Source organism: Ciconia boyciana, chromosome 1 (genome assembly GCF_034638445.1).
Source record: "Ciconia boyciana chromosome 1, ASM3463844v1, whole genome shotgun sequence".
Classification (NCBI taxonomy): domain Eukaryota; kingdom Metazoa; phylum Chordata; class Aves; order Ciconiiformes; family Ciconiidae; genus Ciconia; species Ciconia boyciana.
Window position 1 is genome coordinate 185,566,992 of NC_132934.1, and position 288,358 is coordinate 185,855,349.

At 40.1% G+C, this 288,358-nt stretch overlaps 7 protein-coding genes across 15 annotated transcripts in view; 4 read left to right on the forward strand and 3 right to left on the reverse strand.

Annotated features, from left to right (window-relative positions):
- The window catches only part of CNMD (chondromodulin), a 13,186-nt gene extending 13,075 nt beyond the window's left edge, over nt 1–111 (forward strand). The window contains exon 7 of the mRNA XM_072854242.1: nt 1–111. This exon is cut by the window's left edge and continues 105 nt beyond it. Within this exon, the coding sequence (XP_072710343.1) occupies nt 1–111 (111 nt within the window).
- Nucleotides 112–6,578: 6,467 nt separating this feature from the next.
- SUGT1 (SGT1 homolog, MIS12 kinetochore complex assembly cochaperone) lies at nt 6,579–34,440 on the reverse strand. The gene is made up of 13 exons (XM_072850120.1): nt 33,767–34,440; nt 33,628–33,673; nt 29,710–29,800; nt 28,936–29,005; nt 28,513–28,583; nt 23,592–23,645; nt 21,845–21,861; nt 20,759–20,793; nt 20,052–20,148; nt 18,886–18,993; nt 8,814–8,904; nt 7,782–7,963; nt 6,579–7,125 (listed from the first exon to the last, which is right to left on the reverse strand). Exons 1-13 carry the CDS (start codon nt 33,796–33,798, stop codon nt 7,024–7,026), a joined length of 996 nt encoding a protein of 331 aa, XP_072706221.1. The 5' UTR covers nt 33,799–34,440; the 3' UTR covers nt 6,579–7,023.
- A 1,697-nt stretch (nt 34,441–36,137) lies between these two features.
- ELF1 (E74 like ETS transcription factor 1) lies at nt 36,138–130,115 on the reverse strand. 4 transcript variants are annotated; one of them, XM_072850121.1, is made up of 9 exons: nt 129,872–130,115; nt 77,231–77,540; nt 68,893–69,067; nt 59,723–59,830; nt 58,939–59,103; nt 53,719–53,802; nt 50,454–50,646; nt 48,937–49,404; nt 36,138–37,804 (listed from the first exon to the last, which is right to left on the reverse strand). In XM_072850121.1, the coding sequence occupies exons 2-9, from the start codon at nt 77,300–77,302 to the stop codon at nt 37,186–37,188; spliced, it is 1,884 nt and encodes a 627-aa protein (XP_072706222.1). In that variant the 5' UTR covers nt 77,303–77,540; nt 129,872–130,115; the 3' UTR covers nt 36,138–37,185. The 4 variants fall into 4 exon arrangements, with proteins under 4 accessions (XP_072706222.1, XP_072706223.1, XP_072706225.1 ...); XM_072850122.1 differs by lacking the exon at nt 129,872–130,115 and adding an exon at nt 106,525–106,654; XM_072850124.1 differs by lacking the exon at nt 129,872–130,115 and adding an exon at nt 95,678–96,211.
- WBP4 (WW domain binding protein 4) lies at nt 129,986–153,687 on the forward strand. Its single transcript, XM_072850125.1, has 10 exons — nt 129,986–130,119; nt 136,567–136,639; nt 138,227–138,289; nt 138,388–138,511; nt 139,315–139,536; nt 140,420–140,475; nt 143,633–143,699; nt 145,696–145,856; nt 146,900–147,132; nt 149,710–153,687. Coding segments are annotated over exons 1-10 (1,209 nt in total). The 5' UTR covers nt 129,986–130,117; the 3' UTR covers nt 149,918–153,687.
- Nucleotides 153,688–157,548: 3,861 nt separating this feature from the next.
- MTRF1 (mitochondrial translation release factor 1) lies at nt 157,549–178,909 on the reverse strand. Of its 3 annotated transcripts, none has more exons than XM_072850131.1 (10): nt 178,363–178,909; nt 170,125–170,583; nt 166,088–166,179; nt 165,167–165,248; nt 164,832–164,939; nt 164,568–164,740; nt 163,284–163,401; nt 161,957–162,093; nt 160,250–160,348; nt 157,549–158,906 (listed from the first exon to the last, which is right to left on the reverse strand). In XM_072850131.1, exons 2-10 carry the CDS (start codon nt 170,558–170,560, stop codon nt 158,784–158,786), a joined length of 1,368 nt encoding a protein of 455 aa, XP_072706232.1. In that variant the 5' UTR covers nt 170,561–170,583; nt 178,363–178,909; the 3' UTR covers nt 157,549–158,783. The 3 variants fall into 3 exon arrangements, with proteins under 3 accessions (XP_072706232.1, XP_072706233.1, XP_072706231.1); XM_072850132.1 differs by lacking the exon at nt 178,363–178,909 and adding an exon at nt 176,578–176,711; XM_072850130.1 differs by lacking the exon at nt 178,363–178,909 and adding an exon at nt 172,974–173,200.
- NAA16 (N-alpha-acetyltransferase 16, NatA auxiliary subunit) lies at nt 178,061–257,209 on the forward strand. 4 transcript variants are annotated; one of them, XM_072850126.1, is made up of 20 exons: nt 178,065–178,417; nt 191,059–191,143; nt 193,410–193,514; nt 197,697–197,854; nt 199,008–199,142; nt 205,282–205,435; nt 206,985–207,104; nt 209,271–209,366; nt 213,150–213,256; nt 243,359–243,431; nt 243,670–243,839; nt 244,186–244,338; nt 246,919–247,047; nt 247,625–247,838; nt 249,928–250,121; nt 250,810–250,918; nt 251,425–251,523; nt 252,112–252,255; nt 254,987–255,084; nt 255,358–257,209. In XM_072850126.1, exons 1-20 carry the CDS (start codon nt 178,364–178,366, stop codon nt 255,556–255,558), a joined length of 2,598 nt encoding a protein of 865 aa, XP_072706227.1. In that variant the 5' UTR covers nt 178,065–178,363; the 3' UTR covers nt 255,559–257,209. The 4 variants fall into 4 exon arrangements, 3 of the variants coding, with proteins under 3 accessions (XP_072706229.1, XP_072706227.1, XP_072706228.1); XM_072850127.1 differs by lacking the exons at nt 205,282–205,435; nt 206,985–207,104; nt 209,271–209,366; nt 213,150–213,256; XR_012040406.1 differs by lacking the exons at nt 244,186–244,338; nt 246,919–247,047; nt 247,625–247,838; ... (4 more) ...; nt 254,987–255,084; nt 255,358–257,209 and adding an exon at nt 228,908–229,080 and having other exon boundaries at nt 178,061–178,417; nt 243,670–243,729.
- Nucleotides 257,210–272,372: 15,163 nt separating this feature from the next.
- RGCC (regulator of cell cycle) lies at nt 272,373–286,345 on the forward strand. The gene is made up of 5 exons (XM_072854252.1): nt 272,373–272,481; nt 272,667–272,846; nt 282,661–282,768; nt 284,260–284,322; nt 285,982–286,345. The coding sequence occupies exons 1-5, from the start codon at nt 272,445–272,447 to the stop codon at nt 285,987–285,989; spliced, it is 396 nt and encodes a 131-aa protein (XP_072710353.1). The 5' UTR covers nt 272,373–272,444; the 3' UTR covers nt 285,990–286,345.
- Nucleotides 286,346–288,358: the final 2,013 nt, after the last annotated feature.

The window sequence follows — 288,358 nt, forward strand, 5'->3', positions numbered from 1 at the left end:
CCTCTCATGGGCTACTACCCATGGCCTTACAACTACCAAGGCTGTCGTACCGCCTGCCGAATCATCATGCCCTGCAGCTGGTGGGTTGCTCGTATCATGGGTGTTGTGTGAGAAAAAGCAATCAGAGCCTTGACAAAATAAGCAGAAATGCAATGACGACAAACTGGTAAAAGACTACAACCAAAGCAGCAGTACCAATCCTGGCTTTTAAATCAAAGTGTGTGTTACTGCACCAAAAGCAAGGTCAGATATTCTAACTGTAAATAAAAATCTTAAGTTAATATTCCATTAGCTTTACAAATGACAAGGGTATACTAGCACTTACTGAATTCAAAAACTAAGACATCCCAAAAAAAGACAATACTAAACTTTGCTCACAAACTGGTCTAGCAGTCCAGAAGCTTGCTCATAAATCCAAATTCAGCCTTTCATAACAAAACCCTCTCTCAGAGCTAGATGTGAAAATTTACGTCCAATTAGGCAACTAGCTCAACTTGTACACTTGGGAGTACCTTTCATCCATGTAGGTAACTTAAATAAATCACAAGCTAAGTTGCTCCCCGTTGCTATTCATACCGAGTTGCCAGGCCATTATGAATGGTTATAAACCAATTACAGCATACCTTTCCCACAAAGCTGCTCTGGGGGACACAGGAAAGCGCACATTGTGCTAAACAGGAAACAAACGGCAGGAAAACAGGCTGCGGAAGGGAATGTGCATGGCCACAGAATCAAAACCCTTCGCACATCCCAACATCAAAGAAGCCCCCGCATCAAGAATCTTGTATCCATGATACCACTGTAGTGTCTAACAAGTATCTGCTATCCAGCTACTACAGCCAAAGTATGTACATGCAGTTGGAGACCAAAGAGTCTCAAGACGCTTCAGAATCTACAACAGCCAGTGTATTTATAAATCCTTGAACTAGACACTTTTGACACAAGATTACAACCCCTTTATTCCACATGGATAGCAGCCATTCATGCTAGCTCCTTTAGCTTCACTGAAGCTAACCTCCATTCCCCGCAAGAGAAACTGCTTACCAGTAAGGAGAAAAAAAAAAAAAGAAAAAAAAGGGGTTCTAACCTCACCCTTTTTGCTTAGGCAAACTCTGCAATTATTGGGATTGATCCTATTACATATTAAATCTCTAAGGAAGGTACTAAGCTGAAACACAAAGATGGAATGACTTAGGGTTTCTAGCCCTGAAAAACAAAGATAGAGGTATTACACTGCCTTCATCCATACTGTAAGTCTTGAACCCTACCATTGAGTTTATAGAGCCATCTACATGGGCTTTATAAATAGAATGGTCCACTTTTTCTTAAAAGTTCACTTTCTGGAGCATTCATTTTTGTGACTAAACAGCTCTTGAAATGTTGCAAGCCTAGTAATGTTATTAACACTGTGTGACACACAGAAAAGAGGAATTAATTTGACATAATCATGGCTTAAAGAAAATAAAGACAACCTCATGTGGAATGCTAAACTGCATATCTAAAAAGCAAAGTGTTAAATGAGAATAAGATGAGAATAGAATTCAGTATTTTGTTCTATTGTCGCTTTTTTTATACAAGCTTCACCTTCCCTTAATCTGAAGAACAGACTCGCTTTGAAATATTTAAATTAAAAACTTCTTAAAGTGGGATTTCAAGGCCTGTTAAATTTGAGTTTCTGCTTTTTAAAATGAAAATGACCTTGATCATTATGTTGTTTTAGAAGTACGTCATTCATATGCTTAGAAAGGTCGGGTTTTCCTTTTTTTTTTATTGCAGATTAAACAAATACATTAAAAAAACGGCAATTGCTTTCTGTGCTTTTTTCAATGTAGAAAGTGTAACAGTACCTTTACGTACATGTTCAAGAACTGTCTGGAGGGGAAAACAAGGGGGATCAGCAAGTAAAACACAGAAGGCAAAGACAAGGAAATGTGACTGTATATACGAACTAGACAGTTGCTGTCTTTTGCATCTAAGGCCATCTTGAGGCAACCCATGACCTGCTTCTCCTTGTGTCCCCCCAGTAAAAAAAAACCAAAAAACAAAAAACACACAAAAAAAACCACACACCAAACCAAAACTCTTCTTCAGAAGACGCTAAAAAACCCCCCGATCTTGTAGGTGATTTCCATGTCTACATATTCTTAACAAAATTAACTCTTCCTAAACAAAAGCTTGGATCAGTTGTTTTCTATAGGCAGTCACTAAGCATTTAAGAAGTAAAAAAAGCATCCTACTCATGGATGCATTAAACTGTCACATACAGCATGTACGTCTTGAGAACTCTTCTGTACATGCCATGCCAAAAAAGCCCCAGTGATCATAAGAGAAGCAGACACACTACTTACAGTCTGTGACTAGTAAAATTGCTGGAACTACAATATTGCCTAAATACAACACAGAGGGCACAATTTATCCATTTCCAGAAGATATGCAACAAAATGCCTTCCCCAACTCATGCTTCAAAAGGAAGCAAATTTTTATGTACCTATGTATAGCATTCAAAGAAAAAAAAAGTAAAGATCTCTTGCTGCAGCAAGGTTGAAAAATCTTATTTACATGCAACATCTAATTTTGAAGGAAATGTTCTGAGGCGACATAGGAATGACAATGATCCAATGGTATGAAAAGGTGTAACAATATTCCCCGCAGTAGTGGCTCAGACTACAGTTCTAACTCTCCGCAGCGATCCTATTCACTATTGTACAGCATTTCCTACCAATGCTGAAGACAAGTTTTCCACTGCCACCACAAATATAATACCTTGCACACTAAAGAGGTTACAACATATCTGCATTTGTGGGCGTGGGGAGGGGGGGATGTTCCTTGAATCTGACCCTGCACTAGCAGAAACCAGTTCAAAACCTTCCTTTGGCCAAATTTTAGAGGAGGAGGAAAGAAAGAGGGATGAGCTTGTCACCGGTGGTGTTTCCCACCACAGGTGGGTGGATGTTAGTCAGAGCACTGTAATTCTACTATCCTTAAAACTTAATTACCCATGTTATTGTGTACTAGGAGGATTAGGATGGCAGAGCAGATTAGAGCAGAAAAAGGGGATAAATTCAGGCTAGTGGAAAAGAGAAGGAAACATGCCACAAAACTGTAGGGTTAAAAGACTGAAAGCCAGTGATGGGAAGGCAGGAGGACTCTCTTTTCTGTATCTACAGCCCCCTTTCTCCTCAGTTACAAGGAATGAACCCGAGTCTTTCCCTTTGCCCTTTTTGATATGGGAATCATCCTCCACTTGTTATCTAAACTGAGAAAGAAAGAAAAGCTGAGGCGCGTGGAAGGGGGGATCTGTCTTCTGCCTCCCATGTAACACTTCGCCCCTGCTGCAGCACAAATAAATTCCAAGAAAGTTTCAGTGAAGAACAGACTAATCACTTGAGTTTAAAAAAAAAAAAAAAAAAGAAAAAAAAGATGTAGAGAGGCATAAGACTACAGTTGGCAAAGAACAGATTGTTGATTGGCACATCGGGGTGGACAGAATCTCTGCTCGGAAAGGGCAAGAGTTAGACTGAACCAGTAGCACCACCATCTTCCAAGGGGCTCAACTGATCTTTTACAAGCACTGCACGTATATCAAAGATGAGAAAGGCAGCCTTAAGCTACAATAGACAGGCATTTTCTATGATCCTCCCCAAACAGCAGCAGAGAATAATCCCATCTGTGGTATTAAATGGGAAAGCTACTGTTACCTCTTGCTGTCCTGTTCCTGTATTTGCAACAGGACTACAAAACAGAGCACTGTGGTGAAACTGCCTGGGTCTTCTAGAAAATACTATCTACAGATGACCAAAAGGCTTGAGGAAAAAACCTCAGGAGAAGTTTGAACACTTCAAACAATTAAAACATCATCTACTCTGTCCTTGCAGGCAGTTCTCTGTCTCCAGCCAACTCACTGCCAGTGCTGCAACAAATTCTGCTCATCCTCTCTGGTCACAAAGGAAATTCCCTTTGTCACTGATATCCTTCACAGCCTCTGTTCAACCTCCAAGCTCCCTGCTATCTTTCCCTTGACCTAGGTCTTCTGGAACCATTCTGTTCATGTGTTTTGTCAAGAACAAAACATACACTGTTCACAAAGTTCATGAAGCACCTTCCCCCCAACTTTACATGGAAGTTTTACCTGTTGCTTTAACCCAACCCCCTCCCCCCCCAGTACCCCCAGTAAGGCAAGAGCAGCTGCAATTATTGGTTCACCTAAATTTTAGGGTGGAATATACACACACAGATTATCTGTCTGTAGTCAGAAACATGCTGGAATTATGTTTAGACCTGCAAACTTTGCTCACAGGATTGAGATGAACAGGGAGGTCTAGTACTTCATTGCTGCAAGTTTTAGCCTGAAGCTAAAGCATTGTATTTGCATTACATATGCCTCAAGAGTAGTAGCAATGCATTTTATTTTACTTTTTGCCTTAAGCTAAGTGAATTGAATCCCAAAGCACTGAAATAGTACTCACTTAATACAAGAATATATTGTGCTTATCTGATGAAATATTCCCATGGACTTTCTGTGAGTGAAAGTAGACAGAGGAACCCCTACTGTGTTCTCTTCAGTAAGCAAGAACAACTTGATTAGCAGAAAACATCCTCAAATTACTTTTGCATTTCTATTTGAGAGATTTTTACCCAGGCCTTTCCCATAGCAAGTCTTTGCTAAGTGCTGTTAAGTGCTCTGAATGACATCTATAAAGCAAGGCTGGCCAGGAGACAAGAACCCAATCTTGTGACAAAGTGAAGCGTTCAGACATGCGTCTTCCTTCTACATTAGAAAGGAAGAAATGCCTTACAGAGCATAAATAAAAAGCAGCAAAGCACTCATCTAGGAGAATAGAGTTCAAGTCCCTGTTCCAAATCAAGTCAACTTCAATGTTAGCATCCTACATGGATGGCAAATGCTCTAGATACTGAGCCACTAGCCACTCAAAATACTCTGAAGGGCAAGAAATTCCCCACTGAAGCTAACAAATCTTCACTGAAATATGCCACAAGTATACCCTTTGAGAAACACTTCCAAGAAGCAAACGTTGTTCGGTAAGAGTCAAGAGGTAAGGCACACACAGAAACCTTTCTAAATTCAATCCATCTCCCTTCATCATCTTCAAAGACCAGGATAACACTCAGTTCTGAAGGTCATCAAATTCGAGCTTTAAGAAACATGAGTCCATTCTGAAGCTAAACGTGATTCAAGAAGAAATCACTGCCCAGCTTGCGTTATAGGATAATCACGATCTGAGCACATCAAGAAACTGCAGTTATGTCAAGACTGTAGTCATAGTCTACAGCTGCCAAGTACGACATTCTGAAGTTCACAGCTATGGTATACATCCAAAACCAAGCTCTCTTTTTAAGATTTCTGAGATTTTAAAATCTTGGTATCTATCTACTGCACAGGTATAGTAACAATACTAGGAAAAAAACCCACACTGCACTTTCCCACTATCACTGCAAAACCTAGATTCCTAGTCCTCAGAAGGAACAGAATACATCCTTTCTTCCTCCTCCTTAGTTTTCAATCATCTTTTACACACATTTATTACTGTAACAGCTGCAGACTTCACTTGTCCTATCAAAACACCTGTTGTAATAGCCTTTATATTTTACCAAGCTTATCCAATTCTCACTGTAGTAAAATACCAAATACAAAGAAAACAGACAGAATAACAAACAACCTGGAAAAGCCTACATAATTAGGAATGCAAGGAAAAGTAGCAAACTTAAATCAGCATCCAATGGTTAGCAAGGTATGAAGTGGCTTTTAGGGGGCCGCCAATATTTCCAGTTCATGGGGTTTTCTAGAATCTTAGAATATTCAGGTGTATCTGAATTCCCAAAGGACAGCGGCACGCGGACTAGGCATGTTTGCCACAACTTTGTAAGTTCATAACCCCTTCAAAGAACCACAGAACGGTTGAGGTTGGAAGGGACCTCTGGAAGTCATCTTGTCCAACCTCCCTGCTCAAGCAGGGCCACCTAGAGCCAGGTGCCCAGAATCATGTCCACACAGCTTTTGAGCATCTATAGGCCCTTGCAGACTTGTATCCAAGCATAGACAGTATTTCTTACATTTCTCAGTTCTTTTTCTGTAAATACCGTTATTTAAAATTTGATCATGATGGAAAAGCTGAACTGATGGAAACAATTAAGGACGCATAGGCTCTTCTCTAAAATATAAACAGTTTCCCATATTCGGAAATAACAGAACTTAAGGCAACTGCTTCCTATCTTTGCAATTGCCTGAAATCAACAGATCCTTCTTTTTGAATATAGAAGGCAGACGCAGGACCCATTTTTCTGTAGAAATTTCCAGCCGCAACTGACTTTCTCCCTTCCGTCACATATGACTGCAGTTCAACCTATCACCCAGGTGGAAGGACTCCACAAATAGAAATCTTGTGTCTGCATCAAGAATAGCAATCTCATCCTCTTCACTGAATGCAAGTTTTGCTCCTACACATGCCAGCTTTTTTTTTTTTTTTAAAGCAGCCTATTCATATCCTTACCTATATGGTTAAGTGATTCCCCCATCAAAAAAACAAGACTACTAAAAATGAAATGAAGCAGCTTCCGTATAGAAAAAGTTATATTTACAGTTTTATTTAGCAGAGTTAAAGAGCAAACAAGTTTAACACTGTTGTTGAAAAGTGTTTTTACCCAAAGTTGCCAAGATCTAATAAGTTATTGAACAGAAATATCGGGCATAAGGCAATAATCCTGACCAGCCCATTAGAGATCACCCCATCCCCAAAGAGCAGAGCTGACAAAGGCGGTAGAAAATTTAGACTGTGATTGACTGAATTTCCAAAAATTAGACAAAGATGATGAAAACAGGGTTCCACTCTTGAGTATATCTTTAACATCTGCAGATGAAGGAATTTCTAAAGCACGCAAAATGCAAAGACAATTCCTGTTTCCAAGGGAACATTCAGTGCTTTGAATTCAAGGATGCTATGTCCATACACAGTGGTCAGTACATGACTATGGCAACACATAGATGGTAAAAGATTAAAAACAGGATTAGAATTTTTTCCATTCCATGTCATCAGGAGGATTTACTTCTACCTTCCTTTTACCAACATCAGACCAGTTGGTACTCAGAACTGTGCCTCCAGACTCCATCTGCAATTATGAGAGAAAGCTTGTTTAGTTTGCTAGAGGAATTCTAGTAATACAAAAGCCACATTTCTTACAGCAGATTAACAAATTCTGAAGAAAAGTGAAGAATTTAGCTTCATGTAGAAGCAATACGCAGGAATTCTGTGTATATATAGAATAAAATTTGACAAAGCCATCATTCCATAATCTTCAGCCCAACAATACTTTTATCAGTACTGGACCCAAGGAGATGTTACTTCATTAACAAGAAGCTTTTAAAAGGTCAGTCAGGTTCTTGCATATAAGGGCTACAAATAAAAGGAACAAGGTATAAACAATTAAAAGGAATTTGATCCTCTCACTCATGGCAACTCTTCAAGCTCTAGATGAGCCAAAAACTGTATTACCTTTAATAATACTGATTGAAACAAAGAGACCGGTGACAAAGCACAAGCTTCACTGAGGCACAAACTTGGATTTAAAGAGTCACATTCATTAGTGCATAACATCATAGCTTTCAGCGAGACTTGTTATACCAGTATCCCCAACAGAACCACTGCCATTCATTATAGGCCCAAGGTTTTGGTAGCTAGAGGCTTCCCAGTTCATGCAAAGCTTAGTAAATTGTATCAGTGTGCAAGAGTTACACATTTCTTCAGAGAAAAAGAGTGAAGACTTACAAACGATTTGTTCATGGCACGTTTCACTTCATCTGTACCATCTGAATAAATTTGCTGGAAGAGTTTATTTAAAGCAGCATCTCCTTCTAACTTCTCATTCTTCTCCTCTTCTTTGATTTCAACTACCAGTTTGTCCCAGTTCCTCGTATAGTGAGAGGATGATGGATACAAGTGCTGGGTATCTGAAAACAGAAGTGTTAGTTCACTAAGCATTTTCTCACGACTTTTAGAGCAGCAGAGAACAAGACATATATGTATCCGATGAATCAGAGATTATAAAGGAACATGAATCTGAAAATGCAAATGGATTCTTCCTTACTGATACAAGCATTGCAGTAACAAAAATAAAGGAAACTAAGAAATCCTAGAGACTACAGTCAGCAGCTGCAAAAGTTTACTTTTAAGTAAACACAGTTACATAATTTAGTTATCCAACAACAAAATGTTGGATAACAGCAACACAAATAATAAAATCAAAATGAGGCAGGAGATATTGGCTGACAGTAAGAAAAAAAGAAAAAAGCCAACAGCCTAGAGCCTGCTAAATTTGAGCTGAATTTCAGAAAATATCTGAAATCAATAAATCAGGAGATTCCAATTCTCTCAAAGATAGACTGTTAATCTGTCTTGAAAAACTGCAAAAGTATTACTTTCCAAGAGAGATGGAATACTTAAGTAAATAATACTTAATTATTTAAGCAACAATAGAGGCATAACAATGCATAGAACTGCAAAACAGTGACCAAAACAGATAGCCAAACAGATAAGCCCAAAGGAATTAATGACAAGCATGTATGTTTAACAATCCATCAGATTAATGGAAGTTATGACTAAATTTAATACCTAAGTTTTAGTAATGCCCTGCAGACTTTTTCTGTCAATTCTTGGCAGTAAAAACAAGACTACTAGGCTTTTAATTGTAAACATAAAGCTGTGATTTTTTTAACAATATTTAACACAAAAAATATTATTAATAACTGCAAGTAACTTAATACAAATAAACCATTTAATACTTAAGTTCAGAGAACCAACCTGGTGTAAATTGCTTTAACTTAGGAGAATCTCCCTGCCCCTCCAGCTTCTCCCATCTTACAGCCTCTGGCTTCTTCATTTTTATCTCAACCTACAAAACACAAGACAAAGAACAAATTAATCCAGATGGCAAACAGTTCTGCCAAATAGGCTTGAATTAATTGGATCCTGTAGCAGTAAGAAAATAAGTTTGTTTTTAGAAACACAGTCTCTAATATGAAGCCTGTATTTTAACAAAATTTACCTACCTTACAAGATGAAGTTACGTGACTTCAAGTCATGTGTCAACTAAGCTCTTATGTGGCTGCATAGCTCTCATATCAGAATTTTGTTTAGTACCACTCACTTTCTTTTGCTTACTATTCACTTGATTCTTTTTGTAAATTATGGTATCCCAAAAGTAACGATCAGTCCCAATGTCTCTAAACTGCCAGGCACCAAGGTATTATTCTTCAAGCATCCCTTTCTTGCCAGTCAGCTCTAATAATTAAATAGTACTTTTGAAGGACTGCAAAATCCAACTTTATCTAGGTTTACATTTCATCCACCAGAAAATTTTGTATTTGGTGTGACACAAACCAGAGAAACACCCTGGGACCATGCAGATCTTCCCACTGGAGAAATTCAAAAGCTGTATTTATTTGGTTCAATGAACACACACTACTATGGATAAAACTGTCTAGTACTCATTGACAAAACTGGCATTAAAAATTGATATGGTTGCAATTATCATAGGAGAAACAAAATTAAGTGAAGTATGTCATGCCCTATTCACAACTACACATAATCCTCTTAGACAACTATATTGAAATGTTTTTTCATAATTAACCTTATCCTTTGGTTACAGGGTTACAAAGTTGCAAAACAATGTCTGCAAAACAAGGACTGTCTACTGTCACTCCAAACGACAAATTCACATAAGAAAATGTCACAAAGTTCATATGATGCTATTAATTAACTGAAATCAGTGCTTGCTAAAACTTCAGCAGTTCCTTATTTGTGAACAGCTCAGAAGAAGCGAGTTCTTAGTTCTACCTAAAGCCACTATAACCTGGGGATCCCTGCAGACCCAAGAACAAAGGCACCACTGTAAAAGCTAACCCTAGAGATCCTAACAGCAAGCTCCTTGCACAGCATCACGTTGATCTGAAATTTGAACTTTATTTAATCCATTCTTCAAATCAGTAACTGGTAAGCAACAGACTGAGATACCATATAAAAATAAAGAAATAAGCTCATTTAAGTTTCAAAGCTTCCATGTTTGCAATCATGCTGCATTTTAAGAATCAGAATATTCAATTATGATTGCTTCTTTTTACTTTTTTTTTTCCCTGGGGAAGCTACCATTTCCCTAGACAAATTTAAATACTTCTTTTCCACCACTAACTTGTACTAACTGAGAACAACAAAAAGTTTAAGACACAAGGTGTGGAATGCCCTTCAAGGGAGGGGAGACTTTCAGTAAGTTTGTAAGTCCAACACCCACATGTATTTGACTTCCCACTCCCCATGTCTCTTGGATTTCCAATGTTTTTAGCAACTTTACAAGTCACAAATTAAGCATCAGGGTATCAGTTTTAAAAACAGTGGAAGTCACAGAACCAAAAATAATCAAATAAAAATACTGTATTACTCCAGTTGCTCTACCTGTCCCTAAAGAAGGCCTGTATTCCAGAGTTTAATATTGCAATCTGTAAGGACGCAGAGGTTTCTGTTGAAACTACGCAGCAGAAGCATTCAAACTGTGCCAATTATTAGTCTTCAGTAGAACTAAAGAAGTGAGCAAAGGTTCCTTCACTGGACTCTTCTAAAAACACTTGGGAAATTACAACCTTAAAGTTCATTTTTTAACACTTACACTCATAAATCTAATGCTCTGCGATTAGCTTAAGGAAGCTAAGATATTTGTATATCTACATATAGACAAACAAGTAGTTCCATGAGTACCACAACTAGCAGGGTGTGGTTTTCCTCCCCCCCCCCATGGATTTGGATCTCATGAGTCAAACATTTAAGTTAATTACCCACTTACAAAGGCACTAATTAATTAAAAGTGAAACACGAGTATTAATTTAAAACAACTTGCCTCTCCTCTGCTTCATATATGACTCTTCTCAACCTGAAACTGTATTATCAATTCAGTTGCACATTTAACTTGAGAACGCCTTAATTTTAAGATTTTATACTCACTTATTAGTGCATCCCCCCATACAATGTATTTAAAAAAAAAAAGAGAGAGTAAATGCTTGATAAGGAGACTGCTCAACCCTATATCTCTTCAATTTCTCTTCTGTTTCTTCCTCCGCTATCTCCTCTTACCCTTACACTTCAGGCTTTCCACCAATATCTTTCAGTATCTCAAATACAGACTATTTCATCCACACCAAGAATGACCTCTAATGCAGTATAATGCTTGATGTGAGCTACTAAACAAGGACTTTTTTTCTTCTTGGAATACAACCCTCCTCAAATAACCTTTATAAAGACCTTTGGCTATTCATCAGAGTACTCTACCCATGCATAAAAAGAAAAAAAAAAAAAGGAAGATCTTTACTTTTGCTGCTCCACTAATCCCCCTCTCCTTTTTTAATCTGCTAGTTCTTACATTTTCCTCTCTGAAACTGTCCCTAAGCTGGTACTACATGACAAACATCCCTAAGGAAAAGGAAATGCTACAAATTAATTCCCAGTGTAAGATGCAGATTTCTTAAACCCAAACCATTTCAACCCTGCCAAGCTAGAAGTATAGACAGCTGAAGAATTGAGACAGAATGTATTTATGACATGATTAAACCTCTACCCCATCTACTCCATCCAATTCAATTGAAGTTACTCATTAGGCAAAGCGGCAGGCAGAAGCAAAACTAGGGGAATCATTAGCTGTACACCATTATACAATCGCATTTTCCAAAAATATAAAGCTATAAAATTCTGCTTGTGAAGGCGCATATTTCTTCAACTTGAGAGCTTTATTTGATCTAAGGAGAAACAACTTTGCGAGCCCCAATTATGTGCACAAATGGCAATAAATGCATTTTAATGAACATTTTAAAGCAGATACTGACAGCTATCACACAGACAAGTAACATATCAGTATGGACATTTGTGTCATATCTAACACATAAGTACTGTTAGCTTTTTCCTCTCCTTCAGAAAAAAAACAAACAGTACTCGGGCAAGAGAAATACATCAACACTTCGCCAACTACTTTGATTTAACATTTATATTTCATAGCATGTATGCCTGTGTGCCTCGTTCCAACTTTAGAATAAAAGACAGGAAAATTTCATTGCAAATTAAGTGCTTTGCATGCCACGTAACGACAAGCCTAATTCCCTCAGCCTCTCCTTGTACCTCATGCCATGCAGCCACCTGACCATCTCGGTAGCCCTCCACTAGGACTTGCTCCACTGTTAGTGCCTTTCTTGCATTGGGAAGCCCAAAACTGGACACAGTACTCTAGATGTATGAAAAGTTCCAACACAGAAATAATCCACTTTCTGTTGTAATTTTTAAGGTCCTGGTATTTTGGACTCAACATGAGTAAAGCAAAAAGGAAAAAAACCATGGAATTTTGACAGAGTAATTCATGCACTACTTGTTTGAAATACTGTCTTGAGAGAAGCCAACCCCTCTGAGAAGAGGGTCGAATGGGGGATTCATCATCTAGAAGAAATCCCATCTGCAGTGAAAGGATATAGAGAAGTTTCTACTCACAGAATTTTCTAGTCATAAAATTAATTGATTTTTTAAAACCTATCAGAGATTTAGACAAGTTTGTTTGCAGCTTAATCCAAGCGCTAGCCATCAGAAAAGATGCCACAGAGTTACTCTCAGAAGCTATTCTGAACTATTTCATCAGTAGTACAAGAACACAAACCCCCCTTACTTTAAGATGACTGGCATAAAAGAGCATTTAAACTAGTTTTAAGAATTTCTCCCCTTAGCTACAGATAAACACAACTCTAGTTAGTGAACATTGATTTTCTAGGTAGAAGCTTACTGTTACAAGGCCTAAACCTTTGATGAACTAGACTTCACTTGAGCTTAGGTTCTGGGACAGACATTGCCAGTTTAACTGAGAAACATTAAAAGGGAAAGAATTTTTATCTTCCTCCCTAAAAGAAGATTCTGACAGATTACACTGTACACTGTAATCTGTACACTGACAGATTACAAGAATTTTGTTCTAATTTCTACTGTGTTTTGTATTTTACAGTCCATGCTAAGGAAAAGTTCATTTACCACTGGCAAATTTGTGTCAAGCTCTGATCAGATGGATGAAGGAAATCAGAACTGGCAAAGCTTAAGCAGTAGTTCAGCCATTAATTTTAAGATGCATCAAAACATGCCCTTTTAAATTCTGTTTTTGCTATATTAAACACACAAAAATGAGAATTCAGAGTTTCCAATCAACTACTTAGATATTTATTGAACTAGTGACTGCTTTGTCCGAGTTGTAAATTTTAAGTGTTTAGTGTTGTCATTTTGCAATCATCTCATGTATTTTTCTACCTAAATTTAAGGGTAGGACAAAATAGCACTATCTTCTAAAAATGTATGACCTATTCAAACTTATCTCTAAGATCATATGTACATACAGTTTTAGTATCCTAGTTATTCAAAGACCTTTTATACACTGCTTATATTCTGAATTCCAAGATCTTTGGTCCAGAACTTTAAACAAAATATGGAGATGAAAATAACTCTACAGTGTTATCACAAATAAATGATAATTAAGAAATTTATTCTGTAGAGAATATATTGCAACAGAAGAAATTTAGCGTGCACCTTTCAGTTTCTTTGCCGCTATGTACTAGGGAGAACTGAGTGCAAAAAGGTCAAAGTTTCCACCTCACTAATATTACATAGTAACCACTTGTTAAAATTTTGAATTTTAGAGAAGGAGCTAGGAATACAGATCATTTAGGTATCCTAAAGCTCTTTGTTCCTGCATCCTCTGTGTAAACCATCGCTACTCCAATAGTTCTTAAATCCATCTTCTCTCAAGACAGAAAAACCCATATGCATAGTTTTCCTTTATGTATTTATATAAAGTATGGGCATTAACTTATATGCTTGTTTAAAATATAGTTCTCAGTATTAACAAGTTTAAATCTGCCCCACACCGATCTGCATTCATAAAGAAGAAAAAAAAAAAATCAAACTTATTTTGAGCCAAGTAAATATCATGCCAACCATTGGGAAGGTTTCTTCATGGTCTAGCCAGGAAATTGCTGCAACTAGCCCTGCTTAAGAGATGCAAGAAATTTCAGAAAAGTATCCCACTCGTATCTTAAATATCAGTTTATAATTTACAGAAAATGCTCAAGAATATACATGGGAGATATGAATCTGCATGAAAGCCTCACAGAGAAAACAAGTACATGAGAGCAGGGAAGCCTGCATTCAAGTGTCTGCAAGCAATTTAATGAAAATATCCAAAACGAGAAAGTATATTTTAAGGATTGGACTGCAATGGTAAGAACCAACTTCAGTTAAAATAAATCTGTTCCTCTGTTTATCTATTTGTGTACATTTGCCTCTGAATAGAGACTCTGATGACAGTCCAAGAGTGTGTGAAACTGTTTCACTCTTTGCCTTTTCCTTTACATTTAGCAACAGGCATCAGTGTGCTTTTCCAGTAAGCTACACAGAGTATTTCAGAGTTTGCAAGGCAAAATGTTGGTTTGAGGAAAAGAAACATTCCACTGATGCACACTACCATATTCTTGGCATGAAGCTGCTGAGAGTGTGCTTCTACCTCAGACTTCTCTATTAAGTAACAAATGTCAACTGTAAAAGAGGCTGAGGATTTCTAACACCTCCCCCGTTTGCAGCATAACTTTGATCTCTAATTAAAGGACAGTTCTGGGGTAAAGAAACCACTTTTTACCACTTTTTCAAATGGCTCTAAATTGCTGCAAGTCATTGCTTACAAAAAGCCCAAACCAAAAAGCCCCAAAACTGAAAACTCACAGTAATTGTCCCCAGACTACTTGTAGATGGCAAAAGCAGAGGAGAAGAAAAAGACAAAGCACTAGCTCAAGTTTCCTTCAAGTTCATAAGCACACGTGCTAAAAAGCACGTACTCATCCTCACTCTCCTCTTCTAGGTCTAAGGAGAAGAAAACCTTGAGCATCACCTAGAACACAACAGAAGACCTAGACAAACTGCTCATGTTACACAAGTTTCCAACGGAACATGGCAGAATATTACCCTGGAATCCCAAATACGCTGACTGATAGACTGAACAGAAGAGGGAAAAGAAAGCGAGGCTGATTGTGCACAAAGAACTGTTTCAGAACGTTAGAAATCCTTATACTATTTGTGCATTTCTACTTTCCTGCCATATTTTCTGGACAGAGACAGATCATCTAGTTTTGCCTTAAACACATTTAGTCATTCATTTTAAGCTTTTATGCCTTTTTCCTTTTATGAAGGGAGCACGATGACATTATGCACGCTGAGCTACAGGATAACTGCACACAGGCAACTTCCACAGAGCAAACTTGGTCCAGCCTTTACATTTTGGCTCCCTCTTCTGGAAAGAAGTAAAAAAACAAGTAGCACCACTAAATGATACCTTCCTCCTGTTAAATGCTGAATGCAACGTGCAGTTTTCAGTGTGGCACAGTTCTTCCCCCACTTCACCTGACACCTGAACACAATTGAGGGTGACCACCAAAATACACAAAATCCCACCTACTGTGCACAAAGTCATGCTACATACAAAGACCAGATCAGCTTCCATTTGTAAGACAAATCTAAAATTTATATGGTGCTTTTTGGAGCTGCTGTTACTTTTTGCTTGATCAAATTACTACAGACAGACACCTTTGACAGACGAGGAGTATAACCAGTAACATCAATTGATCTGGTTAGGATCTATCAACTATGCTGTTCACGTACAAGAAAAAAAATGCTATGCATATATAGCAATTCCCTCAAGAGAAGGACTCAATACGGTTGTGTTCAGCATTTTCTCACATGAACATTAGGTTGAGGCCTTAGATCATCAGAGTTATATGCTAAACACCACCGGGTAATTCTAAGTAACTCGCGACTAAATGTGAACAGGAACCATAATCAACTCAAAGCTGAATTTGCAAGTAGCAATATCTATTAAATAGCAAATAAGCTTCTGAATTAGTTAAAAAAGAAAGGCTCCAAGCATGGCAGTAATACATACTGCCACTATTAAAGGCGGTCGGTATCACCTGTAAAACTGTTGACTATTAGAGAATATACAACACTAGGATGCATAAAGAAAGACATGAAGATTTATCTCAAAACTGGACTTCACTCACACATTATGCTGTTCTTGAGTCGGTGTCAAGTGGTTTACCTCTTCTAGCTCACAGCTTGGAGTCAAAAGTCTGCAGATTATGAACACTAATTTACTTCTGTGCATAAAGAAACCATTCAAACACCTCCAAACATCTATCTATGCTACCTCTGTACCATTTGCTACTTCTGTTCTTTTCAAAACAGAGACTTCGTATCTTAGAGCTAGACACAGCATGGATTTATTGAAAGGTATAATTTCTATTTCATTGCTAGGAAAGAAACAATTCTTAATGTATCAATTGCATTTTTCACCACCGTTAACATTCCCTGAAAGAACCAATCCCAGAGTCTGTAAATTCTGTCCCCTCTTTGCAGTTTTTTTAGAATCTGTAATCCTGCAACTACAATTAAGGCTATTTTCTCCTCCTCTATTTGCACCTTTACCTTTATTCCTTTGTATTTGCCAAGTGATGCTGAATTTCAAGCGGTATTGAGAAATCCCTCTCCAGCTTCTCAGTTACCAAAACACACAGGATTCTTCTACTGTCTGCCAGTTCTGTTGTTTCATCCTCTATCCACTACATTTATTAGTTTCATGAGGTTCATGGGAAACCCGAACCACATAACCTGCCCATACATTCCACTTTGTTTCCTCATATATTTCCTCGTACAATTGGAAAAGAAAGACCAGACTCTTCGTTGCCTAGTGAAGACTACACGATGCTAATGGCAACATGGCTCACACATTCAAAGCAGCAATACAAAATAAAGCAGTGTGAACACATGCAGTTATTCTTATCTGAAATTATTAATTGACAGGAACAGATCTGTTCCTATGCCATGAAAACACAATTTCTTCAGGAGTATGTAGTAAAAAGTTCATATAATTGGGAAGATAATGAGATTATGTCTTTCTTTCCAAGTCCTTACAAAAGGACTTCATGTAAATGGTAGAAAATAATTTGTAAAGGGTTTGAGAAGTTCTAAGTAATGAAATAGTTTATTCAAAGTAATAACTGCATATTTGCCACACCGCTCATAAGAACAAAGTACATACACAAAACTTATGAAATCTGAATTTCCAGTATTCAAACACTAAGGCCGCACCATTCTGTTAAAGTGCTTAATGTTTTTCAAAGCAAAATATTCTAAGCCTTTAAAGAAGTCTTTGCATGCATAACGCAGACCTGCTTTTAAATTATTTTCTTCAGCCAGACTCCATCTGCTGGTCAGAACCGGAATTAGCTGGGGCATCATTTAAACTGTATTCCTTCACTATGCCTACACAGATGTCCTTATCCTATTATTTTCTGCAAGAGGAAGAACATGTTGAAGCACTGACTTCTGCTGTTAGAACACCTTCTGTGTTCTCTCTTACCCCATTTTGTCTCAAAAATATTCTCTCATAATTATATAGGAACAGTAACATTTGGAAACAAATGCAAAATATTTACAAATCAGACACTGCCTGAACATAATTAAAGCTTTCACACCACTTTAGGAACCTCAGTCTAAACCAGGCTCTAGACTACTAGAGATTGTTCCAGAGACTAAGCCAGGCTAGAAATAGTAGCGTAGAAAGACAAAGCCAAGTTCATTTCAACAGTGCTCAGTAGCATGCAGATACTTCATGAAAGTAATGGTGAACTTCAAGACAAATTAAAAGCATAACATGAGCTACATAGGAACATAAAGCAAACAGGACCTCACAGTTACGCCTCTTGACAAGGTCTGTGCCCATTCCACTCAAATTTATATAAATACTAATGGACTAGCAGATTTTCTACATACTTCGAGCACTCTGCTTATCTCCCACAGCGCAAGAGCTTACATGACTATCACATAACCTGCCCTGCTTCTTTAGTGTGAGGAGTGGGGAAAACGAGACCAACTTTCTATGGCAATCCTCTCATGTCATCTTGAAGTCCCTCTTCCCTGAAATGATGCAAGAACTATTATAAGTACCTTTCTGAGAAGGGAACAGGTAAAACGGAACATGAGAAGACAAAGGAATTTCCAAAAGCTCTGCAAAACCACTGCTGAAATACAAGGAAAGTATCAACAATACATTCCTGCTTCAAGAGATTCAAGCTTGGCTCTATAGACAAAGCCTACGTCTGTCTATGTGTTATACCAACACCACACGCTATGCCAGACCACAGTTGGTTTCTTATTTTTCTATACCTGTAACATAGAAGAAACAAAATGCTGGGCGAAAGCATTCTCTCTCATGCCGTGTGATTTTCAAGTGTCTCCAAGCAAGTACTATTTCCAGGAACAGCATGAATACACCCTCTTGAAAAGCCAAGAACAGTTAACCATATGGCTAACCTTTACCAGCAAGAAAAGGTCATTAAAAGGTAAAGAATTATTTCAACACTGAAATCCTCAAAGTCTGACTTTTATTTCTTGGGCACACAAAGGTAACAGTGCTTCATAAGGCAATATTGGTTCCTAGAAGTTTAGTAGAAAGGTGTTCATACTTTCCTAATACCTGAATTGTAAGAGTGAAGACCACAGTCTTCTTTCTACAGCAACAAATAAAAGCATCCTCAACATAGCTGTCATTTACACTTCAGTAAGAGCCATCATGTTACTATTTCTGATATTGGCACAAGTTTAGAAAGCCTCCCACTGGCTGAACGGCACCTTGAAGAAAGAAAAAGCAATTCTATATGAAAAGCAAGATATTATGACTGTTGCAGAGCAACAAGACAAGAGCAGAAACGTTTTCAACATCAGGAACAGTCAAGGAAATAATTTATACTTTTAAGAAGCTTACCTTTGTTGAAAGCACTTTAAATGTACTTTGCTCTGGCACTATAGAATGAAGAAGAACAAGCTTTAAGTTGTAGTCTTCACCTGATGGAAGTCTCACTGATGCATTCATCTGTTAACAATTGAAAACATGTCTCTGGTCATCTTTGAGAGCAGTTTTCCATTTCCAAGTAAAGGATTGTCATTTGGCACCAAGATTAAGTGATTAAATTAATGACCCTTCACGAGGGCACTTAAAGCATCAGGCGTCAGAATTTCAGACAACGCCATTACATTACTGCATTATTGAAGAAGGTGTTTCTAAAGTACACTAGAAAATGAACAGCAGATTTCAATTCTTAGCCAGCAATAACTCAAAAAGCCTATTATCTTGTCAGCTTGATCTGCATTCTTTGGGGAAAGAATTATATGGCAAACGAAGTATCAACACATTAATAATGGAACATGAAAACAATTTGCAACTTCCCTTCTAATACATGCAAACTACATGGCAAGCGCACACACAATTTTAATAATCTAATGCAGATAGTAACCACCAAGTACTTCTGGTAGTTTGTGAAGTAGCAACTTAGTTGAGATTAAGACCATAACTCTTCAATATTCTCCACTAAATTAAACATGAACATCATCAGTACCACATATGGTATTACAATAAAGATATTACTGCACTTCCTTGAAACACATATTTTGCTGCCATTAACGATTTAAGTAATGCCAAAACCAAGACAAACCCACCCACCAATATTCATTCTTTTTCTATAATTGTCCTAAAGCAAGATATTACCCATTCATACCTATTTTTAGAATACCTTGCCTCTGTCCATTCCTGCTCCAGATGCATGCATACTCAAACATTTTAAGTCCAGATCACTTCCTCCCCCACCCGTCCAAACACACAGGCAGCTGAAAAACAGATGTTCCCTTTGCAGCATGCACACCACACTATTGCTTGTGTATAAATCCTATGGACACTGCTGTGGCAATAGATCCCAGTTCACTTGATTGAGCATGCACACATCTACAGCACAGCTGTACATTAAAAAAAAAACCAAACCAAACCTCAGACAGAACACCATTTTTTTCATGCTGTTGCAGCAGATAATGTTCATTGGTTTAATTACTACATCTTAGGGAATCTAGGGATGTGTATCAATAACCAATACAAATCACCTCTTTCTCTGAGAACTGCACACTGACATCATCCTTCTGCACATTCTTGATCATTATAGTCACAATTACTTGAGATTCTGTTTGGTACCAGTCATATCTTTAAAAAAAAAAAAAAGAGAGAGAAGAAAAAACTGACTGCAAAGAGATGTACAGAACAATACCAAAAGCTGGAACAGTACATTGTGTAGTTCAACAGGGGAGAGAAGACATACAAAATCAGATTTCTTCTCCTTCCTCTAACAGAGCAGCTGCAGAACTGATAAGGAAAGTAGTTAAAGAACAAACAATCATTTTTAATCAAGAAGCATATCAAAATTAGGTGACTTTCTTAACCAATTCATAACATCATTTGCCTTCTATAAATTAAATGGCACTTTTTAGTTCAGTGTCTTAAAAGCCTCTCAAAAACATTACCCATACTAGGCACAATGGGGCAGTCTTTGAATTAAGCTAAGCCCAACAACTAGAAACAGAAGCCAGAATGCTTACTCCATTCCCCACTCTCCCAGTAAGGCATAATCTCCTGAAAGTACAATTCAGTCTGAACAAAAGCAAGGACACTATTTGAGAAACATTTCATTTAGACTGCCATGTTCTAAAGTTACCGAGAAATAATTTCTACAGTCATTACCTTGCTTCTCCAATCCCCAAGTTAGAGTTATATGTCAATTATTTTAATTCTCACAGTAAAGCTAAAGTCAACTTACTTGATCTTTGGTGGCAGAGGCTGCTGCTGTGTATTCTAGTTGAAGCATATTCCATTGGAAAGAAAATTACATCAGTGTAAGTGAAAATATACCGTGAAGTACTTTTCAAAGACACAAATCACTTTCACACTGATTGCTCCCCTTTTCTTGATTTATGTATGTGCATTAACTTACAGGTGAAGCCCTTCACTGTTCTCCTAGCCATTTATGCCAGATTAAGAATTTAAAAGTTTCAATTTACATTAAGCATGTCAGTCTAACTTAGAATATATTGGTCAGACATTTTATAAATAGCAGTAAGTTCAGCTTTAACTCATTTTCTTCCCGGATAAGAAGTATACCTGAAAGACAAACAGTGGCTATGTTGCTAATCTAAAAAGTCATGAAGGAAACCTGAAACAGATCTGAGAACTTAGGGTATAACTGTTAAACATAAAAATCTTTTAACTGTAAGATTTGTCTTTACATATACCCTCCATGTTTTCTGTACACTTTCCTCCTCTACCCTATTCTTAAAATGTAAAAAATGGAAGTAACTATGAAAGAAGGAGCAGAACATCCAATGCAAATTCCAATTTTTGTCTCAAAAAAATAAGGGCGGTGTGTCAATTTCAAAATTTCTTCTGAAGATTTCCAATTTAGGAAAAAAAAAATAAATAAAAAGGAAACTGAAAGCTGAACAAGTTACAGCAGAAAAAAGTCCACACAAACCACTTGCAAGCTACTGGAAACATAAAAGTTACTTCCTAGCAGTCACAAGCAAGTTAGTATTGACAAGATGAGCTGGTTAATTTGTACAATTAGGCCACAGACTGCAAGCAACAAAGTTAAAATTTACTTTAATGAGTGCACAGTAATTGCCAGATTTGTATGCCACTCCTACGAGTTTTCAGGGTTCAATTTTGCAACCTTGGTCTCAAATAAAAGAACACTTGTTTAGAAGAAAAGTTAAATCCTTCAGAATTGCATGCAATAGAAAAGATAATCTTCAAAGCCTGAAAAGTTGTAAGAAGCCAGTGAAGCCTAAAAGTATGCTCTAGCTTAACAAAGAAATTGAAACAGTAAACATTAAGGAAAACGTCTTACCACTTCTGCCTGTGATGCTGCAGAAAGAAAAAAGTTGCACTTTCAGAAAAAGACATATTGAACTTACAAGGCATACACTTACTCTAGCTTTCTTCAGTTACTCCAGACATTCTGCATTTATTCCAGTCTCAACAGTAAAGAGTTAAAAACATGCCAGTTCTACCTCTAGTATTTTGCTTTTATGACACTACTTTTTAATCAGAATTCAATCAGCAACTTGTGCAAAGGAACAACTGTAATATAAATCATGTTCTGATTAACAGAAGGAACAAACTTTCCATTACTTGCTTTGCTTATGAGAAACCTATACAGAAAGCAATTAAAGCAACATCATGGCAAACAAAAGTTTTGTAAAAAAATCACTTCCTGCGAGTCTGTACCAGGTTTATCATCTATCCATAGGAATAGCACAAAGTTCTCATCACATCTGTATCTCATGCTAGGCAAACACAGTTGGGGAATGAGATGGAAATCTGGCAGAGAAATTCACTTTATGACCTTAAATATACTGTAATACTTGGATCTGAGCTATAGCTCAGTATTTCCTCTTCTAAATATTTTTTCCTAAAACATTTCAGATTAAATATGTTCAAAATGAAAGACTTTCCCTTTGCTTCTTTATAATGCATACTGCTAAAAAGAGATAAGGATTAATAGAAAAAGAATATTAAGTTGTAATTAAGAAATCAGAGGGGTTGGGGTCCCCCCCCCCTTTTTTTTTTCCTGGGGTATCAGAGAATTAAGATCATGGCTCAAAAAATAAAAGACAGGGATGAATATTCAAGATAAGACAGGACAATTGAGTTGAACCAGACAAAACACTGCAAAAAGTAACTATGACATTAGAGAAAAATGTGTATTATAACCTCTTTCCTTGAGATGGCAGAAAGTTGTCACCCAAGATAAATCTTTGCAAATAAGACCATGCATGCCAGTTACTTCTCTAATTTCTCCAAATAAAAATAAACCTGGCAAAAATGTATCATGAAGCAGAAAGTTGTTCATTCCTATGCAACACAAAAAGGTTCTCCCCTATTTGGTTTTTAGTCAACAGGTTGACATTAACTTGTATTATTTCTACCGCCCCATTTTCCAGTGTGCACCACAAAGAGGGAAGAAGTCACAACAAGTGAAGGAAACTACATCAGTTATTGTGTTATATCTCATTAAAATCCACAGGCAGTTTAAGCACGGTGGATGAGTTCATTGCCGGGGGTGCCAGTCTGTAGAAAGGTATGAAAGGAAACTATACTCACACTCACTAACTACCACGGGTAAAACACCAGAGTAGCAATTAGCACCTGACTAAGGCACTCTCCACATGGAATCAGAGTAAATCCCCCGAATTTCCATCTCTCTTCCCAACTTTATATTCTGCAAGACTTGAAAACTGATTTTGATGCTTGCTTACAAAGCAAGTTGACACACGCTTCCCCAGTTAAAATTAGCTAGCAGCTGTATATGAAAGCAAGTTAAAATTAATTATGATTGTCTGAACTTTAAATAGATACTCCTCTGTCACAGCTAATTATTACATTAAAAACACAATATTAATGCTCCTCTAAATCTGAAGTATGGAAGTGTTCAGGATGTACACTCTGAGAGAAAAAAGAGACAGGAAAAAGTGACTTTTTTTAAACAAAAATTTCTTTTGTTCTAAGTAAGAGATAAGCTTTGAAAAACATGACACAGCTTCAAAGCACAGGGCATATCAAATCCCTTATCAAGTAAATGTGGTTTTTCTTACCATTTAGTGTTTCCTCACATCTTTTAATCCAAATAGTAAAAGTATCATCTACGTCTAGAAGAGATCAAACACAGTAACATTAAAACTCTTCAAGCACTACATGTATTACATAAAGAACAATTCCTCACAACTGCCAATTGGAACAAATTCATCCCAAACTCACATCAATTTACTAAAAAATGGTATTATTTCCTACTATCTTCTTGTAACCTCTGTCATTCCAGTTAAGATTTAAGTATTTTTATACAACTCTACTATTTAACTCTGTTATATTTAATTAACTTCAAATTAATTTGTAGGACACTAGATTTTGTCTGAACTGACCCAAATACACTATTGCTTTCCAGTCTGCTCAACTTCTCTGTAACTGTTTGGAAAGCAAGAAGTACGGTTTTACATACTTTTTCATTATTCTTAAATTTTTTTTTTTCAAACACTCAGTCACATTCTTCCCCTCTAGAGATCAGAAGAGACAGTCTGTTCTGAGGACAACCCAAAGTTGCACAACTTTTCACAAACACCAAGTATTTTCTCCTGGTGGTTTCACACAAACTTTACAAACACATCTGAAGTTTCAGGGATGTTAGGAATACATAGGTGCCAATTCCACTCTATGAATCAAAATCACAGAAAAGTTTAGTAAGACCTTGATATTCTAGGAAGCAAGCTCCCCAGACAGAAAGGAATTAACTGGAAATTAGCTCAAAAGGTAGTAGTGTAATGACAGAGTAATCATCTTATTTCAACAAAATTCCCAGAAAAATCTTTCACAGTCAGGAAAGTAAAAAAGTGGCAACGTTACTGATCAACTGCTAGGAATAGCTAAACTTTTTATATTTTTACAATAGAGAATTCACACTGAGGGAGTTCACACAGCCAACTATCCAGCAGAGGGCTTGAAGAGGCTCGAAAAAAGTGTTCCCAGCAGACATGCATGTAACACCAAGTGGGACTCCACTGCAGTTATGCAAAGTATTCACCCCCACCCCTTCAAATATAAAACGTACATAAAGTTTAAGGTGTGCCTTAAGTCTTAAAATTGCTACCCCACTTCAAACCATTTCCTCTTCCCTTTTCTTCTGCCATCCCCACTAGTCATCTTAAAAGATATCCAAATTTTAAGCTACATGACATTTATGTAACCTCTCAATTGCTGTTAGGAAAAGATAAAAATGCAAGTAATAATATGGCTGTCTTGACATTACAATACAATCAGTCACTGACCGCAATCTCCTATATTCCTAGCAAATCCTGAAAAGAGGATACCTACTTTCAGATAGCATTCTCCAAAATTAACTGTCAGAGCGTTATGTTGGGGGATCCAAGGGCTGTCTTCAATTACCTAATGTACACTTAAGGTATTCAGATGACTGACTGCCAACTGTCCTCAGAAGTACATGGGGAAAGGAAGCGAGGCAAAGGACCCAAGATGCAGCAAAGTAAGTTCTGATTAGATAAGTAAAATTCTTTACTAAAAGAGTGGTTAAACACTAGAGCAGGTTGCCCAAAGAGGCTGTGGAATCTTCAGCCTTGGAAATACTTGGAAATCAACAGTAGAAGGACCTGAGCAAACACATGCAAGTTCAAAGTTAATACTGCTTTTGGCCAGGGCAGGGAATTAGATGAGCTCCAGAGCTTCCCTGCAACCTAAATTAATCTATAATTTTAAAACTTAGCACCCATACCCTAAAAAGACTTCCAAGTTCTGCAGTCGGGAACAAAGTTTATTAATCATAAGATAAATTAAATGAAGTTGGTTCAGGAGTCTAAGCAAACAGAAACTGAGTCAAGTCTCCACTGATCCAGCCTCTGAGTTTCAGCAGCAGGTGAGGAGTTTTCTTTTTAACTATGGCCTATGACAAGACTGCTGTGCAACACAAACTTTAAAAGAGAGGTCCAGTGTTATCTGCCCTATTTTCCTAGAAGATCCCCCTTGCCAACCACTGCCTCTTTCCCTGCATCCCAGCACATTTTATAATTTGAGGCAAAATAATTTATTTTTTTTGTACTCTATAATTGCATTATCCTCCCAAAGAACTTACCAACAACTTCTATTAACAACTTTCTAGTTCAGAAAAGCTAACTGGGTATTGACTCGCTGAAAAATCTACTAACTCTTAGAATACAAGAAAAGTACCTATTAAGATGTTTCTTTAAAAAGTTGACACATTCCACCTTTACTAAATTCATTAGGTAGTCACAGAAAAAAGCCAAGAAAATTTGAGTACAATTGTTCTAAATCCACATAACATACTGAAGAGTATCACTGAAGAAGATCAGTGAAGAGTATCATGCTGAAGAAGATCACACTGCTTTTTCAATCTAAGGCAAATTAATGAACTCCAAAAATCCACATGTGTCTAGTCTCATGCTTGAGTGAAAGAAATCTTGCTGCCCAATGTTATTTTATAAAATAAAGAAACATTGCACATTCAACAATTCATCACATCAAGCCCTATTTAAATATCACTGCAGGTGGGTAATGGGAAGCCTGCTGTAGTACCCTGGGCCTGTCAGTCCTACCAGTAATGAGCTCTTCGTTGTTAGAATTCCAGATTAAGATTTAAAACAGCCCTTACATCAGCAAGGAACAGAAACATGTACCAGTGTGCTTCTGCCCCCTTGTGTGGCAAAGAAACCAGCCTTGCCAGCAAAGAATTCCCCACCACAGCAATCCTCTCTGAGGCAGGAACAGTTGAAGTCTTCTCTCTTTATCACCTGCTTAGCAATACATAGCAAATTCTCCCTCTGCAATTCGTTCATTTTGCACTAGCTGCATTTAACTGGGAGTTAATTGTTTTGACAAAATGCTTATGCTCTCAACTGTTTTCACCTGGGATCCATCAAACAGTCCGCAGAACTGCAAAGGCAAATTCTGTTACTGACATAGACTTGCCAGCAAATTAGGTAATATATGGAAGAGAATCAACTAAAAATCTGTATTTTTAAAAAGGTCTTCAGGAGATTCCTCATCTCACAGCGGGTCACAGAATTTTGTAACGAGATACACGAAGCACAGAGGAAGCAATCTTCAGATGAGAGAGTAATCAGGAAGGACTGGGAAGCTTCAGAAACACTTCAACTGGGTAAACAGCAAAACAATGGCAAATTAAATTCAAACAGGTAGAAGCCAAGCAATTCAACACAGGAAAAGGTTGTGCTGTATTTGAGGTATTCTGAATTAGCTAAGAGGGTCCTGGTATTCACTGACTTATCTAAAAAGATATCTGCAGCTCTGTGTGTTGTTGCACCCTACAACATAAGTAGGATGTGATGTTAAACAATTAAAACAAAAGTGATGCTCTGGCCTGAAGAGATTTTGTGTATAATCAAGTTGAACAACTCCAACTGACAAGCTAGAAAGGTGACAAAAGCCATGCACATGAAAAGCCTCAAACTGATAGTGGTTGCTTGGGGTGGGGCAATAATATGAAAAAATTAGATTAATCATTCAATTAAATTCAGGAGTGATGAGTTTGGAGATGTATGAAAAGTTACCTATCAAGTAAGGAAAGCTACAGAAGTCACTGGAAGGAATCACTTCCTTTCATGGGAAGATACTAAATAGAGAACTTGGCTGGACTGCAAAGACACACTTGTCTTTCTAGTGTACAAACCAGTGGAGACTACCTAGTTATCCAAACTACCAAAACTGAAAGAACTTTAGGAAATTTCTTATATTTTAACTCCTATTCCAGAGCAGCCTAAGCCGACAACTAACAGTTGCTGTAATTTCACCACATCCCCCTTCCACCACCATTACCACTGTCCCAACACTGCTGCTTCACTTCTGTTGGCTTCAGCACTCAGACCATTCATTGCTCCATTTCAACACATTAATCCAAGGGGAAAATACTTTAAAAGTAATAGTTTTCTGCAGACTTAACGCATTGAAAGAAGAGGCTAAACAAGCACAAAAGTGGGAAGGAGTACAATCACTTGGCAGCAAGCACACTCCCATGAAACTCCAGTTTTAGATCAAAGGAGCAGATTGCTTATTTGGGGGAGGCAAAGTAATTACATTTTTGCTAAACCTTCAGGTCCCAGCCACTGTTACAGATAAGACAACATACTAGAAAGATCTGAGACCATGACAACGCTTATCAGATTAGTGTACTTTGCTCTGTGTAACCTTTCAAGGTGCTTTTCTTACCATCTTCTTCTGCTGTTGGGAAGGAGGGAATGGAATGAGGAGAGGGTTTTGTTTTAAATGGGAGAGAAAGAAGTTACGACCACCTTGCAATTGCTTTGTTGTATGCTTCCCAACGTCTTCTACCAAAGCTTTCTCTATTGAACTACTCCTTTCCTCCTTCTAGAATAAATTCAGATTTTTAAAAAAAACTCTAATTCTCCCCAAACTAAAACATGCGCAAATCCAGCCAGGAAGCCAATACTTTAAGAAAAAAGATAGATAATAAACATGCTTCTGTAATTAAGTGATATCTAATGTGAGGTAAAAAAACATTTTCTCAGTTTGAATACCCATCAAGTTGCATGTTCTTTCTAAAAACCAGTCTATGAAATGGTTTAACAACTAAGAAATTCTAGCTATATAGAAGGAGCCTGTTCTGTTCAGAAGCATTTCTATGACACTTAAATGCCACACCATTGTGACCATTTATTCATAAGACCTCCAGGAAGCAGGAAAACACCCTCCCATTTTATAAAGAAAAGAGAGAGAAAAAAAAATCATGTATTACTTGCTAAGAATTTTGATATAAATTTTAAAGCAGTTTCACACACTCACACAGTGATTCCACAAACCCTCCCAAAACCTAGACATCTCAAGTCAGGCACCTAACTCATTAGCCTTTTAAAAAAAAAAAAAAAGCCTTGGTCTTCACTTTCAACTAACTCATTAAAATAAGTTTTTTCTCATTAGCAAAGGAGTACTGTGCACACAAGAAATTTTAATACTTACTGTCCAACCTCTGTCCCTCTCTGAAAGACTCTAAAGCAGATGCATAGTTTTTAATATGATATTCACCTAACCTGACATGAACAAAGAAAAACACAAGAAAACAGTAATTACTTTTCAATCTAATCTACATTCTGAAGATCACAACATCCTTAGTTTACACACTATATTGGTTAAAATTACACATGTAAGAATTTAAATCACCCAAGAGGTGTGTTTTTCAAATGGCTAAAATGTTAAGATAGTCAACCCAAACTCAGTTGCTTCTTATAACCACAGCTTTATTATGGATGGCTTACAAGCAGTATGGCATTAAATTTATTCATTGATAGTGTTGCAAAAAGTTTGTACAGAGCCATAATCCAAATCCTAGTATCACCCTACAGATTATCACACTATTCCCAAAGCACAATATATGATACATACCCTTTTCTAAGGAGTGCTACCGCATTACTGGGGTTGAGTTCCAGGGACTTCTTTGCATCTGCAACTGCATCTGTTGGAAATCAGTTTAAAAGTGAGGAACATAATAATATGTTATAAAAAGCAGTGAACTGTGAGTCTTTTAGTAGTGAAAAATTTTTAAGGCATACTATGTTAGCTTTCTTAGCTTGCACACAAATCACGCTGAATTAAATCTAGCCACAACTGCTATGGATGAACCCTTTGTTCAGCTATGGAGCTCTATGTAAGATGAAGCATGACTTTCATTTAGTCAAATCTTCTACTTAGATCTGAAGTGTGAATCTGTTTGCTTTTTACTGGAAAGAAAAAATAGACCAAATCTTTAGTTATTCAGTTAATCTTTTTCCCAGGCATTACTCAGTTACCACATTCCTACCATGACAGGATTCAGTCTCTACCAAAAACATAAGGATGGAAGATGCTTACAACACAAAGCCTAAAATCTGCCTAAGAAGTCTACTTAAAAAAAAAAAATTAAAAAAAAAGCTGCCAAGATAATACTAGGCTAAAACCAAATGGAAAACTGGGACTGGGACTGCAGAGTATGCAATTTATTGGAAGTTTTGCAGAAACAAAACAAAGAAAACTATAAAATTATACCCTAACTGTAGAAGCAGCATATTAAATTACAGATAACACTCTTATTACTATATTTGGCTGCAGATTGAAGACTCCTTCTGTAAAGAACATGTAAATACACTTGTAAGAGGATTCTGTGCTGTCTGAAGACGTTACCAGCATATTTCTGTAGAAGAATATGAGCATAAGCTCGTTGACAATAATATTCGGCATCATCTGCATTCTTCTCCAAAGCTATTGTCAGTTCCTGTAAAGACACATAGAAAAACATGAAATAGCACCTCGGAGGCCCCCATAAAAATACAACACCAAACTCTGTCAAATAAGAGATGTTTCAGAACAAAGTATCCTGAACTGGCATGAATGTTTAGCTGTTAGTTCTCATTCACAAAGCTTCAACATCAGAGCTTGAAGTACAAGGAACCTGCCAATTACATCAAATTCAAGGAGCCCATTTCTTACTGAGAAGGAAACAGGACTTTCAAATGCCTTAAACATGAAGTCTAATGCACAGGTGATCCTCTATATTCCAAAGACTTTCCTACAATTCTCAGAATATTTGTATACAGGTCTGCTGGATTTGAGGAAGCACTGCAGCATCAGGAATTTGGGAATCAACATGCAGTATGTCAAAACACTTGTGCAGGGACAACATACTCAAAGCATTGTAACACTTGATGAAATACCACATCACATGGTATTATTGAGCACAGGAGATTGTTCCGATTTATGCTGAGCACAAAATCAGGAGAACAAAAGACTTAAGCAGCACAGGGCTCACAGGAAATATTGCTGCACAACAGAAATAAGGATAAAGTAACCCCTTGTTAGGGGAATCACTGGGTATACAGATTGAAATAATTATATTATGCTCCCTATGAGAAAAGTTTATGACTCTTGCACAACAGACAAAAATCACAATGACTCGATGCACACATCTGGAACAAGCATCTCCAATTCTCCCCTATTAGTGAGATAAGCTTTGCTCTTTGCCAGAAGACAGCAGGTTTTCCAAAACCACTACAGTGCATCGCTAAGTACAGTAACTCTGTTTGCTAAGTTGACTGGACTCCTACTCAGAACTTAGCAAGCATGAGGGTGGCTAAGATATAGGCTTCAAACCTGCATGAATATTAGTACAGCACAGCTGCCAAAACACTGTCCCACCAAGCCAGAGAAAAAGAGCAGAGGGACCTGCCTTAGTTTTAATTCATATCAGTACCTTGTTCTGTTTCACAGCTGCCACATAAAATGCTTACACCAACCAGGAGTTAAGTGGCCACAACAGCTTATTTTAGCAGTAGCATAAGTTCTCATCAGCATAAGATACAAATAGGTATAGCATACAATTCTAAAACCTTCAGGGTCTCTAAAGAAAGTGGCAAGGAGTAGACAGTTGTAACAAGCAACACTTGATCAAATTATACAGATGTTCTCTTAAGATTTAAAGCCATGTAAAAGCAGATATTACAGAAATATTCATGGCTATAGGTATTCCACATGGGAGGGACACGAGGTAACGCATATATTAAAATAGGTGCGTATTATGCTGAGAGGTGAAGAACAGCTTTTGATCCTCAAAACCAAGTGGGGTCTGACTCTGACACTGAACATTACAGGCCCTTCACAAGCAGAGTCACTTCTGTGACAGATCACCTCTCACTCCGAACATTATTTCTCGTGATTTACGCTGATGACAGAAGCACCGACTAGAACCAGTGCACAACATACAAACGGATTCTTCTACAGAACTAGTCCTCATCCCAGGAAAGCAAAAGAACCCAAACCCAAGCATCTTGAACAGCGTGAAACTCATCTCTTCGTTGGCTTTTTGTCAGTAAGTTGTCACATCGCATTCAGACACACACATGAAAATAAGTTACTCTTATAACACAGCTATTTGAGAAGACAGCCAAGTGGCAGCTGGGCAATACCCAACTAGCACCAGGCAGTCCAGATTGTGGCCACCAGCAACAGGTACTTAGAACAAGCTTAGACCTTGTCCTCACAAACACTCAGGTATGCGCTTTCTACATATTTTTACTCTAAAGACCCTTACCACGCAAGCAAGTTGTAAACCTATTTGTAAATACATTGGGACCTTTCAAGTCCCTCCACGCTAATGGTAAGAGTTTGTACGAATTAAAGGTGCTTTCGGTCTGCTGAATCACTCCTGCCTGAATTTAGGAGGGTCACCACCCTTGTTTCTCATTTGGCAAAACACCTCACCAAACAAAGTCAATTAATGTTTGTTTCAGCAGTTATAGTTTTAACATACAGGTTTGATTCTCTCCTAAATCATCAAGACTGACACTGCAGAGCATTTTATAAATAAAAGCAAATAGAATACATCCTTATTCCACACAGTAAACTATTTTTTCAACTTAAAATGGTAAAAAAGTCATTAAAGAGTTCACAGCTTTATAATTCAGACAGTATTTAAAGATGGGTGATGACCTTTCAGTTATATCAGATCCAGGTGCAGAAAGCCAAAGCATGCTTGCCAGGAGTTAAAGGAATCAAAAGTCCTGGGGACACAGTGCAGAAATGCCATGCCAACTGGACACAAGTCTAGTCAGGTGTGGAAGCACTACACAGCACCATTTATAGGGTATCATGTCCCAGATTAGAAATAGTAAGTACATAAGCTAAAAGACCACACCTAAGATCGTGCAAACATGGTATACTACCTGTAGATCCAAGCTTCTAAGTCAGCAAAAGGCTACACTGCACTGGACTTTGCAGTTCAGAGATTATCAAGCGCAATCTGCCTACTCAATGCAGTACTTTTAAAAAAGGCTACAAAAGTGACACGAGTATTACTGTATCAGATATTAAATAATGCCTATAGAATGTGTTACATACTGTTTTGAAGTGCTGAATGTACAAAGGACTGAAATATAAACTAGAAAAGCAAAGCAACTATGCTAATACAGAAAAAACCCAAATGCACATTCTGGTAGCATTCGTTAATACTTCCAAAGACCTTTTGGTGTTGAGGTTTTTTTTGGTTTGTTCGTTGGTTGTTTTCTTTTTCCCCACAATGGGAAACTTACTTTTTTTTTTGTTTAAGATCTTAAATGACTTTTTTACTATGCCAAATAAATTTGCAAATTGCTTTTTCGATGTCATTTATCTTCTGAAAAACTTTTAGAAGCTACAGACTAAACCCTAAAAAACTGTAAGATTTAGCTTCACCATTTTCTTTATGCAAAGATAATTCAGCATCATCTTATGCTTCTGCCACCTACGCTATTCAAGCAGAACTAACCATTTACATCTTCTCCACTTCCAAGTATGTTAAATAGAAATACTTATCCACTTTCTAATTCTGTCTTCTTGGTAACCCTCTGTTTTAAGTACATTAGAAAGCACATTAACATGTTAGCGGGTAAAATCATAGAATCAGAGAACAGGCCAGGTTGGAAGGGACCTCAAAAGATCATCTGGTCTGACCTTTCGTGGGAAAGGGAGCCCAGATGAGATTATCTAGCACCCTGTCCTGTCCTGTCTTGAAAGCCTCCAGTGCTGAGGACTCTACCACGTCCCTGAGGAGGTTGCTCCAGTGGTTGATTGCTCTCACTGTAAAAAATTTATTTCTTATGTCGAGATGAAATGAAAACCAGTTCTGGTCCCCACAAAATATAGAAAGAAGAAAAACAGATCAGAGCAGAATAAAAACTTATAAAGGTTGAATACATTTCTCCAATAAGCTTGTGGCTCTTTTAACCACAAATCGCAACTGATTTAACTATTTGAACTACCGTCTACCTAAATGGAAGAGAGAGTTGGTTTGGTTTTTTGGGTTTTTTTTCCCCTTCTTTGTAACACAGGCCGCACACGTATTTTGACAGGGCTGTGCTGAACTCCTCTGTAGCCAGACCTCACATGAGAGGCTTCCAGGGGAAACCCTGCAAGCCCCCCGCTCGCAGCAAGGGCAACCGCACGACGCTTCAGCTCGTCCCCTCACCCCTACAAGCGCCGGCTCCCTCCAGCACCCCAACGCCGGCGGCTCGGGAGGCCGCCAAACTTCAAACACCGGAGGGGCAAGGCCCGCCCCGCCCCGGCCCTCACCTGCGCCGCTGCCCCCGGGTCCCGGTCGACGTCCCCGTCCGAGAACCTGCCGAGGAAACACAACGGCGTAAGAGGGCGAGGCGGGGGCGGGCGGAAGGGGCGCGGGGCGGGGAGGGAGGGGCGGACAGGGGGTGCTTACCGCGGAGGAGCCGCTCCCGCCGCCGCCGCCATGCCGCCCGCTGCCCCCAGGAAACTTCTGGAGTTGCTGAGGCACCCGCGCAACAAACCCCAAGGCCGCAGCCGCGCAAAGCTCGACGGGATGCGGAGGGGCGAACCGGCCCCACAAGCTCCTCCCGCGCCTCTCCGGGCGAGGCGGGGCGGCCATGGCTACCGGGGCAAGCGCGCCCCCGCCCCCTGCCATAGAGCTGGAGGACCGGCCGTGGTAGAGGGGCTCGTAAGCCCTTCCCGCCCGCCTCTTCCTCCCCCGGCGGCGCTGAGGGAGATGGCGGCGCTGTGGGGGTTGGCGGCTCTTTCCCGGACGAAGCTTGCCCCGGATCGCGGGCAGGGCTTCCCAAACGGCGTCCACGCAGACACGGGAAAGAGCAGGCGGCCGGCGAAGCCGCGCAGCTGCCATTTGGGGTGCGAGCATGGAGGGGAACGGGAGTGAAGGCTGAGGCGTTCGTGGCGCAGGGGCGGCCCGCTCGGGAGGCACCGGGCTTGTCTGAAGCTCAGACGCCTCCTCTCGCCCCAGCCTGAAGGGCAGCAGCACCCGCCGCTGTCGCTGGGCCTCAGCGAGCACCTCCGTCCGCCTGGCAGCTGCGTCCCGGCCGGTGGGCCAGGCAGGACCGGGCCGGGCCCGGCGCTGAGGCAGTGCTGGCAGCCTGAGGTCGGCCTGCTTGCCTGCCTCCTCCTCTTCCTGCCCCGGCTCCCTTCCGTGAAGAGCCTCAGAAAAAAAGTGCCTTTTTCTCCCCCGCAGCCTCATGTGCGTGCAGAAAAGAACTGCGGCCTCAGTTTTTTCTTTCTGAGTCAGCAGCGGCTGGAATTTGAGATTGCGTGTTTTGTTTGGCTGCTGCCACAGGCACGAAGGGAACTGTAAGAGAGGCGTTGCTCAAACTCTGAATGTGAGCCCTCGTTTTATGATTTACTTCTCCCTTCCTTTGTAGTACTAAGGAGAGCTAGAAGTATGGATACACATGGCTGGTAGACTGGAGCCTAAGGGACGTGGGAAGGGAGTGATTTTCATTTACTGTTGATTACACAACAGTCTACTGTTGGAGACACGTTACTATCTGCTGGAGATTTTCTCCACTTCTCCAACTGACATAAACTAAGCTGACAAATAATTTTCCCTTTGTAGTAGTTGCATCTACAGCAAGAAGTTTTGTTGGCAAAGTTGTACCCTTACAGTGTAATTTTAGGTTTTTTTTTCATATTTCCACTAAATCAGCAAAACAACTTCCCCACATTTAAAAACACTGATGTCAGTCAAGCATTATCACCTCAGGTTTCCTAGTATTATGAAATACTTGTACTACAGGAAAAAGTCCCTATTTTATAGTCTGATTAAAAAAACCTAGCCTCTCTCTCCAGTGCTTTCATCAATCTGAAATAGCCCTCAGGATGATAACTGTATCAGATAACACTTCTACAACGCTTACCCACATTCCTAGCAATATTGCCAGCGCTCCCCAGCTGCGGGGAGCGCTGCCAGATAAACAACTCCCGGTCAGCTGGCAGCAGTCGCTCGGTTTGGGTACAGCCAGCCTTCCTGAAAATGGGGCGAGGCGTGTTGGGATTTGCAGCTGGAAGCCTGACTGCATGGGAGTCAGAGGGAAGAAACACAGAATTAAACAGGGAGGCTTCAACTGCCAAGAAACGGGGCAGCTGTGGCAGAGAACTGCTCGTTCAATACAGCTTGTAGCACTACTACTATTCAACTAGACCAAACTATCTCTGCCACAGTTCTGCTCCCATTAGTTTTTCTAGTACTCATATGCTTATCTTGACATTTAATCTTATAAACCAATCAATAAAACTCCTGCATGAATTCAATCATAGAAAGTCATATTTCCCTTAATTTTACGTTCCACTAATCTTACTAGGCATCATATTTATTTTTAATCCACCTTCTGTTGAAACATTGCAATATGCAAGGTTTTGAAGACCTAGTGGTTTGGGCCAACAGTTGTGTTACATAAGCTACAAAGACCTTTGCGATGAATGGCACCCCAGAATTACGTTGAAAGTTTTGGGTTGTTTGTCTGTAACGGATTGGGAAGTGATGGAAAAGGAGAAGTTTAAGTCCCATTCTTGGACTTAGCTCAACTTTCATTTGAGCTACAAAAATGTACAGTTCTGCTATTTCAAAGGATACCCACAGCATGTTGGGTGCGTTCAAGTCTGTTCAGAAGTGATTCGTAAACTGCCAATGGCCCACCACAGACCCACACTGATTAATCACGTTGTCCTATTTCTCATTGTATTTTTGTTATTTATAATGACAGGCAAAACATTGTAATAATATGAAAACATTTCAGAGTAAATACAGAAAAATGTTTTTCCACTTGATTTATTTTCATAATAAACCAATTAAAAATACAAAAGACAAGGACCCAAGGTTCAGAGGGCTCCATCATTTAAAAATTTGTCTTTAAATACAAATTCACTCTGTAATATGAATACATATAACATTAGACCTCTAAACATAATGATCTTATTTGCATCTATCAAAAATTTGTATGGAAACAAATTAGCTGAAAAAACTTCCTTGTGACATTGAATGTACATTATTTACAATCAAAAAAAGAACTCTTAGCAGTATTAATCTCCAAATACCTGCATAAATTGTATATATTTAATTTCCCTCCCCCCTTACAAAATAATCTGAAGTAGAAAGCAAGATTGTTAAGCTTCATAGTTGCAAAATGGCATGAAACGTTTGCACCTGTAGTGATGCTGTTAGCTTCTGTAATTAAATATATCTGATGTTTTCGTATAAAATATAGACATGGCATTGTCCATTACTGGAATAAATGTTTCGTGTACTCTCAACAGGAGTGTATGTTCCATTTTGCACACACAAGAGCTTGTGCTGCAAAAACTGCAAAAGGATATCTGGTTATCCAAGTCTAAAACTGGTGTAATTCACTGGTATGAAACAGATACTTGATCATTAAAAAATCATACACATGGAATGAAAATGTCCCACACTAAAAGTAACTGTTGCTTCAAAAGTTAAGTGATACACATACAGATTAAACAGAAAAGGTTACAATAACGTTACTGCAATGTAAATGGGCAACAGACTGAAAATGTACAGTAAGAAAGAAGTTTGAAACTTTGGCCAACAACCTCAGGAGAAAGTCTTCATAGCGTAAAAAGCATGCTCCTTCATGCCTGTATTTTGAAACATGAGTAAGATATAATTTTATTTATATGATAACATTTAGCAATTAACAGAAAATCAAAATCCATTCTAAAGCATGAATTCTAACAATTAACTGCAGAAATAAAGTTGCTTTGCAACATCTTGCTTCAGAATCAAATCATATATACATAACTGAAAAGGTCCCATCACATTTATGAAAATAATCATCCACAGGGTCTTTTTTTATTTATTTATTGATATGAATTGGGTTCTAATGGCTCATTTTCTTGCTTCACTTGAACGCTAGATGGGAAACCATTCGGACTGGACACTACCATCACAAACGGTTGCTGCTGGAATCTCTGCTCCGACTGCTCAGTATCATCTAATTTGTCACTGTCGTCTTCTTTTACCACTCCTTGTACGCCAATCTGTTTCGTTTCTGGTGCTTTAATAACCGAAGTGATCACCGTGCCTGATGGATGAGCTACTACCTGTGAGCTGCTAGGCGAAAATGTTACCACGGGGGTAGTGGCACTGAAGGATGGAGACGAAGCCATGTTGACTGTTCCATTGCAAATTGTCTGCACACTGCTGGTGAGCACCTGCTGAACTTGTGCTGGGCTCAGCACAATTGAGGAAGGAGGCGAGACTGGCTTCTGAGACTGTAGCATGACGTTTTCTTTAAGAACCGTCATGGGTTGTGAAGTAGGAATGGCTTGTAAAATGAATTTTTGGGGCGTTGTTGCTGAGGCTGGATCTGTGCTGGCTATCACTGTAGTAAGAGGCACCGTCTGGAGTGTTACAGTATGAAGCTGCTGATTTCCAGGAGAAACAACCACTGGAACTTGGGTTGGAGTCTGTAAAGTCCTATTAAGGTTAGAAAAGATTACAGGGTCAGAACACTTCCACGCCGAGTTTTGAAAAATACACATTTACTATTGAAAAATCACTTGGCATCACAAACATTTCATTTACCCATAGGTTCCAAAAGAGGTAGCAGTCGCTCTCCTAATAAAACAAGAACTGGACCTGACCCCTGAATTTAGCAACACAGTTCCCAAAGTAAAGGTACCCTGCATGAACAATACTACCATCGCCAAACTGAACAGCCTGCCTTTGAGACGTTCAGTAGTTCATCAGAAAACCTGGGAATTCCATCTAAGATCTCCTTCTCAAGCATCAACCAACATCACGAGCGTGACCCACTACACATCTGCCACCTATTTCATGAGGTACCCTAAGTAATTCGTAAGTCACGAGCCTGAATAATTTGTAAGTCAGACCTCAATAATTTGTAAGTCAGACCTCAATTCTCCTGACATCTGTATATACATTTACCTATATGCAAAAGTATCTGCACTGTAACAGTGCAGTCTGGTCAGGACCTTCTCAGACTCCCAGGACACACAGTTCTCTGTCTGCCAGGCTTGTACGCTCCTTCTGGTAAAGCAACTGAACAGAATTTGCTCCCAAAACATCACTTTAAATTAGGCATGATTCCATCAGTTGCAGGCTCGCAGACTTGGGTACCACATTACTTTCTATATATGTACAGCTGAGAGGGCAACGTTAGAGGATTAGCAGCCACGTTGCTGAAGTACACAACTACTACAATGGACAATGGTGACTTAGAGATGGGGCTGAAACACATACACTCCAGTCATGCAAATAAAAACAAACCAAACAAACAAAAAACCCAAAGCAAAACATAGTCCTGGTGAAGCAAATGATTTCCAGGGGAGGGAAGGAGGAAAGGAAGGGTAGCTGCTTTGACACCCTCCCACAGCTTGCTCCAGCCCACCATGCCACACTGTCTCTGACAATCTTTTTCTTTCCTTCTGCTTGTCCTGCAAAGTTCTCTCCGATCTTCCTGCTCCTCTTCAGTGTCTTCTCCTGCCGGCCCTCCTCCCCTTTTTTAGTCTTAAGCTCTCCCTTGTGTTTTCTTGAACATATTTGACACTGACCGAAAACAAAAATAACTATCTCCTCCTCCTCCTCGTTTATTTCTACCCCTGCTGAAATCATTTTAGGTGGAAAGCCATTTACTGTCAACATTTATACTTTCAAGTCCTGCAAGTACTTTCATGTACTGCATGCTCTTCCTTCTGAAAACTGGTCATCAGATATGCTGTAAGGGTTGCCTCCTATATTACCATGGAATGTCCTCCTTTCTATAGTCCTTCTACCGATGTAGTACCTATTTTTTACAGCTCTGTGACATCCTACTTGCCAGCGTTTAGCCAGTCAGATCAGACTCAGCATATTCAAACCTTCAATTTAAAACCATGCTCTGACTATCACAGTTACAACAAAAAGCTTACCAAAGCAGGACTTAAGTGATGCTGAAGCTATGGGGCAATGTGGATGCAGATGCTGCTCCTGGCGGTAGTGCAACCGCACAGGGAGCTGCATTCCCCCTTTCTTAGTGCAGCAGCAGAGACAAGCGAAGGAATATTTGTAGAGGATTTCCCAGGTCCCTCTCAGCTCAGTCCTCTGGGAGAAGCCTTCAGCTGAACTCCAAAGATTGCTCCAGGAAGAGCAGCTCCAGTAACCCAGCTGGTATCAGGCTCAGAGCACATCAGTACTCCCTGAGCATCCTCCAGCTGCCAGTCCCTGCTGCAGGTAATCTTTTCCCCACCTCCTATGTGGCTTGGCAATACAAGGAACAAAATCTGCATCCATAGCTTTCTCTTCCTCACAAGAAGGTTGCAGGAGCCAGGAATGCTGCTATAGTAAAACAAATCCAAATCCTTGCCCATGAGGCTCCCACGCAGGTCTCATCACAGAGGCCATAATAACCAGGACACAAAATTTGATACGACTGACACCAGTCAATCTTGAGCTCCTGCTTTACACAACTGGAGACAGCCCAAGGAAGAAGCTCATGGAAATGGGGGCTGGCTGGAGGTGAAGCACCAGCTAGAGTGATTGCTTCTTTCCTTCCAACTTCTGGAGAACTTGGTGCTGCAGAGCAAATACCAACAACCAAGCTTAAAGTGCAAGGCTCAGAATGACGGCACCAAGGCTCACACCAAGTCTGCTAAGGGTTTTCAGTGCTAACTCTCTTTCCCTCCCCCAACAATTTCCCTGGGACCTTGATAGAAAAATCACAAATGTCTGTGTCAGAAGTAGTAACAGGATGAGGGCATCCACTAGCTTTTTTAAAAAATAAAATAATAAAAAAAGTAAACTACCTACAGGTAACCAAACTTGCAGTAAAATCAAGATGTCACATAGATACATCTCAGCCCAGGAAAGTCTACAGAGACCAGCAGTGCAAGTGGAACAGCTAAGAAGGAAAGACAACTGACACTTGCTATCAGAAAAGCATTAAAAGTACCAGAGTAGATACCAAGCCAGCTCTTTAATCCATGAAGAAACTTACTTGAGCCTGAAAGATTAAGATCAACTCAACAGTTGGAGTTTTGAAAGCAGCAGCTGAAGCTGCTAGCCTGTGCTGGTATGCCATCCAGGTATTACTTTGAAGCTACTTTCTTGTTCTTTAGCTGCTTTGTTTTAAAATAAAATAGTAAAAATAAAAGCTTCTAGCTTCTAAATGGCTGTGAAGTAGAACCTCAAAAAGTGTGAACTGATCTAATCAATGCAGAAGGTATTCTGCAAAGCACTAGTAGCAACAGCTCTGAGAGGACCGAACCAGACCGTTTGTCTCAGCACACTGTAATTAGTATTTGCATATCGATGTTAAGCCATTTCATTTCTCCTGAAAGCGAGTCCCATACCTGTACTAGTATTAGTCATACTGTGACTAATAGTTTACTCCAGATGCTCTATCTTCTCCATCAGTCAAGATACATATATATGATACACACATATATAAACATGTATTACACATCTATGTATATACACACACAGAGTGTGAACTTGCTACAGGGAAAGCATGCAGCAGATGTCTGTATAAGCACAGGATTAAGCAGCACACAGCACCATAAATACACGTTGTTATTTATGCTAATGGTGGCCAAGCAAGACATTTGCCTTAATCGGTAAGGCTACAGACAGCCGTGTCTGTTTACAAACTAAAAATCTATCTGCTACTTGTCTTGAATATAATTGAAAAAAATACAAGTTTGGTTAATCATTTTGCTGGTTTTACAAAAAAAAAGGACAGACTACTTAAGGTGATCTGTTAACACTGGGCTACATTGTTTTAGGTTCTTTGAACTGTGTATTTTGCTATGCTTCTGAACTTCACTGTCAATTTGCTAACGCCTTTCTTACTCTAAGGTACAAATCTACTGGGTGATTACTTTAAAAGTTCCTGCTGAGGTTACAAAAAGAACAAGAGCACTGAGCAACAGTGATGAAAAGGAAATGCTGCCATAAAACAGTCTGGTTACAACCGAGAAAAGAATGACAAAAATTCTGAAGTCATTTTAGCTTGGCAGAAAATTATAATCTACTTCTTGGTCCATTTGGTACTGTTAACAGCCTAGAATTGTGCAGTATCATATTAGCTCATCAAGGGGTAACTAGTGATAAAGCAAACAGTATGTGACAGGCAGGAAAAACAAGTTTATTCATCGTAATTTATGTGACATTTATGAAATGGAGAAAAGGAGAAGATACCAAAAAACCCACTGAAGCTGAGGTAAACGAAGTATTTCACAGCACAGTAAGAAAATGAAACAAGGTAGTATTAAAAAATACACAGAGAGGTAACAGAGAAGAATTCCCTCTCCAACATACACATTGTTCAACCTACAGCTATTGGGGAAACGATGGCCTTGAGATAAACGGGCGAATTTCCAGGGACTTTCTCCATTTGTTCAACTAACTGCTTGCAAACAACTCATTCAGTCAAGCTAGGAAAAGCGAGGGAGGTGAAGGGGGGGGAATGTGCTTGTTAGAACCACTTCAGATGCCAGAGTCGAGAGGCAATCTCTTTTGGGTGACTACAGGAAGCATCAGCCAAATGCAACTCAGGAGCTCTACTGTCACTGCAAACTGCTCCACAGCTGCGTTCGTGTGCATGACCCTCAGAATTATCAACAATCTTGTCAATACTTCACCCCAAGGTACAGCCTCACAGCCACTGGCCCTTCTACAGCACAAGCTACGCAGACAGGAGCTGCTAAGCAGTCTAGGGGGAGATGTCCATGAGAGGTAGAAAGGCACTTGATGCCTTCACGCCCAGTCTGAACACAGCCTCCTCCAAAGGGAGGGTGGAACTTGCCTGTTCTTGCCTCGCTCTTTGCCTGGACAAGATAATTTCTTATGTCATGAGGACAGAGACAGAGGACTTAACTCTCAAGTCTGGTGTCCTTTTTACTGACCCACACAGCCTTACAGTCTTCTTTCCAGAATTTTTCAAAACCGCACACTCACCTGAATTAAAACTCAGAAACTTTGCTACTAACAGAGACCTGCAGAAACCCCACCTCTTTCGACATTGCTGAAGACATGTAAAGAGAGCTCCTGTGGATAGCTTCTCATTGTGCAGAAACAAAATTAATTGGTCTAGATGACTTTGAAGTCCCTTCTGCCGTAAGCAGCCTTCTTCCTACTACTGCAGAAATTAAATCAGAAATGGGCTTAAGAAAAGGTCTTCTCAGCTGCAGGAAAATAAAATCAAAATGTTTGGTTGTAACCAAAGTCTTTGCTGTGATAGAAGTTGTCCCTACTGTAAATGTGTTCTGAGAAACACACCCTGTTGTAACCTAAGTGAGAGTTTCTTGTAGAAGCCCCCTGAGACCACATCAGCCTATTTCTGACCAACATCTCCCTCAGGAAGGGCATTTTCCTCACCATCCTGAAACCTGAAATGCAGTCAAGCCTTCACTTAAGAGATGACAGAGATCAACTCTTTGCATCCATCACCTGCTTCCCTTCCTTTGGGGAAGGCTACAGCAGCAGTGAGCCAGATCCAACAGTATCTGCTAGTCAGTGTGCTGGAGAGCTTCTACTGCAGGCCTTCCTTTGGAGCAGGAAGACCTAACTGTTGCACTGATGGAAGGCTACCATCTAACCACAAACAGAAGCAAAGCACATGCACTGATGCTGGCTGATCAAAGTAAGGCCTTTCAAGTATTAGCCCAGAGTTGTTTCCAATTATCTAGAAGTCCTCAGCTGGCATCATATTCCTTCGCTCATGTTCCCCATCAAGTCCCAGGGAGCCCTAGTGAGGTCTTTACCGAGACTGACACCTGTGACAGCTTTTATTCAGCATACCTATAGGAACGGCAGAGGAGTGATGGGCTACAACATTAGCTGACATCGTACAGATGTGACTCTCGTTCTTATTCAGGGAAAAAGGACTGAAAGCAGATGGTCAATGCAAAATCTCAGCAGGACAGTGCCAGACAGCTTCCCTGTGTCTGTGTGGTTATGCAAGCTCAAGCAAAACCAATATAGATAGAGTGTAAAGTATGATTACAGAACATAATGGTGACATTCACTGCACAACTTACACAAGCTAATGTCTATACATGGCACAATATGAAGACACTTCATTTGAAATAGCAGGTGTAATTACATTTTCAGAGCTGATAAACTCATGCTAGACAAATCTGTCTATTTTTGAGCATCAGCATAGCTGCAGTCAGACCACCAATACATCATAGCCTGAACACAGAAACAGATTATGGAACAACAGCAGAAAGCATATGTGTTTGCTTGGGGTAGACATGACTTTCAAAGGTAATTCCATCTGCTTATTGGGACAATCCACTGTGTTGGCATATTGTTGGCTTCATCACTGTTCTTACACAGAATGCTCATGCCCAGAAAAAACACAATTCACCTTCAGCTACTTCCTTCTCCTCTTGAATGAGGATCTTGCCATTGTGGTCCACGCTTGTGTCACCTTCAGGATGACTTACTGCAACGTTTTCTACCCCAAAGGTTGCAAAAAGGTCAAGATGAAAGATGTGGCTGATTCATGATGTAGCAGTTCTCCAGTTCAGAAGTGAACACACAAAGCATATCCCACTGGTCCTCTGTGGTCTGTATTAGCTTTTCCCCCAGCTACAGAACAGAGTCAGGATCCTGGTCTTCTAACATGCTCTGTCCAAGCTATCACAATGACAACTTAAAAATACAGAAAAGAAACAATAAACCGAATTTTGATAGAAACATTGTGTTTAAAACCTGAAGTCTGCTAAAGCATTGCACAGGATCTGTCAGCAGTCAGCTAATTGCAAGTGTCTTGGTATACAGAGCTGCCAGCTAGAAGATTCATCTATGTCCCATATAGTCAACAACAGAGAGACATATAATTTTAAATTACTCACAATATGATCTTCTCTGAACCATTAGTAACATGAGAACCTTTTTTCACTCCATCCAGAAGACACTCCGTCTTAAATCACTACTACTCTAGATTAAAGGTAAATGAAAATGCATCTCTCTATCTGCAGCCCATATCATTTAAGGGAGCAATATAATTGCCCAAATGCAGGCACCTTGGAGCCCTGTACTATGTCCTAGACTACCCATGACAAGGTAAGTCCCTAGCCTTACAGGAGAGGTACACTTTCTGGAGCAACAGAAAGGATGCCCTTTATGCTCAGAATGACCCAATGAACACGGAGCTGAATCCCAGGCCTACTTCAGTGCCTCTGAATTCCAAGCTAAAATACAATTACTCCAATAAACCAGTTATTCTGGTTAACCTGTGTCAGTTATTCTGGTTTAAACAGAACAATTTTACAGGTGCTAAATTCAAAGAGACTTTTTTTTCCCTTCCTTAAAAAAGCTGGCTCATTGGAAAAAGTTAGAAATAAAATGCTAATCCAGAGAGGCATTTTTATTTTTGTCTTACCACTGGAAACACGTGGTGCCAAATTCAGCTCCCAGTTACACGACTGGAGACTGCAGTAACTGTGCTTGCATCCACCAAGCCAGAGCGGTTAGACCTGCAGAACAGCAGTGAGTTTGCAATTCCCCATATTCCCACTGGGGATACTAGATGTCTTCCCCGGTCAGCAAAACGCAGTTTGCATGACCTGACCCTGCTCTTGCCCCATTTCCCGAGCTTGGGTTAGCACCACATCACAGCCTGAAGAAGAGGCATCTGTCCCTGGTGAGCAACACTTCTTGTCTCTCCTGCATACAGTTAGCACTAAAACTTGTATAAAAAGCCCATCAAAAGCCATCCAAAAGCCAAGACCTTTCCACTTCAGAGTAAGACATTACCCTCCCCTCAAAGTACACAAAATTCTGCGCGAGCTTTGTGCCACTATAAATGAAGCCATTGCCTGTCTCCTGTGAAGGACCAACCCCTGATTTACACTGGCTCGCCCATTTCTTTGAGAAACGCAAAGAAGCCCTGGGGAATGGCTGCCACGCTCTCCCAGCGATGCTCTAGGAGTAGACTTTACCAGGCAATGCTGCCTAGCACAGGGGAGGGATGGTGACACGAGCCCTTCACAACATTCTTCAAATATGATTCTTTTACCCAGTCCCTCAGCAGAGAAGATGCATGTTCAGACTTCTTCTGTGAAGGATATGGTTAAATGTTAAGAAGCCAATTGTTTTGACCTCAAAAATCCTCAATATTTTCTCTCTATTTTTTTTATTCTCACAGCACAACAGAAGCAAATTGCTGCAGAGGGAAGACCATTTATTTCCATGAAGAAGAGAGAAGAACTTTTATATGAACAAAATTTCAGAAGCTACATTGCATAAGACAAATTTTGTGGGTCCAAGACATTTACGCTTCAAGGCAGAGCCCAACCACTAACCAGTATGCATGAAAAAACCTTCTGAGGATCATTCCCAAACCCTGGTTGCCCTTTTGCCCAAATGACCCTGACTATCTACGTACCCCAACCTCTGAACACCAACTGGCAACCAATGTTGCTATTTGTCCTCGTGCTTCCTTATGAAACTACTATAAAGTGACTCCAACCACAACCCTACAGAGACATCAGAAGGTTTGTCAGCTCTTATTCTATAATGGCAATCGTACCTGCTGTACATTTTCAAATCATGTAAGACCATTCATTTCAACCCTTATGGAAGCCTCACTGCAGCAATTCAGAACATGTACACAAACACATTGAACTGCTAGAGATTTATACCTCTTTGAACAAACAAACCCAAAATCCAGTTCCTTTGTTTCAACCTTATTATAAAACAAGACCTAAAACATATGCTCCAAAAAATGTTCAATGTGCCATTCTACCTCACCAAACTATCTGAAGTTTGCATTTTGAAACTGAGCAAAAATGTATCTGTCATAAATCGTATTTTTAGAGCCTGGAATGGGCAGTGACTACTGCACAGAACTCATCAGCACCTTGGTTTGCAGGTTGGGCCATCCTGGTTAAAAGTACACCAAAAAAATCTGGGTTGTGGTTTTTATTTTTACTCTAACTCCTCAGACACCTTAGTACATTCTTTCTTAATTAGCAATACTTCCATACCATTCAGTAATTACGTACTGTACTGAAAAGATCTGATGGGTCTTTTTTTTTCCTTCATCTGAGACACTTTGTCATCTTGGCTAAGGAATTGCAATAGATTAGATCCGACGCAACAGAGAACCCTAAGGCTTTAAGGCTTTTACTTCATTTGAACTTCACACGCATTGCATCTCTGCTACTTCTTCCCCTCTTAGCTTATTGCCCAAGGTCCGATTGTGAAATACCATAATGCAATAATTGGATGTCATAAAGTCACTGAGCAGCTTTCCAAATGTTAGGCTGGACAATTCTTGCCTGCCTGCCCTATTAGGTCTTACAGATACTTGTTTGTTGTTACCATTTTTTATACCATCTATACTATTGATATTGGTTTTGGCATATAATCTAGTGTAGGTCTCGCCTACAGTTATTTAACTCTGCAAATTGCTGAACTTTCCCCCTATTAATGTTTAATAGCATTATTCTACTGACTTAAATGGTACTGTATAGCTTCAATTATGTCTGTACTTGTTTCCTTTCACTATATTGCCCTAGTCAGTTTTTACAAGTAGTTAAATCCTTCATCAACCCTGAAATCATAGGATTGCACTGTATAGAGTAGCTTCATTCCTAAGCTTTAAAAACTTACAAGACATCACCTTGATGCAGATTTTTATTAATTTTCTAAATAAATTCCAAGACTGGTTCTTTTTTTCTTTTTGTCAAATTCTTCAGAATTATCTTTCACATAAACTTCTGATCAAATATAACCCTTGCATCTTGAACTAATTCTAGTTGGTTACAACAATAAGCAAAACACAATTTGTTTTCAAATCATGCATTTTAGAATTAAAAGACAAATGAAAACAGATATTGTCTACTTAAAAATGGTAACCCTTGCCAGTTTGTTTTACAGTGCCTACCAGCAACTATGAAAAATATTTTTGCTTTCATGGCCCAATGTTATTTATTCCCTTGCAGCTTTACTAACCAGTGAATTTCTCTTTCCAGTGTGAATTTTTCATATTGCAGCATGAATGAAAACATTTCATAATTTTTAAGGAAACTAAAAAAAAACAGGATTCAAACTAGGAAGTCCAGGGATAATTTTAAAGTTTGGGGTTTTTTTACCCCAAGGAAAGAAGAGATAATATAACTTTTTTTCTCGATTGAAGCTGCAGTCTTGGTTTGTCATTTCCTATATATAAATCTTCAGCTTCCTCAACTACTTGGCTATCTCCTAAAGTATTTCTTATTGATTCTATTATATCAGTCACTAGAGGCTGATCTAAACAGTTTCAGTTCTTCTTTCAGTTCTTCTGAAAAACCTAGCTGTTATTGCTATTCCGGATTTTCCTTTTATGTAAGTGGAGTTTTAATAACTGACTAGCTTTTACAGCATCCCTCTAGTAGCAGATATGAGAGAACAAAACTTACTCTTTGGAAATGAATAAATTATTTGGTTTCATTAGTGTCATTACTTATTTCTCTCTGAAAAAATTGCGTGGTTAACCCCAGATAGTCAGTACCACTCCAAATCTATTGGTGGCTCTGGATGTAATTTTCAAAGGAAAGAATAGAAGAAGGGAGCAGGAAATAGCATTATTGCCATTTTGCAGCACAAAATGATGACCATTATAATGGTGACATTAACACAGCAAATCTCAAAAAAAAGTGATGTTCATAATTAATTAAGAATGTGCAGCTCCTGAATTATATCCTGAAGCTTTCCTGAAACAGCTTTAAGGTCCAGAATCACCATATACAATTCTGACATTCCTGTGAGGGCCCTAGATTACAAGAACATTTATTTGTTTTAGGTCTTTTGTAGTAGTGGAGATGAACAAGCTCCATCAGGGGATGCCTCAGGCTAGGGTAAAACAAGGCTTAAGTGATTGTTTTTGAAGCCTCTTCAATTAGGATGCTACCACTAACAAGTAGGTGCAAAGGAGTCATGATGCTTAAACGCTGTGTAGTGTTAGCCAGTTGACTTACAAATTAAGCGTGGAAGCATGACTGTCTCCCAAATTAGTCTGCAGATACATGGCTCCCATGAGATTATTCTGTTAATTGTTTTCTAAAATCAAAATAACATGCTTTTGTAACAGCAGCAAAATGCTAGAGTAGATAACACGGAGCGTTCCCTTGTTGTAACTGGGGACAATACAAAAGATGAAAGAGATGACAAAAAATTCTTAAGAAAAACTAAGAAGCAAGAAGGAAAATCTTTTTGAAGGGATCATGCAGACACACCATATATAATTCAAAAGCGAAGACACCAAACAGTGAAAAAACAGAGCCATGAAAATACTGCCTCTACTGTGGGACAGAACTGATGATACCAATTTTAAAGAGAAGGTGTGTATTTTTCCTCTCTAAAGGATCTGCATCAGGCCTAATACTGCAGGAAACACGTGCTTCCCTCCACCAAAGGCTGAGCATTTATGAGCGTACACGTCGCAGTATGCTGTAGTAACTCCCAGTTCCTAGGATCAGCCACAAAGACATCGTTTCCCTTCAGCCAAACTGGGGAATGAGCATTTTTTTGAAGCACAACAAAGAATCTAGTCTTTCTAGCCATCGTCCAGTGAATTTATTATTATTCATACATTTATTTTCTGTACATTTTCTTACCTTATATTCTGAACCGAGGGATTTAACGTTTCATCCGGAATATTACTGGTTACAGCTGCATGTCCTTCTCCGAGGGACTGCAATGGCTGCATTACGTGAACTGTCCGAAAAAGCTGAGTAGGATGTACTGGCTGCGGAGATTGCATTGTCCTCAAAACTTCTGAAGTCAAGCCAGGTGTCTGCTGCTGTACAACTTCTACGTGCTCCTTCAGCTTAGCAGGCTTCGAGTTTCCTGTTTTTAGCACTGTGGTTGATCCTCCCTTTGTTCCCGTGTTTGCAGACGCTCTAGATCTGCTCGACTGGTTTCTATTGGCCACAGGAGTTGAGAGCAGAGTTGAATCTGATGATTCAGTGCTAGGGCTCGCATCTTCATCATCTATATAGACGAGATCTTTTGGCATTTCTTTAAATTGATATACTAGGCGCTGACCTTCTACTTTAGCCAGTATTCCTCTTTGGTAATAGTATCTGTTTAAAGCGTACACATATCAAGTTACACAGTGTTTTTTGCCAAAAGCCAAAGAAAAAAAAAAAAGAAAAGAAAAAAGGCAACAAACCCCCCAGAAAATAAGACCAACAGTAACAAGTAAACAATATTTTAAGTGCCTACTTTCTTCATTATACAGGAGTGGCTGAAACCAGGACAAATTTCAACCTCAGATAACTCTGAGGAGAAAGAGAACTCTGTGACTTGGCAGCTCTGCTATCAACTCATACTCTTTAAAAGTTGCATGAAACTTGTCATTCTCCTCTTGACTCATACAGTTCTTTCAGTTACCTGAATTCATGCTTATTCACCAGTGAGCACAGGCAGACATTTTAGCTACAACAAAGCAAAGGGAATAGGACAGGAGAGCACTACTTCTGTTACATTTACAAATTAATATGACAATTTGAAATCACGCACACCGAGGTGAGGGGTAAAGGGAAATGAAAAGAAATGCATAGCTGCTCAGTCGGACAATTATCAATCAGCAGGTAAGACTGAAGCTTTGTGGATGTCTGCTTATTTTGCACAGTCTTCTATGTATGAGAAAAAGCCCAGCCTGATAGGCAGAGGCATATGAAAAGCTGTTTTAAAACTGTCTGTTCACACAAGTTCAGAGAAGCACAACCAGACCTGAATTCTAAAATTGTATCTTCCACTGGAAATGGAAGCATTTGCAACAACTAGAAATAATTTCATTAATACACCTGAATTTAGGATTTTTTGGAAAAAAGAGATTCAAATTTTATGTAAAAGGCTTGCACCATTTGGAATCTTCAGTGTCTTACTTTGTCTATGGCTGACTGTGAAGATGTAGCTTTTGTAGCAGCACTGAAAATGTCTGAGCTGAGACTGAAGGTTACTGATTTGGGGTTGAGGTTAGTAAGGCTTACTTTTAGCTAGCTTATTTATTTTGCCAAAATAACTTCTTTGTTTCCCAAATTTCTGTTGTTACACAAATTAGATGAGGCATTTAATGCATGCAAACACTAAGGCAACAAAACCAGTCTATTATTAAAAATGCACATACCTGAGAGCTCTACCCATTGTCTCATAATTCATGTCAGGTTTGTTTTTGTGTTTTCCCCACAACCTGGACACAGCCTTGGAATCTACCAGCTTGAAAATGCCCTTCTCTCTTTGAGTCCATTTGATATATTTAGGACATGTAGCTTTGTCCTGGAGCAGTGCTAGTAAGAACTCCCAGAGATAAATTGTATTTCCTAAAATAAAAGTATTTCAGGACACAAGGAAAAAAAGAAAAAAATATTAGTTGACCATATTTTATTAATGATGTAAATAATCTAAAAATTAAGAAGCTGGTATCTTTACGAATACACTGTAATGTATCATCAAGACTAGGAAATAGTGATGGAAGGGCATGGGAAGCGATTCTTGTTCGTTAGTACAATCTGGGTGCCTACAGAGTCAGGTACCTGTCAACCTACAGTCACCCCGTTCCAACCACCAATGTTAGACAGCTTTAGCCGCCTATGTGTACAATTCCCCCCTGCCTAATCCAGTTACAGAAGCAGTCCCTATTGCTTTACCTCAAATAGGAACATGTCCAGGTCCATCCTCTGAAAATGCTGGAAATTAAGCCCTTGCTTAAATACTTTGCTGAATTGAGGTGAGTGTTATAATCCTTTTAAAGGCTAAACAAAATCCTTACTTTTAACACTTAGATTTATAGGGGGCAATCAGTGCCATATGCTGAGGTAGGCAAACTTTCAAGAACAAAGTTTAGAAAAAAGATTTGTTTTTTTAATCCAGTGAGTGCTTGCACTCGCTGGTAGGCAACATTCAAATTTCATTTTACAAACAAGCAGGCACAAACACTTATGTATGGAAATCCATCACATCTGTTCAGTGTTTACCACATATAAACTGTATTAAAATCACAGATTGTGAATACTTAAAACTACTACAAAATTTGCATATTCTTTTTGTCCGAAAGCACATTTAAGGAGTCTAAACTCGTGTAACTAATGAGACCCTTTTCCCTGCTTTTTTAAAGGCTTCTGGTGTCTGATGTTCTTTTGGATACCTGAAGCTGCACATAAGCTTCTTTGTGATGTTGTTAGTCTGAGAAAGGAAGAAAAAACTTCTTGTATGAAAGTATCACCTCCCACAAGTAGCCGTGCAAAAACACAGCAAGGACAGCATGTGCAGATTTTTTAAGCTTCACAAAAAATGATGCCCAGTGCATCAGAATGTGACAGGATCTCTTTTGTCAGCTTCAAGTTAACCTGGCAATTTTTTCAACTTTAGTAACCACCAGCCTGAAATTTTTTCAACAAGAGCAGGTGTCTTACAAATTAAAACTCCCATACTGCTGTATGATAATCTATATTTGCAAATATTCAGCAAAGTCATCCGCACTGGCAGTACAAAATGTTAACAGCTCCTTCATCAGGTGGAAACTTGAAAAGTGAGCATCCCTAGAGAAAAAACACTGCCTTTGCAACAAATGTCTCCCAGCCTACATGAAACGGTCAGCCTGTTTGCCTTCGGATACCCCGAAGGCAAAGGTACTGCTTAGGCAAGACAGAACCGTCAGCCAGGAGTGAGAGCATTCCCAGCCACTCACCATCTAATCCAGGGTGCTTTTGTTGTAGTCTAGACTAAAAATGCTCAGCGGCATCAAGGCAGTCTGAAAATTTGTCGCTGCTTAGCCACTGAAAATCACTGTGAAGAGGACTGTCTGCGAAAACTGCATCTGCTTTACTCACAGGCAGAATTTTTAAGCTCCTCTGAGTCACAGCAGCAGAAAAAATATGTAGAAAACTCAGTTTTCTGCATGCATCACATCAAATAATTATATGGAGGGCTTGGTATTTTAGCATACATGTTCTCCTTAAGGGAACATTAAGGATACTGAGAGCCAGGCAACTCTCATTATTTTCTAGCTGCTTCCTTGCCATGGCTGGTTATATTAATATCCCTTTTACTTCAATTCTACGTTCCTCAAAATGCTAAACAAATGCTTTTGTGGTAGCTTTTTTCGTAACAGGCAGTGGTTTCAGGCAACACGCTCCTTTTTAATTCCTTCTGAATTAGCAATTTTGTAACAACGGACAAATGTGAAATATGGTGTATCCTTGCTATCATCGACAGAAACATTAGACTCTTCTGCCTTTTAATTTTGTGGCTACCTGCTTTAATATTTTTTATTGTTTCATTTGAGCACTACTTGGAGGTTCCTCTGATACTTTTCTTTCATTTTTACTTAAAAATCAGGTTTTAATTAAAAAAAAAAAAAAGGCAGCAACAATGCATACTCAAAACTGCTGGCATTAACCCGTTAAATATTTATTGCTTGCAAACAAGTCTTTATTTCCTGTTATTACACAAAATCCCTCTTCAAAAGAAAAAAAAACAACCCATACTCATTTGTCAGTGTAGTGATTTTTCTGATTTCAAGAGAGTCTGGCATTCTTATGCTACCACCTTGCAGGTTTGGCTGGGCTTCTGTCCTGGCAAGTATTGCACAGCATGCAAGCACATCAGTCCCTAGGCGTGTGTGCAGGCACTTGTGGTGACACAGGGGAGGCTCATTTCCAGCTCCCGCTGCGCGCAGCAGAACTCGGTGGGGGCCAGCACATCAGGCTGCCATTCAAACGCCAGCCCAGGCATGGGTGCAGTGCTGGACCCAATAGCAAAGCAACCAAGCTGTTGACAAAACTGACAGGCACTACTGAACAGTTCAGTCTGGAGGAAATGATTTATTGTATCAGTTATGTGGTATTTATTTTCTTTCTGCCTTTTAAACACAGGAGGAATGAAAGAAGCATCAAAAACGCAAGTTTTCTGCCCAAGTCTTCAAGCTGCGTTATAACCTTCCTCAAAATGTAGGGCTTGGTACTTCCTGCTGCCAACTGGCAGCCTTGATTAGCTCCTCATGCAGAATTAGACACACACAGATGGAAAACGTTTTCAAAGATCATCTGTCAAAATAACCACAGTCCAAGAAACCCTAATACAATGCAAAGCGCTCCCCAAGACTTCACTCAAAACACAGCGGCCTCTGTGGGAGCTTGAAGAGTTTCCAAGAACCCTTGCTACTACTGTGACAAATACGTTATTCTCCCTAGAAACTGGGTATTTCACCAAGAAACCGCATGCACTAATTTCTTACTTGCCCTAGATATTAACTACCTCTGAGCATAAGACGTGGTTTTACATCACAAGAACATTAGTGAACACTTTCTTTTTACATCACAAATGTTTTCTTTTTACAGGTCACTCAGAAACAATATTCTTTTAAAAACTTCAGTGACAACTCTTTGACTTACCTTTTCCATCTTTGTTTTTCTTTTTCACAGATATGTTTGGAGTTGTAGTAGGGGACTCAGGACGAGACGGTTTCGGCTTCTTCCCTGAAATAAACCACCAGTCAGTCAAGCTGCAGTTTAAAAAAAACTAAATAAAAAAGAACAAGGACCTAAAAAGGGAAGAGATTTGATTCCCCAGTTCAGAGAGGATTCAATTTCTAGTAAGTTAGGAGCTCAGTTCTATGCTGAACTTTTTCAATTTCTACTATGCTCTTAGTAAAGATTACTCTTCTGGTAAAGATTATGCTCACTTTTCCAAAGTCCATGTACCTTGGAAATTTCTGTGGCTTTTTAGGTACTCTTAAGAGCACTTAAAACAGAAGAGGTGAGAAGAATAAGCTATTAACTGTGGGCAAGAGTTTAAACAGGAAAAGCTAGATGAAGTACAGAGCACCATCTTGTTAATTTATCACCAAATGGAATTTAGGGATAAAACAAGATAATCTGCTTGTTTAATAGATTGGAAGTCTCCACTGACAGCAGCAAACTACGCTGCCATGTGAAGAAAACATTTTTCAGTCCTGTTCTCTTTTATACCTTTCTCAACAGTGGCTACAGGTAAAGGAAAGTCACTTGTCTGCTTGTTAAGACGAGCAGAACCAGTAACAGGCTCTGAAAAACAGTGGTTTTTAAAATCATAAGCATGGTGGCTCTATCTGGCGAGGAAGACTGAAAGGAAGAAGTTAGTTACAACCAATGACAAGAATGAAGAACGTTGATTTGAAAATGTTGAGAAATCAACTACCTAAATGTAAGTGGAGTAAAAAATATAAGTCATGCTGAAGTATTTTTCAATATAAAACCTTGACCCTGTTCCTTTAGTAGTTCTCATTCCCTGCAATGTCAGCTTTTACAGGTAATGTAATTAATCAGAAACTTTCAGAACTTTCTTAGGAAATAAAAATTTCTCCTATCAGGTTTTGCAGTGACCCCTTAGAACATTGACAATACCTAAATTATTCGTGTACTACCGTTGCTCTTTTGAGAGGCAGAATAGACGAAGCAGATACAGGACTCAAAAACATATTTCTAGTCCAAATAACCTATTGTTATAATTAAAGACCTAAAAAAAGTATTTTTCTTTTTCTCTATTCACTGCATTTCCGAAGAGTTTATGTTCTACAGAGGCAAGACCAATAGCCCTGTGCAATCCTGTACACTATGACATTCCACTTTTGGTTTTGTTTTTTGGGGCTGTTTTAGTAAGTAAATGGCTCTGCTGCAGAGTAAGAGTGAGGGTTTTTCACTAGCTCTGAAAAAAAATGCTCAGTGCCAGCCTGCGCTGCCTGCTTTGTTCTAGACTTCCAGGTATCTATAAAGAAGTCATAAGAAACACTAGCTGAGGCACTCACCTTTTGACATTAGCAGTCTTGCTAAGTCCACCTTTGCACCTTTTTTTTTCCCTCTCTCTTTTTTTGACAGGGCATGGGGGAGGAGGGATAGCAAGCTGAGGGAGCTACAGTGAGGAAACTCCAGTAACACCTGGAGTCCTCTAATTTTCTTGCTTCCATTCAGACAGGATTCATGACTGAGGATGGGACATAAAGTTCAGCCATTGTCTTGGCCAGTAATGTGTTCCTTGATTTGAATGAAGATGGGAGGGAGGAAATCCTACAATATTGGGTTTTTTTCATACATCATCATATGAAAGGATAAACTGGAGTACATTTTTAGCAGCTTTGTTCCACTCACCATTATTGGTTGCAAAAATGTCTGTTTTCCCTAAAATGTCTAGATGAAGTCATTCTTGTATAGATTGGTTTCTACTGCTCAAGAAGTCCCTCAGGGTAACTTTGGCTAAGTGCTTTTCTCCTCTTAGATTTGTGTAATGGGAAGACTCTGTTGGGTGCTCATCTCATTTCCCCTCTTGTACAGGTGTAATGTACGCCATTAAGAAGTGATGAGTATTCTTTTTATGTAATTAATTATCTTGTGTCCAAATAGGATCAGGCCTTAAAAGAAAATGAAGTGGATGAGGGCTCAATTAGGTCATGACTGAACCACTGCTGGTCAACTTCAGGAAACCTAAGTATTGATCACATATAATTTATGCACTTCTGATTAGGGATAACCTAGGCTACTAAATATGAATACTAGTGCTACAGCAATTCTAGGCTCTCTTACCTCAGCCTAGCCTACTTCAGGACATCCTATTTGGACAATCCTCTACCAGAAACACATCCCAAGTTAGAAATCAGTGAAGAATGTGAAACTCGTTTACAGAAAGGTATTGATGTCACTGCTCTATATCTGGGCCAGAGATACTTAAGATGGTTTTAGACTACACTGCGAGCTATAATCTCCAGGCGCTGACTGATACCATCAAAAACACAGTTAACAGAGACACACAAAATATGTTTCCTTTGTTTAAAAGAAGATATTTTCTGAAAGCACATTAAGCATTAGCACGCTTCCTCCTTTGGTTTGATAGAGCATGAATTTGTTACCTTTCAGAGTACATCACTAAATTCCTTTTTAGGAGAGAATTTTACAAAGAGGAAGGATGAAGAATGTGCAAGAGCTAAGCCTTATGTGGGGCTACCATAATTTTGTATAGCTAATTAAATTTATAATTGGTATTTCCACTTTCCTATTTCCATGGTTGCAAAAACACTTCTGGTTAGAAAGTCATGCTACAAATGAATGTGATACTTAGAAAGTGAGATGCTCATCCTGATTAAATATTTTACAGAATCACAGAATCGTATAGGTTGGAAAAGACCTTTAAGATCATCGAGTCCAACCGTAAACCTAACACTACCAAGACCACCACTATACCATGTCCCTAAGCACCTCATCCAAACATCTTTTAAATACTTCCAGGGATGGCGACTCAACACTTCCCTGGGCAGCCTGTTCCAATGCTTGATCACCCTTTCAGTGAAGTAAAATTTCCTAATATCCAGTCTAAACCTCCCCTGGCGCAACTTGAGGCCATTTCCTCTTGTCCCATCACCACACCATTTATACCACACCAGAAAAAGTTCAATACATTTTCTTGCACTGTTTTCAATGTTTTTTGTTTAAAAAAATATAATGTATGTAAAAATATAATAAACAGTATATATCTAAAATATAATGTGTATATAACTTATGTGATCACCTACTGCCAGATACCTCCCATAGCAAAAATGGGACTGAAGGTACTAATATAGCAAATTTCGAAGTTTCTTTCTCTGACATCCCTTTGTTTTTCCTGTCTTTCTGATCAGCAGCTCAGTGCTCAGACATTCATGAGTACAAACATCATGTTGAACACAGGTTTGGAGTTGAGCAGATGGGTTGGATACAGCTCTGCTGCTGCAGCAATAAGGCCGACAAGGAAAGGAAGTGAAGTCACCCCATCACTTCTGGAGAACATTTTCTTGGAGGAGCTCTACTTGGCAGTGCCATTCTGGCTCAGTTAGCTAGCAATGCTCTGCACAATGCAACCCTACAAGTTCAGCGGATGGATTATATATGCTAGAAGTCTACAAAATCATGAGTGGTATCGATAGGGCAAAATGACCACGGTCCTTTGCCCTGCCACAAAACTGACCAAAGGAAGGGAAACAGATGGCACTTTAAAAAACAAACAAACAAACAAACCCCCACCCCCACACTGTACGTCATCCTGAAGTGCACTACAAAATTACTAACATTTTGCAGTAATTGTTGTACACCAATGCCTTACAAATCCCTGGACATTTTGAAGTAAACTTTAGCATCACTCAGAACACACCATCTACCTCATGAAGTCTCAACTTCATCGTAAACTAGTAGTTAATGAAACACGAAGCTGATGCATCTTTTCTAGTATTTTTTCTATCCGATGTAACTGTCAAAAACAAACACACACATTTGCTGTGAAGCAACTGGTTTTCTAACCTACAGCTAGAGAGGAGGAAGGAGTGGGAGTAAGCAGCAGCACAACACGAAAGAGGGTATGAAAGCATCAAGCCAAGGTTAAATGTCTGGCAGACAGCGGCACCTTGTTTTGACCTACATAGCAGCCAACATTAAAATGAAGAAGAAAAGAAAAGAACAAAACCAAAAAAACAGTTTAAAATCCTCTTACAGTTGGTTATCTTGCAGTAGTGTGCACAGCACGGTAGTTTCCCCAGCAGCACTCTCAGGGCAGCTGCTGGTAAAGCTCTCCTCCACAGCGGTTTCAGTTCAGCTTTCTTACGGGAATCAGAGACTTCCCGACCCACACCCGTCCCTACCAGACCTTGTGACACACACAGGGCCCAGGAGGCTTCCCCAACGTTTCCGCAAGACAGTACTCTCTGTCTCACAGATAACGACTCCCAAAATTTGGGAGTATGATGGTTGCATTAGCAGCAAAAATGTACTCTCATTCAGCAGGAGTATAACTAGGTAGCAGGAGTCCTGTTCTGGAAGGCTTTTTTTCCACTGGGGAACCTGTCCAAGTCCTAATGCACTGGTTCAGCCCAGGATTAGTTCCAGAAACATAACTCTCTTGTTTTATTTATTTTTTTTTTTAAATTCATTGCAACAGCACCTTACATCTCTCTGCACTCCATGACCCTCTTCCACTGTAGACATCAGCTTCAGGACCTCTGACAAGGTCCATACTGAAGCAGGTTGGGAAAACAGGAGCAGAAGGTCTGACTAACACCATGTAACTTCATTACTCTTCAGCACAGCACCGACTCCAATGGAACATCACTCAATGGACACTGTAAATGTCATCTACCGCAAATGAGACTAATGCTTACTACAGCATGCAGCTTTTTAGAAAAAAAAATGTAAACCTTTCATATTCAAGAAAAGCGAAAAAATCCTCCTCATTCTCATCCCATATTCTGAACAGATCAAGTACCTTTATTTGAAGCTCAATAGGAGCTAATTAAAGTACTTCAGCATTTATGGTAACAAAAGCTCTATAGCTTGTATTGCAATTCTGCTCTGAAGAGAAACTATAAATAGGAACAAGCAGAGATCCATGTTTCCTGTGGTATAAGCCATCATCGCTACCTCTCCGACATCGTTAGCATCTAAGCACCAGTATCTGTGCTTACACTACCTAGTAAGAAAATGCTTTCTCTGTATTTCTAGCTAAGCCCACTCACTTATTTTGACCTGACACCCAGAATGGTTCCAGACACCTACAGGGGAGGTGAGCATGCCACCCACTGCTCTCCTTCTCCACACTGCTGTTCTCCAGTAGCATCTTACCTTTTTTCTTCTTTGGTTGTTCAAATTCTGGAGTCTCTGGTGATTCAGCATAAGGATCTGGTGCTTGGTGAACTTCCACCACTTCGGGGATCCCATCAAGTGTGACTGACACGTGTGTAATAGGAGCCACCATATCGTCATCTTCAGTTGCGCCAAACATAGTTGCTTAAGGGAGAGGGACAATAGGAATATTTTCACACAGCCACAAGGACTTTTAAAAGCTACTTGTTACAGCAAATGTTTAAACATAGAATGAAATAAAACTATGACATTTAAGGCCTTCATGGGAGAGAAGACCAGTTCATAACGGAAAATATCCACCCACAACATTTTACACAAGCAGAAGCAATATTAAAATAGAACAATTCAATGACATAACCCACTCCCCAAAAAAGCACAATTATTTGGTGATCATACTTTTTAATTAATATTTAAGACAATCTGCAGATGTAAGTGTATATTCTTTTATCTTGGCAACATAAACAGACTCATTCTCTATCAGCCAAACAAAACACAGCAGTGTAAACAACCTTGCTTCATTCACACCTTCCCTTTGTAATTTTTGCTTCCTTCTCCTATCTGTCAATGTTCAACTCTGGCATGACAATGAAATCTTTCATTGCATACACCACTGGATTTCTGATAATCCAAACTACGTACATAAAGTCTACCTGGAAGCAAAATCATCCTACCCCTTTCAAGCAGCCATGCTGCACTAAATCCCTCCTCATTTCATAAACAAACAAGGTAAATACAGACTGGATTTGATTTCATAAAAACTTACTTATTCTTTTTTCATCCAACATAGGACCAGGGGAGTCCATATTGAGAAGTGCTTCAGCAGCCTCGATTGTTTCCATTGTTTCATCTCCATTATGACAAGAGGCTTCAACTAAAAGGAAGAGAAAATAACTAATTCATAACAAGCTACAAACTGGACTTAAAGCTTAATGTGATACTTATTCCTATTTCATTTCTAGGAAAAAAAAAGTGGTAACGATGGTCTTCTACTAGATGAGTAGTAACAGGTTATCTGGGGAGAAAACGCACACTGCAATCATGTAATTTATTTAATACACTACATTTTTCAGATTGTATGTGTTAAAAAAAAAAACCAACCCCAAATGCTTTGTTTCTGCCTCGTCTTTCTAACCCCTTCCTTTGCTGATCAAGCACATGCAGTAAAACACAACACCCACAAACCCTAAGAAATTACTACCACAAATAACATTCCAGACAGTATCCTTTAAAAAAAAAATTGCTAATTTCTTCTTATGGTGGTCCAAAGGAAGCAAATTCCATAATCAAGAGATGCTCACCAAAAATATCCTATCATTTAGCCTGGAGGACAGACAAGAAAATACTCCACAACTTCTATTAGAGAGCTAATGATCTAAAGGTGTAACTGAACCCTAAACCATTCAAATCTGTGGGAATTATACATAGGGCTAACAGCACAGGCTCCAGGAACACACTGGAAAGCAAACATAAAACACAACCAGCAATACAGAGGGCTGAAAAACTTTTCAAAAATTTTGACTACTAGACAAGCCCTCATCAGTTTCATGAGGGTGGTCATTAGACAAATCCAAAGTTCTTGAACATTAATTAATAATTAAGGTCATGTGAAGCTACACACACAAAAAAATCCAATAAAATGTCATTTCTTTCCCAACACCTAAAGAAGATTTGCAAAATAACAGCTGTCCAAGAAACTAATATTGGTTTCACTGGAGAAGTATCTTACCAGGGGATTATTTTCAAAGTAATTATAACATGACAAACAAGTTAGATGTTAGTTCCAGTACCTGGTACCGTAAACTTTTAGAACTGTTTAACACATTATTTCAGAAATTACTCTTTGTTGGATGGAAATGCACGGGCCAGGCCTCCTTATCCTTTGCCACGAATTTGAAGCCACGTTGGGGAATTCGTTTGCATCTATCAAAGCAGTACAAAGGTCTGCATTAGTATTCCCCTCCCTAGGACACCAAGGAACCTCAGTTACTTTTTCAAGTCCCGTAATGAGTCAGCTTCACACCCTCTCTCCCTGTTTAGCTTTCAGGAATTTTGGGTGGAGCAGTCACAAAAAAAAAAAAAAAAAAAAAAAAAAGGAGACAGACTGACTGACAGAGCAAGCAAAAATGCACCATAAAACACAACACAATGACCTTGGAACATTTCTGCTTCATATAAAAGCAAGAAGTTTATGCCAGAAAGCAGAATTTCTATACTTAAAAAAAAAAAAAAAAAAAAAAACGAAAAACCACAGTAACAACAAAGCGCCCAGCTCAGTAGCACTAAACAATCACATAATTAAAAAAAACAAACACCACCACCCCCCCCCCTTTCACCCCAAATGTTTACAGCTTCAGCAACCATATCATTAGGAGAGGGCAAAGACCGAATGTAGACATTCACGCATCAGCCCTACCTCCTCCACCCAGCTGTGATTTACAGGCAGCACATGGAGCTCAGAAGCCTCCTTACCTTCTGTATTTTTTCTTGACCTTAGTCCTACCATGCCCCAAGTGTCAGAAGCTCACACCAACACACATTAAAGTAGAGACGGGTGTTGGGAACCCCTGACTCACACAGCAACTCACCCTGTTGTCTACAGGACCCCCTCCACCCCATGTCTTGCACATTCAGCTAGTTCAGGACCTCTACCTTCTGGCTGTCATCTCCAAACAGGCTTAAGAAATGAGAAAGGCAGAGTTGGGGAGGCAAACAGTGTGAATCACAGAATTGTATAGGTTGGAAAAGACCTTTAAGATCATCGAGTCCAACCGTAAACCTAGCACTGCCAAGTCCACCACTAAACCATGTCCCTAAGCACCACATCTACACACCTTTTAAATACCTCCAGGGATGGTGACTCAACCACTTCCCTGGGCAGCCTGTTCCAATGCTTGAGAACCCCTTCCATGAAGAAATTTTTCCTAATATCCAATCTAAACCTCCCCTGGCACAACTTGAGGCCATTTCCTCTTGTCCTATGGCTTGCTACTTGGGAGAAGAGACCGACCCCCACCTCTCTACAGCCTCCTTTCAGGTAGTTGTAGAGAGCAATAAGGTCTCCCCTCAGCCTCCTTTTCTCCAGGGCTAAACAACCCCAGTTCCCTCAGCTGCTCCTCATAAGACTTCTGCTCCAGACCCTTCACCAGCTTCGTTGCCCTTCTCTGGACACGCTTCAGCACCTCAATGTCTCTCTTGTAGTAAGGGGCCCAAAACTGAACACAGGATTCGAGGTGCGGCCTCACCGGTGCCGAGTACAGGGGGAAAAGGGTGAAGAGCCAAGGGAAGGTAGTGAGTATGGACTACAGTCCTGGCTTGGGAAGCCATAGAGCAAGACGGGGCAGCAAACCGCTGACAATTTTGTTGTGCAGCTTGCAGGCTCCGGAGCTCAGCCGCAGAGTGTCTCAGCCCCAAGAACCGAAGAGCATCCCTAAGGAATGCCTGGCCAGCTGAGGAGGAGACTGAACCAAGCACAGCCCATGCAGTATGCGGGCATGCCCGTGCTCAGCCCGGCACTGCTGACTTGATTGCTTCTAGTTCTAAGCTTTACCTGGATGGGAAGTTTCCATATCATCTACCAGCATAACGAAGACCACAATAAGGATGTCACCCTAAATATAGGCACACAGCACTGCCAATACAGCTGTCAGCAGTTCTGACATTGTCTGAATGGATGGGAAGGTAACCCACCACGATTCAGCTCAGCTGAAGCCACCGAGCAAGGCTGGTTTACGCCATCACATACAATTTAAAAGCCAGCAGTGGTACCCCCTGGTTCTCAGTGCTGCGGGCGGGGAGGAGGGAGCAGCTGCTGTTTGCCGTTTCCCTGGCGAGGGCTCTGCGAGGAACAAACCCTCCTGCTTGCTTTCAGGTGCTGAGGTGATGGAGCAGAGTCAATTCTTCACTCTGAATAATGGCAGGCGAGGCAAAGGTTGCCAGCTTTATATCACTGTTACACCATATGGCTAAAAATCAACCATCGATATCCAAGACTAATGAAAGGAACTTATAAGAGTCATATAAATAACGTAAACATAGAAATTAATATGATTCAATGCTCACAGAAAAAACATAAGGAGTGCCACCTATCTGTCTATCCACAGACACAGGATGGCAAAAGTAAGTTTCTTAACCACGTTAATGCCCTTGCTAACACCCATCAAGCCTCCTCTTAGACAATAACTTCACAAGGTGGTTTGAGCCAAATTAATATTTCCCTGTTGCTGAAAAAACAAGGGCTGTGCCTCTTCCTCCCATCTCTGCCCCTGGTTCATGATCCAAATTCCTGTCACTTAACACAAGCCAGGCTTCATGCTTTTCGATCACACAGCGAGACAGTTTAGTTTTATAAAATGGCTCAGAAGAAGTTTTTTGGGTTTTGCTGGGTCAGCAAGTTGAATGACAAGAACTCAAGAGCTAACACAAACAAGGTGTGGGGCACCACACAGAGGAGATGGAGCACCACCTCTCTGTCCTACTGGCAGCAAGATGCTAATTTGCATCACTCAACTTGAGACAGTGCTCGGAGATAACCAACTCAACTACCAAAGGCAAGTTGGTGTCTGTTATTTTAGTTTTTCTCTTAATGTTGCAGAAAGGTATTCCAATCACTGGCAAGTTATGATACAGTCATAAATTTAACAAGAATTGGGATGAAACAGCTTATTTGTTACACGTCGGCAAAGTCAGAGCTGAAAGAACGGTGGTGGGGGAGGTCATTTCTGAGAAGCATTAGATTTCAAATGTTATCTTAAGTAAGGAGAAACTTTTTTTAAATAAAGAGGAAAAAAGAGGGAGAAAAAGGAAAAAAGAGGGAAGGAAAAAAGGAAAAAGAAAAAAGGGGGGGAGAAAAAGAAAAAAGGGGGGGAGAAAGGGGAAGAAAAGGGGGGGAAGAAAAGGGGGGAAGAAAGGGGGGGGAAGAAAAGGGGGGAAGAAAAGGGGGGAAGAAAAGGGGGAAGAAAAGGGGGGAAAAAGGGGGGAGGAAAAAGGGGGAGGAAAAAAGGGGGAGGAAAAAGGGGGAGGAAAAAAGGGGAGGAAAAAAGGGGGAGGAAAAAAAGGGGGAGGAAAAAAAGGGGGAGGAAAAAAGGGGGGAAGGGGAAAGAAGAAGGGGGAGAAAAAAGGGGGAGAAAAAAGGGAGGGAGAAAAAAAGGGGAGGGAGAAAAAAGGGAGGGAGAAAAAAAAAGGGGAGGGAGAAAAAAGGGGGAGAAAAAAAGGGGAGAAAAAAAAGGGGGGAGAAAAAAGGGGGGAGAAAAAAAGGGGGGAAAAAAAGGGGGGAAAAAAAGGGGGGGGAAAAAAGGGGGGGGAAAAAAAGGAGGGGAAAAAAGGGGGAGAAAAAAAGGGGGAGAAAAAAAAAGGGGGAGAAAAAAAGGGGGGAGAAAAAAAGGGGGGAGAAAAAAGGGGGGAGAAAAAAGGGGGGAGAAAAAAGGGGGGAGAAAAAAAAGGGGGGAGAAAAAAAAGGGGGGAGAAAAAAGGGGGAGAAAAAAGGGGGGAGAAAAAGGGGGAGAAAAAAGGGGGGAGAAAAAAGGGGGAGAAAAAAGGGGGGGGAAAGGGGGGGGAAGGGGGGGAAAGGGGGGGGGGAAAGGGGGGAGAAAAAAGGGGGGGGAGGAGGGGTGGAAGGGAAAACCACACCCAAAAGTAACTTCATTTTTTTTCCCAGGGTACTCTACAAGTTCTTGTTTATCTGAGCAAGCCACAAATGTAAGCCTCTGTATCTGCCCACCAATTACAGCCCAGTTACTGCGAATGCAGATTCGCTATGAATCAGCGCTCGCAGTTAGCGCGAGGCCTGCCCAAACACAGCTTTCTGCTCTTCTCACCTGGTGAAGAAAGAAACTATGCCTCACGCTGGAAGCTCCCCGCCTCAGTCCAAAGTCCTGCTTTCCCTACTCCTGCCCAGAGTCTTTTTTGAAAGCTTTACACTGCTTTCAGCGATGCTGTCCCGCTCCCGTTGCTTCCCCAGTGGCTGGCATCTCCGTAGAGTGGACAACACGAGTCCTTGTCCGGGCCAAGACAAGGGCTTTGCTAGTCACAGCTGTGTTTAAATTCAGTGCTGGTTTTACTATAGACAAAAACAGGGACCGCAGAGCCTCAAAATAGCATCGGAAGAAATCTGAAGTTGCTAAAAGCAGAAAGAGATCCATTAAATATGGACAGAGCCCCCTTTTGCAGAACAGCTGGCTGTTAAATTTAAGTGATTGCTTTTTAATATCAACTCTGAGCTGACTGTTAACTGACACTGGGAAACTGAGTTTAAGAACACAGGCATTTCAGGAGACCTACACATCACCCTTCATTTTCTTTTTAAATAAGGTTTTAAAATTTGTAAGGAAAATAATCTCACTGGGAAGCTATATGAAAAAACCCTCACTGTTTCTCACCAGATGCTATGTGCAGCAGTGAGTAATTTCTTTATAAAGTAACTGAAACTGTACCTGTTTTTTTACAATTGGCATCTCGTCAACTCAAAATCCTCACAGATTAACACTATCAAGTTCGGTTTCCACCTAACTACTCCTCTGGATTTCTTTGTAGCATCGTGAACAATCACCAAAGACACTGGGTTTGTGCAGGACTGCAGCACCTAACATCTCTTTGTCTTCATTCTCCTACCTGACCAGCTTGGCTTGTGCCACAAATGCTAGAGCTTCACCAAATGTACAAGCCAAATGCTACCGAACTTCAAAATGCTGTAAAATAACTTCTGAACTGGTTATTAAGCACCTTTATCCATCTATGAAAATGCATACTTCCATGCTCCCAATTCAGCCTAGGGCACAGGGCATCTAAGCGCAAATTTTCTGTCCCTCCTCCTTCATCCCCATAAACTGTCTCAGCGCAGCTGCTTCCTTGATCCCATCAAAACACCACCAGAACAGGTGAATCGCAAAATGGCACGGTTTGATTAACTGTTATTTTTCTAAATTAAACTGGCCAGCCATGGCAAAGTTTAAAAACAAACAAACAAAAAAGTTTTCAGGAAGTTGCATAATCCAATTAGTTCCTCCTTCCTATGCATCTTATAACCATAATTAGTCACATTAAGAAGGTAAATAAAGTGTAGCAAATTGTACCATCTGACAAGTTGACCTAGAATCTATTCTGCACAAAACATTATCCCCTGTATTTTTCATAGGAAAAATAAAACAATTCAATATTCCCTTTAGAGATAAAACTTCATTCAAGACCAAATGCTCCCAATTTATTTTCTTAATCACCCTTTACTACATGATGGTTAATCATTTAAAGTCCCATAATACTGGCAACAAACTGACCATATAAATTGCCATTGCGGTTTTTCCAGGGAAAAGTACTTTTAAAGACAAGGGTGATAAGACAAGTCTGCCTATTCAGTATAAATATTTAAAGTGTGAGCATTAATCTAACTAAAAAGCGGGTTGCTAGCCATCTTTCAGCAGGGTTTCATGTGAAACAGATGCTGTTCTTAGTTTTCTGCAGGTTATAATTTATACTACAGGTATGTAATCACCGATGTGCAATAGCTGTGGTTTTGAAGGGCTGAAGCTACATCCTATAGATGGAAGAACCTACCAGTGTCCATCATTCTGCAGACAGATCCCTAAAAACTAATTACTTCAGTTTCAGGAGACCTAGTGCTCATTTCTGTTAGTTTAGGAGAAAAGAGAAGCTTAATGTATGACAGAGTCATAAAACAGTACTAAAAAACTGGCAACTTTAAAAAAAACCCAAATCCTGCATATTAAGCAGCCATTTTTCTGTAACGTTTAGTCACAAATGATGGCAGTTTCAGTTTCGTTTTGCTGTGAACTTCAGTCTTATGAATATTTTAACATGGAATTAGTACAGTCTTTATAATGTCTGATCCTTTCTCAAAGGCACAATGTGGAAGTGACTGAAAAAACTGGTACAAACTTCAAAGAGCAAAACAATGCATTTCACTGCTGAGACCAAACACACGCCATGACAAAAAATCAAGACGGGAACTTCAAAGAAGGGAGGGAAAAAAAAAAAAAAAAGCTGCTGAAAAATAGAGTAAGTGGGAAATTTCAGTTATGATTAGCCCCATTTCAGAGGCAGCCTACGGCAAGCCATGCTTGAACCAGATCTCTTCCATGGCAGCCTTGCAGTTCAAACAGGCAGTTGCGGTCACAGCCAATGCTTGCGTGCAGCAGGCAGGGAGGTGACAGGGGCTCCTTCCGCAATGTCCTCTCCTCATCTCCTGTGGGGTGCCTTCGCACCCCTGGGCTCACGAATTCTGCCCCACTGGAGCCAGGCAGGATGGCTCCCTGCCAGAAACCAGGGGCTGAGCTGCCAGTGCTGCCCGCCTTGCATCCTGAGCAGGAGCTTTCAGCAGCGGTGCTGGTCCCTGTCCGGCCTGGGCTCATCCAGCGCTGCAAAACCAGGCACTTTCCTTTCCAAGGAAACCCACAGCACGCACAGTAGCTAGCGGGATGGAGAGTGCGAAACAGACAATTAGTTAATGCCTCCTTCACAACAATAATCTCTGCAAAGTGGCAGCTCCGGTTTTCTAAGGACTTTGCCTTTAAAGAAAACCAGATTGCTTGAACTACAATGGATGATGGGAACAATACCGTACTTGTCTGCCTCCGAAGTATCCCAGAAACCCTTGGACACCATCAGTTACAAGGATTACATATTTTCAGTCTCTGGCAGCAATTTGCAAACCCTTCTCATGTGACCAGCAACAAAAAAATGTTAACAAGAGCATTCACAAAAGTGGAGTTTCACAATTACTCATGCAAGTAAAAATTCACACATAATATATTACAGTGAATATGGATTCATAAAAACGATCTACTATGAAAAATTCACACAGCCGCATTAAGTGGTGCTTAAGTAACACACTGAGGAAATGCCAGTTGCAGTGTGAATAATTAATATGAATAGCAAGTGAATAGTTGGCAAGAGGTCTCAACCTGAAATAATGTTTAAGTATGTAAAACCTTCTTGAATAATCAGCTAACTTATTTGTACGGTCACAGTCTGTTCACAGATAATTCACTACTATCAAAAAAAAAAAAGAAGCCATATTTATCAGATAAAACCATTTACTGAGAACAGCTCACGTCAATTTACTCTGTGAACTGTTCGTCATGTCAAGTTTTGTTGAGTTTTTGTTTTGCTTTTGGTGGTAGAAGATTGTATCAGAGCATGCCTTTGGAAGTAATGTCAAAAGCATGACTGAAACCAGCAAGCTGTCTCCAGCCCTGGAGACAGTCCAGGTGTGGAGCCTAATGGCTGAAAGAAGACACAGAAGCAGATCCTCACCTTATGAAGTATCTACCCCACCTTTCAGACTTGTTCTGCAAAATTGCTTCAAATGCATGCATTCAGTGAGAGGCTGTTTTTTAAAAAAAAATGTGACATATCTTCGAGCTTTCCTCTTGAGAATTGTTTTCTCTTTGGGGCTACTTTTTCTAACAGAATTTATACAGAACATCTATATTTTAGGTGTTAATCATTATTAGAGATCCAAAATGCATATTACGCTGAGCATACTTACAGCAGTAAGTCAGGCTAACGTGCACATTTTATGGCACATTGTATACCCTCAGGAAGCTAAAAGCAGAACATCTACTCAAGCTGCATATTCCTGCTTTTTGATATGTATGTTTACTTAAGTACGTACCAACCATTAAATAAGAGCAAACAAATCCTATTGAAGAGCAAAGAAAAATCTTGTTGGTACTCTGAGCAGGACTCTGTCTTAATCTCTGTTGATGGATGAAACTCTTGACCGTTATCAGCTGTGCAGCTGGGATTGCAAGCCACCTGCTAATGGTATTAATGCCATTTTCTCTGTCTCGTACAGAATTAACAGCATTCAATACTACTATAATTTTGTTTCCTGTTGTTTTTTGTCATTAAGCTTTTTCCACCATTAGCCACAGCCATCTTGGTGCAAAAACATGGCACAGAAATGTTCTTATTGCCAACCTGTGAGGGTGATATCATCATCATCTATGATTTGCTCTTCTGCGACGTCCAGAGAGCTCTCGGTGATCATGTCACTAGGTTCATCCACGCAGGTTAAGCCAGAGTAGTTGTGTAGGAGGTCTGCGCTAGGAACATGCTCCACGATGACAGCAGGGAAAATAGACGGATCACCAAGCTGGGGGGTGGAAAAAAGAAAATTAAAATAATGATAGTTAGACTACATCCAATCTAACCACTTACTGATTAATATTTCAAGAGACCTATACCACATCACTTGAATATTAGACCATCAGGAGGGAGTACCAAAGAACAACATGATTTTTAGCACATAAAACCAAGTAGCAGCAGTGTCTCACTATGGGCCAGAGGCTGAGTATCACTGTAGTATCTAATACATTGACTTTACTCTGGCAGGTAATACCAGACTCCCACGACACTATTTTGCAGCATGAAAGCTGACAATACTGAGGAGTGGCACAGCACAGTAAATGCTAAACTTTGCTGGCAATAATACTGAGCAAGCAACTTGCTGCAAGCACCTTAATCTTTTGCTCTTCCTGTCAAGCTGGAGGTGGAGGAGTCCTGTGGCTGTCAGGAGTGGGCGAAGCTTTCACAGGCACCAAGTTTCCCAGGAGACACTAGTTGAAGATCACTTTTTTAGGGGACACTTGCTACAAATGTAACAGGGAGTGCTTTTCTAATTATTTTCTAATTCTTATGGCTTTAGTCACTTGACATTACTTCCCCCCCGCTTTCCTTCCTAAGTCTGCTTTCAGACATCATCCTTCTGTCTCAATAGTTATTTTGCATCAGATGGAGAAGAAAAGGGGCAGCTGGGAAGACAGAAATCAAGCTGACCAGTAATAATAATAATATGCACACTGTCTGAAAAGGCAACCATTCAAGAGGAAGAGGTTTTCAGAAAATACCATTTACTACAGACACAGTATTTTCCAAAGCAAGTCTTCTAAAATGGCATTTGCAAGAAGAAAGTCATAGCTGATGATAGCAGAGCAGGCTCAAAGAAAGTCTAGTGTAACTCTAAGGCTCTCTCACTATAAAAATATATCACATTATGGATGTGGCAAGCTTAAGAACAAGAAAACAACCCCAAAAGTTGCTAAAACATGTTTCTGAAAAAAACAGTATATGCACATTTGGTCTCACCCTCCACAGAGCACAGATATGCACGGATCAAGCAGTTTTTTTATCTAACCACACAAGAAAAAACCCCAACCATATGATTATGAGCTTGCTTAGGGATTGCTCATGTCTCACAATCTTGCCACTATGCACACCGCCACCAATGGAAAATGGTAGAGCTATTGGCTCAGCACAGACAACAGCTATGGGAGTAAGCCTCTCCTAGGGAAGAGCCTGGAACTTAGAGTACTGAAAGTAGAAAGTGCAATTAGAAGTTTTAAAAGGCAGTAATTACCACTTTAAATTGCTCTGTGTTTTGTAAAACATGTCTCAGTAACAACTGTGGTAAAGGGCAATCAGGAAAAAAGGAAGAACTAAGAAACAAAACTAGTATTTCTATGGGCTTCTATCATGGACAGCCTGCTAAACAAACAAACAAAAAAACCCCAAACAACAAAACCAAAAGCAAAAAACAAATAACCTACCTAGTCTACCAAACAGAAGCTTCAAAATAGAGTAACACGGTACAAGATCGATAAAAATGAACAAAGGGCAGACCAGTTAAAGCCCTCTCATGCGATCATGTTGCCAGACAATGGGCGTATATCAAGTCAAGCAATGAGACAGCTTCTACGCCACACCTTTGTGGCCACCTCTCTCCGAGGATGCACCTTGCTTGGGCTGAGAAACCGGGACCCACTGGTGGCCAGGAGGTCCCTGCTGCTCCTCAGAAAGCATCGTGTTCACATTGCACATCCTGTTTGTTTACTGACCCTAACATCCCAGATCCTATCTGCTTCCAGGCAAGAGTAAACAAATAGATTTGATTAAATAAAACCAAATCAGTAAAAAAGATAAAGCACTGTAAAGAGAGAAGAAAAAGAAAATACTGTGTGCATTAAAAAAGGTTTTATTTTCAACAGTATGTTCCAGAAACCAGAAGGAAGATGGTCCGTGGCAGTCTCATTACCAAGATAAAATTCATGCTACAGAAATAGTTTAAGCACCCCAATTTCAGTAATATGCCACTGTATATAACTTCTGGGATGAAGTGACATATATTGTATGCCCATATATGTAACTACATTTAAAAAAAAAATAAAAAAGGATTACACATGACACTCCACTCAGGCTCCTGTCACCTGCAAGCTTTGCAAGTACCTGTTCAATATTTTCCTGAGCAGGTAAAAACTGTGGATTTTAGATAGGGAAGATGCTAGTAAGACAATTTCAGTCTTCTCATCCTGCTCTAGCTCATAGACATTAGGGGTGAAGTACATCTCACCTAACTTCAGACAGCTGTGGTGCAAACGCTTGGACTTGAGCTAGTAACCCTAGGTTTCCTTCAGAGACAACAGAGAGAAATGGGTACTTCCCAGGGCACAGTTTTAGGCTCCTGTGCTATCACAGGATGAATCATGCCCTAAAAATGCCTATTCCTCTCTGTTGACTATGAAAGGGTGGAAGCGTTAGGGTGTCTATTTCTGATGTAGGCGTCCATCTCCTACATGCTCATCGGCAAATGGCCAGCTGCCTCCCCGCCATGTCTTCGAAGCGAGGCGCTCCTTCCTCCCTGCTTCTGCCACTGCACCAGCTCAATAGCTGCGGCGTCTGCAGCAACATATCAAGTTGCCCGTCCTTATGATAAGCCTCATGTTAGCTTCTCCTGGATAAAAAAATTACTCTGCCTCAGCACCGTCCTTCTCCAATGACTGACGCTCACATCACTGACTTGGCTTCTGAGAGGCAAAACCACCTCCAGCACTGCTGTTATTCTTTAGTGGGGACAAGTCATAAAAAACTGTTTCAGAATAATAAATGAAACACAGACAAAACCACCCGATTGTCACACGTTTTCAGCTCAGTTTCTCAAAGCCTTATTTATATTACACCCTACTCGTCGCTCTGCTGTGAAACCTAATTACAAAAGCCCAAGCATCCATGTGTTACTGAAACACACTTCACTGCTGACCGAAACATTTCCTGTGGTACTGAATAGTGCTGCTGTCACACATCCCAGCAGCAGTTGGTTTGATCCATATCATCAGATGTGATCTGCTCTGCAAGGTTAAACTGTATTTTGACCATGTCTAAAAACAACCACCCTACACGTACTCCAACACAGCCACTGTGTGTGTCTACAGGCAGAGAAACTCCCATGGCAGGGGAATACCTCGTCGCTTGAACTCGGCACTGGACTGTCTGAGGAGCTTGCTGACACACTACGCGTCCGAAAGACAAGAGACGAACAGAAAAGCATTCACTCATGGTAAGACACTTGAAATGTGGTTTTCTTTAAATTAATAACAATTTTGAACTAGAAGGGTCAGAGTAAATACCAGTTCTTGTGGCCTTTTATTTTAAAACCATTGGTACACCTGCTTCCAACTTATACCTTACGGAGGTACAATGTATGGATTTTCTTTCCTGCCACAGTTGTGAAAAGGCAAGGCTGGAACAAATATGTAATATGCTTTCAGAGAGAAAGCATTCACGCAACTGCAAACAAATCTAATTTGAAATGCATTTTTGTGGAAATTGTCATCACTTTTTTGTACAATATTTGCAGTTGGCTATGATTTAATTAACAAGCATTTCATTCAGTTTTAAAAGCTACTACTACTGTATGCTGATGTATGTATGACTGTGGAGAGGTAAAAATCTCACCTCGGTACTTCTATGATATTCTTGATTTCATTGAAAGCGCCTGAATCCCAACTGAGAGCCAAGCTAAAGCTTCCTGTAGCTCTGTTGTTGTAAGACACAGGAATAACTTTGTACGCATTTAGAACTGCAGAATAGCCCGTCTTTACGATGGCTCCCTTTGATGCTAGTGTGTAATGAGAACTGGACACAGGGAAAACATTAAATTAAGGACTAGAAGGTAGTGATTCAATTAAGACAAATTAAATTACCTCTCTAATAGCAAGATCACAAAATAATTTATTTCTAATACAAAGGTGGTTCTACATGCACTAACAAAAAGGAAGAGTGCAAAGTATTCAAAAATTTAAAAAGTCACAAATTAAAGTGTCAGCAATGATTTTCAATAAATCAAGACATAAATCCATAGAAGAACAATTTGTGTATTTTTTCCTTTTGTCTACTTCTGCTGCTTCATCTTTCTCAGGCAAAATACAGTTAAAATATGACACCCTAGCTCCGCCAAATCTTTGGCTTGGCTTCAACGCATCTCCCATGTCTGCTGGACACAAAGGAGCTGAGCTCCTGCTAAAATCTTCCCAAGTCTTAGACACCAAATTCCTCACTGTAGTTTATCGACAACCCAGTCCTGTAGACTGACCTTTAACAATTCGGAGGAGTGCAAAGCCTCAGACAGGTGCTGAAGTCCATGGAAGGTCCCATGAGCAGGTCCTTGAAAGCATCAGTCATGCTCCATGACCCCCTGAAAACTCAACCCTGCCCTCCTCCAGGGCCCAAAGGCAGCAATCTTCCTTCCTGCTCTCAAATTCTTCTTGGCTGTTTGACATGCTGACAAGGTATCTCTTTTTTTCTCTGAGAATTTTCTCATCAGCTGTCACCAACTGACAGCAGATCAAAACAACATCCTGGTTGTGGAAATGGAAAATAAGGAAGGGGATTTCTTCTGCTCTGGAGGTACTGTCTTCTCATACTAGAAGTCCTCTAAGGAAGAAAACTTGTCCCAGGAATATGGTGACTAGCTTCTAACTGGTGTGGAATAAATTTTGTGCAAGTGAGTGATGGGTGGGAAGAAAGGCATGCAATAGATAGGAGCAGGGAAAAGCTACATGGGGCGGGGAGGGTGGGAAAAAAACCTCAGTGAAAAAAAATGGCTTTTTAACAGAGCAACAGAATTCAGACTTGCAATACAGCTGGCCATTTATTTAAAAAAAAAAACCAACCTAAACAAAACTAGGCAAAGGGACCTTGGTGACTAGAAAATGGGCTTTGGTTTTCTCTTGCTGAAGGTTCTTGTGCCAACAGCAGAGGCAGCCTCTTGACTTTAAAGGAGTTCCCATGGCCAGCATCTGAGAAATTACCAAGTTTCACAGAGGGATGCTGGAAGCAGATAAATGCTGCTTGCTTTCCCAGGGAGAAAACCTCATTACAGATCTCACAATCATTTCCTTAAAGTCTTCAAAAAACTGCAAGTGGATAAGGGGGGGGACTTTCTGCAGAAGCTGGAAATAGACAAAAAATGTAGGCCTTGGCCTTGACCAATGTGACTTAATGTTTCAGAAAGCCCATGTCAACATCAGGGAACATGGAAGAGCAAACCAAGGCACGAGAAGATCGTGCAGAAGTCATGGCCCAACCTAAGGACTTGGACCCCTTCTTCTGAGGAAGAGGGAAGAGAGAAACATCTCTCAGAGATACAGAAGGCGACTTCAGACACAGGTTACTGCACACGTCAGAGCCACTTGAAAGAGCACCTGTTGGCACAGAGCAGTCACGCTGCGGACCATGCTAGCAATTTAATGGTTGCGATGATTCAGTGTGTCCCTGGCACCATTTAAAACTTCCTAGTATGGATCCAGCCTCTGTGGCTGCTTTTATTCAGCTTTTTAAATTAAGAATGTCCTGATCAAATATCACATTAACTGTAAGTTAAGGAAGGACTAAATTAAAAGACATTGAGAGGAGAAGCTGCAGAAATGAAGAAAAGCAGTTTTAGGCAGCGGCACTGACTCAGCCAAAGCCTGTAGGAGCTCCTGCCCAGTTTTATGTGTGCAGTCTCTCTCTCTCAAAAAAAAAGGAAAGGGGGGAGGAGGGGGGGGGACGGGGAGGCAAACCCTCTATTTAACCAGGATCTCTGACATGTAGCAGCAGCCAGCCAGGTTATCATTAGCGTTAGTGCAAGCCACTTGTTCCCTTCTCAAAATTAGGAGGATATTTTCATCCCATTTCTTCCTCACCATACATGCACAATGTGATAAATGCACCCTCCAAGGAAAAAAAAAAACCATATCATTTTCTAAACTGAAAAGGATAAAGCTGATAAGAGAGAGCCTTTCCCGTTCACACGGGACCACATGATCGAGTCCCTCCCACTGGCGTCTGCCACTGGCTGAATGCTTACATTTGCAAATGGACTGTTCATAATTTACGGTTGTTCAACCAAGACTTAAAAAAAAAAAAAAATTAAAAAATAGCCATGAATTATGACTTCCCTGAAATACTGAGCGTAGCTGCCATCTAAACCCCGAACCTCTCCCTGCAGCTGTTCCGTGTCCTGACAGCTCTTGGCACAACAGGGCTCCAGGCAAAGCTTTGACAAGAAGAAAAGTACCAAAGTTCTTGCAATGGCAGCTTTTGGGGGCATCGCAAAAATAATCATCCAAAGATCAGTTAAATGGCACCTGCGTATAAATATGTCACTTTTTGTATACTGATGAAGCTCAAAAAATGCTTTTGACCAACACAGAGCACTTCCAGAACTAAAATTTTTGCAAAGTACACAAATCATGTTATCCATCCCTAAATACAACTAATCTGTCCAGAATTTTAAAACTTCAGGAGTGGCAATAGCAATAGCTCCTACGTTGTAAGAAGCAGATTAACCAGATATAAACAAGCAATCTTTTTGGGTTGTACTATAAATCCTTGTCCGAGCTAAATCTTGCTCCAGCTTCCCAGATCTTTCCCTATGCAGGGCTCCTTTTCTACAACTGAGTATTTAAGATCTACCTTCGTGCAGCCAGCTAGCTGGCTACCTGCATCTTTGATATCTGAACTAAGGTAACCCAGTGATTTAAGAGGAGGTTGCACCCGCTGTTTGCAGCGATGGACCTTCTGCTACGCACTCTCTCTCTTTGGCCTTTCACATCTTTGATTTCATCACCTTTAGGGTATGCTACAGGATGCCTTCTTTCCTTAGGCTTCATCTGGAGTAGGATTTACTGGGGTTATGAGATAAATGCCAAGGTTGAGTTTGTTCTGGAGCTGGAGAAAGCTCTGTTTAGGGAGGTTTTACTGCCCTGTTGAGTGCTCTTTAGTATTTTTCAAGTTTTTCAGGTGAGGCAGAACACATAGCCAAACTGAACAAAACCACATTTGCTTGCACTACCCCTTCCAGAAACCACACTGAAGCAGCCCTCCCCATCTCAATTCTCCCCTCTCCCATTGGCTTGTGAAGCAAAGCCAGCAACGAACAACGAACAGAGGTAATAAATAAGGCTCGTTTTCGACTATGTTTGTGCAATTCCCATATCTAAATCCCCAGGCTACCACAAGCTCTGGAAAAATACAGGGAAGGAAGTTGCATTACTAGTTCCACCCAAAACTGAGTTAGCACTTTAGACAGACAACACTCAGTTCATTGAAATGATCACATGACTCTGACAGCAGAAACAGGACACTGACCCAGCCAGATATTAGGCCATCCAGAAAACCCAGAGACAAGATTATAAAGCCAAAAGTATTTTTGAAAGAGAGGAGGATAAATGCTTTTCACATTCACAAAAAGAGGAACAGTATGTCGTGGCACATCTCAGCCTTTTAAGAACTGTCTCTCCACAGTACCCAGACACCTAATTTCTTGTTAATAAATGCAAAACCCTACTATTAATCACCATAGAGAGGAGCTGCCTGATTTTTACAATAGGAAACCTTCACTGAAGCCTCAGGACTCACAGGATGTGGTTTAGATAATCAACACCTAACTGAGAGCCTCCTCAGATAGAAACAGACATATTTTCTCTGCAGTGTGAAAGAAACCAATTTAAATCACTTTGAAGCTTATTTCTGAATAGCCGGCATACAGTAACACAATTTAGAAACCAATCTGTAAAAAGCAGTGAGCAGGTAGCTACTGTTCCTTCTAGTCATCTGTAGTGTGACCGTTACGTTTATTCAGAATTTTATCCTAGCACACCAGGAAAGCTAAAACTACTGTCAAATACCAGAATTTGGGGAATTCTGCATCACAAATGGATGGATTCTACTGGCACAAATCAGCGACAGAGGAAAAACATTTTCAGAGGAGGATGTCTCTGCAATACTGCAGAAGTTGTAACATTTCAACCAATTTCTGTTCTGCCCATGCAAGTTACAGGAAGCAACAGGAAGCTTTTGAAACAGCACAAAGATCTACTGCAACAATAATGACCTCAATTTTTGCTTTTTTGTGTTTTACAGCGCATTTTTTCCTCATGTTTTCACAATATTCCTAGCACCAACTTGCATGAATATGGTTTCTTACACCGTCCCATACCTGCTGCTCATCCTCCATGACGTTGCTGGCAAATTCAAACACAAGCTCATTCTGCTGTACAACTGCTGCCATAATAACGCATTCCCAGGTCTCAGCTCCACATACGAAGAAAAATGTTCTCGAATGTGAAAGAATGGAGACAGTCACCGAAGTCCAGCTGGGCAGAAAGGCAGGATCACAAAATGAATCAAGTATCAGTGTTCGTATTTCTTAGATCATCGGTGTTCCTGGGTTCTTCTCTTCTCAAAGGGAAACAAACCAAGGGAAATCCTTTCCTGAGTTGTTCTTCCCACCTTGATAGCCTTTACCACTGTGGAAGGAAAAAATTAAAAAAGTAATTAATAAATGATTGCTTTAGCTATGTGAAATAGTAGCAGTCACAATAAAGCTTGTTCCGAACTATAACTGTTCTATCTAACTCCAAGGAAGCCAGACAACTTTGTATCTTCAGAGATGTTACTTCTACTGATTAATACATGTGAATTTTCATTCCCTTAAAAATAAAACTGTTTCAGGAAGTAAGACATCAGTTTCAAAGTGTTGCATATTAAAAGCAAGAGACTAAGAAAAAGTTACGAAAGCTAACAAAAAGAAAATCCATCTTTTCATTTGATTCATATATGCAGTTTTCACATTCATTAGTAATTCTCATCTTTAAAGTATATTCAAAGTAAAAATACAAAACCCAGACTGATCTACTCAGCTGTAGGATATCTCAAGTATATCACCTTTCTTCTTCACACACAGTTCAAATTTAGCAAAGTTGTTATTTTGCAAGTAAAATACTCTAGATCTTGATTCCCACAGCATCAAACAGATGAAACCAGTAAATAAATTATTTGTACAATCCAGAGAGTCCCCGAGTTCCTACACGAAGTAAATCTTCAGCTTCTTGTTGAAAATGCACTGTAAATGTATCCTTATCTCTACCACAGGCTCGCAAGCAGCCGGAAGGAAACAGCACTGACCACGTCATGGCAAATTAGAACAGGCAAAAAAACTGCACAGCACAATAGCAAAGGAAAAAAAAAAAATCCCAAACTACGGAATGTAAACAGCTTCGCTGGAGGGATGCGTGCTTACAGCTCTCACATTTTCATTTACTCCTCAGCGCCAAAGGTAAACATGGTTAACATGAGCTTACAAAGAGTTGTGCTGTATCACTTCTGGGGAAAAAGGTGAGCACAAAATGTAATATTTTTATACAACTAAGGTGACCAATACATTAATTTAAAAAAGTCTACCGTTTCAAAAGAATAACAGAAACGGGTGTCTAAAATTAGGAACCTAAGGGAGTATGTTGGTGCCTAGGAATTTAAATCCATATCTTTTTAAGGAAGCAAAATGTGTTGTGCCTAGCATTTTGATCAAAATTCTTTAAACTGCCTTTGATTAAGGGCTACTGTGACAGAAGAGTAAGGGGCAGAGGTCTAACACATACCCATCCAGACTGAGACCCCCAGGAAAGCCTCTGGGCAACTTCAGTGCCATTGGCGAGGATTAACATCTGCCTTGGTACAGGAAGTTTAACTTCGCCTTGTTTTTGCAGTAGGCTGTAAGTCAAAAAAATGAAGGGCATCTTCCTCTCCCCAATGCCAAGCAATTTAATTAGGGAGGATCATGTCACAGGCTCATACTCCCTCACTCTAGGAAATGCAACAGCTGTTTTTCCCATATAGATTGTGGTATTCCCAAATTCCTAAGTAGTGATGGCAGAACATTCAAGCATTTAAGTCACTAGATCCTTCTAAGCAATCAGGAAACCCAAGATTATGCAAACAGGAGAACCTCCCCAACTTCCAAAGCGTGCTTTAATTAGCTGTTAAAGGGTTCCTAAGAGTAGCCACAACCCTAACTAGAGAAAATTTGCATTAATGAGAGCTACATGCATGCACAGAGAAGGATGTGCTTTGGGCACCACGACTGTTCAACCTCAGCCCTTGCCATTTTGCAGGATGACTTGAGTAGTTAACAAGGCTTTCTCCACACTTCAGCAGGGCTATGGCACTGCAAGCATTACATGCAACCAGATAATCTTGGCTAACTTCCCCTAAATGTAACTATTTGGCCTCTTCTTTTAGAAGATAAGAATGCCATTAAGAAGTTACACACACACACCAGCACACTGGGACTAAGACCAACTTGTCCCATCCCAGACTCCTATCATCCTGTCTGCCAGCCTGAAAATAAAGTATATAGCCATATAATATATAGTCTAATATTTAATACAGACAGTGACTGAAGTGGGTCAATCTATGTCAATAGGGACATACCAGCTCTTTCAGAAGACAAGACAGGTATGGAAATTTATTTAAGTACAACTTCTATTTTGGTTACTGCCTTGAAATAAATTGTAACTCTCCAATAAGATGAAATAATAATATTTTAAGTCACTTCCACTAGTAATTTCACGCCAAAGGATCAACGGGCAAATACGAGAACCTCCTCAGCTTCCAAATGGAGACTTATTTTAAAATGGGGGTTAAGCTAATTGTCCAGGGACAATCAGAGCTGGAATACAGCAAGGGCTTATAATCATCTCCGTTACACTAATTGAAGCCACATGTATGAACAAAGAGTACAAGTTCTTAAGGTCCAGTAACTTTCTAAGGTCAGTAACAATTAACAGCGTCAATGTAAAATCAGGATAAATGAAGTGCTGGAGACGCAGGCTACCGAGTAAGCTCATGAAGTATAAGGAAAACTGGAGGTACAGCCACCATAAGACAGATTTTAAAAGTTCCCTGCGTGCATTGGGAACTGGCATATTCTTCCATTAGTGCCAGGTCATTCATTATTCTGTAAAACATTAATATTTTACAGCAGATACTACAATACCAAGATGCACACTAAATGCATAAGATCCAAAAGCTGTGGCAGCAAACTTACTAAAAGCCATAAAGAAATCTTTTCTTACTTGTTATTTTAAAAAAACAAAAAACAACAAAACCCTCAATGCAAAACTGATCATCGTGATTTAGTATCATTTAAGAGACTGCAGCAGCATAATGCATTTACTCCCAAAGGGATCCACGCAAATGCTACTTAGAACAGTCACACTTTATGGTAACATGAAGTTCCTAATCATCTGATACAGTTGCAGGAACAGACATTCAAAAGCTGGTTTACCAATTTTGCACCACGGTGATGCAGTGATGTAAGAGTATATAGCAGACTGTTCCTTCCCCCCTATATCCCCTCCCCAAAACCACCAAGGAATCTATAAATAAAGTCAAATGATACCTTCTTCTTATAAGAAAAGAAACATCTAATCACAACATTACGACCAAAGTCAAAGTCAAGTGAGTGAACAGGCTTTAGTGAGCTTTTATATCTAACCTTATAAAGGTTAGGCACTCAAATGATTATTATTTACAGGAAATTTTTCATTACTTCTTTAGCAGTATGCAGTAATAGCAAATGATCTCTTGGGCAATAACAGCATGGCAAAATAATGCAAAAGTACTTTCCTTTAACCCATATCACTTTCTCTGGCATATAGAAAACAAGAGCAGCTTTTCACAGAAACCAGCACAATTCTAAACCAGCTATATTTTCCTCCACATGTATTTTTATAAACTGTGCTTTCATTATTCCAAGTATCACAGGATCCTGCTGTCTATAGGGTAACACAAACATGACTATTGTTTTTGCTATATAATGCCACTTATCTCCTCGCCTGATTTTACATACATCTGTGAGTAGAAAATAAGTTATTTGCAAACAGCATAAAATGCGTAAATTGTATTCACATGCACAATAAGCTTGACTACATACAAACAGTCCTAGGAGAAAGGGAACCCCGTATATATTACCATAAAATGTACATCAAATTTTCAGAACTACAGAATAAGTAAGGTTTTGCTTTCATTTTTACTAATTGTTGTAGAAACATATTATAAAAAGCAATATTAAGACACAGCAATATAAATAGACGTCTTAATTTTGCTTAATCCTTGAAACTGAACATACAAATAAATTATTTCAATCCCTCTGGAAATTCCCCTGCTCTACTGATTTCAACATCTAGAAACAACCTCCTCAATCAGTCTGTCAAAAAGCACATTCAGCCAATTTCACCCTTAGTACACTGCTACTCTGGTGTCCCAGAAGATACGTTGTAGGACTCCTTCCAGCTAGACATCACAACTTTTTTCCCCACCATTCTTCACCATGTATACCCTGCACTGAATCCTAGCCCTATTAAGCCAGTTCAACAAAGCTTGTAGGAAATACCTAGAGAATCAACGTTTTTGGTCCCAACAGTGAAGTTGCAATACTGCAACTAGGAAGTAACAAATCCACAATTTCTCCTTCAACTCCTGAGAACATGAGCTGGTATAGCCCACACAGCCTCAGCATTCAAGCACTGTAATGCAGAACACTGAAATAACACAGCAGCACCACACTGCAGCAGGCATCAAAATGCCAGGCACAAACCCAAAAATTCGCTCGAGGAGCTCAGCTATAAACTTGGAAGGCTCAAGTCTTGGTACTGAGAGCACCCCAGCTGAGCTGAAAGATGCCTCCAGCAAGCTACTGGATCCAGTCCCATTTAGGGTTACTAAAGACGGCTGCAATCATCCTGCACTGCCTTTTTTGTGAAATTAGTGAAGATCATTCATACATCTAAAATTAAGAACCAGCTTAGCTGCTTTAAGATTCAAACGCAGATCTGAATCCCGAGTTACTGCTGAAACAGCTCAACTCATTTAGCACAGGGACAAACGACTTGCAATTGAAATTTCCCATTGATTTTCTATGACAGTCTGCAGCATTAGCTCTAGCCTAGAAGTGTCAAAGCTGTGACTTAACAGAAATGCAAAGCTGAACCCCCTTCTCAACACCATCTTGGATGGGGAGTGAATGAGAGGAAAAGGGAAGAATAAAGACATCACCTGGAAATTTTGGACTGAAGGACTGAAAACCATCCCGGGTGAGGCCAGACAAACACATGGATGGTAACCACACCATCTCACTCAAGTCTCTAACTCCTGTCTACCACTAAGGGTAAGGATGGATCAAGCCAGAATCAGTCCACCCTCTGCAGAGTCACATCTTTTTAAGATACTGTACAAGTAATACATCGTAGAGTCTGGTTTTCTTAAAAAGGGGGGGAAACCTGAATGATATTACCATTCTTGTAACGCAGAAATCCCAAACCCATGATGATCTTTATGTATGGTCCACACTAAGCATAAATGCTAACAATATAGTATACCGTGGCATTCTTCATGGATTGATTATTCCTGTTCAGTAACATTAAGAAACTGCACAGAACAGGGGCTCTGAACCACACGCTTAGACGCAGGGCATCTGAAACCAGCAAAGTGACAAGCAAGAAGAACAAGTTCATATGCGTTACTTGGCACAAGAAGTTTATGAAGGCTCAGTATTTCAACTGCTCACACAAATTAAAGGAGATAGGAAAACAACATGGGAAGGGGTATCGCCGAGGAGGGAAAGAAACAACGTAAGGAACAGCCTAAAATCTTCTGAAAGCATCCATGTTGCCTAGGGGAAACTGTGCAAAAAGCAGCTGACATAATAAAAGTCAACAGAGTGACCTTTGCTGAGCTTTCGTTAAGGACAAAGAAATCATCGGTATCAATAAATCCCTGTTTTGCAGCCAGGCTGGAAACCAGCCTATGTCACCACGGGCTCTCAGTACACATACAGCAAGGAGGACAGAGAGTAAGAGGGTTCAACTGTTAAATATAAACAAGCATTTAAAAAAAAAAAAAAAAAAAAAAGGGAATGGGCACACAATTCAGTCCATACAAAAGAAATTAAATGAACCCTCCCTTCCCTAAATCTCACATAAAAGCACGTTTACTCCAAAGAGAGCAGAAAGCACAAACGCAAGCAACAAGCTCTTCTTTGCCGTCTCCAAAAAAAAAAAAAAAAAAAATCACATTTTCATCTTTTCTTTTTTTTGGCAACTACTTCTTTTAGCCTGAAAATTTAATATAAGGCAAGATTCCTTTCCAGACTATTAACACTAACAGCTCCAGCACTGTTTACAGACTCCCCCCACCCCTGAAAACCTTCCTATCTCCCATGTTCCCTGGTACTTTTAAAGTCCCTTTTATTTAGCACATTTATATAACACAGCTGTTGTACACAAACCCAGCAACCCGGCAGAGTGCTGCTGGGAAATCTGAAGAAAATTACAGTGTGGTTGAGGCTTTTTTCCCTCTGTATCCTCTTCTGCCAGCATGCTCAATGTGTAAAGGTAGCCCCAAATCACCGTAGGTGTGTAGATGTAGAGCACTGTAAATAATTGATTTATGCTGCAGCAACAAAAGATCAGACTACGACCGAAAGGCCAGTCCTAAACAGCAAGCTAAAAGATATTGAGGCAAGGAAGGCTCTCCTCAACTCTACTACTGAAGCTCTTGAGCTCTGAAAAAAAATATTTGAACATCTGCTAAGATAAAGAGCAAGCCTCCCTAATCTGATCAGGCAAGAGAAAGGCCACACTGGGTTTTAGTCACCTCTTCGCAAAGTGTTTGCTCTTGCAAAGTGGAGCCAACTCAACAGGAGAAGTTAGCTGTAACTTGCCTTAAAGCAAGGGAGCAAGGATACTTCAGGGGGAAGCAAGGGTCCAAATCCTCTCCCCCCATTCCCCTGAGAAGGAAATAACTGAATCTTGCATTTCCATAGGTAGGGTGCATGGCGTAAGAAGAAGAGGTTAGGGACATGGGACATCACAACACCAGCCCTCCCTTCCTCCCCAAATCGTGTCAGAGATTGGGCCGCCTTCCCTCCCCGCCTGCCCATCCCCTCCCCCCCCCCAGCTGCTTAGTGGATTCAAACACCAATTTGCAGCTGCCCAAATTGCACTTTTTGGCACATTAGACACATAAAAGAGAAGATGAGGGTAAATTTTCAGAAGTGGTTATGTGACCTAGCAGCCTTGGCTATCCGTAGGGCTTTGAAACTTTTCAGATTCAATTTGGGTTACTAAAGCCTCGGCTCACAGATAGCGGCATTACTTCAACTACAGTTAGATAAAAGCCATGTAATGTTGCTTCACTGCATAGCACCTAGTCCACATGCCTGCATGGGTGCATGCACACACATATCAGCTGCAGTTACATAAACGCACTTTATCCCCATTTTTGTGTGTGTATGTGCACATACACACACCTATGTATACAGCACAATAAATACATGAAATGTGTGCCCTTCTGCTGACTTGACTTTTTACTTTTGGTGTAGCTGTTTTGGCTACCGAAGGAGCAAAAACCCCACAACCTCCCACATCCCTATACAACAAAGGGCTATGCAGAAGCGCTCCTTCTCTGCTTCCAGTTCAGTCACCTCCACCCCATTGCTGCTCATCACCACCCCAGTACTGCTGGGAGAATATTTAGCTTGATCTTCCCCTCATCCACTGAAGGCCAAACAAACAAGATTAACTGGACCCCCCCAAAAAAGGACAGTGTCCCCCAGGCAGTGCACAGGGAGCTCGCACAGTCTGCCAAGCCTGTGAGAACTCAGCAGTCGGTCTACCAGCCTGGGGAACAGAGCAGCACTAACATTTCGGTCTTGCAAAGATAACATCTGTGCATAGTTACTGTCAAAAAGGGGAGAAGCCCCTTTGTCAGGCCTTCACCACCTGAAAAACACTGGCCACAAGCACACTGTCACACCCAGCTTCCTGGTGACCGACAGCGTGACTGCCGGTCTTTCTAAGAACTTCTCTGCGATGGGCTATCTAAAGGTCTCTTATCCTAACAACCATGAGGTTTTGTTATGAAGAACATTTCTGAAAGCGTGACCTTATTTAGCAATATAATATGGATCCAAGGACCAGCTTAAAACAGTAACATTCATAGCAAAGACCTGCTTCTCTTTTTGCTACTACATAATGATACACGTGCATGCTAATCTCCAGCAAACGCAGAGGCTGGGGAGCGTGGTTTGTTGGTCCAAAACTCTTGAGAATCACTAACTTGGTCTGTGCTTTGATTCTGCCTTTGTAGGTAATTCATCAATATTGGTAAAGAGAAGGAAAAAATCAGGTGCTCATATTTCCCAGTTGATAAAATGAGAACAAGGAGACATTCAATTAAGATGAGAAGCAACTAGTTTTGAAAGGATGAAAGGAAAGCAATTAAAAATGCATCAGCCTAGATGTACTTGCTCAAACTCCTTGCTACAGACATGACAGAAGTCAAAAGCTTAGGAAAACTATAAAATGTTTTAAAAACAGCTTGATGTAATTAGACCAAATCAGCCTCATTACATAAGGACTTCGTTTTAAATAGAATGGAAAAGACCTGTCATAACACAAGACAAACCTCCAGTAATAGAGATTGCAACCACACATTGCTACAGGCAGGATTTTGCTGTAATTTTTTCCTTTAACTGCTCACTTCTGGACTCATGTATTCTCCACCAGAAAAATAATATATTAATCACTCCAAAACCAGAATAGATGGACTACAAGTTTGATATGACACTGCAAGTGTCTGCATAGTCTAGCTCATCAAGAGGTAAGTGATACTAATTATGGAGAGAAAGGAAAACAAAAGATCTCTCATGACTTCCTCTCCTACAACACTCAGTATACACTATTTTATCCAATAGTAAATTTGCAGAGACAGGATTGGTTTTATGTGTTGTCATAAGACAACCAAATTACCAGCATTAATAAATAGTGTTAGTATCAAAGATATCTTACTATTTTTTATATTGCACAAAATCTTAAAAAGCTGGTTAAAAAAGATACCAAGAAAACTATAAATTGATCAAATCCCAAATCTGGTTCAGAAATTTCTGTAAACCAAATTAATTATTCCAGTGACACAGAATAAATGTTTTAAAAGACACCCTCAAGCAGTTTCTGGCATTTAATAGCACATTTTAAGCATTAAGACCACGATCCTATAAGCAACTATAACAAGAGAGCTGCAGGTAAGTCAAATCTCACTGATTTCAAAGGGAAAGGGTCTCAGTACACAGACAGCTGAAGGGCTAAGCTCCAAGACAGCTAAAAGAGGATGTGAGGAAACTTGTAAAAGAGGGTAGAGGTGGGAAGAACTGCTTGACCCCAAGAGGTTTTGCTCTTTTGATTAACACATACACACAAGAGAATGAAGAGGTGGCAGTGGGAAGAAGAAAGATCAGGGGAAACTAAATATAATTGCTTTGGCTAGATGCCAAACTTCATAAATTACCAGTTGCCAGTCTGTACCCCATACTGATATAAAACTGTCAGCCGTTCTCTAAAAATTACTTTGCCCACAAATTAGTAACTCAATCATTATTTTTAAATCACCTGCAGGTAGAAGTTAAGTTTACCAAAGAAAAATCTGCTGACCCAGAATGTAGACTTTTTTTTTTTAAAAAACTTGAATATAAATGCACACAAAATATATACATTAAAGGGGGAAACTGAAAAAAAGGCCAGTGGAGATCAGGTTCAAGTCAAAAGTTTCTTATTCCAGGCGACCTTTTCCAGCCAAGCGTCAGTAATTCTAGATCAGGGAGTTAAACTCCCACAGGACTTTTTCAGCATTCTGCAGAAGATGCTACAGGACCAAGCTCAGTAAAAATCCCCGTTACAACTTCTGCAACACAGATTTTTAGCATTCTGTGGCTTTCCTTTTGCAATTAATTTATTTTTAAACTTTTTCAACTGGACTGTCAAGCACAATGAACAAAACATTTAAATAAGTTCAGAATTACTCTCTGTTGTAGCCATAGAAATACTGTGTGATTTGCATTTCTATGTTTGAGTATTTCAGCGGTTTCAGAAATCTGAATTTGATTTAATTGATGTGCACCAACTAGAAAGGGACACCAACTAATCTACCCAGAACCTGCTGAAGCCTCCCCTTTCCCAAATACACAGAGACAGACTACAGGCCTCAGTTTGGTACTTTACTCCTGCCAGTGATGTATATGTTCATGGCTGCATTCAGCAACTCTGCCAGGTTGAGAAACGTAAAGGGTCTTACCTTTGCAGTGTCTTTAAAGAATCTGTATGAACATAGAGCAGATTAGGCAATGCTTCTGTCGTTTGCCTCTCATTTGCTGTCAGCTGTCAGCAATATGAACAGTCAAAAGCCTCTGGAGCAGGCTGGTATTAGTCAGCTAGACTTGAATTTCCAGTTCTTTTACATTGCTGTCTATTTTCCTTCATTAAGTTAGCCTGTCCTACCCTGGTATCAGATTACACGGAGCCAACATCTATAGCACCTTGCAAAACAGTCGAACATATCACATACCTAAGTCTGCCTATACCTGTTGCCCTCAATGTTTAACCCTTGCTACCAACAGGAAAAACTTCTCTTCTAGAATATCACCTAAAAACGTTTGCAGCAGAGGAGTCGTTTTCCCTTCTTACCTGACAGCTACAGGATGGCATGAGATTTCTTTTTATAAACTGGAGGACACAGGCAGGCCACGTAGAGAACAGCGGCTCCGAGATGCCCGCAGGAACAAACCCAGAGACCCAGCAGCAGAGAGACTTCTACCTCCAACGAGAACCATGGCCTGGAAGAACTTGCTGCTCATTTTAGCAGGTCTCAGAAACCCCAAACAGCTCATTCTGGGTTCAAGATCATCGAACTACACTAATTCCTCACCTCCCTTCAGACCCTGCTGCTAGAGCGGGAGGCAGGCAGGCGCATTTTCAGCACGTGACTGGCGCGGCACGAGCGGATGGCATTTCCAGCCCACGGCTCTCTCAGCGCCGCCGGCTTCCCTCTGCCCGGCCAGGACGCGGTGCTGCCCGGGCTTGGCTCTTGCACCTTCTCCTTGACGGCTTTTAGCCCGCCCTCCCTTTCTGGAGGGTATGCTGCTAATCCTATGTCCACAGTCTAGGGTCTGTGGGGTCTGCAGTCTAGACAGCAGCGAGTTAAACTGTACAATGCTGAAAAAAAAGCAGCAGCGATTTCTCTCTTTATGCAAGACGCGTGGCCATCCCTGTGAACATCAGCTGTGATGGTGATGCTTCAAAGGACTACACAAGGTGTTTTGTGTTCTTGCATGATAGGCACCTTAGCTTTCCTACACACGCATCATACACTTTGGAATTAAACAGAGTTTTAACAAATAAATATGTATATTCTTACAACTCACCCAGGGCTGTTCAGGCAGCCTCCTTCTTGGGACAAGTGGTCCATTTTGCTAAAGCTGAGAGTATAAGGTAGTACCCACACCATTACACTCATACAAGTGAGCTAACTCGGAGAGCACGGATGAAACATACAAGAAGAGTTTTATTTGCACACTGCTTTAACCTAAATCTTTACTTAAGTAACTTTTTAACCCTTCAGACAAGAATCACAGACCCAATCAAAGCAAAGCAAAAAATGAATGGCTAAGAGGGCCTGTGTTGAGAAACAGTACAGCCCATATCACAAAGCACTGCAACTAACACTTATCTATAAGCTGCTTTCTTAACACAGCATTAAACAAGCATTTTGGTCTTTGAGAGATTCTAGCTCTGGATTTAGAACAGCACTTACATTTAAATTTAAGTTACCATTGTGGTTAACAATGACATGTGGGTAAAATATAGATAGAAACATCAGATTTTCAGTCTGTCTTATTTATAAAGCTTATCAGTTAAAACACATTTTTGCAAACCATGCCTGAAGCTTTTTAATCTATTTGTCACAACGATCGTCATTTAACTTTACCCACAAATATAAGAAATTAAGTACTCAGTCACGCATTTCCAATGGTTATACCTCAGGAATTCATCAGTGAGGTTTTTCACACCAGGCAAGAAGAGGTGACCTGTTTTCTCCCGTCTGTCATCAGACACAGCACAGCGCCCATACGGTACCCCAACACACACCCTCCTTATACATCCCCAAGGGTCCATTTTGTCACCCATTCAGCCACGACCATCGAGATTACTTCTTCTTATATGTTCTTTCTGAAATAGTCTGATGAGTGAACTTGGACAAATAGTACTGTGAACTTTTTGTTTTTAAGGGCTTAGACAGTCCAGTACTATTACTAACACAGCCAGGGAGTTATTTATGAGGTTGGGACAGGATAGACATCTCCATCAGCAAATCTCTCAGAAAAATTAAGACAAATCTCCTACTTCGTCAAAATCACAGAGCTGATGTTTGCACTAAGCTTTCATACAGATTCAAAAAAAAACCCCAAAAAGCAACAAAAAAGCCCAACCCAAGAGAGAGTGACAACGCCTCCTAACATTTCACAAGCAGAAATACTTGATTCAAAAAAGCCTGTAGAAACAGGAATGAAAGGTAATATAAGAAGAGGTGCAAAATACCAAACTGTACCTACAGTCAGGCAAATTGATAAGGAACAGTTGCAGACAGGGAAGTCAGAGATGTCAGTCAGACTTCATGAACACCCTCCTACTAACCTCCACACTGACAGGTCTAGGTTTTTGGTTTTTTCACTGTTTGTCTTTCTAATGTAACTGTCTGTTTTTTTTAGCATGAGTGCATTCAACTTTATTTTTGGCTTGATCAGGTTCTTTACTGTAGCTCAGACAGCGTTCATGTAAGAACTCCTCACACAGGCCATGACAGACATGTTCTCTTAAATGGGGCACCAAAACAAAGTCCACACCTTCAAGATAGTCTCCCAAATCAAGGCATGGGGTTTGTTACTCCTTTCTGAGGTGAACTCTTCCACCTGATTTCTAGTGTATCGTATTTTACAGATCACTGTAGCTGCAACTCATGTGTCATCTCCAGGCCTAACAAAAAAATATTTAAATTTATTGAAAATTATAGAATGAGGGAGCTAAACTTTTAAACTCACAGGCAGAAGGGCTAAGGCTCATCTGGGGTAGAAGGCTGTAACTGTATGTTTTCCCTCAGCACAACAAGTCACAGCTCTGAGCTAGTACGTGCTTTCTACATGGGTAATTTGTACCGGTGTTCCTGGCCACAGCTCACCACAGAGAAAAGGCAAGAAGCAACAAAATACTCCAGATATGCTCAAGTAAACACAATTAGTAAGCTCTCCTGCAGCATGCAGGAAAGGGAGCAAAGTCACCCGCCAACCAGTTTGCTCTGAACTCAAGGAACACTCTCAAAACATTCATTTAAAACTGAACTTGAGATTGGAAACAACTTTAAGAAAGCACCAACACACATGCAGAGACAAAGAGGAGGGACATGGCCTCGGTTAGAAAAGGTGAGTATTACATAGCCAGAGGGACTTCAAAAAACAAAACAAAGCAAAAAAACCCCCATCAAACCCTAGGCTCTCGCCGTAACTTGTTTGGTACACAAACCACCTTGTTACTAGACAGCCAGCTACTTAAGGGTGTGGAGCGCACAGCACAAAGAGCTCTACGTGCAGGTTATCCCAATAATCTCATCTAATGTAGACACGCTGAATATACCTCCACTATATCCAGAAAAAGGAATAGAACTGTCTCATCTCAAAACCATGCTGAGATGACAACTTCATCCCTGCAGAGAGATTGTAGGTTTGGGTTTTTTCATCCTCAGTCTGTCATCATCTTTCCTTCTTTCCCCTATTAGCATCTTCAGCATTAACTCACTTGATATACTTTAAGAATATTGTTTTGAAAGGCAAACACTTCTATGTTTCTCTTATTTCCCTCTTGGATACGTTTGTCTCATTTCGGACAGCTTTTCAAAAGGTAATCATCCACGTCCAGGTCCCAGGTGTTTGCCAAGTCAGACACTCGCTGAATGGTTGTGCTGTTCTCACAGAAACACAGAATGGTTTGGGTTGGACAGGACCTTTAAAGATCATCAAGTCCAACCCCCCTGCAATGAGCAGGGACACCTTCAACTAGATCAGGTTGCTCAGAGCCCCATCCAACCTGACCTTGAATGTTTCCAGGGATGAGGCATCTACCACCTCTCTGGGCAACCTGTTCAAGTGTTTCACCACCCTCATCATAAAAAAATTTCTTCCTTATATCTAGTCTAAATCTACCCTCTTCTAGTTTAAAAGCATTACCCCTTGTCCTACTGCAACAGGCCCTGCTAAAAAGTTTGTCCCCATCTTTCTTATAAGCCCCCTTTAAGTACTGAAAGGCCGCAATAAGGTCTCTCCGCAGCCTTCTCTTCTCCAGGCTGAACAACCCCAACTCTCTCAGCCTTTCCTCATAGGAGAGGTGTTCCAGTCCTCTGATCATTGTCCTGACCCTCCTCTGGACCCACTACAACAGGCCCATGTCTTTCCTCTGCCAAGGACCCCAGAGCTGGATGCAGTACTCCAGGTGGGGTCTCACTAGAGCAGGGTAGAGGGGCAGAACCACCTCCCTCAACCTGCTGGCCACGCTTCTTTTGATGCAGCCCAGGGTACGGTTGGCTTTCTGGGCTGCAAGCATGCATTGCCAGCTCATGTTGAGCTTTTCATCCACCAGTACCCCCAAGTCCAAGGACGTGGAATATGGTGGTGCCTTTGCCTTATAAGCCTGCATAGCAAGAGTGGTCATCTCCTCAGCTGACAAGATGCCTTTTTTAAAATGATGCCTTTCACCAACTTGTTCAGTGTTACCCTTCCCCAAAAACTGCTGCTGGGTTAAATCAAAGAGGTGCTGAAGGCTGCCTAAATTGGAGAAGGAGCATTAACAGTATGAAGAGTACAGGCATTTCTGCTGTACTGAACATCTATCCAGGACGTAACATGACAGATCTGATTCACTTAAATGTCTGCAGAAAAAAATCTTAGGTAAAGAACCAAACAGAGAATACTGCATCTAAAATCGTGCATTTAAAACCTCTGCAAGGCGAGAGACCGCTTGCACAGTTATAGTGGAGAAGAACATTCACTCAAGCCATAATTAAAAGTTAGGTAATACTTTTTAAGCTGTCAATTTTAATGCACTCTAAAATGCAATGTGTTCACTCAGATTATTCTGAAAATGTGTGTACTTCATGATGCTTAGAGTAATTACAATAATAAATACATTAACTTGCAGCTATGTAGGATAAGACATAAACTAATATTCCCATGCCATTTGTACATTTTTCTTCTTACAGATCAGCGTAGCTTAAATTTTATGTTCTAAAGTATTTGCATGGGGTGGGATTAAGAAGGGAGACTATTCGTCTGGGGAATTTCAACTAGTGAACTTGGCTATTAACAGAATATAAATTGTCTCCTGACTTGTTGCTAGACTAACAATTCCCACCATGGGGTTTCAAACAGTGATGAAACACGAGTTAAAGACCAACAAGATTAATACAAAAAAGCAAAAAGATTTCTCTTAAGAGTGATGTGGAAAAGGAGCAGGGTCTGCAAAGGTCCCTCCAGGGAAGGCAGCGTCTGGACAGGCCAGTAGTTCTCATTTCGTAATGTCTGGGGAAATGTTCTCACTGAAGCCTAAGTCACTCTCATATGAGCACACACCTGCTCCTGGGAGACACAGGAATTCACTGCTAATGAACTAGACACAGAATTTATGAGTGTTACATGAACAGACCTACGAAATCAGGGTATTCTGGAAAGTTTCAGAGCCCCCACAAAGCAGGTGTAGAGAAATTCAAGCCTCACCTCTTCCTCATTTCATCATTCAAGTTCCTGTGTCTTTTGCAGAACTAAATCAGGCATCAGAGGTGGCTGCTGCACGCGTCCCTGTGCCGTCCAGCCGTAGCCCCTACCGCAGGGCTCCCCAAGCCAGCCTGACTCCCCAGCTGTGGGGGAAGCAAGGCAGCAGAGCTGGGGGGGACCAAATCGCCTGGGAAAAACACAAAATTGCCCGGTCACCTTGGACTGAGTTATGTGCCCAGCTTGGGTCTCATCCTGCAACAGAAAGCAGTGCAACCTCGCCACAGCCACTGGCTCATGAACCTGGAGACCTCTTTCTACCTCCCCTCAGCTCCACAGAACGAATAATACAGATATTATGGCACCCAGGCTCATAAAGATTTTGATACACAGCTTTTTGGCTCAGGAGATTAACACACTTGCTATGCAGGCTTCAAAGGCAAAGGCATCACCACATCCCATGTCCTTATTCACGCAGGCAAACATGCACATGCAAACATGTGTCCACGCACACACATAACTTGTCCTCTCTCTCAGGCGCTGTCTGAATGGGGCCGTTGCACAAGTCCACCCGTGCCTCCCAGAAGAGAAACCCTCACGCTGTCATACACAGGAGAAGGGTCGAGCAGACATGCACCCACACAGCTTCTACCGCCGGGCAAGAATCTTCTCCTATGAGAGCTCTTCCCCTTTGACCCACAAAAGTAGGATTTTTCCTGGCAATCAAGTGCTCTAAATTCAAATTAATTCTAAGAGCCTCCAACACCTCCTTAAGAAAGGACTTTGGTTGCTCTAAGTTTTCCCTATAATCAATAGGAAGAAAGGTGGGCTGCATCTCCTGGAGATGAAAGGCCCTTCCTTGAGTCACTTATCTGACTTGCCTAAATAATCATGAGTTGATCCAGGCCTCAATTCATAGAATCACAGAATGGTTTGGGTTGGAAGGGACCTTTAGAGATCATCCAGTCCACCCCCCCTGCCATGGGCAGGGACATCTTTCACTAGATCAGGTTGCTCACAGCCCCATCCAACCTGATCTTGAACTTCCAACCTGAACTTCCACGGATGGGGCATCCACAACTTCTCTGGGCAACCTGTGCCAGTGCCTCACTACCCTCATTGTAAAAAATGTCTTCCTTATGTCCAATCTAAATCTACCCTCTTTCAGTTTAAAACCGTGGTCCCTTTTCCTGTCACTACAGGCCTTGGTAAAAAGTCTTTACCTTTCTTATGAGCCCCCTTTATATGCTGAAAGGCCGCAGTAAGGTCTCCCCGGAGCGTTCTCTTTTCCAGCCTGAACAACCCCAACTCTCTCAGCCTTTCTTCACAGGAGATGTGTTCTAGCCCTCTGATTATTTCCATTTAAGTCTCTGGGAAAACAAGCGTATGGTGTGGGCTGAAGCAAGCACTCCAGCCTTCCTCACAACACAACAGCCTCATCACACAAGAAGCTCCTCAGCAGACATCGGTTCTGTTATGAAAACTTGCAAATTATCATAGAAACCAGAGACAAAAAACATTCTATCTACCACTTCTACGCTACCCTTTCCTCTCCCAGCACGACATTCAACCCGTACACAGTCGGGAGAAAAAAGAAAAAAAAAACAAAAACCAAAAAACAAGGGAAAGCTGAGGTTAAAGTGGAAGGATGAACTACTACCATAAACAAGATAATGCAGGGAGGGGTTGATTTACATAGTTTCTAACTCATCCCTTCATTCATCCTCCAGCCCCCTTTCTTTCTTCTTCTTTTCTGTTGGCTAACATCTATTTCTGTGAAGTCTCAGTGGTTTGCTGTGATCACAGATACAATAAATTAATATCAGAATTGTGGGTGGGTGGGTGGGAAAAAAAAACACAATACTGTGCCTTTTTTCAACATGCCACAGACTTCAAGCAGAGTTTTGTGGAGGTTTTACTACGTGTTCCCACCAGAGGGTTGTGCCCCATTTGTACCTTTCCTCTCTCAAACAAGACAGTACTAAGAAAAACGGTGCTCAAAACTGAAAGGAAAAAAGGTCAGCAGAAGCATCCTGTCGCTGTGAAAGGCTTCCAGCACAGCTATGCTAGAAATGTCTTTCACAGAGGCAAAATGCAGAGTTTTGCCCTTGTGGTGCCAGCTCCTGGCCCTGCAGAAACCCGGGTGGATGAGGAGCTGCTCCCTCGGGGTCAAGGCACTGCCGAGAGCTATGAGCAGTGCCTGCCTCTGCGAGAGCAGCTCTTCTGCCGAGCGCAGAACCATCTCCTCCCCACCTCTCAAGCAGGGTGCGATGCACAGTGCTTCATAACCCAAGAGAAGTCAGGAGAAAGAAAAACAACAAACAAATGAAAAAAAACAACCACAAAACCCCTTACCCATCCAATCTCACTGCATCTACAACCTTTCTACTCTTCCCCACCCAGAGGATGTGCCCCTCAGGCTGAGAGCTTCTATTTTCAAGAGCATGTAGTACAGAAACATTTTATCACTTGGCAAAGACATCTCTACTCAATGCTGACTAGCCAATGAACAAACAGTTTAAGGGAAAAAAACAATATTCTGGGAGTTATAAAGTCACATGAGGAAGAAAAGAGCATCAAATCAGGCAAAAAAGCTGAAATGAATCCGCACAGTTTCAGTTCTAACATAATTTTGATGTGCAGAGTACTCAGTTCTCTAAAATCTGATACTGGGGAAGATATTATTAGAGTTCTAGCTTCAATAAATGTTTCAACTATGTTGTAACAACATGCCTATCTTCAGAAATCATGAGACCTACTTAAAAATCATTACATCTTTTAGAATAGAAGGCTTTATGTGCTTTTTCTGTGCACTTGCAACAAATTGTTTAACTGAAAGCCAGAGCTGCCTCAGAAACACACAGATCCACAAGTGGATTAAAATGAAAAAAATTAATAATAATAATTAAAAAAAAAAAAAAATCACTTCAAAGATCACAGGATCTTACAATAAAAACTCACCGGGTCAAGTAATTTAGCAATTATCTGCCCAGAAAGATATTGATGAAATCGCATGACTTCGTGCCCAATCTGTCCGTTTCTCATACGCATTTAAAAACTCCTACACTGGCAGCAGTGGAAAAAAAAACACTGGACCTCAGCCCTCATTGCGTTAGGATAACTCCCATGGTTACTCTTTTACAGTTCATGCTTCAAGAGCTCAAGTACTGCTTTCTGTTGAACTAATTAAATTCTGATCTTTACTCTCAGGTATGGTCTCAGACATGGGTCTCATGGGTCTCAGACATGGGTCTCAGATGGATAACAAAGTCAAAAGCATACAGGCACGAGTACACTCTTGAGAAGACAGTTTGTTACACAATGGCTGCCCGGGGCAGACAGCAAAGTCGTCATCTCTGGGTGCATCTGCTCCCCTGCTCGTGGTTTAACTGACAGGAAGCTCAGCCAAAGATACCAGGACCCAGCGATGAGTGTTTCCTGCCTGCACAGCCATGTCTCCCCCACTGCGTGCTTGTCACCGAGAGCGCCTGTCCTCCTGCATGGGCCACAGCCTCCCACGACGGGGAGAAACTCCGTGACACCTTCTAAAAAAAAAGAAAAAATTTAAATAAGTTAAGCCCACGCACAGAAAGCCAGCCAGATGGATGGATAAACAGTAAGCAGGTTAAGTGTATTGAAATGTGGCCCCAGAAGGCCACCAAAGCAGGGTATAAGATGCTGGTGGCATGTTCTCGTCCAGCATGGCCCAGGACAGCACATAAGCCAGCTCTGGAGGTTTTAGAGTCTGGCCTTTCTCAAACGGGCTTGTACAGCACAAGAAACCATGTTACTTGACTTAACAGATGAAGAAGCAAACAAGCAGAAATCTTCAGAAATGAACCACAACCAGTGGCAGAAACCACACTGCCAAACACAGCACCAGCATGTCTACTTAATGGGACCACCCTGTCCTAGAAAAGGGGACAGGTTAGATGATCTATGGGGCTTTTCTAACACTAATACCTAGAGTAACACCTGTTAGTTTACCACAAAATTGAAATGCTGAAGAAGCATTTAGCACCAACAGGATAAGCACAAGAATTAACATAGCTTAAGCAAGCAAAGAACCAACTGCTAGACAAAGCAAAATTTCAGTGAAAAGCAGAAAATCCAGCACAGCTGTAATTTCTACAGTATCTACATGCGAAGCAATGTGCTATACTCAGCCCCTCTCTACGTAGTCTTCTGCTCAGTCTCAGATTACCCCATAATGTCACCTGTCAGAAAACATCTTCTCCTTAGCCAGCCTAAAAACTATACTTCCAGGTAGGATGAGAAATTATTAAGATGGCCTTGTATCCTTCCTCCACCAATGGCCAACTGGTGGTATAAAACTGAGGAAAACCAATCTTGAGCTATATCTGCAGAGTTGCCAACTAAAGCAACAGAAGACATGTCACTCGTGTAATTAAGTTGGGAAATATATCAACCAGTAGATATCTAGTATATTTAACACTATCATCTACTGCTATAGTCTAGGAGCATTTTCTGCGTGAACTTGAAAGCAGTAAAAAAGTCTTCACTGGATTTCATGGAGTTCCTGGCACATTTTACCCTTTATGGAACTGAGGCTCTCCATCCTAAGGTGCTCTCCATCCTAAGGTGCTCTCCATCCTAAGGTGCTCTCCATCCCCATCCTAGATGAGCTGGGAATAAAAATGCCTTCACATGGTGCCTGGCACTGTTAGTAGAACAGCCATCTCAAAGTCAATGGTCTGCAATTTCCTGAAAATGACCAGGCTCCAAATTCTCCTCATTTCTAACGAGAAACCTATTCTGTAACTAGGATCCTCCGACAAAGCACGCTTTGTCCCCAGCTTTCACGTGCTCTCATCTGAGCTCTGTGATCATCTGGGTTATCCCAGAGAACTGCAGCTGTCCAGTGCTTCAAAAGACAAACTACGTCTCTCCACGTCACTGGGCACTTGTCCTCTTCATGCCTTGAAAGTCGGAACGAAAGCCCTAAACCAGGACTCATCAGACACTAACAGCAAGCCAGTGGAAGCATTTGTAGCAGAAGCTCACTCATGCAGCATTTCTGACATCCACTGAAGACACAAGTCCCACCCTTGACAAATACTCAAGTAATCCCAAGCAGCCAACAAATTAAAAAAAGATACAAAATAACGGTTGCTCAAAAGCCTGTCTGAACAAAAAAGCCTTGCAGCATGATCTCGAACCTTACTAAATTTTGCTGGATTGGCAAAAGGACTTAGAAGAGAAAATAAAAAAAAGAATTTTCCATCTCAGATTCCAACAATACTATGTAGCCAACAGCATTTTGTAGATTTGCTTCTTAGTTTGTAAGTCACGTTGGTCATATCTTGCAACATGTACTGGCAGGATTCAATGTTTTCGTAAGAAAACCGGGGTGGCAGATGCTGACACTGATCCAGAAACGGTTTACTCTCAAGCTGAATATTCTTTTTAAGCCTGAAAGTTCATTTGTGTCCTGCTAATGAACTACAGATTTTATTACAACAAACATTTCCAAATTCTCATATGTATTTATTTTCATGGTGTATTACTATTGTACTAGCTCTAAGCACAACACCAAAAAAGTTATATTTACAAGCATAATAATCTCTATTATATTGATTATACACTATTAAGTTAGCCAAAAATTTAATATAACACAAGCATAGGGCTAGAATAAGGGTGGGGGTATTATTTTATAAATTATTTTGAGGCACCTTAAGATAGCCTAAGTTTTCAAGCTCTGTATATTTTAAGCAAAAATGGAAAGGTAAATGTTGTGGTGTTTATATTTATAAAAGCAAAACAAAAATCAGGATGTCTCAGTTCTTACAAAATTGAAAATTTATTCCTCTAAGCTGCTGCTGCGTGGCATCAGCAAGGCACCCGCCTGCTCTGAACAGCCTGCCCCTGCATTTCTTCCTCTGACTCGGTTACAGCTAACAGGGAAGGAGTGGTCTCCACAGAACTGCTTTTCCTGCAGAACAGCTATGAGTCAACTTGTCTCATGTCTCTGCAACTAGTAGTCTAACTGCCTTGCTACCGGTGTGTTTTTTGGGGAGGTAGGAGGGATCACACCTCAGCGAAGCGCCATATAGAGAGAGGAGCAAAAGTGAAACCGAGCTGATCGGCACCCACTGACCAGGCTCCCCGGACAGCAAGAAAGAAACTGCCTTCACATATTTCTATTTGTTTTAACCACCTTCAACAGAGGGGAATGTGAATTTTAATCCTACAGTGTCCCTTTAATAAACACCCCAAAGAAGACATTTTCCAGATAACCAAGGAATTTTTTACAGTGTTGACTTACCAAGCAGAGCACAATAACCAGCTACTCTGTTTGCACTACGAGGCAGTACAGTGCAATGAGTTAATAATTTATCACGGCATTGCTCTTGGCAACTGACCATAATCAACTTTTAAAATTCTTCCTCGTTCTTACATTTTTAGTCTCAGCAAGAATATGGATGGCATCCTTAGAGCTTCAGCTCTACCTGAACATTTTCTAGCTGAGGTAAGAGCTTTAATCTTCCCAAACACCTGCTTTTCTCCTGTATTGTTTCAGGCTCAGAGCAAAGGTCATCATTTCATTTCAATAACCTGATTTATCAGACAGGAATAACTAGAATATTTTTAAACAAAGCAAGAAGATGACATTCTTTCAAACAAACACAGCGGTGCAGTTCTCATCCCTGTGTTTCCTTCCCTCTCTTCTCCCAGAAGGAAAAAGAACAAATAGCCCAAGCTTCTCCCTCCACCAAAAGCTTTTATTTGCACATTTTCCCCAACCAACAAGCAAACACCTTCTCCTCCCATTTTATATTATCGAGACTTACACCTCTACAAAATCTAATTCATTAGTTAACACACTCTTCCTCTCAATCAGAAGGATCTAGCTGTGGTGTTCATACAACTCATTTGGAAAACAAGTTTTTAGGAGAGTTTAGATGTGACATGTAGAAGAGAGTTAACTGTCCTAATTGTCACTTCGTTGAAGCTTTGGCCACGGACAATGGTCCTCTTCCAAGGACAACTGTGCTATTTTGTGCTCCCCCTTATTTCTCAACCCCAGCTCTTACAAACTCCCCAGCTCCACCACTCCGAAATCAATCCCTAACCTGGTTCAGTCAACCAGCCCAGCAACTTCCCATGGCGTGGACACCTGACTTGCCAACTTGGCTCATCTTAGCAGAACCAGATAAGGGGTTGCTCACACGAACAGTTCGGACTGTGAATGGGAGGGGAGAGCAATAAAACACTAGGAAAAAACTATGCTGTCAGTTAGGAAAAATGAGGGTGGCACCCCTCAAGCAGCACTGAGGCAGCTGGATGAGTACTCCTGCCACGGAAACGTCTAGGAACAATCAAGCTCATCTCTAACTGTTTCACTAATTTAAATTAAATTAGAGTGGTGCAAGTTCACATGCTCACAAAAATGTTTGCCTAGAGTTTAAATTGCAACTTTAGCTCAACTAGTGCAGCTTACTGTTGAGTCAGGAACCTAAGGGCAAGCTAAAGGCCTGGGCAGATGCTAAATGAGCCGTTTAAGGATTTACAATCCATCACCTCCAGGACAGTTCATTACCCGAGTAAAACTTGCTCGGTCCAAACCTCCCTTCTGTGCTTCAGGGCATACCCACGTAAACCATTGCCGCATGGGTTTAACGGGATGTGCCACCAAGCGAGCGGGGTGGTTACGCACACAACCTTTGCTTATGAGTGAAAATGAGCAGCTGGGGTGAGGATGAAGCACCTTCAGTGTGCACATAAGCTGGGTAAGCACATGGTGTGTGGAGATACTGGAGACAGCATCGAGGCACTAGCATCGTCCTCCCATCTAGTTAGTAAATACCAGGCTTGGTCATGACAGATGGTGTAACAACAGGTTCTTCCAAGGTAGCCTCTGTCAGAAAGCAAGCTGCTTTCTCCACAGTCTTTTTTCCTGATTTCACCCCATCTAGAGATCCTCACATAAGGCAGCAAATATGAACCCACAAAACTTCCCATTGATTCCCCCCGCCCCAGACACGCTGCATCCATGCACCATGTATGGATCAGTGGTTCTGGGTCTCTTCTCTCAGGGCAGTGGCTGTTTTACCCAGCTAGCTATTTGCAACTAACAGCTGCTACTGTCTCTCCCCTCAAACACACATGTCTTAAATCACAGTATATCAATAAAATGTCATCATAGCTCTTTTGTTTACGAAGCCTGGCAGTACAAATTAACAAAATGCTTCCTAAGTCCACCTGAACAGAGGGCACCCATAAGAGAAGCTTTAAACATTACAAACATCAGAATCTAGACACAAAATGTACCCTTTCTAACTATGTGGCTTCAAAAGAATTAAACCTTTTCTGCAAATATCCCTATTATTTTTAAACAAAACATCTGCAAGACCAAGCCCTTAGCTTGTAGTTTGGCAAAAGTTTTCCGACATTTCTTACTGTTGAGAATTATTTCTAGACCATTTCCACTGAAACAATATTTAATACAGATCATTTGAAGGACCATATTAAAAGACAATTAGCGTTTTATAAAAACAAATGGTAGAATGTTATATTACATCAAGCATTCATAATTAGACATATGTCTTTCAGAAGTGCACATTTAGGAAAATACTGTACGAACAGTAACTTTCTTCTTGGTTTTCTTCTCAGGAAATCCCTCCACAGTGCATTTTTAAATGGTCTAAATTAATGGCTTTCTATATTACAGCCCCATCAGACAAATTAAAATTGTATTTCACTTAGTTGCTTCAAAAGCAACATTTCATTGTTGCTTTTAGCTGATACTAGAAGAAATTGATTTTTTTTTTAATACAAAAGGGCCAGCATTTTTAAAAATGCCGCAAGACATCCCTAGTAGTCAAACTTCAGACTGTTTCTCAACACAGAAAGTTTCATTTTCATTCATATGTCTAAACCACCTTTGTAAAGAAAAAAAAGCCCCCAAACAGACACTTCCTCTCTACAGTTCCTTCTTTTCTCTTTTTGAAATAAACAAATGTTGGTTATTTTTTTGAAAAAAACAGGATGGCGGCCTCTCAGTAGCACTCCACCAAAGGCACCTGGAGCCCCTTGCTGGGCTCCCAGAGCTCTCGAGAAGCTGGTTCAGAGGCACCAGGAGCCAGGGAAGTAAATTCTTGCAATTTGTGCAGGTTTGCCACCCTCTGCACTCCACAGCACGTAAGCTTCGTAATTATTTTCTTGATAGCTAATACCCTCGTTTGCATGCTTAATTTACAGGCACCATGACAAAGCTTGAATAGCTACAGAGAGTAAATATTTTACAGAGGCTCTGGAGGGGGGGGGAAATAACAGCACAAAACAGCAAACATACCAAGAGAATGGGAGTGGATAACGTAACCACCACCTCCGAGGACAATGTCAGGCAAAATTCTGCCTTCAGCAGACAACGTGCAAGCCCTGGTGCCTTCAAGATACAGTTTTCATGAAAGCTCTTCCTAAGAGGGTCATCTTCTGGTCGGAAAGACAGCCTCCACTAAAAACAAACTGTGCCATCACATCCTTGGAAAACTATTCTTGCTAGCTCCAAAATTATCTAGTGCAGCACATGTAGCACGCACAAAGAGAAGAAAACTAACAGTATCCTTGTCAACTTGCTTTTAATTTGAAATTGAGTCTCCTTGGAAAAGCAAGTTAAACATTAATTTTCTGACAGCGGTCAGCCCTGGGTATCACAAATTGTAACCGTAGTTTCACAATCAGGTTTTGCTGCTTCTTTCCCCAGCTGCAATATAAAACTGAATAAACATCGAGATAGCTGGGAACTGGAGAACAGCAGAAGTGACTTGATGCAAAGCTCATAAAAGAAAGGTAGCTTTCTCCTAACCTGTCAGCTTTAAGTCTGTCAAAAGATCCCATGAAAAACACAACTAACTCTAGAGGAACATACAGCATGACAAACCAGTATACGCAGCCACAATATATATTAACTTTTTTTTTTTCTCTCAACAGCAGACAACAATTTGAATCAACCAAGCCCACCCCTTTCTTCCAATTCTGAAACCCAGTCTCATGTGGGATGACATTTATACTGAGCCCGCTTAAGAAGTCAAACCACTACCACGCAAGAAGGTAAGTGAGGCAAATGCGGAAAGAGCTCGCAAATGAAGAGATGAGACCGTTAGTACGCTAACGGTAACCATTCAAGAAGCGCAAAACATTCCCCTCAAAATAAAAAATGTATTTGGTATATTCACACAGAAATGCTGACGATGAGTTAAATATAGGGTGTTCTAGAAATAGACTAAAATGTCTAATTATAGAAGCAGACAGTGACATTCAATCCATCTAAAAACAACCCTTTCCCACAGTTTCCAACCTATGTATTTAGTATTCCTATTCCTAGCAAATTATCTTAACTGTAGTATTTTTCCCCCAATACAGAAAGAAATCATTTTTACACACAAGTTTAAGAATCGGAGGTTCTTTCCAGGCGAACAAAACGGCTATCATTTTCACATTCAAACCTGAACCTAGTACAAAGTTACACGTGACCCAAGATGACTGATCTCTTTAAGGGCAAAGAGATGACCTGAGCTCTAGCCATCCAATTCATCACTAAAGATAGCTGGTAGGTAGTTAAGGCCTAAAGCACATCAAGGTAAGAATGCATAAACTTTAGTTCCTATCTAATGGGATCCTTTTAGCACAAAGGCTGACACAGTGGGAAGCTTTGCTGCAGGACAGGCCCATATTGAAGAATAAATCGTTTTTACCTCTACACAGATTAGCCCGGTCAGGTCAGAAGAGTGAGAATGTCTAAAGCCTTTCACATGGCTGCTGCTCACTTTTGATAAGCAAAAGACTTTAAATTTCAGTATGTGTAGCCTCTGTCAACGACTTTATCTGTGAAGGAACATTTAAGTAAGATTTAAGAAAGCAACATTTAAGTAAGATTTAAGGAAGCAAATCATCTCTAAAGCACATCAGTGGCATTAAAAGGATAAGCACTGGAGTATGGTAGCAAAGTTTCAGTGCTTACGGAGCAAATTGTAACGAAGGCTGGAAACATGAACTCCACCTCTTGCCACTCCTGTGCCGAATCACTTCAGCAGGGGAAAGTCCTTGCTGCTCCTCACACACCCAACAAAACTCCAGCGAGTTACCAAAACTGTCAGTGAAAAGAACAAAATCTGCCAGCGAAAGCTGAGAAACTTTTGCTAACGCTTGCAAGAAGTGAAAGCTGTTTTGGAGATCAAAGCTTCTCCTCTGATACAGAGGGAAATCCTGAGTTTTTCTTACAAAGTCTTTTCTGTCAGCTAACCTTGAATACATCTGTGCTGAAAAGAGAGAAAAGGGTGCACTTATACACCTTGTGTATTTTTTTTTTTTTAATCCACAAAAGTGTCCAAAGAGTAAGGCACACCACTGAAGTATGAGTTTGCAGCAATACTGAAACATCAGGCTATACCAGGCCAACAACATTCTTCAAATCTGGACGATTACTTTTTTTTTTTTCTCATTTGAGTGCCAAGATCACGGACTTGGCAATTGTAGTATTCAACAGATGAAAAAAAGAGCACATTAGAAAACAGGCACTTCTGTAAAAGCATGGGTCTGGAAATAATGTTCAAGCTAACTGGCATCTAATGATACCACTCCCATGGCTCAGCAACCACAAACTCAATCCAAACTGAAAGATCCCTGCCTTAGGGTGGGGGGAAAAAAGAAAAGTTGGGGTTTTTTTTCTTTGGAGACAAACCCAGGCTTCAGCTATAAAAATCAACAAAAACTAACGCCATTTCTCTGTCCCTTCTAATCCACTTCTCTGCCTTCTAGAAGATCTGTCCAAGCTGTCATCAGCAAGGCCTGGAGGACTTTCAAATCACTTTTTCCTAGCTCCACCACTGCACCCCAGATGCTTCTGTAGCCCTGGCGTAGTCCTTGTGCAGCAGCCAGAAAGCCTGAACATGGCAGCTTTGCCTTCAAAGAGGAACTGCTCCTCCATGAAGCCCTGCTCGAGAGAAAGCAGCAGCAGCTACTTACCCTTTAGCACACAAAAAGCATTCTGCCCAAGAGAAGCAGCTGAAGCTTGGGAGTCGATGTAGGATAACTCAAGTTTTTAAGGCTGGATGTCTCAACAGGGTCCAGTACAGCAGAAAGAAGGGGAGGAAAGAGGTAAGGAAAAGGAGGCTCGTGGTCTGCCAGTTGCAAGCACGGCAGACAGTTGTTGCCTCAGCCCTAAGATCTGAAAATAAAACTCATGACGAAAAAAAGGAAGATGGAAATACCTTAAAGAATTTTTCAGTAAATAACTTCTATCACTAACTCAAAACAATTTTTTTCCCCAGTGGTTCCTCTGTAGTTTTAGCAGTTCCTCTGTGGATTTTTCAACATGAAACAATGCACCAAATAAATCTCCCAAACCCTTGCAAAAACTGTTGCTTTTAGAAATAAAAAAGGCAAAACAGAAAATTAAAAGATGGTAAAAACACACGGTACTGTAAGATGCAGAAGGCAGATACGGGTGAACACTGGAAAGGCTAAAGAGAAGAGACAGCCTCACCCAAAACATGACCATTTACTTAATGGTTGCCTCCCTCTCTCCCTCCCCTGCAACTGTTCACAGTATTAAGCAAGACTCCATTATACTTCTCAGATATAGGCTCCATACAGTAAATGAAACTGGAAAGTATTCCCCTGTGCGCAACAGTTTGAGCTCCCTGTCATTTCTTTTTCAGTAAGAAGATACTCAACTTTCTTTCTCAGCTGAAAGACTGAAATATAGGGTATAAAGCTATATACTCAAACAAAACTTCTAAAGATACTAGCCTGCATTTCTGTTCAACTATAAACAAGGCAGAAACACTCGTTCTTTTTCAAAATATTGTGCTAGAGTTCAGAAGTACATAATTAGGAGAATCAAGGTGGTTTTCATCCACTGAAAGTTTAAAAAGCAATTTTATGCACCGCAATTACCTCTGGGATTTTCTTCTCCCATTACAACTACCACTAAGCCCATTTTATAATTGGTCTGTCCCTCGGCCATGTATACCATCCCCATTACTATTGTTTCTTAATCATTTTTAGGAAAAGGGTGCGTACCTGCCCATTTTTTCTGCACAGAACAATTTAACTCCCTCTATTTTAAAATGACACGTCGGCGGCTGCCATTGAACGCGTTTGTTTCGGCAGAAACAGAACCACAATTTAAGGTTGAGGGCGTAGAGAGCAATCCATCTATGAAACGACAAACCTGCCATTTTAAAGTCGCTCGGGACCACACTGGGCGAACGGCAAAGCAAAGGTGCTCAAAGCCGCAACGCTGATTACTAACACTTTACCCGAATCGCTTTGGATCATGCTCTGCTACGTGCTAACCAGGTCCAGGTAAACGTAGCTTTGGAATAAATAAAATTCGTTTATCGTACAGACAGCTGAGCGGTGGCTGAAGGATCAGCAGCCTGCCCGACACCTCCACACACTTCAAAGGTGACAAAATTATAAACTGCAGCAAAATTACAAATCAGCTGTAACACTTATGAGGTGTGCTGTTCAGAGAAGCACGGCGGCGGCTGCGGTGCCCTTCGCCCGGAGAGACACGCTCAGCTACAGGCAGCTCACGGTCCTGCTGCCCCGAAACGTCGCTTTTACTCGCAGCTCGATTTATTTTTTGTTTTTCCCAAGCGTGCCCTGCTGCTGCACTTTACCAGAAGTTCCCGTTTCCCCCCAGTCCTCCCCAGACGGCTGAGGAGAGCTGCTCCAGGCACGGGCAGCACGTCGAGGCAGCTGGAGGCCAGCAGCCCGGGGAAGCCACGTCCCCCCCCGCCCGGCCGCCCGCCCTTCCCTCCCCGAGGAGCACGTACCGCCTCGCCGCGGGGCCTGCGGCGCCGCCCCGGCCGCCCCGCAGCTTCGTGCAGCTAAAATGGCTCCTGTCGAGGGGGGGAAGTGGTGCCCGGGCCCCGGCCGGTGAGTCACCGCGGGGCCGGGCGGCTCGACGCGGCTCGGCTCGACGCGACACGCCCCGGGCGGCGGCCAGCGCTCCGCCGGGCCCGGCCCGCAGGTGGCGGCGGCTCCGCTGCGCTCCCCGGGCTGTGCTGACAGGGTGCGCGGGCCGCAGAGGGGCTGGCCGGCTTCGCGCCCCGCTTCGCCTCCCCTCGTGTGCGCAGCGTGACCAACCGCGGCTTGCTCTCCCGGCTTAGGCCCGCGGCGGGCTCATGGCGGCGGCTCCCGCCCGGCTCCCCTCCCCATCGCCCCGGCCGCTGAGGCGGCTCACGTCCAAGCGCTCGCACCTAGGAGCCCTTACGTGACATCCCACCCTCTCCTCTTCATGGCTAATAAATAAACACATTTCTGCGGAACATCTGGTATCTTCTACCAACGCCGTCTTGCTCACGCTAAACTGGTTAACCCTAGAAAAAAAGTGAAACTTAGGAGGGTCCAAATCAGGGAAATGTAGTCGACATGCAGCGTTCGATGAAGCACCGACACGCACCTAACTCCAGAGCCAGGGCTCTCAAGGATCCCCAGTAAATTTCCGATATGCTCCTTCTGTTCTTTAAACAAGCCCTTGTGCCTAATAAAACACCACGCTGAAAGCCACGCAGCGCACAGACGAAGGCAATGTAAGGGCTTCGGATGGGCTCTACGAACCCATCAGGCACACCAAAAGGCCTGACAGAAATTTAGTCTTAAGAACACGGCATGGAGGGTGAGGACAGAATTATTTCTGCTTTATTTTAGCAGGAAGGGTAAGCTCACGCTCTGTTTGCAGGCTGGCACGTGCATTCGTTTTCCGCTCATTTCCAGAAGGACAGAGTCCAAAGCAGCACGCTGGCTGTAAGGGAAGGCACGGCACAAAGACCCAAGCCCATGCAGACAACAAGAGGCTGTAACTGCAGGGCAAGGAGCTGGGAGGCAGGGGAGAGGAAAGAAAGCAGCAGAGGTGACCTTGCAATGAGCAGGGAAGACATGAGTAACAACCTGAAGCTACCTCTAGCAAACACATTGAAATAATTCCAAATATGATTAAGTGCAGCTGTCATTACCCACCCACCCCCCAATAATAATTAAACAGTAGTCCCACAAGTGGTTGGCTGAGCAAAACTCATTGGTTTGTGGACATTAATATCTCCAACTACTGGTTATGTTTAATAACAGAGAAGAAAATTTGGGTTTTACTTCCAAGTAATTCAGTCCCTATGATACCTGCATGGCACTCAAAGGCAACATTGGCTCCCAGTTTATTGTTTAAAGAGCAGTTATCCAGGTATTATTTTGTTAGATGTATTTCATCATGTTATTTTGCAGCCTGCTTTAGCAGAAGATCTGAAAAAAGCAGTAGCATGTCTTTTGTGAGTTACTGAGTAAAGGTATTGAGTAAGTCACTACTAAAGTAGCTTCACTACAGCTCTTTATCAAAATCTGTCTTAATTTGTATTTCTCAGTTGAAAAAAAGACCACGTGGAGGAAACACTGCGATGTTATTTTAGTCACTATATATTTTCCACCTCTCGCAACAGATGTATTTTCCCTCTCTCTGACACCTTAATTCTAATCCAGTCTTACATCTAAAAGTATTTGTTTCTCGTGCTGCAAAACCCTTTGGAAATCATGGGGCATTGAGGGGAGAAATCTGAACCAGGTGCACAGTGGTTACACGGAAACTGTAACATTGGCACAGGGAGAGTGCCATTTTAATTATTAAAGAAAGTCTAATAGTTATGTTTTACAGGGGAAAAAAACAACACAGTCTTATCCAGGCAATCAACTAAATTGAAAAATCATTTTGTAGTGATGTATGAGCACAAGCTATGCAAACATTTTGCTGTTTCTAAGCTAAATCTGGAAGCAGTATTTTTTTAAAAGCATATTTAAAATGTAAACATATTTAGCGAGAGAGAATGCAGGTGGATGTTCATCCCTGGAACTGTATCAGGTTTCTTGCTAATTATAATTTCAGCTTAAAGAAGAAGTGACCTTGCCCATTGCTGGGATGAGTATCTATGAAACTCAGATCATCATTTGCCCAAAAGACATAGCTAGACACTGACCAACAGCATGGTTTAAGCCAATTTAAACAGCTTTAGCCCTCTACTCCATCCCAACTGCATATTCCTCGCACCAAGCTACTCCCCCCGCTGTTTCCCAGCACAAATATTTGTGCAGCCGCACAGCGTGGCAGAGTCGGTGGAACCCACCAACAGAAAAGTTAAGGCTGCACAAATAAATAAATAATGCATAACACAATTTTCACATTGCCGTTGGCCCCAGCTCCCAGAGAAACGCATGCCAAATTACACCCCGAGGGGAGCAGCACAGCCGAGCAGGCCACACACTGGCTGGGGTCTGGATGTGGCTCCCAGTTCTGCTGGCCTCACGCGTGACCCCGGGGAAGCCGTTTCTCTTTTCACGTCCTGGTTTGGTAATCGCTGTCCCTCCTTCTCAACGGGTTTTGAAAGCTCCAAGTCTGCAAGAGTGGGATGGAGTGGGATGGGGTCGGATGGGATGGGATGCTTCCCCAGGAGGCACAGGAGGGGACCACAGCAACCTGCCTGCACAAGGGACGGCATGAGGCTCTGAAGCCACGTGAGGACAGACCAGAGAGATGCGCTCTGGAGGTATGCTGCCCCACGTGAAAGACAGATACATTTTAGTCTCATAAAAATGGGCCTAAAGGAAGGTTTGTGACTGTTTTCAGCTTTCGTTTTTGGTTGGGGGTTGGGGAGGAGAAAATTATTTTGACGAAGGAAAGGGAGCAGAAACTTTAGATTTAAAAGCTCTTTGTTTTTTATTTTCCTGCTATATTACACACAAGGTCACCACATGAGAAGCCTAGCAAGCCCCCATTTACATGGGACCCCATGGTGCCATTCCTAAAGCAGCTCGAGATGCTGTAACTGCTCTCCACTATTGCAAGAGGAGATCCCACCACCCTGCTCTCAGCTCAGGCTCATACTATCAATTCGCACAGGCTCGGGGCCTCATCAAACTCTGGCTCAACACTGGATAAAAATCTGATTTAAGGAACTTGCACTTCGTATTTGTCTTTGTAGCATCCCAGTATCTCAAGCTTTGCAACATATTTAATCTCAGGCATCCCTGTAGGAAGGAAATCCTAATAATCCCATTCACAAGCATGGCAGGAAAGAACACCTGAGCAATGGACATGCCCAAGATCACACCATATGTGTATGGGAGGACAACACTTGAACCAGCATTCACCCAAGTCTTGAGTTAGCACCCAAACTCCTGCACCTTCCTTTCTCTTTGTATACAACACCAAGAAACAGTAGTAGCACTGCTACAACATTTTAATATAATATCTATCATGGTGTTGCTGTCCTGGTACTTTGGATTTGTGGACTGGCACCTCCCGCTGTGGTAGGTGCCACACAAAACACAGACTACTTACTGCAGGTTTCTAACACTGTTAGATGCATTATGACCTAAATATTTACACATGGAGAAATTGCATCAGGAGATTATGAGGTAACTTAACTCCTATCCCCAAAGGAAGTCTCTGCTACAGGACATTAGGTATAGAAAAGTTCTCATCACTGTGTTATTTACAACTTAATCACAAATTTGGACCATATACTTCCAGTATTTTTAAGATGATTGTTTGCCGTCTACAAACCTCTTGCGTTTTCAGAGATTTCGGTAAAAAAGCATCTCAAAGGAGAAATGTGGAACCCAGGGTTTCAGATAGGGGGAGTGCAGCCCATGCAGCTATCAATTCTTAATTTGCAATTTAAAGGTATGGTTCAGTGATGTTTTAGTGCACGCTGAGTATAGGCTGAAAGTAAAGCACAATGAATTTGAGAGAAAACAGTCTACTTTTTCACTGTTCTGGTCTTCTGAACTTTAGCTGAATTGTAGGAAAGGAAAGGTGCTAGTAAACAAAGTGCATATGAACAGGCCACTATTCTTCTCAAAAGCTGGGACGGAAGGTATCCCGGCCATCCTGTGTTTAACTGGAATCCTTCAGATAGTAAATGTCGTCGTCTTTCAAAATACGCAAGAGAGTCTTTCGCAAGCCTGCGGTCAGGAAACTCCCAAGCCTCCAGAAATTATACCTTGGTAGCAGAAGGGGCAAGAGAGGTGTTTGAAATGAAATGAATTCACAACTGAGCACCAGACAGCTTTAACCTCATCCATTTTACGCTTCCAAGTTCGCCTCCAGTGTTTCCTAGTGAAGGCAGATTTGCCAAGATTTGCCTTTGCCAGCAGCACAGCAACATCCCACACAGCTACAAACCCCTGACCTTGTACAGCCTTGCACAAACTCTTCTTGGATCACCTCTAAGGTATTCCTAGGTCACATCCCAGAGATGACAAGCCTCTAGGAAAATCTACTTATATAGTCACTTTTCCTCGCTCTTTTAAGTTCCTTCCTTCCTCCTTTTGTTATGGGTTTGCCTCTGCTGAGAAGCATGCTTCTCAGTATTTCTGAGAATAGTTTAAAATGTGGTTATATCCTCCCTTCTACTGACAAGCAGGCTTCGGAGGAAAGAATTGTAAAAATCCAGGTAGTAAATACAGCTCTGACACAGGATAATCTCTGATTTACTCTCAGCCAGAAGCTGCAGGCTCCAGCTTCTCTCTGACACTTCTCTACCAACCCCAACCACACTTTTCTCTCCCTGTCTTCTCCTTGCACCGGTTCTGGTCCATGCGGTACCTGTTAAACCTTCCACTGATCCCATTAAACACACTAATGTGGCAGAACACTGACTGGGGTAGGTGGGGAGCACTGCCTGCTCTTGAATCAGCTCGGAAAGACTGTGATGAGCAATGCCAGCAAAGGACATAGGACCTCCCTCTGTGGGTGGTAATGAACTACTAGACTGGGCCAGCACTAAGGTAAATTTTCACTCTAAGACTGACATGATTGCATGATAGCTGGGGGAAAAAAAAAAAAAAAAGCTTGAGGGATGTTACCTGGGGGATGCTGCAGGCAGACAGAAGGGACAAAGCTGCCGCTTAACCTATGGCTCTCAGACCTCAGCTAGCTCTGTTCTACCCTCCCTCCGCAAGCTACTTGCACGTTTGTTTTGGAAAGTGCACTGAAAGTCATTTAACATCCTATAAACACCAGTAGATGCGACAGAAGTCACACTTGTAAACCCACAGCTCTGAGGCAGTCACACAAAGAAATCAAAATAAGGACAGGACAAATTTATAGCCGATACTACTTCTCTCAGCAGGCTTTAGACCCCCCAAAAATCACAAACCAGAAAGAATTAAACCACGATCTGCAAATGCTTGTAAATCACATGCAACATTACCTGGTTTTCTCAGGTGACAGACAGGAGAAATCTTCATGCCTTGCCTAATTTTATCACTAACCACATTCAGACAGACACAGTTAAGGCTCCTGCATCTTGAAACCCAACTCACTTATAAATTGCTGCTTCCCAGTCCTTCATTAGGGATCATTAAACTGATCCAAAAAGGCCAACATCCCTTACATCTTTAAATACCGTCTCTAGACCCTGTTCCAGGACAGGCCCTACAACAAATAAGGCAACTAATGGAAAGACTGGGAAGTAAATGGGCAGAGAAATGTATTTTATACAAACAAATGGGTAACTCTTTCTTTTTTTTTTTTTTATCTAGAAGAGTTTACTGCTTGAAAAGACAGAAACAGTTTCTGAAACAAGGCAGAAGATAGTGTAGTTCTACTTAATGCCCAAGTATAGCTATGCACTGTAACAGTAATGCTATTTTATGTACAGAACACCTCACTACAACATATTTGCAACAAAGCAAGCCAAAATGACCTCATTTTTGTATGGTAATAATTACTGGATATCCTAAGAGAACCAGCAAGGGCATAGCAATACAATGCTTTTATCCCAAATTCGCACACAATACATGTACCAGCCCTGAAAATTCTTTAAAAATATACTTTAATACCATACAAGGCTATACAATCCTGACTGCAGTAAGATTACGCTAGATCCACAGCTTTCCAAAGGAAATTATCACCTTGGTGTACAGCTGGTTTGAAAGACAAGTACTAGGTCACCTATCTATTTCTACGGATTTTCACTCAAAACAAAGCTTTTAAGCAAACATGGGTTTCCAGCTATTGTGCGAGAAAGACACAAAGGTGAGGGGATACTAGGCACGAAGTGAAATTGATAAACACTGTTAAAATTCAAAACCATACATATGAAAGAAAAGGTTAGATTTTCCAAGAAGAAGAAACAATCTTTCCAAAAAGAAAGTCAATGTTGATTCTTGAAGGAGGTCAGCGCTGGACATCATCCCACAAGGTGAGCTTCAGATCCCCCACTATTATACTCCTTCAGAGCTCTGTTGCTTTAACGGGATGGTTATATTTGCTCTGGAGTCCTTGCAAGGATAATTTTTAAGAATACAAGCTCAATCTAAAACTATTAGAGATGTTACGATGCCAGTAACAGTAAACTTAGCCTTTGCTCTTTTCCTTTCTAACACACACAAAAAAAGAAAAAAAATACAGAACTATTTGTAAACATGTTCTGCGGTTTTTGTTTTGTTTTTAATGTCAGAATTGTCATCCCTGATATAAGACAGAAAAAAAAAAAATCTGAAAAATGAATGAATAGAATATATACCAAGTGCAACTATGTTGCAAATATACACAGAAGGGACATAAAAGCAAGGACTGGGTGGGTTTTATATAGTCAAACAGTGGTTTCTTAACTGGGACACTCTGTAGTCCTCTGAGGAATCCTCATTAAAAACCTGTAACTATATTTTTCCTCTTCTCATTCTGTGAGTCACTCATTACATTTTTGGATGTTGCAACACATTCATGAATAATAAACACATACTGGGAAGAAGAAAAAAAAACCCAAACCCTGTATTTATCAGTATAGAAATCAAATAAAGAACAAAGCTGAGATTTGTAGACGTTTCTATGCAAGGAATGGAATTAATCACAGACAAAGTATTTGGTATAGCCAGAGACAAGCATACGGATACACACAGAAGTTACAGCACGGCAATGTTAGTATTACTATTATTGTTTGGCCTTTATACAGAGCAAGAGGATGGGGGAGGGATCATAATGTTCCCCATCAAACCCTCTCCTAAGGGAGAACAGGCAGGCACCGCCCTTAGTTAGACTGTTCTGGACCCAAAGCTGTTCTTTTGCAGCTGCTTTTTTTTTTTAATGAATTTTCTTTTAAAGGCTAGAGAGTTAGGTTGTGGAGACTGTGCAGCCCCAGAAAGTCAGCCGTGCTACAGGAAATTATTGTTGATATCTTGAAGAAGTACCACGGAATTATTTATTCACGTTTTTGTTTTAGACAATAACAAAGAGCATCTAGCATATGCACATGTTGGGGTGGTTGCTGCAAGGTTTTCCACTGCTCCAGTCAGATGAAAAACTGTTTGCTTCTATTCCAATTTTTATTGTCCTTTCAGTCCTGCCACCCTAGGCAGGCCGTATTGGCTACCTCATGCACTTGTGCCAACTCCCTGTACGGACGCAGGCCAAATTTATGGAATTAAAGGAAATCCAGATAAACATCTTTTTTAGGAAAATGTTGAGCTAGAGTTCCACAAATATTTTAGATGCTTATGAGAATGTAACAGGGTATTTCTGCACTGCTCAGGATGTGAACACAAAGGAAAGGAAAGCGTGTTTATTACTGCTCTTCCAGCTGCTCTAATTAGTGGAAAAAGATAAAAGTGCTAACTTGGAGAGGCAGGAGCAAAAAAATACATTGTGCAAAAAAGTAAGCTCCTGTGAATGAATCAATTTTCCATCGCAACTCATTCAGATAGAGAACTGGCTATTAAAGAACTTACTTGCTTGTTCAGGAAATGATCAATACTTTTAGTAGCAGGCTTACCTATCCAAATACATGCTACATTAACCAATTGGTGAATACATAACTCATGGAGAAGAGAGAAGAGGGAAAAAAATAAAGATTGCAGGACACAAAAAGGAGGAGTGTCAGGGAGCATGGGGCTGCAGGGAAGGTGAACTGACGCTGGAAGGCCAACATTTTGATCTCTCAGAGACATTTCAAGTTGCACAAATAGCAGCCTTGCATCTCTATGCTGATCTTCGGCCGGGTGAGCAGTCCTACCAGCAAATCCTGTAAGATTACAATCCTGTGGATCACTCCAAGATACCAAACCGTCACACCTCTACTATTGTCATTTGCCCATAAAAACGAGGAATGGCAGGCAGACATATTCTAGAAGATACCATAGCACACACGCATAAAGGCTCGGTTCCAGAGAGAATTGCTGCTACTACAACGTGTTTCCCAAAAGCCTCTCAGGAATCATCTTTCTTGACTCTGTGGTTTAGGGAGCCCTAAAAACAAAATCAGGAACCTGAGGCTAAGAGAACGAGAGGACATTATGGCAGGCACGGTTTCCCAGACGTGATTTTTCTCCTGCTTTCCACTAACAGAGGTAATTTATTTAATGGAAGGAGCTCAATATTCTCCTTGAGTAACCTGTCATAAACACTTAGTCTTCTCAGTGCTCCATCGAAAGTACTACGTATACATTTACGTTTATTATTTTAGTCTAATATTGTAAGTTTAGCATTTCAGTATATATGTTTAACCTTATAGCCCATTTTGTCATGCATTTACTGAGGGTCCATCAGCTTTAAAGACCTCTGTGCTCTCGAAAACATCCCACCAGCCAGAGTGGAATGATTTCAACTCCCTCTACCATCAAGGGACAGATGAGATCTAAATTTGAGGGCAGAGTGCTCACATCCTAGGACAGCAGCCTAAATTCGGAGTTTCATCCACTCCTTCTCTGTGACCAGTTTTATTTCTTGAACTCTCACTTTTAATGCTCCCCCCCTTTTTAGTGAGATACACTAGAAATGTATTCCAGCTTTGCATATCAGACAAAAATGTACTACTTGTGACTGTGGTCATAGAAATCTTCCTATATTTCAACCACTACTGAAGAGTAACATCAGACTAATTTAATTTTAATATTCAGGATAAGAATAATTAAAGCACCTTTTGAATTACCTCCTTCAGGAAGGAAAAAGAGTAAAAAAAACCCAACACATAAAACTTTTGCTGTTGTTGTTTCATTAATTGCCCACATCCTCAGGCCTGTTGGTTTTAGGATATGAACCCTTGCTGCTTTGCACGAGCTAGGAGCAGCTTTCTCCCTGCTACTCTCTGTTCTACAAGAAAAACTAACTCCCCTACCCTAACCAAGTGTCTTTTAATTCCTTTATTGCTAATCTTTCATTGCATGCAGCACGCTGATGCTTCCCCAGAAGATCCCAAATAACCTATCTGACAGTTGTGGTTCCAGGTGATTGTAACAGGGTTAGGTACATTATTTCTACTTACTTTCTAAAATATACTAATTTGCCTCCACACTATTCAAGAAAATTACATTATCCAGTAAGCATCGTCAAAGCTACACAAGTATATAATTTGTGCACCATTCTGGCAGAAGTCAGTTCTGGAGGTGAAGGAATTATCCAACAAAATTACACAGCATGTTGGAAAATTCACTTGTACCATTAAGCGCCAACTAGCAACACCAGACAGCAAACAGGAAAGATACCACCTGCATCATCAGGAGATGCACATTTGCATTTTTAAGGTGAAATGGCAGCTGGATGCCATATAGGGAAGGAAACAGGGAGGAGGGAGCACCACAATTTGGATACAAATCCGTAGGAAACCTGGCTCTTTACTTATAAAGCCCAGGGAACAATTCATGTTTATAAGCAGAAAAGAGCAGGCTGAAGATCTGCAGGCCAAAGTTAATAAAGCAAAGACCTTTTAATCTATATAGACAAAACAAAACAGAAGAATGGGGAAAACAGCATATAGTCATTGATCGGTTGTGTTGGCTCAAGGATTGTTTTCTTCCACACTTCCGTATCCCTCAGAATGGGGGGTGGGGTGGTGGTGGTGTAATATAAAGTGTAAATATATGGCCTTCTCCTTCCTAGTTCTACTTAACTAAAGAAAATTATAACCAGGCTCTCACCCCTTTGCCCATCAGCCTTCCACCTTGTAGAACATCATTACTGGTGTACCCACACAAGTCTTAAAAAAAGGGAATGACATTTACTAACACAAGGTCATTCCCCTTACCCCTATATCCGAAATGGTCCAAAAATGCTGCGAAGTCAGTTCTCCTAATGGGATTTGGGTGCCAATATTTCTGGGTGAGACGACTTGTGTTAGGTGAGGTTTATTCCATGAGTGGGAGGGGAGAAGATAAGAGGGTCCCAACTCATGACTTCATTTGATGTTGTATTCAAAGCATCCCCAAAGTCGTTACTAAGATCCTATACATTTTATGGGAAGGGTCAAAATGCACGTTGAAATCCTTCCCTCTCCCTCCTGACTTGGACTCGTAAAGGTTCAATTTTATGCAAATATTGTCAAATGTCAGTCCAAGAGACACTTGAAAGTATAAAGCCAAAACAAGACCATAACCGAAGAACAATACCCTCAAGATAATTTAAATATGCTATTGCAAAGCAGAGAAATATACAGAACATAAAGTAGGCGCAAATACATGATAAATTGGTTAACATTTTGAGTCCCAAGTATCAAGACTTTTCCCAAAATCATGATATTTATATAGAGCATACATATACATATGGTGTATATATACATACCCTATATGGCTGTACACATACATTGTATATATACACTATACAGCTTCCGGTGTGCTGGGAAGCCATATGCAGAAAAAGATTGCAAAGGAATTATGAGGGGATCTGACTGACATCTCTCAGTTAATCCAAAACACCACAGTTGGATATTTTCACTTCTGTATTCCACCCCCTATACATTTTGGCGCACTCAGGTTTGGTTTTGTTATGAAGCTCCTGTCTGACACGCCATCCAACATCACAGAACAGTTTGGGTCGGAAGGGACCTTCAAAGATCATCTAGTCCACACCGCCCACCATGGGCAGGGACATCTTGCACTAGATCAGGTTGCTCAAAGCCCCGTCCAACCTGACTTTGAACACCTGTTCGTCCACACCATCTCTCTGAGTCTGAGCTGAGCAGAAATACGCTTGTTAGCTGTGCTTGTACAAGCTTCGAAAAGATGTCTCCTCATCATCCATTTATTTTCATTTTTATTCAAGACCAAAGGTATAAAGACTTGAAAACCTCTGAGAAAAAAACAAACATCACTAATGAGATAAAATGGAGCTGGTGGCAGGCTACTCGTTCATGTACTCTTTTCCCCCACATCCCTGATGGGGCCTTGTTGCCTCAGTTTCCCCATCACTTTCCCCTTGGGTCTGATCACCGGCACCAATCCCAAGCTAACAACAGCACCTGACTCCCCACGGAGTTGCTCAGGGCTTTCTGTACCTTCCTCCCTGTTTGTAAAGCACAGCAAAGTAAGCCCAGACTGTCTAAAAGGAACTGGGAGACCTTGAGCTTGAGCTCTTGGTCATACCCAACTGGGAAAGCTCTGGTGCTTCACTGATGGCTACCGCTCACTTAGAAAATCTGATCATTAATTAGGTGAAAAAACTGCCTGTCCACGCTTCATGCTCTTAATCTCCTCAAAACTGCATCACACTAACACAATGTTTGGGAGATGAGGGGAAAGAAATCTAAGCTGTAACTACAGATTATTGTTCTTCAATGTTATTTGGTAGCAGTGTTCAGATTTGAGTCCATTTTCCTCACATTTAGTAAAAGCTAAGATTTTATTCTTAAAAAGGACCCCGAAAAATCCTTCATTAAACAACTGTGCACACATTAACTTGTGTGAGAGGAATTTAAATTTCTCAATATGGGTAATGAATTCAACTCAACTTTCTTCTGTACGCGCTGATCTAGCTCCCTGTTATTCTACAGTAGTTTAAATTATCTCAATTTTATCAGCAGGACTACTCAGAGTTTCTTCTGCATCTCATTTTCCTGGCTCATATCCTGACAGTTAGAAGGAGAAAACTACTCTGGATCTACCTTCTTCTATTTCCTTCCCTTTCCAATTTGTTTTACCTAATTTTCTTTCATCCCCAGCTCTGTTCCCTATTCCCTAGGCATATGAATGAATATTCAAGATACATTTTGGAATAAAGATGGAAGAATTTGATCGCGGTGGCTCCACAGAGCAAAAGCATAGAGATGTCTGGTTTTAAGCCACCCAGGCTGTGACCCTGTTCCAGCCAGAATCCAGGTACAGCAGTCATCTTCTTACCTGCATATCTGCAACTGGTAAGCAGGTTCTTTTTCTGGCAGATAAAACAAGTAATCTCAAGAAAGGATTTTCCCCGTAATGCTGAAAAAAAACACCTTTAGGATTTTTATTTCTATTTGTCTTCGGTTTACTAAAAAATTGAAGAACATGATTTAGAAACCTGACTAGATAAGAGGGAGTACATACAAAAAAGTACCAGTGACAGTGTTCATAAAGCCACTTTCTCACATCAGCCCTCCAATTTCTTTAACACAGTATCCAAATTCAATGATTTTCCTAATACTTCCCATTTAGAATAGCTTCCTCTGCTAAAACGTAGTCATTCTGCAAACATGAATGCGGTGCTATACAAAAGAACCAGAATTATGCATTTTCTGACTTAAACCACACCTGCACAAATACTTGCGCCTATTGAAACACCTGTAGTAAGACTACTGCTCAGTCTGATAATAATAATATATACAGAATGGAAACCTAAATCTGAACATGTACATAAAGGATGTACAAAAGGATCCTTCCCCACCTCAAAAAAACAGAAAAAAAAAAAGGATTTTTATATGGTTGTCCACCACATGTCTTAAACCAAAAGCTCCAATGAACTATGAAGTCTGTAACTATATTTAATGTCACTACCTGTCTTGACATCAGTCTGAAACAAGAAAAGGGAGGATCAGAGAATTCAGAAAAGTAAGCAATATTCTTGACAGTTATTGAAGCAAAGAATTAAGACCTGGAACCTACTCTGAGTCTTAAAGTATGTGAAGAAGTACACAGTATTTATCACTAATTCTCTACACTAAAGGCAATTCCTTGTATAACTACCTTTTTTCTTCAGAAAAACATGAAACGAGTCGTTTTCTTTCACAAATGTGTACAGATTTGGGAAAAGACAAAAACCCCACACCTAGCTGGTAAAGACGATGAGGGGGGCTTGTACAATAACAGCCTCGTGTATGACTTGACCTTGCAGCTTCTCAGCACACAGCAATGATAAAACAGAGACTACGAACCCCCATTTCTGATGCAGCTTTTATTTCAGAGGGACAAAACACAACACCTACAAAAGTTAATGTATTGTTTTTCTCACAGAAAAAATATGGAGACTTCTTAAGCAAACAACAACCTGAAAACGTGCTGTGACCGTTCAGCTGTCTGATCTCTGTTTTAGACTGCCCCAGAAACTACGTCCAGAGGCAAAGCAAGTAGCTAGATCAGACTTTAGGTTATACATTTGCCATCATTCACCTTGAATGAGGTACATAATGAAGCAATCACCCCCTCTCCTCCTGAAAAAGTACAGAAATGATAAAAGTATACCAGTAAATTTGATCACAAGGAAATTAAAAATATTTAACATTAATAGATGTGTCCTGGAAAATTTTCAAAAAAGGTCATTTGCCGAGAATATAAAAGTGTATTTCTGTCTCTCACCATCTCGGCTGCAATATATTTATGGTCAGAAGCCAGTTCATTCATTCATTAAAATATTACACCTGTAATGGTTGAAAGATTTTACTACGCTGTAACATTAACATTTAAAACTGAATTTGAAATAGCCTTAATAAAATTTTTACAAACCCTAAAGACTAAATCTGTTAACCCATAAAATTTGTTCAACTAGGAAAACCTAAAAAAAAAAAACAAACCCTAAAGGTTTGTTTTGGATGGCTCAAGATGAAAGTTTCACTTGAAAAGGCATCCAGTGAAAGACAGCTGCACAGAGCAGATAGATACCCAAATACGTAAGAAAAAAGCTCAGCACTACTTCAGTGGAGGTAAGCAGGTGCTGGGAACCTATTCTCTGCACGCAATTACATGTGGGTATAATTCCCCTCTCCCAGAAGGAAACGTAAAAGGAGAATGCTGGCACAAGGCTGCTGGCACGAGGCTGGGGAAAGGTTTACAGTTCAATAGACTGCGGACACATCTCATTGCCACTATCTCCACTAACACACCACTAATTTCCTCAACCCAGCCCCCAGCAGCTTCTCAGTACAGTTACCAGAACCTGCCTCAGCTTTGCCACTCCCCAGTCCATTTCAACTGAAATAAATCTCCTGTTTAAACCACATAAGTTAAGCAAAATAATTCTGGCAGAAACAGAAGGGTTCCCGTGCTCAGCTGGCAGGTCTGGGGGAGGCAGTAAATGCCAGCAGAAGATGAGTGACAATCTGCTGGGGGTGACCGATGGAGAGCAGTGGTAGCCATCACAGCCACGTCAGCGATGGGCATGAAGGCCAAGCACCCCATGCTTCTTACACATGCCACGGCCCTGTTCCTCCTCGGGATGCCCGTGCAAACTGCCACTTCCAGTGACAGTGCGAAAAAGCCAGTGCCTTTGCCTGCTCAGCCATCCCTCAGGCCCAACATTTTACTTAAAAGATGACTGTCTGCAGCTGGGATCCATACCAATTAAAGATCAGCCATTTCATTAGACAGTGCTGTCTGGCCCTTAGGTGTTTCTTCTCCTGTGCACGTGCAAGGGGGGACGTGTGGGGAGAGGAAGGAAAAGTACTGTGAAAGAGCTGCCCGAAGGCCAATTTGCATCAAAGTTATTTTTCTGAGGCAGCATATCTGTTTGGAGAAATTACTGCTAGAAATATTCAAGCACTGGACTTTCTTCTGGAGCTTGGTAGCGGCTTCATTTCTGTTGCCTTCATCTGCACCCCAGGAAGCAGAACGGGAGGGAGGGAGGGAGGAGGCCCAGGGCCCCGGCCGAGAAGGTGTTGGAGCTCTCTGTCTCATGCAGTACAAATGCCTGCGTGAAGTCGTGGAACGGTCTTCCTTAGGCTTGAGGGGAAACATATTTTGATGCATGAACGACTTCAGTCATCTGTACTTAGTTACTCAGTTTGCACATTTTTTGTGTTTGAATCAGTTGATCCCCCCCAAAATACTGAAGTTTCTGAAACTGCGTTGGACTATGCTCTTTTCCTAGAGATTTATTGTTCCTTAGGTAACACATTATTATCATGACATGTTGGGTCAGTTTGTTCCTACAGCAGTGTATGAACGCTAAGCACTGTCACCGTCCCTTTTCTGACTAGTCTTGCTGTCCTCTTACCCACAGTACCACTTCCCCTGTCATTTGTCTTAAAAAAAATTGCAAATCCTATGCTACAGGGTAGCATAACCTCCTCACCTCTTCAATTGTTTAAACCGGTGGCAAAGTGGGCTCTTTCAATTTCCCTCAAAACAAACGTATCTGCTGTCATTCTCTTGACCAACATGGAGAGACCTTGCAATTTCTCATTGCACTTCCCCTCTAACAAAATTAAAGAGCAGGGAACAGATGCCAGGATGCTGTTCAACCCCCTCTTGCCCAAAAAAGGTCTCTGAAGGTCTGCAGCAAGTTGCAGATCCTACAACTTTCCCACCAGTGGTTCTACTTCTCAACCACCAGCTCGCGTTCCCCCCTGTAGAGCCCAAGCACACCCCAAAAGCATCTGATATATGCTTAACACATGAGCTGCTGGACATGACACAGCAGCAGCATCTCCCTGAGCAGCAGTAGATATTGAAACAGAAGCTGCAGCAGCAGATACCGTGTGAGCGACCTTCTGCCAGGGTTCAGAGCATGCTCGGTTTCCTACCTGAATACATGAAGCATAAATGAGTTGCAGAACAAGGTCAAGCAAGCTGAAACACCTCATTAAATTTCGTCAATGCCTGTAAGACCAAGTACTTCAGACACTGTAACTGCTTAATGTCACTATTGTATTGAAGGAGGAAAGAGACAGGAGTATCACACTGCCTAGAGCACGCGGGTGAATCTGAAATAGTAGGTTTTAACAAGAAAAAGGGTATTTCTGTACACACACATAAATAAAAGAAGGAAATTAAACTAACTCTGGGGAGCAGGCAAAATTACATCTTCGCTGGCCACAGATGTGCTGGACTAGGGACTGCGTGGGAAGTTTGCACGCACACAGCAGATACAGAATAATACATTCAATAAAAACACCTAACTTGACTATCTTGATTATAGTTACATTTGGCACCAGTGAGGGGAAAAAACAAAACCTGGCAGAGAACTCGGTCCTACTACTATTTCTAGCCTTTGTTAATTCGGTTGTCTGGGTGCATAATTATCCTACACGCACACAATTTGTGCTGTTAGGCATACAGTCAGTTATATAGCTCGGCTATTCCATAGTATTATGTTCAAATTTGATATGCCCCTGAGATGGACATAGGTCACTTAATAATTCTGTAAATTTTAATCTCAGCCTAAAACACTGTTTCACTTCACAAACAGCAAGGGAATAAAACTCACTAAATATTACAAACACAGTAAGATGTCATGAGGTGGGAAACTACAACCCATGACTGCACTGTCAAAGCAGACATCACGTGGCGATACTCGCTATCATCTTCATATTAACCCAAGTTTTATCCAACTACTGGAACATTAAAATAGGATTCAAAATTTACTGTTGATACTTTGATTTTGCCATTTTCCAAGAAGAAATTTATTAAATAACCTGACTAGAGCTCTTAAAAACTGACATCCAACCTGATTTGTACTTTATTAGTGAGTTGGATCCTGTATCTCCTGGAAATCAATAGAGCATTATCATTAACTCCAATGAACGTAGCGATAGGCATATGGGCCAAACCCTAGAAGGCTGTACTCTCATTATTTTCCCAAATGTGCACATCTCAATAAGGCAGCTGAGGAAAGTGTTTTTAGAAATCATGTTTGAGACGAGTACTTTAGCACTTAAGCATTTCCAAGTAAGTGGAAGTACTTATATGCACGTTTTCAAGAAGTCTAGAGATACTGATTTACAAGAACTTAGACTCCTCAAGTTTCAGTTCTTCTCAACAGGAAAACTTCCAGTAATGTCATCCTGCATACAAAATGCAATTTGTTACCTTAAAACATTCAGAGGATATTTTAAAGTGTGAATGAAAAAGCCCATATCAAGACCACCGCGTGAAATATTGAACATGAGATCCTGGCATGCTTTTGCGTACCATGTACCCTAGAGCAGGTACAATAAAATAAATTTTCTACAGAAAGAAATACTTTACCACTTAAAAGTATATTTATTCTAGTTCAGATGCCAGAGGAAAAACTGTGTCTGTTTGTTATCCTAAAAAGAATGAACTGTGGAATTATAAAACATTATCTCATAACTATCTAGGCTCAAGTGCAATTCCCAGGCCAAATTAAACCTTCAGCTTTATTGTGAAGCTGCCTTGAAAAGGAAATCTGCAGGTAATGCTTCAACTTGATTCGAGCACTCAGTCATGTGTTTCAGGTTACGAAATTACTTCACCACCATAACTTCTGTTGTTTTAGTGACTGCTGGGGGTGCTACGCTGCCAAGCCATACAGACATGTGCCCCCATCCCCGTCCCTGGTGTCTGCTTGCAGCAGGAAATCTGGTGGCAGGAGAGGCATGTCCAAAGGACAGAGAGGTGTTTAAGGGGAGAGTGGGCTTGCAGGTACCGTAAGCCCTCAGCAGCTGACTTCTGGACAGTGAGCGACATCCTTGCCTATCTAATGGCAGGGGAAATGTCTTCATCCCTGAATACAGATGTCAGTATCCTGAGCAAAGAAAGACGGTACACCATCCTGGGAATACGAGGGGACTCTGTACTGACAGAGAGAAGTAAGTGAGGAAGGTGAGTACCCGATATCCTGTCTCCAGCTGCTGCCAGATGTTGATGCTCTGGAGGAAAGTGAATAGTACACAGTAATTAATCATAATTCCAGAAGTCAAATTAAGCACCAAGAAAAAATGGTCTTCCTGACCCAAGGGAAAACCAGCCAAGTTCTGAAGCATGACATTTTATTATTATCTTGTCCAAGGTAGCAACATGTGCTACAACACACAGAAAGCACTACAAATAATCTTGTTTTCTTAATCTAGGGAAGAATGTAGGTGAACAGAGCACAGTCTTTTCCCCCTTCTACATGCACTGGAAATGTCCTCCACTGAACCAAGCCAAAGCACATCTTTGAGAAGGAAACCCCATCTCACTTTAAACACTCCTAGCAACAGCAAATCCATTACAATGCTTTGTTGACCTCATTGCTACTTACTATTTCAAGGTACAACATACCTAACTTCAGCTCCTGGACACTGGATGCCTCAGTAGGGTCAAGTAAGTATCATGCATTTTCCTTACACATACGAATGATATATACAGGCATCATTTCCCCTCTCAGCCTCTTCTGAGCTGAATAAACTCTGTACACCCTGCATTGTGAAGCTGGGTTTCCAAACCCTGGATCACTTTTGTCACTGCGCTCTTACTAATATTTCACATCCTTCCTCACGTGTGAGCAGCAAAACCAGACACAGAATTCCCGTGATCTTACTAAACCACGTACTTTCCTATTTCTGTGCAATATTTATATTGCTATACAGCCAAAGACCACACTTCAGTTGCAGCATTACAATGAAAACTCCTGTTGAGATGATTCTCTGCACATATTCTTAAGCCTTCTTTCAAATTACCAGTTCGAAGACAGTCTCCTATCCTGCTGGTGTAACTGCATTCCTGGTTCCTTTGTATCTGGCTGCATGAAAAATGCCTTCTGCTGGATGCCAAGCATTTTAAAAAGTGATTTGGAGTACGCGGTACTAGTAACTCATTCCACACGTGCACAAAACTGCATGTAATCTGTTGGTAACGATGAGATATCATCACAAAAACTGTGAATATAATGATATTAAACAGCCTTACACCAAGATTCAGCCCCCGGGGGACCCCACAAGAAACAGCTGCACTCCCACAGAAGAAAGGCACGCCTAAGTTCCTCTCTAAACTAAGAAAGATTTACGAAGCAACTTTGCCAATGTTTGTGGTATTTATTCCACAGTGACTCCGTGGCACAATTGTTTTAAACTCACCCTTCACTGCAGAGTTAATAGACATATCAGGGACACAATATAGGGTGAGTCTGCTACAATAGAACAGTTGATGAATAGCTTAGGAATTTTGGAGATGTGGTTTTTTACAATTCAAAACGCTGGGAAGCAATTTGCTCTAGTTCTACTGTAAATTGGTCTTTAACAATTGTTAAGTCATTCTGAAAGATGCAGAACGAGTAAGCCCTGGCTTGTCATTTATTTCAGAGGCTCCATTTTGAAGTTTTCAATTTTTCAGCCAGGGAAACAACAATGAATAATGTAAGCAAGGAAAAGCGTTCATACAATTAACCAGAGAATTTTAGGTTCAATTCTCTATTTTAAAAAAATTCATAAACAACTGGGAGCCAATTAGTCAACTGGGTAACCTACTAATTCATATTATAATCCAGCAGCATATTTCCACGTCCAGAAACATATACACCGTATTGATGAAGCTTGTAGCACCGCCTATTAGGCAGTCGCTGAACACTTCCAATGCAAGATGCTGCTTCCAGCTGCTTGTAACTTGGCCAGACATTGGCTGTTTGGGTTGAAATTTTCCAAGTTGAATGTCTGCCTCAGGCTAAATTTTGTTCCATGTGTTGTAGAGGTTGCCTCTGAGGGAGGGGTGCAGAAAGAGGTAGACTGCGATTAGAAGAACTCAGCCAAAATATTTCAGCTGCTTTCAGAACAAGACCAGGGAAAATGCTGTCTTTCAATGTTAATAGAAATGTCTGGAAAACTTGGAGGGCTATAGCGCCCTTCCAGCTCTGGGTGACAGATCTGAAATATGACATTAGGGCTGGAGATGCTATATTGGAGGTGTCCTTTGTGCTGTCTCCATGAAAAATCCACCTGCATTTGGTCAAATGTCCAAAGAGAAATTGCACTTTGTGCATTTTCAGTAGGTATTTGCTAGGCCACATCCACATTCTTCTCAACTCCTCATGCCTATCAGATGACATAGACCATCCCCACAGCAATAAGCAACTTCTTCCCCAGTGCCCATGCGGGACAGGGCTGCACCTCAAAAAACCACACTCCAAGCCAAGGAATGGCAGCAGGCTTTCCACGTAGGGGCTGGTGGAGGCCGTGATGGCACCAGGTACTTGGGACATGAGATTCTCCTGTCCCATGAGTCCTGCTTCTCCTTGCCCTTTCCCTGCCCCATCCTACAGGTCTTTGCAGCAACACAGACCACAGCCATGACCTACCACCACCAGCTGTCCTCAACAGAGAGTTCTAACAGCAGAGTCCCAGGCATTACATTAGGAATCCAGCCGATGACAAATGGCAACATGAGTACACTACTCTAGGCTGCCTATCTCCTTTTCAGCTCTTTTCCAAAGGAAGAGAAAACCTAGGAAATTACGCACAAAAAGCAGTATTAAAAATGTGATTAACATGGCAGAATTTAGGAATTAGTAGAACTAAGTGGCCTATGGTAATTAAAACTGTCTCCTAGTGCTTATATGCATGGAGGTCAATCTCTAATTGCAACTGACCTGGTAACATTTTTTTCCCCATAGAATTTTTGCTATAATTAACACACAAATTCGTCTTTTTGCCCTTGTTCTCTAGAGCATCACTACACACTTTCAAACCACAGAGGGAATTATTTCTTTTCTCCCAGGTTCTTTTATGGTTCTCATCACTACAGTAATCCGTAACATAAAGGATACTGTTATCCAGGTTTTTTTAAAGATGGGAAACTAAGATATGAAAAGTTTAGAGCAAAAAGCTACATATGGACACTGAGCAAGCAATTCTAACACTCAAGACTTGTATTTCTAACATGCTTAGACCTATAAAATAACTTCTGTACATCAAGAGCGAACGACCGTTGACTGTTGTCCCAGATGGACAAGTTCAGCATAACTGCACAGCAGATCCCAGGGACTCAGGCCAGGCACCAAGAAAAACCAACAGCCCGCGTACAAAAACCTTTACATTTCCAGCAAATCCTACGGGAAAGGCAGGGGCTGCAAAATCCAATTCTCCAGCCATCTCAGGAGTGAAACTGCCTCTCCCTCTGTGTATAATCATCTGCCTTGTTCACGTCACCTCTTCTCACTGCTGCCCAGCCAGGCAGCTGCTACACCTTGGCAGATGCACCTCTGGTTCATCACCCGAGCTGGCCGGGAAGGACGATGGCGGGTCACATCACGATGGACACCATCATCACGCACAGGTCCAGCACGGCCAGTGAGCCTGGCATTTTTACAACTCCTGAGCACTTCGCTTTGCCAGCTTACCGATGGGGTAGGGCTGGGCAGGGCAGAGAGGTAGTAAATATATAGAATATATAGAGATCAGCTACATGCACTGGGTGGCAGGCATGTTTCACGGATACATGTACATACAGAGGTATACAAACAAAACTGCTTAAATACTGAGCTTGTTCCCTGTCTCAGAAGCAGCAATTGAACAGACACGGTTAAAAAAAATAAAAATAAAAAATTCCACAGAGCAAAGTTAACATATTCCGCCTTCATTTTAACATCGGATTCTTGTCTGCAGCGCTGAGGCATTCAAACTGTCCTGGCACTCAACAGCCTGAGCTGTGCGGACACGCAGTGCCCCATGTCACTTCTGTAGGTGGGTGCCCTAACGCAAGGCGGCACGGGCCATGCAAGACTCTTCAGAGAGTCTCTGCTGCACTAATTAATGCATAAAGAGCAAAGCCTGCAGAGGCCAAGCCTTTAAACTTTTCCTCAATTTAACAAACTTTGGGTGGGGGGGATTTTTTTTTTGTTTGGACTAACAGCTGTAAATGCATCCATGTGCGTAAGCAGCTAAGTTTTCAAGTTCAGAGAAACATAAAAGGCCAGTATTTTCCATGGATTTCCACTTAGCATCTAAGCAGAGCAATTTCAAAATTCACTTAAAAGACATTTCTGGAGAAAAGGCCATCGACTAAGTTTCAACCCAGTGTGTATTTTTATAACCAAGCTGTAAACTACATAAAAACTACACTTATAATGGAAATGCTGACAAATGCATAACTAGTGCAGTTAGCTATGACAGTCTGACCACAAGCCCTCCTTCAGGAAAAAGCAACACTTACTTCCCCCCCTCCTTTTCAAGGCTGCTCGACAGCAAGTTGGGGCGGGGGGGGAGGTGATATGTACGGGTACCTCTGTCTTACCCTTTTATTATGAAATTAAGCAACTCCTATTCCACTTATTTCCCACACGTTGAATGAGCCACCCCCTGTTTTTGCCATAAACAACCAGAGGGCCTCTTAAATCCATGACTCACTCCGCAGGCTTCTCCTCCACCCTTGTGCGCGACTATAGCAAAAAGGTTGCCAGCTGCAGTCGGTGAATTAACATTATTTTTTTCGCGGCACCGTCGGGAAATAAGTCACACAGCGCTGGGGGGTGGAATACAAACCCCGGCATGACTTCTGTGTGGCGGAGGGGGAAGCAGCCGAGGAGGGGCTTCTCCGCTTCATCAGTCCCGGAGGCACGGGAGGGACAAACACCCCTGGACGCCAACACGGCCCGTCCGGGGCCGACGTCTCGGGGGCGACCGTGTCGTGTCCCCCCGCCCCCCCCGGCCCCGGGGCAGCGCCGGGCCTTGGCCCCGGCCCCCTCCCCCGCCGCCGCAGGCGCGCACGCACGCACGCGCCGCGGCCTCCCCGCGCAGGGGCGCGCGGCCGCCAACCGTCCCGCGCGCGCGTGCGCCCCCCGCCCCGGCAGCGCGGAGCCGTCGCTGCCCCACGACGGCGGGGAGAGGCAGCCGGCAGGGAGAGCAGGGCAGGGAGAGGGAGAGGAGGAGAAGAAGAAGAAGGCGGCGAAGGCGAAGTCGGCACGCAGCACCCCCCGGCGCGCGCGCTGCCTGAACTCCTCAGAAAGTTGGCAGGGGCGTCCGGCGGGACGGGGCGCCGCTGGCCGCGGCCCGAGGGCGCGCACCGCTGCCCGCACGCACCGGACCCGCCGCCGCCTCCTCAGCCCCTTCGCACCCCCCCTCGAACCTCCCGTCTCCCACAGCCGCGGCGGGGCAGGAACAGCCCGGCACGGGGTGCTGCCGGCGGCGGGGCTCGAACCCGCGGGCCCCGGAGGCTCGGCCCCCGCGGGAGAGGAGGGAGAGCCTCCCCGTCCCCCCGAGCGCGGGGCTCGCAGCAACCTGTGGCGCGCGGGCGGGCGGCACTCACCGAGCGGCGGCGGCTCCCTGGCCGAGCGGCTCCCCGCAGAGCGCTCGCCTCTCCCGGGGGCGGGGGAGGAGGAGCGGGCGAAGGCAGGAGGTGGGGAAGGGCGGGGGAGGAGAGCGCGGATTGAGCCCTCCCGGCTCCCGTCGCCACGCTCCCTGCCCCCGCCCCGGCCCGCCCCAGCGGCGCGGCGCGGCTGGCGGCGAGCGGAGGGGACCGGCGCGGTGCGGCGGCGGTGCCGGGGACGCGGCGATGTGAGTGCTGGGGGCTGGGAGGGAGCGGGCAGCGCCGGCCGCGCCCCCCGCGGAGCTCCCCGCCTTGGGGGCCGGGGTTGGGCAGGATCAGCAACGCGCGGTGGGAGCGCCGGCGGCGGGGCCGGGCCCGGCCCCGGTGACCGTAGGCCGTGGGGAGGCCTGGGGCAGCCGGGCCGGGGTTGTGTCCTAACTGCGGCCGGCGACCCTCGCCTCGCTGACAAGAGTTATTTCCTTCTCGCTCCGGTCCCTCTGCTCCCCTCCGTCCTCCTCCCCCTCCCGGTTGTTTGTTTCTGCTGCGCTTTCGGCCCCTTATCTCTCCCAGACAGGCCGGGCAGCTTCGCCTCCCGCCTGCGGGGGACTTCAGGTCCCGCAGCGCCGGGCGGTGAGCGCTGCGGGGGGGGGCGTCTGTCCCTCCGTCCCCTTTGCCCCCTCAAACCGAGGCCTCCTTCGGCGCCTCTGGTCCTGGGTGAAGCGTGTGGAAGAAAGCCTCTGTGTCTTGGTTTTGCTGGCCATCGCTACCTCTTTTAAGTGTTTAGTTAGAAAATTTGTGGTAATACCTGACTACATTTGCGGGGAGTAAAAATCCAAGCTTTGGCCTTTATTAAGTGAGAATGTCATATGAATGGTATTTGCTCGTTTCTGTTACTTTGCAAGATATCCTAACTTCCCTGCTGGAAAAAAATCTTAACCTGATCAAAAATTTCTTTAGAGATTCTTCTGTGGGGAAGTATTTGATGGTTAGGTTGTGTGAGCCTGTCTTGAAGACTGATACTACATACAGCAGCGTTCTTAATTTTAGTTATTGCTAAAATTATACCTGAACAGTTTCTTGACCCAGTTTATGTTGATGGTTTTTTCCTCTCTCTTCTAATTCTTATCATATTCTTCCTGACGTAGCCCATATCCTTGTTCTGCATCTACAGCAGCAGACCTCTGCTCTCAGTAGATATCCCTGACTTCAGATATTTAACTTTTGAAGGCTGACTCAGGCAGTTCGTTTTAGGTTCCCTGTATAAGGAAGAAACATGCACCTGTGGAATTCAGTTTGCTTCTCAGATGCCTATTTAGGATGGAAAGTGGCGTTTTGGAGATGACAGTCTCCGTCTACTGGCATGGACAACTTAGACGAGTCAGTATCTCCCTTTTTTTAGACAACTGAGGTTAGGGGAGATGAGGTCTGTTGAAGCTCCATGCATGCAGAAGGCTGCCTGCCCTGATATTCTTGTGCATTTTTGTATGTTGTTAAAAATATTTGTAGCGTTACCTTTCAAGTTATATAATTTACAATTTAGAAAAGAGATCTGGCAAAGCAGATACAGGTCAGACTATATATACAGGTCAGACTGAGCAGCTTGTGCAGATTCTGCTGTCTGCTTAGATTGTCTTGCAGGACATTATGATTTGTATGTTGTTCAGAGGGGGCTAATATAGTAATAAAAAGCAGCAGCCACTCGGGTTGTAAATTAGAATTTACAGAAGGATTGCCAAAAATATGATCGAATTGAAGGCCGGGAGAACGAAACCCTTCACAGAACTGCCCTGTTTCATGTAGATGAAACTCCCATCCAGTAGGATGAAACTCCCATCCCATCTCTGTAGGAGCCCACATATAGATGTATATTCTGTGACACATTAGAAGATCAGCAAACTAAGTTTAGGTAGAAGGACAGCCCCATATACTAGGTGTGTCAGGGATGCTTTTATCTTAAGTCCTTATTTTTAAATACCTTTTTTTTTAAAAAAAGTAAAAATTAAGGGTATGTATCTAAGAAGAGTTTTTAGGGTAGGATTAGTGCACTATGAATGAATGGGGTCGCTGTGAATCATTTGGGAGCGTGGGTTGTTAGGGCCATGGTACTGGAACCTACTTCACGGTTCATGAAAACCCTTTCCTTTTTGGCCTGCTTCCCTGCCGATTTTAGCGTTGCATTCTTAGGTCTTACCAATACTGGGATATTTGGATTAGAATTACCTGTTCTGGAATGGCTTCCTGTGTGCAGGGTCTGTTGTGAAAGGTATGTGAGTGTTTTTCTTTCGTTCTTTCTACTTCCTTCCATTACAGAAGATATTACTAAAGCATCTCTTTAGAAATAATACTCCTATTCCCAAAGAGGATTTATTACTATTTCTGAGTACAATGTCCTGTGAAGTGGCTGTTATACAACAGCCACAATAGCTAATCTGAATTCATTTCCTTGTGTAGTCAAGAACTTGAATCTGTGTATTTCTTACTTCACACACCTGTATTCAAGAAGATGATGTATGCACAAGCTGTTCAGTGCTCAGACCTGCAGAAAGCTGGAAGATACTAACTTTGTGTAAAGTCTTTAGAGGTTGTAGATAATAAAATCAAAGAAGACTGCTGAGCATGTGTGTGGTGTATTTTAGGCTAAAGGCTTATAATTTGGACAGATATATCCCTGATATAAACCCCCCTGCATCCCTGCCAAATTTCAAGTCTCATGTTTTAGAACAGAGCTATTCAAAGCAAATGCCTCCAGATTTTGTTTGCATGACCAAATTTTTTTTTCCTGTGTTCAGAACCACCTGAAACAGTTGTTTCCTTTTTTTTTTCCCTTCCCCCCTCCCACCTTTTAATTTCAGCCAGTATGTGGTAGGAACCAAACCCTCCAGCCTAGTCTCAAAGTTTGGCAAAGCTGTCTCAGCTGAAGATAGCTTCTTTATGAGTGTTTCTTAAGCTTCCCTATATAAGGAAGGCTGACTGCACCACCTGTTAAAACATTAATAATACTGCAAGTTGTTAGGAGAAGCAGCTCGCAGGTTGACAGTTCGGGACCCTGGACCCCAGTAGTGCTGGAGTTACTCTGCAGGTTGCTTTCTGAACGTTGTTGAGAGAACCTGTCCCCTTTGTGTGCTCCCAAATGTGTGGTTCAGGTGCAGTAGGATTGTGTAACCCGATCATTGCAGCATAGGCTGCGTGATTCTCATGGCTTGAGAAATGAATTATGCAAAGTAAAAATACCTGAATTTCGGAGTTTCCTCTCAAGTTTAAGCATTTTCATATCTTTTGAAATGGTGAATGTGGCAGGTGCTGTTAATGCAGAGTTGCTACTTGTTCTTCCCCATCTTCTCACTCCCTCTGAAGTTTTAAATGAATTTCAGAAACCTGAAAATGTTTTTAACATTGACGCTATTTGCACTCTACAGCTGTTTGCAGCAGAGTTTGTCATTCCATCAAAGTTTCAAGAAAACAGTTTGATGTTCACTCCCTCTTTTTCTCTCCTTCCCCTTTAGCCCTCTGAACTGTTGCACATTCTGCCCGAGTGGTTTGACCAGTAAAAGTTGAAAGAAAATCACTGTTCTTTAGGAGACACAAATTTCTTGCAAGTTAGTACAGGATTTTCAGCACTGACTGAAAGTTTACAGCAGTTTGTCCAGAAGTTGCCCAGTGCCCATCTGTATCTGCGCCGCTCTGTTCCCTGTGTGCCCAGTAGCAGGTTGCCAAGCTGACTTGCTCGGCCAGCTCTGGAAAATCAGGCTCGGAGCAGACTTTGTCAGAGCCCTCCCTGGGAGGTAGAGCTTTGCAGTAAAACTTGCACACCTTTCAGGGTCCATGTCACCAAGCTCCCGTTTGGATAGCCACACCTGGGTAAATGTGTACAGTGCTGAACCTCAACCCTGCAAACCTGGACAAGCCAGACTTGATGCACTCTGGACTGTCTCTTTGTTTTAGTGAAAGGAAGAAGGGTAGTTGTGGTGGTGATGGCTAGCTGGTCAGCTTTCTAGTCCTTAGCAGGTTAGCCGAGCTGTAAAGCTGAAAACAAGAATCAGCCTTAACTACTGATGTAAGTGCAGGCAGAAGATAAGGAGTCTTAAAAGCTGTACCGTTTTGACTGCAATGACTTTTTAAAATTACTATGTTTCCCTTGATTTGAACACAATTATTCAAGTATAAAAGGCCTCTGCACCACTTTAACAGCAGCTACTCTCAAGCCCGTATTTGGCAGATAAATAAAATAATCACATACTTAAACATTGTCATCGATCTGGATGAACTTTCAGGCTTGTGACCGGAGCCTGTGAAGCCCTTGTAGCAGCTCAGTTAAGTGGGGGTCTCACTTCAGTTGCTGCTCCTTTCCAAACACTCCTCTTTGGTTTGCTCTCATTGCAGCACCATTGGTGCTTTGCAGGCTCCGTCGTCGTTACAATGGCAGATGTTATTCAGTGGATGTTTCAGCTGAGCTTGCTCTTTTTTTGAGTGGTATGAATGCAAGTAGAAAATCTTTAAGAGAATTACTCAGCATATAACACTCCTCATGCTCATAAGTCACAGAATTGGGATCATAATTTATATAATTAACTTCATTAATCATGAAATGCAGGATTTAAGGTTCCTAGGATATCAGGTCTTCTGCACAGAGTATCATTTATATTTACGTTATATGTAACAACAGAGCGCCAGCTCCAATCTTTATCAAAACCAGTAAGGGATGAAGACAAAAGGCTTCTGTCATCAAGAGCTGGATTTGTACTTAAGCCCCAGGTATGCCCTCAGGTTCTCCAGCAGGATTACTCTATGTGTAGCTACAGTGGTTTGTGACAGGTGTGATGTCCAGTAGCATTTAGGAAAGAAATCAGTAGAAAATATAGCTGTGAAAATACATCTTGTCACACTCTCAGGTCTTAACTTTTGGTGGGTGCAGCTGTACAGTCTTAATTTTAGCACTTACACTTGATTCTGTTGAAAAGAAAGAGCCAGCCCCGTTGGGTTAAACTTGGAAATACGCAGATGTTCCTGCACCTCCGAAACATGCAGTGAGGCTCTTTTACAATTTATGTGTTTTCTGTCAGAATTGGTCCATTGCCTTAGGAAGGTTAACCCAGGTTTTAGCTGGAAAGTTATCTTAGATGATGTTGAAGGAGTTAGAGACAATTCAGGAGCTATAGCTCAAATAGGAGAAAGGGCCTCAAGGTATTTCTGAGCTCTGAATTTCTCCCTTCCACTCAGCTGGTTTTCCAGCCAGAGTGTTCGATTTCCCAGGCTTTGGCCCTAGTATGTTTTGATATATAAATCTCAAAAGCTTTTTAATTAAATGTGTGACTAAGTAATCACCCAGTTTTAAAGTACACCATTCAGGGATGAGCGGATTTCTGTTTAAATCGGGGGAAGCCCAGCTGCTTCTTTCTAGTTTTCCAGAAAATTGCTTGAAAAGCTACACATTGCTAACACAGTGTTGCTTATAGGTTGATACATTTTTGCAGAGCATATCCTTCGTACTTACACTTCTAAGTAATTGTAGCCTCTTAGAAATTGTATTTTTACATTAAGCACTGGTAGGAGAGCGTATTTTGATATCTGCTTAAATTTTAAGAGTTGAGTCGATCAGGTCTGTTTCTGTTATGAAAGATCTGCTTGCATGTATCATAAGGTTTGAGGGTGCTGTCATTGTGCGTGGAAGAAGTTCTGTTTTTATTGAATAAAAATGTCAGGAGGTATTTTCCTTGAACTCTGTACATTGATCTTCAGACAGAAGGCAAAGATTTATTTTTTGGACTGATCTTTTTTAATGTTCTCAGTGTAATCTTGAATTGTTTTTGTTTTCACCCCTCATTCTTTCTCATTTTAACTTAAAAACATAGAAGTCTGTTGCTGGAATGTGTTCTGTTGAACCAAAGCATTGCATCTGTTGCTGCAAGCCAAAGAGAAATGGAATTATTTCTTCACAAGCCTCGTCTGGCATTAGAAAGCGGTTTTTGATGAAGAAACAGCCATTGGAGGCGTTGTTTGTTTTATTGTTAAATACTTTTATGTACTAACTTTTGAGCTCTGAAGAGTTTTCCCCAAGTTTCCTCACACACATGCAACTTATCTAAATTGCATGGTTCAGAAATACTTACATTTCTACACTGAAACATCCAAACAATTTACTGCTGTGTCTGTGACCCCACAGGTCAGAATCTGTTCTAGGATTCCCCGCAATAGCTCATGTTGTCCAGAACTGCACCTTTGTGTTGCTAAGCTTGCTATGTACAGTATCCAATATACAGACTTTGACATTAAATCTAAAGTTTTACACTTAGAAACATTTATTGTATGAATTTTTATGAAAAATAGTGCGAATTGCACTTTTCTGACAGTTCTGTGTTTTAGATTAAGGTATCTAGAGCTGCTTGTTTATCTCTGGCTTGCTTTGTCTTGTATTTCTGGTTCTTACAGCATCACCTCCATTGTAAAAATTTTGCGGTCCTTGGGGGTCCGATGGGCACAATCCCAATACTGAACTGTGCTTTATGGGACACAGTAGTCAATATAGCTACTCTTGCTTGCTCACCATACTTTGTTAAAAAAGAAAGAAAGAAAAACAAACTCTTAGCACTCGATCACCCAAAGACGACTAAATTTAGTTTCTAAAGCTATATATATATAAAAAACTGTGGCTTTGATTATTTTTTCAGATTATACATCTTTTTTTTTTCTCTTCCCAGGGCCGATTACTGGAAATCTCAGCCAAAAAAATTCTGCGATTACTGCAAGTGCTGGATAGCAGACAACAGACCTGTACGATGGTCTACCGTACTATGTTTATGATTCTTAAATACTAGGAATTTTAATTACAGGCTTTTAACATCACTTTTGATACTAATCTCTTGATGCATGAAATTTGTGGTTTAAAAATGCCTGTGTAATACTTGTGATATTTAAAATCTATTATGTGAGAGCCAGAAACTGCATACAAGATGGTGTGTGCTGTTCTGCTTGGCAGTACAGATAAGAACTGAAATATCTAACCCTGCTTTTTCTTCAGGTTCTGTAACTTAACATTTGATCTCTCTTGAAACTTTGTCCGCGCCTGTTCCTAGCCTTTGTACGCAAGTAGAAAGCAAAACCTGGCATATGTGCTGTTTATATCTGGTAGGCCTGGTACAGCCAGTGCTCTAAGCATTTAAAGCAGGTTTCTTTGATTTCACACAGCCCACAGAAACGTTACTGGGTTACAGAAAGGTGTTTTTGACTTGCAGGTACCTTTTGCAGACTACTAGACCCGTTGGTTTCTCACTTAGAAATAAGTTTTGCATTCTTGACTTGATGCCAGGGGTACTCCTGGAGCTGAGCTTCATCTGGCTTACAATTAGATACCTGCAGTTCAGAATGACAAGTGTGAGCTTATTGGTTTAGGTTTCTTCTTGTAGTCAGTGAAGAGAAATAAACTAAAAAGGGTGGGATTTGGGTAACTTACAAAGTCTGTCTTTAAATGAGATGAATCATGCCCTGGATGTGCATCCTCTGCACATCGGTTTGTGCAAAGAAGTTCTAGGATTACTAGGTCAGGCTTAGGCACCTAACATTTGAATACCTAAATGAGCTCAGATATTTTTTGTGAGAACCACATGAGGACTTCCACAGTTGTACCTGTAGAGCTTCTAAACTCCTTCCAGTTCCTACTGGCTTCAGTCTTTCTGGCACCTTTTTGGCTTGCAGACTGTTCTGTTGTCCTTAGTTACCCAACTCTTACACCTTGCCTTTTTCTCCCTCTCTCTCTGATTTGTGGACCTGCAGACTAGGTTAAGTTCATGGGATATTTGTGGAGCATAGCATAATCTAATTAGGGACCGTAGCTAATATTTGGAACTCTAAATAAGCCATATGGTTTTTAAAAGTTTGCATTAAAACAGAGCAGGTAAAAAAAAAAATCAAGGGATGATACTTGGAAGGATAGCATGGAGACGGAGCCCAGATTCCCTGTTACTTGTCTCTAATCTGTGTGCTAAACAGTATTATTTGAAAAATTTTAAATCTTATAAATACAGACTATGAAATTTTATGATAACATTTTGGAATGTTACTGATTTTTCATAATTTCTATGTGGAGTGTTTCTCAGTGCTCCTGAATTCCTATAGCCATTTTATCACAGAATCACAGAATTGTATAGGTTGGAAAAGACCTTTAAGATCATCGAGTCCAACCGTAAAAGACCATCGAGTCCAACACTATAGCTATAGTGTTTGCTTTAAGTGTTTTCAGAACAGGCTTGCTCATTTAGGCTTGTTCAACTAAGTTTAGTCTAACTAAATTTTAACTAAGTAAAATTAACTAAATTAAAATTGTATAACACATTATTTTTCTTGTATTTTCTTGCTTTTAAGAGCATTGAGTTTCATGAAAGAGGAAAGAATCATAAAGAAAATGTGGCAAAAAGAATTAGTGAGGTAACTCAAATATCTTATTTGCACTAATACTTATTTTTAATCTCTTTCATTATCAGACTTGTTTAATTTATTCTCTTGGGGTTTTTGTCTTGTTTTAGATTAAAAAGAAAAGCTTGGAAAAAGCAAAAGAAGAAGAAAATATGTCAAAAGAATTTGCAGCAATGGAGGAGGCTGCAATGAAAGCATATCAAGAGGATTTGAAAAGGCTTGGAATTAAGCCAGGTAGTTCATATAGCTGCCAAAGGATTAAAAACAGAATTGAAAGAATATTGACTAGGAATGTTTTTTCTTAAATTAGGTTTTAGAACATGAGAGGAGGCCTCCAGGACTGTGTTTGCTCATTTAAAAAAAAAAAAAAAAAAGGAGTGTGCAAATTGCCAGTAGTAGAAGTTGCAGTACAGAATGTTTTTAGCTACGGTGTCCTCTGGTCCATGGAACAATCCAATTTGGAGTAGAAAAATTAAACAATGTGATAACAAAAAAAGGCTGTAGTTGGTGCTTTGAATCAGCAGTGCTGCTTCCCTTAGTTAATTTTGTGTTTCACTTTTGCCAGTTAGAGACAAAAGTTCCTATTCAGTAGGAGAGTTTGGGTTCCCACTGGTGTCAAACAGTGGAGACAAGAATCTCCTACTCAGGCTTGCAGTTCAGCGAGTACCTTTGTTCTGTCCATGTGAAGACTGTTATCCTTTAAAAAATGTTTGTAGTGTCAAGCTCCAGCAGAAGCTATCTTTTTCACAGCTCTTTTAGTTTCTTTTTTGTTGTTGTTTAGTTAAAGCTCATTGGTCCTTACAGTTTTTCTCTTTGTTACTCATCTTTTGATATTTGGACTTTCTTATGACACTGTAGTATTGCTACAATGCAAGATTCTTTGAACAAAATCTTTTAAGTTTACCTGCTATGAGTGTAATACTAATGAGTGAAAGTACTCATAAGAACAAAATTTCCTATTTGCTGTTGCTCAAGAGTGACTAATATTTAAGCTTAGATTATTTTTTTTTTTTAAAGAGAGTATTATTTTCCTTAAGACGATGTAGGTCCCAGTTCGACACAGAGTAAAACACAGAGTAACACAGTGGAAACTAAAGGAAAGAAAGAAAAGAAAGAGAAGAAGGAGAAGAAGGAAAAGAAAGAAAAGAAAAAGAAGACACCTCAGGACACCTTAATGCCATCGAAAATTGAAACAAAGGAGTGGGTGCAAGGATTTTCTCCCGAAGGCTATACATATTACTACAACACAAAAACAGGAGGTAAAAACTAGTGAGGAGCAAATGCAGATATAGTTATTGGATATAAATGAGAAAGACTACCTGCATCTTTACTCTTCAGCTCTCTCAGTAGTAAGCTGATTATTAAAATGTGAACAATTAGATGGAGTTTTGATATTTAACATTCAAGGCTTAGGCATCCAGAACTTCAGACTGGTTTTGCTGTTTGTTCATAATGGGAGAATGCAGTAATTCCACAGGTTCTGGAAATGTTTAGCCTTTCAGAGGTTAAGTATACAAAAGATAGCTGTGTTCTTCCTAAAGAAGCTTTCTTATCAGGAATGTGAAATAAATTGATTGTGCTCAAGTAAATGAGAGTGGTTATGATTGTTTCTTTCCACATTTACAGGATTTATCTAGCTGACTGACTTCTGTTGAGGAGCTATGTGTTATGATCTACTTTAGAGTATAAAAGCAACCCTTTTTTATGATTAATGAGACTGTTACAAACTGTTTCTTATAAATTTAAGGATTGACATTAGTATTTACCGTAGCCTTTCCTCATACAAGATAACTTCCAAAAGGTAAAAATCTTGCATGTTTAGTTTCCTCTGGTCTATGCTACCATTTAAAAAACAAACACCTTTTTTGTACCAAAATTCCAATATCTGTGTATCAGCCATAGTTTAATAGAGTCGGGAAGGTGGTTAGTCCCAGTAGACCTAACTGTAATTATGATATTTTGGTTTATTGTTCATCCCGTAGTTTGATTGAAGATGATTTATATTCCACTGAGGTATATCTATATTACTTGTTTGTATGTTTGCACACATCAGTGTCATACCCTTTAGATCTGTTTTTTCTAAATATTATTAAACATGAACAGGATTGAATGACGGGTGAAATATGTTTTTGTGTTTTTAAGAATCACAGTGGGAGAAACCTAAAGGATTCCAAGGCAACTCTCAAAACTCACAAACGGTAATCAAATACTGTTATTCATACTTTTCTTTCTGTCCTTGTAAACACTTACCAGAAATAAGCTAAGCAATTTGCAAGTCTTCTGATTGCAGAAGATAAATTATTTGCTCTTAGGAAAACATAATTTGAATATATAGAATGTTTTATGATATACTTGATGAAAACTGAAACTTTGCTATACAAATCTTTTTTAGCTAATTTGTTTATCAAAGGAAAAGAAGTGATAGTGGTGGTTGTGTTTTTACAGAATATGCTTTTTTGATGCTTCAGCCCAGTAAATTGAAAGCTTTGGTGAAATTCCATATAAATTCTGTTCAGCCTTTTGTGAATGAAATGTAATTTAAAAAATAAAAACTTACACATTTGAAATAGTTAAGACTACTTTATCTTAGGAAACATGGAGATTACATTGTCAGATAGTTAAAAAAAAAAAAAAGAGTGCCTACTTCTTGTGTTTGCTTTAGGATACGGTTATGTGATAATTTATCTTTTCATGGATTTCTTATGGTCATGGAACCCATGTGCAAGCAACCTTTTAGAACATTACTTTATTTTCCTTACTTAAGGAAAATTTGCTGAATAGTCCAAAGACAGAAAGATTTCTTATTATTAATGGGCTTTCCCCTGATACTTACCGTTCCAGGATTTTTGTGCTTCACGTTAAAAATAGGATCTTTACAACACTCCTGTGAAGTGATGTTACGTTTCCCCATTTTCAAGATAGGTGTCATATGTACAGTATGATTTAAAGTCAGTGTTGTTTGCTAATGTTGGATTTTGTGTTAGAGATCAAAAAAGCCTGGCTTTTTCAGAGTGCTTGACATTCCATAGCTCTATATTGTCGCATCTGAGAAAGTAGCCTATGCTTGGTACTGGTTTACTTACAGTCAGAGGCGAAAATGGTTATAGTTGTGTATACTTTTAGGCAATTGAATCAATTCACAAAATTTACATGAAGTTTTGTCTGTATTCCATCTCTTGTTAAGACAGTGTTTTATCTCAAATGCAGGCTTTTTCCATCCAGTGTTCATTCCCAAGAGACTGCACACTTCGTGTCAGAGTTGCCCATCACATGCTACTCTGGCTTTCTGATTCCTTTATCCTGCGGTTTTGCACAACTTGTTAACCAGCACTTCAACTTTATCTTTTCAGTCAAGGCATAGCTTTGCAGTATTTATAAGCCAGTCTTACTGTAGCCTTCCACTGAAAGAGGTGGTCCTGTTACTAATCTTGCATGGTCCTTGGTGCATATTTGCGGTGAACTAGTTCAGGGAGTGAAGACATCAGAGTTTAGGTTAGTGCTTTGTAGGCTTATGTCCTTGCATCAAGCGCTCTGGGTAATTGGAGAAATGCCGGTGTGGGGAGAGCAGATGGAGGAGAGAAGGAACTCCCGTCTTGGCAACAATTTGAAGTTAGCTCATCTCAGCTATATCATAAACACACACCTTCAGCCTCAGATATCTCTCTAATGCCACATAGCTGTATTTTGCCATTACTCCCTCACCCTTTGACTTTGCCATTACTCCCTCACCCAAGACTTTGTGGTGTCTTGAGTTATTTTCGCTATTGCTAAAAACATTTGATTGCTCCCTTATTTAGTCTGAGCTAAAGATATTGGGAACTTTCCAGATCTCTAAAAAGGACTCACACTGCCCAGAAATTAAAGGGCATGCTTGCGCTATGTAGTGCAAGTGAGATTCACAGGCCCACCTTGTTTTACAGCATGCTAGCTTGCTGCTAAGACTTCATAAGAGGTGGAAAGAACAGAGTAATGAAAAGGCATGTTGAAGGCTACCTACAACTTCAGTTAGATTGACATCATGCATGTTAGCATTTATGAGGATACTCGGTGTGCCTAATGTCAAATATCTGCTGAAAACCTCTAAGAATCATGTCTAAAATGTTCAGGATCTTAACTCTAACAAAACGGATAGGTTGTACTTAAGACTAGTCTTTTGTCCTCTTTCTACTTATATAAAATAAATTTGCCTTTTGCTTCTGTTGTTGAAACTAGCACACTGAAACTTTTGAGAGCAAAACCTTGAGGAAACTTGCTCACTGAAGGCTTTCTTGCTTTTTGCCTGCTTTGAACCTACTGATATAATTTTTCTGTTTCATATATAGCTTTCTACAGCGCAGGTGTGAGAACTTCACTCTTGGTTTTGTTGTGTTTTTAAAAAAAAAAAAGGCAAAGTTTTACTCGAGTATTAAGCAAATGCATAGGTATGTGCGTGCAGACACCTGTCTAAGGGTGTGTGTGTATATGTGTACATGAGAGACATTTATTAATGCAGAAATTATGTATGGTGAAGCTGCATAGAAGTTCTGCCCAGTACAGGGGAATGGGCAGTATTAGTATTTAAGCAGCAGTGAAGTAGTATATATGAAAGTGTTGATGAAAATCAGGTTCTTAAGGAAGATGTTAAGTCACGTGTAATGACTGATTAGCTGTGGCTGATTCAGCAAAACATCTTTTTTTTAATTACACATCCACAAAGACATACCTGCAACTTCTTCTGCATTTCATATGTATTTATTAATTAGTAGGGAAAAACAGTACTTTGTTGAAATTGGTGCTTTACTAAATAAGTAAATTCATGGTATGCATTCCTGCGAAGTTTGCTTCTTCAGTATTTTTGGTGAAGATCTGTTTTGGAATAAATTTTAGAAGTTTTGGTTTTGTTTGCTTATGTTTAATTTGTGATAGTATTTACTGGTACTGTTTTTCTATAGCCCTCACAAAACCCCAAGTCTTCCAGGGAATTTTTTTCTTGATTTCTACTTAAGACAATGGCAAAACCAGGAAATGTCAACTTCAGGGGTGAATACTTTGGAAAACACAAAACATGTAAAATAATGGCCTTTATGGCTTTTATCATAATTTGAACTGTATGGCAACCTTTACTATACTGCCTCATACTAATTATCCACTGTTTGAAAAAATTGTTTATGTGTATTTGCAGTACTTCTAAATTAAGCAATTCAATCTCATTTGAGTCAAAGAGAATACTTTCTAACAACTTCAGGGGTTCAAGCTTTAAAACAGTAAAATTATCACGAAAAAAAAATACTCAAGGGTTGAATAGTCTTATAAGTGATGCTTTGGCTGATCCTCAAAACCTCTCTTTTTTAATTAGCTCCTGTATCTTTTTCTCAGGCAGCAGAGTGGGTAGAAGGTGTCACTGAAGATGGTCATACCTATTATTATAACACACAAACAGGAGGTAAGGAGAGCTTGTTTTCCAGTTAAGCTTTGTTTCAGAAGAGAGGGTTTTCAGAGCAGCATTTTATTTTGCAAACAACTGCATTTTAAGGCCATTACTAAGTTTTGTATTTTTTAAGCTGTTACCTTAGTTGAAATACACTTGTTGCTTAAGTCAATGCTGGCTTTATAGCTGTATTGTCAGTCTGTATGCATTTGTGCTTCATAGGTTTTTTTAGACACTCAACTTGTAACTCTAAAGTATGGGTTCTTTTTTACATATATATTGAAATTATAGTTTGGAAATCAGAAAGGGGTAGGATTTTGTTTTGACAGGTATGTAGGACTGAATAAGAATCTCCTAAACTTTTCTTCTTGCTGACATAGCATTGAGAAGAGTCCAGAATCTTACCTCCTACTTCTTTTCCCTGTTTTTTTCCCTACATGGGGAACTTTGCGGTAACTCCCCCAGAGCAGGCATCTGTTTTCTAAATCTGTTTGAATCATTTTAAGGTCAATGATGCTTCTCTGGAGAGCAAGTGATTTTATGCTGGCTATGAGTTTTCCTTCTGCTGTTGGGAATGAAGTGGCGTTCCTGACGATGCCAAGAATAGAAAAAAAAAAAAAACAAACCCAGAACCTTTCAGTTTTTCAGCATGCCACTCCCCTGCTCAAATGATTTGCAATTTTTTTATTTTGAAAGGGAAATGAGATGCAGGTTATTTTTAAACATTGCCTTCTAAGTACAGATACATTTTATGCCTTTGGTTGTATTGTTTTTTAAAGTTCTTCATGGACACCACATGACATTCATGAAGAATGTCTTTGTAATAATCTTATTTGGTAAAATTTTGGCTTGTGAGATTTTGAAGCGATCCCTTACTTTTTTATAGCTGCAAGTATCTTGGAAATGCTTGCAAATTACTTGCAGTTCTGTTAACGCTAATCCTGTCCTCTGAAGACAAGTCAAATTGCTAACCGAGGGGACTGATTGTAATGTCCCATCTGAAGCATGTAACTTAAGGTATCTCTAGGCTTAGCTCCTGCTACGAGTCATACTTGGGGAGGCTGCACCTTACTCCACTGATTATATGTGACACATAGGAAAGTGAACTTTCTCAGTTACTGGTCTAAAGCCACATGACAGCAGTACCCTTAAGAGACTGTTTTGTTTGTTCAAAGCCAATTATTGCCGGTTTCTTACATCTTTACTTCTTCAAGATACATCTAGAAGCATACCTGTTAAATGTTGTTTTCAGTTAGGGATTTCTTTGGAAATAGATAAAATAATTGGGAAAATAGTAGTTTTATTACATTTGAAAGCTTAAATAAAACTATCGATTGAAAGTTGGTGTACTTTTGCCTTATTGTTACTAAAAGCAGTTTTAAGACCATTGAGTCAACTTTTATTTAAGTATTTCCTCTCAGTATATTTGCTGGAATACTACCTTCTCATTGAAAATGAGGTCATATCCTGTAGATACTTCCATGTCTTTTCAGAATAATGTTTGTATTTCCTTGTTTACTTGACAGCTCTTTAATTAGAGACCTAATGTTACCAAGCCAAGTAGCACAGGGAAGGGGTTTATCTGCCTGGAGAGCTGAGGCTCCCAGTTAGTGTGCTTTACCTTATCCTGTCTTTGTAATCAATGGACCGCTCAAATCCAATAGGCACCTCTAGAAGGCAATTTGTCTGTCCTGTGTTAGGATGAGAGGGACCACAGTCTTGTGGACCGCAGTTCATCATGTGTGATATTTTTCTTAAGCACTAATTACAACAAGCTTTATCAACAGTGAACTCAGCTGTCATGACAGTATCTCTGCTGAGAAGTGAAATGTTATCCTTCTGATCATATTTATTAAAACAAACATACTGAACAAAAGCAAAAGCCTTGTGCTAAATTATTTGCTGTATTTTTGCATAAGGCACCACTGTTTCTGAAAGGTAATGTTGTCAAAGCAACAACAGATCAGAATTAGAAACATAAATAATGTGGTTATTCAAATATCTTGGACAGTATCCACATGGGAGAAACCGGATGGTTTTGTTTCATCTTCAAATGAGAAGACTCAACGTGACAAGCGTTCTGAAAAGCTTGCAGAAACAGATTCCAAAGCGTCTGAATCAGACTCGGAAGATAGTGAAAATGAAGCACAGGGTTCAGAAACAAATTTCAAGGTAAATTCTCTCTTCAGATTTATTTTAAACACAGTATTAATTTTCTAGCATAAGATTATTTATCTCTTATCCCTTATAATAGGCTGTACTCATTGTAATGAGGTTAAACCCAATGACTGAAAGTAGAAGTTTGCATTTGTTTGAATAGTAAAATGAATCTTTATTCAATTATTTGGCCCATTAGTGGCACTGTTCCAGAACAGAAAGCATGATCTTTCCTTCAGCCCACCAGAAGTAGATTGAATTCTGCAAGAAGTGTGATGTTCTCTGAGAAAGGTCACTGTCTTCTCTCTGAAATAATCCACAAAATTATTTGGATTTCTGTGTGAGGGTATGACTTCTAATCTTCATTGGCAAACGTGACTGCCAAGAGACCTTCAGGGACAGCCTTTGACTGAAAATAACATGGTTGTAGTTTCCATTTTAATTGAGAAAAACATTGGCAGCACATAGTACAAAACCTGTATCAATTATATATTTTTGTCTTCAGATGTAAAACTTAAGATAAAGGGTGTGATTATGGCTCTGGTTGGGTCAGATGGTTTTTCTGAAACTGGTAGTTCAGAACAGGCAGAGACGGTTTAAATATAAAATGTATTCATAGGCAGGTGTTAATTCTAAAATATATATTTTTGTATCACTGTGCATCATTATAAACTACTACTAGGTATTAGCTGTAAAGTGTGTGTATCTGCAGGCACAGAAAGCTGTATGTGAATTTTTGCCCTTTTTTTTTTTAAACATGCTAAGCTTTGTTTTTAAGTAAGTTTGTATTGGCTACTCCTTGCTAACTTCAGCCTTGATAGATGTGATTTTCCAACTCCAACTTTTTGTGACATTTAAGATGTTTTTTCAACTCTGTATGTGATGATAGCTCAAGGAGAGAAATTTAAATATTTTATTACAGTATGAGTTTATTGTTTCAAGTTACTTTTGGTTGAAAAGTATGAATAGTAGATAATAGTAAATAAAAGATGTAAAATAAAGCTACATTGTGTTTTTATTTAGGCATTTTTGCTTAAGGTGGGTTTTTTCCTCTTTAGAGGAAAGGAGATAATGGTGAAGAATTGGAGGAAGGGAAAAAATCTCCCAAAGCTAAAAAGTTAAGTCCTTATGGGAAATGGCGAGAAGTTAAGCCAGAAGAAACTGTTGATAAAGAGGAGAGTACATCATCTTCCCAAGAAAACTCCAGTGATGCACCTAACAAGACCAACCCTTATGGAAAATGGAAAGCAATTAAGGAAGAAGAAGAAGAAGAAGAAGAAGAAGAACCATGGTGAGGATCTTTTTACCGTAGTTATTTTCATAATATTTGTTTCCAGAATGCTTGTTTTCAGAGCTGAAGCTTTTTCTTCTGAATTCTGGCAGAATTAGCACAGCAGTGATTGGAAACGTAGCCCAAATACAATTATTTCCACAGTGATTATTTTAAGTAATAGCTCTCCATGGTGGATAGTGGTGGTGTTTTGGTTTTAGTGTAGTTCACCATGGGTACAAAGTAAATTACAGTGATTTAAAGGATCATTGTCATCCATCATTTTTCTCGGAGGCTGAGTATCAACTATTTAAATGTAGTTACTCTAAGCTTATGTTCCTTAACATCGTCTCCTTCAGCAATCTGCTTCAGCTGCCTCAGGAGCTCTTGTGACTGTTTTTTCAACTGCTTCCAGCCTTGGAACAGCATAGGCAGCTTTCTCAGGGCCTCTCTAGCTTCCAGGCTAAACTCTGTTACTTTCTGATGAGTAATTAGTTGGTCTAACACTGCCTGGAGTTCAAGACCTATCTTTATCTTCTAGGGCCAGCAGCAACCTGGTCTTGATTGTGCTGGGTTAGCATTGCTTTGAATTCCTTCCCTGTGGGATCAATAGTTGCTGACATAATGAGTATGCTTTTTTAGACTCTGAGCAATTTCTACCTAAGCCCGGTATGTTTGGCTGAGTTACTTCCACAAGCAGTGGATTATTTCTCACTTTGTGGTGTTGTATAGACTCTAACTGTTCACTTGAGGGACACAGCCTAAAAGACAAATTTTTTGTCTTACTTTCACACAGTATTGCAGTAAAAGTTTTCTGGTTGAACTGTTTTTCTTGTTCCTTAATTTCCCTCATTTCAAAACAAAGTTAAGCAAAAACAAAACAAAATCTACTGCTGTCACTATCAGTAAGTCCTGGAGGCTCTTATAATGTGGTGGGAGACAACTTCTGTAATTATTTAAATAAGCAGATGAAAGACAAAACGTATAATCTAGTTATGCCAATTTTAAATCTGGAAGCTGTCTCTCTCTCCCATGTCCAGCCAATGTACTACAGATGTTTTCATGACACGCGTCTGATCAGGAGGGGGTTTTTTGTTTTGTTTTACTGCATAATGCCTGAGATGGCTCATTTGAAAAAAACTTGTAGATGTGGCACTTCAGGACATGGTTTAGTAGGCATGGAGGTGTTGGGTTGATGGTTGGACTAGATGATCCTAGAGCTCTTTTCCAACCTTAATGATTCTATGATTCTATGATTTTCTTGTGAAGCATGCTGTCTTTTGTGGCCAGTTTCTTGTTATGGGGCCCACTAGAAGTCTGGAAAAATTAGGTTTGGGCGAATGAAATCAGTCTTTTCCCTAATACTCACCCCATTTGCCAGCATTTTAGTTCTAAATTATTCAATAGATACAGTTTTGACACTGTTTGAACTAAATTGAGGACTGGTACACTTCCTTGGAGATGATAATGTCACTTGATCAGTTCACATAACACCTCCTGTATTGGACCAGCTAACTGTTCCTTGACTCCAGAGCTGATAAATTCTTTCAGCTTTTTGGAAACTACTGTCCAATAAAAAGTGCTTTCAGCTACTGAACCTTATATATCAGTCTGTACATTAACACACAAGCTTGCTATGTAGACACATGTAAATGAGACAAATGCAGTTGTTCATTATTTACTTTAAATTGAGACTAGGCACAGCGCCAACCATTTTAGGGATACTGCAACAGTCAGTTTCTTGACTTGCAGTTGTTCTCATGGCTCTTCTTTGGGTGCTTGAGCTGATCCCTGTCTTCCTTGAAGCATAGGACCTAAAACTAGGTATAGTACACGAGCTGACATCAGGCTAACGCTCAGTAGTACTGAAAGGTTTCTCGTACCGATTGGCCAGGAATACAACGTGTATCTCTTTGCAGTAGCGTTACGCTGGTGTGATTCCTGATGGACTTGTGATTTAGATGATTTTCTGTGAACTGTTTGGTTCTTCTCCATCGTATGTTTGTGCCACAGGTTGTTCTTGTAGAACATAGTGTTTTGCCGTTCACCTCCTAAAACTGTTGGGTTTTTGGACATAATTTTTAGATGACGTCTTTGATTTGTTGACATCAGTATTAGCTGTGATCCTGTCCTCCAGAGCTGCTTCTCCCAACTTGAGGTCATTGGCTGATTTTGTAAGTCTGTTCTCTGTTGTGTAATGCAGACCCTTGAGGATGGACACCTGCGTAAAACTACTTAATAGCATTTTGGCAGTGAACCATTACTCACTGACTACTGTCTTTCACCATTCTTAGATTTACACACATGCAGCCCTGTTGTCTTTTACAGGACTATTTACATGATGAGTGCTTGGGCCGTGGTAGAAGCTCTGCAGAGAGAATGATGTCTTAGTTTTTTACTTTTCACACCAGCCCACACAGAAGAAACAAAGAACATGGGTTCTTTTTTTAATCCCTGTCATGATGGTGATCTTGGCTAGAAGACTGCATCTAGCTCAAAGCTGCTTTGACAATTAAATATGGATGTTACTGTCTGCAGTACACCATGTTGTTTTCTCCATGTAGATTAACCCTTTTATGTTTTCCTCTCTTCTCCCAGTGAAAAAGTGGACCTGGAGCTTCCTAGTACAGAGAGTGACAATCTACCCGCTCCAGTGCTAGAGGTTCCAGAAGACGCGACAGTGATATTTAAAGAGAAGACAGTCACCTCCCTTGGAGACCTGACAGAAGGGGTGCCAACATTTAAAAAGAGGAAATTTGAAAATGGAAAATCTAGAAACTTAAGACAAAGACTAAGTGATCAGTAATACTTAACAAATCATTTTAGATTCTGTTTAAGCTAGCGTGAATCAAAAGTTTAATATTTTAAACAGGCTTTTATAAAGAAAATGTTGGATAGAAATTAAGGATTTATAGGTATTAAAACATATGTGAGTTGTAGTATTTTTTTATTTTATTTTGATGTGATTGATTCTGGAATGGAAGTTTGTGTTCTATTACTTATGCAATATTGTAAATACATTTATTTTTTATTTTAACCATGCCATCTAAGTTTGATTTGCTCTATGTATGCTGTTTTAAATACATTGTGTAAGGTTTTTTACTCCTTTTCTAAGTATGGGAGAATGTAGTAATCCTTAATCTGGCAAAAATGAAGCAGACCTTTTATTTTTACAGAGGAGCTGGATCAGTGGCATGTATTAGGGAGTAGAATCATCCCCCAGGATTGTTTATGTGGAGTAGTTTCCCAACTAATGAGTAAAAATATTGTGCTTACTAACCTTTGGCTAATCGCTTGCAAAAGAGTAGGTGGTGAGAGTGCCAACATTTCAAGTAGATGATTTGAAAGCTGTTTTTAGAGGAGTTAGTCACATCAGTGCCACTCATTTCAAATAACCTTCTGAAAGAAATTATTTGTGTACATGCATGATAAATGTATTAAACCTCTGCAGAAGATTTAAACCTGTTGAATCTTAACTTTTAGTAACAGCACCAGAACCACCCCTGTTGGAGTAGATATTTCTGTGGTGTCTTTCAGTTGTATTTTGCTTTATTATTGTTTCTACCTGAATTTTTCTTTCTTTTTACACATCAAGTTTTCTTTTTTTGGTCTTGTTTTCTTATTGTCTTTTTCCCTGTAAAAAAACAATTGCCTGAAATTTTCATGAAAAAATATTCCAAAGACCTGGCCCTGCTACAGTGTACAGCACCCTTTTTGAGGCCGATGGGTTTTGTCTGTTGAGAAAAGGAGTGCATTGAATAGTTGCAGTGTTCGCTAAGCTGAGAGGGGCTAAATGTATTGAAGCTTCATAGTTCTCAGAACCATAGGAGAGGAAAACAAAAGATGGATGGGTAGAGCTGATGGCCGTACTGTCCGAGATGGCTTGGACATTTTCTGAAGGATTGTAGATATTACTTCTTCTCTTGGCGGGATTGGTCTGCATTCAGCATCATCAAGATTTCACTGGCTGCGTAAGAGTACAGCTACGCTTATTGCTTCTCTAGGTATCAAACAGTGGACGATAAAGGTTCAAATCATGAACCCATTAAAAAATACATCTCTATTTCTAAAGCTCACAGTGTTTCGTTCAGGAGAGTCTCAGTCAAAAACAGAGGGTGCAGTTAAGACAGTTGTCAGAGTCCAGCTACAGCAAAATGGAGTTGGTTACTGCTGAGCTTGAACTTCATTGAGAAAACTACTGTTAACCTGTCAGATCAGCAGAGAAAGGAGTACAAGCCAGGGCATCTGGTTTATCATGTGTTACAAAGGAAGCTGAAGTCCTTTTTTCTTTTCTGCGACATTTTCTCTGTGTGTAGAAGAGAATTAAGTATTGTGTTTAATCCCATGTGTTTCTTTGGCTTCATCAGGGTGGTTATATTTCTTCTGATGTTTGTTTTGAGAAATTTGCAAGTTTCCTGTAATATCTAGTCCTGGATTGTCATTTAGAGATGCAGGATGTGTGCTGGATGCTCTCAGAGTCATTGATGCAGGAGTGTAAAACATGTTCTCCATATGAAAGACCTCACATGCAGGGCTAGGACAGAAATGTCCTTTCTACTGAGGAGAGGTTGTCAGGTTTCTTAAAAAGCAGATTTTTCAGGTTTTGTTCTTAGTCTTATTTGAACATTACTCCAGCAGCTAGGAGCCTGCTCTAACTTGAAGCCTCCGTGTGTTTGCAACCAGTTTACACTCACTTCCTCCCAGCTAACACATGTATTGCCCTTCAGCTAAGTAGCTCTTCTTCCTCTTGAATCCATAGCGTCTTTTCTGAATCACACAAAGCATCCTTGTGTGACAGGACCTTCAGTGCTCCCCCAGCACTTCTCTTCACCCATTCCAACCTGAGTTTGCCTAGGCTCTATGTTCAAGGGAGATTAAGGCCACGCGTGACGTCACCAATACTTCCTTAGTGTATTGGAAATAACTTTTGATACGTCCCTAAACCACATCTGCCTTTCACATGACTGCATCATGCTGCCTGCCATGGGTGCCCTGTGATTTACCAGTATAACTAGCTCTTTCTGCTCCTTTGCCATTGCCAGCTGCTGAGTTAACAGCTGATCACGCTTTCCTTTCAAGCACTTTTTTTTTTTCTTACAAATTTGTTTTGTGCTGCTGTACTTGTCCTGCTGCTTTTACTCCAAGCCTAAAGTATATTTATTTCTTTGAATATATTCTGTATAATGATTTTATCATTTATTAGTACAGTTTCCTACAGTAGTATAGTTTTTGTGTAGGCTCCACCTTTAATATCCTGTGAGGAGGACACCCTTCCTCTTTTAAGTGAGCCCATCTTTCCTTAAAAATGTTTTGTCACATTGAAGTGGTAATAGGCAGTGATTTAAGATACCTGTAACTAAATTGCTTGAGCAGATGTTTAAAAAAATCTGAAAATAAAAGTGTTCCAAACTTCTTTTCTTGAGGAGCTGCTGTTAGTTGTAATATGAACCAAACATCTTTGTCAAGTACTGTGTTTAACAGACAAACCAAAACAAGTATTTACATTAGGAAAAAAGTTTAAATGTTTTCTTTGTTCACTGCTAGTAAAGTTGGTTTAAATACCATACGCTTGCTTTTGCTGATGTGACCTCTAAAGCCTGCATTTCACAAAGAAATACAGTGCTTTGCTCCCCATTACTGCTGAAAGTCAGTTTGAGGAGAGACCAATTCATTCTTTGTCCTTAAGTGTAAATTATAAGGGCCAGTTGAATCAAATTTGATATAGCCAAAGCCACTGTTTAATTTTGCACCATGCTGTCATTCAATTTCCTTATTGTGTATCTAAACCAAATATTTCTCTCTTCTATACAAAAATACTGTCTTGTGTGGGATTTATGGCAGATGCTGCTTTTCCAGGACATCTGTTCTGCACAGATCTCTCTCCCTTCTGTGCTATCTCCTTGCAAAATCTTCTGCCTTTGGAATTTGCCGTAGGAATCCTCTAGGTATTGCCACAGTTACACTCCTCATCTGCTAATCCTTCCTTGGGCTGCACTGGCTTTTGACAAAGGAATGCTCCTTTTACTGTTTCAGAAGAAGAGTGTTTTCAGAAGAGTGCTTTGTTTTCTGACTAATCCATTTTCTATCATGCAGCATGTTTTTATCTGCTTGCCTGCTTTTTTGCAAGCTCCTTGAGTGAGGACTACCATCCTTGGTTTTATAGGCTGTCACAGACATTCTTAGCAACGTGAGAAGAAGAGTTGGAGAGAAAGGGGGAGTCACTGCAATTTCTGATGATGATTTCTTTTGTGTGATTTTGAGCAAGTCAAGTCACTGCTGTGTATTTTTGTTTCCTTGCCTCATCTTTCACCTCTCTGGTCTGTTTAGAAAGAGCATCACAGTACAGGGCGCTTATCTTTGGTGTGTGTGTTTTTACAGTAGGGACTGCCTTAAGCTGGTGATGCTTTTAGAGGCAAACATATTGCATATACTAAAAAAGAAAATTATTTTGGGCATTTGTTATGCCAGGGGCTGTGCAGAGACCTGCTCAGTTTGACCCAGGTTATAGAATAATCCTTGTTCCTATTTAGGCTAAGCCAAATTTTAACCCTTCATCTGGGAATTTGTAGATTGAAATCCAGACTTTCCCAATAGGGTAAGTTTGGTTTTTGTTTGACCCTCATAGACAATCTGTGCTGCAGCATCATCCAGTCCCGATATTCAAATTTAAAAGGTGGGAGGGCTGGTCCCGACATGGATCTGAGTTAAATTCACTAACCTGTGCATGTATAAAAACATTCCCCCTGCCCCCCCGGGTGTTATTTCAGTGCATATTTTGGCATCTCAGAAAGGGAGTAAAAAACTATTTCATGCTGCTTGGTTTCCTTGATTTGCTTTTTGAGTTGTGCCTCCCCTTTTTAGTAATTTTCTTATTATTGGTGTCTTCCTCAAACCGTCTTCCTCCAGCATTCCTATATATGCAAATCTACGTATCACCGCTGTGCCGCATTTCTAGCGTCCACCTTCCCCTTATCCCCTGCTCTACTGCGATCTTCAGAAAGCTTCACGCTGTCTTATGTAGGCCACCGTGTCTCCAGATCCCAGCTTATGCTGAGCGCTTCTGCTGCCTGTTTGCATCACGCCCTGAAGAAGTACAACCTTACCTATTTTCAAACAACATACAAGCTATTTCAAGACTGACTACATGTGCTCTTTTGATTTTCTTGATAATTTTTTTTCCTGAGACAGATTTCATCCTGTTCCTCCTAAGGGGTTTACAGCTCCTTAAGTCCTTGCACTTGTTGGTACAAAAGCTGTCTGTATACCTGCTGCTGTCTGCTGTGGCAACCCTTTGGTTGTGTTTTGTCAGCCGTATCTCTCCAGTCTCTCTTGTATCTACCTCTTAAGTCCTCTTACCTTCTCCCTGCTGAATTACTTAACTTAGAAATCATGTTAACCGTTTGTGTGATTAATAAATCTAGCTTTGTGAAACGTTCCGGGATATAGTTTGAATAAAAGTTTCTGTACAAAGCAAAAAATGTTGCAAATAATAAGCTGGAAAAAGGCTAAATTTGCCCGAGAGGATTCCCAGAGAATGTCAGCAAACGCAGATTTGATTTTACTTGTAAGAGCAGAAATAGCCAATGTTAAAAACCAGCAGGCAGCATTACACAGACCGCGGGCTGAAGACAGTGGATTTTAATGGCTTGCTTAACTAAAGATACAGTGAAGAACAGCGGGGTGATAGAAAAGCGCTTGTTTTAGTTTGTACGTATCGTCTGCAAAGTAAAACAGCTGGTTTCTCTTTAACAACTTCTCAGTTGCAATTACAAAATATTGCAAGCTCTTGAAGTGGAGTTTATATGAAAATACCAAATAAAGCTTTCATCTGAACAATCTGTATCACTGTTGTTCATCTGTTCAAGGGGTTTAGGACAACCCCAGAGATTTATGGGTGTATGTTCTGTTAAAAATGGGGCCCAGGGTAAATGTAAATCGAAATAGGTATGTAAATACGGAAATGCTTCTTAAAAGAAATACTTTTATTTTGTGGTCACCAGGATAGTGTCTGGGTGCCTTCCAGCAGCGCATTAAGCAGTTACTGGAAATTGTTTTATTCTGTGCGTCAATTATGAGTAACAAATGAACTGGGTTAAAATTGTTAATTTTAAAATTCTTAACAGAGTTCAGGTAAGGTTTGTTGTAGTTACTATTTAGTAACGTTCAGAATATCGCTGAATATATAAACTTTCTGATGGTAACAGATTGTGATTCAGTAGTCTTCATATTTGCTGGTCTTAAGAATGATGAGCAATGCCCTGAGAGTTAAAGATACACACTTTTAAAAGGTGGGGAGTGCGTGTAAATTATATCATAACATTTCTTTTACTGAAAAAAATCTTCTTGTCAATGTGATCTTTTGGCAACTTTTTTCACAGAAAGTGAAAAAAACATTCAGCTGTACTAAGCAGCTAGAAAAAAATAAGGTATGATCCGGGCAAACAGTTCTGCCAGGCTAGGAAACATGTTTCCTTGCTAACAGCGTTTGGTTATTTCTTCCTTTTAGCTAAATGAGAACAAGCAGCTTGCTACTTCCAGTGAATAAATTCATCTGCAGTTCCAGGAGTTCTGAGACATCCCTTTGTGCATTCTATTGATGATTAAATGAAAGTAATCAAGGTAAGGCACCAGGGCTGTTCTTACGCAGAGGGTAAGCATCCATGTTTCCACGGTCATAAGAAGAGCTACTTCCAGGCTCAGCTTTCGTCTCGCTTCCTTCTTTGCTGGGTGAGGCGCTGCCGCACGAGACCTCAGCAGGGAAATGAAAGAGATCCAGGAACTACATTTCACATCAATCACCGGGAGCTGAAGAGAGATGAAGTTGGTGCCTTGCACCAGCTGCAACATCACATCCACGCGTCAGGTCCCAGTTACACACACCGATGATCATGAGGGGAAGCCCGGCGGACAGCTGCTATTTTGTTCTCTGCGTTCTGTGTGCCAACACAATACGAAGCTGCAGGAGAAGGCTGTTCCTAGCAGATGAACCTGCTCTTACTCTGCTCTCCCACCACCGCTTGTGCTGTCCCCAGGGGCTGTTCGCTGCCTTCCAAGGAGCCGCTTTCCTTTTCCTTTTCCTCCCTGTGCTTTGTTATTGTAATTTTTCCTGCTACTGGTTTCACTGCTGAAAATCAGGGTTGCTTGTAGGAACTGAAAAGCCCAAGTTCAGAGTATTCCATCCTGAAAATGCCTCAGAGGTGGCATCGTTATTCTCCACATCCTTCTCTTGAGGACAAATGCCAGCCCACAGCCAAACCCCATCACAATCTCTCCACTCTTACATCTCACAAAAAGAGGGGGGTGGAAGAACTTGGAATAAAATATGGCTTCAAATAGTATCTTGTAAGTTAGGAGAAAACAGCTTTAAATAATGTTTTGTCAAGGAGGAGAAGCAAATATATCTGGTTTTACTAAAACAGAGTGCTGTGGGCAACGATCTGCAGTAGAAGGGGGTCTGCTCTGTATGAAATTCTCTATCATAACTGAGCATAGCTGCATCTTGCTTTCATATACAGGTATGAGCAACTGCAGGATAAGCTTAATAAGAGAAAGATCCTTCAGAATGCCCTGGAACAGGCTGGGAGAAGAGATTTAGCTACTAAATTTCCATGCCTGCGTTGGGACATCTAAAATCAAGGGGAGCTGCCTTCTGCTTTCCCCTTTCTCATCACTGCACAACACCATCAGCAACAAAGAAGGGCTGCAGAAAATTAACTTTGTTGCAAATATCCCTTAGGTCCTGCAGTCAAAACATGACCATCTTTCTTCCAGTAACATAAGTGAGGCTCATTTTTTAAGTGTTCCAATAGTTTATCATAGTAAAGAACTTCATAGGCATTAACTAAGCCTAGAAGTACACTCTGATTATTTAAAAGGCATACTTTGTAAGAAGTTTCTAAGATTGTTCAAGGTATGTAATTAATAAAATAAATTGGTTTGCATCACAAAAGTGAGCATGGTAATTGGATAAGCACGTTAACCGGATACTCTCCTCTTACAGCCAACCCTATTAGTTAGTTACTGCCAGTCTGTCAGCACTGCACAGGCATGAGCTGAGTTGCGTATCTTCCTGGAGGTCTTTTTTTTCTGAACAGCTTACTGCAAGTAGTCGAAGTTCAAGTGTGCAAATGACTCTTAAGTCACATAGTAATATGTTTCCTGATTGACTTACAGAGCTATACATTAAAAAAAAAAAGCCCAACTGAAAAACAAAAGCTTTCGTCATTAAAGTGCTGGAAGCAAGTCAAAAATTGTCAGACAAAGCTTGCTGGTAAGAATGTGCAAACACACAAAAGAACTGAAAAATAATTCCAGAACTGAGAAACTGAACACAGTTTTCCTGCTTTCTTCCCGGTACAAATTCTTTCTTAATATAGCTGAATAAAGTTAAAACTGTTATATATACAGTAGTAAAAACTACACCATTTTGAAGAACTTAGCGTTGCAATAATTCTTTTTCTTAAAATAACTGACATTTTCTCAGTCCTGTATCATTCATGATTACAAAATAAATGTGTAAATACAGATCAACCACAAGGTGTAATTTAAATCGTAACAATGAATTGATTCTTCACATGCAAAAGATTGTGCAGAGCAGCTTTATAGCATAACCTGGGAAGAGCAGGACGAAAAGAGAACACCGTGATCTAGCAAGTCAACCCAGTTCAGCAGAGCACTTGCATGTTTTTGTGTGGCCTTAAAACATGTGAGTATTCCTGAATCGCTGCATACGACTACTGGCTGCCTACACACGCGTGCCTGTCGGCATACTGCACAACATGCGCTTAGGTGAAAATACGAATGCAAGTCCTATTAAAGCCGAGTGTGCTCTATAGACATCTGGATTGCCCTCAGAGACAGGCACGCATCCCCAAAGACATCGAGGCAGAAACTGAATTCCAGAGCTACCCGATTTGCTAAAATGCATCTACATTATGAACTTGTTTCTCCGCCAAGAAGCGGGGAGCTGCCTGTTATCACTGCTAAACTCCTTCCAGACTCTCATCAACTTAATCTGAAACTAGAACATGTACTTTTACACTCCACCGCAGCGTCTGGTCCAGACCCACCCTAAGCTTACCCAAGAAGAAAGCTGGAAGGCTGGAAGAAAGCTGACAGGCTTCTTTCTCAAGATTCTGGCCCCCTGCCCGAGATCTCTCCCTTTGCTTTTGTATATTCACTCAAAAAAAATAAAGCATCATAATACAGAGTTATTTTTAAGGGACTACATTTAGGAAGCTCACTCCATCAATGAATAAAAATAACTGGTATTCATGAGGCCAGATCCTAGACTGTGTTTGGGGAGCTTAGGTTCTTTCACCTGGAGAGGAACATCTCCCACCCCCAAAACAAAACCTGCACTCTGTGGTATTTCTTCTGCTCCATCGCCATGATTCTGTATCCTTCCAGCTGCAATTCGGTCAAGAGAAGGACCGGCTTAACAAGCCATGCTGCCAAGACAGAAGGTGTGTGCACACAGTACTCCAAGCTTGTTCTTTTCTGCTAGGGCTGCTGTAATAACTTCAACCCATTTGCACCAAAATATAAAACAGAGTAGTATCACACACTGAAAAACAGAGGCGTAGATTTTAATCGCTCTATCATCTAACAAATGCATCCATTTTGTTTTGCTACTGAACACAACATTTCTGCTTTAACTCTACACAAGGTCTTCAGCAGTCTCCTCCTTCTAAAGCCTGCAAATTTTCCAGATATTCGGTGACAGCCTCTATCTCTGCAAACTCCAGTAGTCTGTTGATTAACTTATCCAGTGCTTCCTTCCCACTTAGAATGTCCTACGAAAAAAATAACAACAGACAAAAGCAGACAGCAGACTGTTACATCAGTGTTATTCTGAAAAGCTGACTACTCAAATGAGGAGACCCTGGAATGCACTTTGCCTGGAGTCTTATCCTAGTGCATCCACTCGCTCGTCTTTGTGGCTCCCCCGTGTGAAAGCAACCTGGCGCGGTGCACAGCAGCGGGGCTTCTGCTGCCTGCCTGTGCAAAGCACGTTGATTCTGGCAGCAGCAAAAGGAGCTACTGGTGCCTTCCTGCCATGCTTTCACGTAACCCATGCGTTCACGTGAAAATCCCCTAACAAGAACAATCGAGGATTGAAGGATCTAATTCAAATACTGTTGCTCAGGCCAAGAACTAGTTTGTTTTGCAAGCAAAGCTTAACTAACTTTTTTTAGGCAGTTTATGGTTTCAGTTTCACTCAAGAAAAGTAACAGGTTCCCAACACTAAGTAACTGAAAAGCTTGACTAACAAAAGTCATTTTTATACAGTCATGGAACTTCTTCCCGTTCTCCTCCACCATGTTATCTGTGTACCTGCTCCCCACTCCATTAAATAGGAACCATTCCATATTCAGCATGCCCTGTGTTCTCTGAAGTTACCCAGGACATCTGTGGGTACAGTTCGAAAAGTGTTGCTTCTTATGCAACAGCACTTACAGTAAACTGGATACCTAAGCCAAAACAGTGAAGGGTCACCCTAAATTTTAGCCTAAAATTCAAAACATTTTCCATAAATTTAATACACAAAAATCCATTTCCCTGTTAAAAAAACAATAAATAAATAAGATTCAAGCCATATGTAGAGATTCACTCAGAAATAAAATATCAGGTAATCTTAAAATGAAAGCATTCAGATTCAGTTTCTTTTATCTGCGGGCTTGCGAGGCAAACATAAAGAAAAGTTTTTCTGTTTCTTCACTCCAGCATTGAAGGGAGAAGGAAGGACTTGGTTTAACTAAAAAAAGTCCTTCCTGTCAGGTTTTTCTTTTCGCTGTACTAAGCTTCAGGAATCTCAAATTTCACTTGTCCATTTTGGCAAAGGGACTCACGGAGTTCACGAATGAGGACTACACTCTTGATCATTTTTCACTCATATAGTAGGAGAAAAATACACAGAGAAGTAGGCCAGTGAGTTATATCCTGTGCCAGTCACCTTTAACACTCCCCTACAGCAAGGCAGAAAAGAAAGTTTAAGCTTTCTAAATCTACGACGTTCTGTCAGAGCACAACTGGCCGATTTCCTCATATATATTAAATTGTTTTCACTAAGTTAATTTTTCCTTCTTATGGTACACATAAGTACCTAACTTTAAAAACTCTCGTAAGCAACCATTACCTTGATATTGCGTGCATCATACGAGATCCTGTGGTCAGTGACTCTGTCCTGGGTGAAGTTGTAAGTACGAATTCTCTCTGACTGGGCTCTTGTTCCCAACTGTAGTGAAGCGGCAAAAACCAAATTCTACGTTAAGCTTTAAAAAAATATCAAATACTACTCTAAAACAGAATAAACTTTAATGGATCAGCCTGTTGCACCTACAAACCCAGCAGCCACTGGCTTAGCATATGGGGTTTTTAAAATGTTGTGGCATTACTAAACTGTGTTATTTGTGATTCTGTATCACAGACCAAGTTTTAACATCCTCCAGGACACTTCTGTTCCAGCTCTGTAGCTGGAAGAATTACGTAACTCTTAAAAGTCATGTAAGGCAAGAGATACATCTATACATGCCCTTAGTTCAAAAATGTAAGAGTGTTTTTCTTTTTTGGGGGGTTGTAGCTCCCACAAAAAATAATGAGAGTAGGCACCATTAATAACAGAAGCAGCACAGTCAACGCGTGGCAAAGCAGTTCCACTAATGTTTGGCTGTCAGAAATTAGCACTGAAAGAGGAGTAAATTGAGAATATGAAGAGTAGTCCTCTAGTGGTAAAGTGTAAGAGTGCAAGCAATTCTAAGTTTTAAAACAGAACTCCAAATGTAGCATTGCTGTGTGGTTAAACTCTTTATTAAAATGGAGACTTAAATGCTAAAAACTGCTTAGAGAAATGGGTGTCTGCTTCCATGGGCTTTTTTGAAAATTTATCTGCACTCACATGTGTATTTCAAAACAAGGAATTTATTGAATATATTCTGAAACATTAGGAAAGGTAATTTACTTTTGACTGGTTTTCTGTAGTATTCATATAAATGTACATATAAGTCCTTTATGCAGCTTTGAAAGCTCTCAAGCTAAAATTGATAACAAACGATAAATGGCTCTCCGCTTACTATGACTGGGTTAATAATCTGCAGGAACAATACACTTAAATGCAACCTGAAATTAGTGATTAAATAGCTAAGCTGGAAACTTTGGAGTACTGAATAATTCTGTATTTCTCAAGTATTTTTATTCCTGTTGATCACTGTTGAAGTTTGCACTACAAATGGGAAAACAGTCAAAGAATGGGAAAAGAATGATTGCACATTTCAAGAGAAAAGCACACTTTGCAGTGTAACGCGAGGTAACTCTTTCATGGAAGCTGTTTCTTCCTTAAAAGGTTACCTAAACCGTACCAGATAAACTGCTACCTAACTGTGAAGTGGCAGGATTGTTCATATACTTGTTTCTTTCAAAAGGTCTCTATGATCTTACAAATACTCTGGTTTAGAAACAGGTTAAAATACAACTTTGAGAACTTCTAATCCTAGTTTTCATGGAAAATAACTTTTTACTGATGGTCTATTTGTGTACCTCTGGCCCTAACAGGGGGATTCAATACATGACGTTGAGTGCTGCCTTTTGGACAATTCCAACTAGTCTTTTGGCTCCTTTCTTTCCAGCTCTAGTTGATGTCTTTTTTCATTGCCTGAGAAGTCTACACTAGTGTTAAACTGGGATAAGTAAAAAACAGACTTAGCATTTTAAAATACAAGATTCTCCTTTGTAAGCACAGCTGGTTAGACACACACACTCACTTGCTCTCTCACTGTCACTCAAAAAGGTCAGAAACAAATCTACAACATAGCACCCTCTCCAAATTTCAGCAATCGCGTGTTCTCACCTGCAGTTTTCTGGCACTCTGCTCTTGACTTAGTTGTTTTTCAGTGATCTGCTGGTACAGCTTAGCTCTTAGTGTCCGCAAAGCTATTTCCTTGTTCATCTGCTGTGATCGCTCCTGCTGGCACTCAACTGCTAGTCCTTCACAGAGGGATTCAAGACAGCTCAGATCAAAAGCCCATTATAACAAAGAACAAACAAGCTAAATTAATTCTAACACATTAGGCAAATGAAACCTTCTAGAGTGCTAGTTTGTAGAGCCTTTCAGTTGTAAGATAAAAAGCCATTTTAACACACTGGCCAGAACCATTAATATGTTTTTAAAGTCTTCACAGCTGCACCAGGGGCTTTGTTCAGTGCTACAGAAAAGTCAGGGATATTTTAAAATTTCATGAAGCAAATTAGTTTCTGACATTGCCCCCAGAAAACGGGTTCATTCCAATCAGCTATCACATGTTAAAAATGTAATTTGCACAGTCTACAGAAGCATGTTTAAATAGCGTAACACAAGTTTTTAAAGTCTTAGTCTAGATAAGCTCTTGGAGACTGGAAAATTCATTATTGTAGCAGAGAAGGAGAGTCTTGAGCTTAATTACGAATAATGAAATTAAGTAAAATAGAGGTCTTTAAAATAAATTTAGTATTTATATTTACTTCTCATTTGATTTCTGAAATAAAAAGGCATATAGGAAGCAGCTGTTTTCAGGTCACTACTGGAATTTCCTGTGCCTAAAGAGATTCTGCATCTGGACAGACAGAAGCCCACTGTATTTCAATAAAAACAAATCCTGAGAAAGACAGAGTAGTCCAGTATATACGCTACCTTCCCATCAAGACACATTTTCCTTCTATTCAACATATGATAGCATTATCTAGTACTGAGAATCTTCTAATCTCCTTTTTTCTCAGTCTTGTAACTACACAGTTTCCAGCTAGGCAAAGCGCACCCTCGATTGCCAATGGCCATTATTCCTGAAGGTACAGAGCACACAGCATGAATTATTTACATCTTCCATCCCATCCCTGTCACCCTCCATTTGTTCTTTCATCCTTCAAAGATAGTGTATGAATTAAAAACTCCCTCTGATGACAAAACTGGATAATAGCATAGATAATAGCAACATGCTGACCATTGTGCCACTGGTACATATTCCTTTTCTCACACATTGCCTTGCTAGAAGAGGGGCAGAACAAGAAGGGGCTACGTCCTTTTTTTGGTATAAGGCCCAACTCTGCAAACTCACTCTAAGAGATAACTTGCAGGATCACAAGCTTTCTCTTCAGGATACAGATGTAGGGTGATTAGAAGTACGAAATACAGCCAGACTTACCTGTGGGAAGGTGTACAATTCTCACAGCGCTATCAGTTTTGTTAACATGTTGCCCTCCTGCTCCTTTGGCCCTGAATGTATCTGTACGCAAATCTTTGGGATCCACTTTAACATCAACCTAGAATCAAAGAAAATTAGTACTTTCTGCTCATTCTAAAAATATTCTGAATGTTAATGATACTCAGTGAAAAAAAAAAAAAAAACTTCTCAAAAAATTGCTCCTTTACAACTGTTCCTGAGTAACAGCTGTAATTATCATACTTTAAAAAAATGCAATGTCAAATATCCTGCAAAGCAAGTGAGGCTTTAAATATTTCACTTATTTTTTCAAACTCTCACTCCAGGTCCTTGACAAAACAAGGTATGTGTGTGTGTGAAACAAAACAAAATCAACAACTTTTTGTAAAACCACTGGCTTTGGCAGGGAGACTAAGAAATAAGCAAATAATCAAAAGCTACTTCTAAACAGCAGTGCAAGGATCTTGTTCATGAGTCAAGCCTGAATGATTCTTGCAACAGTGCTTAAAAACATCTAACTGAGGAAAAACTGGGTGTATCCAGATCCAAATAAGGATATGAGTCCATGATGACCTGGACCATAGTTTGAGCTCAGTGGATGGGAAAGGAACACTCAGATCTGATCAATGTTGCAAGGAAAGCACTACAAGGAGGCAGGAGAACTTGCAGGGAAAGCCTACAGGATATGGTTTTGTTTATTTTGTGTGTAAATTGCTGGTTTAAGTGAGAACTGTCAGTATCAGTGAGACCTCAGAAAGACTAGCCAACACACCCACTCATTCAAATTCAGAGCAGACTGTCCTTGATTTAACAGAGAAGAGCACCAATAATTTAAATGAAACAAAAAAAATCAAAAGGACCTGCATAATCACATTACTATGCAACACTGAATATTTTCTTGGATATATTCACTGTCTTAATACATGATGTAATTCAAAACTGGCATACTCATAGCAGTCAGCTTTGTGAGTGTTGGGGCTGGAATACTCATTGAAACAATTTACATGCTATTTCAGGCAATAGCAAATGTCTGCAAAGTTGCTTCTGATGACCCATTTAAGCATGTAAGATACAGAGCCAAGGACTATCACCTTCCAGAGTCAGAGAACTTGTGGTTCACTTACTGGGACTTGCACAAAAGCACTTGGGTATCAGTAAAATCCCAAAACAGTAACAGTAACATAGTTTTAAATAACACATACTCCAATGCCAAAATGGGTGAGCAGGGATACATTGCCTTACCACCCTGATTAACAGTTAGTTTACCTCTTCTGGCTGAGGGAGGACAATAACTGACATTGTCCCAGTGTGAATACGCTGCATTCTTGATGATAGGCCCGTCTCAGGGATTCGCTGGACTCGATGAGTCCCTCCTTCATATTTCAGATGCCTGTAGACATCATCTCCCGAAATATGAGCAGCGGCATGATGCAACCCACCTAGAGAGACAAATAACGTGTGACAAATATAGCACAGAAACACTGCTTTTAATTTCATTGTCTTGGTGGAATGTCTGAAGAACTACTGTACCTATCTCAGCCGGCATATAGTTCACAATGTCAAAGGTCCAACATTTATAGTCTGCATAGTTCTGGTACATCTCAAACATTTCTTTAGTGAACTGTTGGCAGATGTCTCCTAAAAATATAAAGGCACTACAACATAAATAGCAGTTCACAAAATGGCAGACACCAGTTTTTAGATTTAGCTGCAACTCTAACCACAGTCATTAGATTAATACTCTTCTTTAGAAAGTATTAGTTTATACCATTAAAGTGTAAAAAGGCATTAAGAATAACCCGTAAGAGGTTTAATAAAGTTGGATGGAGGTTTGAAGTAATCTTTACTGTGGGGACTTTGCTGACCTCCAGTTGTTCTGCCAGCTGTCACTTCTAATATGACATGACTTCCATCATATTTTTCCTTTGGCACTAGAAGCTGGAAAAGCTGAAAAGGGGAAAAAAAATGAATGTCATTATCTCCTTCATGACTCTGTATCTCCTCTTAATCAAATTTACAACCAGCCTTTACAATTGCCACAGCTTGAGCGCACACAACCACTGATTTCTTTCGGCAAACTAGTAAGTAGGACTAAAAACTGTCCAAGGGCCGCTGCAACTCAGTGCAGTCAGTGTGGAAATGCAAGATGCTGGTGCAACCACAGGAAAACTAGCTGAAAATTCGATCCTGTGAAGTCAGGTGCCAGGTCACCCACTCCCGCCCCAACCACCTATGAACACAAAGTTATTAGCTATAATCCAGCCAATCTTTACATTAATCTTATTTTTCAGAAAGTCGCATTTCATATTATTTCAATCTGAACATAGAAATGAGCCCAAACATAGAGCTCTCCACTGAATCATTTCAGTTCCTCTGCTTATAATTAATTTCCCCACTCATGGGGTGCTGTCAGCTGAAGAGAAAATGAAAGACTGCAAGTTCCAATCAGAAATCTTTCAAGAATGCATGCTCCACTGCCACAAACAGTTACTAGGATGTCATGGCAGGTCTCAATAGCACAGACTCACCATTTTTTTTAATCCCCTTCAGCATCTGCAGACAGACAAGCAAGCAAGCAAAAATTACTAAAATAATAAGCTTCTAAGACACAATTGTCAGCAAGAAGCTTACTAATAATTAATGTTGCCACTTCTTTTCAGGGAGAATACAGAAGCTGGACTTCTGTTTCATTAAATGCAAGTGTCAGTCTCTATTGGTAAGATCACAAAGGAACATTTTTCTGACATCTTTATTTACAAAGCGGTATAATTTTACCTCAGGCTCACCTTTCTGCACAACATGTTGATTTTTTTATCCAGGGTTTCCTTCTCTTCTAAGGCAAGCTCTAGAAGTTGTTTCTCATCTCTGCTGTCCAGCTCTAAATTACAACAACAGGAATAGATGTTAGCCAATCTCACCCAGCTTAGAGCAAACTGTAATACAGCTGTCCAAAGACATGCGTTGCAGCACATAAAAGCTTGCAGTTGCATTTTGCCAGCATGAAATATCAAATAAGAGCAGCCCAAGCCAGGATGCATATTGCTAACTAAATGACCATATTTTTCAGGGGTGCTGGAAGGAGTAGCAGATATCTTACCTCTCAATCTCCAGCTTATGGCTCAAAGTCTGCATCAAACAGATGCCAGTCCCACCTGACAGTTACTCACTATCAGTTATAATGATGCTTATGTCACACAGATTGACAGTCCAGGGGTAAATCCACAAACGGATTTGACAAAATACATCAAAAACATGCCTGGAGACAAGAAGTGCCTCAGTTTCCCTTATTACAATTTTTCATGCAACAAAATTTTTTCTTTCTAGACTTGCCCAGAAACACTCACATACTCAACAATTTGTGGCCAACTCATTAAGATGAGCATTACAAATATAGGTATGATGATAATAATGAGGTTTCTAACCCTCTGTCTCCTGCTATTCAAGAGATCAATGAGATGTGGGAATTATGGATGCAAGTCATCAGGATGTGGGAGGCATCCTTTGACACTTTGCTTTGCTTAAGGAGATTCCCTTCCCCTCTCTTCAGCACATGAGACCACAATCTGGAGTACCATGTCTATTTTTGAGCTCCCCAGTACAAGAAAAGCATAGAAATACTGGAGTGAGTCGAGAACCACCAAGATGGTCAAGGGCTGGAGCAAAGGACGTATGAGAAGAGACTGAGAAAACTGTGTTTGTTCAGCCTTAAGAAAAGCAGGCAGAGGGGAGGTTTTCTTGTTGTGTACAACTACCTAACAGAAAGACATCGAAAAGATGGAGACAGACTCTGTATATCATGATAAAAGAAGACATAAGCTGGAATATGGGAAATTCCAATTAGATATTAGGAAAACCATTTTCACCCTGAGGGTGGTCAGACACTGGAACAGGGGCTCAGAGAGGTTGTAGGATCTCTATCCTTGGATATATTCCAAACTCAACTGGAAAAGGCCCCGGACAACTTGCTCTAACTGGTCCTGCTTTGAGTAGGACATCAGACCAAATGACCTTCAGAGGTCCCCTTCAAACTAAACTCTTTGATGATTCTGTGATTAGACTGCCCCTTCCCACATTTCAGAGCTTACTACCAAACTAGGAAACATTCTCAGGTAAAGCTAGCAGAACCTCCAAACCTTTTCTGCTATAGAGGCTTCCAGTTTACAGTAATTAAAGATGTTGATCAGTTAGCATTAGATTATATGCTAAGAAGAAACTTGGAAGACACTTGGAGTCAAGTGGAAAAGCTGCCACTGCCAAAATAGGGAGCACCCCCTTCTTTTCATCTTTCTTCCCACTGTTCTACCAGCTGAGGATTAGCTCTGTCACTCACCTCATCAGAAAGTAAAGCAATTCAACTCACCAAAAGAAAACAACAGGTCTGGTTAAATAAATGCATGTATTTTTACCATGCCAAGTTGAACTAGATTTAATTTACAACTGGACAATTACCAGCACAAATGGGGGAATGGGGAAGACAGCTTTGAACAGCTGGGACTGAGAGCGAGGAAGAAAGCAACAAAGAAGAGAAAGTCTTATGCCTGCTGGCCAGCATGGAAACCATAGGTTTGCCTCAGATGCAGCACAAAACCGGACACTCAACAGCTGAATGCATCTCCTCGCCTTGCGTGACCAGTTGCCTGAGCTCTGGATTCTGTGGCAGGAATCGGGTAGCTCAAAGGCAGGCGCAAGGACCATGGGCTCCACATCTCTGGGCATCTGGAGCCCGGCTCCCATTCACAGCAGCTAACACACACACACACATTTACTGGTGGCCTCAGCAGCGAGTCTTTAGAACTAAATGGGCTGGGATGTTGAACCGCTCTGTATAAAGGGCAAGGACAGCAGCAGCTCCTCCGTATCACAGTTTTTAATTTATGCTCTGGGGGTTTTTTCCTTAAACAAAAGATGTCAGATCAACACTTGAACATGGCTTCCCCTGTACATAAGGCAAGAACTGTATAAATTTCCCTACCAGTATGTCACAACTCTAACCCAAAGCTGGTACCGAATCAAAGGCTTCTAGCTGGTCCAAAAAGCATCATCACTGATTAGTTAGATAAACAGTATCAAATTAACTATTGTCAGCAGAGATGAAAGAATGGTCTGGTGGTAACCAATGAGCTTAAGGTTCAAAGGATTGAATTGGGAGGGAGGTAGGTCCCATTCCTACCTCCCTGCAAACCAGACCTTTAAGAATTCAGTTAATCTACCCCATGACTCACATCACCAGTGGCAAACAGGGAAATAATATTTTTCTGCTTCACTGAGTGTTGCAAATATAAAATCCTATAGCAAATGTGAGGAATTCAGGTACTACAGAGAAGAGGGTCAGTTAGGGAGCTAAATGGAAAACAAAGAGCAGTCAAATGAAGGGAACATCTGTGTTTTAACTTGGACACATGATAAACAGTACAGATAGAATAATTTGGCTCAATTTAATTAACTTCTTGGCTGTAATTTTCTCTCATTCTTTTCTTTTCCCTTCTTTCAACTAGAACTCACTCCATTCATCCACATCATAACTTATGGAATTAGAAAAATTCTTCATTATATTTACTTGATCCAAAAATTGCCTTTTTAAGTTGAAGTATGGTTTTTCCAGTGTTTTCTTAATACTTCCTAATTCTTCCAAGAACATTTCTTTTTCAGTGTTAAATTTTTGTCCCTCTTCACCTTCACTCCTCTTCCTCTTGCTCCAGTGAAGAGAACTTGAGAGAGCTGGGGATTAAACCATTTTCAATAACCACCATTTTTTCCAAAAGAACAAACATCTATTTATTTCTAAAACTAAAGAATACAAATGTTTTCTAACTTTCTAAACAAGTTACATTTTTACCAGCTTTACTTCAATATGGCTTTTACTTTTTTGTCAACACCCTTTGGTTCTCTCTCTGAAAAGCACCATAAACTTTCATTCTCCTCCATTTACACTGCTGGCCATTTCTCCTGTCCTTTGCTTTTCCCTTGCTTTACTTCTTTAATGTAAGCCCCATTCTCCCCAGGCCAATGTTTCCCTCTCTTGGCTTAATACGTATCGGTGTAGCAGCATGGATGACATTTTTTCTTTCCTACTGTGTGCACCTCCTCACACTTCTAACAATTATTTTTCTCAAAATGTTGCACCGTTACTTATTTTGTAAATTCGTTTACTCCCTGTGTACTTTCTTATTCCTGAATGGTATCAAAAACAGCGACAATTTTTAATTATTTTTTACCTCAACTTCTACTGTTGCAGAGTATTGAAAAGCAGCAGCTTCTTAGACAACCATCAATTTTTATTCCTTTAAGGACTCCTCAAATATTTTCAAAGAAATATTAGCTTTTGCCATTTAAATTGGAAGCTGACAATTCAGGGCCTAATGAAAGTTCATGTAATTTGCTCAATAAGTATCAATGAACTGGCTAGATGGAATCCCATTTTAAATAACATGGGTGAAGTCTGCATCTGTCAAATGTATTAGGCCCGCTGAATTTTTTTCCTTCAGTTCACACTGCTCTTGGTTCTATCAAAAAACAACTTTAAAACAAACATTTCCAAACTATTTCTGCTAGACGGATAGCCCTGAGATTCCAGACAATCCCTACTCTCCCACGCTGGCTGTATTAAGACCTCAAACTGAAGTGAGGTGAGATGAAAAATGGCAGGATGTGGCTGGATGCAGAAAGCCCTAGCAGCACGCAAGCTCCCAGGAGCAGGCAGGACCAGACAGTGCTCCAGGGCTGGCTTAACTTATTTAAAAGCTTTCCTCAAAGGCTGGGCAATTAAGTTTTTCGCAAGCAAAACCACTGTTTTGAAACAAGTAAGTAGATGTGTTCTCCTTACCTCTGCACATAGTTTCTAACTCCTGAACTTCTCTTTCAGCCTCTTTGATTTCTTGAAATGCAGCTGCAATGGGGGACAGATCGGCACATCTTCTCCTCAGAGTTCTTTGCTCAAAGTCATTTATTGAGTCAGCATTTAACAGATGACTAACCTGCTGGTATTCCTTGCTTAGAGTCTCCAGATACTTCTGCATAGCCTCATGCTTCCACAACGCTCGAGAATCCTGATGTTTTTTCCTATGCCGACTGTTAAAAGACAGAGTGAATCTAGCTGTGTCCAATAAAGACTTTGGCCTCCAAAATCCACGGTTGTGCAGTCCCACCACATAACCTATCTTCTTTGCAACAGGAGGGAGAAGACAGCTGTGAAGTTGACCGTGACAGTAGTAATTGGCAAGCAGGCTCTTGACAAGACAGACACTTTGGAAAGGTTTCATTTTGTGTCTTATTTTTCCACCACCTGAAATCAGTAGACAGTACATAGACCCGTGTTATTATCTAGATAAAGAGAGCATTCTATTAAAAACAAACAAACAAACAAACAAACACAAGAACTGTATCAAGCCCAAATCCTGTTCTTTATTACACCAACACAAATGCAACTGTCATGTACAGAACTACTCCAGTTTGAGTCCTGGTTTAAAACAGAAACTCTTATCAGCACCATTGCACTGACTGAGGGTTGGAAAAGGTCTCTTCCCTCACCTCCTCAAACAGTTTATTTATGCTGTGAAAAAGCTACTGTAGATGTGGCTTTACAGACAACAGCTTCACTTTGCCATTTGCGTCTCATTGGAAAAATCCAACCATTTCATGCCTTACTGGCGAAAGAAAAATGTTGCTGAGAGAAGACAAATCAAATCTATAGTAGAGGTACAGAATTCTATATAGAGAATGTATGAAATATCTAGAATTATGTGCAAAATTATACCCACTACTAGAACACTACCAGAACAACCCCTGTATTTTTCTGAGACACTTGGCCTACAGTTTTGCAGGACACAGGCTCCCCTTAGCATCACTGTTGCTCTAGGAAATATCTTTTCCTCTTCATTTTATATCATCAACATTGCAAACTATGCTATGAATTCTTACTGTGCTGTAAAAATTTATATTGAAGTGCCAGGGTCTACCAAGAGGACTAAATTGAAATAATTTGTATTCTAGGACTACTCACGCAGAAAAGGTTTAACAAATAAAGAAGCACTCCTTAGTATCTCTGCCAGCGTCACAATCCCATCTGTCTACTGATTTTTACAAAAAAGTGGATTCAGAGAAAATGAGAGCATGAAACTTTTGCAACAGGGTCTCCTTGAAAGATACACTTCAAAGTTTTTACTCATCAGTGACAAGACCTTCCATGCATCTTCAGGCATTTCATTAACAAATTACTATGATTTGAACTACTCAACTCACCCATTATCCTCACCTATTTACTTTCATCCATTTATCCACAATGAAGGAGGAGCAATATGCAGTAAAAACAGAAGTACTGTATCTTGCTTGCCTGGCTGTCTGTTTTACTACCTACAGGAACTGGAAGAGCTAGAAAAGCAGTGAAGGGCCTTTATTCTACTTCTGCACCTTCCTCAGATTCCCCAGCCAGCAGGAGATATTGAATCCACAGCGGCAACTTCAGGACTGCTTTAATTTACAGAAAGCCAACGACACCCCTCATGGATTGCCCTAATGACTAAAACCAGCTGTAGCAGAGGGATCACGTTCCCTTCACCAGGAACACAGCAAAAGGCACAAATCCAGCTCATCATCTACCATCCTGGACTTAGTTGCTCAGGGGCCCATGCAGACTCAATTCCAAAAGACCTAAGTCTGCTGATGATGCTGGAATTGCTCCAGATCAGCATGGCCCATTGTTGTTTGGTCAAGTGCTAACCATCATTAACTCATTTTTAAATTATTAATGTTAATATTTTATTTTAATTAATTAGTTAATTAAATATATTAATTACAACCATCTAACTCATTTTTACTGGTGTAGTTCAGAAGCGATGTACTCAAACAATAACAGATTTGTAGTATTGTTCTGCCTGAGCTCTCAGAAATAAAATTCTTGGGTTTAAATGCCTAAAAACCCAAGTAATGGCATGACACAGACCTTCAAGGAAGTCAGAAATTTCAAAATAACTTTGCAATATTAAATAAAAAAAAGCTATCTCCTTTTCAGAGAGATGTTGCTGCATTACATTTGTGCAGAAATAAGCACACATAAAACTTCTACAGAGCTATGAGCAGTAGATGACCTGTTAACTGCTTTCCAAACCAGATTTAAATAACTTTTTAATGTGACAAAATTACCCCGTGCACATCACAAATCAAAACCAGCCAGCAAGCGAAAGTGACAACTGGAATTCTCTAATTAAAATAATGAAATAATAAAATAGTTTAAAAAGCTAATTTCCAGTCAAGAAACTGTTATCAATGCTGTGACCACTTTAAGAAGTTTTAAAAATACTTTCTAACAATCAAAGGTGCTATTAACTCCATGCAACAGAATTCAGACACATAAGAATATGTAGGCATAGCGAAGGAGCATGTATTTCAATACACGCTGTAACAGAAACAGCTCAAGGCCATGCCTTCAAGGCCACTTTTAATACATGTCTGTCTCCCACCACAGCTACCCTGAGCAAACCCCCCCAAAAGCCGTGAACAAAGTCCCCCTGGCAGCTCTCCCCCACTGCAAGGGTTACGGGTTGATGGGGACGGCAGGGCTGCAGAGCAGGCAGGAGCAGGCAGGAGCAGCCGGAGGTCACGCAGCAGCGGAGGGCAGCTGTGAGGGGCGAGGGGGGCTCTGCTTCCCAGCACCCATCGAGGAGCTTTGGCACTCACCATCCGCACACATCGGCGCCTGACGGATCCTGCCTCAAAACTCGAGGCCATGGCAGACGGGAAGTAGAGCGGAAAAACTCCCAGTCCCAGCATGCCTGCTAAAAAACACGACTCCCGGCGTGCTTCAGTTCAGGCCCGCATGGCGGCCGGCCCTCCGCAGCACGCAGCACGGCCAGCCCGCGGAGGCATGGGGGTACCGGCACCAAAGGCCTGCGAGCATCACTTGAGCAACACTATCAGTAAAGGCAGACTTTGCTTTACCTTGTGAAACACAAGCCCTGAAACAAAAAATGGGGAACGTGACCTTAAAAATAGGTCTTCATTTTTGGTATCTTCCTCACAGCTGCACAGTAACACGCTCTGACTTCAGCAATGCTTTGGGAGAAGTGGCAAGGGTAACAACAAATGGGAATATTCACTTCTGTTTCCAACTTCTAAGCTGTTATATTACATACACTTTTCCATGTATTTTCTCAAAACATGGTCTGAAAATACATGTCATTTCAAATCTGGTTATTCAAAGGTTAATTTCAGAGAAGTTTGCATAAAACATCATTAAGTTCCACTTTATGTCAAAGCTCGCTATTCAATTATATTTAAAATTAATTATTACTATGCTGCTAAAGACAAACATCAGTTATAAAATATTAATAAACATAACCATTCAGATTATCATTACACTAACAGGCTGCAGCTTCCTAATGAGGTATGTTTTAAAACATAGTATGTATATGCACTTTTTAATAGATAATATTAAACAGATTATACAACTACCTCCCTAATTACATTTGCATTTTAAAAAGACTTAAGTAACATTGGGTTTTTTATACTTATAATGACCCAAAAATTCAATTTACTTACTCTTTACTATATATGCTATAGGAGATAAATGTATTCAAACATCTAAGATGAAAAATTCTGCTGCTTGAGACTGTTTTACGTTTCCCTTGGGTGCCCACTTGGATTGAAAAGTCATTCTTTCTTCTGAAGTTTGCTTTATTCCAGTAAGTTTCCCCACCTCTTGTATATTGGAGCAAATCCAGCTCTGCTGTACATGCTTTAAAACCCACTGTGTTCTGAGTTTCTTCCCAGCTACTGTCATTCAACAGCATTAAAAAAAGGTAAAAAATTGGTATTTGGCACATATAACATCAGCGGGGTTTGGTGACGTAAATATTTCAAAAGACTGAAAACAAACGATACTTTGGATCAAACCTCATCAGCACATGAATGACAACTAACTGCTTGTTTAGATCTGAGGACTGACTCTGGCTCTGCTCCGTCCCCTGGGACAGAAGGCGAGGCAGACAGAGTAAGAGGCTCTTCCACAGAACAGGACCCACCCCAGAGCTGATCTAAAGGGGCCGCAGCAAACAGCACCCTGAAACCTCAAAGGCGCTTGCCCAGGCCTGAGCCTGCTGTGCCATGCTGTGAGGGACGCCATCGTCCAGACGCCGTCCCCACCACACCTCGCTCTTCTTCCACTTAGACCTCAGTAAAAGGAAATAATAAAATTATCCTTGCATTGGGACTCTAAATATGCAATCTGATACTTAAAAATCTTGGGAAGGTAATCTGTGAGAGGACAACCGAGAAGCTAATAAGAACATGAAAACTGTAAGCAGACAACGCACTGAAAAATTGACTTTAAAAGAAGGGGGTAGGCCAAGGAAAATCAAATCAGCTTCTGCTCCAGCCAGTAATGGTTCTTACATTAAATCTTCTGATTAAAAGCAATCATGATTCAGTTTTTATTATGCCTTGGTGGTGAGTTCTTTAACTTCACTCTAAGTGTGAAAATAGAGACTGCAACAAATTCTCAGCCCTCCCTACCAGGCAGCAGATCACGCAGGGACCCCATGGCCAAGACAAGGGCTGGACTCTGTACTGTCAGCAGGGCTGCTAGGTATACCATCAACCACAGGATCTATTCCATGCATCTCATATTCAAAACATATCAGATACACTCTTTCCCCATATTTGCTGTATGCTTTTATAATGCAATATGGGAACTGAGTATGAAGGATGGGAAATCCCGTTGCCATCTGTGCTTCCTCCTCCCTCATGGTTTGCTTTGATGCCTTAAAACCTGCGTGGCTGAAGCACCTGCCTGTGGAGCTGGTGAGGACCACAGGTGACGGGATGGAGGCTGCTTGGGGCAGGGTGCCATTGCCTTCTTCAGCCACCACGGCAGCCCACAGGGATGTTGGGTCCAGAAGGGAAGAGTGACAGCAGAAGTACAGTGAGGCGTCAGGGCTTCAGGACAGACGTGGCAGTCCTATACTTCAAAATCTGGCAATCCTAAACCACCAATTGCTTTAGAAACTGGAGGCAAAGAAACGGCTCATCAGACAAAACAGACTCCAGGCCTTACAATGTGCTTGGCTTGAAGGCAGGTCCCTGCCCACACAGAGGCCCTTGTTTGCTCAGGGGGCCCTAACCGGGTTTAGCGATCTGCAAGCATCGTGCCACAACTTCTACGGATACCAACTGACATTGACAGGTCACGGAGCAAAGCGAGAAACGCGGCGAAATCACAAGCTTGTTATAATGTATACACCACTTTAATATTGCTCCCCCCTTTCGACCCAAATAGTTAAGTCAACAGACTTCTGAATTCTTTCTGTTTGAAGGAAAAACTGGTGACAGAATCATACGCGTCTTGAATACAGTCCTGTTTATTAACAAAGCCTGTAGAAAGAGCTTTGTTTTGCCCAGCATAGTGGGATTAAATAACAAGAAGTTTTCTTGACTGCACTCCCAAACCTCACTTTCAACTAGAGCTCTGCCTCCCTCAAAAGCTCGTTTCTGTTTATTCTCTCCCAGCTAGTCTGCAAACGCTTCTTTTATTACCTCCTTGCTTTCCTTTTCTTGCTACTTTTAACACAGATTTTTAATACAGACATATGTCTAACTGCAAATCAAACCCCTGCCTCTTATTTGCAATTTGTCTATTTTCAGACAGCATTCTTTCCAGTATTTGGACTAGCAGGAAACAGAGACCTTTAGCTGCCAAGAACAGCCTTACTGCTTCAGACCAAAGGTCCACCTAGCACAGTATTTGCCTGACCATCTCAGAGATGCATCTGTTTATCACTCAACTCAACTGGAGGCATAACATGCCTTTTCCTAAGACAGAAAACTAGAGTTCATAAAGACAAGCCTTCAGCTAGTTATAAAAAGTGCTGAATACATGCTGTGGTACAAACAGGCTCTGAAAATGATGCAGCAGGGCAAAGTCAAATTGGCCATCCTTGTCAACAGTATTCCTGCTTTGAAAAAATCAGGTACCGAATACAGCAGTACTACACCATATAGTAGAAAGAACAGTGAATTGGGTACAGAATGTGGAAAATACACATACTGCTATCAGTAATCCAGGTGACTGACATAATTAGAAGTATGCCGGAACAAAAAAATTGAGAAATAAACACAATAAAGATATTCCTTCTACAAAGAAACTTATTACAGACCATACATCTAAACAGATTAACAAAACAACACCAAAAACAACCACCTTCCACAAAAACAGTGGCCATAAACTGATGCTCAGCTAAGAACAACTAGGAAAGCATACACTGTACTTCTTTAATATTCTCCTCACCTTTGCTATTTTCATCTCACGAGGCTTCCTAAGCCTACCGCATTTTTTTTTCTGATGAGTAGTCCCCAAGTTAGGCCATCATCCAGGCTACTCTCTTCCAATAAATTGTCTGCTCTCTTGTTCCCTCCTTTAGCCTGAAAGGAAAGCAGCTATCATGTCCATCAGCTTCAGCAAGGCTTGTGACAAGTCAAAGACAACTCTGCTTGGGATCCTGTCACAGTCACATAGTCACCTACTTGATGTGTAACCAAATAAAAGTACACAGTTTTTCTAATTGGCTCTTGTTATATACTATTTTCCACACACTTGCTTTACTGTGGTTATCTATCATGTTCATCATCTGGGACAGTAGGTGGATAACTGTATTATTACAAAATTAATACCCTTTTAAAACATACCAAAATATAATTAATATTTTTAAAGGGTAATTACATAAACAGAGATTCTAATTGAAGCTGCCTAATTTTTTCCCTGTAAAATGGTCTTTTTAATTGGTTGTAACCTTGACAGTTTAACCAGTTTTCCTTCTAAGCAAACGCCGCAGGCCATGTGGTTTTAGTGTTTCCGGTTGGGTTTTTTGTTTTTTAAATTTTTGCAAAGATTCATTTAAGAACGATTTCTGGGAATAACAAGAAGAAAAATTTATTTTCAAAAGACCTTAAACGTCCTTTGGCAGGGGAGCCAAGCTATGAATAAACACTTACTGTTCTTAGCATGCACGATAGTGCTGGGAAGTTTTACATAACCAACTGCTGAAAAATGCATTAATGCAATAGATGACATCCCCGCTTGCTAGAAGTCTGACTGCTAAGTTTGCTGTTGTTTCCTTAAATACCAGCCAGGGCACAGCAAGCACGCAGCCTCTGAAAGGTCTGCAGTTTACAGAGACTTTGCTCCCTTCCAACAATACCTCCCAGGCTTTCAGGCAGCCTGACTCTCCCAAATACCAGTTTAAGGAAGCTGTTGGGATGGCGGCCACTAAAGCTAGGTTACTAGGGGCAGAGAAGCAGGACAGCGAGCACACAAAGGAGACTTGCTGCCCTCCCAGCCACAGCCGGGAGAGGCCAAACGCTACAAAACCCTCCGCACCCCGCTTCCACAGCCCTCGCCTCGGAAACAGCCGTGACTCGGGCCTCGGGCGAGCGGGAGTTACTATTTGTTAACAACCTCCGCGGGTAGGAGCCCCCTTCCCCGTCCTCCCCTCGGGGCGTTGCCGAGGGCTCCCCTCCTCAGGGCCGCCCGCCGCCGGCCTCGCTCCCAGCAGGTAACTCCCCTGAGGGCCGCCGAGCGGAGAGAGCTACAACAGACGAAGAACGAAGCCTCCCCTCGGGCCGGGCGGGTAGAGAGGCTAAGCGGGACGGTGGAAGATCCCTTCACGCCTGGACTCGACGCGGGGGGAGGGGGGGAGCGTGTGTGAGGGGAAGCAGCGGGGGGCCGCCAGGCGGCGGTGCGCCTGCGCGGAGGGGACCCCGGCTGCCATTTTGCAGCGTCAGCCGGGCGGCGAGGCCTCCCCGGCAGCTGCGCAGAGGGGCCGCGCTCGCGCGCAGCGTCTGAGGGGAGCCGGCGGGGAGGGCGGTGCAGGCCAATGAGTTGAAGAGTCGCCGCCGCCGCTCGGGCAGGAGTCGCGCCGCCGCCGCCCCGCGGAGTTCGGGGTTTTCCTTCCCTCCTTCCCCCCCTCCTCCCCTCCCTCGTACCGACAGCTGCCCGGCCGCCTCTCCCGGGCCGCCCCCTCCCCCGCCAGCCTCCCTCCCTCCCGCTGTGCCTGCCCTGGGGCCGCTGCCGCACCATGCCGTCCGTGCCGCTGCCGCCCAAGGAGAGCAACCTCTTCAAGCGGATCCTGGTGAGCCACCGGCCCCGCTCCTCTCTTTCTCTCTCCCTTCCGCCGGCGCTTGTCTCTCTTCTCGCACACCGGCCTTGCTCGGTGCCCTCCGACCCGCGGCGCGGGTTACTTCGCCCGCTGCTCCGGAGTTGGCTCCGGCAGAGCGAAAAAGGATGCGGCGGCCGCGCTCGCCCGGGGGAGCCGGGGCTGCCGCCGCCTCCTCGTCCCGGTTCGTCCCCGTTTCCTTCCTTTGTCTGGGGCCCGCCGAGCAGGCCGGGCGAGCCCCCCTCGCTCGTGTGGGGGGCCGGGAGCGGTTGGTGTCGCCCCCGGCCGGGCGAGGGCGGGAAGGAGGGAGGCAGTTAGCCAGCCAGCCCCCCGCCGCTCCCCCGGGGGCCGCGGTTCTCCTTCCTCCCCGCCGGCGACGGTAACTCTGGGGCGAGCTCCGGCTGCGGGGCTCGGCAGCGCGCCGCCGCCACTCCGTCCTCCCCGTCCCTCCCGCCGCAAGCGGGCGGCGGCCCTGCCGGCGGAGGCGGGCCGTTACCCGCGCCCTGAGCGGGCTTGCGGGCGGCTGGAAACGGCGGCTTGGGGGGAGCTGTCATCCCACCCCCGCCTGCCGTACGCTGGGGGTCTGGGTTAGGGGTGGGTGCGCTGCTCGCCGCAGTCGCCTCCTGCCCGTGTCACCGCGCTCGGGAGGGCGGAAGAAGATCTCGACGCGCGGTGCGAGCGTAGCAGGGATTTGGTGTTGCTAAGTTGATCTCCATAGGTACTTCATTTTCAGTAAGAACGTCAGTTTTAGTATAGGGACTAGGCTAAAGCTAGTTCACTGAGCAATGTGAAGTGTAGTTGAAGACGTCTGGTGGATTAAAGTATTCCGACTCCGTACCTCCTTTGGAAGACTTGTCTCAACTTTTATGTGCTGGGCGACTTTGACTCAATATTTATCTTGGGCTGCTTCAGCTCTTTGAGGCTTAATGGTGCAAAGGACATTTAGTGTTTGTGAGGTAACTTTAAAGAAAGAGCTTGCTTTAACTGCGAGTTTCTACTCAAACACTGTATATTTTATAATGCTAACGCTTTATGGAAAGAAAAAAGCCCCCCGCTCTGTCCCCGAAAAAAACACAACAAAACATCAGACTCCCTTTTTCCTGAACTTTTCAGTGTGATAGTAATGGAGTTTCAGCCTCAACAGAGTTGAGGCGTTTTGTGCCAGTTTGCTAGTCCTCAGGCAGAGGAGGTCTGTGCAGCACAGTGGTAATCTGTTGGCAGGCATAGATTTCTTCAGTTATATCGGAATTTGTTAGGCTGGTTTCAATAACATTGTGGTTGAGAGGTGAGCATTTTGGCTTCAGGAAGCTGAGCTCAAAGCAATGTGTGTAAGCCTGTGTATTCTGTGTAGCTGGTGCATTTCTGCAGGTGCTTTGGAGCGTTTTCTTTTACCTGCTTTGGGTAGTATATAGATTTTACAAGACATAATGGTGATTTGTTGCTTACTGCATGCTTATGGTATGCATCTTAGTAAGTCATTCTAGCACTCCTCTTTCCCTCTGCTAAAAATAAATTACTAATATTAGAACAGTTAAGTGATTATTCTTACTAGTAGCAAACAAGTTCACAGTAGCAGTCACTTCTGAAGTTTTTTCAACCGAAATATGGAAGAGCATGTCTGGAGGTCATATTTTAGACAACTTTTTTTTTTTTGCTATTAAGCAGTGGACAAAACATAAGTGCTTAGGCAAGGAAAAAAAGAGATACATAAAACTTCATTGAAGCTGATATGGAAATTTACTTGTTTTCTAAAGCTGGAAGGTTTAACTGGTGCTGTGTAGTGGCTAGTCATGGTTCCTGAAGTGTTAATCACAAGCTCTTACTTGTTGGCTTGTCACTTCATATATCGATACTTCTTGAAACTTAATTTCTTATTACTTTTTCTAGCTAGCTTTGACTACTTCATGGTGCACTTTTTTTCTGGAATACTAATGTCTACGTAGTACAAATTGAACTCTTTGGTTGCTTGACATGTTTCAGAGTATTTTAGTGTAGTAGTATAGTTTGTAGTGCTAAAGGCTCTTTAATTGAAGCAGCTTTTGCCTACTTTGACACTGCCAGAATACTCGAACTTACTAGGGATGCTATGAGCATTTTAAAAATTGGGGGGGCATTACATGGGAGGCTGTGGAATAAGACCTTACAAGCATGTAGTGATATAATTACTTGGAACAGATGCGAGGAAACTATACTCATATATTAAGACTAAGAATTTTTACAAACACTCTGCAGAGAATTAGCAGTTATGAAATGGGAAACTCATTTGGAGGTCATGAGAATTACTTAGGAGTCAGTGACTTGGTGTGTGTATGTAACATGTGAGACAGGTTATCAACAGTCTAAACACGATGCCCCCATAACAACAAACCAAGCTTACAGAGCTGCCCAAACTAGGGTGACCTCACGGAGGTCATTGTAAGCTGTGAAGTCTGCTCAAGAAGCCGAGTAAATAGTCTTTAAGCCAAGTCAATTTGTGTGCCTGCACGCTTGGCAGTACTTGAACAAGCTGACTTAAAACTAGCTGTGATGTGATTAGGGAACTTAGAGCAGTTGCAGTATAGGTAATAGTTCTAGTTTCTCAGTACTACTGTAAGGTAGTACTAGAGATAATTTCTCTCACTGTCCTGACTTCCAGGTCTGTTTTGTTTCTCAAGACTTACTTCCACTCTTTTACAGGGGCTTTTTCTCAGACTAGTGCTCTTCCTCTGGAAGCTCTGATGGTGCTTACAGGTGTGATGTTGCTTGGGGGGGCAGGCTGAGAAACTTCAAGCTCCTTTCTTTCACTTCCCAGTCTCACAGAAGGCACGGAGGAAGTGTCTGAAAGCTTCCTGGCTCCCCCTTTATGGAAAGAGAGAAAGGCATCCATAAAGAAGAATTACTACAGGAATGCTGGTGTGTTTCTTGCCACTTAAAATCAGTCTTCAGCTCATGTGACTTTTTAAGTGAATGGGGTAGATGCGTTCTGCAATCTAAAATAATGCAATCTAAAATAAACATGCACATGTGGTAACTTAATGCTTCTTGTTAACATTGATGTTTGGTAATGTGCATTTGGTGTTTACTTCTAGTAAGCTTAGGCAGATCTTTTATTTTGTGTATTTAAAACAGAGTTGTAAGCTTGCCTTCAGAATGTGTTTCAGTTTAAACAGCTTTGATTTTTTTTTTCTTGCCCTCCACCTGAGAACCCAGATTATAAACTATGTCTCATCTTAAAATTAGTTTTAAGCTTTGGCTTTGCAGAATCAAATCAGCTCTGTATGGAGAGGGCATGGTAGCAGTCCTTGAGTGCTTTAGAGGAAAGCCATGGGGTTGTTGTCATACTTTCATGGCTTACTTGCCAAATTGTTCTTGTTTTTAAGAAATGCTTAGTGTCTTGCAGTAACTATTGGCATCTGCCTGATACCACACACATAAGGTATTGTCTGCTGTTTGTTTCATGCCTAATATAACTGTGGATAGTATCATGCCCGTAAATAATTAATCCTTTAATGTTTTAGTGAATTCCATGTGTTGTTGTTGCATGAAATAAGGTTTGCTGCTTTAATTGCAAATGTGTTTCCTTTGAGGAGGGGCTAGCTTGTGAATATTTCATCCTGTTATGAGGGAGCTAAGTCCTAGTACCTCTTCAGATACAAGGCATTACTCTTACTGAGACCAGTTTAGCCATTTACTCTTGTTTGACTTCAAGTAAACAAAAAGTCTGCAAGTATATCCCGCTGTAGCAGTGACATGTTGCTGCTTAGTTCATTCAGGCACATATCTTCCACTTTTTTGGGTGAGGAAATCTGAGAAATTATCGGAAGTGCCCTGTCTCTGAGTTGTTGTTCAGCTTCTCTGTAGTGTCCTTTTTGTTCCATGGCTTCTACAATAATGTTAAGAGATTTCTTCTTTGATAAAAGATAAATATGCAAGTGTTTGTAGGACTTAAATTAATTCTTATTCATAAAATTCTAAAATTTTTTTCATTTTATTTAATGAAATAATAATGGATTATAAGCATGCAAATAGTCAGTCTTCTAGTAATGATGTGCGGGAGTTACCAAACTATTAAACTCAATAACTGGGAAGGTATGATGCTATGCTAATTAATGCCTCCCAAATGAGATGAATAACGTAGCTGAGGTAGCCATTGTAATCCACTACTGGAGTAGTGGATGTTTGAAGTCTCTGTTAAAGATCCCTTCCTTTAAAGACAGGAGTATGGAGCTGTCAGTAAAAATCTTCTGGTGTAACTAATAAGACTGATTTATGGTGCGGTTGTTAACTTGAGCTGTTAAAGAGGGGCAGCATAGGAAGAGTGTAGGCTGTTTTCTTGATGCTGACTTTCAAAAGAGGTGGTGAGGATGCCTGGCCAGCTACAGACTACTAAAATGACAGAATTGTGGAGGATAAATAATAGATGAATGGCAAGAGTCAGTAAGGGTTTCATAAGGGAAAACCATGCTTCACACTTGTCAGTGATTTGAGGGAGTCTCATTTGGAGAAGACTTCATCCCAAATAAATATTCCTGTATTTTTCAAAACAAGTTTGTAAATGTCATCATGGAAGGCTCATAAAGCAGGCTTCCATGGAATGGTGCTGGTTGCTTATTCACTCTGGACTTTTTTTTTAAGGAAAGTTCCTGTATGAATAAATGATCACTTTTCAGAGTTAAGTCCCATTGTGTTTTGTGCTGGAACTTTTTCTTTTTTGCCTATGGTTATATTGAAGAAGTAATGAATAGCAAGAAGAGTACTAAACTACTCGTGGCACAAAAAGTGAAGGCCACCTGAAAACATGCAGAAGTACTTCGTGTTTCTGGAGTAAATTGAGTCATAGTAAAATTGCTTGTAGATGAATGTTAGTCTTGGAAATCCTAGTTTAATGTAGACCTAGTATGGTCTGTGAGCTGGATTGCCCCAAGGATTTGAGACTTTTAGGGATTTTTGAGGTTCTGTTAAAACAATGTCCTTGTACATTAGTTGAAAGCTGGTGAATCTTGGGAAAAGAAAAATGCTGTTACGCCACTGCTGAAGTACACTGCAAGTCTACGTTTGCAGTGCTGCGTGCATTGCTGTTTCCCCTGGTCCTGCTCCCATGCCTTCTCAGAAGGAGGATGCAAGTATGAAATTACTTTCTTGAAGGAGGAAGAACTTAATAGAAGATTTTGGAATTATGAACGATCTGGAGGATTTAAGTAGGGACTTGCCTATTTTCAAGCTATCATGCCTAGTTTTCATTTTGGTAGAAATGGTGGCTGCAAAGTAGCAGGCTCCAAACAAAAAGTTCTTAACAAAAAGGTAGTTATACTGTGGAACCCTTTGCTGCAAGATGTAGTAGCTATGAAAAGTTTTAGGCACTTTGGGGGGTGTGTGGGGGAAGCCCTTTACTTGTTTGTATGTGTGAAGATACACCCTTTGGCTCAGAGGATTGGTGAGGCACAAATAACTGGAGGCTGAGAACATTCTGGTGGGAACTGTAATAAAGCTTGTCTTACTCATAAGCCTCTCCCTATGCATCTAGCACTTTTATCTTACTTATAGTGCCCTGTACCAGGTGGGTCTGAGCTCTGGCCTGATTGGTTAGGATTCATGCAACTCTTTTGTCTGAATCACTGTGAAATCTTTTATGGAATGTTGAGATGGAGTTAGCGTTTAAGGCTTGCATCGGTAATTGCCTTGAACTTGCTTCAAGATGTCTAAATAAAAGATAACTTTTTTAAAGCCTGAGATTTCTACACGTGTGTGTGTATCAGGTCTCACAAAACAGTGCTGATGTTGATAGTTTCATTTGCTGAACTGCTCACAGATGCAGTTCCACTAGCTTGGAGCACCTGCTCAGTCTGAGTTCTTGCTAGGCAAATTACAGTTTCATCCCAGGAGATGTGGCAGATTAGTCTCTTCAGTACTTCTACACAAAGTGCAGATTAAAAACTAGTTGAAAATGTATGATGGGGCTATGACTCCTCTAATTTCTAGTGTTAGTGTTATGGTTTCTGCTTTGCAGAGGCATACACATGTTCATAAACGGTAAGAGAATTCTGCTAACTCAAATAGTGAGGAAGTTACAGATGCTAAGTACTTGTAAGCAAGAGCTCTTTCTACTGCATGTTCTATTGTTTCTGCCCCTTTGAAGCAAAGGGTGTTCTAGGGATTCAGGTTGTATTGAGTGTGTGTGCACACCGTGGAATTAGACTAGGTCTTAATTAAAGGCAAACTTTTTAATAATGAGCTTCCCCCTTTAAAAGAGGCATAGTTTATACAGCTGTTAAAGATGTCTCTGATAGTAAATGCTGAAACAACATTCTTTTATCACACATGTTCTTTCTAATAATAAATACAATATCAGTTTTATTCTGCCAATAATAGAGAATACAAAGAGCAGTGATTACAACTGTTACTGTACAGAATGCAGGTGGAAATATGTTTTGTGTATTCTGTAGATTTGAACTTAAATAATTGGAAAAAGCTGGTTAAAGGAAAAAATGCTGTTGTATACAGAAAATCATGACAGTGAAAGATTAGACGTTACTGTGACATTAGTACTTTGATCAAAATGTTACCACTATATATGATGCTGGCCACTTGTTCTATTGTACACCACCATCTGTGATCTGACTCAACACTGTTCTGCATTGCCAGGTCCCCAGGTCTGGGGAAGAACTATGTGGCCTGCCTGTTTTGACAATTGAAGTGAGCAAGGCTGGAGCTAGGTTGTCTTCCTCTTCTTTTTATTTCAGCTGATGAGGTTAACCACTCTGACCAGCACAGAGTAGGGGTGGCCATGCATATAGAAAATACCAGTAGGGCTTGGGGGAAAGGGTAGAAGAACACGTTGATTCTCTGGAAGGGTTGTCCTGGGACTAGAAGTCTAAGATGCTGTGAGAGTGGGAAAGTGGTAATGAACTTTTTCCTTGGCCTTTATGAGCTCAAGCTGCTTCCAGCTGATATCTTTTTCCATTCTCTCAAAAATCAGTGAACTGAAATCAGTGTTGAGAGAGGGTTGCTGTTTGGGGAACCTCGTGCAGAGGTCCCTCATCTGTCTCTGAAATGTAATAATATCATGATGCTTTCTTTTCCTGTATCAGTATCGCAAAGGATCCAAATATTTCATGATATAAAGAGCATTTCCAACACAGATGCTGAACTCTTTTGGAACTTAATCATATATCATTCAAACAAGATGGTGTCAGACCTTGCTAACAAACTGGTGAATAATTTAATTATTATTTGTTAGCATAGGAACAGTATATACTGAGTTCTACCTAAAATCTGACTAAGGTACTTGGAGAACTAATTTCATCAACTGCTGTGAGAAACATAGATTGTCCATTAGATGCAAATGACATTGTTTTATAGATGTGCAATAAAACAAGGAAGGCTTTTTAAGAAGTCCAAGTGTTAAATGCCAGTTAAGAAGACTACTGACAGTATGCTGATGTTCCTGTATTGCTTGTGCCTGGTTTTGGTCAGAAATGTTTATTAATAATTTGAACAGCCCCTAAATACTTGTCAGATAGGTCCCAGGAAAAGTAGCCAATCAGAATCGCAGTCAGTAATAACTTTGAGGGTTTTTATTACTGAACTTGATCGCCATTGTGGCTTGGACAGATTTCCAGCACAACTGACTTCCAGCGTTCTTTCCATAGGACTTGATGTGTAAGCCTTGTTCTTTTGTCTAGGCTCTGATGTTCCACATTTAGCTCTTGAGTTCCTTCCTTACCCAGCCCCCCGCATCAGTGTTACACAGCAGACACACAGTTTAAAAAATTGAAAATGTAAGCATTGAGAACATAACATTAAAATTTTGTTTAAATGAATCCTAGGTGTTGCCAAAACCCCCAGAGTTTTGCACCAAAATCTTGGCAACAAGAGAGAAGACACTACCTGGCAAGAAGACTGTTGAAACTCGGTCGAGTGCTGAGAGGTCTGCAAGCAGGATTATGTGGAAGTACAGTAGCAGGGAAGACTAATAAACTTAAACAAATGATGTTCTAACAAAACTTGAATCTGTTTTTATTCAGCTACTTAGAAATAGTTAAATCAGTTGAAATGCTTATATTTCTTACTGGTGGTTCTGATGGTCCAGCATGTTTCTGGCGAGACAGCCTGTTGATGTGCAGACCAGATTAATAGAACGTGGGTTGCACAGGTAGGATCTGAGAATAGTGTCAAATTGCTGGCAGTGGTTTGGATTTAGTGTTTGACAAGTTCTTGTCAAGAGACAGCAAAAACAACTTCCAAATTGCACTATTATTATTAAAGAAAATTGCATAGAATCATAGAATAGTTTGGGTTGGAAGGGAACTTTAAAGGTCATCTAGTCCAACCCCCCTGCAATGAGCAGGGACATCTTCAACCAGATCAGGTTGCTCAGAGCCCCATCCAACCTGACCTTGAACGTTTCCAGGGATGGGGCATCTACCACCTCTCTGGGCAACCTGTGCCAGTGTTTCACCACCCTCATTGTAAAAAATTTCTTCCTTATATCTAGTCTAAATCTACCCTCTTCTAGTTTAAAACCATTACCCCTTGTCCTACTGCAACAGGCCCTGCTAAAAAGCTTGTCCCCATCTTTTGTGTAAGCCTCCTTTGCACATGCTCACCATGAGACCAGTCAGTGTGTCTCATTTGGATTGAACTTCTTTGCTGCAGCTCTGTTACAGTCACAGACCATCTGAAACAACTTAAAACATTTAAGTTGATCGAGGAAGCCTGGTTGCTATGCTTAACACTGCTATTTGGTTTGATGTGATACTTGTCCTCATTCTTTGAATGTGATACTACATTTTATTCAGCCTTCACACAAAAATGGTTTATGAAGTAATATCATGTCACTTCAGTTCATTCAGAGGCACTAGGGACAGGGAGTGAGGATGGGAATTGGTTGCCGCAGCTGCAGTCTCTCTTTGAGTAGCCAGTTGAGGATTTTTTGTTAGATGGCTTCTCAGGAGTGAGTGTTTCATGTCTAAGGGCCATAATGAGATGTACTTCAGCCATAACATTGCTGATCTGTGTATTAAACTCTGTCTTCAGTATGTGAAAAATGTAGCTGTTCTCTCAATACAAGACCTTTTTTAAGTGGTGAATGCTTTGTCTAGGGAGGTATAGTCTGTAAAAGCATCCCTTTACTAACTTGATGTTGTAAATAAACATAATTTACATGTAAATCGCATATGCGATTGAGCAGTGATACATGAAGTCCTTCTGTTGTATAAGTAATATTAGCAAGCCATTCAGATCCCTCATTCTGTTGATATTTAGTAGTGAAAGGGGTTTTTGTCTGTTTAAAGGGTGGAAGGGTTTTTGTCTCCTTAAAAAAAGATGGCATGATACAAAAAATAAATCAGAATTTTTGAATTGCAGTTCCTTTAGTAGAAGCAGCAAAGCACTGTAATACAGGATTAAAGTATCCTCTTGCTCTTCATTGTTTTATCCGTGTTACTAGTATTTTTTACTTTTACAGTGGTAGTTACTTCCTAGATGCTGTGCCTGTTTGACCTCTATGTAGAGGCACTTGATACTTACCTGAAAGTGCATAAAAAGATGTCTAGCTTAATTGTGTGGCAAAGTCTACTAGTAGATGATATCTTTTGAGTTAGTGTTGAAAAAGGGAATAAACGAGGATGAAATGTTTGCCAGAGGAGGTAATATCCAGAGGAGAGGTATAAAATAACATCTGGTAGCAGAAGTTCTGTATAATATTTTGGCCTTGCCAAAATCTCCCTTTGAGGTTTCAAGCATGTAAATGTTTGCGATTCGGCTTTAGTTTTAGCAGGAAATTATTGCCATAAAAGGGTGATGGGGAGCACCCATCATGTGCTCATGTTAAGCACAACAGATAAGGCTGTTGGGGGGAAAAAAAAATCCCCATCCCCTCCCCACCCCAGTATATTAGCTTGAGGTTTTGATATACCAAAGACTTAATGCAATGGGACAGATACTAATGAACGCATTTCAGCTATATTTGTCCTGATTAGTACAAAACTTGAGAATACGTATGGAGACATCAGGTTTCTCAGCTATGAAATTCCTATCTGTACTACAAAATGAGATGGTACCATATGGCATCAAACTCCGGCCTCCTGTAAACAAGATACGGGTGGAGCATGTGCTCACTCACAGGTTTTGGATAGACAGAAGTTTAAAAGCAGTCCATTCATGAAGTTTGGATGCTTTAAAGGCCCAGGCTTGTCCATGTAACTGAATCTGTAAGCCTTTCAGTGTGTCTATATAGGTTGATGAGAATCAAATAGTTTGTATTGCTGAGCAAAGTCCTTTTATATTGGTATCTATTTAAGCCAATGTACTGGTATAAATATACAACTTATTTACAAATGTGTGTGTATATGTATGTATTTGGAGGGAGTGGGGCTGGGAAGTCAACTTTTGACTAACCAGCAAGGCTTGTCCCATAAGCAGTGGAACTGTGGTTTGCGTCTGGTTTTGAGCTAACCTGTTTATTGACAAGTACAGGTATGCTGGTTGTCTATGAGCAAGCCAAACAACTGTGAATGTTGAAATTGTGCTTCTCTCCCAGTGGAGAGCATTAACTTTTTTCTCTTCCATCCATCTGTTGGCCTTTGGAAAATGTGATGTTGTTTGTCTTCCAAAAATCTCAAATTTGTCTATAATTAATCTAAGTTCAGTTCTTATTCTAGGCCTGAGACTGAAGTCTCAGTTTATCTCGGGATAAAAATGTTGGAACAAGGATAATAGATGAGATTTCCTCAAGTAGTTAATCTATTTTAGGTGCACTTGACTCAAATAGCTTCTGTTCTATGGTTAAGCATTGCTGTATATTTGGAGTTTCACTTAACAGAGTTGCAAGAGTTGTAGAATTCGTAGATGAATGTTCAGTATTCTGTTCCTTTTTTAGGCATACCTGAACAAATTTAGAAAGCATGCTTAGAGCATTGTTAGTATTTTCTTATGATGTTTCAAAAATGATACTAAGCATCTTATGTTAAGAAAGAAAAAACAGATGAATGGGACAATTTGACCTTCCCCTAGAGGGGACTCCAAGTTCGGCTGCAACCTAGGTTATTTCAGATAAAGATGTGGAAACTGATTCTCAGTTTAAAATTCTCAAAGCTTTTTTGTTGCTGTTGTTTAAATGTTATTTGCTGTTGTTTAAATGTAATTTAAAAGTATAAGTATTTGCCTCTGATGGGAACTCCCTGGCTGTCCTGCTGGAAGTCAGCCAGGCAGAGCAACCTGATCTAATAATCAAGGTTAGCTCTCCTTTGTTTTGGGGGGTGATTTAGGTGACCTCCAAAGGTTCCTGCTGACCCAAATTATTCTATGATTTAGTCTCCACTTAATCATGGTTAACTGCAAGTGTCTTGAGTTGCAGGCAACAAAGACTTAAAAACTGTCTCCAATTAAGCCCTTTCCCACAGACTGTAGGAGGACCCTTGTTTTGGCACCTTAGCCAATTACCCAAAAGTGAGCACAGGCATGTTTCTGTATTGCTTGTACCCTGGGAAGCGATGTGATGATGCATGATGACTGCAAAGGAGCTACTACACTCTGTATTAATTTAACATAGATTTTACCTCTGCCCTGGAAGATTGATGGAGTGGGAGTGATCTATGAGAGACAGTTAAAGTATTCAAACACATAACTGAAATTACATAGTTTCTCCTGAGAACAGCTGTCTAAATTACAGCAGGACAATACACCTTATTAACTGAAAATGGTGCTGAGTTAAGCCTGGTTTTTGTTTTTGTTTTTGTTTTTTTCTTCAAGTGAAGAAGCTTAAATGACTAAATCATTTTCATGCTTACTGATACAAGCATGCCTTTAACCAGCTTAAGTAAATTTGTTTTAAAGTGATCAGCTGTAGTGATCAGTAATCAATTTAAATTACTAAGACCTTACTGACTTACTAACATGAGATAATATCTTTCAAAAGAAGAAAGGGGACCCAGGTTCATGTGTTTTTCTTCCCTTGTGTTCCCGCAGTTGAGCTGCATTGTTTGCCAGTTTACCTAGTTATTAGGTAAATGGTACCCTAAATAAATCTAAAAGTAGCCTTTAGCTGTACTATTCCAGCTAGAAATTAGATTTTTTTTTTAGTACCCAGGTAAATTCTTTCTCTCCAAATATATGGATATAGATTTTTGAGGTTATGATAGGTCTATCTTACTTCATGGTTTCTCTCTTCCTCCCAAAAGCCTACACTGGCAACAAGGAAAGTCTTCTGTCTGAGATTTCTTACTCTGGGAGGCCAGTAGGCCAGGGAAATGGGATGTTGAAAGGAGTGTCTAGACTCTTTGAGACTAACTCTTCTCAAAAGTTCAGTTGAGTCAAGATTTCTAACTTGGCTATCTATTTTAAGAATTTCTGAATCGAAGTAGACATTCCTACTTGCCTTTCCTATTTCTGTTGAAAAGGAATTACCAACTTTTTATAAAGGACACCATGAGGTAGAGCATTGGCTGCATGTAAATGAAGGCAGATACTGTTCCGAATGATGAAAAAAGGCCATGTAACATGAACAGTCATCTTCAACTAGAGCTTGTTAGTGATCTGATTACCATACCTTACTGAAAGAACTACTGCATTTGTAGTAATACATTAAGGTACTCTCTTTGTAAATGCATTTCAGTGACTGTATTCTACCTTTTTTCCAGAAATGTTATGAACAAAAACAGTACAAAAATGGACTCAAGTTCTGCAAGATGATCCTCTCTAACCCGAAATTTGCTGAACATGGAGGTAACTGCAGACTCAAAAGATTTTTTTTTTCTTTTTTCCCTGTCGTGAGCTTAAATGTATAATCAGTTGATTCCATACTATTGGGAAAGAAAGGACCCTATTGCTGAGCATGATTCTGTCCTTATGACTGAGTAATTACTCTGGATTTTCAGTCTTTGTGTATTCAGACCAAGTTTCCACCGTAGCTCAGTCAAACAGTCCTGTGCAGTGGGATGATGAAGGTCAAAATACATGGTGGAAGCACACTTCAGTGAAGCTTCTAAGTAAGTTGCCTTTCTAGGTTTCTGGGTCAGAATGCTAGTGTGGGTTTTTCTTACATTCCTATTTAACAGCAAGCCCAGCCTTTTTTGAATATTACATGAAGGTATTCTGCCAATGAATTAAAAATCTTGCCTTTTTTTTGTCAAGTTCATACTCTAAATTTTCTGTACTGCATACCAAATTGCTGCTTACAAGGAGGAAAGCTAAGTCTAATACTCTTGCTGCTAAGACTTGAAGCTAAAGATGGAATCTGGAGATCCTGTTCTGATAAATATTGGAGGAAATGGGACAGCAAAATGTTGCTTCTATTTACATCTGTCAGAACTTAATCCTCAATAAGATACTCTAGTCTTACTGTATTACAGGGTTTCTGTTGCATGGGTCAGCCAATCTTTCCTTCTGATACAGTGAATTTTTCTTGTTTGTCTGCCGTTTAAGCAGCCTAACACTGAGTGTGCATGTACTGTGTCAGTAAAATTATTTTCCTCTTTGACCTTGTCAAATCTTGGCAAAATGTTCAACTAATCCTTCTCATGCTTCCATCAGTGTCTGCTGTTTCTCCATTATCTTCCCTAGAGATAAAAGTACAGTTTTCTTGTTGCTTCAAAGCTAGAGTGGCTCGTCCAGCTCTGACCCTAATGCATTTGTGTCTACTAGCACTTGTGTTTTTATAACATCTCAGTATACATCTCTGTCTTTTCTGCTCTTGCTGCCTCTTAAACTTTTCCAGGACAACTAGCTGCCTTGGCAGTCCACATACTACTTGGGCTCTGAGCCACTAATGGCTTTGAAGCTTGGGAGCAAAGCCTGGAATGAACAGCTGAAGCAGAACTAAGCCAATGAAATGATCTGATGGGAAGCTGCATTGTTGTCACACTTAGCTTCAGAGACAAGGAATTTGAAAAATTTAGTGAGAAGGTGGCAAACAGATGGATTGCTGTGGCTGGACAGTTATCTCCCTGGTGTGGGAAGGTAGGAGTAGCTTGCCCTCCCTCCCACAGTGGGGATATTCTTCTTCAAGCTTCCTGATGTTGTTTGGACGGTATCATTCTAGCTTACTCTGTTCTTATGGTGTGGATGTAGGACAATTTAAAAAACAAACAAAAACCTTGGCTTATTTTGGGTCATCATTCACTTTAAAGTGTGCTTTTACAGAAAATGGTGTTAAACAAATTTATCAATGAAACTTCAAACTGCTGTTATGGCTGATTTTGAGATGATGGGCTGTTGCCATTAATACTGGGGAAAAAGGTTGCAATTGGAGGAAAACCAGAGTTTTATGATGAAAATGTGACTAATCTTCTGGCAGGGGCCAAAACTAAGTGGTCTCTTATTTAGCAAAAACCTGAAATATTAATCTGGAACAGCTTTCAGGCATAGTGCATGCATTACATGCAACTTTTTTTCCCCCAGTGTTACTTGAAGAATGGGGGAAGAGGGGGAGCAATAGTCATACCCAATGTATTATTTGGAATCTTGGGGCCTCTCAGAATGTTGATTAAAATGCTATTACTTTGAGAAGGTCTTCTACCCCCAAAATACTGTAGCAGGAAATATGCTGCTCTTAGCTAGTGCTTAGCTAAGCAACCGGTAATAGTGGAGCTGACTGTGACAGAGATCCGTTTCTTACGGTACAACCCAACCTAATGTTTTTTTTTTTCTTGTTCTGCCTACCTGGAACTTTAACACACATTGAGAAGCTCTCTAAAATTGCTTTAGCTTATTGTTAACTCCCTTAAAGCCAGTTAAATGTATTTTTAATTAATAAAGTTTGTGTTGTCTGTGTTCATCACATCTGTATGATCCTCTGCAGTGATCTTTTTAAGACCAATTTCAAAAAAGGAAATGCTTCCCTATAACAGTCTTCAGCTGTGCTAGGCTGCTATCCTGATCTAAATTTATCATTTGATGGAGAACTTCACTGTGTTACAACTTCAAAGGCTATCTGCACTGTGAAACTGGCATATGGGAAGTCAGAAACATAAGTATATGATATTTCTTACAGAGACGCTTGCGATGAAAGGACTGACCTTGAACTGCTTAGGGAAGAAGGAAGAAGCATATGAATTTGTTCGTAAAGGACTTCGTAATGATGTAAAGAGTCATGTCTGTATCCTTTGTAATACAGAACCTGATCTTTTTGCTATGAGTTCTCACTTCTGTGTGCATGATTTTGTTGCTACATCAGTACATACTTTTGAAGTACATAATGTGGTCTGTATAAAAAAAGTCTAAAACAAGGTGCATGCAGTGAATATTAATTGGTAATCAAATACTTAAAATAAGATTTTATTTTCCTTTCTACAGTTTTGCAGAATCTTTAAGAAAAATGCCTTTTATATTTATCTCTTAGGAAAAGACCATAGATGTTTACTTTCTGCAGAGAATAGGTATGGCTCGTAAAATATGGCCTTTTCTAAAGTTTTCTTCTCTCTTAAAAAGGTATAAGAAATCCAATCTAGAGGTGCTCTGAAAATATCTATTTTGCCACTGAATTTTAGATAATGGTTTACATTTACTGGCTTGATGACTACTACTGTTCTAAGCTTGTCTTCCAAAAGTTTATACCTGTGAAATGCTTAACAGCTACCCAAGAGCTTTGGGAGTTGCTGTCTTTTGTTTTAAGCCACAGGTAGGAGGCTACTTCAGATTTGCACAGAATGCCTTATTTGTTCTGTATGCATTTGAGTTGCATGTTAAGGGGCAAATTTCCCATTAAATATTTAAGTTTTTAACATTCAAAAAAAAACTTTAGTATCACAGGAAGCACTTTCTGATGGCCGTCTAGTTAAGACAAAGGGATGGCTGTTTACACCATTCCTATATTAAACATCCAGGGAGCTGGAGGTTGGGAAAAACCTCTAAGTGTATGGTGGTTATCAGAGTTACTAGAGGTATGCCATAGAATAATCAAAGATAATTTGTACCTTCTTGATCTTAAAAGCTCAACACCTAAAGAATATCAAAGCAACTTTAATCTATGTGTAAGAAGTCTTGCACCTTTAAATCAGGGAGCAAAAGAATCTGTGAAAGTTAGTAGAGAGTTTTGGGGGATTCTGATTCCTCAACAAAATTCCGGAGTGGGATTTATCAGCATCGCTATTTCTTGTCTGCATTTCATGCTGACTCTTAAAACTGTCTGGAAGACTTCCCTACAAGTGCTGGAGGGATCTGTGCTTTTTCAGATCTAATCTGGGGGGTGAGGTGGTCAAAGGGACCCTCTTCCTGGACAAGCTTAAAAAAAAGAATTTTTTTTTTTGTTATGACTTTTAGTGGATTTTTATCACTATTTTACTGGCTCGTTAAACTTACCTTACCTTAAGAAGACTACAAAGATTTTTTTTTCTGAATTCAGCAAAAGTGTGAACTCATCTGAATCCCATTAGCACAAATGTTCTTTTTTTTTTAAGCTGTGTCCATAGAACGAACTCTGATAAAGCAAGAAGTTCCAACTTTTTGCATTCAAGTATATTGTTACAGCTCTACAGAGAATCTCCTAGAGTTATCTGTCTCTGCGGAATTACTTCTCTAGTGAGCACAAGCTAGCTAATACTGAATTAATTCCACACTAGGTATCAGGTTTGTCACAGTACTTCCAGTTGTCATCTCTTGGTAAATTCTAAACAAATAGCAAACCATACTTTACCACTCAAACAACTGCTATTACCACACTTTAAGAGCACTTGTTGTGCTATCATAATAGCTACCCAAATATCTGAATCTTTCCTGATGGTGGGGCTCTGGTACATGGGGAGAGTCCAGACTAGCAGAATATATGTTTTCTAGCCCATAAGAAACTGAGATCTGAGGCTGAGCCTTTTAATAAAGGTTCCTTCTACATCCTTTGTAAAGGCTTGTGACTAGCCATGAAGTTCTGATGAAAGCTTGAAGGCCTGTTGATCCATTGCTACATAAGCAGAGCTTGGGAGGTTCTCTAAAATAATGTTTACATTTCCTCTTTTATGTGAGCTTAATGCCTGTCATTTGGCTTAAAGGGAGAGGTGGGGGGTAGCCACTAAAGTCGCCTCGTTCCAGTAGCTGGTTTCAAGGAGGTGCAATACATCTATGTTCTTATTTTCTTGTGGTAACATTTGAAGGTGCTTTTGGTGTATTTTGTCATCTGTGCTTTTTAGAAAGCACCTGGTAGAGGGTGTTTAAAATACAGCTGGTCATTTCAGTGTTCTGACTTGTTTAAGGAGGAGTAGAAGACTTGAATTCTTCTGTGGTTCCCCATATTGAGGTTTGTGGCGAAAATGGCTGTTCTGATATTGTTTAGACATGCAGAAATTTTCTGATCAAATGACAAACATTCTGACCTATTTTTGGCTATAACTTGAGTAGTGATCTGGTCAGAGATCTACACTTAACTTCAAGAATAAATGTTTCAGGTAGTAGCATATTATACTCAGGACGCTGTAGGAACACATGCAAGACTGCCCAGAGCTGTCTACTATAATATATTGGTGGCACTGTGCTTTATTGGCTTGTATCAGCTGTTAGAATTTCTTATGCTTAGTCTTGACTACTGTACGCACTTATTTCTGAATGGGTTTATGCTTTTCTTGATTGCTTGGTGACAAATATGATTTATGAAAGATTAAGCCACATTACCAATTGAATCCAGCAATGGTAATCATGCCTGATAAATTACTTCAAGCATCATCTTAGACTAAGTACACTGTTAAAGTGCACATAAATTCTTTTGGACTGAATTGTCTTGCTCTAGGTGAAAGCTACAACATGAGTAGTTCTGAGGCAGGTATATGAAGATACTACATTTAACTTTGATCCACATTCTGAATACTTGAACTCAAATAGGCAAGGCAGGATTTATAGAAAGAAGTAGCAGTATTAGACCAACTGCTGTAACTGTATCCAAAATCGTTTTGTCTCTTTCCCATTTAGTCTTAAATCATCATGGCAGCAATAGAAGCTCTCCTGGCAGTCTCAAAGATGTGTATAGAGTTTTTGTGTGCTTCAGCTGGCTGAAATTAATTTGGTGTTCCTGTAGAAATGCAAAACAGCGTCTCTTGCTTGCATATTAAAAGTTTCCTTCAGACTATTAGTTCACACAGGTCTCTTCTTTTGGCTGGAGTCTTATATCTTTTACTCTTGATAATTACAAATCTGCTTTATGTCTTCATATCTAGAACTTAGTTCAGGACATGAGTGTTTCTGAGAAAGAGGGAACTTAGAGTTCTGCTTCTTTGATTAATTTGACCAGGTTAACCCATTGAATTTTTTATGTGCTTTCTCAACTTTTTGAGATGCAAAGTTTAGAAATGATTGCATCTTTGGAGGGAACAGTTGATTCTGTTTGAATTCAATAGCATAAGACCTCTTAAATATTTTGGTTATTAGCGCTATGAGTTATTTGTGCTATCTTAATTGAAAGCGGGTAAAGGATGCATATACCTCTCCCCAGGATTTGCTGTGTTCTGCTGCTTCAGGGACACATGGGCAAGCTTCTTGAGAGAACTTTTGAGCCACTTGTAATTTGAAAATCAAAGTAAGTTCAGATTTACTACTGTGAAAGATGTTGCCTCAATGAGCTACTAGGAACCTGGAGTAGTGAAAGGTAGATCATGTCAAGTAATCTTTCTTTTAATATGACTTTTGGAGACTGATGTAAACACACACAGTGTAATGTGTTGCTATGGCATATTGTTTTCATGCTTTGAATTCAGAATCTTTCCAGGATAAAAAAGGATGCTTGTGAGAGAAAAGTCTATTGAAATGATGCACTGCTGATGGACATGTGAGGTGCTGAGAATGAGGCAAAGACTTCTGATGCACAGAAATGCTAAGATTTCCTGTTGTCAGTGAATAAAGTGTAGCTCTCTGTTTATCCCTTAATGTAAAATCTGGAGACTAATTGATGTTACAGATAGGCAAGCAAGGAAGAGTAAAACTTGTACACCAATTGTATTGTTAGAATTAGACAATTCTAGGAGTAAGAATTCCTACTATAATTACAGTAGTATCTTTTAAACAATGCATCTCTAGGACTAACTCTTCTGGGCCTTTCAGAGTTTGGATCATTTAGTTTGTATAACAATGTTTGAGGGGTTATGAATGTGACTTAAAGGAAGATTTTTAAATGAGACTTTATTGCTTATTTGGAAGCATTTAATGTTTTAAAATGTGTCAGTAAAGTCTGGCTGCAGTAATCAAACATGATTTATAAGGGTGCTGATATTCAAGGAAGATGTCAAGCTGTTTGGTCTGTAACACAAATGCACTGCAGTTACTTTCTGAAAATTGTGAATGTATCTTCCTTAATGTGCATTAGGTTGGCATGTCTATGGCCTTTTGCAACGTTCTGATAAGAAATACGATGAAGCCATCAAGTGTTACCGGAATGCACTCAAATTAGACAAAGATAATCTACAGATCTTGAGAGATCTCTCTCTGTTGCAGATTCAGATGAGGGATTTAGAAGGATATAGAGTAAGTACTCTCTTTGAATTCCCATTTATTGCTGTTAGCATTGTCTTGTTATTTGATTCCATTATTAAGTCTTTTATTGGTAGTAATTCTGTTGCTGCTACTTTTTGCTGTTTCAGAAGTGTTTTAAGCTCTTGTTCAGGAAAGCATGAAAACATATTGCTCCATATAAAGCAGAGCTCCATATAATGTTGAGAACAGAAGTGGAAGTACAGTTATTCTGTACAATTTGACTTGTGGATCACGTTGTAAAACTCTAGTTCTCAACTAATTTTTCACTAAAATAATGAAAATAAAAAGGATAAGACTTAAAGCTTAGCAAGTAGGAGTACTTAACTGTGCTATTGTGAAGTATGGCAAATGGTGTTTTGGGTGCATATACTGAAGGTGGTTTTTGCAAGAAATACACTATCATGTTTCTTTTGAGTATGTAGGAAACTTGCCCCATGATGACCGATTTTTTTTTTTTTTTTTTAATCCCAATACTGATTTTATTGTAAATGAAACCTTAAAATTTGTCTAAAACCAGAGTTAGTTGTTTCAAAATGGCTGAACTGATTTGGCTGAAAGGGAAAAATTCTTCTCCTCTTCCATGCTCTGTTTCATGTGAAGTAGAGGACTAGATCACGGGCTTCGTCGTTAGGTGGTCTCCTTCACTGAGGATGTTGAATTTGCTAATGCAAGAAAAGGGAATAACTGACTTGGGGATATGATTTTGACTGAGGAGGGAGGTCTGAGAAGTACTGCAGCAGTATAACTATGAGGACCTTGTACCTGGGCATGAGGAGAGTGGGACTGCTCTTTCAGTGGTAGTGAGCTCATGCTTTGTAATGGAAACCCCTCTCTGAGACTTCAAAGCTCTAACTTTGGAAATAATTTAGGCCCTTAAGAGATACTCTTGAAAATGACACCTTTTGTGTCCCAGCAAATAGATTTTGTGCTTTGTGCCACAGCTCCTGTATTTAGGATGTAGCCCCCAGATTTATGAGATGGAAACCTTCTGCTTTTCTCCATGCTGTTAGAATTTCAGAAATTGCCTAGGGCTTTTAAAAGATCTTTTAAAAGATTAGCTGTATTTATGGTAAATCATGATAAAGGTGTAGTAACTATTTTTTAACATCTCTGTTATTTTTAAATTGCTTTTCTTTTACTGAAGGAAACAAGATACCAGCTACTTCAGCTGCGCCCCACACAACGGGCTTCCTGGATTGGATATGCCATTGCATACCACTTACTAAAAGATTATGATATGGCCTTAAAACTACTTGAAGAGTTTAGGAAAACCCAACAGGTAAGACTTCTTATTCTGGAAAGAGAACACTTTCTGTATAAGAGACAGAATCTGAGAAATTAGTTCTTCGTAATTAGAAAGAACTAATTAGGAACCAGTTAAGAATTAGGAAGAAATTTGGGGTTTGTGGAGCTTTCTGCTTTGAGCAGAAAGATTTCCAGGAGCTTAGCAGCTGATGCAAATTATACAGGAATACTTTTTCCCCTTGCAATAGGCTGTTAGGGTTGACACTGTAAGGGTAGACTGATGTGGAGTAACTGAGTAACTTAATGTTTGTGAGGCTTGTAGCTAAAGAAAACCTGTGATGATCCTGTCCCTTTACCGTAGGTAAAACTTCAGAAAATACTGTTTAGCGTTGGATGTGCTTGTCTGCCCTTTCTCCTGCCATGGCCTGGATGTCATTACATCTCTACAAACAATGTGAAAAGAAACTTTTTCATTGTTTTGTATGCATCTGTATATTATGCACTTAAAATCAGTGCTTGGTGTCAAAGTAACATGAAAGCATAGCTGAAAATTCTTTGTTTGAGAAGATTTGGTGTTACTGAAACTTGTTGGAGTAAATGAAATGGTACAGTGCTGAAATCACTGAGTATAACTTTTTTTGAGAGAGACCATTCCCTTGTTCTGTTACTGGTAACGCAGAACTATAAAGTCTGAATTAACAGAACAGAGTGGATGTGTTGATTATTCTGTAACATGGAAGGAAGAACCGTGTTTATAGATGCATTCAGCTTGGGAGGCGTGCTGGAAGTATCATGTGCAGATACTAAGTTATTACCTGACCTATAGATTGTGGTGTTTGTTTTTTTTTAAACAAAAATCTTGCATCCTTTCTGAGAACTGCATTTGACATCTTGTAGAGCCAGAATGGGACTAACTGTAATAAAGGAAATTAATAATTGCTAGGAGGCACCAGTGTTTGTCTTGATCATGTAGAGTGGTCAAAGGATGTTGCAAGCCAAGTATATATAGCTTGATACTTCAAAAGACCTGTAACTTCAGCATTGAATAAAAACTGAAAACAATAAGTTTAAATGAAAATTGGGTCATCTCTTATGAGTGTTTGACAGCCAAAAAGTCATGGTTCTCTAATGAGTCAGCAGAGCCCAGTCTGAGCTCAGTGTCAAAATGACTGTTTGAATTGGAAAGAATATATAATAAATGGAAAACACTGCAAATTAAGTGTAAGAAATTGAGGTTCTTTCACGGACTAAGGGGGCTTAACAGTGGTATTGGCCCCTTGGAGAGAATGAAAGTGATGCTGTTAATGGTGTTTGTCTTTTCTAAAAGGTTGTTTGGTGAAATATGAAAGGTGAAATATGCTTGTTTGAGGGCAGTCATGATGATATGCTCTTCAATCTAGTGACTAAGGCAGATTTAAATACCATCTGCCATAGATGAACATATTAAATCAGTTGAGTTTGCTGTGCAAGTTATCATAATCTTAAATCTCACCCTAAAACAAGGAAATCCTGAGAAGATCTCAAGCTCTGATGCCATTTTTTTAGTAAAACTGGAAATATTTGGGAAATTTCCATAAATAGGAAAATGGTTTGTACTTGAACAATGAGCTGTTTAACTGTTGATTAGCATAATATCAGTCACAGGCAAATGGTGGAAAAACTGGTTAAGCATTAAAGGACAGAAATATGCTACAAATGTTGGGCAACCTGAGTTTATAGACAATTAGTAGTGTTAAGCCTTTCCTCTTTTTTGAGATTGGTAGAGACAGTTAAGTGGTATATTGTGTTTTCTCCCCCAAAACACTAAAAATAAGGATGACCACATTAGTTTCATTTCTCTTGCAAATAGAGAGTGTCTTGTGCTTTGTTGTGCTAGCTCTCCAAGGAGTGCAGGCCCATGTAGAGACCCAAACACTGGAAGAGAGAATCTGTGTTGGGTCCAGAACAGTCAGGGGAGCCCAAGCAACCTCACAGCTCAATTTTGCCACTCTTTGGCTCTTCCATGGTAGTCCCCAAATGCACTGTTTGTGTGGTCTCTGGATATTTAACAGTCCTGTGCTTAAAATAGTTGAGTTCAGGATACTCCATTGATCCTTGAGGAGGTACACTTCTTGCTTACTTTACTTTCCAAATCTCCCCTCTTGCCCCGTACTTTGTATGCACTCCAACTCAATAGATAAACTTTTGTGACTGACTTGATAGAATATTGCATGTGACTGTGATAAAAGGGTGATGTTGTTCAAGGTTTAAAAGGAGGATTGAAAGACTGAAGGGTTTCCAAATCGCTAGTGCATGTGAATCTTCAACAAACTGATGTTTTTAAGGAGTTTTATGGCAATGATACTGTTTACCATTATTGTTAATGAATAAAGAAGTAAATGTAACATTATGTAAAATGCTGCTGTCGTAATAATTGGTAAATAATGGTGATGTAGGGTGATCATATTAATTTACTTGGATTACTCAGGCAGCTCTGTCCATTCAGATGTGAATTAACACAGCCAAAACCAAGCAGTAAAACTAAGAAAAAGATCAAGGAACTGTCATTTTAGTGATTGTAGGTGAGTATATGAAGATGCAGTATTACAAAGTAATGGAGCTAATCTAGTTACAAGCTGTTGCCAAAACCAGCAGTCTGACTTTCCTGTGTGCTCCCACTGCTTCCTTGTGCAGCACTGGTTGACTCGTGGAGGGCTGGTTCAGGAAGCCAAAGTGACAGAAAAATAATCACTCTTTTTTGAAGGATTGATTGGCTGAACTGAACAACTGTGAGGTGAGAGGGGAAAGAGGAAGGGGAATAATAGAGGGAAGTGAACTGCCTTTGTTGCAGTTAGATTGACTTAGCTTATTGTAAAATTGTCCCTCAGGGCAGACTTATGGGTGAAAAGCCAGAAACACCCTTATTTTATTTCTGAGAAGAAGCAGGGATTTTCTCTATAGAGCACTGATTACTGACAGATCAAGACTTACTGATGACCCTGTTTTTAAAAAGGTAGAAAATGAAAAGAACAATATGGAAAGATAAGAGGACTAGAGGAAATGCTGTCTAGTGAAGGGCAGAGATTCTCTTGTTTACTGTAAGCAGAAAAAACCTAGGTGATTCTAGTACAGTTTAGATACTGGTTTTGGGAAGAATGATAGCTAGGAAGATTGCGTAGTGGGGAAAAATGAAGGAACAAGTAGTGGCAGGAAGTTGAGCAACAAATTCAAATGGTAAATCACTTTTTATCACTGACAGTTTTATTCTAATGGCTAAGTTATCATTGGAAATGGTGAATTTTCTGTCTCTTAGTGTATCCAGATCAACATTGCCTGTCATCTGAAAGCTGTAAATTAACCAGATGCACAATATTTCAGTCAAAAACAGGTTATGAGGTTGAATGCAGACATCACGGCAGGAAATACAACAGCCTCTGCTGTCCAAGTTAAATCAAATGATTTAAGAGTCACTTTGGAATTTAAATTTTGGGAACCAAGGTGTAAAACAACCATGCAATTTGTTTTACTGTTGTATGTCCCATTTTTCCTTTCTTCTTTTCCAGAACAAAATTTTTATTCTTAATTTTTATTTTATTCCTAATTTCTGCATCAGGCCCACAATTACAGATATGGACAGAAAACCTCTGGAGTTTTGGGGGTCTGCTCTTAGGTATGTTTTGGCTGCATCTTGTCACATTCTTTCAGTGACAGTTATGTTAGGGGATCTACGGTTATAAAGTTGATTCTTTTTTTCGGTCCAGGAGAGGAAGAAATTTATTCTGAAACAGCAGAATTGAGTTGAAGAGAAAGTTGGACATCTCATGTGCAAGAATCATAACTCTTCTGGGGGGGAGGGAGGAGTAAAGATGTATTGTGCAGCAATAACAATGGCGTGGAAAAAACTTTTTATAGGATATCTTATTCTTTATAAGACAATCTGATTATTCAGATTAAGTACTGGGGTTATAAGCTGCTTGCCTTCTGATGAATTGCACGTTTACATCGTTAACCTGATGAGATTTCAAAATCTCTTTTAAAATTAACTTTTCTTAAAAATACTTTTAAAAAATGTCTTTTTAAATGGAGTGACAGTAAGCGCAGTATCTTTCTGGTGGACTTGCCCTGTGTGTAAGAGGGAGTTAATTTGATTTTTTTTTGACCTTTCATAATTTCTTTTGTTAGTCCAGTCAAGCCAGAAGAGCTACAAGAACGTTAATTGATATCTGTTTCTTGTCTTTTGTATACATTTTTTAAGGGTTTTTGGGGTAATCTATGTTTTGAAGGCCTAAAAACCAATTCATGATGTGCCAAAAAGCTGTGCTACTGGTGGAATTTAAATATGTGTATTGTATTGGAGGGGCAGATTTTTTGGGGGGAAGTGAAAGAGAAAGAACTAAATTGGTGCTCTGTAGTTTCAGTTCTGTGGTATTGCAGTAAGGATAAGAAGGAAGATGTGCTTAAATGCTTAACCCCTGTTGCATGTCTCAATTCTGTTGAAGCAGTTAAAAAAATGCTTTCCAGGTAACAGTGTTTTTATTAGTGACTTCCAGTGTTTAATATGGATAAAAATTGAGCAAAGATGAAAACAGAAATGGAGCTGCAGATAGAGGAAATACACTTTAAGAACTGGGTAGGATTTCATGCTACCTGCTGACTTGAGTATGCGCAAGGTCTAGCCTTGTTCCATTAGCCATCATTTGCTATAATATGTTAGCAGTTACTAAAAAATACCTGAATGCTGTTATTTTCAGTCCGAAAACTGATGTTTGCTCTCAGATATACACTTCTTTACAATATTTTCAGTTATGCTGTCTTTCAGAATATTTCTATCTAAAAGGAAATCTTCCTTCTAAAAATTCACAGTACTGTAAAAGCTGCCTCTAAAAATTCGAAGAGCATGTAAACAGAAATGTTAAATCTTATAAAGTTGATCTGTGCTTAGGGAAGGGCTGGAAGTAGTGGTTCAGGACAAGATTCTTTTAATATGAATGTTAATTTCAACCAGTTTAATGTTTTGGGGTTTTGTTGTTGTTTATTAAATTACTTGCTTCTTTAAAGAAGACAGGAAAAGCTTTACTCAGGGAACAGAAAAGTAATAGTAAGCTGTTTGGTGACCGGTGTGACTTCAAAGTGTTGCATGCTCAGGAAGAAACGAAGCATGTAGTGTCATGGGAAAGAAAATCATTAACACTTGTCAAGCTCAGCTGCTTCTTATCTATTTTTATTATTTAAAAAATCATGTTACTGTACTGTCTCTCCTACTACAATTTCAATTGAGGCAGTATATTTCACATAGTAAACTGTTGTATAGATCTGCTGGGCATTGTCTGCAGACTTCTGCATTTGGTCTCTGAAATTCTTGGAATTTACTTTTAGTTGAAGTAGCTTCTGTGCATATTTGTGAAGAGCATTTAGTATGAAATAATTATAATAACTCTGGCAAGACTTTTCATTGCCTAAATACGCTTTAGGGAGTTATCCCTAGAGAGGAATATCTTTGAGTGTCATCCTGTTTCAGTGGCTGAGGTATCACTGGAAGGTGGATGACTGACCAGTTTTACTATAGCCTGTAGACAAAGTCCTAGGTATGCAACTGGCAGCAAACCTTGAAATAATTATCTGTTGCTTGAAAACACTCTTCGCATGCTTGGGCACTGTACTTTCAGGGGGATTAAAGTGTAGTAAAGAGAACACTTGGTTAGAAAGAAATAGTGAAAGTTTCCTGAAAAATTCTAGTTGTCAGGCTATGTCCAGTATTTGTGTGGATCATTGCTCTTGGGAATAGTTTGATCCAGAATTTTTGGTATGATGAAAATGAGTAGTATTATATCCTAGCGATCTGCTATGGAACTTGGGTCAAAATTATTGTGGAGTACGAGTCCTTCAGAAGCAAAAGATTACCAAGATCTTTGCAAATTTTACTGAATTGTATGAGAGAAGGCAAAGATTCTGTTTTTAATTAGCTTGCCAAGTGATAGAGAAATACAGGAATTATTTTAAACTGTTCTCTAACGAAGGATATCCTGAATGAATCTAATTTGATTGTGAATAATGGGAGTTTCACATTTTGACTGTTTGGATGGGTATATAAATAGGCCTGATAAATTCTGTAGCCTGAATCTTGTGTTCTGTAATATTGCATACAGTTGAGGTACAGGTGAATGTTAACTAACCTATTGCTTTTTTCCCCCCAGATTCCTCCTAATAAAATAGATTATGAATATAGTGAACTGATTTTATATCAAAATCAAGTGATGAGAGAGGCAGATCTATTTCAGGAGTCTTTAGAACATATAGAGACATATGAAAAGCAAATATGTGATAAATTAATAGTAGAAGAAATCAAAGGTAAGTCCTTCTTCCCTCAGCCAATTTTGTTCTAAACTTTTGCTACTGGCTTTCAGATATGATAAAGCAGTAAAAGAAAAAAAACATGCAAAATCTTTAATTGATTTGAAACAATGACTATAGGGAAACTGGCAACACCGGATTTACAATTTTGTGCTCAAGTAACTCGCCCTACCAAAGTGGATAGTGGATTCAGGTAGTTTAACTTGGGTTGACACAGGAACAGAGGAGATCTGAGAGATTACTGTATTGGTGCATACTAGAGTAACTTTCTGTAAACCAGAGCTAGTATAACCCAGTTTTAATCTCATGAAAAATAGTGTTTGCGGTAAAAACACTGTTGTTTTTTTTTTTGACTGAAGTATCGAGTTCTTGTCTCCTTCTTAAGCTTTCTAATGCACTTAACTTGTATTGCCCTACTTAACTGAATACTGTAGTTGACTTTTTTTATTAAAAATAACCTGCAGTTGTTTTATGGATTTGAAGTACTAATACTGAGTTCTGAATATGTGCATTTATATGGTGTAATAGCATGTATTCTTCAGCTGCTCCTTGCTTGCACAGTTGTGGTGGGTTGACCCTGGCCAGCAGGTAAGCCGCCCCACACAGCAGCTTCCTCACTTCCCCCAGCCTTCCTTATCAGGACAGGAGAAAGAATAGGAAGAGCAAAAGCAAGAAAACTCATGTGTTGAGATAAAGATAGCTTAAGTGAAGGAAGGGGGGGGACGACACACCAACCCAGATGCCCAAGTGGTGCACAGGCAATCACTTGCCACCTCCCACAAGCAGACTGGTGCTCAGCTAGTCTCCAAGCAATGACTACCTCGCCAAACACTCCTTCCCCTCAACTTTTTTATTACTAAGCATGACACTACATAGCACAAAATACCCCTTGGCCAGTTCGGGTCAGCTGTCCAAGTTGTGTCCGCTCCCAACTTATTGCCCACCCTGGGCCGCTTGGTGGGTGGTAGAGTGGAGGTAAAAAGAGAAAGCCTTGATGCTCTACAAGTACTGCTTAGCAGTAGCGAACACATTGGTGTGCTATCAGTGTTTAGTCACAGATCCTAAACCACAGCACTGTATGGGCTGCTATGAAGAAAATGAATTCCATGTAAGCCAGACCCAGTAGAACAATTTCCTTAGTAGCAAACCAGTATGATTTAACTGGTTAAAAACTGGTTAGTTGGTGTAAAAAATACAGGTGTAGTTAAGTGAACAGCCTGGTAAGAAGCGACATAGTCATGTGTTGGAGTCCTGGAAGGAAGAGTTGCTTCTGTCTTTGATAATCCCAATAGCTATTTTAAATACTTGGATACAGACATTCAAATAATCTTTGTTTTCACAGGTGCTGAACGCTCCAAACTGTGTTAAGGTTATATGTGTGGTAGCTTCGAGTAGCACTCGTAAATGCCTTTGGAAAAATAAAGCCTCTTTTTAAGTATCTACATATGATTAAACCCAATTTTATGTATCTGGTTTTGTAAACCTTACTACCAAGCCATCAGTATTTTCTCATGTATTTCACAGTTCTTTACTGCATTGCTTTTAGGAGAGATGTTACTGAAGCTGGGAAGACTGAAAGAAGCTGGTGAAGTATACAAAGAGTTAATTGAGCGCAATGCAGAAAACTGGTATTATTACGAAGGCTTGGAAAAGGCCCTACAACCTAGTAAGTTAAGATACATGGAAAATACATATGATATAGGATATACTTAAAACTCCTGTTTGATATGTTACTGGTTTAGATTAAAACACTTTACTTGGCAGAAAATTATGTACTTTCTAATCTTGAATAGGGTATAGTTGTGTTTTATCCATTTAAAAAAAGTTCACTGAAAAACTTGTGTGCATGAAAATACCAACAGCAAGTCTTTCTCTTCTTGGAGCTAAAGGTGGCATTTGCTAACGTGCTTATATGAACATTTCCTTGCCACACATGAACTTGGAAACCAAACTGCAATTCATTCCTGTTTAGTAGTTGATTGTCAGACTACTATCATACACCACAACATAAAATTGTCATTCTGAAACTTGTTTAGGTAGTACCTCTTTCTATGGGCATGTAGAGAAGTACTCAAATATCTATTTCAGATTGCCTTTTAAAGATAGGCCATCTGTAAAAAATTCTTTTTTTTTTTTTTGAGCTGAGTGTTCTTTGGAGGAAAAGGTGATAAATGTGATAAAATCCTTGTTATTCCAATGCTAGTTCTGTCTTTCCAGGAAAATAGTGAATTGTTGTGGTTTGGGGGTTTTTTTGTTGTTTTGTTTTGTTTTTTTTTAAATTACAGCTTTGCAACAATTTATACTATAGTAAGTGTTTTGCAGTGGTAACTTTCCCAAGTGTTTACCTTTACACAGGAATGGTTTCCTTGTATCTCACTGTTCACTAATTAGTGGAAGTTTTATTTGAGTTATTCTGATGACATCATAAATCATAAGCCCACAAGGATATTGTTCGTAGATATTATAGCTGCATTATATTTCTCAACCAGCTTTCTACTAGAAAGTTTTACAGTTGGGTTTCATAAGGTCTGGGAATATGGCTTGTGATTGGGAAATGAAAACGATTGCATTTGTTACATTTATGCAGAGTGCCCTTTGAATGGTCTTCCTAATGTATCTATAAAGTTGAACACCATGATTGTTGTCTCTGAAAATAAAGTACCCAAGAACTTGATTATTCTGTTTCATATAATAAATATGTTGATGAAAATGTGTAGCTCTTAAAAAAAGAACCGACCCAGTAGTTTATTTGACATATTAAAATCCTATGTAGATTAAAACTGTACTAATTTATAAAACTAATAATGCTACTTTATTTTTTTAGGTGGTCTTAGGACTATTTCCTCCCCCATGGTAAGTTCTGGAGCTCCAACTTGTGACTTCAATTAGGGCTTTTATGCTTTAGTTCCAATCCGAACATTATTTTAGTATAATGTTTAGAATTCTACATCTCTTGGAGCCACTGGGTAACATATTCCCCCCCCTTCCCCAACATCTGAGCTCAGTGACAAGATAAATTGTTTTTCTTATGAAAGCAAAACAGATATATTTATTAAGTATATGTTGTCATAGTCTTGATCTGTACATTCAGTTTTATTTAAATTGCTTGATGAATTTAATAATATTTAAGCAAAATTGATCTTAATTTTGTGAAAATAGCATTTCAAAGCAACAGATTAGTTTTATTTAAGTTCTAACCACATTGGAGCTCCAAAGCATATTATGGGGGAAAGGGGAGGAGTGGGAAGAAAATCTTTAAGTACCTTTATTTTTGTTAAACATTAAAAGTATAGAGAGTTCTGATGCTCAGTACTTAAACTGGCAGTTTTATGCTCTGTTCTTGCTGCCATCAGAGGACCTATAATAAAGGCATGCTTGTATAGTATGCTATTTGTTATACCTATGATTTAGAAATGCAATATAATTCTCTGAATGCTTTAAGTATGTCTGAAATGGATGCATAGTGAAAAAAACAGTTAATTGAAGCTCTGAATGTCATACTACTGTGTGAATGGGTCTGCACAGCATGTAACTGAAAGACACCAAGCTCTAGTGCTGTATGACTGAATGTGCAAGGTGATTGTCCTTTTTGCAGTTTATCCTTACAGTGATTAATGCTGGTAGCTGCGTTTTGTACATACAGTGTGTTTTCAATACACAGTTTTACACAGTAATGTTTATCATTAACTGGAAAAAATAGCTCAATGTTTAAATTGTTCCGAATCAAAACTGTTTAAGAAGTCTAGCTAAATTAATTCTCAATATTGAAAAACATTCAGAAGAACAGATTTTTATCTCTGTTACTTATATCTATTATATTTACTGATAATAGGCACTTTAGAAGAGAGGCTTCAGATTTATGAAGAAGTTAGTAAAAGACATCCCAGAGCAGTTTCACCTAGAAGATTACCTTTAAACTTTGTTTCAGGTAACAAGTTGCATATCTGTTCCATAATAGTTCTTTATTTGTTTTTTTTCTTAAGTTTTCATCAGGCTGTTGAATGTGCATTTAATACCTATTTGTGCATTTAATACCTATTTGTACATGTACACAAACCAGATGTACGCATTTCTCTTGGAGTAGACAAAATTATTTGTTACGTTTTAGGAGTCGATAGAAAAAGTTCATGCACTCTAATATGGTGATACGAACTATGTAATGTCTGTGTTGATAAAACTACAGTACAGAATGGTATATAGATTGTAGGAATTGTACATTTTTCTGCATCATGCAAGTTAAGCATCATGAGTTAAAAGGTAGGGGGTATAGTACACTTGAATTAAGGGTATAGGTGTGTGTGTATATACACACCCCTCTCCTTTATCTTTAATATACATATATATATATGCGCTAACTTATATATGCTAACTTATGTATAAACACTGAAATCAGGTGTTAATGATGCATATAACAATCGCAATAGCACAGGATTGTTGAATTTCCTAACAGTTTTTTTATTGTACAGTTTTTCTACTGTACAGAAAACACCAAATCTTTTTTTATGACTCTGAATATCTTATTGGGTGTACAACACTTTGTTGCAGAACCATTAAAACTTAAATCTACAACAAAAACTAACTTTGTGCTGATAATTTAATAAGAATAGGAACAAAAAGCAGGTCTGCAGTGTTATGTAGCACAAATTATTTTATTTTTAATTTTACAGCAAACTTCTTTCAGTGACTCTGTCCTTTCAAAAGTTGTTTTGAAATACAGTGCACAAATATCTTCAGTTCTGGAGGGAATATATATATACCTTTTAAAACGGAAAGCTATGATCTTCCCAAATAGAAGGAAGGAGGCTAAATGAAATGGTAAATCCCATAAAAATACACACTTGCTATGTAGCTAACAGCTATAACTCCAGTAGAAAACTTTTGGAAAGAAATATAAAGTAGTTAAGTTAGATATCAAGTGTAATGAAATTTAAGTTTAGCTGCAAATACCCAACATATCTGCTCATGCTTTTAATTTCATTAGGTTAGTTTTTAGTTTAGCTCATTTACTGACCACTGCATTTGTTGTAGCATTTAAATGCTATAGAGCATAGCTAGTCCACTTTTCTGTTGTTGCTCAGAAGTCTGAATGTCATACACCTTTCCTGTGTAAAATCACAAGATTAACTGCTTCATAACAGATTTAGCCCTGAAGTTAACACTTGTGCCTTACTTAATTCTGGATATTTCAGTTTCTTTGAAGACACAAGGGCAAATTTTAAGGCAGTTCAGCTAGATTTGAAAAGCTAGGTGACAAGTAATTGTTTTTCTCCTGTAATAAAATTGTTATGGTAATACATAGGAAACAAGGAAATAACCTGCAAAAAGCTTTTCCATATCTTTATTAATAGTGTGTTTTGCTGTTGACTTCATTTCACTGTATGTTTTGCACTAGGTTACCTTATCATATCTGACGGTGTAGTTTCACAGCTAATGTTCATTTATATAGAAATATGTTTGGTAATAAGATTAGTTGTTCCTGCTGTAGCAATAGTCTAAATGAAAGCAAAATTCATTATTAGATCAGTCGAGAAAAATCTCTTCATAAGCTACTTTCTGCAGAGTGTTTCATAACAAATAAGATTTTTCCTAAATTAAAACTTGTGTTTCTGTTAATCTGTTGAGCTTGTCTCAGTCATGGGTGTATAAGACTGTTTGTGATCCCCTAGAAATTAATCTGTTTAGTAAAATGACTTCTTGTGGTTTGTAAGTACAGCAGATAAGAATTCCTGTTGCCAAAAGTTAATAGTGAGAATGTGAAGGTGTAGAAACAGACTTGTTTGCAGAAATATATTTGCAGATTTCAAGAGGATTGAATTTTTGGTTCAATGGGGTTGCTGTTCCAGTGTGGTCACTGACCAATTGCTTGCAACCAATGCTGGTTGATTCAGAATTGGCTTAAAATACTCTAAAGTGCAGGCTTGCATTAAAAGGGCAGTCCTTCCCAGACTTTGCCATGCATTGCATCTTAATAACCTTGTATTTGATACAAATCAGCTCCTTGATCCAGCTGGAAACCACCTGTATGGAGGAAGACTGTTACAATTAATTTTCAGACTGATCAAGGGTGGGTGGAATTGGAGTCTGGCCATCCAGTTTTAGGTTAGTTTATGCTGCTGTGGATTCACTGTTCCTGTGGTCAGGTCTTTTCTGTGCCTCAGAGACTACATTTCAAGCTTTGCTTCATGTCATAGGTGGGTGCCTAGCTGTGTGTTTAGCATTTTTCACTTTGTTTTAAAGTTGTTCTGCTTTGTATAAATAAATATATACTTAATGAAAACTTGAGTCTTGCTTTCCTAAGTTCTGAGTTACAATTCTTCCATCAAGAATATAAATTAGAATAAGCCAACAGAAGAAACTGAGATGGATTTTTTGTCATACAGGGGAGTTTCTTGTAGTGTGAGAAAACAAGTTTTAATTAATTCACGGGTAATAAAGCATGTGCTTATAGTCCAGTTATGGATCCCCATCTGGGGGTAGGAGTTTCTATATACAGCAGTTTATTTTAGTACAGAGAGGTGAGAACATGAGTTACTTCTATTAGTCTCAGTAACAGCGCTGATAACAGTAAGTGTAGGACAATTAAGAATTGGTGGAAGTACATAATGTTATATACAAAGCAGTAGTATGTTTCATAAATATTCAAAAAATGAACAATCTGTTAATCAAATTTGTAATGTGTTCTTAATGAATTGAAGTTTATTTCAACAGTTTTATGTGTGTATGTTAGCATTATGTGAAGTGTACTACTTCCTTGTTTAAAGACTTAGAGAAGTCCGCATCAGAGTAGGCAATGAAGTGTAGCAACTTCATCCCTATGCAAAACAAACAAACCCAATAAAAAATAATAAATAAATAAAAAAATTTGGAACAACTGAGAGCAACCACTTTTCGTCATAGGAATAAAAACATGAAAGCCAGCTACTTTCCTGACTGGATATCTTCTCTTTGAAGTCCTGCTTCTTTTTCTTTTTCTCTTTCTTTTTTTTTTTAATCAGCATTTCTCAAGTGGCATACTGCAAGTACTGTAATTTTTACCTGAAAACATAATTAAATCAGATTTTTAGCTTTCTGCCAGTCTATTTTAATAAAGATGATTCTGACATGGTGCTTATCCTTCTGAAACCAGGTCTTCTATTCTGTTTCTGATTCCAGAAACAATCATATTATCATCGGAAGTCATGTCCTACTCATAAAAAATAGGACTAGAAGAGAGGTAGAGGGTTCATTTCATCCATCCTTCTTCCTCAAAGCAGGATAATTTATATCTGCACTATTCCTAAAACACATTTGTCTAACTTAATCATAAAAACTTCCAATGATGGAACTTTTACAAGATCTCCAAGGTAATCCATTCCAGTGCTCAGTTATTCTTACCATTATAATTTTTTCCAATGTTTGTTTAAATAGCCCTTGCTACATCCTCTGTAGCCAGCACTTAATACTTTCTCTTTTTAATAGATTTTACAGGTTTGAGGACTGTTACCATGCCTTCATCAGCAGTCTCCTAAACACTAGCAACTTAAGCATTTTACTCTAATCTTTTTTTATCCAGAGCATATTTGCATCTTATTCTTAGATAACACGAAAGATGAAAACCCTTAATTGCAGTTTCTCAGTTACTCTATTATCCAGAGTTGCACAGCAATTAGTGCTTATATTTATATAACACTTGCAATCACTGACATATAACCAAATACACTTTTGTTTCTAGGTGAAAAATTTAGAGAACTAATGGATAAGTTCCTGAGGGTTAACTTCAGTAAAGGCTGCCCACCCTTGTTTACCACTTTGAAATCTTTATATTACAATCCAGAAAAGGTAAAATTTAGTATTTATTTGGTTTTAATGAAGTCTTCTATATTGAATTTCTAATAGACTATCTAACTGGTTTTATATAGATTTTCCTGTAACTTACCAATAACTGTTGCTGAACATTTTTCTCCTTAATGTGCTATTTTGTCATATGTGAATGATCACGTGATGATGCTTAATATGTATGAAACTTCACTTCTGTAGACAGTTGATGTCAAAATGCTTGAAGTTGGACTGGTGCAGAATGCACTGAAGTTCTTGAAAAATCAAAGATAACTGATAACTTTATTTTTGTGTACTTTGAGAGAAAGTGTGTCAGGATTCTTTCAACTTATGGTTTATGATGTCACCAGAAGTAATTTTAAAATATCACACAGATGGCTATTGTTCTACGTACATTTCTGAATTGCATGAATACGTTAGTATTTACCACAAAGGCTTGTTTCCCATTTCAGTCTTTAGCTAAAACTTTAGTGTTTAATTTTTGCACTTCTAAATTCTCACAGTTTTGGCAAAATTGTTTCACATCAGAACTGTTGTTTCAAATTTAGTTTTTAGTTCCAAGCTTGTCAGTAAGGCATAGTAAAAATAAATTTTCCAACTAAAGCATGTTACTAAAATGTGTAGAAAATAAAATAAAGGTCCAGTCTATTCAGACTTTGCTATCTTTGTTACAAGCAATAAAACTCTGGGTATTCTAATACATTCATGACTAGGTAAGAAGAGGTTTTTGTAGCTGGAAAAACCCTAAATACATGATGCAGCTTTTCAACCAGCAGTGGATGTTCCTTTAATTGGACTAAAATTATCCTTCTTTCTGAGAGTCTCTTTGCTAGTTGTCGTAAAATGAAATTTTCAATACACTTCTGTTTGGAGAATGTAATTTGTGCTGTGTCTCCATGGTTGACATAATTTTAGTAAATTCTGCTATCATGTATAGTACAAGCTTTTCCACAGTGCCTATTGCTAATGCATACTTTTCAATGTAAACTCTTGAAACTGGATTGAAATTTTTATAATGATGATACACTGACTATCTAGGCAGAAGTACAGTCAGCGCTGTGAAAGTTTTACCTCTGCTATTTGAAGTATGAAAATCTAGAAGTTAAAAGATATATATAACTCATTTGGTGTGTGAAAAGATTTTTAGCACTTAATTGTTTTTGACATGATGGGTTAAAAAAAAAACCTGAGGACTACTATGTTTTGGGGCAGACTTATCCAGAAAAGTGCCTTGCTGCTAGTTATTTTCATTGTATCAAATCGGTGCCACTTGGACCTGCCAGCTTAATCATGAAAACGAATTAAAATCAAGAGCCTCACAGTTCCTAAATGTGCTTGGTTTTGTTTGTGCTGCTAATTTCTGCAAAAGCATTTTCCTCTTCTTGTCCTTCTCTTACTAAGACAGGGTCTCTTTCACATTACACTTGGTTGGGTTTTCATGTAACTATAGTGTAGCAGAAGGATCTTTGAAGCTAAGAGAAACTTTAATTTTAGTCTCAGACAGTTAATTTTAGAATTGCTAAAATTTAGGGGTTGGGGGCACAAAATCGTGGCAAATCAATGTGTGCTACACCTTTCAGGAAAATGTTGTATTTAGATATCTAGCTTGTCTAAGTTGGTGCTTAATACTAGCTTCCCACATAAATTACTGTTATATTTTGACTGAAAATAGAAGGAATTGTAGTCAGGATTCTGTTATGCCTACTAAAAAATACCTAGTAAATTACTGAATTCTCTACAAGTTGGGAATGAACAATTCCCTATTTATGTCTTTGGAAACAGGTGTAATTTGGTGTAGTCAACTGCAGTTGCATTTTGAAGTGGCATAGATACGAGGATTTTATGAAACAGTGGTATTAGATAAATGCCCAGATCTTGGAGAAGGATCACAGGTCAGCAGGAGAGCACCTGAAGAGCAGCACAAAGGAATTCCAGCCACTCCAGCCAGTAAGTCATCTTCATCGGGGTCCAACTTAAATGCCTCTATGCAAATACACATAGCATGAGGAATAAACAAGAGGAGTTACACACATGTACATGCCTGCAGGGCTCTGATCTTATTGGCATCACGGAGACGTCGTGGGGTGGCTCCTGTGACTGGAGTGTTGGAATGGAAGGATACAGGCTCTTTGGAAGGACAGGCAGGGGAGATGAGGAGTGGGTGTCACCTTCTATGTCAATGACCAGCTGGAGTGCATGGAGTTCTGCCTGGGGATGGATGAGGAGCTGACTGAGAGTTTATAGGTCAGGATTAAAGGGAGGGCAAGGACAGGTGACATTATAGTGGGGGTCTGCTGCAGGCCACCTGACCAGGAAGACTGAGTGGATGAGGCCCTCTATAGACAGACAGGAGCAGCCTCTTGTTCACAAGGCCTGGCCCTCATGAGGGACTTCAACCACCCTGATATCTGTTGGAGGGACAACACAGCAGGGCATAAGCAGTCTGGGAGTTCCTGGAATGGGTTAATGATAACTTCCTTCTTCATGTGACAGAGGAGACAACAAGCAGAGGTGCTATGCTGGACCTTGTTCTCACCAACAAGGAGGGGCTGGTGGGGAATGTGAAGCTCAAGGGCAGCCTTGCCTGCAGTGACCATTAAATGGTGGAGTTCAAGATCCTTAGGGCACTGAGGAGGATGCACAACAAGCTCTCTACCCTGGACTTCAGGAGAGCAGACTTTGGCCTCTTCAGGGATCTGCTTCATAGAGTACCATGGGATAACACCTTGGAGGGAAGAGGGGCCCAAGGGAACTGGTTAATATTCAAGGATCGCCTCCTCCAAGCTCAGGAATGATGCATCCCAACAATGAGGAAGTCAGGCAAAAATGCCAGGAGGCCTGCCTGGGTGAACAAGGAGCTCCTGGACAAACTCAAACACAAAAAGGAAGCCTACAGAGGGTGGAAGCAAGGACAGGTAGCTTGGGAGGAATCCAGAGCAATTGTCCGAGCAGCCAGGGATCAGGTTAGGAAAGCTGAAGCCTTGATAGAATTAAATCTGGCCAGGGACATCAGGGTCAACACGAAAAGCTTCTATAGCTATGTCGGTGATAAAAGGAATACTAGGGAAAATGTGGGCCTCTCTGGAAGGAAACAGGAGACCTGGTTACCCAAGGTATGGAGAAGGCTGAGGTACTCAATGACATTTTTGCCTCAGTCTTCACTGGCAAGTGCTCAAGCCACACCACCCAAGTCATGGAAGGCAAAGGCAAGGACTGGGAGAATGAAGAACCACCTACTGTAGGAGAAGATCAGGTTCAAGACCATCTAAGGAACCTGAAGGTGCACAAGTCCATGGGACCTGATGAGATGCACCTGTGGGTCCTGAGGGAACTGGTGGATGAAGTTGCTAAGCCACTACCCATCATATTTGAGAAGTCGTGGCAGCCCAGTGAAGTTCCCGCTGACTGGAAAAGGGGAAACATAACCCTCATTTTTAAAAAGGGAAAAAAGGAAGACCCGGGGCACTACAGGCCAGTCAGTTTCACCTCTGTGCCCAGCAAGATCATGGAGCAGGTTCTGCTGGAAACTGTGCTAAGGCACATGGAAAAAAAGGAGGTGATTGGTGACAGCCAACATGGCTTCACTAAGGGCAAATTGTGCCTGACAAATTTGGTGGTCTTCTACAACGGGGTTACAGTGTTGGTGGATAAGCAAAGAGCAACTGATGTCATCTACCTGGACTTGTGCAAAGCATTTGACACTGTCCCTTGTCTTTAAATTGGAGAGGCATGGATTTGAGGGATGGACCACTCGGTGGATAAGGAATTGGCTGGATGGTCACACTCAAAGACTTGGGGTCAATGGTCAATGTCCAAGTGGAGACTAGTGACAAGTGGCGTTCCTCAGGGGTCGGTACTGGAACTGGCAATGTTTAACATCTTTGGTGACATGGACAGTGGGATTGAGTGCACCCCTCAGCACGTTTGCCAATGAGACCAAGCTTTGTGGTGCGGTTGACATGCTGGAGGGGAGGGATGGCATCCAGAGGGACCTTGACAGGCTTGAGAGCTGGGCCTGTATGAACCTCATGAAGTTCAACAAGGCCAAGTGCAAGGTCCTGCACATGGGTTGGGGCAATCCCAAGCACAAATACAGGCTGGGCAGAGAATGGATTGAGAGCAGCCCTGGGGAGAAAGACTTGGGGCCGTTGTTTGATGAGCTCAACGTGACCTGACAATGTGCGCTTGCAGCCCAGAAAGCCAACCGTATCCTGGGTGACATCAAAAGAAGCATGGCCAGCATGTTGAGGGAGGTGATTCTGCCCCTCTACTCTGCTCTGGTGAGACCCCAGCTGTAGTACTGCATCCAGCTCTGGGGTACCCCATACAGGAAAGACATGGACCTGTTGGAGCAGGTCCAGAGGAGGGCCACAAAAATGATCAGAGGGCTGGAGTACCTCTGCTATGAGGAAAGGCTGAGAGAGTTGGGGTGGTTCAGCCTGGAGAAGAGAAGGCTCTGGGGAAGCCTTATAGCAGCCTTCCAGTACCTGAAGGGGGGCCTACAAGAAAGCTGGACAGGGACTTTTTACAAGGGCATGTAGTGATAGGACAAGGGGTAATGGCTTTAAACTGAAAGAGGGTAGATTTAGACTAGATATAAGGAAGAAATTCTTCACTATGAGGGTGGTGAGGCACTGGAACAGGTTGCCCAGAGAAGTTGTGGATGCCCCATCCCTGGAAGTGTTGAAGGCCATGTTGGATGGGGCTTTGAGCAACCTGGTCTAGTGGAAGGTGTCCCTGCCCATGGCAGGGGGGTTGGAACTAGATGATCTTCAAGGTCCCTTCCAACCCAAACCATTCTATGATTCTATTTAAGTCTAGAAAGTTCCTTTTTTTTTTTCCTAGAACTCCAGGTGGCTCCAGGATCTTTCATAAACCATGATTTTGGGAAAAAGGTGAAATAAGCGATGTTTATATTAATATAAGTATTCTATTTGTATGTACTTAATTCAGATTAAAAAATAGTGCTTCTATACTTTATATGTAGGAAAGGAAAATGTAAATTACTTAATTCAGTACCTGCAAGAATACAGAGAAATAGTGGGGGAAAAAAATACAGCTTTACATGCTCAGTGAACATGAGGATTATATTTCTCAGTGAATATCTCTTAACTTTTTGGTGTTAACATCTTTCACACCTGTGTGGGGAGACCAAAAGGTGATGTAAAGAGTAGCTGATTCTAGAGGAAAAATATTGATGTCTCCCCTCTGTTTGGAGAGGTCAAGGAAAAAAAAAAGGTAGTTGTATGGAAGGCAAATGTTTGTCAAATGTGTTCAGGAAAATCTTGTTGGTTATCTAATTGCTGTAAGTTGGTACTTCATACTAAATATTTCACATAAAAAATGATGGCATATTTTGATTTAAAAACAGGTTCTAGTCTATTAACATTAGTTGATAGTTTTGGGTGAAATCTAGCTTTAGGCACACAGAGCTGCAAAGCTTTAGGGCTTGCCCAAATCAAAGTGAAGACTATTCACGGAGGTTTTAGAAACTCTTCAGTACTTACAGTGCTTAGAAAGACTCTAAATACCAAGGTTATAGGTTGGAAGTTATGCTTTGTGTTCCAATACAGACATTGTTGTGATAAAGATCTAAACCAGATTTGCTGTACTTGTGGAATTTGTGGAAGTAACATCAGAAAATAAGGTGGGAAAAATTCTGATTTTTGGTCTGTTTAAGGAGTTAAAGTTCAGCTGTGTTTTAAGGTGATCAATTAGCAGTGTTTTAGTATCTTGGCATTGACTTGATCAAGGATCCTTTAAGCACTTAAGGAGTTTAAAAGGTTAATTGCTCAACAAATGAGTAATATCCACCAAGAATACACTGGAGTAATTTTTAATTTAGAAGTTGGCTAAACGTTACATTTATCTTTTTTCTTTCAGCTACACTTGTTTTTGTTTTGAGAATGGTTTGACAAAATCCTTATCTAGTACTATTTTTACATATTTGTTACACTCTGAGTTGTTTTAGGGAGACTAGAAGTGTGTCTGATAATTTGACTGAATTTGAAATCTTATGTGACACCTCACTGGAGATCAATAAGCTGTGTTTAAAAGGTTCCTGAAGACAGAGAAGGTAGTCTTGTTGTTTTAACACTTCTAGGAATAGGGAAATAAAACATAGAATTATCTTTGCGTAGCTTATCATAAAGAATATATTGTGCTCCTGTACATTCCTGCTTTTAGATAATAATTTTTGGTGTATTTGATTAAATCACAAAAGTATAGTTCTTGTATGCTAAGCATAACTTTTGACAAAATAAAAAATCTGGCACGACTCATCCAATAAAAAGATGGCTGAAGTAGTTATCTTTAGCTCTGTTTTCTTGGTTGGTTTTTTTTGGGGTAGGTGGATTATTTTATGCAGATGTGCATTCAGATTTCAAAAGCTTTCAGTTTTGTCGTTTGTCTCCCAAATTCTCTGGAATATGTTTATAACAGGAAAGGAATGATGTTAAGTTCCGGATTCAGGCATGTGAATTTAGGTCAGTGGACATAGAGAACTGCTCAGCTCACCACCATATGTTGTTTCCTACATAGGATCAGTTGAACTGCTATCAAGGCTCCTTTTGACTATGCTAGGTAGATCTGATAGATCTGCTTTGGTTGTAGAGGGAGCACAGACACCTGTATTAGGAACCTGAAGGTGCCTACTGTGTGTCCCATCTATTTCACTGGGGTGTGTTGGGAAGTGTTTATACTTGTTCCTAAAGTATCTATTATATGAGTACTTGATATCTGTGAAACTAATATTGAGCAAGCTTTACAATTGCTTCTAGAAAGAATTAATGAATGTCCCACCAAAAAACAAAACTGAAATAACTGAAGTGCTGGCTGGGTGGAGGGGATGTCACTTTTTCAGCTACATAATTGGAATTTGCTTACATACTTGTCTGAATATTAAGTGGAGAAAGGTGTGGAGTACAACTGGTTCTTCATCACTTCACTAAAGAATATGCTTTACTTTGGTTAAGGAGGAAAGATGTTTTAAATCTTCCTTCACACTTAAAGTAGAACTATTGGTTAAGATCATTTGGGTGAAGTCACAGAAGGGTACCATAAGTGGGAAAGACATCATAGTACAATCATGTAAAGCTATTTGTTTCAGGAGAAAAAAATGATCTTAAGGTTATTACTGGAAGAGACTTTCTTTGAGGCATGAGGATCTGAAATCTTTTCCATAAAGAAAGATTACATATAGCTTTGTTGCTTTTTGGCATTCTCAAAGACTTCTTTTGAGGCAAATTCTTCCCTATTAAGTAAGTCTCTAACACATTAAAGTATACTTTATATTATGTTATGCAGTCTGTCTTCCTTAAAATTCTGGGGCATAAAAAAATCATATATGTGTTGGCTTTGTGTTCAGTTTGCAATGTGCAGAGGTTTATATTTGCACAACTGGGTTGAAAAGGAAACTGTTCAAGGTTTAACTGCTTGAAACTTGGATGCTTGAGAAGGTAACAGAGACAGTATGATGAAACCTGGGATAAGCACATTAGCTGGATGTTTCATCACAGTCTCGCCAGTATTGTTTGTTACCTTCTACGAGTGAGTTAAGCCACTGAGATTTGAGATAATTATGTTTCAGGGGTACTTAAGGTAGTCTTTAAAATAACTCTGGAAGCTGATGGGGAGGGCGAGAAAGTGTTAAGCTTGCTTTGCTGTAAATTACTGTACATGCTTCTGCAACGAGATCCAATTGCAGATTCTATGGTCCTTCACTGCTTGCAAAGCAGTGATCTGACTTACTGTTTTGCTCCCTAGTTTTAGAAGGGAGTTATCCAATAAATTGTTTAATCCTTCAAAGTTCTTCGAATGAGGTTGTAATTTTTAAGGTTTTGTGCTGTTATGCTAGTCTAAGTAGCATTTGAACTGTTTTTTGACTGTTTCTTCCTCTTGTCAAACCACCTAGACTGGAGGAGATACAAATAGTAGAGACTGAACAGTGAGAGGCTTGAAGAAATGGAGCTAACAACTGTCTTTTGCCTAGAAACTGTGCTGCCATTTAAACTTGATCAAATGTATTGTGCTGTGGATAGAGCTCTTGATTATTAAAATACTGTATAATTAAAAAAATCATGCCAGCTGTTCAGTATCTGTAGTGCAATTCTATATCATGCTGTAGCATAAAATTAATATTGAAATAAGAAAAAAAAAAGAGGGGGTATTGAATTGCAGGAGGAAATGTTGGACAAAGGCCAGCTGAAAAGGAGATGTTTGTTTTATCGTTTTCTATAATATTGGCAACTGATTTTTCTACAGATAATGTGGATGAGTAAGGATATGTTATGTAAAGAGTTCAAGTTCTTTCTCAAGTGATAATTGTTATTATGCTCCCTGTTTGCAGATATCAAAGGCATGCACTAATCACTTTCTAACTTGCTACATTGGTACACAGCCAGATTCTATGTCTTTCCAACTGAAGGAAAGATCAGTTAGAGGCTGATAGAGACTGTCAGTCTTACTCTATTTTCCGGAGTGTCTCATTCAAAACAAGTTTGTAATACTATATGGGCTATGTTCAGTGGTACATCATTGCTGGTAGTCATGGATCACTTTTTACCTACAACATATTAGAGAAATCATTTGATGAAACACTGTCTCGATGGCTTTGTTCTTATTTAAAAAAAATGTTTAGTCAGTAAGAATAATGTTTATCACTGTATGTTTCAGATGACTCTTGAAGTAGCCACTGTATGTTGTGAAGAAATTGTCTACGTCTTCCTTCTATTCATTATATGGCAGCCACTAGGGAATGCTGTAAATATAGCCTGGGGTTTTTTAAATGTGAAAACTCTTGGTCATGATAAAGTAGTGTAAAGTGAGCGTGGTTATGTAAAAGACAAAGCTCACAAATGTAAAAAGTACTGTACCAGGTTCTACTTAGCTGCTGGGGTTGGAGAAAGGAAAGGAAATAGCTGGTCTGAACAAGAGCTGAGACCTTCCTATACAGGTTAGTAGTGTTAAGGAACAGACCTGCTTTCTGAGCTCAATATTTATTTTTCTCAGCTGATCTTGTAGTGTCCTGTAAGGACAGTGTGTTTGACTTGGTGTGTCAATTAGTGAACTTCTGGGTTGCTAAAACAGCTAGTAGACTCATAAATATCACTGAGAGGAACTCTTCTCATATGGAACAAGTACAGGGAAATAGGTTTTACATGTACCAAAATGCAGAAAACCAGGTATCTCTTCAGAAAATTAAGTTCATCCACTTTCCTGCATAAGTTGTTACTGTAGCTGTGCATGTTGGATTGAGTTGATGATAATTTCATTAGTGTGTATTATGAAGTATGATTTTACCAAGTATAGATAAAAGAATATCCTTGATGTTTTTGTGGTGTTTTTAGGTAGTTGCTATCTGTAATTGAGAAACAATTTGCTGTTCTCTGTCAAAAATAGAAAATTCGGTCTTCAGAAGAATGTGCTTTAATTAATCTATGTTAATCAAATTTTAATTAGTCATCTACATTAATGTATGGCTGCTAAACTAAAGGAAGAAACTAAGATGGGGAAAATATGAGTATCGAGTTGAAGTGTTTCTATAATTAGTTGAATGTTTTTTCATGTATTAAAACAGTTGCCAGCAACTTCTAGTTCTCTTCTTCAAGAATATCGGATTTTAAAATAGCTTTTAGAATATGGAACTATTACAGAAATTCCGCAGTCACTACATGTGCCTTGGCTATGAGTTCAGTCACCTTGTCAAATGCCAGCCTGTGCCTGTTTGTACAATTCCTCTTGAAACACACTCTTGGTTCTGGCTATTGTTCAAGCCCTGTGATGTCCTACTCCTCTGCAAAACTCATAAGTTCATTCCATGTTTGTTTGTTGGGACTTCCCCCCCCCCCCAAGTTAACTTTATTTGGATAATTTCTGTCACAAAATGGAAGAATTCTGGGGGAAGAGTTACCAAGAAAGGGAAGGCACTCTGTGCTAAACACCATCATGGTGGTGTTTACACTAAATGTGCAGTTTAAACTGTACCCTTCATGCATTGAGTCTGTGCCTTTAACTGGCAGATAAAGCAGATGCCTAGTATTCCTGGGACAAGACATGTCCCAAACAGGTACTTAGCAGGTTTTTTTTTTCCTTCTTAACCTGCATCTTCCCACATCCACTAGCACCAAGACAAACATTGGATATGATGATACTTTTATTCTGATCTTCTAGGTATCATTCGCTCCTCTGATGGACACTTTTTAGATCAGAAGGAGACTCTAAGGCATCTGCATATATTCTGTAATTGACTGTGTGCAACAAAATGGCAGTGGATTGCTCAGCTGACACCTTGTTGGTGCCCTTAGTGCTGTCTTGACAATACTTGTGTCTATTTCCTTACATGTCCAAGAGTGGATTCCTGTTATGTATCAAAGAAAAGCAGAAGATATCAAACCACAGCAATTGTCAGTGACTTCATTGACAGCTTTCACTGTTGTGCTAAAAAAAACCCCCCAAACTTCTTTGTGAGGCAGAATCCAGAGACATTCAAAGCACCTGTCATAATAATGCTTTTTGTCATCTTTCCTAATGAGATTCCCATTTCAAGCTCAACACTTACAGTAAATCTTCTTAAAGCCTTCTGAGAGTTTCTGATAAAAGGAGCAAGTTTGGTACACCAAGGCAATAGAGAGTGTACACTACTTCTGTGATTTTTTTTTTGAGGGCCTATGTGAGTTACTTTCATTGTTTTCTTAAATACATAGATCTCAGTAGAGGACGATCAGGTTATGGAACTTTTAAACAGATTGGATGTGCATGTGCCCATTGGACCTGATGGGATGCATCCACAACTGCTGAGGGAGCTGGACAGTGTCACTGCACTGCCACTCAATCTTTGAAAGGTTGTAGTGATAGATGGAGTTTCCTGAGGACTGGGGGAAAGCAAATGTCACTCCTGTTTTCAAGAAGTACAGAAAGGAGGATCTGAGGAGCTATGGGCCAGTCAGCTTCATCTCAATCCTTGTGAAGGTGATGAAGCAAATAATCCTGGAAACAATTACCAAACACCCACAGGACAAAGTGTGGCTGGGAGTAGGTAGGATGGATTTATGAAGGGGAAGTCATGCCTGACTAACTTGATAGCCTTCTATGACAAAATGACTACCTCAGTGGACAAGGGGAGAGCAGTTGGTACTGTTTATCTTGACTTTAGCAAGGCTTTTGACACTCTCTCCTGTAACACAGACAAACTTTTGAAATACAGCTTAGTAGACAGTAAGGTGGACTGAAAACTGGCTGAACTGCCAGGCTCAGTGTTGTGATCAGCAACATGAAGTCCAACTGGTATTCCCAGGCAGTTAACACTGGGGCCAGTAGTATGTAACATCTCTGTTAATAACTTGACTGATGGGGCAGAGTGTACCCCTCAACAACCTTGCAGATGATACAAAACTGGGAGGAGTGGCTGATGCACGAGAGGATTGTGTTGTCATTCAGAGAGACCTTGATGCGCTGCAGAAATGGGCTGAAAGGAGGTTTAACAAAGGGAAATACCAGGTCCTGCACCTTAGGAGGAATAACCCCATGCTCTAGTATAGGCTGGGGACTGACCAGCTGGAAAGCAGCTTTGCAGAAGAGGACCTGGGGGTTCTGCTAGACAGCAAACTGAACGTGAGCCAGCAATCTACTTTGCAGCAAAGAAGGTCAACAGCATCTTAGGCTGCATTAGTAAAAGCATCACCATGAGGTTGAGGGAAGTGATCCTTCTCCTCCCCTCAGCCCTGGTGAGATGCATCTGGAATGCTCGATCTAGTTCTGGGCTCCCCTCTACGAGAGCCACATGGACATACTGGAGAGAGTCCAGCGAAAGGCCATGAAGCTGATGAAGTGACTGGAGTGTCTGGCATATGAGGAGAGGCTGAAAGCTAGGATTGTTGAGCCTGGAGAATAGAAGGTTCAAGTGGGATCTTACATGTATAAATATCTGAAGGCAAGAGTGAAAAAAGACAGCTTAGATGCTTCTCATTTGTGCCCAGTGACTAGACAAGGTATTTATGTGCCTTTTTATTTTGAAATACATGCCTTAAATGCCTTTTATTTTTAAGTAATTTAAAATACAAGAGAATATTTGAGCAAAATTAAAAAACACTTTTGTCATGGGGGTTGTCGAACACGGGAGCAGGTTATTCAGAGGGTTGTGGAGTCATCCTTGGAGATAGTCAAAATGTGACTGGACGTGGTCAGGAGTAACCTGCTTCAGCTGACCCTGTTCTGTAAAAGGGGGTTGGACTAGGTAGTCTGTAGAGGTCTCTTCCAGCTTTAATGATACTGCGATAGTATCTTACCGGGTTTCACTTTCAAGTCTAGGATTAGCTTGTAGGCATTGGCTTGGTAGGCACCAAGGTAGTCTGCAACTAGTACTTCAGTACTGGGACAAATGCATTTTATGCAAGTCTGGCAACACTAAGATCTTGTAGCAAGCAGTGCAGAAAGGCATAATGAAGATGGACATGCCTGTATACATGAGTGCCTATATACAGAAGCATTGAGATCCCTAATCCAGATACTGTGATTTGGAATCTTTAGTTGGATTTTTATATCTGTTTGCCAGCATAGCCCTCCTAATCAATTCCTAGAATTTCTTGCTTCTCCCTTCTCAGGCCATTCACAAAGGGAAAAACAGGCACTTGTCACAGAACCTGCCTTCTAGAAATGGATTAACTTCAAAACACAGGTGACTAACTTCAGATTTGCCTTAGTGTTAGGTTAAATGTGACTACATGCATGGTTCACCACATGTCAAATGAAGCATCTATAACTGCTGCTTCAGGGTAGGCACTTGCCAAAAGAGCAGGTTGTTTATTCAAGAATGAACTGGGATTAGGCTGAGGATGCTATCTATAGATATGAAGGGATCTAATCATTGTTTCAGTACAGTCCTCCATCCATCTTTCTTGATTTTGGAGCTCTCAAAGTTGTACATGTGGCATTCCTTTTCATTTCTCTGACGTTCCACAGTGTAAATTCAAACAGACAGTGTAATAGTTGTGCGTTTGGTGTTTTGTCAGGGATCATCTGCTTGTAGTCTCAAGTAAAGAGAAAGATCTGTGTAAAGAACACTTAAACGTCTTAGAAATCATCAGTCACTTGGCCAAGCTGTTGATGTAGATGTTCACTGAAGTTGAGTTTGCTCTCATCTAGTTGGTGAAGGAAAAGTGGAGGAAGAGGTACTGATAAAATTCTAGTAAAGCCATAATTGTGTCCAGATTATTTCTCAGGTCATATAGCTGACATTCACCTTAAGTAGTTGCCTGCTGATGGAGACTGTTCCAGCAAACCTGCTGATGTTTGTAGCTTACACAGCAGGGCCTATTGGTGTGACACTGTGGTGGGGTCAGTATGCTGTGCTCCTGCTCATGACTTTGTGTTAATGCACAACTGTTGGGAGGTGCTCAGTGGAGCTGTTGTCTTTAATGCTTGACAAATGCTGTATGCTAGGCTTTAAATGAGGTGCTGTATTTTGGAGATCAGTACTTCAATTTTTAATGACTGTTACTTATCCTTACTATCCCAAGTATCTATTGCCTTTCTGTAGTCTACAGTGACAACTGTAGTGATGTACATTTAAAGAGAAAATGGCCTTTTACCCTAAAATAGTCTGCTCTATGAGAGATGATAACACAAGTCTCATGATTTGGAGTTTTAATTTATGTAAATTCTGTGCTGAAAAAGTTCATGATCTTTGTGTACTCTGTGTGTTGAAGGTGAGAATAACATGCCCAGAATTTGTAGGACTCCAGCAGATGATGCTACTCAGGGAACTGATTTATGAGTGTGTGTCATGCAATTCAAAATGAATTATCTAAGGGGCCTTGACTCATGGACAGAGTGGTTCACATTCCCAGTTGTCCATTCCACCCTTGTTCTTCAGTTGCCACTTCTGCTGAAGGAACAGCACGGGTGTTTGCGTACCAGTTTCTGAATCTGTACAGCTTTTAAATTTGTAGTAATTTTTGGTCTTCTTAATATGTTGTGCTATTTAGCTAAAAGTGCCGCTGCTCAACAAACCATTTCTGCAGTGGCAATCTAAAAGATTATTGGATTGAACATGTGAAAATAAAAAACAGGAGTTGTCCTCATTTGAAAAATCCACCTGTGTGATTTAGGAAAAATTCACATGCTATGAGAGAGGTACTTGTGTGTAGTGGGGCCAATGTTGATAGTGTGTTTTGAAGAATTGTAGTTATTTCTGGGAAAAGTCATTTCTCTTATTAAGAATATTATTTAAAACATTTACTTCTCATACTGCCTTTGGAGATTTATTCACTTGATTTTCTTGATCTTGCCATAAAATACTAAACTTCTGCATCATCAATTCATAAGCATACTGTGGAGGTAACTTGCGTTTTAAAGTGAATTTGTCGTCTTTGTCACTTTTAACCATGGACTAAGTAGTAAGAATTGTAGGTGACTAACTAAAATGAGTTAATTCTAAGCAAGTGAGATATATGGGAGGATAACAGGGGAGGCTATAATAAAAAGGCAGCTTCATCCTACATAAGGAAACTTGTGAGTTTGTGTTTTGGGGTTTTTTACAAACAAGATATCCTGCTTTCCTCTGGAACTTTGAAATGTTATCTAAACAAAACATGGCTTTAAAAAATGTGAATATAGTGGATTTTTTTATTTATGGTTGATACTTCTAAAATAGTATGAAAAGTTTCATCATCTTGATTTGTGGAGCTTTTTGGAATAACCACTTAAAGTACTGCTATGTGAATGAAAGGTTTTGAAATGTGACTCTGTATATATATTTTATTTACATGCTAAGAAACGTGGGGCATTTACAAAGAAAATGTCTCAGCACAATACAGTCTGTGTGTACATGAAATACTTTGATATGGGTGTCTTAATCCTTTTCTCTGGTATAGGAGACTTACTGTCTGGCTACTGGACTCTTCTGCTTTTATGCTACAAGTAGTTTTATAGTTTTTTATTCTTTGCTTAGTGCTTTAGTTTCTGAAGTTTGTTATTATTAAAAATGGGTATCAGCAAAGTAGTCATTCTTTTTGAGTTTTCTGTAATGCTAAGCCTTTAACTTAAAAAGCCTGCTATATAGCATGGAGGCTTATTAATTTTTTTTTATCAGGCTTCTTTTAGTTTCTAAATAGCAAGTATGCTTGGCTATTTAAATTACATTTATCATGTTGATATCTTTGGACTTGAATAAAATTCATGCAGGTGGCACAATATGTATTCTGTTGGGAAGAAGCTGTAGTGTTTTTGGCATATTCAAGAGGAAAAAACTTGTGTTTAGGAGTGCCACTCCATTATTATAAGTTTTGTTGTTCATGCAAAGTTACTGTTCATGGTGAAGGTAGCTGTGGCTCTTGGCAGAATGTTTCTTCTGGAAGCTAAGAACCTAAAGTATAAACAAGTACGTGGGATGTAACAACTTTTCACATTCTGTAAGCTTCTGTCCAGATATATTAGAAATAACTGTGAACAGCCTTATTTGTTATTGTTCCTCACAAGAGAGGGATCTTGAAATGCTACCCCCTCCTCCCCCCAGAAAGTTCTTTTTGTACTTGAGCAATATTCAGAAATACTCTTTGGTTCCCCATACATGCTAGTCTCTATATCCATGAGATAAAAATCCAAAGAGTGAAGATCTTCAATTAGTCAACATCAAGGTTTGCGTCGATTGTGTTGCAGGTGCGTTGGTTGATTCCATTGAAGCTCGACATTAGTGCACATGTGCCCTTTTTCTGAGTAACTAAAAACATGGAGACTGTGAGGAAATACTGGATGAGAGAAAATGTCTGGCTGGAAGGAACATCAGAAACAACAGTCTCAAAAAAAAGGTGTAAGACTGTCTACACAGGAAGGTAGGCTGTCTCCAGTGAAGATCTTTCTCTAATCCTTTTAGGAAAGAAGGCATTTTCCCTTTTTGATGTGGAAGGCTGAAGGAATTTAAAGCAAGTTGCAACTGTTTTTGTAGTTAGATGCCCTCTGTGAACTATTGGTGGATTACATAAGGAAGTGAAAAACATGAGTTCCACTAGGAATCTCTCTACGTTTTAAGAAGAATTAACTCTGTAAGATCAATCAAGGACAGCTTTTTGCTCGTACTGACTCTGTCAGTTCAAGTTTTAGAAGGTAGTGTCTCTGAGTTAAAATTCCAGGAGGGGAAATCTGGTAAGTGGACTTGCTCAGGATCTGGTTAACTGGTACATTCATAGCAAAAAAATAACATTTCTCTTATATAACTGTATCTTAAGGAGGGGTAAGGAAACTTTAAAGTAAGTAGAGGAAGGAGAAGGATGAGAAACTTCATCGTAGATACTGCCAGAATAGTATGTTTCCACTCTGTAATGAGAATGGGTAGTGTAAAACATGTTGATGACTGATACTTTGGGTCCCTGAGGTAACATGTAAGCCAAGAGCTGACATGTGTAGCAACTGACTTACAAAATACTTTATCAAGAGAACTTTTTTTAGTCTGAGTGGTCTACATTGGGAATAACTGCTCCAAATACCCATCTGAAGACCCACAAGAAATGCCTTCAACATCTCTGCTCATAGCTGCTCCTACTGATGCTCTGCTCATATGAAATTATTTGCTTTCTTTTGTGCAGTCCCCACACTTGTCCAAAAGCTTTCAAAAAAACAGTTGCTCATGAAATTAGTTGTGTGATGACCACAGTGACATCTTAGAGCATTGGTTTGCTCTGAATTTGTATTCTTATGAGTGTCCTACAACTTTCAGTACAAACTTACACTGCTGTTGTTAACTTACTCCATTGTGTCAACAGTTTTATGACTGGATCATTAGGAGTAATAGTAAAACTGGAAAGTCAAGTGCTCTAAAATGAATGATACTATTTTTCCGAATGTGTTTATATACTGTGGTATAATGCAGATTTTTTTCTTTGGCAGTATTCTCATATGCTGCGGCTTATGTCACATCTCACAAGTTAGTAGTCTTGACACAGTACAATAAAGACGGGAAGTCTTATCCATACTTCACACATTTAAAACAGGCAGTAAGATGTCAAGGCCAAATTCTGCAGGCATTGATCATATAGCCCAGGAGTTATGTTTTCAGGGATGTTTATCTTAAGAAGCATTCACTGATGTCAGTTGATGTGGAATGCTCAGCATGTTAGAAAATCTGGTTCTGGATGCTGTAAGGCAATATGAAAATGAAAGCAAAAATCTGTTTCGTGGGTGTCAGTACTTTCATAGAACATTATCCCATTTCATTCACACTCTGGTGCGTGTTAAATGAGGCAAGTGCTCTTCAGGAAAACATGTACAAAAAAATACTTTATATTGTGTCGCTTGGTATCTGTATTTCTGTCACTTAGAACGGCTCCTTGATTTGTACCTTACAACCTGTTTTCTTTAGTGTAATTCAGACACGTGGTTGCTGTTAGAACAGTAAGTCTGAGCTAGCCAGTCATCTCTGAATTTTAGTATTATTTTTCTTCTGTACTACATTCATCTCAAGAAAATGTCAGTTGTTTTAACTTACCAGATACTTGCAGATCACTATTAAGTGTAGGTTAATTTGGGGTGGGGTGGAGTGAATTAAAGAAATGAGTAAACTTCAGATCCTCAGTCCTGCATATGAAGTGCTCTCCTAGCACAACTTCCAGATTTATGGCTATTTAACTGTAAGAGTCTGTTTCATAAGGCTCTGTCATGTCTGTAACAGTATGTCTGGGGAAAAATAATATCCCATTTGTAGTCTGTTTATCCTTTTGGGCTAATTCCTAGATGAAAGATGTCTAATACATTTAAGCAATGTGCTTTTTCTAGACGTCTCTCTCTGTGTAATTGGACATAGCAGATAAATGAGTAGGCTTCTGTAAATTATATGCAGACTTCAGTAGTAGACTGGCATGTTAAATTTCTATAGCTCATATTGAAAAGGCAGTGAAAGGTCAGCACTTGGAAGTGTAAAATCAGAGAAGAAACTTAAAAATCAAGCCTTTAATAGTCTTTTGTGCAGTCCCTAGGTTTTTATTTTAGTTTTGTGTTGTACATTTTACAGCTTGACCACTGTGGGAGAGTGTTCCTGGGACAGTAAGTCTGTTCTGACTGTGTCTGTTCTGCTGTCCTAGTGAACTCTAGGTTCCTGCACAAAAGTTTTCTAAATTGTGCAACTTGTCATTAACAGTTTTGTAAACTGCTAATCTGTGTTAGTTTTCACTTCCAAAAAAGGTAGCCTATGTAGAAATCTGATATGAACATCATAGCCAAACTAGTTAATATTCATGATCCAGGTGAACGCTAATGTTCATACTTTGAAGTGTTCTGTAGCTTTATTGTAGGCAGTTTATTTGCTGCACCTATAGCCAATATACATTTTCAATGAAGTTTCCCTCAGTTTTTGAGGGAAGTTAAACTTTATATTGTATTGATAACATGGCTAGATGTGTAGTTGAATTTGAAAAACTATTTAATTACTTTACTCATATTTATTTTCTGAATGGAAAGATGCTGCATTTTATGGAAAAGATATGAGCAATTCTGACAGTTCCCAGTAATCTCAAAGCTAAGACCTCATTTCCAAGTCTGGCTGAATCCTATATTTTTCCATCCCAAATAGATGCCCTAACTGTTTATAAAGTTATTTTAAAAGCTATACTCCTTGAATAACTTGTAAGGAGTTGTTTTAACTTTTAACTTGTTACATTTGAAGCACTTAAAATTCATGGCTGCCTTCTGTGTTTATAGTCATCCTATTTAAAGTTTTTGTTTAACATGAGGCTGATCTTGTACTTCTAAACCTGTCGCACAGCTCCAAAGGAGCTTGTGCAGTTGTACTTTCAATGTGTAAACATACATGTGTTAGACCTTTCCAAAGCAGCAGTAAATTCTTTAATGAAGAATGTTCTTCTTGTGACTCGTTTGCCATTCTGCTTGAGTAGTCTGCTCTCTTCAAAGCTGGTGCACGGAGCAGCTCTCCCCTAGCTAAGAGTTCTCTCCTCTAAGAATAACTCAGAAGTGCAAAGCCTGTTACATATGGGACAAAATATGTTTCCAGTGCAGATATTTGAGACAAAAACAGGTTAATGCAGTCACATATGACTAGAAATGTTGCATGCTTCAGTCAAAATTACAAAACAATTGCAATGTTTATCAAATGCTACTTGTACTATAAACTTTCCAATTCATTATGCTTGTATGTAGTATGGCCTAAAAAAGAAATAATGCTGTTTCAGCAGAGCAAGTGTACAAAATACCATGTTACAAGTTGCTTTTTGAATCACAAATACAAACTAAACTCATTTAGATAAATGGAGGAAGCTTTTTATTCTGGAATTTAGTATTTCAAATAGCCTGTGCGTTCATTGATGGTATTGACACTAGAAAAATATCACTTGTTTGGTTTCAGGTGTAGCTGTTATCAGTGCTAGCAGCAATGGACACCAAGAGTAATCTTAACTTACACAGCAAGTTAGCATTATCTTGAGATGCTTAATCAGAGTAGGATTTGATGGTGTATATAGTCAGGTGTGTACAAATTACACACAAACTTATTGCAATGCAGCTGTACTGTTCAGGAACACATGCAGTTTACTAGCAATGATCTGTATCATAAGGCACTCCTCCAAACCTAATCCAGGGCAAAAAGGAGCTCTAGTTATACTTGATTTTTAGCAAATTTTAAATTCTGAGTGTATCTGACACTGCATTGTATGTATTTCATGCTTGTAATCGTTTACAAGGCATTAATGGAGGTGTTTAGTTGTAAGGAACTAAGTGTAAAGAAAAATCTAAAAGCTAATAAAGCTCTTCTGTCTTATTCTTTCTATAAAAATATACAGTAAACCAAAATGTGTGAACTTCCTTAGAGTGTAGATCAGCTCTAAAGAAACATCTCTAATAGAAGGCTACTTTCTCTACTGCTTACAAAACATGTAACTGATTTCTTAGATGTTCAGGGAACAAAGAAAATACCTAACTTCCCAGGGTTGTGGGGTGGGTCAGTTCTTTGCTTTTTGTTCTGTTTTGGTTAAATACAGTACTCCAGAGTTAATGCTTTGTGGCTAGCCGGTCCTTATAAGCTGGTAGCTTTTTGATGAAATTCCTGAGAATTACGTCTGCTTAGCCACCACGCACTGCGAAATGCTGAAGTTAGTGACTAACAATGATACCATAGGATTAGATTTATAGAAAAGTAAATAATAAAAATTTTCTACTAGCTGTGTCAAGATGGCCAGTTACAAGCTGACTGGAATGGTGTTTTTACAGGTACTTGAAGTTGACTGTAGAACACCTAGGTTTCCACTGAAAGGGGGTGCAAGATTTTGTGCAACTGCTTAGCAAACTAGATCAAGGAACAGATCTGAATGAAAACCCACTGATTTGGTTTTTTGGCAGTTGACTCTTATTTAGGTCAATTTAAAATGACTGTGGAACTTCCCTTTAGATGTGCATTGTACTGCAAGTGACAGATTTTTGTCTTGCCCTGTGTATGCATGAGCATATGCACACATTTAACAGTGCTTTTCTTAGGGAAGCAGGAGTGAGTATTGATGGCTCAGTTGAATAAGTTTAAAAACAGAGATGCACCTATATCTGAACTGCTGTTAGTTTCAAAGCAACACTTTCGTTGGGTGTTATACAAAATAATAAAGCTTCTTACAGAAACAAACTTGGCATCTGTATATGTCAAAGATATATAAGAAATTTAAGCAGACTTGTGTTAAGTAGAAGGCTGTTTGTCGTGTTTTCCTGTTTATACTTTCATGGCATGAGGTGGTAAAATAATTTTTAATAGATATGTTATTTTTATTACCTTCAGATGTTAGCCATGTACTAAAATGTAAGCAATGGAAATTCTTCGTATGAGGCTGAACAGCCTTTCACAATTAGAGTAATTTATTTGAATAGTCTCTATGGGCTTGTTCTGTGGTTCATACCTCATTGGGTGGGGTAAATCTGTATCAGCTATATAACAAGTTGTGGAGCAGAAACTTTTCAAGTGCAACTAAGAAGCTGTTGCAAGTAAGTTAGTGTATAGCTGCCTTGAGTAAAAATAGAACTATTCAGTCATTTGAATACCCTACACCTTTTCCTTTTTACACTGATAAATCTGAGTGTCAGTATCTTATGTTTCAAAGTAGCTAGATGGGACTTTTTTCTTAAATAATGGAGGAACATTGCTTTTTTTAAAAAAAAACAAAACAAAAAAACACAAAAATCAACCAGTGTGAGCCTTGCTGAAGAGGTTTTTTGATTCTTCTGTGAACTGTGTAAGCTTATAGATGTTGTGATCTTAGATATTCTTTTAATTTATAGTAAGCCGTAGGAAATGGAACTTCTTTAGGTGGCTGCCCATATACACCTTCCTGTGTGGATACACTGGAAGAGCCTGAACTCAGACCTTTTGTGCAGTGCAAGTGTGCCAGCTGGCTCGTGTTTGGCATGCTCTGTTCTTTGCTGCCTCAACAAAAAGCACATCTCAATTCATGCCAATCACTTCTTGGCTATAGATGAAGATGGTTCTTGTCTTCGTTAGGCTGTAGTAAAACCTTTTTTCTAATGAGTAGCTGCCCCCCCCACCCCCCCCTTTTTCCCCTGATGTGGTTAATTGAATTTATGAGCTTTTTTTTTGAAAGTCTGTTGGCAGCTTCTTTATTTGAAGCTTCCTTCCCATCAGTATTTCCATCCTGAAAGGTATGATCAGAGTGCCCTGGATTGAAATACTGTTACTCATGTGATGGGGCCCTGCTAGATACAATAGATCACCAGAAGTGTGCCTCTGCTACCATTCATAAATATTTTTTCAGGCCTGAAATTTCACATCTAAGCATCTGCATTTGTAGGGATGGGGACTTCAGGTTGCAGATTTACCACGTGGGCAGAGCTTAACTGGCTCTGAACCCAGGATCCTCCTGTACAGTGTCTCTAGGGACCTAGAGAAGGGGGTACAGCTTCCTTGCCAAGCTGTATGTCTGTCTCATCTGTCACAAGTAATCAAGTAACCCTTTTCAGGGGGGCTGTGAAGGTGCTTCTGTGAGCAAAGGGAGTTTTGAAACAGAATTATTCAAGAAATATTACTTCGGAAGATGTTCTTGTTTGCGCCAGCGTTGTTACCAGAGCTTTTTTTTAGTGCTAAGTTGTTTCTGGGGAAGGTTCTGTTTAGAATGGTATGGAGAGCATAGCATCAAAAGGAAAGCAAGGAACCTAGTCTTTGTAGTATTCCACTTCATTATTTTGTGGCTTCAACTCCCCAGCTTTCAGCTGTGTTGTGTTGGCTGGTTTTGTGTGCACATGTGAATGATTACCACTGTCTCAGAAATGGACTGATAATGGAGACAACTCAAGAAAGGGGTGTTTTAGTACCGTTACTGTGTGCCACAGACCAGCTGCAAGCCGTGTTCAAAATCTTGTCATCAAAGGCCTTCTCCAGAACCAGCAACTGCTTTCTGCTTTTTCTGTCTGTCTTGGTAGTAAGTTCATAAATATTGTTGAGGGTCCATTGATACCACTTCGGCACGTTGTGAGCACCTTATCTCTCTCTTAGCATCGCATCATAGCGAAGACTTCAAGTATTGATGTAGTACTCTTAAGGACTATTTTTATTGTTGCTTTTCCATTTCCCATGAGGCATTTAGCATGTTGTTTCAGGGTATGTACTGGATACTTCTTTCTGTCTTGTGAAAGATACTCCCAATATGGCTACAAGGACTTTATCTGTTAATGTCAACATGGTTTTCTTCTGGCCCAAGGAAAACACTTGCCAGGGCTGCTGTTGAAAGGCTTAGTTTGTCATTTAATCTTTAAGTATCCCATCTTTTGTAGATGATGAGGACTGTTTTGAAGTTGCACAACAGCAGTTCCCTTTGGGTACTCTGTAGCAAAACAATTTGGTTTGTTAAAATGTGTAGGAACAAATGATGTCTAGATATTTTGAAAAGTACAACCATTTTTCAATTTCTCGTGCAGACATAAGGATTCTTACGAAGTTCAGTGGAAGCCCCTTCCAGCACAGCCCCTTCTGCTGTGCTGGAAAAGTGGTGTCACAAACTCAGCTACACCCCATTCTCCTGAATAAAGAATACTGTTCTTATTTGTTCAAGTACCACTACTTACAGTACTGGTGATGGGAAATTCTGTCAAAATTCAGTTGTACTTTGAGGTGAAAACAAAGGGACTGATTTATTAAGCTTTGAGACATACTTTTCTGCTATTAAAGTGGAGTTTTTGCATATTTAGGACTTGATTTTTCAAATAAGTGCTCATCTGATTCAGAGATGTTTGATTTGTTGATGGCAAATCATGTGGTGCTTCGGGATCAGTTTCTGTGACCTGCAGGGCTGCTGTTGTTGGCACCATGCATGTTACCTGCAAGAAACAAGTTTTCTTCAGGAAATAAACTATTGTGGAGAATTCTCTATTTAAGAAGAAAGGCTGTTCAAGTCCAAGTTTCAAGGACAGGTAGCATAACCTTTTTTTGAAGGGCAAGAACATGTGCTCTTTTTTTTTTCCTGTATGTATCCTTTCACCCTGAGTGAAAATGCAATATGCAGACATACTGCCTTTGCAGGTTGGTTTTTGCAGTCCTTCTCCCACTCCAGATCTTCAGAACCAGCTGAGAAATCAAGCTTCCCAGTGGTGAAGACCACCCATGTTGACACTTTGGATCATAAGAAAATGCAGCTGTCTGACATCTGAGCCAAATAGATTCCAGAATTGAGACCTTCTGTGTTAGGAAACACCCTATTTCATTTCCAGCACAGAAGACTTTCATCCTGTGGAAGATGAGCAAGTTCATGAAGGGTATCCCCTTCTACCTGCTGTTCTCCCTCTCTTTTTCTGGCCCTTCTGCAGTAGGCATCTTTTTGCTAGAGCAGTAAAAATGCTTTATCAATATAAAAGAAGATGTTTCTGTGAAATTGCTCCCTTATTTTGAAGGAGGGAGAAGAGTTTGGGAGCAACCCATCCCCCTCCTCAGGAAGGACTACAGTTGTCTTTAAAATTGTCTGCAAACTCAAGTTCAGAAAGGTAATGCTCCATGTAACAATTGCTTCTCAATGCAGGGAATGCCTGTATAGGATACATCTGATACTTGTGCCAAAATACAGGTAGTGTTTGAACTCTCAGGCTACTAACTATTTGGGAGATACCTGCTCAATAATACCAAGGCAGTTTTGATTCCTGGATGTTACAAATCTTTTTTCTGCAACTGAAGGTTTTATGTACTGCTTCAGGATTGGGTGTCTCAAAGGAGGTGTGTGTTTGTGCGAGCCTGTGTTTGTGCAGATGGGGAATAAGAAGCACCCACACTTTCAGCTCTTTGTTTTTTCCAGTCTAAGTACCAATACTAGATGGCTTTTAAATGTAGAATGATGTTTCTACGTCATCCTTCTGTCACAGTTTAAGTTGAGAGCTTTCTGAGACAGATGAATCTGAGTAGGTGAGACTCTTGTGAAATGTCTTTTTTTTTTTTTTTTAAATACCCATCTGCTGTGATTACTCAGAAGCAAATACCCGGAAGTTTCTTAAGGGAAGCCTCATTGGGTCACCTACTGGAAGCTGAAGAGCCGTTGGCTAATTTTTCTCCTCTAGCCCTTTGTGGAAGGTTATGAAAGGGATTAGTCAGGGTGTTCCCATATGGAAAAGTCTCCAATTCTGTCATGGTGGTCTCAAACTTGTAGCATCAATTGAATTCTGTTTGAAGAACAAGGTACAATTTGAGACACTGAAATTTCAGAAGTTGTAGATTTGACACTGAGGTGAGATTGGACTATTTTCTGAGACAGCAGCATCCTCAAAGACACCAGTTACTGTTTTGGAATGGGTTGCAGTGGATTTGAATAGTCTCTATGGGCTTGTTCTGTGGTTCATACCTCATTGGGTGGGGTAAATCTGTATCAGCTATATAACAAGTTGTGGAGCAGAAACTTTTCAAGTGCAACTAAGAAGTTGTTGCAAGTAAGTTAGTGTATAGCTGCCTTGAGTAAAAATAGAACTATTCAGTCATTTGAATACCCTACACCTTTTCCTTTTTACACTGATAAATCTGAGTGTCAGTGTAAAAGCAGTGCAGCTGCTTGAAGGAGAAGTTACTCTCATTAAAGTAACTGAATAATTAAAATTAATCTGGATGCAGTACCAGAACTGTGAATAGCTAGTCTTTAAAAAGTTCAAGTTCTCTTTTAAAACAAAACAAAGTAACCAAACAACAAACAAACAAAACAAAACTAACATGCAAATACTTAGCTTCTGGTATGTATGATTATTTGGCATTCCATAAGGAAACAGTCAAAGTGGTTTTCTAAAGCGTCAGTCTCCTACTGTGTGGTAATTCCCAGAAGTGATCTGTTTGCATGATGATGATGGGCCATTTTAGTGATTTAAATGTCACTCTGCGCATATTTGTGCCGAGTAATGTGTGATTTTCTTCTTGTCTGCTGTCTTTTTACTCTTCCCCACTGTTCTGTATCGTTTTCATTGCTGATGGTGTTCAGACAAGCTAATGTACCCCTTGCCTGTGTCTCAGTAGTGTAAATAGGTATGAATTTTGTAACTGTTAAATCTTTTTATAAAAGCACATACTAGGGCACATCTTTCTAAAGTATTTCTGAGATTTGCCTGGAGATTCTTCTGCACTAATGCGTAACTAAATTTTCTTAACTTAAGGTGACCATTGCGTCTATATCTACAGGTCAGTAGCATATTTTCTTGTTTGAGCAGCTTTATAGATGCACCTTGAAACTTTATATCTCAGTAGCAGTATTCAAACTTTCCCTTTTGGTTGTTTGCCTTTGAGAACAGTGCAGATAATACTAAACATGTTCTCAGGAATTTGAAAGGCAAGGATTCAAAACTGTGCCAAATACTAAACATACGGATTGCTTCTGAAACTGCCTACAGTAGCTTTTAATCTGTTTGTGCACTGAAAGTACTGGTAACTTTTTACTGATTTATAATGGCAGCAACTGAAAAAAATGCTTAAATGGGGTGATTGTGACTGATAAATTAACAAGCTGAATACTTAAAGGCTATTGACACAGCTTAAGTCTGACCACTTTATAGTACATTATAATATTTCTATATGATTGGTATTGATAATTCAGTTCCTTTTCTTGTAGTTGTTTTGTTGAAGAAGGAAATACAGTATTAGTGTTTTGAAGGTTGTCATTGAAACAGAGATGTATTATAAAATATTTTGCCCAACTGCTGTAATAATGGAATATACAATCAATTTAGTAATTTAACTTCCATAGTAATGAACCAGAGAGTTTGAGCCTCTTATTTGAAAAATTTGCATCCCTGCTTTGTGCTAGTGGGCTGTTGATTTCATCTTCTATTGTGTATTTCACCTCACCTTTGTTACGTATGTTTCTTAAAGACCTTTCTGTATTGCTTTTCTCTTTACTTTTATTCTTTTGTCATTCCATTCAACTTAGCTCCTACATGGATTACAGGGAAAAAAAAATCAAACTAGGATTTAGACTACTGTAGCCCTAACATCCCATTTTGGATCCCTGTGTTATTGTTCTTATCTTTGATAGTCCTCTCTTGCTCTTTGTCTAAAGAAAAATTTCTGTGGCAGGAGTCACTTGGCAATATGGCATAGCATGCAGCACAGATTTCCATTGAATGACAGGCTCATAGGTGCCACTGCAACAGCTACAAGTGATGATAAAAGAATTGTAGCCAGCAGCCGGTTACCAGGAAAACAATAACTTTCCCTTAGGCTGTCCCTTACAAAAGAGGACGCAAAATATTTCTCAGTATAATCAGATAAGTAAAAACTAATGCTCACAGGAAAAAGTAATTCATAATTGGTGTTCAGATTAATTGTGTTCCTGTTGCTTACAGTTTAAAAAGAAGTTAAGATGTGTATGTATGGTATTAATTCCAGTCTCAGTTTGTATTTCTCAAATACTCATTTTAAGACACTTACTCAAAGTTTACTTATGAAACCATCCTTTCCAATGGAAATAAACTGCACAGGAACGGAAAAAAGACTGTTCTGGCTCTTGTGGAGTCTTTGTTTCAAGTAGTACAGAGTGTGGAAGATGCTTTCTTAACTTGCAAGATTATTACACTTGGCAAGAATCTGTACTGGTTTGTGAGCACGTGCAATTTTAATCTTTACATAAGGTCTAGGAGGGAAGATGAGTACTTCACTTGTCTGTGCTAATGGGGAAGGCTAAAGCCCGTTTCCCCTTTCTTGGATTCATGCTTCTTAGCTCATTGTTCTTTCGTAATGAAATTGTAATGAAGTTGTAGGTAGTGACCTATGAAGAAAAAGGTTGAGGTTTGAATTTTGATGATTTGAGAGGCTTCTGAAACTGGTGGCCCCAGTTCTGGAATTGGCTCCATTCTTGTCATAACAAAACCTGACATTTGCTGACGACTTCAGTTATGGTTTTGTAATACCTCAAGCTTTTTCAGATCCGTGGCAAGGGAATAACTGAAACTTTTTTCCTAGTATAATACCATTTGAAATTAACTCATGATCAGTGTCATGGTATTTCCAGATACCTCAGCTTGATTTTTAGAAATTGTAAAATGATCTTTATGAAGAATGGTGTAGCGTTTAGAAATAGTAAAATATTATAGGCTTTAAGATGGCAGTGGTGACTCTAGAATACAGATAATAGATGGTAGTAAATCCAAGAGACAGATTTTACTACTAAATTTGCAGTTAATATGTTGACACAGAAATTAGGGTTCATATTTCCAGATAATTTGTTCCCTGAAGGAGCACATGAACCTGGAATTATTTTCTTAAATTACTAGCAAGAGACAAGCATAAAAAGGGAGGAAAAAGATTCTGAGTAGTCATCAGAAACAAAGATACTGTCATTTTCATCAAGAATGTCTGCAATAACCTAACTACCTGATTTGCATTATTCTTGTAGCTGTTGCTTTCACTGAATACTTGTTTCCAAATGTATTGTTCAAAGTAGTTTTCAGAATGACAATTCCAGTGTAGTTTCTTGGTCTGTAGAAGCCAAAACCACTGCAGAGTTCTGGATTTGGAAGAACTTAGCATCTTTTAAAACACGGTACAGTTTGGTATTCTCCATCACCTCAAGATCAGAGGATTTGATTTTGCTGTTGCTGTAAGCTGATTTAAGACCTTCCTGCTAGGAAGAGGGGCTTTTTTACTGCTCCTCCTGATGATGGAATTAGTAATTGGGCATCTGTATGCTGAGGTGGAGCAGGGAGTAAATTGCTTGTAACCCTGGATACAGCCACTAGCACTGACCTGAAGCAGGGACCAGGCACATGTGGCTCAGATGGTGGCACCTTTCTTTTTGGTGGTAGCATGGTCTTTGTCCAGCTGTGAAGCCATATTCCAAGTGTGCAGTTGTAGAAAAAAATTATTTGTAGAGTTTGGTGGTGGGGGGGGTGTGTTTATTAAAGAAATGAAGGGGTCTTTCTCCCTTTACACACAGTTCACTTGCAGTCTAGCAAAGCTGGCTGGTCTCAAAGGAATTTGATTTTACTAACAGCCAGATGAGAATAACTTTGGAAATACTTTGAAGTTGCAGTGAAAAGCAGAAAGGTAATAACACTTACTCTGCACATGTACACTGCAAGCCTGCTACCTGAAGTAGATGTGTACTTGTGCATTTAAACTCATTTTAGAGAAGAGAATCTTCAAAGATTTTCTGAGGTTGTTGAAGGTTTCTTTTAGTAAATAAATGTCTGAGGCCAGAGTACAACTTAATGCATTTATTCGCCTTTGTGCATTTACTTCTTTACATTCCTTTATCACTTTGTAGTTAGTTGAAGTCTAGTAACATTTTATATTTGATGAGATTTTGCTGCCAGAAACCATTTCTTATGAGATTTGCCCAGAGCTTTCCAGAATGTGTGTGTTTATACGTTTTATTACACTTCTGAGACATTTACACTGGCTGCATATGACTTGGGCGTGTCACCTTCTCTGCTCTCTTTGAAACAAAATGTTTGACACTTCTTGCCTGTTGTTCTGAATTAAAGTAGTATCCTTCAAATTGTATACTTTGATCTTTTAGAACAAGGTTTATTCCCTTCCCCTCCTCTCCCAAAGTGTATCTTGAGGTGGATGTATGCTTTGTCAAATCCTGCTTTTTAAAATTTTGCTGTCTTTCCATGATACTTCTTATTTTACTCTTGCAACCAACTTTTTTTTAATGTAGGATCATCTTACTTTTAACCATTGAAGTTTTAGGTTTTTACCATCTATAGGTTTCACCTAATTGGTGAATGCAGCCATTATCCTGCTATGCTTAGAGTCAGATCTTATTCTTTAAGTCCCCTCTATGTTTTGGGTATATACACATAGATCATATTTCTTTCTTTAATATTGCTCTTGTTTCCTTAAGAGGCTGGTTACTTGCTGGATATGGCAGGCACGTTTAGAATGTAGCTACAAAACAGGTTGAACATTTCATAAAATGCTTAGAAATACGACATGGCACTTGTAAGCCATGGACCTGATATTGGAATAGTTCATTGTCATGAAATGCACAGATACTAACATTTAAACGTATAGTAAATGTCAAACTCATATAGTGTGAGTTCAAAACCTTTATGGGTGAATTTTGAGTCTTCAACCGTGGAATGAACAGCAATATTATTGACAAGGTCTGATTTCAGAAAGTATTAGCCTTAAATCGATCTATATATTGATTTTTATGTTAAAAGATGCAGCCCATGTTCTAGGCAACAATACCTTTTTAACAACAACAAAAAAAATCATTAATAGTACACATCAGCCTGCTAGAAAACCACAGAAGCCTCTTCTATATCTTCATTGTTACGGGAAGTTCATGCAGTGTCTTTTCCAAAGCACCTTTCTTCCATTGGCTCAGTTTGGACACTTAAAAACTAATAGCATAAACAAATCAAAATTCCAAAATACAACTTAAAAAGGATAGTAATCAAGTGTACTTGATTACTTTCTGCCATAAGGTGTCAAAGATTACACCTGTTTCCCTGCTGCCAGTTAACATGGGTGATCAAAGGTAGCTTGTGAAAGGCAAAGTAAACTATATGAGAATATATCCAATTTTTTTCCAAATTAAGAAGTAATTTTAGTATAATTTCTCCAATTTTTCCCAAGGATTTTTTTCAGTGTGTTAATTTATATAAACATGATAATAAAGCATAACTCAAGTCGATATTTTTTATATGCAGGTTTCTACAATCCAAGAACTTGTTACTGGTTATGAAGCCTCTTTGAAAACTTGTGACCTTTTCAGTACATGTGGTAAGTTTCTATGGTCTTGTATTAATTACAGTGGAATTACTAATACTGCTTATGGCAGTTATCAAGAACTGTTGAAGTGCTAATACTTTTTGCAAGAAAATAGTTGTAATACCTTCTAGTAAATGAATGCATTACAGGAAATATTTGCTGAATTTGCCAAGCTTTGTTTTTTGTGTTTGTTTTTCAAATGCAGTCTTCAACCTTATTGGTTACTGTAACTTTTTCCATTTTGTTGCAGAAAATGGAGAGAAAGAGCCCCCAACGACACTGCTTTGGGTTCGGTATTTCCTGGCACAGCACTTTGACAAACTTGGCCAGTGTTCTTTGGCCTTGGATTACATTAATGCTGCAATTGCAAGCACTCCAACATTAATAGAACTATTCTATTTAAAAGCAAAAATTTACAAGGTAAAAAGTGAATTTGGACATGTAGAGTACCTAGTTTATAAAAAACCCAACCCATCAAACTGGTGTGAATGTGTGGATAGTATTTCAGTTAGCAATGAGCATCAGTTTTCATGTGTGTTTCTTTTTGGGCACTGTTCTGTCAGGAAGAAAATGAAAACCCTTTTGTTTAGGTTTTGCAAAGCAAGTCACAACTTACAGCAAATTGTCATTCTGAAAAAACCTGGGGGCAGGGGGGAGCAAACAATAATACCGCCTTTTGTTATTTCTGAGGGAGAAATACCAGTAACTATAGATTTCAGGAGTTGGTCTTATACTGAAAGTTAACTATTTAATTTCTCCCTAATAGCATGTAGGTAACCTCAAGGAAGCTGCCAAATGGATGGATGAAGCACAGTCTTTGGATACTGCGGACAGATTTATCAATTCTAAATGTGCTAAATACATGCTGCGAGCAAATATGGTGAAGGATGCAGAGGAGATGTGCTCTAAATTCACAAGGGTAAGTATATTGCTTTAATGAAGAAAGGTTTTGTTTGTCTCTCTCAGTTTATTTTTCACTTGTGTAACTTTTGACTAAAATAAAAAAATATCTTTTATTAGTGTCTCTTTTTAGGATAATGCTCTTACAAATGCTCTTACACTTGGTGATAAATAACTATATAGAATCACAGAATGGTTTGGATTGCAAGGGGCCTTTTAAGGATCAACTAGTCCAACCCCCCTGCTATGGGAAGGGATATCTTTCACTAAATCAGGTTGCTCAAAGACCTGTCCAGCCTGGCCATGAACACTTCCAATGATGGGGCATCCACAACTTCTCTCAGCAACCTGTTCCAGTGCCTCACCACCCTCATCGTAAAAAATGTCTTCCTTATGTCCAGTCTAAACCTACCCTCTTTCAGTTTAAAACTGTTACGCCTTGTCTGTCACTACAGGCCCTGGTGAAAAGTCTCTCTCCATCTTTCTTATAAGCCCCCTTTATGTATTGAGAGGCTGCAGTAAGGTCTCCCTGGAGCCTTCTCTTCTCCAGGCTGAACAACCCCAATGAAAAACCCCAACTCTCTCAGCCTTTCTTCACAGGAGGGGTGTTCCAACCCTCTGATTTTTTTTGTGGCCCTCCTCTGGACCTGCTTTAACAGGCCCATGTCCCTCTTGTGCTGGGGGCCCCAAAGCTGGATGCAGTACTCCAGCTGTATAGACCCAGTAAATACTGGAAAAAATGGCTGTTCAAAGGTAGTTGTCCAGAAGTATTGTTTTATTGCCACACTTCTAAGTACCTCTCTGGAAATGCATCTGATGGATACCTTGTTTGCAAAACCTGCTGTTTCCCGATAATACCGTTTGAGCTAGCTGTGCAGGGATGTGCACTGTATTCATTATGATTTAGCTTAACCATAAATTAATTTGCACTTGAACATTTAATTCCTTTAAGCTAGTACTACAGACAAAAATTTTGTTAAAGCAAATCTTATCCTTAAAAGATAGGGTAAGCACTTTAAATTCTGTATTTTTGACATTGAACAAAATTGAATTCATAAAGACCAGATTTCCATATTGTTTATGTAACTAAATATGAAGACAGCTACTTGGTGGGATTTCCTGGAGCACATAAATGAATTAGGCTCCTTAATTCTTCTTAATTTTAGGTGTGAAAACACTTAAAAGTGAATCCAAGCTTTCTAGGTATTTCTAGGAACGATTGAAAATTTGAGTACTAAAGCTCATGTATGCTTGTCAGAAGTGTTAGAGCAATACAGAAAAATACGGAACTCTATCATAGATACCTGTGGTAAGATAGGATAAATCTGATGGTAAATAATTAAATGTTGTGAGTTGAACTGGGTTTTCTTTCTAGTACAAAGACTTTTAAAAATTTGGCCGCTAGCATTCGTGATATGTGGACCATGTTTCCAGTTAGTGTATTCTTAATCTAGAGCATTGAAATTATAAAGAATAAATCCTAGGATTTTTTTCTTGTGAAAGTATGCAGTATAAATCTAACTTCACTTATTTAGACTAACAAGTTCCAAGAAACTTTTATGTATTCATACCACATGACAAAGCAGTAAATATATTGGTGGGTTTTTAGACTAGTAGATGCCGCTTACCGGGGGGGAGGGATATGATTTGCTGAACTTTAAGATTTTTTTTTTTAAAATAGTGTTATTTTCCACCCCCAAATTGTAAAAGTAAAGTAAGACACTGTATACAAGCATGAGTTAATCTTAAAAATCTGGTGAGACACTGATCTTGTTCAGATAATATTTTTTTTAAATCATTTAAATCTATTCCTTTCTATCTTGGGGAGCATAGGGTGTCACAAGTATTATTTTCAGTCACTGGGTGGTTATATCGATTTTCTGTTGTATTCCAAGTAGTTGAAGGATTCATTATTTCCTACTGTTGCGGTTTAACCCCAGCCGGCAACTAAGCACCACACAGCCACTTGCTCACTCCCCCCTGGTGGGATGGGGGGGAGAATCGGAAGAGTAAAAGTGAGAAAACGCGTGGATTGAGATAAAGACAGTTTAATAGGGAAAGCAAAAGCCATGCACACAAGCAAAGCAAAACAAGGAATTCATTCACTCCTTCCCATGGGCAGGCAGGTGTTCAACCATCTCCAGGAAAGCAGGGCTCCATCACGTGTAAAGGTTACTTGGGAAGACAAATGCCATCACTCTGAACATCCCCGCCTTCCTTCTTCCCCAGCTTTGTATGCTGAGCATGATGTCATATGGTATGGAATATCCCTTTGGTCAGTTGGGGTCAGCTGTCCCAGCTGTGTCCCCTCCCAGCTTCTTGTGCCCCCCCCAGCCTCCTCGCTGGTGGGGTGGGGTGAGAAGCAGAAAAGGCCTTGACTCTGTGTAAGCACTGTTCAGCAGTAACTGAAACATCCCTGTGTTATCAACACTGTTTTCAGCACAAATCCCAAACACAGCCCCACACTAGCTACTGTGAAGAAAATTAACTCTATCCCAGCCAAAACCAGCACACCTACTAATGGCCTGAAACTAGCTGTAGTTGAAAGAAGCAGCTGGTAAAGCATAATAGCAAAAAATAATAATGACACTTATTTCAGGAAGGAACTTCTGCTATGGAAAACCTGAACGAGATGCAGTGTATGTGGTTCCAGACTGAATGTGCCGCAGCTTATCAGAGGCTAGGGAAGTATGGTGATGCCTTGAAAAAATGTCACGAAGTAGAAAGGGTAAGTAGGTGCAAACACCCATCAATTTCTTTCCCAGTATTTCTCATACACTAACGAAGATACATGCTGATGTAATCAGCGTGATTTTCTTTGCATGTAAATTTTTTTGTATAATGACTTTTAAAAACAGCTTAGTACTTGATGATTTATTGTAATAGATAAGATGTCATCCCTAGATATTATACGAAAAATGATTATTTGAAGTGAAAAGGATTCAATGTAAAATACCGCATCTCCTAACTGTACAACTATTTGTACATTAACTTTATGCTGTCTTTTGCCAATTGTTTTTTTAATCAGAACAATCACATTTCAGTTGGCTTTTAAAGAGTGCATAAGTCTTTGAATAATTACATTATAGTTTTTGTTAACAAAACAAGATTTTTCTGATTGGGATTTTTTCCCTAGTGACAGGTTCTCTTGGACAGTCAGTATTATAAGGATATTTCTATGCCTGTTAAATATTGCTTGTAAATAATATCAGTTGTAACTTTATTCACCTCTATCTAAATAAAAAAAAATAGACTAAGCAAGGGAAGTGCATAAGACTTGTGTGGTTTTTCTGTTTTTCTTGAAGCATTTTTTTGAGATAACAGATGATCAGTTTGACTTCCACACATACTGCATGAGAAAGATGACTCTTCGTGCCTATGTAGACCTCTTGAGATTAGAAGATGTGCTCAGGAAACATGCCTTTTACTTCAAGGCTGCTCGATCAGCAATTGAAATCTACTTGAAGCTCCATGATAATCCTCTTACCAATGAAAGCAAAGAACAGGAAGTGAATTCAGGTACCTAGACCATAATGGAGGCTCATATATGTATGACACATGTAAAAGCTTATTAAGCTAAGTTATGTGCTATAGAATAAATGTGAGTTGTAACATACGCAAGTTTTTCCTCTTTTCTGAAAAGATACCATATATAACATGCTACAGCTTTCTTCCTCTCTGTTCTCCTGTCATTGTATTGTAAAACTAGAACATGAATGAACCTAGCTATAGTTGAAGTATGTGGGGAGGAGTGGCATTTCAGAACATTAAGAGGAAAAATCAAATTCAGTTCAGCCATTTATCCATTTAAACAAAAGATAAATGTCATTAACAGATGAATTACGAAACAATGGATAGATTTTGTGGGAAGGCAGTCTGAATTGTAAGAATTTAATTTTGATGTAGTGTATTTAATTTATTACATAGTAATACTAGTTAACACTGCATTACATTTTATAATTTTTCACATAACTTCAGGACCAAAGAATACATGGATAAGTGTGTATTAACAAAATTAATACATTTAGGAAACAATTTAAAACTAGTGTTAAATGGAAAGCAGGCTTTCTTCGGAAACCAGTGGGGTGTGGTTTGGAAATCTGAGGACTCAATGACAAATGAGTTATGAGTTGGTTTTTTCTTTAAGATAAATAGTTGCTTCTCCTTTTGTGGAATTGCAGCTACTGTCAGCACCGCAGTGGCTGTTGACTAAAGGAGTGAAGTTAATGTCTAGCTCTTTGCAAAGGGAAGAATATTTGACATGGGAAAAAGTTAAACTAAACCAAAAATGCCACTTAATATTGCCAATACAATCTTACCTTCCATTTAGAGGTGAATAAGTTTTTCCATATCTGCCTATGTATAATGAAGTACATATAAAAAGAGGCACATTTCACAGCACAGTTCAACTTGCATCTTTTTTCTCTCCAGTATTAATTTGTTTCTGTATATAATGTAAGATCACTGTGTGACAGAGGATCTTGATAGCAATATGTCATAGAAACTAAGGTGGGGAAGAGTCTAAGAAGTCATGTTATTTCATTTGCCTGCTGTGCATTGGGATTTAGTAGGCTCATTCACAGGGGAAGACAGCACTGTATGAACGAAGTAAAAAGAACACTTGCTTCTCCTTGCTTCCCTGTCTCAGAATGGTAGCTGGCTCCAGCAGAGAGTTTATGGTGCCATAGCCACAAAAAAGATGTGTTAGCTCCTCAGTAGCCCATTCTTCTGTTCCTTGCCACATCATTAGCACAAATCTTGTTCTCAGTGAAACACCACAGTAAACAGAGTGGAAACTACAGTATTATTCTGGTTAAACTCGTCAGGTCAGTGGGACAGCTGGGAAGGAAAAAGAGGGGTGAATGGAAAGAATGAAGGCTCCTCACTTCTATGGGAACCTGTAGGAAACCATATTTTGTGTGTTCTGCTTTTCATGCAACTGTTAAACCTTCTTGGTTTATCTAAAAATGCTAGTCCAGTCTAAATAGCTGAACATGCAAGCAGCCTGAAGAGTCATATAATGGTCCTGCTAATACATACCAGAATATTTTACCTCTCCTAATCCCAAACATTATCAGTTTTCGCTTGCATCCTTTTAGCTATCCCATGGCATTTGCAGAAAATCAATGCAATTATCATGTCTGTATATTGTTCAGAAACTTTTAATGAAAGATAATAAGCTTGTTTTAAGATAGAATGTAAATCTGTCTGGATGTTTCTAGTTAGCATTAGAAGGAAGGTGAGCTACAGTCAATATGGGAGCTTAGTAAGCTTACCCTTGAAAACTGTTCTGTTTTCTAAGGTAAAACCTGTCATAGATGCAACAACTTTATGTAGTTAACCTTTCAAATAATTGAGGTTTCTATAACAACTATGTAAGAGACAATATGCAAGATCAGGTCTTGTGTTACGCTGTAAATAGTAATCCAGTAGTAATGTTGGACTGTATAGTGATGATAGTCTGGCAAGTGGAACTCACTGTAAAAGTATGCCATTTTGGTATGGGGGAGGAGCGTAGTGGCATGTCTGAGTGTTGTTTGAGAGAAACAAGATTTTTAATTAAATATTCTGTTAATATAAGTTATCTGTTTGTTACCTTAATCTGTAGAAAATCTCTCAGCCAAAGAATTAAAGAAAATGCTTAGCAAGCAAAGAAGAGCACAGAAGAAAGCAAAACTTGAAGAGGAAAGAAAACATGCAGAAAGAGAGCGACAGCAAAAGAATCAAAAGAAAAAGCGAGATGAAGAGGAGGAGGAAACTAGTGGACCCAGGGAAGAGCTAGTTCCTGAAAAACTGGAAAGGGTTAGCATGGTCTTTCATGTTAATTTCATGTGATAATCATAAAAGGCCTATAATATGAGGTTACTATCAGGTTCTCCTAAAAGAATTGAGGAGGTTTTGTAAAATCATTTTTGCATGCAAAGAAACCTTTTTGTAGTTTATCTCTATTTACACTAAAGAAAAGTAATATTTTTTCCTCTAATAAATCAAAGTTCTAAATTAATAATATTGTTACTTTCTTTAAATTCTTTTTTTTTTCGAGCAGTAGACCATCCTTCATTAAAATAGATACTGAACAAAAAGATGGTTCTTGCCTGAAGAACTCTGGTTTTCATATAGTGACTAGAGAAGAACTGAAAGAAAAACTATCTCCTTTATCACAGTAACTTCAGAAGTTTAAGCTTGTTGTCTAAGGTGGTCGTACTTAATTGTTTCCTAAATGCTAAATTACAACACTGAATATGTTACAATAAGCAGTGCCAGAGTTAGCAATGATGTTGTCTTCATCAGCAAGAAATCTTGAGTAACTACTTTTAAATCTTGCTGTTCAAATAAAAAAGTTATGGTTCAGTTTAATTCAGAAAGCTATCTATAGTTCACCTTTGGCCTCTGATTATTTAAATGCTCTGGATAACAGAAACTATCCTTGGTGGTTTTTATTTGACATTTATTTTAAGCTTTAAATTTCACTGTGTTTTTATTAAAACAGGTAGAAAATCCATTAGAAGAAGCCATTAAGTTCCTTATACCACTTAAGAATCTTATTGGAGATGACATAGAAACACATTTATTAGCATTTGAGATATACTTTAGAAAAGGTAAAGTACTGCATAATTTTATTTTTGCTCTACAAAATTTTAACCCTTCACTGCAGCCTATGTTATCTGAGTGTAGCCTAAAATGGTCTGGAATAGATACTTAGTTGACTGAAGCTGGGGTTTGCATCATAGCCAGTAATAACAGAGGAAATAGCATTTTTGTTTAGCCACCCTTAAAAATAAAAAAAAACTAAGAGCTAAGTAAGTTGTATTATATACTAATAAATGCTGTAGAAGGATGTTTGCAGTGTGATCTTCAGTTATGTAGGGGAAAAAGCAAAACAGATAGTAACTTCATCTGTGCAGTGTTGCCAGAATTTGAGCAGCAGAATAGCTATTTTATTAGCAATTTGGATGGGGAAAAATAAATCTCCTTTCTAATTGTGTAGGCATTGATGTTTCTAGTGTTTGTAGTAGATTTACTAAAGAAAACAGTAGTTGATATAAAGAGAAAAAGTTCTGTATTCTTAATCTTTGTATGTTTTTGTTTGTTCTCCTTCCCACAGGAAAGTTTCTGTTAATGTTACAGTCTGTCAAAAGAGCTTTTGCTATCAACAGTAATAACCCATGGCTACATGAGTGCTTGATTAAATTCTCTAAAGCTGGTATGTGTGTAGGAAGTACGTATGTATGTATAAAGATACAGGAAGTTATATTGTACAAGGACATAAGTATATATTTTTGTAATGTATAAATACTCTTGAAACACAAACTGATATGAAGAAAAATAAAAAGATAGTTTGTTTTCCATGGTAATACCCAAGAAAACACAGGTTGTGCTATGCAGGGTACTGTGTATGTATTATATTGTATTCCTTCCTCCATTAATCCACCAGGTGGACCCAATAACTCATTTTGGCTAGATTTCACAGAGGAGGAGGTGTTCCAAAGATCCTTGAAATTCTTAAGTTTTAAGAAAATAAGTGGCAGATGTGGGAGAGATTCTGATGGAAGCCAAGTATGTGTTGTGAACTTGCAGCAGAAAGTTTACATGACAGAGCACCCTTTATGAATGTTTCATCTATAAATGCATCGGTAATGCTTGTGTTGACCTGTTTTGAACTGAAATTTGTGTTTGTGCCCAAATTTAAAAAATGGGAATTTTAGCAGTGATGTTTATGGTTTCACACTGTTTTCTACAGTTGTTTAAATGGCTTTTTTTGCTTCTCTTCCTCTTACCTTCCCCCTTCTAGTATCTGACCACAGTAACCTCCCAGAAATTGTGAGCAAGGTCCTAACTCAAGAAATGCAGAAAATCTTTGTTAATAAAAACTTGGAAAGTTTTAATGAAGAATTTCTCAAACACAATGCTACCTCCATTCAGCACCAACTGTCAGGTTTGTTAAACTTCTTAATGCTCTAGAAAAGGAGATAATTTCAGTGATTTAAATCCAGAATCTTTATCTGCAGTCTATAATTCATACATAAATTTCAATGAGCCAGAAATTCATATGTTTACATTGTTTTTTTCTGTCTGCTTTTACCATGTTTAAAAAAAACCTCATTCACTTTTTTATTAGATGCTGCTTTTTTTATTAGAAGGAACATGCTTCTTACCTCCAAAAAGTGTGATCAAACCACCACAGATATTCAAATATGGAAGCACTGTCATCCCTCCTGTTGCAGTTTCTAGTTTTGAAATTATTAGAAAATATAAAACAAAAAAATCCTATATGTTAGAAGCAGTGCTTTTCCATTTTCTTATCAGCTGGAATGTCTCTGTTCCTACTCATAGCTTTGTCATGTAGCAACAGCATCAATAAAAATACCATGACAAACTTGTTATGCTACTTTTGCTTTTCTGCTTCATGGTCAACAATGAAAATGTTGAAATATGACACTCCTACACTATTTGTGTAGAAGAGCTACAAGTAGCTGCTAGAGTTGTCAAAAGAAGTTGGAATTGAAATTTGTCATGTCTACTGAGTACAGAAAGTTTTGGAATAAAAACTAATGTCACCTGAGAAGTTAGTAGAGGAGAAAACAAAACACCTCTCCAGCAGTTAGGAAGCAAAAATAAGTGTAGATTTATCAGGCACTTAAAGTACTTAGAACAGTACTAATCTCACCTAGTTTGTAAAAGTTACCCAGGGTCTGTCCAGAATCACTGGAGAAAGTTAGCTTCAGAGGATTGTTCATCTCTCTTAAAAGAAGGTTAGGTACCTTACCCCAGACTTACAGAGGCCGTTAGAAGATCCCTGTTTCAGGACAGCATCTTGAGAAATACTTGCACCCCTTTCCTGTGAGCAGGCTCAAGATTTGGGAAATCAAGTACAGATATCTCAGCAGGCAGTTGCTCTTGATTTCTTATAGATGTGTTCTTCCACTCTTGTCTTTGTTGGGCATCTAACTGGATGTTTTCCAGGTTCTACTTTCTGGTCCTCCATTATTATGGAAAATAGTACAGTCACTTTGTCATAGTAATTGTATAGGCTAAGACTGTCATACTTCAGAGTTTGGCTTCACACTGTCTACGTCTTTAGTACCTTTGTGAAGAACTCAAGCGAAATAATTGACAGTGGTAGCACCCATGTCAGAGAGATGTCAGGGACCCCTTTGAAGAAGGTGGTGAGTCTATTCACATTCACTGGAAGTGAGGGGCTTAAATGTGTAAAAGCTCCTTAGGGTCAATCAATGGACTTTGGGGTCCATTGATCACTGTGATCCAACAGTGTATCAATTTACAGGCAGTAGGAATAAATGTGGGATTAGGATTTTGAAGTTAAATCAGGAGTGAACTAACCACAGACATGTCCTTGGTAACTTTAGGTCTTCACCTATGTGTCAGTCTTCCATTTATGCTGAAACAGGTTTGAAGCAATTGACTTACCTTCTGTACAATTTATAAATTCTTAAACTGTCATCTTTAATTCAAGTTTGGAAATGTAAAGGTCTGAAAGACCTAAACCTTAAGTCTGAGAGTACAAATGAGTGTTTTCTTAGCTTAAAATGATGACTAATAAAAAAATTATAGGCAGAATTTTTAATCCCTCTTTGATTTCCATACCATAGCCTTCCTGACTTTAAACAAATGTAACTAGGTTAAGTTTAAGTTTTTTGACAATGATGACTCAAACCTAAATATATTCAGTCTAGCAATTTATTTTCTGAAACTGTCTGGATACAAAAAGCAGTAAGAACTAGGAAACTTTCTTTAATTAGGAAAACAAATTTAATAATTGGAGAAATGAGTTGAGCAAGAGGAGACAATACACTCAATGTGCATTTTTAACTTTTTCAGTAAAATGATTTCTTAAGCTTTTTGTTCTTTGTAGTAGATTATGTAGTGAGGTGTGTCTGGACTTTGTATTTGGGAAAAGGAAAGTATATGACATGCCTACATGTTCATTAAGATGACATTTTAAATTAAGGCAGCTATGATATGAGAAGCAACACAGTATTTTGCAGAGATGCCCAGACCAATTTTGATAAATTGCTTGTGGTCCAAGAAGCTGCATAGTTACATTAATGCTGTGTCTTACTTCTCACCAGTGTAGTCTAGTTCAGGCAACGCACCAAACTTGCCTTGCGCTTTCCTTCTACCTAAGCTCTTTCACTCAGCTCCAGGTTAGTAGCCCAGCTTGGCCTTACTTTCTGCCATATACTGGTCTGAATTTCTTCTGGACTGTGTCCCACAATTGTTTAGTAACTGTATTGTTCACTTACCTCCAGTACTTTTCAAAAGAATTCAGAGTATCTCTGGGAAAATCTTTTACTCACTTCTACATTTGTAAGATGGATTTCATTTAGCCTGCTGATTCGAAGGGCTTAGTCATCAGTGTACTCTTTATGTATATTTCTTGACTGACAGGTCTTCAGTAAAGTGAGGCATTTCACTTTTGCAGAAGCAAAACTCCTTTGTTACTCAATCCTTATGCTTCTAATAACTTTCAAAGCAGCTTTAGTTTCGTTAGTTTTAAGTTATAAGGGAGGAAAATATGGTTTATTAAAACTTGTAAGAAGTCCTAATTCACGTTGATTTATAAGCTTTTGGATTCTCTGTCTGTATATGCAGTATTGCATTTAGGAATGCTATTATCTAAATGTTGTGTTCTTTTTTGTGATAAGGTGCAAAGATGATGTATTTCCTGGACAAATCAAGACAAGAAAAAGCAATTGCTGTTGCTACTAGATTGGATACAAACATGAGAGACAAAAATGTGAAGGTAAAAGATAACAATATTTAAAGCCAAAAAATGTGTGGGATCTTAAATAATGTGTACTTAACTGCAGGATAATGTACATGCTTCACATGCCATGATAAATTAATATTATTTGAAAGAACAAGGTTTCAAATTTTTTCCCTAAGTAACTGTAAGATATCTGAATACCAACAGAGAACCTGTGTTTGCTCAGATTAGTATTGTTTAACAGTACATCTTTTTAGTAATAAAACAATTGTAAATCACACTTATTAACTGTTACTTTTGTTTCTTTAGACATTAACAAAGGTTTTTGAGGCACTGCTTGATGGCAGTTTTGGAAGCTGCCACACTCAATGTGAAGAATATCAAGCAGCATGTCATAAACTGTTTCCTTTTACGTCTGCCTTTATGCCTGCCACAAACGAGGACGATAGCAGCATTGCATCTGTGAATCATACAGCCATTAACCATGATTTGCTGTCTAATGAAATTTGAATTAGTGTGTGCAAGTCCGTGTGTGTGTGTATACCTACATGCACACATGTATACAAAACTCTGACTCTCATTACATGCTGGCTGGATACAGATCAGGGTTACTTTTCCAGGTTGTATTTTAATATCTTTAACACGTATAAAACAAAATATTTGGATAGTTAAATGAAATGGAGTATGCTATTAGTTATTTTTTTCTCCCAACAAAAACTGCCAATATTTATGTAAACATTATCCTTAATCAGCATTTTTCATGTTTATACTTGTACAGTTTTAAGTCTTTTAATAATCCATCAGCCCTCCCTCACAAAAAATATGGATGTTAAAGACTGCTTTCACATAAGTGTCGTTACATATATGGATAAATGTGATCATATCTTGTTAATAAATTATCATTTGAGCATTTTTAGCAGACTAAGACTGAAGTGCTGCTTGAATTGCCCTCTTTGTCTTTTACTGTACTTTAGGTTTTTTTTCTGGGTTTGGGGTTTTTTTGTTTTGTTGTTTTGGGGCTTTTTTTTTTTTTTTAATTTTATTTTTATCTTTGGTCAGTTTGGTTTCTTTTGAGGCACAGTGACAATGAAAGCGTTGGGGGGTTGCATGTTTTTTTCAGGTGTGTGTCTTATATGGAACCAGTGTTGATGGATATGAAGATGAGGTTTGTGAAAAGAAAAAAAAAAAAAACACAAAACAAAAACAAACAAACAAACAAAAAAAACAAAAACAAAAACAAAAACCTAAGGCTTTTTGAAAACTATTCTATCTACCTTGTGTTCCATAGCTATTGTTTCCTTAAGTTTATGGGCAGTTTAACATTTTTAAGTTTGAGTATCCTGAAGCAATTCCCGGTGAAAACATAATGAATTTGATACTGTTGTTTGTCCTTTGTTCCATCTTCCCCTTCCTCCTCTTCCTTCTGGTTTCTCCCCATCTGTTCACCTATTGACACTTAAGTTGAAAAAGCTGCTCCAATTTTGGGCAAATGCAGAAGGTACGGTAATGGGGAATACAGTTCTTCTCTACATCATAAAAATTCACTGGTAAGTTTACTGTATTATCTCCATTAAAAGTCTTAGTTGCCCACTTATGGCCAATACTCCAGTACTTCTCATGCCTAAATACTATTGCTTTAGGTGCTGCAAAGCAAATAGTATGTGAGGAGTACGTTCTACATTTAAAAACTAGTTAAGGGAGCACAAAGAGGCTGACTACAAATCATAATGAACCTTTTTCTTACTTTGTATTCTGGTGCATTAACTATTAAATATACAACCCATCAAAATGGAAGTCTGAATCTAATATACCTATTTAAAGCGTAGTATTGCTGGACAAAACGGCTACATATGACAGCTTTACATTCTATAAGAACTGCTATCAAAACATAACTATACTGTGGCTTGTACAGAAAATCTGTTTTCTGGAAACTGTAATGGAATCATTGAATCTTGGTTTGTTTTTATTTCACTGTAATGTAAATAATTTCAGTAATGTTAACTAGCCCCTCAAAGGCAAATATAAGTTCATGAAGAGGGGATTTTATTAAAACAAATAAACTGTTCTAATTAAAATTCTCCTTTGCGTGTCATCTGTTTAGATTCAAAATTGTTGAATGGAAAACTCACTGTAAAATATTGCCAACATATGTTATGCTGTAATAAATTATTTTGTACACACTTGCCTTTGGTTTGGAATTTTTGCGTATTTATGGACATCAAACTTCAGCTGATCACCTTCATTAGGTTTTTTCCATTCTGTCACAACATTGACTGGTTTAATGTGAACTCTGAGTAGTTAAGAAAAAAAAACCCACTATTTAGCACATTGAGACATGTATCTCTCTATGTATAGTAACATACTAACCTGAGAAATATGGCATGATGTTTTTGTCTTATGTGCTACCATGTGCCGTTTGCTGTGGAACAACTTGCTCAAAGATGTCTCCAGCAGGGAGAGGTAGTTGTCCGTAATTGGGATTGTTTTGGCTCAGCAGTACCCTAGGAGCATTTTGTCAGCCTGCATAAGGCAAAGACTTGAAGTGGTACGGTGGTCTTCTGTCTTTTATAGTCATGATGCTTACATTGCTAGAGATTTGATTCAGGCCTTCAAAAGAAGGCTGTGGGACTATAGATAAGACTGCCAATCCAGTCCTCTGGTATCTGTTTAGCTTGACACTTTAAATCAGCCTTGAGCAAAAATACCTGGGGTATCTCTTCAGCAGTTTATTCCTTGAGAAAGTAGATGAATAGTTTTGATTTCTAGACTAAGAATTGTCGGATCTCCTTTGAGAATTCTGAAAATACAAGAACCGAGTCTTCTGTCACCCAGTGTGTGGTTTGTTTTCTCTTAGAACTGATGGAGGCATAAGCTGCTGAGTTTTCTTCAGGGCTGTCATCGCAGATGTGAACTGCTTGGGATAGTAGATGCTTGGCAATCCTGTAGACCACTGCAAAGAGCAAGTAGGGTAGTATGGAAAGGATGACAATAATAATGGAGAAGAACAGATGTCAAGGAAAGGTATTTTTCTTTAAACTGTTCTGAAAAGATTTGGTGTCTTTTCAGTAACTTGAATTAGAAAAGGCATCAAACTTAACAGGCCTGTTAAGTCATCCCAGAGGAAATGTGCTATAATATAAAAATGCTAACAGTGTTTACATGTCATAGAATCAGTGTTTCACATTGCAGTGTTTAAACTTGAAAATGTATCAGCTGGCCTAGCTCTACTCTTTCTTTCATTCTTTTTCATTCTTGTTTTCTTCATCACTTTCTTACCTTTTTTCCTCTGTGTGATTTGACGTGATTTGCCATCTCAAAAATAATTTAATCCACTTTGACAGTCAGTTATAGTAATTCTTGTTCCACTCTCCCATCCCTAAACTTCTTTCCTCCTCTAGCAAATGTGACATCCCAGAAGGCAGCTTCTCTTTTCTTACCAGTCCACTGGCATCAAAATAACTGCTTGGCTGCATCAATAATTTGTGGACAATCCCAACTGAGTTAGCTTGTGGGGGTGACTCTAAAGTTGAAGACCCTCAGATCTCCTTTGCCCCAGCACAGTCACACCCTATACCTGATCTTTTCATGTCTCAATTCCGAGACTGGCTATTTTCTCCCAAGTGAGGTTAGCCGAGAGAACACACAATGGCTGAGACTAGGGTATTCCCTGTCCTCAGCACCATCTATTCCATTGACCCACAGGGAGGTGGAAGGAGTGACCTACTTCTGCTACACATCTCCTTTCTTCTGTAACTCTGGCCTGGCCTCAATTAATGCATAAAGAGCAAGGCAGCAATTTCATCAGGCACTAAGTAAGTTGCTTTAAGATGCTTCACAAGCAGACTTGTGTCAGTGAAGCTATTAATATATAGCATATTTCAATTGGAGACAGTCTGTGGTAAGGACTGGTGAAGCTTTGTTTGACTGTAGCAGTGGTTCTGAAAAGTCACTTGTGTAGACAGGGAGTGAAGCCCTGATCATCTACAACTGGACCTATAGCTAAGTCTGGAAAACTGATTCCTGCTTCAAACCTGAAAAGTCTGGAAGAATTGCGAAAGACCAAAACAAATTCCAGGTCTTGTAATGTGCTTGAGTATTTTTACCCTGGGTTTTTTAACAAAAGGAAAGAAGCCTTTGACTAATCAAGGAAATCATACTGTTTTCATCTGGCAGGTTAACATATCTATATATGCCAGATTTAATAGATTAACAAGAAACATTTTTTAATCAATATATCACTACACTTTTTTAATCAGTTGTTTTTATCAATACCATATTCAAATGCTTCACAACCTTGCAATGCATTCTCACAACCTTTGTTTAATCTTTGTTGTGATGTGGGCCCTAACAACCTGCAGCTACCTTAAGATGGGATTTGCTGTCCAGGCAGAAGGATAACAGGCAAATACAGCAACAGTCTAGCAAAAGGCTGCCTGCAGAATGCGGGATCTTGCTTATCTCGACATGCCTGGCAGTATTAGATAGTTCGGGGCATTGTTTAGTGAGGAGCTAATTCAGCTTGCTGAACTGACAGAAATGTTTCACTTTATTTTTGACTGATTTGATTCCTGGTGGTTAATGAAAATTCATCAGACGATTACCAGAACTGGTGCAGGGGAAGCAGCAGGAGAAGGAGCGATCTGAGACAGGCCAGCTCCTCTTCAATTGCAATATGAGTGTGTCACTGGGTAGCATATGTGCCTCTTGGGCTTCACTGCCAGCAGATTGAACCATGGAGCCTTCATTGCTTATGACTTATCCATGCTGATAGCTGGGAGCCAAAAATGCCGCACCTCTTTTAGCGTCAGGAAGCTCCCTGTATGGCTGGGCATCTCAGCCCGCATCTGCTGCAGCTGGGGCTGTGTCCTTCCTCAAGGCCTGTGAAACAGTTTTAGGAGGAGCTGAAAAAGACAGTAGTAGCAGCAGTGCTCCTTAAGTATATAACTTAACTTCGCTATGTCCACAACAGAGCGGCATGGGCACAATTCTGACTTGAACTTGGGTTAGGTGCGTTTGCTGCCTGAACAGATGTTCTGCAGCTATGTGCTCATATAGCACCTATATGATTACATTAAGAGTTCTGCTATGTTGTGTGTATATATAGGTTAGGCTTAATTTGCTCATTACCAATCTTGGCAAAATCTTCAAAATGCCTTAGGTATTCTGGATGTGAAACTGTGGATGCATTAATTTTGATTGCTGTAAATTATAGTAAAAATTTACTTACCTGTCTTTTCCTGTGGATCTTTGAAAACCTTTTGTTTTGAGCTGTTTTATTGGGTTTTTTTAATAAATCCTATTGCTTACCCCTGCACAGACCAAATAATTGTGTTAACAACGTGAGTGTCACAAGAACTCACTGACGAAGCATCCAGTCTCGCGTAGGGTCCTGCAGTACTACTGCCGTCTCGCATGAGTACTCCCTCTTTTCTTCTCTCGCTCCCACAAGCGGGCAGGCAGAGAGGCATACCCAAGGCTGACAGACTACTTCATCATAGGGAATAAGCCGGTTCCAAAAGCCCAGGCCCTAACGGAAAATCCCATACCTGATACTCGTGTAGATACCAAAAGTTTAGTCCAGAATTAGCAATTATGGTGGAAGGGGCAGTTTCTCACATCTGTTCTGCTCTAGCATCCCTAGACTTCCCAAATAATGAATCCCTCAGCTAGGAAGAGGTCAAGCTTTAAGTGTGACGCAAAAGATTCAAACATAATGATGTTTTCATATGTGAATGCACTTGCCGCTTACTGTTTCAGCAGCATCATTGTATGTACTTTTGGCATTTGTTTTTTCATGTCTGAAACTGCAGGTGTTAATGAGAAGTGGTCACTTCATGGATTTTCCACTAGAGGGAAGCCTTGCATCCAGAATATTTTCTTGGCAACGAAAGGCTGCAGTTTTTGTTTATTTTCAGGTGTTTTCTGGTGTTGTAGTAAGAGCCTAGGAAAACGCCTATCTTCGGTTTTCTTTCAGGCAGTGGAGAGAGGTTGTCAGTGTTTTGTGTGTGCTTAAAGAGCTGGATTAGACTCGTATAACCTGGCTCTCCGTAGGCATTGATTTGGGGATCTGAAGTTGAGAGCGTAGTTGCTTGGCCTTATTTCATACCAGCTGAGAACAGAGACACGGGGAGAGGATATCTGAGCCCACAGATGGTCAGAAGCACCTTTCAGGAGATCCCGTGCCACATGTAGAAAGCGTCAGTCAACTCAGTTCCTGCCTTACTCTCCTCAGGCTTCTGAAGAGAAGCTGTAGTCCTCTACTGCCTGTAGGCTGAGGCAGAATGTATTGGTCTTGAAGATTAGCCTTCACTCCAGTTAATTTATCATGGACTAAATACGCTGTCTGTTCACCACTCAGACTTTACTGCTTCAACATATTTCAAGTCTAGACAAAGTATTTGAGAACATGCTGTTACCACTTAAGAGGAGGTTCGGGTTTTGAGAGGTTCCTAGAGGTATTTTAGGTATGCAGTAAGGTGGGAGAAGGAAATACATGGTATTTCCAGGACTGAGTTCATATGATAAATGGTCAAACTTCAAGCAAATCAGGAAGCGAGGACCAGAGCACGAGCTGTTTTCCTGTTCCCCCTGTAGAGTGCCTAGCACAGAGCAGTCCTAGTTCAAGACAAGGGTTTATACCACAAGTAATAAACTGTCATAAAACCTATCTATAAACATAAGCAAACTCTACTTGCTTGAGGCCTGGCTTTGCAAATAGTGGTGCAAAAGATATCCAGGGATCCACAAAAGGTGTCGCGCACCAAAGGAGTCTGTTAACTGTCACTGGAGATGTTTAATCAAGTTTTAGCTAAGCTAGGCACTTGATGATATTGGAAGCTCAGAGAGTACCTGAAGTTGAAGGAACTTTTATTTATATTAATAACATTCCCTGCAGGTCTAAATGTCTTCCTAGGGAAATCCAAACCAATGGACTGAAGTAGTTAGGTTTGCTATAGATAAATGTATTACTTTGAGATCTGTAGGACAGACCATGATTCATTCGCTCAGGGGTTAGAGTGCTAATCCAGATGGTGAGGGCATGTACTGGTGGTTAGCTCGGGCATTGCAGAGCATCCAGACGTGAACCAGCTCGGACCGCAGGCAGTTTGCCTGTAACCCCCTCCCATGTGCCTGTATAGAAATGTCCGCAGGTACCCTAGGGTTATGCCGCTGTTCAGGACCATGCCACTCAGCTGCCTGATTTGTGAATGCTGAAGCATCCGCAAGCTGCTTCTCCGGTACGTGGAGGCAATGAAAAACAAACAGGCCTGTAGTGACATCAGTAGGTGTAAATCTTCTCTTTGGGAGCCTACAGCTTCACTGGAGTCTTTCTTTTTTAGTAAGCAGGGAAATCTTCAAAAATCTAAAGGTTGGACAACTCTGCTGTCAGGGAACGCCTATACCCAATTCAAAGCTACGGCCACCTCAGGATGCCAAACATCTAAAAATAGTTATTGCAATACTGAGATTTGCAAGGCTGATACCCTTTTTTCTTGTGATGTGCCACCTAGACTGTAACACGTTGTGCTAAAAGATGTAGATCCACGGGATTTCTTGAGCCTACCTGACAATTGCTAAAAACTTTGTCTTTTCTCCACTGTACTTCGCCTCCAGCCTCTATCCCTGCTTCAGGCTCTGGCACTTGCTGTTCACTTCTGTGAATAGATTCAAATCAACAGTTTAGCAGGAACCTAACCCAGCAAATGTAGGTTGGTTATCTTCCAATTATATGTAGATAGACAGTGAAAAGACAGCGATGTTTAATCAAATATTTGAGGAGCAGCCTACACATAGTTGAATCAGGCTATGAATATTTCGTTCATGGCCTTCCATTCATGGAAGGTACAAATTCATCTCCCTCACCTCCAAACATAAGTAGTATGTTTTCCTGGCAGAAACCATGCTCCTCCTGGATTTTCTCAAACAAGAGCCCTGGCTATGGCTGTGCATGGTGGTTCTTAACATGTTTCATGGACAATCTCGCTATACTGGCCATCTCTGAGGAGCAGAAGTGGGCACTGGCAAAATGGCAGCAACAAATAACTGATCAAAAGAAAGTTGCCGTGGTGTATGGCTGTTTACTGTTGGACAACCTCTCATCAGCATTGCCCATCTTGACAGAAGCCCTGGCCTTCCTGAGGAATAGGACCACAGTGGCTGGTGGCCACACTGGCCTGACCTACCATGACACAAATTGGCTGCAGAGATGCCTTTTTTCTCCAAAAACACCAGCTATTGCTATTTCTGTGGGCTTTTTCTTTCCTTCTGTTGTCTCCTCCTGCTTGCTGAGGGCTTGTAAACTTGTTCTACATAACAAGAAATTCATGTCTGTGTCAAGTGCTAAGCCCTGCACAATGCCATGTAAGCATTAAGTTGGTGTGCGCTCTTTGAGGTGTGCTTTCAGGCAGACTCGTGGCCTAAGTAATCCTGGATGCAACGGCATGATACACACATTTCTCAATACCATGGCAGGATAAACCTGGATGTGCAGAGCTGGGTTTTTAGGTGTCTGCAGTGGCAAAGCCTGTGTTTTCCAGTGGTATTTTATGTTCAATTACTTTTTTTTAACTGTCCTCTTGTGTAAATGCTCTGACTCTAGTTTTGTATGCATATCCTCTGCTGCAGAAATACAACTAGTAAATTAGTGCTGGGCAGTATGGAGTGGGCAATTTTGAAAGCCTGTTATTTATGAAATAAAAGTTGGAAATAGAAAATGAGCATATGGAAGAAGTTGCTGTCACAGATCCTCCCTCTGGCTGGGAGAATTAGAGTACGGTTTACTTTCATTTGTGAGGAAACGTTGCTATGGCTTGTCACAAAAATTATTCGAGGCTGAGAAAAATGTAAAAAACCCAGGGCTTTTAATAATTATTCTTAAATTGAAATGCAGTGGTCTCAGTGGAAGAAGCAGGATGCGGTATGTGGTCACTGACTGTAACACTGATTCTTTTCTTCCCATCTACACAACCCCCTGTGCACTCCTAACAAGAGAGGCTCCAGTGGACTAAAGCATGGTTACTTCCCAACCATAAATATGCAAATCCCTGTCCCTTAAAGAAGCGTGATTTACTGGCTAACCAAAGCGCAAGGATTACTGCCTTTGTTCCACATTTGTATGGTGACTGACTCAATGGCGTCCCAGTCCATGATTGGCACTACTGCAACTCAAATAAATGAAGAGCTCCACTTCTGTTCTAACATATGCAACCACGTGCCTTCAGCAAACAAGCCGTCGTGGCTTCTCCTTTTGTCTCCTACTGCTTTAAAGCCAACAGAGCATGGGAGGCAGAGTAAGACTTGATTTTTTTAGCCTGCTTCGGTACCTTGCTTCAGTAGCGTGGATGGGAATGACATCCTGCACCCCCTGCCATTCCTGACTTCCCCTATTCTTGTGGCTGTAGTGGTCTGACTTACCTTGAGATTGGTGCAATACAGGAGAAAGATGCTTCTGGACCATGGAAAAAACAACGCATTGGTTTAGTCACATAAGGGCAAGTAAAACAGACAAAAATGGAAACCCCTGTACATTTTTTAAAAGATAAAAAAACACCACAAAACCCAGAGGACATTCAGCATTCCCAGGAAAATCTAATAAGAATTCTTCTCGGGCAAGGAACACTTCTGTTTCTTTGGATGTGGTTTGTATCTTTTTGGCTAGGTATTTTGGCCACAAGTATATTTTATTATCATTGCAATTATTAATTACATCAATTTACAATCTATACTTCTCGGTCAGCTTTAAGGTTCTGGAAACACACAGTCCCCAAACAATGTTGGATGTGAAGTACAGGATGACTGAGCCAAACAGGCTACGTGTATGTGACTGTGTGAGATATCATAATAGAAACAGTACAAAATGTATAATTTTTAGTCAGAGCAAATACCATTGATGTAAAATACATCTGCCTGAAAATGTCACTTTTATTTTACTTATGGAGGATATGAATTAGGAGAGATGTCTTATTATTTTAATACATAAGAGCTCCCTTACATGTTTCGCTTCACAAGACTTAAAATTTCTTTCCAGTGTGGTTTGTGTCAGGTATTTTTCATGAAATACAACCCTCTTAAGCCTTAAATTCCCATTTGTTTCTTGTATGTAATCACTCACTGTTGAGTCAACATTCCTACTCCTCTTGACAAAATTACCATTTTTTTGAAGTAGCACAGTATCCAGCCATCTTAACTCCTCAATTTATCAACAGTTCAGAGCAAAAGCAGGTGGAAAACAACAGCTGTTTCTCATTTGCATTTGAAATGCCACAAGTTTCTTGATGGAGTGGTAGTCATGAAAGGTTTTGAAGCAAAACTGGCAGAAAGGTAGAGAACTCAGCTTCTCCAGTTCATGATCCAGCATATTAACTTACACCAATGCCATGATGGTGGCAATAGCATCAGGTAGAGGTAGAAACAGTGGTTTGCCCTGAGCTAGAGCCCACAACCTGATGACACAGAAAATAAAATTGTTACATTGCATTCATATGTATGCTTTTTTCATTTTTTTCACATTACCCTTTTAAACTGATACTTACTGCTGCTGGACTCTTTTGGATGACTTCTGCTGGGGGAGAACTTAATGGAAGAAGAACAAACTCTTTCCTTCACTCAGTCGTGTGCAGTCTCTCGTGTGCAATCTGCCCATGCAGAGGATATGTGCACAGCCTTGTCTTCCTGAAAATAGAGTCAAAAGGAGGAAATTTCTTCACTTCCAGTTGCCACACAGCACTCCAGCCGCTGGGCTCTCTCCTCCTCCTGGCTTACTGCCATGGTCCCTTTGCTCACATTTCTCTTGCTGTCCTCTTGGCTTTTTGACCACTTCTCTCCACTTGTTCTCTGGTTGCTCCTTTGCACTACAGGGAAAAAACTACCAGACAACATCCATCTCCTCGCATTAAGATCCAGAAGCACCAGTACAGCTTTCAAGCAGTGTTTTGGTTGGTTTCTCCTACATCTGAAGTGATCTCATTCTAAAAAAGGGCCTCTTCTATCTCTCCACTGCCACTATAGCTATTTCTATGGATATCTATTATCAGAGCAGGGCGACCAAGATCATGAAAGGTCTCAAGGGCAAGACTTAGGAGGAGCAGCTGAGGCCACTTGGCTTGGTCACCTTGGAGAAGAGAAAGCTGAGGGGTGACCTCACTGCAGTCCACAACTTCCTCAAGGGGGACAGCAGAGGGGGAGGTGCTGATCTCCTCTCTCTGGTGACCAGCAATAGGACACGAGGGAAAGGAATGAAGCTGCGCCATGGGAAGTTCAGGTTGGACATTAGGAAAAGGTTCTTCACTGAGAGGGTGGTCGGTCACTGAAACGGGCTCCCCAGGGAAGTGGTCACGGCACCGAGCCTGTCAGTTCAAGGAGCGTCTGGACGATGCTCTTAGTCATATGGTTTAGTTTTAGGTAGTCCTGCAAGGGGCAGGGAGTTGGACTTGATGATCCTTAGGGGTCCCATCCAACTTGAGACATTCTACGATTCTATGATGTACTGCCTATATACTTCACAGTCAGTGCATGCTCTGTGCAGTTGGATTTTGAGGATTTTCTGATGGACATGTACTTTTGCTGTGACTTTTACTGAACTCAAGATTGAAAATTCCCCAAAACCTGGCTGTAATATATAATACAGCCCAATATCTCTTGCGTTTGGTTTTATAATGCACTCCAGTGTGCTTTGCTCATAGACATTCTGTTTTCAGGATATCACCAATGTTTTGTACTAGCAAAACAAACATAGGCATCATTGGAAGAACCTGGTGACTGATGAGGAAAACAAGAAAAGGACTTGTCATGCAGCTTGATATTACAAGTGTTTCTGCAAATGTGACCAGGAATTAGGTTGTCGGGAGTTGTCTGTTTTGACCCAAACAGCTAAAATGTGTCTTAAGTTACACCAATGTGAAGAAGAAATGGAGGTGGTACTAGGTACCTCCAGCAGTTCTGTACCAAGAACATGCAGACAGCACTTTCCTGAGTACAGAAGAATCAAACAAGCAAAGACCATCTCCATGTTTTCAGGTCCAAGCCTTTGGCTGGGACCTATATGTCTCCTGTAGAGTTGGAGTACATTTGGGCTAGTCTTCCAGTTAAGTTTCCTCTGAAAGAGAAACCAGCTCACACACAAGAAAAATGCTTAGAAACTGAAACCACCAGAAGGCAGCTAGAGACAATAGCACATCTGCATCAAAATTACTGTTGCCCCAAGTCAGATTGATAATATGAACATACCTTTCATTAAGTGACACTATTCCTTTCATCTTCTCTCAAAAAGGCATCAAACAGAATCTGATCGAGTTATTTTGAAACTTCCTTATCTCTTACTTACTCACTGCCATCCCTCTCCTTACCCGAACTCCTCTCCCTTTTCCATGCAATACTCAGACAAAGTCCCTTGACCCAGAACTTTCAAATTCTTGAGTGGTTTTGCAAATGTCTTTGCTATGGACAGAAGCTCACACTAAACTGTCCCTTCCACCGATGTCAATATAGGTTACAATTACATCTATCAGTTTCAATGACTTTTAATCCAGTTGCAACAATAGGGATTACATCTAAACTGCCATAAACATGTTTCAGAGTAAATAACTTATTTAAATATATCCATTCAAAACTCCAAGAGCTTCTGCCTCATGTTACTGAAAGACAGAGGAAAACGGCATGGGCTATATTGTGTTCGCATTTAGGAGGTTAATTTGACAAGCAGAAAATTTAGAAGTGTAATGGGTCAGAGAAAGTGAGTTTACGTTTTGGTAGAATTCAGCAGGAAGATGTATGCTTTGCTCACAAGGCCACAGTCACAGGTCCATGAGTTTGCATCCACTGTGTGTCAGTCAGAGGGAGAGAAAAACAAAAGGAATTGTGTCAGTTTGTGGTAAGTCCAGGTTCCAGTTGAAGGTCTACAGAAAAGTTTGGGAGAAGAGGAAGGAAAGTCCTGTGAAAGATCTCTGGCAAAAGATTTTTTTTTTTTAGTTTTTCAAGATTAATTATAGTGTTGTAAGTCACTCACTCTTCCCACTGGTGTTGTGGATTGAGCTACAGGTCACAGGCTTGTATTTAGCCCGGCTGGCAGCAAATAGAGGTTGTTACGCCTCTGATGGTAGTTAGGTAGCCTATGTAAAATGCATGTCTCATCTCAGCCAAGCTTTAATTAGGCAGCTGTCCTCATTACAGAACAAGTTTAGCAATTCACTCACATAGGCAATTCCACTTGCAGCGTGAAGGATAAAATAGACTGGAGTGCTAACCACTGTCTCACCCTTCAAAAGAGCATCCTGAGGGCAGGGTTGCGATGCACTGAACATGGAGACAAGTTATACCAATGATGTTTGGTCTATTCCTGCTGTGTGGCTCAAGGAGTTGGGTTTCCCCATGTGTCAGTCTGTCTGGCACCTGTGCTTTTTCATCCTCCGGCAGTTTGCATTTTTCTTCTCCACAGCTGTCTAAATGTTGGGTTCCCTTGCTTTCCTTCAGCTAGAAGTTTGGCAATGATGGGCTTATATTTGTCATGCCCAGGTTTTAAACGAAGCATCTACTTTAGCTACTTGGTACTGTTACTTTTGTAAAGAATTATTATTTTCACAGACTGAAAAATATGAGAAGACACCTGGAAATTGTATGTTCAAAACTCCAGGCTGCTTCCATGGGCAGGGATCTATCACTCTAGCTTTTGTCTAGCACCAATACCAGTGAGGAGATGAGATGAGATTTCACAAAACGTCTGCTTTTAACTGTGGGAACATGGTGCTTACTCAACAGGATTGATATTTTGGGGTACTCTTGATCTTTGAAGTGGTGAAAAGAAATGATTGATTAGACCAGAACTTTTCAGCTGTTTCTGACTTGCAAATTCCCCCCTTCTGCAGCTCCGGTTTCTGCATACGTGCATATGGGACTGCATATGTACTGTGAATTTTCACTTACTTCCAGTAAATTTGCTTTTCTGTTTTTTTCCTGTCTTACATGAACGCCTCAGAAGTTGTTCATGGATCTGTAGCCATCTCTGGGCCATGGTTTGAAAACTGCTAGATTAGTCAACCTGCAGCACCAATGCCTGTGTAAACCAGTCCTAGGATTCTCTTTGGTGTAGCAACACAAGGTTTTGTGTCCCAAATAACTTCATGTTTCACTTAGAAAACTAGTACCTTGTAAACCTTGCAACTTGGCTATATCAGACTACTTGCTAATGTTTTAAAAGTCTTTCTCTGAAACATATTTACAGGCAGGATTTGTTGGTTTAAATAGCTATGTGGCTCACGAGTTTGTGAGGTTAAAAATGCAGTAGGAAACCACTGTAAACATTGCATCACCAGCTGAGGAGGATCTGGAGACACTGTGTCGAATGGTCAAGAAGAAATTCACTTTAAATACAACTTGGATGGCTGCCTAGAAGAAGGGAGGGATTCGGTAGCTGAGGTTTACATTACAAGTTGCGTTGGATGTTTCCACCGATAAACAAGAGCAGCCTGACATGTCAGTCTACAGTGTTTCAGGGCACTGCGCTTAAAAGTGACCTCTTCATTTTGCCAGATGTGGGCTGATCCTGTTGGCCTCAATGGCAAAAATGCATCTAATTCAGTGGGAGCATGGTGAGGTCCTTCAAGAATATTTATGGAGATGCATGGCTATATAGTCTATAACATAGAACCAATAGGCATAAAAATCAATCTTTATTTCCTCGTGTGTAAGCTAATGGTTTATGCAGAAGACTAAAATTCACCAGCTGAATCTCAGCTGCATTCAATAGAATCACGGGCTGCTTAGGAGAAAGAAGGAGCTGCACTAGAAAACATGAGTATTTACTGGAAGAAATGTTAAGAGACTTGTCTACGGAGCAGTAAATATGACCAAGGATTTTTAAGCCCAGGTTTTCTTACGGAAAGAAGATTCCCAAACACATGGCTGTAAAGAAGGGAAGTTTACGGAATAATTTCTTCAGCGTGCCCAGAAATTATTCTGAAAATGGTAAATTTGAGTGTAAAATAATAATTTAAAGAGAAGGCCAGGGATAAACTCTTGTATCACTACAGGGAAGCAGTTGTTCTCTTCCTCTACCCACACTCCCATCCACTCTCTCATCAGCTCTGGAGCTTACCTGCCTGAGCTGAGTCCATTCAACCCAGTCCAACAGAAAACTACTCACTTTGTCGCTGGATTAGTTTTCTGCTGTTCTAATGTGTTGAATTGGTTCAGGACAAGATGAGACAAACCCGCTACAAAAAGACGTGCAGGAGGTCTATGCCAGGAGTATGAGAAGGAAGAAGTAGGACAGATCATTCCCCGTTTTGTGGCAGCAAGGCCCCTGAACAACTCAAGCCTTGTTGTACAGCTTCATGTGCTACATGTGTGCTCTTTCTTCATGACAACATGACCCCGTCCCAGAGAACTGTGAGATTGCTTGACCATCTTCAGGAGAAATAATAGGGAGGGCACAGGAGGACTTCTGGCCTTTGGTTATTTTGCCTGTATTCCTCACAAAACAGATAGATTCAAGCCTGATCTAAACCATCTTTTGCCTCTAAGTCATGTCTTGCTGTACAAACAAGCGTGGGACTAAATAACCAGTGCTTGATGGGGATGCGTGCGGACAGCAGGGTTGATCATATGTGTAGGTGCTTGGGCAAAAGAGAATTTACACCAACTGCGGGACCAGGTCCTTGTCTTTTGGGGCTGTGAGTTCCACCTAGTCACGTACTCGATGGTTCTCCTTTCTGCCTTGCATCTATTGTCGTTCATCCTGCTCCTGCTCTTGACGTCATGCCCTCGTATCTTCTTGTTCCCTACTTTTTAACCTTGCTTTCCATCTATGTCACTAGTGTCTTCAAAAAGGATTGTTTGTAGCCACTCTTATTAGCAGAAAGAAAAACAGAGGAAGACCACAAGAAAGGAGGAAGCCGCAGAATAAATAACGATTGAACTTCACCATGAGAACTTCTTTTGATCCACTGCAAAAATAAATACATGCCTCCATATCAGCCGGTAAGGAGAGGTGAACAAATCTGTTAGATACAGATGGTTTATTGTCTAGAATATTGTTTTTCTGATTTTATATCTTGCAGGAGCAATGACAACATGTCTGAAAATGTTGAGAAGTTTCAGAGAGATTTTTTCCTTCCTTGTCCCTGTCCTTGACTCTTCTATTTTAATTCTAGATATTCTCATCAACACACAAACATAATCATAGCTCCTGACGCGTATGCGTGGAATAGCACCTGGTGTCTGTTTTCAGTATTACTGGCCGTAACTGAATGTGACAGAGTCTTCCCCAATGGGTATTTAACAGAACCGGTATTTTAGCTGCTCAGACAGCTTTTATTTAAAATGAGCGAGAGACAGCACAAGAGCACTATTCGGTAGCTATGGCATGTATAAACATCAGGTTAACCTGACTTCAGGACAAGTGCTATTATCTTTCTCCTAAGAATAAGGAAAGCTCTCCACTGGAGAACGCCCTGGCCGAGGCAGCTGGGGCCACGGCTCCATGTGCCTGAGCAGCTCCCTGTGTCACCAGACAACAGGGTGACATCTGCTCCTCTCCTCTGGTCACCCTCTGTAACGAAGCGGCCCAGCTGCCCCCGTGGCCGTGTTCACGGCTCGCTAACGGATGGAGCTGAGCAATAACCACAGACAGATGCCACCACAACGCGGGGTGGCGGGCGGGCAGCGATGGCGATGGGGAAGGGGCTCCCGGCGGTGGCTGAAGCGGCACGCGAAGCCACAGGCAAGTGTAAACCAAGCAAGGCAAGGCAGGCTGCTGCCTCTTCGTCCTGCTCTGTACCTACGGCGACTAGCAGCCATGGGGCTGGGCAAGGACGATCCAGTCGTGTGTTTTTGTGATTCCCTCCTTGCAGCTAGCTCTGATGCTCGTCGTACCCTCCACCAGTAGCCCAGCACAAACCCAGTCCAGACATCCCCTCCTGAACCCCAAATAGTTGGGATGAGCAAACCGAAATCAGCCAGAATGAGACACGATCATGCTGTCGGGAGTGACGATCAGAGGACGAGGGGCGATACTTCCCACTTGTGGCAGCGGTGAACTGTTAGAGGGTCTCAAGTTGTCTGGAAACCCCAGCCTCCGCCCAAGCATCCATGCCGGCTTGCAGGCCGTGCCCGCTGCCCCCCCGGCACGGCGCACCTGCACCGCCCGCCCGGCCCCCGCGGCGGGCAGGGCAGGGCAGGGCCGGGTCGGGTCGGGTCGGGCCGGGCCGGGCCGGGCCGGGCCGGGCCGCGGTGCCACCTCCCCCTCCCGCCCCCTCCGCCTCAGCCCCCAGCCCGGGCGGGCTATAAGAGGCGGCGGCGGCGGGGCCGGGCTGCCCATGCTGGTGGCGGGAGGCAGGGGCGGTAGTAGCGGCGGCAGTAGCGGCGGTAGTAGCGGCGGTGGGGCACCTCCGCCCGCCGCCGCCATGAAATCGCCTCAGGCCCAGCGGCCGGCGGGTCAAGGTGGGAGCGGCGGGCTGAGGGGGCGCGGCGGGACCCTTTCCCCTTCCCTCCGCCGGGCTGAGGGGGCTCGGGACGCGGGGGGTGTGGGTGTGGGGGGGCGGGCGGCGGGTCTCCCCTCGCAGCTCGGGGGTCCGGAGGCGGGCAGCGCCTGGCGGACCCTTCACGCTGGTGCCGCCGCCCGGCAGCGCTGGGGGAGGACGGCGGCGGGGGCCTGGCGGAGGCGCTGGGGGAGTTCGACGCGGTGCTGGAGGAGTTCTCCTGCCCCGCCGGCCGGCGCCGCTTCCACTACGGCGAGCACCTGGAGCGCATGAAGCGGCGGAGCAGCGCCAGCGTCAGCGACGGCAGCGGCCTCAGCGACTCGGAGAGTGAGTGTCTGTCGGTCCGTCTGTCCGACGGGGGGGGAAGAAGGGGTCAAAGGCGCGTGTTAAACCAGCGCGTCCCCCTCCTTGAGAGAGGCAGGGATCACCGAACGAGAAACCCGGTTTTTTTTAAAAAAAAAAAAACAAACAACACTCTTTCGTTTACTTTTTGCCTTAGAAGTCGCAGGGATGCGAAGTCTGGCCCCGCTGGTTTTATTCTCCTGGTGTTGAAGACCAGAGGAGAGAGGGAGGGAGGGCGCGGGTCGCTGGAGGGAAGCCACGCCAAGGTCGGCTCCTGAGCAGATAAGGCCCAAAAACTCGGTGCGGGAGAAGGTCAAGCTGCCAGCCGGCTGCTGAAACACCGAGGCATCCCAGCGTCTTAAAAAAAAAAAAGAAAAAAAAAAAAATCTTCAGTTAACAGGGACTGTCCGTTGTATCTCAGTAGCTGAAGTATTGGTTGAAAGAGATCGAACTGAAGTGTGCTTTCCAGAAGAGATGGAAACTCATACAAGTTTCTGGTTTAGTGTTGTCACTGTTTTGGAGGTGATAATTTTAAGCTAACTTGCACCCAAGTGTACTGGACATATATGAATGGTGCAGGCAGAACATAGCACAAGTAGGGTGAGAAGCAGATACTGACTTATGACCTGCTTTGAGAAAGAAAACATAGAATTGGAACTAAGTTTTTTCTAGTTAACATGAAAAAAAGTTTTGCCCCTCTTATTTTTTTGCTAGTCAGAGAGAGAAAACATCTTTCCTATTCCAGACAGTGAGGCTGGAAACTGCTGTTTTCCTTGGGAGCAGTAGACTCAAGGGCTACTTTGTCAGAAGTAAGTTCTGCTAAAAATAAGCCATACCCAGGTTTTTTAGTTTCTAAACTGTACAGGCAGTTGTAAGAAGCTTATCTGTGTTTCAGTTACTTAAAATAGAATTGCTCCTTAAATTTCTGTTCTGCATGTTTATCAGTTCAGTGACTTACCCAACAGATGCTATACTGTTGACTTAGCGCTAAAATGTTAATACAATCTTCCTAGTGCTTAAGCTGTGAGAGCATAGCTTCTCCATGTTGTCAGAGCCCTTTATTTCATCATCATGGGTAGGATTAATTTCATTTCATTGACAGTTAATGTTTTACTTGCCCTGAACTTGGATACCTTGCCTAGCAGTGCCTTTGAGGTTTTTTTTCTGTCGTCAGTGGAGGTATGTGGATCCAGATGCTGCTCTGTTGTTTCATAATGTAGTGGGTGAACCACTCCTTGCAAGTATCTCTTTCCCTCTCAGGGAGGCTTAGAAAAGCATGCCTGATTTAGGCTGGACACTAGCCTTTTGGATGGCTGAGGGTGTGTAAGGTGACATCTGCCTTTACTGAGTCAAGCTGATGAAATATGTGAGCTGTGTTGTAAATCTAAGTCTATTCTTAACTGCAGCAATACAGCCCTAGTGTTACTATTTCTTGTGCAGTGTTCAGTATTGTAATTAACCTCTCACATACGTTTACCACAAATGAGATGTTTAAACTGATAGAGTGAAGTTTCTCTATCTAGTGAAATAATCTACAGTTGAGAAAACAAGAAAAAACCAAAACAGTATCATGAACTTATTCTTCTTGCATGGATAAAGACATCTGTAGTTGCTTAGCATATCTGCTGTGGTTCAGAAAACTTAAATCTTGAACAGTGCTTAAAATAGCTGTTTTAGGATGGACAGGAAGGGCCTTTTGAGGAAGATGGTGTTCTCTGACAGGGCAGGAGGCCTGGTGAGAAACAGCATGCTCATGCAAATTGGCAGACCAGATCGTCAGGAAGGTCTGGGAAATAAAAATTGGCATCAGAAATCTGCACTGATTCAGGTTGAAGACATTAACAGGATAGCAGGATAGGCAGGGTTTGATGGCTCTATAGAAAGTCCTCAAAGATCTTGTGTGAGGAACTTGTTGAACTCCCAAATCCCATCCTGTGCTGGGGTTCCTCCCTTGGTGAGGCATCATCTGATTTCTCCAGAGCCACTTTTCAGAAGTCACTGTCTTCTGGAAACTGGCATATACTGGACCAGGAGGTGCACAAAGAGTGACCTGTTGGCATCCAACAGTGTCAAGTCTGTGAGGATATGTTTAAGGGAAGGGATACAGAAAATTAGGTGACTCTCTTTGTTTCTCAGAACAGGCCCAGTAAAACTCTTATTCCTAAAGGCATCATTCAGTGTGAACAACTTCTTATTTTGAAGTTATAGTAGGATTGGAGAGGAGTTGCAGATCTATGAAGAGCTCCTTTTATAAAACAGGCTCCAGTGTCTGATGTAATACAGCTACACTCCCTACATCTATTTTAAGAATAGAATACTTACCCAGGCTCTTTCTGTTCAAACTCAATTTTTTTTCCCCTAGGTTCACATTTCCTTTGATCTCTATCACTTAGTGCAAATGTAGTGCTGAATTCGTGACCTTGCCTTTCCCATGGTAATGCTTAGGTTAAACGTGACTGCAGGATCAAGGAGAAACTGGGCTGAAAGAGCAACTTCTGACAACACGAATCTGTAGCAATGCAAAAGAAATTCCAACAATATTATCTGCAGATAGTTTGAATGATCCTCTTGTTCATTAAGACTCTTTACGTCTTTGCAAAGTCTTGTTATCCAGTGCCAAGACTGTTCCAAGTACACTTTGTCATGTATGTACACAACAGTTCAGACTACCGTATTTTAGTGCTGTCTCTTCTTTGTTGGTTAATCTAATCCTCCTAACTGATGTGGTGCGGCCGAATGTTAGGTGTATGTATCTTTTGGCCACTCCTGCAGTGATATCTTTTGAGTCTAGGGTGGGACTGTAAGGGGAGGTAACATTTTAAACTGTTGCAACTGTTTGTTTCAGGGCTCCTGAATCAGTCTTAAATTCAGCTTTATGAGAAGCCTGTAACCAGTATCAAGTGGTCGTACTCGAACAATACTGTTTCGTAGTCGGGTAAGGAAAACTTTTCCTTTCCTGGGGCTTCTGCCATGAGGATGAGCCCATTTAATTTAACAGAAGTATTTACAGAAGATTTTTATTAATATAGTTAATCCTGCAAATATTCCTTTTACCTTAAAACCTCCTCTTGAGAGACTTAGCTCCAAAAGTACTAATTGAAATTCTTATATTACATATTTCAGGCTCTTAAGAAAAAATAAACATTTGAAGACACTACTGTGGATGATGAACATGATAGTTCTTGGCTCTCCCACAGCTTGTCCTGTTATTTGACTAAATGATCTTTGGACAAGGTCTGTCTTGGCTGTGGTTAAGTATTGTACATAACACAATGGACTCTAGACCTTACAGTAAGAGAAAGGCTCGCATGTGCAGATGTTCATGATGATCTTAGTATTTGGCCCATAAATATTACATTAACCACAACAGCTGATGGGGTCAGTGCTGGAAATCATGATTCAACTTGTGAGTTATTCCAACAGACATTCTTGAGTTGCTGGACTCTGAGTGAGTACCAATTATGTTTCAACTTGATGTATTCAACTGAATCGAAGTATAACAGCATCGTACTTTAGGTTATTAATCATGCTGAAACCTCTAAGTTGAGGGATACCTTATAATTCTTTGCTATTTACAGCGTATGTTGGTTGTGATGAAATAGGATTTGTGTTAGAGTGTGCTGTGCTGGCAAAAGCCACCAGTGTAGATGCAGCTATACTGATGAACTCTTACAGATACCATTTGCTTCTTGTGTGTTGGAATAAGCTTGCAAAGAAAAGTGCAGGCTTGCCTTTGTAAATTGTATGTCCACTAAGTGCGTTGTGCTAGTACAGTATATGGCAATGTCAGGACAATCTTCCAAGTTTAGGCTTAGGATAATGAATAGAAAGTTGGACTTTATGAGAGGTTGTGAAGGGAAGTGCTTTAACATTTCTTGTGCCAAAGCTGTAACAACACCAAAAAGCTAAATGATAATCTGTTGTTGTGCTCTCAGAAATGTTTCACACTTCTAGCTCCGGATGTGTTTTCTTGAGACAGGTTCAGCTTCCAGCCTCTCTGTTAAAAGCATTGCAAAATAAATCTATCAATTCAATTCCTGCACTTGTACAGCCTGCGGTATATCTTCATAGTTATTTTTAGGAGTGTGTAAATTCTTTCTGACTAATACTTCCTGGCTTTTAAACACAATGAAAGACCTTGAGTGCATCTAGAACTCTTAATTTTATAATTTCAAAAGCAAGCAGGTGCAGGTTTACTAAGGGATTGCACAATATGTGTTAGCACCCAATGCCTGGTGTAGTGCAAACATTCGTGGTTACATGCCATGGATGTCTCCATGTGGTTGTGCTAATGCCTCTACTATCTAGAGATGAAGCATAAGCCACTGTTAATACTGCAGCACCCATCCTGAAAAGCCTGCTTACATTTGCAGTCTTTTGTAGAGAAGGTACAGAAAAAGGCAACAGAAATGACTGAAGAAATAGAATAGTTTCCAAATGACTAAATAGACTAGGACTGTCAGCCCAAAGGAGGGATGACTTGGGTGGGGACAAGCTAGTCTTCCAGAAAATCCTAAGTGACATTAGCGAAGTGACTGCTATCTCACCCAGTATGAGGAAAACAAATTAAATCCGCATGTTTCAAAGAAATAAGAGGAGCTATTTCTTCTCATTGTTAAACTGTAAAATATATTGCCTTAAGGTATCATGGATGTTAAAAGTTTACATACTCAAAAAGTAACTAGATAAAATCATGATGGGAGGGATGGGGCCATCAGGGTCTGCTGTAGGCTAAGATGCTACTGCTGCCTTAAAAGATATTGATCTGTGCATCGCTAAACTTGGTAGAGTTTATCTTGAAACTATCGGTGTATGGCTGCACCACTCTTAAACTCTTCTTACAGGCATCTGCTATGAGAGATAGAATGTGGGGTAAGTGAGCCTTTGGTCTTAGCAGCACATCCCAGTCTTATATGATGAAGAGGAGAACATTTTAAGGAGGTAGATTGTTTCTGCGAACTTCTAATGGCCTGTCTCTAACAAGGAGGCAATACAATATTTATAATGAAAAAATGAAGCAAGACTCCCATGGAGAAATATGCTTTTATTAAATAATCTGAGAAATAATGTTTTATTAAATTACTGATACATTCAAAAGGAAGAAGACCCAGAAGTTTCAGGTGTATAGGCTTCTCTCCAGGTATTTCAATTTAATGAGAAATGTGCTTTTTTGTAAGATTTCCTGTTCTGACCTCTCCGGCATGCCTGTTTCGCTTACGCTTTAGAAAGGACACATTAGTAAAGGGGAAGGTTGGAGTTGGAAACACTGCCTCCCAGATAGTAAGTGTAGTGGGGGAGTGGAAAGGTAAGCTTCACATATAATGAAAAGGCATGCTTGTACATCTGAATTTCAAGCTTCCTAGATAACTTCTTTGTAACTATGTGATTTGAAATCTTTTAAATTATGAAGCCTAGGCATGTAGATAGTGAAAAGGTGTGATTTTTGTGTCAGTGTTGGAACAGATGTTTGTTAGCTAGGCAAAAAACCACAAAAAATAAACAATGCAGCCAAGTGTAACTGTGATTATGATAAAAATAAACACTGTCCTTGAGGGCTGCAACATATGTATTGTGAAACAAGCTCTTTGCATTATGAGTATTTCTCACTTCTGCTGTTGGCATTAGAAATTCCTGATTTGATTTTATTATTTTAGCAAGTAGGCTATGTTCTGACTAGGAATGAGTTGTGCAGTCTGTTCATTAAATGCTGAACTATTGTTTTATAATAAATTCATGGCTTGTAGAGACTTAAGTGGAATTTTAAAGCTGGTGTCTGAAAACTTTAGGGATATGATTTATTTTTTCCTCTAAAACTTTCCCCACTGAAAACTGCAGTAAAAATTTTACCGACTCCAGTGTTCTTAAAAATTGTATCCTGAATTATGGTACTAGAAAGAGCACAATATTAAAGAAGTCAGACAGCTGAACTTTTCCGTTGTCTGTTCTAAAATGAAAAGTTTGAGGTTTTCCTCCTCCAGTTAATTACTGCCCAGAACCTTTCAATTGCTCATTTCATGGGGACATTCTATATTTACATTGTATTGCCGTGGTTTTTCTTTGTGGTTTAACCATATACTGGAACAGCAAAGGTCAATACTAACTACAGATTACTTTGCCAAAGTAAAATACACCCATGTTTATTCCAACCCCCTAATTTTGCAGCTCTTGGTTTAGTTTGACTCATGTAAATCCACTTGGTAGCTTAACTCTCAGATTTTTAAGGCCTTTTTTTAGAGACAGTTTAGGTGTTAGGTTTTTTTTAAACAGCCAAAGGGGCATAGTTTATATATATGCACAGGCAGTAGAATCAAAATACAAAGTGAAAAATAAGTAATGAATGATAGATAAACTTGCATCGCAGTGGGAGAGAAGGGATGAGGAAGGACAGCAGTGATGAGAGATCCTTGGCTCAGCCTCTCGTTATTGGGTTGCAGGGGATGTTGCATTTGTGTGGCAGTGGAAGTCTTCCAAGGGCCATTATTGGAGGTGAATGAGCAAATCTTGGCTGTGGCAGCTCGTAGAGAGCAAGGACTGAAGTGTCCTTTTCCCAGAGCTTTCTGCCTTATAGCCACACTCTGCCAAAGTGGATATTTTTGTGTGATGGCTATCACAAGTATTTTTTTTAACAGTACATTGTTTTCAGCAGTTATAATGACCTTCATAACGGAGTCAAAGCACTCCTCTTTCCATCACCAGAATTTCTGCTGCTTGGTGGCATGTGTAAGCCAAAGCCAGTAGCTAAAGTATGGTTTTGCTTTTTGAGAAAGATAAATGTTGAAATTTTTCTGAAACTATTTATTACAACCCATCAGAAGATAACACTGTTATGTGAAAACATTTCACCTTTTGAAACTGGATGAAAAACATTCAGATATTTAAACCAACAGTTCTGTCTTATTTTCTCTTTGCCCAGTTGTAAATGTTTCCCAGCATAAGGTTTGTGGAACCCAGTATGAAATAACATTTTCTGGTTTCAATACTTTGTGAGGTGAGCAGTTGGTACTTTCAACTGCTTATAGAAGGAATATGGAGAGAAAACCACAAAAAGAATCAAAGGTGACTGCTAGCTCAGATGTGTACATGGATATAAATAAAAAAAATTGTGTGAATAGTTTGCAACCAATGTAAATGGCTTATTAAAGCTTTTGTAATTTGAGTTGCCCTCACAAGCTTTCAGAAGAACAACATTTTATTCCAGCTGTATATAAGAGCAACTGGAGCTTTGGATTTGGTGTACAAGAAAGATTGGTTTGTAATATAAATTCCCAGCATCACTGCATTTGGTGTCTGGATGCTAGTAGCGTAGACTCCTCATTAAAAATACACTCAGTTTTGTAACCGTTATCTGGATTATTTTTTATTAATTCAACTAGCTCTAAAACCTTTAAAATATGAAATCCTTTTAAAGTTCCAGTTCTGCTCTTTTCAAATACATTACCTGGACAGTGTTTTATCTTTGGTCTAGTCTGTCAGTGTTTCAGTGAGTTGTGCTCTTGGCTACAGGACTGTTTGTGTGAGGTGTTGTGAGTTATTTGGCTTTTTTGTGATGGCAGGGGTTTTGTCCTGAACAGCTAGAATTTTCCATTCTAAGTTTCTTGGTCAGTAAGGTTTGCATCTTGGCTGAAAAGAAATGTAGTTTTAGTAGAAAGTTGGTCTGTAAGCTGATTTCAGGAGGAAATTTGTAATACCTTTAACTGTTACTTTCAGACCATTAATGTACAGGGTTCACATTCTATAGTACAACACTGGTGACACACCACTGCAGAGCAGTGTCAGATTTCCCCCCCCTTAGGCTGTTTTTTATGTTTTTAGGAGCTACTTTCAAAATAGCTTATTTTTTTCCATTTTCCTATGTAAAATTATCTCAATTCTGCATTGTATTCCTCAAATCTTTCTTATATCTGAAGTTTCAAGTAGATTGGTTTTGATCTGCTCAGGTTTAGAGAGGAGGCACTTAAGAGTGAAGATAAAGAAATTACAATAAAAAGCTAGCATGAAGAAGCATACTCCTCTTTGTAAACAAGACATACCAACTGGTGGCTGATTTGGGCAAGCAATAGTCCCAGGTAACAATGTCATTCACATCATCGCTCATGTTTGCACAGTGCTGCAGGTAGCATGTGCATTTGCTAGAACAGGATCTGAGCTGATTGCAGAGCAAACTGTGAAAGATAACTGTACTGTGGTGGGCCAACATGCATGCAAAAGAGGAAAATACTCCAGGTTGAAGCTTCTCACACAAGCCTCTTCAGTGAGTATTGCAACAGAGTTAGGCTTGGAAGCTAGCACAGAAGAAACAAATAGACAGTCAGCCTAGAGCAGAGGAAACATCTGATAGTCTTAGATGCAGTTGTCCTGTCTGCTCTGATTTGTCACTGTACCTGTATACTCCTGTGGAAGGTAGTTTTATGCTGGTAATGACTGCAGGCTAGAGGAGATGGGGTGTAGACACATGCTCTTCTTCCCAAAGATAGGGGGAACTTACGGTAGAGGAGTAGTCAACTGGGGGATGGTCTCTGTTTGATATCTGCAAACATCGTGGCAGTGTTCAGTGAAGGTGTAGATGTGCAGATCTTGGCAAGGCGAGCTGTCTTCCTGCCCCCTTTTGCTAATTCAGCAAGACACCCTTAATTTAACTAAGGCAGTCGTCTGCTGGCATAGCAAATGGGACAGGCATCCAAGGAAGTGTGACAATTCTGACTTGGATGGTCTTAATGCGATGTAACCACCTCCTAGGCTGGGGCTCCAAGGACAAATGCTACATGTGCTGCAGGTAGGCAAAATTGCTGGCCTCGATGGCAAGCAGTGGTAGTCACCACCCCATATAATGAGACATAAATTTATTTCCTAGGAAATGTGCCAAATAAATGGACACCATTGCCATGTTCATATCACAGTGGTTTCTTTTTGTAGAACTACAGTTTTCAGGTCACGGGCTCAAAACTGCAGGAACCAGCAGTTTTAGTGTGTCTAACACAATGACAATTCCTCCTTCCAGTGGAGCCATGACTGTGTGCACTGTGCATTGTGGAACTCTTTTTATGAAAAGAGGCCAGATAAAGATAATTCTTTGATACTTTTGAAACTTAAGGCCTTGTCTAAAATCCAAGACCGTCAGAATGATATTGGAACCTTTCCCGTTGCTTTCCATGGCATATAAAAGCTTTCTTTGAAAAATCACCTAAAATAAGATTGCAGAACATCTTGTGTACAGATTTACTGCTTTGTGCACTCCAGAGAGTTACAGAATAAAAGAAAATTCCAAGATGCCATACAGTTTATCTAGAACACAAGACCTAAAGCAGCAGAGTATGGAGAAATGGGTGAGTTTGCTTCAGGGATGAGGACAACGCCAAATATATTCTCTGTTCTGGGGGGCTGTCCTTTTCCTGGAGCTCTTTATTCAGCTTTTTTTATAGCTTTTGAAAAATTCAGGTAACCACAATTTCCCAGAAGACTGTGAATCAGGCAGGTCATACCAGGTCTAATTTAGTGGATGTGGGATAATTGCCACTCCTGTAATATTTTCCAAATGATGCTGACTGCAGGGAAAGCTGACACTTTCCTTACTGGGGGGGTGAGGATTTGGCCTAGGACTGCTTGCTTTTTAACAGTAGGTGTGGGAACAACAGCCTTCACACAATAGATGATTGATTTGTCCCTCTGGGTTTAAAGTCTGTAAATTTGAGTTCTACAGGTGTTGAAGCCCATGTAGGAAATGTCCCATTTCTCTCTTTTTAATTCTATTACAAAATAGCAGAAGGTGTTAATTTTACTTTATAATGTAACTTTTTTACAGGTGCAGATTCACTCTACAGAAATAGTTTCAGCCTCAGTGATGAAAAGCTTAACTCTCCAACTGCGTCTACTCCAAGCTTGCCATCTCCATCAGTAACTCCATGTAAAGGTAAACTTAATTTTAACTGTTGACATTTCTTCCTAATTCTCAACCATACAGCCTTCTTTGAGCCAGGATTCACATGCATGTGTTGACTCTTTTTTTTTTTTTAAATGACAACAAAACTAAGGATTACTGTTAAGCACACTACAGATGCAAGTATTATTGTGTTGATTACAAACAGCAATAGCACACTGCATCCACACTTCACAGGTGACCTAGCAACTCTTTTGATTTTGAAACACCAAACTATATTAGAGTTCTCCAGTTGATCAGGAATTGTGGTACTCCTTACAGAATACTTCACTTCAGAATTACTTTGTGTTACTTCTTACTCAAGCAACTGAGTAGCTTAAGTGTCCCATCTATATACAGAAATACTTAGCCTGAATGCAGGGGTGCAGTAGGTGACTCCTCCAAAGCTATATGCTGCTATTCAAGTTAACACAATTACTCAGATCCGTATCTGAGTAATGCACTGCTCATACAACCCATGTATTACTAATTCCTTCTTCCTTGAAACATAGCTATGCTGTTTCAAAGTGGCTTCTGTCTTGCAGCTGATCTAACTCTGCGGGAGCTTGTCTCATTCAGGTTAACTTAACTCTGGAGTGGACATATCAATAAATGAACAGTCATACATGTGTACTACACGGTGCTTCTGTTACAACTAGTCTTCTCAGATGCATGCTCAAGAGCTTTTCATGCTTTCATGTATTTTCCACAGTGACCAGTCACAAAAAACCAAGTTAAATGCTTTCTTTCTAATTAGCATGTTACTAGGGAGAAAAAATGAGTAATAGTTAATAAGAAGTAGCAAAAAAGAGTCCAGTTAAACTGTCAGGAAATACTTGTCAAGGAATTACACTAAAGGTCAAGATGCTCTTCCTGATGAGAAGACAAAAAGGCAGAAATAGAGTTGGATCCAGCTTGGAATAGACCACAGAAACGAGATAAGGAAGCCACTTGCAGTAAAACTAGATTAATTGGAACTAGTAGTGTTCTCAGGAGTGGAAATATAAGTGGATGTTGGATCCAAATTTATACTGTATGGACCAAGATCAAAGGATCTGACGTCACAGAAAACTGGTGATATTGACGTGATTTAAGATGCTTAGATTTGGGTAGGACTGGGAGCTAACTGGGTGGGGTTTGGTTAGGGCCATTAATGCAATATCTGAATACATGCAATAAGGAAGACTCCCGTAGTAACAAGGACATGGATTAGTTGACATAGCTTTTTTTTTTCTCCACTTCAGCCTCTGCTTTTTAAGGAAACTAAACAGAGGATTGCTTTGCTTCTGTCAAATGGAAAACTATAAAAACTAGTTCTCCCATGCATTTGGACATTGCAGCAACCCTATTGAACTTTCCTGGAAATAATCCACAGCATGTTTGGTACCACTGAAAATGATTTGGGGGATTGTGTGGTTCCAGTGTTTCTTTTGACCAGGGAAATATGTCATGTCTAAGCATTATTGACTGTCTCTCATTTTGCAGCAAAGCTTGGAGACACAAAAGAACTGGAAGACTTCATTGCTGATCTTGACAGGACACTAGCAAGTAAGTAGATTTTTATTAGTAGGCTGCATCTCGCTTGGTACTGCCAAAGAGTGATGAAAGCCAATGTATGAGGTGAGGGGGAAGGGAAGGGTAGCAATAGTTTATATAATGTGGCTTAATTTTAGTTTGCTAGTCCTGTGGATCATTATGTGGATAAGAAGGTAAAATAGACTAAATTCTGGTCTTTGCCTGAAAGTTCAAGGCATGCAGTTTAGCTTGTGTGACAAAAGTTGTACTCTGATGAACCTCTGTCCCCACCTCTGAGGCAGCTGCAATTCACCCCTCCTTGACAGTGTATAGATCAAGTAAACATCACTTTCTTAAATACTCAAAACTCAGCTAAAAAGTGGGGTTTTGTTTCTTCATTATAAAGTAAAGTAACTGGAGGAGTAAAAGTAGGTGAGGGAAACCTTTCTTTCTAGACTTTGCTTTATGAAAGAATTAAGGAACAGATATCTGTATCTATTGATTCGGATTAAATGTCAAAATCCTGTTTGTTCTTGTCTTTACTAGGAATGGAATTTAGATCACTTTTTCTGTCACTATCTAGAAATTGTATTTTCCAGTTACAGTCCTAAGTTCTTCATTATGATTTTTAAAGAAAAACAACAAAACAAAAAACCCCCGCCCTCCTGTTCCCAACCATGTACTCTGCCTATTCTTTCTGCTTCTTCCTGTGCTGTTACGGACATGATACTCAGGTTTCTTTATGGAATGAGACTGTAGAGCCCAAAACAACAAATTGTAGGACTAGACCTAAATAGCAGCATGAACAACCCCCCCCTAATAAACTATGAACTGAGAGTTTCTTGTATTCATTAGGTGTTTTCCCTTCCCTGTAATTTTTGAAGCCTTGGCCATCTGCCTTGGACTTAACTCAAGACAGTTGCCCTTATGAGCTTCCTACTTCCCTGTCGTCTTGTATCTTAATCCTGGTTTCACTTCTCTTACTTAAAATATATTTCTAGTTTTCTGACTTCTGTCATGGACGCATGCTTGAGCTAACTCCATCTTTACCACTGAAACTTCCTTGACTGATTGCTCTTCTGAAAAACTTTTGAGTTTGAAGGTTTGTGTAGAACAATGAAATGCCCAAACCACCAAATATTAACATTGCTGTATCGTGCACAGCCATGTTGCAGCTAACTCTGAAGGGGCTGCCTATAATATATTGGTTTCATTGTCCCCTTGCAAGGCACTTCTAAGGTGAAGCCAAGGATTGCCACCTGCTGTAGTGGTTTTTGTTGGTTTTTTTTTTAATTCCCAACTAAGCAAATCTCTAGTAATTTCAGCAGAGTCTCATTTATACAGTGTCACTTGTCTTACAGTGATACACTATCTTTATCATACATGGAAATTCTGAGGAAAAAGTCCAACTTCCATCTGATATTTATCATCACACTTTTAAGGAGTTATATTTATATGCTTGAAGTTACACAGAACTTTGTACAGATGTCTTTTCAAGCCTAATGCACTCGTTAGAACAGTAATCGCCTTAAATTTTTACTCACTAACCTTTTGTCTCATGTTGGTTAAAAAAAGGCATAATTTTGGCCTGTCAGGCACTCTAGCAAGCTGGGCATAGATAGGGTGTCTGGTATGTCAACAACATGCAATCTTATTTAATATGGAAATAATTATCTTGTTTTGTATTTTCAGGTATGTGAAATGAATCTTTGGCATTGTGCTTGCCTATGAATGTTCTCTGAAGGATAAGTGACATCAGTTACTGAGAACTGCTGCCCTTGTCTGATAACTTTGCTACCCCAGATACTCACCTTCTGAGCATAACCTTTGTAAACTCCTACAAGTATTTAACTGGCACCATCAGTTTTGTTACTTTGCAGCAGATGGAATAGGATAACTTAAGTGTTACAGCTGTATTTTGCTTTAAAATATAGCCTGAATTTTAATTTAAAGTTGCTTTTATGAAAATATATTTGTAATTTTATGTAGTTGAGAACTTTTAATGCTTTTTTCCATTATAATATATTTTTGTATGCAAATAAACCCTGAACTGGAATCCAGATGTCTGAAAGCTTCATATGAACATGTGAACTCTGAAACATAAGTACAAATTAAGCTCTTATTGAAAACATCAAGCTTTAAAATATCTGATAAGGGTGTATTTCCTGTTAGGCAAAACATGTCAGGCTGGCTTCATGTGGAACTTCATATTTTTCTTTTCAAATTGCTTAAATAAGAGAATTTTGTACTATGTAAAATTAATACAATCAGGAAAATAATAAAATTGGTCAAACTGTTACTTCAGATTTGCTTTAATACAAATGAAATAACACTGGCTTAGTACAGATTTGAACAATAACACCTATTTAAAACCCTATGTAAAAGCTGGCTTTAAAAGTACATACCATTCTACATGAAGTACTAATTGGGAGGTCAGACATTTAGGCCCATGGGTTTAAAGGTATGGAGATCCTGCACTACCAAGAAAATACTTAAGTGTCTGGATGTTTCTGATACCAGACCCTTGGGTCCAAAACAGTCTACCACAGTAAAAAGACTTCCTCATCATCAGTGTTATGCTGAAAGAGTGGAAGGTGAACCTGTATTTTTACAAGGAACCTGATTCTTTCCATATGTGTTAGGCACTGGAGATGTCATCATGTGAGCTCCCCTCCAGCTGCTGCAGGCATTACACTTGGCTCTGCTGTCTGAGCTACTCATGCAATTGCTCTCTAATCTGTTCAGACCAAGTGAGCTGGGCTTGTTTGAACTCCAGGTCTTATTTTGACCAAAGCAGGCTAATGAGCAGTTGCATGAGTGGTTCTGATATTGTGCCCCCTTGGTCTATTATCTTTGAGTGTGTCTGTGCCTGGAGAAGGATGTGTCTGCCTGTGGCACAGCTACCAGCCAGTTCCTTAGGGACCTTAAAGGATGGATTTGGACCTGTCATCTGCAGCTAAGGGAAAATCTACTGTGTATTTGCTAATGGGAACACCATGGGGATGATGCAAATCCATCTCCCTGCTTAAGGTTTTCTAAAAATTGACCAAAAAATTTGGATCTTGTTAAATGCCGTATGATTTTTTCCAGTTTTATTCAGTGGTAAGAAAATGAAATTCTGAACTGGGTACATTTTAATCAGTCTGAAATAACCTTGAGGTCACTGGGTGTGTGTTTTCCTTCTTTCAGAGAAAAGGTGGGGTAAGATGGTGGGGTATTTTTCTGAAGAGGAAAAACTCCCTTCAATGTTTCCTACTGCTGATTCAGGTGGTAAATTGTCCTTTAGAACAGAAATTGAGTGAATTGGTTTAGGAGGGTGAAATTTCATGTTGCTCTAGGTGAACTGTAAAGTCCGAAGGAAGGTGGGATGCTTAAAGTGTGAGACAGTGACGTGCTTCTGCATGCTCTGGGACTTTCTCAGAGGCTCCCCTCTGCAGGAAACCCATTCTGAGTAGCAAGGTAGGCTTGCTCTGGCAAAGCCAGAGCACTAGGGAGATTCACTGCTATTACACAATAAACATACAGGAGCAAATCCTCCTTTTGGCTGCCTCTGTGAAACTGAGAGGGGAGCCTGGCCCTTCTCCCCAGTCCTAGATGCAATGGGATGTGTTGCTGTGCAACACAGGGAGGGGGCTTCCCTTGGCTGGTGTAGGACTTGCTGTTACATGGGGAGGGAGAGGCACTGTGCCTTTCAGTAGAAGCTGAAGGAAGGGGAACTGGGAGAAGGGCGAGAAGCTCATGCTTTTCTTTTAAGAAACATTATTAGCATAAGGCATGTTTTTAAAGCTGCTTGAATAGCAGCAGCAGTTTTGGTTGGCTTCCTGCATGGTAGGGTGAATGATGGAGTGGTGGTCCATGAGTTTCAGAGGAGGCCGCCTCAAGTGATCATGGAGCATGGGGGAGATGGACAGCTGTTTGTTCCTCCGTTCCTCAGATCGGATTGTTTGAGGCATTGGGCATGAGTTTTCCACTTTCCCTCTGCGTGTTCAGTTGTCGCTCGACCCTGTTGAATGCCCTGGGCCTATCATCAGTATTTAAAGTTGGATGTCTCCCTTTACAGAGTGATATC

Bases quoted from the DNA above. Each gene is read 5' to 3' on its own strand.
- SUGT1 (XM_072850120.1), bottom strand. From the start codon at position 33,798: ATGGCGGCGGCGGCGGGAGCGGCTCCTCCGCG. The intron at 29,801-33,627 runs GTGAGGGCCGGG...GTGTCTTTACAG, and splicing joins ACCCGGGGGCAGCGGCGCAG to GAACTGACAATAGCTTTGGA. The intron at 7,964-8,813 runs GTTGGTTCTCTG...TTCTGTTTTCAG, and splicing joins GTTAAAGCAATTTACACCAG to ATACCCAGCACTTGTATCCA.
- RGCC (XM_072854252.1), top strand. From the start codon at position 272,445: ATGAAATCGCCTCAGGCCCAGCGGCCGGCGGGTCAAG. The intron at 272,482-272,666 runs GTGGGAGCGGCG...GCCGCCCGGCAG, and splicing joins CCAGCGGCCGGCGGGTCAAG to CGCTGGGGGAGGACGGCGGC. The intron at 272,847-282,660 runs GTGAGTGTCTGT...ACTTTTTTACAG, and splicing joins CGGCCTCAGCGACTCGGAGA to GTGCAGATTCACTCTACAGA.
- ELF1 (XM_072850121.1), bottom strand. From the start codon at position 77,302: ATGGCAGCAGTTGTACAGCAGAATGAGCTTGTGTTTGAATTTGCCAGC. The intron at 59,831-68,892 runs GTTGGCAATAAG...TCTTCCTTTTAG, and splicing joins TGATGATATCACCCTCACAG to TTGAAGCCTCTTGTCATAAT. The intron at 50,647-53,718 runs GTAAGTCAAAGA...CTTTTATTTTAG, and splicing joins GAAAAACAAAGATGGAAAAG to GAAATACAATTTATCTCTGG.
- MTRF1 (XM_072850130.1), bottom strand. The intron at 165,249-166,087 runs GTGAGCCTGAGG...TCCCCTTTTCAG, and splicing joins TCAACATGTTGTGCAGAAAG to CTTTTCCAGCTTCTAGTGCC. The intron at 163,402-164,567 runs GTAAACTAACTG...CTTTGATTCTAG, and splicing joins TCCTCCCTCAGCCAGAAGAG to GTTGATGTTAAAGTGGATCC.
- WBP4 (XM_072850125.1), top strand. The intron at 138,512-139,314 runs GTAGTTCATATA...ATTTTCCTTAAG, and splicing joins AAGGCTTGGAATTAAGCCAG to ACGATGTAGGTCCCAGTTCG. The intron at 139,537-140,419 runs GTAAAAACTAGT...TGTGTTTTTAAG, and splicing joins CTACAACACAAAAACAGGAG to AATCACAGTGGGAGAAACCT.
- NAA16 (XM_072850126.1), top strand. From the start codon at position 178,364: ATGCCGTCCGTGCCGCTGCCGCCCAAGGAGAGCAACCTCTTCAAGCGG. The intron at 250,122-250,809 runs GTTAGCATGGTC...TTATTAAAACAG, and splicing joins TTCCTGAAAAACTGGAAAGG to GTAGAAAATCCATTAGAAGA. The intron at 255,085-255,357 runs GTAAAAGATAAC...TTGTTTCTTTAG, and splicing joins TGAGAGACAAAAATGTGAAG to ACATTAACAAAGGTTTTTGA.